We start from the raw sequence: 246,506 nt of genomic DNA on the forward strand, positions 1-246,506 counted from the left end.
TTTCGGAGGTCCGCAGGCCCAGGGATGAGAGCAGCTTTTTTTTGACAGCCACTGGCCAGGCGGCCCGCACGTGAGTGATGTGCTGTTAACAGTGCTCCTCCCAGCAGCTGTGGCCCGCACTGTCCCTCCACAGAGAGCTGGAGCCCTGCTTGGGTGTGCGCCACACCCTGGTTTTGAATCTCTGGCTTTAACCCGTTTTGCTCCACTGGAGCCTGTAAACGTAGTTCCCTTCCTTGGTCACCGCGGGTCGCCAGCTCTGCCCTCTTCATCGCTGTTTCATCGGTAGCTGGAAGACCTTCCTTAAGCACCCTGGAGGTGCCTGATGTCCCCACCCACCTGTTCACCAAGATCATCAAATATAGATGCTCCTTAACGATGGCTCATACCGACAACCCATTGTGGCTTGAAGACATCGTCCGGTGCTCCTAATCTACTGAAGGTCCTGGCTTATCAACGCAGCACACAGGAGCATGTGGTTTCCCCTGGTGATGGCTGGCGTTGAGAAGGGGTGTTTCTATCGCATTATCAACAGCAAGAGAAAGATCAAATTCAAAATCCCAAGTCCTGTTTCTGCTGACTCCTTTCCCATCTGCACCACTGCAAGATCAACCCCAAAATGCACCATTGCAGGTCGTGCATCATCTGCACACTGTCTCTCTTTGTACAGGATAGAGCGGGTGGGGTGGGGAAGAGGGTCTCGATGAAGCCTTTGAAGAGAGGACATGGAAAAGTAGGTGATTTCCAAGCATCCAGTTTGTCGGATCAAGCTTGCCAAGGCTCTCTTACCGACAAAATGTGTATGAGAGATCACTCCTGTGTTCTCATTAGTGTTGAAGAAACCAGCCTGAGTGCATTGAGGCTGCTTCTCCCATCTGTACCTGCTGCTCTCCCTGGGATGTCCTGAGGTATCTTAAGGTCCCATGGTGTCTTCCTAGCTCTTATGTACTGAGTATTGGCAGCAGCAGGTACCCAGGATGCCTGGCCATGGGCTTGGGGTTTAGTATTAAAAACAAACAAACAAAAAAAACAAAGCTTGGGAACTGGCCGGGCAGTAATGGTGCATGTCTTTGATCCCAGCACTCAGGAGGCTGAGCTAGGTGCATCTCTGTGAGTTCGAGGCCAGCCTGGTCTACAGAGCAAGATCCAGAACAGATACCAAAACTACATAGAGAAACCCTGTCTCGAACTCCCCCCCCACCAAAAAAAAAAGATAAAGGGAGTCTGGAGAGATGGCTTAGCAGTTAAGAGCACTTGCTGTTCTTCCAGAGGACTTGAATTCAGTTCCCAGCATCCAAATCCAGCTGCTCACCACTGCCTGTAACTCCAGCTCCAGGGAATCTAACACCCTCTTCTGACCTCCACAGGTACCTGAATGCACATACACATATATAGTCACATGCACATACATAACAATAAAGTAAATTGTTAAAATAAAGATACAGAGAAGCTCTCTCAGACCTGAAACTAAGCTAATTAATTTGGGAGAAAAACCCAAACTTGATCCCAGTTTTAATGTTGAGTTCTTTTTATGCCGTCAGGAATTTTCGGAGGAACCCAGGAGCCTCTAGAGTCTAGACACATCTGGAATTCTAGTGACCACCTCTTTGCCCCCATCCTTGGCTGGGCTCTGCTAGCCGCACATTAGCTGTGATAATCTATTTAGAAACAGCTACCTCAGTGACTCATCATCCTTCAGGAAATCCCCAGAAGCCTCATCTGTTTCCTCATGGGTAGACTGGATTTTGGGGGAGCCATTGAACATTTCTGGGCTGGGTCTACTGAATGGTTTTGCAACAGCCAAGTCCAGGCCTCCTGTTCAGTGCCAGGCTGTGCTGAAACTGTAAAGCCAGGACTCCTCCTGGCTCCCGGCTCTAAGGACGGACAGCGTGGCCTAGAAGCCTAAACTGTTCACCAGTGATGTTGGTTAGGGTAAGTGTCTAATTGTTCACCCAAAATGCCAAGCTTGGTGGAGGAATCAAGCTGAAGCAGCCTGGTTAACACAAGGCTGCCTTTGTGGACTGTACAGCTTGATGTTCATAGGATTTTGTCCTTGGGGGAAAATTTTGGAGCATTTCTGACCAGCGTCTGAGAGGGGGCATCTGTCCTACTGATAGATGGATTTTGAGATTCTGAAGCTGGTTTCCTCCCAGCCCATCTTAACTCACTCCAAGGCTCTGGTTCAGCCATGCATCTCTCCAGCCCTCAGTTTCCCCATCTCTGATGCTCCAGGGAGGAAAGGCACAGGCTGAGCCCACACTTGTGGGTGACACAGCTCACTTATAAGCTTAAAAATATTCACAAAGTTCTGTTCACAGCAGCTAAGACAAAGAAACAAACAAATCATTAGAAACAACCCAGTGGTCGTCAGTAGACAGATAAGCTTTGGTCAGCATGCCATGGAATATTACAGACTCAAGAAAAGCAGCAAGCTGTGGTAGACTAAGCAATAGAGGTGAGTGCAAATGTGCCAGGCAAGAGTTCGTACTCTGTGGCTCCTTTATATTAAGTCGGGCGAAGGTAAAAACACTATGCAGTGACAGGCTTCAGAGATGTGACTGTGGGGCCTGAGAGTTGTCACCTCCCTACGAGAGGATCCAGGGAACATTAAGTATGTGAATACAGAGATTTTCTTGGTGCAGGTGGTGGTGATATGGCGCTACACCAGAACTCACAAGTATGCAATGCTGACTGGGTTTGTTATTTATTGAGACAGGGTCTTGTGTATTCCATGCTGGCCTCCAGCTTGCTTTGTAGCTGATGATAACTCTGAATCCTCATGCCTGCGTCTATGAGGTGCTGGAAAAGCAGACTTGTGTTGCCACTGCTGCTGCTGTGTGTGGTACTGGGTGTTGAACCCAGGGCCTGGTGCCTGTTTAGTAAGCATTCCACTAACTTAGCCACACCCCCAGCCTAATGATGCCGATCTTAGAAGTGACTTACCTTTTATTTTTCACATCCTATAGAGACTAATATTCAGTGTCATAAAATTCTATGACATACTGAACAAGAGTTTAAAATAATCTATGTTGTGATCTAACTACATGTAGACATGTGTAACTTACCATGTAATCTAGTTTTATGCACACACATATGTATGCTTACATGCACACACATGTACTGTTTGAAATATTCCAGGACTTTAAACAAAATGTACCCAGTAATTACCTTGTGAGTAATTTCTGTTTTCTTTTTTGTGCTTTCTGTATTTCCAGATGTTCCTTAATGAACACTTTTATATTTATAAACAAATTAAATAAAACCAAGCATATCTCCTATCTTTTTTTCCCCAACTACAGCAGGTCAGGGAGGTGGAACTAGACTCAGAGAGCACCCCAATTCCAACCAAGGGCACCGCCCAGTGAGGTGGCTGCAGGGATGGCTTTGGTCTGGAACATCCAACCATCTGCCCTTGGCTCGGTTTCTGTGCTGGTCACTCTGAAGGGCTGTGTGCCCGCTTAGCTCCGCCAAGCTCTGTGGGCAAGGGGAGCCAGGAGAACCCTGTCCCTGAAAGACTTTTCTGATTGGAGGGCTGGCCTGGGGCCATTTGCATCTCTGTGGGTACAGCTGCCTTCTGTGTTGCCCTGCCCAGCGTAAGGTCTGGGGTTTGGATCCCTTTGCACCCCTGTTGGTCACCCTGCTTCCTCAAGGCCTAGTGAGAGTAGCATTAACATTGGTAGGCAGAGCCTGGGTCAGTCACTGAACGTAAACTCATCCACTGGTAACCCTGAAATCTTAGGGCTATTATTTGGGGCAACCAAAGCTTTAGATGAGAATTAACTTGCCCGGAGAACCTTGGCCAGTAGTTGGTTGAACTTAACCCCTTGCTTGGGCTTCCGGTTCTTATACTTTCAGTTCCCATGAGTCTCTGGACCCAGTAGCTGATTAAGGGTGGTGTGGGTTTGGGGCCTGGATTCTTTCTAGTTCTGTGGCTAGGCTTTGAAGTTGACTGTGATCTTCTCTGGGAACAGGATTCTGCTTTCATCAGAAGCTGCCGGGGGGCCAGTGTTCACTACCTGTCTCTCCCGCCTGCTGGTCTCACAAGGGTGCTAAGGGAGGCACTCTGGTTCCTTTTCTTTCCCTGATTGATGGAGCAGATTCTGCAGCAGCCTGTGGGTATAAATAAGAGCCCGAGACTGTTAAAAATAATGTTTTAACCAAATCTCAAATGGGAACGCGGAGGCACAGAAGGTTAAGGACGCGGTGTGATGCAGAGCTTGTCAGCAGCAGCAAATGTCAGTGTCTGGTCCTGGAGAACAGCCCGCCACAGAGGCCAGGTTTATGGCTGGTGTGAAGGCGGCCCACGGTGTGGTCAGCTGGGTGTCCCTGCAAGGAGTAGGGAGGTCGTTGACTCTGCTCAGCGTCTTCAGTGAGGTACCACTGTGCTTGCGTGCGTGCGTGCGTGCGTGCGTGCGTGCGTGCGTGCGTGCGTGCGTGCGTGCGTGCGTGCTTTCTGTGTCTCTGTCTGTCTGTCTGATCTCTGTGTGTGTGTGTGTGTCTGTCTGTCTCTCTCTCTCTCTCACTCCTTCCCTCTCACACTCCCTCTCCTCCCCTCTCCCCCCTCCTCTGTGTGTACTCGCTGGCCCACAAACTCCCCAGGATTCTCTGCCTCCTGTCTCCCCACATTAGCAATGGGATTCCAAACACTTTTATCCTGACAGGTTTTTGTGTTGGTTCTGGGGATTTGAATTCAGGTCCTCATGCTCATATGGCAAACACACCCACCGAGGTTGTCTCTCATTGGTGTGTGTCTAAGTTCATTGATGCACTCATCTATCGTAAGGATGCGTATGTGTATAGGCACAGTCGTGTCACACCATTTGTGTGGTGGAGCTCAGACAACAATCTACGGTCAAACCCACTGGTTCCTAAGAATACCTGCAGGCCGGGAAGCTCTCCCCCCCCCCTCCGCCCCTCGCCTCCACCTCACCCCCGGCCTGAGGGAAGCAAAGCATCCACATAGGAAAGCCAGAGATGAGCCCGATGGCTTCGGACCGTATAGTCTCATCCTAGTCACACAGTGTCTCCCTCTCTGAGACACACGTAATAAGTTGCCACTGAAATGTTGCTTTGTTGTTTTTTTTTTTTTTTTCTCACCTATCCAGGATTTGAAGTTATTTCTGTGGGCAGAATTCAGTAACAGACTCACCAATGATAAGACACTCGCCTTGTGTCATAGTTAACCTACGGCCACAGTCAGCATGGGCTACTCAGTTCTCGGGGCCCAGAACAAGATGAAAACACAGATCTGGCTCAAAAATGACTCAGAGGCTCAGGCAGGTAACGTCGGACAAGCATGGGCTCCTTGTGTGCGCATGGCCCTGTGGGACCGAACATGCCACACACCTACGAAGCCAGTCCTGGGTAAATACTGTGATTTTATTTCCATCTTTGTGGTCTCTCCCCACTCTACTTTTTTTTGTTGTTTGTTTTGATGGGATTATTGGTGTGGACCGCCACTCTGGTTTATGATGCTGGGGATCAAACCCAGGGCTCCATGAATGCTGAACAAACACTTTACTGAGTACATTCACAGTCTTCTTCATTATTTCTTCTTTCCCCCCACTTCCATGTTCCTCCCTTGTTTGTTTTTTAAAGAAGTTTTTTATTTTTATTTTTTATGTGTATAGGTGTTTTGCCTGAGTGTATGTCTGTGTACCGTGTGTGTACAGTGCCCAAGGAGGCCAGAAGAGGGTGTTGGATCCCCTGGAACTGAAGTTACAGATGTTTGTGAGCCCCTGTGTGTGCTGGGAATCGAACCCAGGTCCTCTGCAGGAGCAGCAGCCAGTGAGTGCTCTTAACTGCTGAGTCATCACTCCAGCCTCAACATCTTTATCTTTTTAAAAGACAATAGTAGCCTTGGCTGGCCTGGAATGTGATATGTAGACCAGGCTGGCCTCAAACTTAGAGATGCACCTGTTTCTGTCTCCTGAGTGCGGAGGGGGGGGGGATATTAAAGGTGTGGGACATCATGCCCCACTCTCAAGATTCATTTTTAAGTGTGGGGGTGGGGGGGGGTTGGGGGGGGTGTGCAGGTGCGTGATGAGGCCGGAAAAGAATGTCAGGTTCCCTGAAGCTGGAGTTACAGGCAGTTGTGAGCAGCCTGATGTGATTGCTGGGAACCAAATATGGCTCCTCTCAAAGCGGTACATGCTTTTTACCCATTTATTTCTCCAGCCCCCTTTGGTTTTGACGAAGTTTCTCACAATGCAGCCCAGACTGCCTCAAATTCACAATTTCCCTACTTTTGATTCTGAGTGCTGGAATAACAGGTGTGAACCCCACACCCAGCCCTGTGGGACAAACTGAGCTCTGAAGACAAGGAATGCAGATGCGAAGGAGGCCATGCTCCAGGAAGACAACGTTTTGGACGCACTGAACAAAGTGGGCTTTGCAGACACCGCTGTCCCTGTCGCCGCTTGCTGAAGCCATGGTCAGTCCCACATGGCACCTGATGGTGAGCCTTGGGCTGGTCTCCTTCAAGCTATCCGCTGACAAAGTTCCAAAGGCAGCAGAAAACTTTGATGATCCGAGCACTGGAGAGAAAGGATTTGAATATGAGTTCCCCCTTCCGAGGAATTATTCCAGGATTCAGGTGGCAGGGTAGCTACTTCATACTCTACAACACCCCATAATGACACTGGCAGCCGGTCCATCTACAGGGAGAAATTTGAGGATGAGAACTTCACCCTGAAGCATTTAGGTTCTGGCATCTTGTCCAAGGCAAACACAAATAGTTCCCAGTTCTTCATCCGCCCTGCGAGGACTGAGTGGCTGGCTGGCTGGCAAACGTGGGCTTTGGAAAGGTGAAGGAAGGCATGGGCCTTTGTGGAAGCCGTGGAGTGTTTTGGACCCAGGAACAGCGAGACCAGCACGAAGATCACCACTGCCGACTGTGGACAGCTCTAATTTCTTCCCCACTAGACCATGCTTTCTGTAGCTCAGGAGAGTGACTCTACCCCATCTGCCAGAAATACTAGGTTCCACATTTTCCTCATTCCCCTCCAAATCTAGCAGGATTGAATAAAAATAAGAAAGAAAAAAAAGGAAAGGAAAGAAAACACCAAGTGGAGATCCTGGTAAGGGCCACAGTGGAGAAAGCCGGCAGGCTCCCCCCCACCTCCCTTGAAAATGAGTGTGTTTTAGACTGAATTCTCTTGAAGGGACCACCATGCCTTGATGGAATTCCCACCGCTCTGCAGTGGAGTGGTTGAGATTGACTGTCACGGGCCTTGTGGATTTGCTGGTTACTTTGAAAACTGCAGTGGGAAGTATCATCCCACACTCTTAAGACAGGGTCTCCAGTTTCCCTGGTAGGCAAATCCACCCCCCTCCCTACCAGCACCATGAAGCCCATGGGGGATGCTGGGAACACCTTGGCAGCCTGTGGAGACCAAGAGTCTGTGGCTCTCAGAATGGGTGCCATGGCTTTCTTAGCTAGCTCCTGGCTCCACCCCTCTGTGTCCCTAACCATGTCATAGAAGTTTCCAGGAAGGTGGACAGTGTCATCACGTGCTCCAACGGCTGAGCTCTTCTCTGAGCCCCGTGTGGACCGATTCTAGACAGAGCTGAAATGAAGATACTCACTCAGCAGAGAGGTGCCGATCTGTCGCCACCACCCACTTTTGTGGAAGAAAAGAACATATCCTTCTTACCCCATCCTCACTTCCAGACTGGAGTCTGGGCTCTTGTTCCCTCCTAGGAAAAAGATAAAACAAGTTCTAGGACTTTCTAGGCTGCCCTTCTCCTTGTTACGGTCTGGTTTTTTCTTTTTTCTTTTTTTTGGTTTTTTTTTTTTTTTTCTCCTGTCTCCCGGGCCAGCCTGCTTTCTGTCTTTGTTGCCAAGCTCAGACGTCGCTCCTGAAACCCAGCCCAGCCTCTGTGAAGTCCGGAAACTTCGAGTTCAGCGGCTGTGCACGAAGTTGGGGTGGCGAGGCAGGAGAGATGGGCATTAGCACCCGGAGCTGCCCGAGGACGTGACCCCGGGCAGAGCCTGCTCCTTAGGGATCTCGGACAGTCCCGGCGGTGGCCGTGAACTTGACTCTTTGATTCTCCCCGGCCCCCCGCACCGCCCAGGGCTCCGGTTGACCTGGTAAGTGCTCGGCCCTCCGCTCGGCCCAGGCCGGGTCTGAGATGGTGTTAGCTGCTGAAGCTGGAGGGAACGTCAGGGGCATGCGTGGGGGGCCGCCCTGGGGTGCAGTCTGAGCCCCAGCCGGGCAGCCCAGCCTCGCACAAAGGAAGGCTGCAGAGTTAGGCCAGGAATGCTCTGCTGAGACTGTTTCCTTCCTCAGCCAGAGCTGCAGCAGGGGGCTCTTAAAAGGGGGAAAAAGAGTGTTTCTTGTTGCACATGGCCGGCCCCTTTGGGGATGCAGGACGAGAAGCATGTGTTAGCCTTCCTAGTCTGGGCTGCCCAGAGGCAGGACACCCAGCCAGGGCTTCACCCTGCTGCAAGAGCGGGGGTGGACAATGTTGCCTGAGGTCAGCCAGGCTGTAAGTGGCCATGGCCAGTGCCAGAGACACAAGGCAGCTGTGGACAGAGGGTCTGGGGAGGAGACAGAGTGGGACCCTGGAAGCGCTGGTTTCTGGGTTCAGACCCTAAGACCACTTGTGTAGGCCACTTCTGAGCACCATCTCCCTTTGCCTGAAACGAGTACTGGCCTAGAGAATAGCCAGTGTGCGTGCGTGCGTGCGTGCGTGCGTGCGTGCGTGTGTGCGTGCGTGAGTGTGTGTGTGATCCCCATGAGGTTGAACTCCCCTTCCCAATCCACAGGCAATGGCAACCTCCCAGAGTTCTGCCCTGAGTCAACAAGACTATAACCAGGTACCCCAGCCATTGTAGGGACCACAGGAACCACTGGCTAGCTCCTACTGCCGACGCTGGCCAGGTCTCCAGCTGTCTAGAGACCAGCCCTAACCTAGATCTCTGTCCCTTGGGAAACCCAGGTATGAGCTAGAGGTCTGGGTCCCTGGGTCCCAGCAGGCTACCCACCCTCAGTACCCCATACCCCCAGCAGGTTCTCAGACAAGGGTCTGGAGAGAAGAATGCCAGACTTCCATAACATTGGAAGTATTATGGGACCCAGGAAACAGGCTCTTGCAGACTCCTGAGGTTGTGAGCCTCTTGTACATGTGAAGTGAATGGGCTCATGTTAAAAGGCAGGCTTCCTAGTGCCTTGGGGACTCAGCCAGAGCCTTGAGGAGGAAGCCACCTGGATTGGAAGACCGGTTTCTGCTTTCACTATACCTCATGGAGAAGGTGAGTGGCCTTTTAAAGCCATACTTGACTGTGTGAGATGATTCCAAAGTTAAAAATCTCCCCCAAATCAAGATTCTCAGCACTGGAGGTTTAGAATGCTTGCTGGCTGGGCATGGTGACACACGCCTTTAATCCTAGGGTTCAGGAGGCAGAGGCAGGTGAATCTCTGTGAGTTCAAGGCCAGCCTGATCTATAGTGAGTTCCAGGACAGCCATGGCTATATAGAGAGACCCTGCCTCAAAACACCAAAACAGTCTGGCGGCAGCGGTGGCGGCGGCGGCGGCGGCGGCGGCGGCGGCGGCGGTGGCGGCACATGCCTTTAATCCCAGCACTCGGGAAGCAGAGTCAGGCAGATCTCTGTGAGTTCGAGGCCAGCCTGGCCTACAGAGTGAGAGATCCAGGACAGGCTCCAAAACTACACAGAGAAACCTGTCTCGAAAAACAAACAAACAAAAAACACCAAACTAAACAAACATAAAGAGGGCTTGCTGCTCTTCCAGAGGAAGGATGCCAGCTCTTGGTCTCTAGCATCCACTTCTGGTGGCTCGTAACCACCTATAATTCCAGCTCCAGGGAATCTGATGACCTCTTCTGACCTCCACAGGCACATACCCACTTAAACATACACATGATTGGGTGTGTGCGCGTGCACATGCAGGCGTGTGTGCAACTGCACACACAAATACTCATCATTTAAAATTTAAAATAACTGTTTTTTTTAGTAAAGATTCCAGATCTGTCTTGGCCCCACATCTCTGCTCAGTCAGTTCCCATGACGGTCAGATGCCGCAAGGGCGACAGGATGCAGGAAGCAGGTCTGAACTTGAACTCCGGTCATGGCCCAGGTAGTCAGAGGCAGGATGCTGAATGCTGGGATATTTGTGTCCTCCTCAGGCAGGGTCAGCTCTGGGCACACAGCCTGCCTCTGCATCCTAACACGACCCCATCCAAGTGGAATGATGTCCCTGGCTTGAACCTTCCTGTCCTCACTGGTTACAGAGCATAACAAGAGTTCTGACTCAGGCGTCTCTCTGGGCGGGTCAAGAAAATATTTGCAGCATCTCATCAGCTCCTCAGTGAGTCCCCTGCTAGCTCACAGCTGGTGGCCCAGAAGCCAGGCTCCTGCTTCCTCTCTTGGGTCATTTGTCTTTGAAAGTCCTTTCTGACGACATCAAATGCCTTTCCCCTCGTCTTAGGTGGGTTTTTTTTTTTCCACTGAGCCCCTCCCCATGGGGACTGAGAGGCAGGGAGAAGCTACCCTGGGCAATGCCAGTGTCAAGATTAGGTTCTCTAAACCCACATCCCAAGCAGAGGCTCTGCTTCCTGCACAGTGCCCAGGCCGCTTGTCCTATAATCTGTTGAATGCCTGTAGAGAAGGTAGCTGTCTGCTTCTCTGTGGGTGCTGTTGCAGTTGCTGGAGCCTTCTGGGCACCCTTCACAGTTACTTGAGGGGGCCCAAAGGGGCAGGTAACAGCTCTGTGTCCGAGGCATCTGGTTTTACTAGGGAGAGCACCCCTAAGAAGGTCCTGAGAACATAGACTCCATCCCATCTCTAGAAAAAAAAATCATCAAGGAATGGTTTTGGTTGTTGTAATTATTTACAAACCTGAGCCCAATTCTCGTTTTTTGTTTTTTTTTTTAAATTTTATTATTTTTTATTTTTATTTTTTTGCCAGCATTCTATTTGCTAATGCCAGGTCTGTGTTGGTGACCCCCACCTACTCCCTAACAAATATGTCTCTTTCCCTGGGGATAGCTAGCATTTATATACTTTAGTTTTCTGGGGTTAGATTCCCAATTTTGGAAAATCTGGATGACACGTAAGAAGAAAAGGAGTCACTGAGTGGCAGAGTAGCAAATCTGGTAGCTGTAGGTAGAGGCGGGGCGTTGAGGTCCAGCTCTGTGGAGCCCTGTGGGGTTTGTCTCTGTCTCTGTGGGCCGTGCGGGCCTTGGGATGGAAATGTGTGGCCTTCCTAGTTTAAGAGTGAATTGCGAGTTTCACGATGGTGACAGTGGAGGATTTAACAGAATGTAGGGCCCTTCTGAACTCAGGTGCTTGCTGAACACCGGGCCCGTGTGGCAGCAGGAGTCCCTAGCCGCTGAGCGAGGGCTGACCCTTGTACCTCTTCATGCTGAGGCTTCTGAACGCTGTAGGCAGCCACATTGAAGGCTCGCCATTCCTCTTCCTCAGTGTGTGTGTGTGATGTATGTGCGTACGTGCGTGCATGCATGTCTGTGTGTGTTGTGGGAACCTCCCAAAAGAAGAAAACCATCTTTTAATTACCTTTGAATTCACACTGAGTGCACCCACTGGGAACAGCTCACCCACCTTCCTTGACAACAAAGCACACTCATGTCTTTGTGTGTCACACAGCACCTCATGGGTATCTATCTCACTAAGAAACTGATCACAGCTTTTTGCCTGTGTCGAATGACGTAGGGCTACAAAGTGATTGTCATGGCTAGCTAAGGGGAGATCCTTGGGTGGACTTCTTCAACCAGTCCCTCATCACTGGACGTGAAGATTCTTCCCAGACTCCTTTGCTGTTAGCCGTAGCACAGAGTGCACACACGTGCATATCCTGCTTCCCAAGGCCGTGAGCCCGGTCAGTCGGCTAAGGGAACGCTTTTGGTTTGGGGAGCTTCTTAAGGCTATCTGAAATTTCACCTGGCCCAAGTGTCTCAGCCACCAGACGTTTGTGGGTGACACACGGATGCCATAGCCCTGGCATCTACAGCGGTCCTTTTATCCAAGTTGCCATGGGAATCCCATGCTGGCCACAGACTATCCTGTTGCTCTTATGGTAGACGGACACAAGAATAATTACAGAGCTGACAGTGGCCCCCGTATCACTAAACTGTGGCGGGGACATGGGAGACCAATGTTGCAAAGTAGACTGCCTGGACCCCTGGGCTTGTTGGATAGAGGTAGAATGAAATAGCATGATGCTCATTCATGGACATTGCTCAGTCAATGGCCAGGAGGAAGAGGAGGGATCAAGGAGGAGGGAAGAAGGAGGAATGAGGAGGTAGAAGAGGAAGGAAGGGAGGAGGTGGGGAGCAACCATCTCACCTCTGGCCGATGAGGGCCACCAGCGAGAGAAAAGGCTTTGCCAGGCATCAACCCACCTAACCAAAGGCTCCTAAGAACCTGAGCTACACTGACTGCTAGGCGTCGCCAAGCCCGGCCCCACAGCACCGCTGCAGATGAGCTCCGGCTGTGGAATGGCCGCGCTGTCTATCTGGGTCCTTGCAATGTTCTGCACCCTCAGGGCCACTGATACTGTAGTCAGAACATGGCAGATTCATTTCCTTTCTGGACATAAGGTTAAAAATCCGGTGGAGATCTCACTGGGCCAAAAGCAAGGTATCAGGGGTGGTTGTCCTTCAAGGAGAGAGAAATTTCCCGACAGGGGTTGGAGGAACATTTTTGGAGTGACTACTGTGTGTCAGGTCCTTCATGATTTCTTTCTTTTTTTCAACCTCTGATGGCTGCCTGCATTTTTTTTTTTTTTTTTTTTTTTTGCTTCTTGTCCCTCCTCTGTCTTCAATGGCAGCGATTCTCTCTGCCTAAAAGGCTTGTGGGTAGTCCAGGTCAGCTTTCTGTTCCAGGTTCTTAACATCATCGTACCTTCCGTCTACATTGTCTTGAAAGGTGGTGACACACCTGTAGTTTCTACGGACTGGGATCCGAGCGTCTCAGGGCCATCATCCTGCCCAGCAAGGGTGGTGTCAGGAATAACCTGAGGTTTCCTGGAGCGCTAAGGGATGTCCCTCTCCTCTTCCTCTTCTTCCCCTCCTCTCCCTCCCCCTGGTCCTTCCCTTTTTCCCTGCTTTGAGTGTGCGCTTATATATGGTCAGGGAAGCCAGGGACATGGAACATGTCCCTAGTGCAGACACCCTCTGTCCCTACTTTTGATGGCCCGCCTGCAGGAACACCAGCTTCAAGGCTTTCCCTGCACCTTCAGGAGGGATCTGGGCCAGGGGATGCGTATGAAGTTACTAATGTGAATCAGGCTCCCCTTCATCCCTCCCGCCCTTGTGGGAGTTGAAGATGGCCCCCTCAACACCCAGATGAGGAATACAGGCTCTCAGAAAGCAGCAGCTTGTCCATAGAGGAGCCTCATCTCCTGCAGAGGACCCCAATGTGGCTGGGAATGTCCCATGAGCAGGAGGATGAGGGTCACTGAATCCCAGCTGAGCCTGTCTTCTCTCGGATGGCTAAAAAGAAGCCAGAATCACCTCTCATGGTAACACTCGAGAAACAGGCTCAGAGAGGTGGATTGATTTCCCCAAAGACATAATCACCTAGATTGCTCTTCCGTCCAGACCTTCATCTTCCCCCATCCCACAGACACCCAGCCCATGTGCAGTCTCTAGCTGTAGGCTCTGAGGGGCAGGTAGTCTAATAGGGGATGGGTGGTCCCTCTTTGAGGAATGCTTTGCTGCCTGTCTTTGAAGGATGCTTCTCTAACATGAATACCTTCTGGACAGGCACCAGCCCACTGTACGAATTGGTGATTACAAGCCAGGGTGTGGGGTTGGGCTGCACTGAGTTCAAATCTAGTGTTTTTATTTTGAGGTGATTGATCTTTCTATACTTAATTAACCTATCTGCAAATCAGGGATGGTAATAATGCGATAGACCCCAAAGGGACCCCCAGGAGGCCCTTGCTCACGGACGATCTTTGCATACTTAAGGGCACTGGAATCCCATGCCCTCAGAACTCAGGTTGACTTCTCAGCAAACCGACTGTCGTGTTGGGTTCACCAGACTTGTTCCTGCTGGAGGCTTCTCTGGCTCCACCATTTCTCATCACAAAAAACAAATGACCCAAGACCTCAAGCAGGCTACCCGCTCAGCCAGGGGCTTTACTATCATCTCTCAACCCCACAGGGGCAGATATGAGTGATAGAACCCTTCCCCTTTTACAGATGGGCAGACTGAGGCCAAGGAAGGCCAGACAACTTACTGCTAACAAGGTCAGGGCTGACTCTTAATGATGGCTAGGTCCCAAAGCCAGGGCTGTGGGCTTCAGGAATACATAGTCCTTCCCTCTCTCACTTAGCCAGCAGGCCTAGACTTTTCCAGAAGGGCCCCACAGGCCTCCTGTCCCATTGACAGAACAGGCTGTCCGCTCTCATGGCCAGGCTTATGGAGCAGCTTCTGGATTCAGGAGGGCCTTGTGTGTGTTGGGGGGTATGGACCTCAGAGCACCATTGTAGCTTGCATGTGAAGGTGGAGATATATATGAAGGCTTTCTCAGCCTGAAGTGTCCCACTGGGTGCTTTGGGCACAGCACGTTTTTGTGTGAGCCATGTTGGAACATAAAAGAAGCTTTCTGGGCAGCATCTGGAGTCAGGTGGCCCTGGACACAGGAAGGTGGTCAGTGTGGGCACCATCAGGGTCTCCTCAAACCGTCTGCAGCAGTCCCCACGCGCCCCACCCCCAGGCCTGGCATGGGAGGAGTTAAGCCGCAGTGGGCACCTTGGCACGTAGCACTGGCCAGAATGTCCGGCTCCCCACCCCCACCGCTTTTCTTCCTTTTTGCCTTTTTCCTTCTTAATTAATCATACGCTGCTGCCCAATTTAAATATGGAAATACCCAGGCTGAGGCTCTGCAATTATTCATGAAGCCAGGCCTGCTGTCCAGGCTGTTGGGCTGCGGGGAGCATCATGGCTTCGCCTCCTTTCTGTGAAATTATGTGCACAAAGGCGGCTTCTTATCTGGGTGTGTGAACTAAATAAATAAATAAGGGCTTTTGTTTGTTTGCGGGCTCCTGCACATGACTGTTTTGACTAAACCACTCGTGTTGTCTGCGCCTTTATGGGACTCAGGAGACAGGGGGTGGGATGGGGGGGTGGCCAGGGCTGGAGGGGGGGGTGGTGGTGGCCGCCGGGCACCTGGGGCTCGCTCCCTCCCCTGGCACCAGTTTCACTCCAGCAACCCCCTACACACACTCCGCTGGAAAGTTCGCCCTGCCCGGGCTGGGCTCCCAGGCAGCCTGGCACAGTGCCAGGCTCGCCGCAGAGCGCGGGCAGCAGGGTGGGGCGAGCGGCAGAGGCGCGGAGGACGTGGCTGGGCGCCCTGGGCACGAGCAGGACCCGAGGCCGGGGGCCAGGGCCCCAGAAGGTGAGGGCACTCCGGGTGGGAGCAGGGTGAGCCTCGGGGGTGGGCAGGCAGTGCAGCCTGGCCGGGAGCAGGCCTCGTGGGAAGAGGCTGGCTGGCGGAAGAACCAGGCACAAAGCGTGGCAGTACCAGGCCGCCAGCATGCACCGTGGTCTGTTCGCCCAAGCCGGGGGCTGCAGCCTGGGATCCGGGGTCGGGCGGGGGGCGGGGGTGGGATGCGTGTGCATGAGGCCTCCTTCGGAGCAGCAGCCAAGGAGCTGAGCCTCCGCTGCAGGGCCAGCCCATGCAGCCCAGCGGAGGAAGGCCAAGCTAGGCAGGCAGGCGGGGCCCAGGGCTGTCAAGGAGAAAAACATCCCAAGCCCTGCAAATTGCTGCTCTCAGCTTTTCCCCCCTCCTCCTGCTGGGGGTGAAAAAAAAAAAAAAAAAAGCAGTGCTTCCTCTGGAGGCGGATGCAAACGGATGCAGAATTTTAACCATCTCCTGCATCAACCAGGCCTTCCCCTGCAAAGTTTGCCCGGGCTAGGCAGTGGCACCATAGGAAAGGGGATGTCGGGAGCCCGCTTGCCTTTTCTGTGAGATACTGGGAAGTCAAGGCTTCCTCAGCACCCCTTCCAGAACCGGGGCCTGAAGCAGCTGCTGAGGGTGCCAGCTTGGGGCCATAGTGCCTGGTTCTTGCACAGTCCTGGTGCATCATGGGTGGTGGCAGGGTGCCAGTTATTGGTCCGGTTATTGCTGTGCCTGGTCTTTGCTCTTGGGGTTGACGATGTTGACCAGACCCTTTTGGCAACCCAGTGGAAACTTGATTGGAATCGGGGGCGGGTCTCTGTTCCTACTGATTTGAGCCCTCAGTGGGATCCTGAGTTTTTCCTCCTAGCTGCTTTTCGTGTTCTAAAAATCTTCTGGAATGCTTTCTGGTGACCGGTGGGGGCCTCTCCCACTGTCTGGCTAGGGAGAAAGGGAATAAATTATAGAGGATAGAGGAAAGTGGTAGGTATAGTCCTAGAAGGGGAGTCTCTGCCTGGCTGGCAAGCTGTAAGGACTCCAGCTGTAGGTATGGGAGCTTCCAGAATGGCTTGGTTCCCTGTGACGGAGAGCTGCCCCACCAAAGGCCCACAACATGTTTTAATTTCGACTCCTTCTATAATTAGAAGAAAAAAAATGAGTATGAAATAATGAACATGTAATATTGAACCCAGCCGGTGTTATGTCCATCTCCGGTATGTCCATAACATAGAATTCTCAGTATTTATGGAGGAGAAGCCTGGAAAGGCAACAGTGATTGGATCAGGAAAAACCGAGCTGTCCTGGGCTGGTCTTGTTTTTCCCTGGTCTGAGGGTCTGATGTCTGGCTCTGGGGGTGCCTTGGGAGCCATCTGGGCTTCTGTGAATCTGGCTTCTCTGATGGTTGGCAGGACAGGGTGACTCTGTTTGTCATGGAGAAGAGCCATGGCCTGTTGGCTGTGTGTGTATGCGTGCGCATGCGTGTGTGTGTGTGTGTGTGTGTGTGTGTGTGTGTGTGTGTGTGTGTGCAGGCACGCTCCTGTTTACCCATGTGTGTTCCACAAAGGGTTCCCCAACACCTAAAGGTAATAATCACAATCCTTAATACAGGGCAATACCAAGCTGAGGCAAGGGACAGCGTGGCCATCTGTGTCTGGTTTTCTTGGATCCTAAGTGAGAAGTCATTTTGAGCTGGAGAGCCCTTGTCTGTCTCCCTAAGAGAAAGCAGTCTTCAAGGCCTCCTTCTGGACCTCAGGCCCTCTTCTGGCCCAGTCCTATCTAGTAGAAACATAGTGTGAGCCCCAGTCACAGGCCTATCATCAATCCTCACAGGTCCTCACAGCCACAGTTTGAAAAGGCAAACACAGAAGCAAGAGAAGCCACTTTGACGATAAAAATCCATTTGCTCTAACATAGATCCCCAATAGTCATCTCAACAAGGCAGACAGAATTAGTAATAAGAGACACCTTATGTCCCGTCCCCCCCCCCCCCCACACAAAGTCCTCAACACTCTAAGCATATTTTATGCAAGGGCTCAAACTTGGATTCTCCATATCTCAAGGGCTTGGAGGCCAAGAGCATCGGCAGCTTGCCGTGCTGGGGCGAGGCAGGTTGAACTGGTTCCTGTGTCCAGCCTCAGAGCTGGGAGCTTTCTCTGGCCCGTGTCCCTTCCTGGCTAGGGTAGGGGACTCCTCTACTGGATTGTCAGGCCCCCCTGGCAACCCTGAGAATGGATAACGGGAGACTTGGGCTGCAGGTTTCCAGGGCAAAGGCGAGCTGCTGGAAAGGGCTCTTCCACTCTGCTCCCAGACACCAGGGGACCACACAAAAGGCTGGCTTCAAGCTTACAATGGTGGGGCGGTTAGTCACTGTGCCAGGGCAGCAGGCAGGCAGACAGAGCCCCCTGTGTCTGTGCCTGTCAGGCTGGGCCCTACAGCTCCTGATCCCCTGCCTGTGTTCCACCCTATCCCTGCCGGCCTGCTTTGTTTGCACCCCACCCTGCTCCCCAAGTTAACCCTCTGCTACCCACTGCCTACCTGGCAGCCTCTGATAGCACATCCTTGCCAGGCTGTGGTTGCCATCGGCCACCTTGGCCAAATAACACTCCTTGTAGAAGCCGGGTTCAGACCCGTAAGATTTCATTGGCCTCTCTGTGGAATGTCACTGTGCACACACTGTCACTGGATTTTCACGTTAGGGGACGCCATGGGCAGGGCTCCCCACTTAAAAGATCCCAGCCGAGTTGGAAAGTAGGTATGGTCCAAGGATAAGGGAGGAGGAACACCAGGACTGTGAAAGACGAGGGAGTCACCCTGGAGTGGGTGTGTGTGTTTCAAAGCGAGCAGACTGATGTGAATATTTTAATCCCGTGTGTAGATAAATGGATAAGATAAAGTAAGTTCATTAGGACCCCGCCCTGTCTGGAGACTCCCTAAAACACTTTTGTTGTTAGCCTCAGCGTTGGCTAGGTGGCAGTTACAAGTGAAATCTCCCCTCGGCCTCGGTTCCCAAGCCTCGGATGGAATTGGCATTTTTTTTTCTGTGATTTGATAGTTAAATTATTTATGATTGCATAAGGTAATCCTCCCCAAAAGGTATAAAGCACACTAATAGCCCCTTCCTGCCTTTTAATTTAAAAATCTTCTCGGCAGAGATTTTTGAATTCTGGCTTTTGTTTGCTAAATTAAAATGGCATGTGTTTTTTGTTTTAGAAAGCAGGGTGGTGTTTTTTTTTTTTTGTTTTTTGTGCCCAGTGTGAGGAGAGGAAGTAAAATAAGTCTTTTGAAAGTGTGCCCATCCATTCATGGCTTAAAAATTCCAAGTACCAGCTACCCTCCCACCACCACGTGGAGGAAATAGATGTGATTTGTGCAACTCACCTGTTGATTGTATTTTTGTAGTTATCTATCTTACAATCTAATCGCCACCGGGCACCAAGACTGTCTTTGGCATATAGCAAGGCCGGGGTTACATGGTCTGTGAGAGGTTGGTGCCCCATAGGTCCTGGCTCGGGTCTGGGTCATCGGCTCCTGGGTCAGCACATGTCTGTGTGCTGCAGCTCAAACTGCCTTCAGACAGCCAGTGATAGAAGACATATGCTCTGCACACAGCATTTTGTTCTGATTTATTTTAGGCCAGTTAAGATGCTTTTAGCACGAAGAGTGGCGGATCTCACTCACATTCTGAGAACCATTGGATTTTTCAAGCTCAAGTACTTTTTTTTTTTTTTTCAATCCAAATTTAGGAATTGCCTTTTAGAGTAGCAAACAGCACACGGGCACGCCTTTTAACCCACTTTTAAAGGAAGATATTTCAACCATCCTCATTGGATCTGGAGACCCATCCCTTCAGCTGGAGTCTAGAAACAGCCCACTGTTAATAACAAGCAAAAAAAACAAAGTTGATCACACAGAGGCTAGGGGTCCCAGGGTGGGAGCATCCTCAGACATGTACTGAGCCCTGGTCTCGTGCACAGTTCTTCCTGCTAAAGCTGTAATGTTATCACGTGGGAGAATCCCCACCCAGCCGAGACACTGTCACGCTCCACAGGGCCACTCGCCAGCGTGACCCACAAGCTGGAGCATGCCCCTCAAGTGATGAAGGGACCCGTGCAAATACCATTACATTAAGGCGAACCTAGACGGTCTCTGTTCATTGTGGTTCTGCCCTAGCTTCAGGCACTACTTCTGACAATGGGAAAACAGCAGACAGACAAACAGAAGGGACCGGGAACACTAGGAAATACACTGGATCTCCAAGGAAAATGGCCTGGAAGCTGCTACAGGGACGTGGGAGAGGAAGGACTTCCTGAAGCCTTGGGGCTCTTCACTTCTGGTGTGAGCTGGAGCCTGCTCCCTGGGAGGGCTGCTGCTGCCGGACGGTAACACCAGCAGTAGCCCGAGTTGGCAGATCCTTACTTTCGGTTTCTTTTTGAGAAGGTTTCTCTACAGGGTCAAATACTGGAGAAATGTGAACCCCTCCCTGAAAACTAACATTTTTCCAGGCAATGTGTGTTAATCGATGTTCACATTAAACTCATACATAGGAGCAATCGCACAGTCCACTCTTCATATGAAGGGTATCTTTTTGATAGAATATAGATGACAGATCCTGAAGGCATCACAGGCACACTGTAGACAATTTAGAAGATAGAGAGATGAAGGTGAGGGGAGATGGCTTCTGCTTTTCATGAGGAGACATGCTCTGCTCACATCTCCCCGGGCCTCCTTCTTGTTGACTCTCGCTGTATCTGTTTTCGGATAATGCCACGCCGCTCCCTTTCTGCTCTGTTTTCCTGGTTTCTTTGCCCTTCTATTCCAGAGGCAGTTTTTTTTTTTTTTTTTTCTCCCAGGTGAACCCAGATGTCTCCTCCAAGTGGCCGACTCAGGCCCTAGGTGTTCAGGGACAAGGCCGTGGGCTCCCTGGCACCAGCTTTCTCCCCCACCCCCTCACCCCCGCCCCCGCCGTGGTTTTGGGAGCCCAGCTCCGGCAGCTGGACCACAGTCGGTACAGTTGCATACAGCCGCACCACAAAGCCAAGGATTTAGGCAAGCTCTGGGTGCATGTGTGCCGAGGGGCCCAGGACCCTGCCACGAAGGTGGGGAAGATCGGCTGAGGCTTTCCCCGGGGTGGGGGTGGGAAGGGAACATGGCTGCCAGCGCAGGGACCTGCCTGCAGTGTAGTCATACAGCAGACAGCGGCATTGGTGTTTGGATCCTGGGCAAAGGAAGACGCTTGGGCCAAATGAAAACAGGCCTCTTGTTAGACAGGCAGTGTTCATCGGAGCTGTCGGGTTGGTATTTCCAAGGTGTCCACTTTATGGCCTTGACCTAAATTCACCAAGTGGTGGATGATGGCTAAGGATGTCAAGGGGCTTGGGAAGTAGGGACATCCAGAACCGTTAGTGTAAGGATACAATCTCCAAATGCCACGTCACAACCCAGCATGCACCTCAGCTGGTCCTACAAATAAGAAAGAAGTTCCACTGAACCAGGCTTCTAGAAGGGGAACCAACGGACCGGATACACTGGGATTCAAAAGAAATTTCAGAATTGCTGATTGTTAAGTTCCTTGTCGAGGACTAGAGATGGCTTGCTTTCTTTTTTAATTTAAAAAAAAAATATTTGTTTCATTTTTTTATGTATATGAATGTGCACCACCTGTATTCCTAGTTTTCTTGCGGGGGTCAGGAGAAGGCATCAGATCTAGAACTGAAGTTAAGATGATTGTGAGCCACCAGGTGGGTGTGGGACTCAAACCCGAGTCCTCTGCACGGGCAACTCATGCTCTGAACCACCGTACCGCCACCTCTCCAGCCCTATGGAGATTTCTTAGTAGCTCACACTGCCCACAAACTTTACAGTAAGGATCATGGGTTGCAGTATTAATTACAGGGGGAAAATAGCAAGAAGACAATATAAAGTACACAGCAGTAAATTATCGCAGGACAAAATAGTGACAGAGTGTATCACCCTTAAAATGGTGTCAACAGAGTTTGTGGTAGCTTGGGGAAGTACACAATGTGATAGTTCCCTAACAGTAAGTACATATGTAAATTATGTAATTGTGTGCATATGCTCACTGAACACCAGTGGAGGAGGAAGAACCCGGAATATTAGGACCTATACCCAGATTTTCTTTTTCTCCATATTTTGTATTTAACTCTACACATATTCTTTTCTTTTTTTTTAACTTTCTACTTAAATTACCTATATCTTAACATGTTTATATTTTATTTTCAAGTTGTTTAGACTTTAAACTTTTCCCTGCATTCCTTAAACACGTGGTGTTTTCATAATCAGGATGATTATTTTTAAAGGCTTAGGAATAGAAATACAGACAATTGACATGTTTTCCTTTAGTTGTCGGGAATAGATGGCAAGCAGCAGAAATATTCGTTAGGCCAACATATACCCTACGGTGAGTAAATATTATTTGTTCTTCTATAAAAGATGCTTACATTGATAGGTTATCAATCAAATACTTCATGGGGTCCCTAGTCAAACACAAGTGCTTACATAACCAGAGTGTAAAAATCTCAATTAAAATTCTATGTGGACTTAAAGAGAAGTGATTGGTGTCCCCTAAAGTTTAGCGTGTAGAAGAAAGGGACATTCCTTCTTGAGTTCTTGGATAGCGCTTCACTGGGGCTCTGTTTTATGTTTAAAGTCAATTTAAAGGTGCAGACATTTCAGGGCAGTAGAGAAGTAAATAAATCTTGGATTCATGATGTCAAATGATAAACGGTGGGCTTTGGGTAGTTTATAATCATCATCATCGCCTTTAAAAACATATTTTAAGCTTATGTTTACAAGAACTTATGTATCTCAAAATTTTTCTTTCGCACGTAAGCCCGCTTCGATTCACATCTGGAGCACACGGCTGGTTTCAAGACAAGAGGCCTAAATTTGTTCGGTTTGGTTTGTCAGTAATGTTGCAGAGCTGATTTTGTGATATGGAGGAAATTTGCCCATGTTTCTAAAATTTCTTAGCCTTCAGGCAGGGTCTTCCTTTAAAAAAAAAAAAAAAAAAAAGCCGAGGTCCTGCAGGATGGAAAAACGGCAGAATTCTGTCCGTCACATGCCAAGCCAGGGAAGTATCTGTGTTCCTTATGCGTGAAAGGCTTGGTGAGGCTCCCTGGCTCCCTGGAGTGACCCTTGAGCAGGAGGGGATACCAGGGCTGCGGGCTCAAGACTCTGAGCTCTGAGGGTGCAGTCCCAGCCTCAGTTTACCCGGCTGCGCACAGCGAGCGAGCGAGCGAGCTGCGGCCGGGGAAAAGGCCGGTGCCCCTGGGAGGTCCAGGCCGCGGGTCTGCGCCTCCGCCAGGGCGCGACCCTCTAATCCGCTTTAGTCAATATAGTGTGCGCTCTGCTCGGCCGAGCAAACACGGGAACAAAGCAGCGGCCGGCGGCCCGCGACTCCTGACCCCGGGGTCGCGCCCTTTGTTCACCCTCAATGGGGCCGCCCGCCGCCTGGCCCGCGGCTAATTGGGGCGCGTGCAGCCTTCGCCGCCCGTGCCCGTACTCGGCTGGCCTGGACCTGGACACCAACCTGGACATCCACCCTAGGCACAGACAGGTACCCAGCTTCGAGCACCCACGCAGACCCTGGAGCCCGTGCAAAGCGAAGATCAGACCAGGACCGTGCACACTGGACCCTGGGCTCAGACGGGGACCCAGCTCCAGATACTCCTGGACACTGACGCGGACCCCGACCTGGGCCCTGGACCGTATCCAGTGCGAAGATCAGATTTTGGACATTGACACAGACCCAGTCAGGACTGCGGACTCCATCCCCAACACCCACACAAACACTGGATTCAGACCCAAACCCAGACCAGGGCCACAGACTTGGACCTGGTTCCTGCGGGACAGACGCATGCCAGTCCGCTCTTCTGATACGTAGTTCCAGCACCCAAGCAGTCTCCAGCCTGACCGCGGGTTGCACAGGGTGCTACCTCGGGATTCAATGCCACACCTTGAGCCCAGGATCTAGGACCTGGTGCCTTGCGGGCTGGGCTCATGGCTCTGCGAACCCCGGGGCTGCCTGCAGGAGGCGCACCAGGCCAAATCCTCTCCACCCAAATGGGTGGGTGCTCCTGCGTTCATTCAGCTTAAGGGTCCCAAGCAGTTCTATGATCCGGTAGGACACTGGTCCTTTTAGTTTGTCACTTGCCCAGGTCCTTAAGGATGGTTGGGTGCAGAGTCTTTTGTTAGCTCTTTTCTGCTGCTTGGAAGTCTGTTCGTGTTGCAGAAAAAGACAGAATCCTCTGTCCAGAAAGGTGGACTCCTCAGGCCCTTCTCCGCACAACCCATCTTTCCCCTCCAAATGACATCTCGAGGGGAGGGTGATGCCAGGTACACAGTAGGCACTGAATTCGGCCCAATCACTCCATACTCTGTTGCCTTTGTTCTTGCCCCCATATTGGACAAGGCTATAATTTTTATCCCAAGAAGCTTTTTAAAACTTAACTCCTTCTGTTTTGAAAATGGGCTTTATCTGTTTTTATAAAAGGCACTTTCTTGTAATTAGGTGCAGAAAGGAAACAAGCACAGGGCTCTTAGAAGCCTTTGCCTTTGAAGATGCCAGAGAGGCCCTTCAGCCCCTGGCCCTTCTGGGCAAGGTTCTCTGGCCTGATTCTCAGCTATTTCATTTTGTCCCTAGCTTTAACTATTGCCAGGCTTTGCCAGGAAGACTTTCAAGATGTGGGGTTTGTTTCTGAACGCGTTGCTCGCAGGGTAGAAACTGCCTCCAGGAAGGCCTGGCACTTCGTAAGGATGGCTTTGGGACAGGGTCCTGCTGTGACCGGGAGTGGAGAAGGTAGCAGAGTTGTAGCTCTGTCTGTGTGCAGTGCACTGCAGCTTGGAAGCGCCGTCGTGTGGAGATGGCTCTTGATCTGGGTCTCCATCAGTTGACTTGGCAAATTATTCTCTTTCTTTAGGTCTTCCCTCAGGCTTTAATTCCACCCGTGACTGCGACATCAACCTAGGCTTTCTCTTTTCTGAGACAGTTAGCGATCTGCAAGTAGATGGTTGCCTTGGCGGGATGCTGAGGATCCTGAATAGCTTCCCAGGAAGGAGGGGACCTTAGGAACGAGTAATCTGTGACCTTCAGATTTTCCAAGACATGTTCATCAACTGCTCCACTTTTGATACTGAGACCACGGGGCAAGTGGCTGCTGGGGTCCCAGAGTGACTGACTCTAAGCCAGCATGGGCTTGGGAACCACTCTGGCTGCCTGGCTAAGAAGGCTACAGTTTCAGGGTGCTGGCCCTCAGAAAATGAGGGCAGAGCTCTGGGGGTACGAACCTTCAGTTCAGCCTAGGTGGCTTTCTTATGAGGATTCTCACAGGCATAGTGGGGAGCATGTGTCTAGCTAGGACTTTATACCTTAAGTCTAGTTTTGAAGTGGTGCTCAGGGCACACCTTTCAGGGAACAGTGCGAACCTCGGATGACCAAAGTTGGCTTCAGGGATCAAAATGAGGAGGTTACCCAAGCTGAACCTGCTTAAGGAAGTTCTGGCCTGAGATTTACAAGGAGCTCGTTTTTTTTGTTTGTTTTGTTTTTGTTTTTGTTTTTCTTGGAGATTGCTTTTACCTGTGAAGTAAGCCTCTCTGGGAAGAAATGAATGGTGATGTTTTCCTTTTTTAAAAAAAGGGGGGAAAAGTGCCCGTGTGTGTACAGGGGTTGGGGGCCTGGGTCTGTGTGATATCGAGCCAAGTCACTATTCTCTGCCTGCTGGGCCTTAGTCCTTCAAGGGGTATGATCATTTTTGTTGTTCCTCTCAGATGGGGAGGGTCACATGAGATGAGGTGGAAGCAAGCTGTGTAAGCTGCGAGGCGCTTGCTGTATACATGTGTGATTTCTCACATCTGCCCTCCCAAACCCCTCTACAGTGAGGTAATCATTTATGATTAAAATCCTTAAGCAGCTCCTATAGTGCTTGGAGCCTAAGGGATATCAGTGCTGTCGTTGACTTGAACCATAGCAAACCCCTCTGCGCTGGCCCTAATAAAGATGTGGACTGAACGTGGGACAGATCGAGTCTCAACCTTTTCCTTTAAACACGATAACAAGATGGCCCCGATTTGGGAGACTGGAGTTGGTGGGCCTCAGCTAGCCTGTTTGTTTGTCTGGTCTGGCAGAGGGTGTTGTCTTCAACCTGAGCCTACTCTACACCCCTTGGCTCTACCAAGGTGGCCTTGGGGCTCTTAAAGCTGCCGGAGTGGCTGGGCCAGAAGCCCTTCTCCCATTCACAAAGCATGGCTTTTATTTCGAGGATAGCTCTACTGCATCAGAGATCTGTCCGTTATCCAGGTCGCATTTTTCTGGCTTTTGGGGTGTTGGCACAGGTGTAATGAGGAAGGGTATAGCTCAGGAGGCTTCAGATAGGGCCTACCCTGCATCTTGCTGAGGACCCTCCCGATGGACTTCAGATTGGCCCATGGGCCACAGAGGAAACATAACTGTTATTGCTGTACATGCACATGCATATGTACTTTGCACACTCCCCTACACACATACACTCACATACACACCCAAGACGTTGCCTTTATAAATCTAACACTTCATGTTCTCAGTATTAAAGTTTGAGGCACCAACAGGCTGTCTTAAAAATCTCTCTGAGCCTGTCTGCCTTGGAGCAGTTTTATTTATACTTCTTCTTGTCACATCAAAGAACTCCGTGTTTCTTGCAGACTGTTTTTCGGGGCTGCGTGTTTGGGTTTTTGGCCACAGCCGGTTAATTCTTCTGAATCTGTAGCCCCAGGTGTACACCGACAGGCTTTTCCCAGCTCACGAAGTTTCCTTGTGAGCCTTGGGGTCCTGCCGTAAATTCAATGCTCAGCACAGGACAGTTTCCAAGTTGGAAATGTTGAGAGGGAGAGAAGGAGCCAGCAGTACCTGTGTCCACTGCCTCCCCGAGACAGAAAATATTCTGGGCAGAGTGCACTGGGAGGCTGAACCTTGTTGCCGAATTTAGAATACCGAGTTGAAAAACTGGTTCATGGGTGAGGCATTCACAAAGGTGAAAATTCTTTTAATGCGAACTTCAGTCCTTGTCTCTACACAACAAGTGTAGCCATGAAATGCTTGCTCGTGTTTCTGGTTATTTCAAAATACATTTTCAAAATCTGTATTTGCCATTAAAAATTATATATATGTACAACATACACACACACACACACACACACACACACACACATGGGTCAGTACCTCTTTTTGTCTAGTTGCCTACATGACCACTTTTGGTTAAAGAAAACAAACTTCATATTCTTTTGAAAACAGGAATCTCGTCAAAAGTTGCTCTGTGAATAGGCAGGAGCAAAATGAAAGCACTGTTTTGGCTTATTTTTTCCTCCTTAGGAATCTTTCTTTCGAAGCAGTTAAATATTCTCGTCCCTTGAGGCAGGAGACTTAGTTAAGGTATTTTCTCACTTCTTGCATGAAGGACATGTGTGAAGAATTGGATTTTTAACTCTGAAGTTAACATTGGATATAATGAGGAAAATGAAGCTATAGAGTAAACTTCACTCTGTGAAATCATATTTGACTTTTAAAATAATAACTGTATTTCAATAAATAAGGCCAGTGGTCAAAAATCCAAGCACCTTGTAATTAACTCCCTCCCCCAAAATTTCCACGATCAGCGTGTGCATTATCTGCAGACAGCTAAGACCTGTCCCAACCCTTTAAAAAACAAAACAAACCCCTGTGAAGTCTTGAGTTTTAAAACAGTTCCTGCAATCACTTGCAATTTAACAATGAGCCGTTTGAGTTCTACATCAGCTTCAACCCCCGTTTACTTTAAAATCTCCACCCTAGAGGGCTTCTAACCTGCCTCAACTGTATACCACAGAAGTGTTACTGAGGTCCTCTCAGCTGTGAGGAAGACAAATTTTCAACTGACTTTATTATCATGTCAGCATTATTTTAAAATCTGGAGTACAGACTTAAACGCTCGGTAGTTTCTGAAGTCTAGACTCACACAGCTGAGTTCTGCTTACATGTGCTGCAGAGAGAATGTGTGGTCAGCAGAGCAGTGGCGTTTGAAGACCCCCGTAGAGGATGACCAAGGTGCAAAGTGCTCCCGAGAAACTGAGCTGTCTCGGTAAAGGAGGAAGGCAGCCCTTTGGCCTTCGGTGGGAGGGAAATACTTTCCAAACTTTTGAGTGCATTTTCATGTTCTTGGAAATTTGTACCACCTACCAGAATCTGTAAAATTACCAATTCTAATACATCTTAAATTGCTGATAAAATGCTATGAGGAGCACAGTAAATCCTTTAGAAGAATGTTAGCCTCCTAGTTTATGATGGCTCCATTTTAGAAATTGTAGAATTGAGCAACTAAAATTAACTCAGCACCCACTTCCCTTTGAAAGGTAATTTTTATTAAAAAAAATTTTTTTTAACTTGAGCTATGCCTTTTCTTATTCCACATATTAAAGCCAAGAACCTAGCCATGGCATTGATCATCAGGGATAATGCCTCTTTATCCTAATTCATACTTTTTAATTTTTGTTGTTACTCCTTTGGGTTGAAAAATATCAATTAGAATTCATCATCTGAACCAAGGCAAAAATCTTCATCCTAAGATGCATATATTACAGATAAAAACACATATATTTATGATCAGACACATTTACCACAGATTCCCAGTTGTTATTCCTCCCCTTCTATTTGAGAGATAATAACCACTTCAGGGTGTTTTTGGGGGGGCTACACTCTTTGACGACAGCACACGGGAACTGGGAAAGAGAAGGGGTGAGCTTCCAAAGTGCATTAAAGAGACTACGTCGTGGCTCCAAGAGGCTCTCTAAGCACAACCGATTGCATGGGTGGAGAGTTAAGCACCCACCAGCTATGGGAGCGGAGGCCTCCTCACCGTCAGCTGCAGGCTCACTTCAGAGTGGTCTTTATATTAAAAAAGAAAGAGGGCTGGAAAGGGGGATACCGTGAGGGGATCAGCATGCTGCCCTGGTGGAGGGGGTGGTGGTGGGGCTTGTCCTGCAGTCTTCTACATCTGCTTTTGTCCTCAAACTGGCTTATGCGACAGCCAGCATTTCATTCCTGTTGGTAAGAAGCGAATGCCAAGTTTGACATAAAACGGAGGGAACGAAAGCAAAAGATTCTGAAAATGGCTTCATTATGTCTGGAGGGAGAGAATCCTTTCTATGGTGGCTTGCTTGCATTTCGGTCTAACAGCTCGGAATTTTCTTTCACTGTTTTATCTGTATGCGAATCAGTGAGCTTCTTTCTCAATTTCCTTCATAATCAATACATACGCATGTCAATACATAAATATATAAATATACACTCAAGGGACACAGGTGCTGATAGGTTTTGTGCATAAATAACCGAGTAAGAAGCGCCTTCCCAAGATAGAAGCCCAAGTTCGCATGACACAGGCATAGTAAAATGGGCTCTCAGACCTGCACTCTACTTCAAGACAAAGACAAAAGAAAAAAAGAGAAAGAAATCCTAAGCCTGGTTTGCCTTTTCACAGAATACTCAAAGCTGGCTCGCAGCTCCTCTGAAGGGCACATTGTCAGCAATGATTGAAGTGGCATCTTACCCAGGAGCGGCTGCAGACTCACACTGCCAGGGCTCCCGGGCCAGCTTTTCAAAACACCATTATTCTCGGACATGCGAGTTGTACGATCAGAACCCGAGTGAAAATCTGATTTCCCCCTCACACTCATCTTGTTTTAACTAGATTAAGTGCATCTGTTTACGAAGTCCTCATAGTGCCCTGGGTACTGAAATTTTAACACCATGAAACACGTCTTTGTGGAGAGAAGGGGACCGAAAGTGGAGCCCCACGGCTTTCTGAGACCGGACTGTGGGCCAGGGGCTGAGCAGAGAAAGCCAGGGCTTAAGAAAGGGCATGGCAGGAAGTTGCTGGCTGAATTCCCATCAAGCAGATCTTGGGAGAAATCAGGAAAAAATAACTATATAAGGCCAATATTATAAACATCCTGGTCTGGGGACAGGCTTCCTAAGACTTCTTTTCAAACAGCTGACCCCAGGCATGGCCATGGCCCAGAGGGACAGCCAAGGCTTTATTACCACAAACTTGTCTAGCAAATGCTCAACAATTTAAAATTTTCAGGTTCCCTTTTTGATCATTTGAGCATAGTTTAATTTTTTTACTTTGAATAATATAATTTGATAGCAAGTAGTCAAAAAAAATTAAAAACAAAACACACACAACTCAACAAAACAACAACAACAAAAAAAGCTAGCCAAACTGAATAATGCCCAATAGAATTACCTAAAGGCCATTATTTCCCCTAAATTAGGCAGAATTTGATTTCTGAATATGCAACCAAATTACATATAAATCCTTGCCAAGCTCAGGGAGAATTGTAAAAAGTATGTGTTCTTGGATATTGCTCTGACTCATCCAATTTCTTGTGTTACCAAATAAAAATTGGGAAGGGGGAGAAGACATTAAATTAATTTATTACAATGTGAAGGTAAGGAAAAAAAGTCAGCTAATAAAAAGAAGGTTAGCAACTCGGCGTGATTACACAATGATTTCAGGTGAAAATTACAAAGCTAATATCCTGGCATTTAGTTGCTGTGCTCTGTAATGATACACTTGTCAAATCTGTATTTGTTCCAGTGGGACAAAAAACTTGTAAGTGGCATAATGGAAGATAATCTCTTTTTCTTTGTGGCTTTTTAAAAATTCAATGTTTTAATCCACCCATTTAATCACAAAACATATATCACATTACTTATAATATTTATAGTGTTTAGGAGTGTGATTAGAAATAGATTATAGTGTTGTGGTTGGATGCAGGTTTTTTTTTTTCTCCCATGAGCATGTCTCAAAGGTATGCAGCCATTTTAGAATTTGCACTTGAGAGCAGTTTCATGTGAAAATAAGCCCCATATATTTGCGTTCAGAATCCCAGTCTGGTCGTTCCTGAGCTTGCTCATTATTTTGGAAAAACCAGATTCGGCATTTAGAAGGGCCTGGTGTTTAGGATGCCAGGATCTCTGTGGCCAGCCCAGTCCTAGAGTGGCTGTCCTTCTGGAGCCTCGAAACTTGCTAGAGCACAAAATGTCTTTAGTGTTTTCTGAACCATACAGCAAGAAGAGACGAGGTTGTCCTCCTTGTCCAACCGTGGCTGCAGTAGGAGGGCCTTCCTAGGGATCTATGTGGTATGAGGGTCCCTGCCCCACACTTCCTGATCGAGGCTGGGGACTTTGATAGGAAGGAGAATTATAAAGGACCATACAGTGCCAGAAAAGGTAGTTTTCACCTGCCCTGTGGCTGGGACCCAGTATAGCCACACGGGTTTAAAGCAGTCGGCCCCTGCCATTCTGGCCCTGGGAACCTATCCCTGAGAGCTGGGGCCACAATGCCCCTTCCCCAGGAAGAGTGAAACTCACTGTTTGTGGTTGTCTATCTTCAGTTACTGGCAGTTGTAGAAAATGAAAGTTGATCAGGACAGGCCGTGTCCTGGATTTTTTTTTTCTCCTTTTCCCTAAACTGTATGTTATGGGTTTGCCTGCACTGATGTGTTGTGGCCTTAGCAGTAGCCTAGGCCAGGGTCACGGTGGTCTACAGAACTTATAAAGCAAGTCACTGGTAGTTAAAGGCCCTGGCAGAACTGGCCAACTCAGGCTAGCTTTACCCAGTGTGTCCAGGACCGCCCTCGTGGCAGTCCAGTACAACGTGGAACGAAGTTCCCTGGGAAGCGGGACACACAAGGAACTTTTGAATTTACCAATGGCATAAAAAAATTATATTTTTTATTACAACGGGCAAGTTTCAATTGGTTGACAGAAATGGCGAGATATGACGTCAAAGGACACTGGTTAGAATGCCAAGGCCAATGGGAAGGGGGAGGAGGGAGACAGGCACAGAGACTGTGGGATGGGCCCTGGAGGCCTTGTTCTCCCTGGCCCTGGTCGTCAACGGGCTATCATGCACCTCCAGAACCAGCCAGGTCCAAGTGGCTGTGATCCAGAGCATGTCTGGACAGGAGGAGGGAATCCAATCTAGGGACCCTGTGTTCACATGTGTCTCTGAGAGCCTGAGGCCCAGGCCGGCCTCTGTTTGGAAAACGCTTGGGCGCGCCAGTGAAGCGATCTGGAAGACGCTGAGGCCTCCTTGGCATTCTAACCAGTAACCAGGCCCTGGAGCCCAGCCGTCCCATTCCCCCTTTTAGGGGCCCGGTGTGGCCTAGAGCCAGCAGTGTCGCCGTCGGGCTGAGAGCAAAGCCATGGCCTTGAACTACCCCCGCAGCTCCTGTGCCCTAGTACTAGTAGCAGGAAGTTGTTTCCAGCGGGAAAGGGGCGAGCTCAGAGCTGGGCACGGGCTCTGGGCACCATGCCTACGCGAATCCCATACCTCCCCAGGCACCTTGCGCGCCCCCTTTGCATGCTCAGTTCTGTGCATTACGCCCCATACCCACTCGCGAGGTTCAGTGTGCCCTCCCTGCCTCTCCCCGCTGGGCACCGCGCCCCTTGCTCCGTTGGACTGACGGGGTCGGCCGTGCGCGCGCCCCTTCCTTCGGGAAGCCACTGTCACTGTCCGGCCCACCACGCTGTCTCAGTATCCAATCTAGATCTCGGCGACCCTGGCGGCTGTCCTTAGCTTGCACTGAACTGCGGGCGGGCAGAGGGGACCGCTGTCCGCCGAGGGTCCCAGTCGGCCCCGAGCGCGCGCGCGCGCGCCCCGGTGCTGCCCGCAATCATGGCAGCCGGCGCCTTGGAGCGCAGCCGCGGAGCGCGCCCCGGCAGCCTCCTCCGTGCCAAGGCGGCGCGGGCAGGGGACGCGCTCCTGTTCAGCCCTCCCCGCTGCGTTGGCCTCGGGGCTCTACGGGTGGGTCTCCGCCGAGCGATGCCCAGTAGGGTGGGTGCGCGAGGGCGACGGGCGGGGCCGCGGGGCGGGCGCGCGCAGGCGGGGAGCGCCCGGGGCGGCGTGCCCGCGGGGGCGCGCACGCGGAGCTGCGGGGCCAGCAGCAGGGCCGGGGCGGCGAATCCGCAGCTCCCGCCGCCCGCCCAGCCCGAGCGCGCCCGTCCGGGTGGGGGCTGCCCGGGAGGGGCGGCGCCCAGACGCACCGGCCCGCAGCGGGCACGGCGGCCTCGTTGGTATTCCGGGCGCGTTCGCAGCCCTGACCTCCGCGCGGAGCAGGGGTGCCCGGGTGCTCGGGCACGGCCGCCGCCGCCGCCCCCGGGCGGTCTCCCCAGGACGCAGGGCGCGCGGGCGCCTCGCTTCCCCCGTCCCCTCCTCCCCGGTCCCCCGTGCCCCCTCCCCCGCCCCGATCCGGCGGCGAAGGGGTGGGCAGGGAAACGCGCTCTCTGGGACAGGTGCCAACTCCGAGACAAAAGACATAAAATAGGCGGCAACGGGGGAAGCGCGGCCAGCGCGCTCGGGCGGGGACCGCGGCGCCGCGGGGGCCGCATCCACGGTGCGGGCCGGGGAAAGTTTGGGAAGTCGGTGCGGCCGCTCTGCAGCGGCGGGGGACGCGCGGCCCAGGCCGCCCTCCGTGCCGCGCTCGTCCTCTCCGCGCCGCTGCTGAATAATTCATAGCGCGCCCGCCGGCCATTAGCATGCACCGGGCGCGCGGTGCGTCTGTGCCAAGCCGCCGCTGCATTCGGAGCCGGGGCAGCGCCAGACCAGTGGCCCGCACTGTCCCGATGCCCTCCGGCCTGCCCCCGTGGCCCGCACAGTGGCCTCGCGCGCACCTTGGGCCGCTGGGTCCCGAGCCCGCCCGACGGCCAGGCTCTCTCTGAGCGTCCGGGCCCGCTGCGCCCGCCTGGCCGCTCCGGGATGCACGTGAACTTGGAGAAAGTCACGGGGCACGCCGGCCGGGTCCTCCGCGGCAGGGCGTGGGCGCACGCGGGCCGGCACGCTTTCGCTTGCGTCCCGGACAAAGGTCTCCAGTGGCGCCAGTCGTGGACTCGTGACTCGGTCCCGCTGGCCACTGTTTTGTGTGGTGGGTCGTTGGATGCAGGACTGCAGAAGCCGAGGGAGCAGGAGCGGTGGGTCCGGGGCACGGGGCCTCGCCGTGCGCTCGCCGGCGGCCGTTCCACCCTGCGAAGAGTTGCGGGAGCTGCTCCGCGCTGCCTTCGGCTGTTCCTGAGCGACCAGGAGCCCGACGCAAGTCACCCCGGACTCCAGCCAGCGGCCGCGGGCACGCCAGCGCAGCGCTAGCCGCGGCCAAGAGGTGATCTGGCAGGGCGGTGGACCTGTGCCACGGGCATGATCAAGGTTGGAGAGGTAAGAGCCTTTTTCACTTTAGCTTCTTGGCATTTAAATATTTAATGGACAGATTTCTAAGAGGGGTCCTTATGCAAGGACTGCCTTTCACAGCCAGGGACGTATCCGAGGTAGGTTGCTCTTGAACCCGAAGCCAGCCAGCTTGCAAAGAACGCCAAGATGTCCTCTATCCAGAACTTGGGATTTGTGAAACACAACTCCTGATCTCAGGTGTTGGGAGTCGCTAGCCACGTAGAAATTTTATCAAGCATATAAAATATTGTAGCAGGCATCTTAAACAACAGAAAAGAGAAAATATCTGTTGGGGGGTGTTTGGAAATGTTATTTGGAAGCTAAAGTCCGTTATTAAAAATTTGTACTGTTTTATTACTAAACCCTTACTACTTTAAAAATATTATTTAATGCTGGATGGACATTTTCAGAGAGCTGGCTTAAGTGTAGCAGCCAAGATCCAGGGTGCAGTGGAAGGTCCTAGTGTGTGAAGTTCTTGCTTATGGGGCAGCTAAATAAAGCAAAACAGAACAGAGCAAACAAAAAAAAAACCCCAGTTCATAACCTCTTGTAATAAGTGGATGTATAGGTGGCTTACACAGCCCAGCTAGCAGGCCTGAGGAGGTTTTTGGGAATCACAAAAGGGGGTGAAAGAATTTGCCTTTGACATAATTACAGGGTTTTTCGGTAACGTTGAAATTACTTTCTTCAAAGTTGGATTTCAAAAGCCTAGGTGGTCTCTCTCCAAGGCCAGCAGGAGCTTCATTTTATTGGAGCACGTAGGTTCTGGCTATCTGGGAAATAAAACTGTGTCTCTGTATGCGTGTACCTAGCCTGGGTTAGCACTAAACTACCGCCGTGGGGATTAAGCCTGCTTTCCTATAGTTGTGCCGCAGGTGTGAATACACCGATCCTTTCTCCACGTTTTAGATGTGGTTTGGATAGCCTTGTTGGGGCCCTTCACCTCAAATCACTCACAGTGGGGGGCACCTATCTCCATAGCACCCCAGAGCCATGAGCTGGCGCTTGAGGCCCTGTTTCCAGGAATGTGGATGAGGCCAGAGGAGTCCAGGCCTGCTTTATGCCTACCTTCCTGGGCTACCTGCTGTGGTTGATCCAGGGTAAGAGCCTCTAAGAGTAGAGAGTCCCTTTTAGCAGAGTCTGAACCAAACACTAATCTTGATCATCTTTCATTTATTTTATTTTATTTTTTTTTTTTTTTGCTAGTCTGCTTTACGCTGCTCACCACCCCTGTTTTGAGTTTCTGTTTATCAATCAGAGGCATTTAGCAAACAAAAACCCTGGATGAGACATTTGGGAACCATCTCAGCTGTAGAAGTGTGTCTGTGGAAGGTATGCCGCCCAGAGCTGCTTGGCTTAGCGCTGGCCACGATGAGGTCCTTAGCAGAAGCTCACTCTCCTTGCTGAAAAAATGCTGGCAGTGTTTTTCCTTGTCCACAGAAGATCTATGGCACAGGGTTGGAAGGGTGGAGACTGTGTGGTGGTTACTTGAGGGTCTTCGTCATGCTTGGGACTACAGCAGACCCCCAAACAAGTGTATATCCTACTACTCCCCAGGCCATCGTGTGGAACCCAAGGCGAGCAAGAAAGACCAGAGCATCAGCGGAGGTGGTTCCAGGGCGGTGAACCAAGGGCACTATTTTGACAAGCATCAGGGTCCTGTGTATTGCCAGAGCATACCCTGGTCCCTGGGAAATAACAGGATTAAGCGTGTTTGTTTCCAGGGAGGCTGTCCAGGACATCTTCCCATGCTCAAAAGGCTTGTTTTGGCAACATTTATTTTTGGGGGGTGGGTGGGATACATATACACAAAAGAGGAGACACATACTTGTCTATTTTGCCCCCTGTTGGATTTAATATAAGGAGCAGGTAAGTGGGCTCTGGCGAATGGACGGCTGTGTGGACTCCCTAGGGGCATGAGGCTCTGTTTTTGCTATTCAATTAGGGCCGAGCCCAGGGTGGCCACAGTAGGGCCTCACCATTCCTCACGATGTCCTAGGCACAAGTGATGTGTGGTAACAAGGCCCACCAAACCTTCTTCAACGGCAGCATGCTCCAGGCTTTGTAGCAGTGGGGCTAGCCTCTGGCTGGTGACCTCTGTGTAAACCTGTCTTTCTGCTTCTCTCCAGTCCCCAGCAGGACACATCGCCTGCCCTGCCTCATCATATACAAGGTCCTATTGGAAGGCAGGAGGAGAGGGCTGTGGAGGGCTTTGCCCATCCGTGAGGGGCACCCTGCCGGGTGGATACTCCTTTCTGTCCAGGAGAACCTCCATGGGCCTTGAAAGAGGAGCATTGCTCGGGGAAAGGCCAGGCCTTCTAAGGGCCAGGCGGGCGACATCTTACAGCTTCCAGGCTTCGTTTTTATTTGCCTCGGTTGGATTTTCAGGGTTGTATTTGCATGTGTGGAGTGAAGGGAGAATTCTGACACGGAACTCAGGAGGCTGGGATGCCCAAGCTCACGTTAGGGCGTGGAGTTGGAGTATTCCGGGCTCTAATTTGTCCTTGTCTGCTACTCACTGTGTGACCCAGGCAAGTCCTGTTGCCTCCCCAGGCCTGTACCCTGAGCATTCCAAAGAGGAATAGAGATGCCAATCTCGGAGGGTGAGGACAACATTGTTGTTATTATTTTCATAAGCGATTATTGCTGGCATGTTGTCAGGGAGCATCCAGTGGCTGTTCTATAGTCATTATTGTAAATGAAATCACTATAGTTATTTATATATTTATCATTTAATACCTTGTGCACTGAATGGTAGGTTATATTCAGGTAACAGATCCCACCTCTGGTTTATTCAGAAAGGACACCAAGAAGTTGACACCCCAGCACCTTAGGGTTGGCTGGCGGGAACTCGCAAAGCCAGAGCTTTCCACGTCCCAGGGGATTTTGTGTGAATGTGACGACTACATGCATTGTGGATTTTGTATTAGGTATGGGAGATGAGACAGAGGTTCCCTTGGGGACTCAAAATGTGCTACCCCTTCACAAGGCAAAATGAGGTCTTCCCGGAAAATGACTTCAGGGTGCTGGTCCGGCTCTGAACTTTGTTCCCGATGGTGGTCCAGAATGGCCATGGCAACTTCCAGCATCCTTGCTAGAGATGCGTATAGGGATTTGATAGGAGAGTTTTGCCACTCTGACAAGTGACAGGTACATTTACCACATAGCTGGTTTGGGAGAAATTTTCTCCTGGCTCTTTGTTCCGAAAGACACAGCAAGATTACTTTTTTTTTTTTCTCTCAAAGCATCTTGTTGGAAGGAAAAGAAACCTTAAGGGCACTAGCCAGACTTTCTGATGTTACAGGGATGATACATGAGAAAAAGCAACAATTGTCTCCAAACAGAGACAATGGATCTTTTATATGGGCTATTTATTTTGAGGGCTGACCAATGTTTCACTGGCTGGGCAGTCATTAGAGTTCAAGCATTCGAGTATTGTGGGCCCTGGCCCCATAGTTAAGGGCAGAGGTTTACAGGGGGGAAAATGAAAGTCCCCTGAGCTGTGGTTCTGGGGAAGTCCCAACGCATGTGCCCAGCTTTCTTTGTGGGGTGCAGTTTAAACTTTGACTCATTCAGTTTTCTCCTCCTGTGATTTATTTCCAAAGGCCACAGGGGGTTCGTCTGCAGTCCTTGGAAAGGTGGCCAGGTTTTGGATGATGGGCCTGCTGAGGTTTCCCTTAGGCCAAGTCTGGTCAGCCTAGCTGGGCTTCAGAATGGAAGTGAATAAAATGGACTCGAAGAGGCAGAATCACTTCCCGGGGGCTTCATCAGACAGTGTGGGCCCATATTTGTGGTTTTCCAATGTCATCTCCTCCTCCTCCTCCTCCTCACATCCTGTTCTCAGATGAACTTGGGAGTGGCCTGTAGGTTGTGGGAGTCTTAACTGGAGTGGAGAAGCCCACACTGGCCCTCCTTTATAATCTCGACTATCGAAAGTATTTTGTGACTCGTGATAAACAAACCCAGTGTGTGGAACCGTGAAGACTGTCTTCTGAATTGTAGCCCCCGAGGCCTCTGCACCAAGGAGAGTCTTCCTAGCCTACCCTCCAAGGACTGATCTGGCCCAAGCTGTGCCTGGGGGTGGTCCACCTCAAAAGAGAGGCCAGTAGCTGAGGCTCACCTTGGGGATTCAGAGTGGCCTTGCTGTGGCTAGGGATTATATAGAGACTGCTAGAGAGGGCCAGCAGTATGCAGTTTTGAGGATTCCAAGGGGGACCCTTAGTCAGAGGACACCTGTTACTTTAAATGACCCTTAGTCAAGACACTTCTGCCAGGGCCAGTGCAGGAAGACAGACAAGGAACAGGCCCTGGCAGGGAACACCTACTTATTACTCAAAATAATTTTTTTTTTTGGTAAATGATAATATTTGTCTTCTGAGTAAGGTTTTATTTTTAAAAATTGATTTTGTTGGTTTTGTTGACTTTGAATGGTAGAAGTTCACAGCACCCCACTTTTTATATTAGTCTGTGCCTCCAAATGCCAAGCCAAGAGACTTTTAGGGAAGTCCAGACGTCCTTTAAGGCTGAAATGATGGGAAAGAATGAAATCTTGTGTTCTGGGCAGAAAAAAAACAACAACAACAAAACAAAACAAAGAACCCCTCTAAAAACATGGGTTCTATTCACTTGTTGGAGGACGCGGGCACAAAATGCAGTGTAGTCTTGCCACTGGATTTTGGCATCTTCTAGTTGGGAGTCTGGAAATCTCCTTACGATGCAGATGTGTGTGCACAGGTGTCTGGAATTGACTGTCCAGACAGCGGTGGGGAGGGGTTGTGAGCTGTGATGTCCATCAGGCTTGAGTAGGGTTGAGGGTTAGGACTTGTCACTGTGGTGGTAAAATGTACACACGAAGCAGACAGCCTCATGGGATATATTTTGATGCTGGGTAAATTTCCCCTTCAGATTAAAGAGGAATGCTGTCTAGGTGCTCTGGCTGTCTGATACTGGGCTGACTTTTTCTGTGAACCGCTCTTCTGTACTACTGGGATTTCTGGCCAGAGTAGTACTCAGCAGAAATATCTTAAATTTAGAATTTCCTTTGATATATTTAAGAAAGGTATTTACATCCAAATCAGGCTTTTATAATTACATCTTAAATTATTATAAACCATACCAGCCCTGCAACCTCCTTTCCCATACCTTTGGGCAATAAGAAAAACCGTGGCCAATCCTACCCTGGATTTCACAGCATTCGGACTTAACAGGACTGTTCTGACCTGGAGGGACTCATGAGCATGTCACAGTCCATGCATGCCAACTGCTGAGCCTTCCCACCGGGAGAAATGCATGTGGCTGGGGCCTATGGCATGCGGTCGCATCCGATAAGGACCCACTGACCTCCATGGTGCTCTAGTGTCTCAACGCCTCAATGACCTGCTGTAGCTATGGTGAGGCTTCTGTCTCCCGGATGGCGAGCTGAGCACAGCAGTAGTCATTTTCTGATTGTGGTGACACCGGGTGTCTGGGGAGGGGGGTACCGCCTCTTATGGCCATGTGATCCAGGTTCTCCTGCCTCTTTTCCCTTGTCTCAGCAGGACCCCCAAATAGCTGCCGGTTAGGGCTTCAGTGGCTTCTCTGCATTGTAGACTGGCAGAACAGGTCCCATTTCACACGGCGTAGGGACCCTTCTCCTCCCAGGGCCAGGCTCTTGGCAGCCATGCCAAGCCATTGCTGGCATGGATTCCCGGCGTTCTTGGTCGAGCGCATGGCATCGGAATGCTACCTGCTTTGTCTCTGGCGTCAGCTGGCAAGCAGTCACGTGGCCGTATGCGTGAGGCCAGAGCTAGAGACCAGAGACTCCTTCCCGGCAGCTTCCTCCTAGCTCACGCTGCCTATCCTCTCCTTGGCCTTCAGCATGATGACTGTCTGAGCAGCCAGAAAGCAGTACAAAACAAGCAGGCAGCCCAGGGAAGGCCAGATCTACACGGTCTGCCTGACCACCCGTTACCTGAATCATCATGGACAGAAAGGCCCTTAACATGTCCCACGTGGTGAGGAGTTTGGCCCATGGGCAGTGGTCCCTTTACCATCCTCAGTGGCCGAGCTGGCTCTGAGGTACCTAGGTGTCTGAGGAAGGGTGCCAGATCCCGCTCGTGAGCCCTTTCCATACTCCAGACTTAACTGCATTTCTATGTGAGTACCTCTGATGTCATATAAAGGACCCAGAGTGACCCGGGGCTGAGAGAATTGGCCGAGCAGATCTAGCCGGGGCAGACACCTGTAGCAGAGGGTGGCGGGATCTGATAAATTTCAGCAAAGTCCACCCCTATCAGGCCCTTACCCCTTCGGGCTGTTTCAGAGGGCTGCATCATAGGATTGTGTCCCCAAGGCAGTGACAAGGAATGGCTTTAGTTCCACTGAGGGATCTGAGAGGACACCCTGGCACCACCCTGGCACCCCTTCTCCTCGTTCTTGGCTGCTTGGTCCCTCTGGGATCCTCCTGGCTCTCCCAGGCATTGGGTACTGAGCACAGTGCTCAGCACGAGGTATGCTTTATGCATCCCATCAGCTAGGAGACGTAACCCTCCCTTGTTAACATGGGTGAGAAAACGGAGCCTGGGAACAGTTTTGTGGACGCTTAGCTAAATTCAGACCCACAGTCCAGACTCCTGGCTGCGGCAGCTCTAGCCTCCATGATTAGGATGGGTCACTCGAAGAACCCTGGTCAGGGGGTAGCTGGAATGGGAGCCCTGGCTCCCCCAAAGGAGAACAGCCGAGTGCCGGCCACCTCCTGCTACTCCGTAGAACCCAGCATAGGAACAATGCGGCCTCTATCTGGAGCAGTTCGGGCAGCCTGGACTCCAGGCCCCTCCGAACGGCTTGGCTTGCCAGGCAGTCGCAACATGGCGCCAGGGCCACCCTGCCCATCTACAGGGCTGGCTGTCGCCTGGGCAGGGGCTGGGCTGGTGTTCCAGGCGTCCTCAGGCTAGCTGCTGAGTGGTCAGGCACTGTGGTATCCTCCCTCCTCTTTCTGTCGTCCAGCCCCCGCCTTTTTTTTTTTTTTTTGGTGGTGGGTTTGGGGGCCCGGCCCACCCGCCTCTGCCACGTCTGCCATCCTCCAGGCACCCACGAGCATCTTTCGAAAATTCCCGGTGGGCGGGGCCGAGCTGTAGCGGCCGCCTCTGCCCCCCCCTCCCTAGGAGCCAGTGCCAGATGAGAGAGATCAGGAGACAAAAGTAGCATTTTCCTCGTCCTCCTAGGCTGGCAGCAGGGCCTTCCCCCAGCGCCACTTGCTCCTGGCAGTCCTAACCCCGGGTGCCAGAATAGCCAAGGCCCAGGCCAGGACCTACAGACTGATGGATGCCAGAGCCCAGGAGGCCCAAGGGCCTGTCCGGCAGAGACTGGCACCTGGGGACAGCCTTTTGGCTGGTGGGAGCCCTCTTACCCAGCCAGGGCAGGGGGACATCGTTTTCACTTCCTGGCTTTTGAGAAAGTGACCCTGTCCTTCAGTTCCTTGGTAAGTGACCTTCTCCCCTTCTCCTGCTGGGGACGAGCAGAGGGCCCTGCCATCTTGTGCTCCATGCCTGATATGTCTCCTTCCCTCTAATTGGCTTAACCCAAACCCCAAATTCTATTTCAGAGCCCCCCTTTTCTCTTAGTCTTGAGTGAAGCGGGTGCTGCCAAAAAAACTGCAGGGAAGAGACAGAAACCAAGCCATTTATTTTTCAGATCCAAAGCGATGGCTTTCAAAATGATAATGAAAACACACGTTCGTTCGGTATTTCTCAGTGGCAGCGTGTTCGGTTAGGAGCAGAATGAGGGCTGGAGGAGGCATCAGTCGGCACAGCCACCCTTCCTTCCCTTCCTGTGTCGCTTTGTTGTTGAAGGGGGTCTTATTATTTCATCACCATTTTTTTTTTTTTAACTTTGGCAGTACCAGGAATAGCAGAGGGGAAAAATCCAGAACCATCGTAGGGTCCTCCAGCAAAGGGCGAAGGCAGGGCTGGCCGCACGCAGGAGGGAGGACTTTCGTGTCCAGGAACAGAGGTTCTTTTATTCTGTCCCGCATCCCTGATGCCACCATTTCCACAGTTTAGGGATTTAGTTCTTTCTGCCTTTCGTTTCGTTTTATTTATTTATTTATTTAAAAAAGAAGAAAGCTTTTCTTGGCTGACAGCTCAGTGTGGGGAAAAGCTGGGGTCTTGCACTCTGCTTTTTAAGCACTTGTTTTTAAGGGTTTTTTTTTTCTTTTCTTTTCTTTTTTTTTTTTAAATTTTGAGGAGATAATCTGCATCACCGTAAAGTGCCCAGCTTGTAACCACCTTGCCAGGCTGGTCGAGAAGTGCCCATGGGCACCAGTCACCAGGCAGACCTTTGAAGAGAACGCCAAGTGGTTCCCAGGCCTGTCTAGACCCTGTCCCATACTGGTTCCTCACCAGCATAGTTGTGCCAGGCCACACAGAGCCTAAACTGTGGCCAACGGGAGCCCCTGAAGACGTTTGTGTAACCCGCCATGCCAGTGCTGCCCGTGAGCTGAGTTAGTGGCTGTCTGAGTTTAGTCCCAGGCCCCATCCTTTATAAAAAGGTGGCATGTGCAGAGCTCAGTTGCCTGCTCACCTCCACCCTCTGGCATGCTGACAAGAGCGCCCCCGACCACAGCCCGGTTCTCTGTGTGTGAGGGTAGCTGGGGTCTTGATTTATGGGAACTGGAAAATCCTACGCAGAAAGTTCCACTGCACAGGAAGAGGAAAATTCCCAAGTACAGATATCTTTGTTCCCCTAGTGCAGAGGCACATGGACTCTACGTGTCCAGGGGCTCGAATGCAGCCGCCACCGGAGCACACTCCACCAAATATGAAAACGGAGCCCAGCCCGGCTGCTTTTGTTCTTAACGCTAGGCAGCAGTCGATACCGAAGGGTTTGGGGCTGCGGAGACAGGCATGTATAGCTGAGATAATTAAAACATTTTCACGATTATGACAGCCACATTCTGCTGCTGCAAGCTGGAGGATTCATTCCACCCAAATATTTAGCAAGCATCGGATAAAACACTAGTGGCAAAATAAAAGTAATATGGGGGAAAACAGTGTAATATATTTCAAAGGCAAAAGCATGGCAAAGAGGGGATTAAGCAAGGGAGAAAAGGGAGATGAGCGGCTTGAAAGAGTCTGCATTTTAATAGCTGCCCGCCCCTCACCCGTTGTCTTTAATAGTTAATGTAGGTGACGATAGCTCCAATTTTAAGTTCTGGATGGATGTGTGGTAGCATTTTTTGAGCGTTAATTCACCTTTTTGGACAAGATGAGGGAAAGTAGCAGGAAAATAACTCACATAAATATCTTCGCCGTTAAATTAGTACCTTCTACTCTGAGTAAATTTACCCACTACTCTTAGTGTATGTCTGTCACACTGTCCTTATGTGCCTGGGAAAATGATGAGTATCCACTTGCCACCTTAAGTTTTAAATTTCACTAGAATCAGACCTCCGCTCCTGTCCCCCAAAAGAGTAAAATGTCATACTGTTTTTTTTTTTTTTTTTGTTTTTTTTTTTTTTTTTTTTTAATGGGCACAAAAACCTCAGCTCTTTCCATGGTACCCATTGCTTTTTGACAGTATTTAAAAAAAAAATAGAAAGTACCACGCAAAGCGCTTTCCACATCATTGCTTCTATATAAATTCCACTATAGACAGAAATTATACATTCTCGAGGCACAGATGGGCTGGTCTGTCATTACCACTGCCTGGTACTTGTTGGAACACACGGCATATTTTAATTGTGGAGTCAACAATTTCGAAGAACTGAGGTCAAAATAAACAAGCTGCATTTGTGTCGAGAAGCAAACTTGTTCCATGATCTTCTGGAAGGGCTGACGGAGTGCCACTGCTTTTTTAAATTTTTGCTCTCTGTATACACATGTATGTGTGCCGTGTGTGTGTGTGTGTGTGTGTGTGTGTGTGTGTGTGTGTGTGTGTAGGCATTTGCACACCATGGCACACGTGGAGGTCAGAACACAACTCGGTTCTCTCCCTCCACCGTGTGGCTTCCAAGAATTGAATTCAGATTGTCAGGCTTGGCCAGCAACACCATTACCTACAGAGTCAGCTCTCCATTTCTGTCCCCATCTTTTAAGATTCCAAATGCCCTGTGTCAAAGGTCCTTCCATGTTTTAATTAATTAACCAATTTTTAATCTCATTTGCTACATGAACACTGTAGCACCTACCCTTAAATTCCAACTTGTGGGGCATGGAATTATTGATATATCTTATTAACTATAAGGAGGTTCAGCCTCTGGCTATTCTGGGTCACCATGCATGTAATTATTTTGATACCTGCATGGAAAAAAAAAACCCAAATAATAAATATTTCAAATGGTCGAAAAGTACATTTAAGTCCAAACTTGAAAAAAAAAATTCAATGGGTCAATTGCATAAAGTAGGTATAAATTAAAAAAAAAAAAAGTCTCAGCAAGCTAAGGAAATGCAGAGTGTATTGGGCTGTATCACCACACTAGAGGCCAGAGCACCTTTACAGCCACAGTAATTTGCAGATGATGATAACTGCTTATTTTGGGAATTGTGTACATGTGATGATGTAATCAGCTCCAAGCTGCACTTCGCCCCTTTCCCGTGTGTTAAGCACTGACCTCTGTCCTTCTGGAGTCGGATGTGGTGTTCCCTGCCTGCAGAGAGCATCTGAGGCTCCTGCATTGGGAGAGAGGAAAGGAAGGGCCTAGCTGCACGTGTGCGCGTGCATACACACACACACACACACACACACACACACACACATCCCCATCCCCAGGAGCTCCAGCCCCCGCATCCATTTGTTAATAGAAGTACTTTGTTGTGGCTTGTTTATTTGAAGGCTTGTACCTGTTGGTGGAGATGTCAGAGAACAGTGGAAATGGAACGCTGGTGAAATCCTCCCCAGCTGGCTAGGAGTGGTGAGTCCTGAGGGTCTAACCTCTTCATGCTTTTCCCGTGGGTCTGTCCGTCTGTCAGCGGCTGCCTTGGAGTCAGGGGAACGTGTGTCCCTGGACTGGGCACTGTGAGGGCGAAGAAAGCGAGAGGGTGGCAACAGTGTTGTGTCAATCACGGGCATGGCTTCAGGACTGTCTGGACCAGGGGTACAGTGGCTTTTCACTTTGGGAAGAGCACATACTCGGGGAGGGAGACAAGTTGGGCTGGCTTTGCATTCTGACTATAAGTCATTTTACTTTCCGAGCCTCTATTTCCTTGTCTATATAATGGGAACAGGAAGCAGAGGCCTAGCCAGCACCAGAAATCTTAGTTAATGGAGCATGCCCTGAACCAGTACTTTGGAGCCTCAAAACATTCCCAAAGCAGGGACTCCCCTCTCCTTTCCACCACGAGAGGTGGGAAAATCAAAGAGATTCAGCCAGCTGAGCAGTTAGTCAAGAATCAGGCCCCATGGGCCCAGAGTCCCTATGGGTCAGCTACAGTTTTTCACTGGTGTGTGCCCCGTACATGTACAGGTTAGAACATGGATGTGCAATGAGGTCTTTGCAGAGAAACGTGCATACCTTGTGTGTGTGTGACATGTACACACATTACGTGGGTGTTTGTATTTTCCCAGTGGCTAGCGTTCAGACCTGGCCCAGGTACCCGGAATAGATGGACATTTTCCGCCAAGGTGGGCGGTGTCTTTCAGAGACTGTCTCTTCTTCTTCAAGTCGACCCTGGAGCCCTTTGTATACCCTCGCAATAACTGCAGCAGACAGCCCGGCACTATCCCTAGGGACCTGAGATGAGACCCCCGACCCTAGGCTGGGGAAAGTTGATGTAGGGAGGGGTGGGGTAGAGTCAGTCCCCAGGGCCGAGACAGTCAGAGGTAGTCATCAGACCCAGGCAAGGCCCAGGCTGCCTTCTCCTCCGTGGATGGGCAGCTCCAGGCGCCGGCCATTTGCAGACCTGGAGGAATGAGAGTGAGCCTCTGGGCCCGGCAGAGGAAATGGCGGCCCAGAGCGGAGAATCTAGGAAGGCGGGCCCGAGGGCGGGGAGCTGCCCGGAAGTCCTGCTACTGCCGCTGGTCAGCTGCTAGGGGCCTTCTTCCAAGGAGCCACCCACAGGGCCGGGCCTTCCCAGGCAGGTCTGTGTGTGTCTACACGCAGGCTAGGCTCAGGAGAGGGCTTGCCTGCCGGGAACACTGTACAACTGAAGGGTTGGACGAGGTGGGACAGAAACCCAGTGCACCTCCTACAGGCCTTGGAGCTTGAGTTTTAAAAAGAGGGTTACAGCACCAATCTCAGGCCCCGGGGGAAGCTCGTGTGAGTTCTTTGCTGGGACGCCCATGAGTTGTCTTTATGAACCTCATTGTGTCCTCGTAGGAAGATCTAGGAAGCCTGAATTTTTAAGTGAGGCACTTGTTCACTTCAGCCTCAATGTCCCCCCTCTCTAAACGAGAGGACATGGACAACACGGGTTCTTGTAAAATTAAATATCTGTGATGTGATGGGCCAGATGCGGGGGTGCTGATGGGTAGCGATTGTGGGTGGACCACGGAAAAGAGTCCTTGGCATTGGGCTTTTTGACTCTAGGCTTCTGAACTTTGAGTTTGGGTAGGGGATGCAGGCTGGAGCTGGGGTGCTCAGGAGGTAGCCTGGCCACACTAGTATGTGTGGGAACCTCTGGCCCAGTTTCCTGGGCGCCCAGCCCTGCCCGGGATTCCTGGGGTGGGTGTGCCTATGCTTCTGGCTCAGGCGAGGGTAAAGGGATCCTGGGATCCTGCCTACTCTTGCCCTGCCAGGGCTCATGGATGAACCTTACCTGGGCCTAGACTTTCAAAGTCCCTGTTAGTAGCCTGTCCCATCTGCCAGGTGCTAGCACATGTGATCTTCTGATAAACCCCTTCAGAGTCCAACATGGCTGCTACCAGAGGTCTTAGTGTCAGGGAGACATACTCCATCCAGCCTGGGCCTTTTCTGTGAACATAGAGGGAGTCTCCCAATGCTAGTACACTGGCAGACTTGGCACCTGAGGGCTGGGGCATGGGGCTCTCAGGCCTGCATCCAGAGTACTCTAGCACCCTGGGTAAGCTGTGCCCCTGAGATGTGATCAGTCTTGAACAGGTGACCCTCTGGGCCATCCAGCTGAGGGGCCAATGCCAGGCACCTGAAAGTGGGCAGTCCCAAGGCCAAGCATGCAACTCAGACCTCAGCTACGTGCCAGGGTAGCAAAGGCATGGCTACTCTAGCCAGTGCCCAGCTGCCAAGGGAAGGGATAAGACCAGGTGGGCAGACCCAGGCAGAGACCTCCACACCTGAAAGACCCTGCCTTGGCCCCGGGTGAGAGTGTGGCCACAGTAGGCTCTCCCCAGAGAGCACCAGTGACGGGTGGATATCACAAACATGTCTTAGTCTGTGTAACTAGGAGAACTGATTTTGCAGAGCACCTACCAAGTGCTAGGCCCAGGGTGGGACTTCTCATGCATTTAAAAAAAAAAAAAAAAACATGTCCATTAAAAAAAAAAGTGTCCATTTTTAACTCCTATCTATCCAATTGGATTTCATCTCAACATCTGACCAGAGCCCATGCTGAACTAGTTAGAATGTAAAATAAACAGAACACGGTTCCTGCCTTAGTGGAACAAGTCCTAGTCTAAGGAGGGGTGGATGTCAACTGTTCTGTACAAGAAAATATAGGTGCAGAGAGGCTGAGGAACTTTCCCACAGTCACACAGCTTGGGTACCAGAACCCTAACCGAGGTCTTCCCCATGGCTGAACTGAACAACCTGGCATTGGACCCCTGTTTATTTTCTGCCTGTTGGAGGCTGACCTTGCCTGGTTCTCCTCAGACACCCGACACCAGTAAGCATCTTTCCTTTAGCCTGGAGGGCTGCTGTAGAAAGAAGTTGTCCTGGCCATGTAGGTTTGAGGGTGCTGCAGACATCTTCCTGACAGAACTACCATTACCCCTACGCCGGAGTCTGCAGGTCTGAAAGGGTCTAGGACATTGCCCTAGTTCGTGGTCTCCATGCCTTCGCGGTCTGAGGTGCTGTGGACCACACGCGGGATGGCAGCGGGAGAGAAGGAAGGAACATGGTATCACCGTTGTTCCTCACGGCCCTGAGGCAGGGAGCTCCTTGGGACTGTGAGCCTGTGTCCCAGGTCATGGTGGGTTCATAAAAGGCCAGTTCTTTGTGGTGAATAGGGACTGTGCTCCACATAGGGAGCCAGGAAGCGTTCTAAGACTCCCAGCCAGCCATCAGCTGGTGTGGCCCGTGCTGGGGACTTGAGTCCCCAAGCCCACGGAGTCTCTTGCATATCAGACTTGCGCCGAGCTCCCTCCGTTCTTCAGGGCCACATGGCACAGGTTTTGGGCCCTGCAGCACACCAGGCCAAGTGTGCCTGTGCGAGGAGACCCACCAGCACCATCTAGAGTACAATAGAGAGGACCATGTGCTCTCTAGGGGTCTTGCCCTCCCCCCACCCCGTCCTAAAGTACCAGCAGGCCTGAGGCTCACAGAGCACCAATGTGGTTGGCATGGCAAATGCAGGTATCTTCAGGAGGGCCACGCTCTCACTAAGATGCCGTGGGCCCGGTCCCTTCTGAGGAGGCTCGGGTTATGGGCTTGGAGCACCTGAGGAATCCAGGAGACTTCCTGGAGGTGGTGGACCCACAGCCCCGGTCTTTTCCCTAAAGCTGACCGTCAGGGCTATGGCTGCAGGGCCCCGCGCCCAGCTCTACTCCTGCCACGTCCCAGGGCTCCCTGCCAGGCGCCACCGCCCCCCCTCAGCCCTGTACAGGCCACATCTGCTGCAGCAGCCACGCCAGAGCTCCACCTCCTATCCTGTCCCCATGGAAACCAAGGGGGGGGGTTAGCCACTGACTGGTTTCCATTAGAGCAGCCTGCTTTTCTGGAGCCCTGCCCCTGAGCTTCAAGGCCTCCCCAGAGACTTCTTCCTGCATTTGCTGAGCACCACTCAGTCTGTGCCAGGGAGCCCAAGGGTCCCGGCCTTGCCCACGCAGGCTGGCTTACATCAGGGGAGTATCAGGTGGGTCCAGGGCCCTGCCAAACGCTGGGGATGCTTTGGGTCTTGGCAAGTTACGGTATCCGTACTTGGTCTTTCCTCACTGAAGACTGTCACTACAGAGATTTTTATGGCCCAGAGAACCTGTGTGCCTGAGTCAGTCGTGCTTGGATTCCAGAACTCCCACCCAGCCATAGAACCTAAGGGATCTCGGACCCTTTTTCTGTCTCCGGGCCTTGGTTTACCCATCCGCAATATGAGAGGGTCAACAGCTTTACCTGAGTCCCTTGTAGATGTACTTAAAAAGGAAGGAAAAGAGGGAGGGAGGGAGGGAAGGAGAGAGAGAAAGAAAAAGAGAAAGAAAGTGGATCCATGCCGGTGCTGGCTCCTCTAGGTTCTCAGGCCCGGGTTTTGTTTGCTTTCAGAAAGGGTTTTTAAGGCAGCTTGGTCATGGAATGTAACAGAGACGGTGGCTGGAGAGGCCACCATCCAGCTGGAGTCCTCAGCATCTGTTTGGCACCCAGTGACCTGGCTATGAACGCAGCGAAAGGAGGCTTCGGTCCTGCCAGAGGGTTCTGCAAACGACCGGAGAGGTTTCCGGAGATCAGAAACGTAGGCTGAAAATGAGATCCAGCTTTTAAAAACTCAGTGGGTTCATCCCTAGCAAGGTGGGGAGACCTGCAAAAGGGTTAACCCTGTAAAGCTCACCCAAGGGCCGTCCGTGTCTGTGGTAGCTCCACCTGGCTGGCCTCTATACTGGTGGCGTGGTCGCATGCTACCCTCCTTCATGGCATTGGGACGCTGCATTAGAGAGCATGGGCGTAGTTATTGGCACGGGCCCTGGGGGACTGTGGGGGCAGCCTCCACATGGGAAGATTGGCTCCTGGCTGCTTGTGAGGGCCCGTCTCGGGTGCTGGTACTGCAGAGGCTACCGAGTTTGTACCCGTGTTGGTCCCACGCTAGGACCGGAGCTGCCGCCATCAAGGCCATCTAAGCCATTCAAGCCAATGGCATTTCCTTCTGTGCCTCAGTGTTTTCATCTGCAAAATAGGGACAGCCACTCGAACTCAGTGTGAGAGCTAGAGGGGAGGAGGGGTCAGGGCTGGATTAATGGCCGCAGGCAGCGTCTAAATGGTATCAGTGCGGGGTCCTTTAGATGAACAAAAGAAACCACATGTTCCAATTGCTACTGCCCATGTGCTCAGGCACCCTCTCTTGATGCTGTATTGGTTTCATTCCCCATTTGGGTGCCACCCCACCCTAGGCCACCTGGGGTTACCGGCCCATCCCGGTGTCAGGGAAAGAAGCCCATGAGGATGCTGTCTCTGCCTCCAAGGATGGCTGTGATGGCATTTTCAGTCTCCCTGAGCAGGGAGGAAACTTTGATGGGAACGCCGGCCTCTGGTGGCTACCGTCCAGCAAGTAAACATAGCAACCTGATAGCTGTGGGCCCAAAGAGCTGGAGAAAGCAGCATGTAGGGCCTGGCCTGGACTGATTTAGACATCCAGGAGACTAGGAAAGCGTAGGAAATGAAGGAAATTTCCCCAGGGAAGGGAGAGACAAGATAGAAGAGCTTAAGTGCCCAGATAATTACGAAGCATGACCTGATGATTTACCGCCAGGCGGGCTGGCTCCTCTGACGGCCTCCACTGCCCGTCCTTCTGGGCCCCCCATGCCCTAGAGACCAGCCATGGGGAAGGCAGCGAGGCAGTGGGCACTGCCCCGCGCCCAGCCTCCACATCATCTCCTGGAGTTGCACTCCATGTAGGCTTTTGCAGGAGGCACCGTGAAGGGGAGGACCAAGCTTCACTCTGTGCCGGGCTCAGACATCTGGTATCCGGGTGGCCTCGGAGAACTCCGACCTGACCCAGCCCCTTCCTATAGACCGAGGAAAGGGGGCTGTGCGATCAGGCCCTCACAGACAGTACCCTAGCCTGTACCTCTGTTCCCAGTTGCAGGGACCTTAGTGGACAGCTAAAAAGCAAGACCGCTGCCTGCCCCCCCTCCCGCCTGAAAGAGGGCTCCCATCCGTTCTGACTTGAAGGCTGGTCTCCTTAGTGGACCGTTTATTGTTGTGGTTTGTTTTGAGACAGGGTCTCACAGTCTAGTTCTAGCTATCCTGGAACTTGCTGTGTAGACCAGATGGGCTTTGCACTCGCAGAGATCCACCTGCCTCTGCTCCTGGAGTCCTGGGATTAACGGCGTGTGCCACCATGCTTGGGATCTCTTGACGAGCCTTGTGGCTCCACAACCCTTTTTCATTTTATTAGGGACCCTGTGTCACCACCTAGTCGCCACCTCGCCCTCTACTCATCACTTATACTGTGGACTTGCAGCCCTCATGGTCCTTCCCCCACCCCATGTCTACACTGGCAGCTCCTTGGGCAGGATGGCACTAACCACTCATGGTCTTACAGCCTGGCTCGGGTGCGAAGGAACTGAAAGGAAGGTCCCCATGCCTCCAGGAGCAGCAGCACCTGACTGGGGCCTCTCCCAGGGACTCTTCTCCAGTGCCACGAAACACAGTGCCCTCTAGGGTCGATCCATGTGTATGGAACTACGGCGGCTGGGTAAAGGTGGTTTTCTAACACTCAGACTGGCCTGAGTGTTCCTGCAGACAGGATGGTCCCACTGCAGCTACCTTGTCCCTCATCTTCCTGTTTGTCGTTCACCTTCTGGGGTCTGTGATCAACATATACAGTATGTCTTTGTCCAGGAAGTGGGCATGCTGCAGCCTGGGTATAGTTGTATAACAAGTGTGCACGCGGACTCATTGTGGGCCGGTGGGTGAGAGCTGTGTATCCAGGGGCCCATTCCTCATCAGCCTTGGGCCACAGTGTCCCCGTCTGCCTCACTCTAACTCTGATATTGGCGGGTTACTGGAAGGGTCTAGCGTCCAGATTTGCAGCAGCTGCCTTGAAAGCATTCCTGGGCTTCAGCCTGGGACCCTGCTTCTGAAGTCTCCCTAGCGATCAGGAGGACTGACCCACAAAGCTGCAGGTGTCTGTTGTGTAGGTAAGACACTAGGAGCAACCACCCACTTCCCCAGGCCAGATGCCATGTGCTGTCACCTGGCGGGCACGAGTGCAGTGCCCAGCACAGCACAGCCCACCAGGTTCCTGGCACATGGGAGGCAGGTGGACGGACGGACACACACATACACACACACACACACACACACACACACACACACACACAGAGAGAGAGAGAGAGAGAGAGAGAGAGAGAGAGAGAGAGAGAGAGAGAGATATGAGTTGTATGCCAGGCCAGACATGGCCTCTGCTTTCTTTTTTTTCTTTGTGTCCTAGATTCTGGTTCATGAATGCTGTTCCTTTTGCACTGGAAAAAAAAATTAAAGTGACAGAATTAACCATCTGTCCAGAGAAAAACTGACCCTGCCTAAGTTACCTCTCCATGTACCAAAATGTGTGTGATGTGGAAGCAGTTGGCACCGTCCGCCAGCATGCACGAGGCTCTTAACAGAAGCAGACACCATAGAGGCTATAGAGACCAGTACCCCCCTGGTCCAGACAGCTGATGACCACAGCAGTGATGCCACTTTAGGGCTGGACCCTGGTGTGCCAGAATGTTCTGAGATCTCTTCTCTGAAAACATCTGAAAAGAAGCCAGGACTGGTTTCCCCCGGAACCGAGGCCTGTTAGGTTGGCGTCACAGACGCTGGCATCATTTGGGAAACTTACCTAAGCATTCCAGGTGGGAGTGCAGATGGCCTTGTGCCTGGTGGTGGCTTGATTTTTTTTTTTTTTAGAATCAACTGGACATTAGTGGGAGCTGGCAGTTGCTAGTGGGAGACTTCACTGAGAGTGCCTGGTGGATGGGGAGGAAGCTCACACCTGGTATAAGTAGCTGCTCTTAGATACGAACGTGTAGCTCAGAGAAAACAGGTTCCTGGAGGCCACACAGCCTGGGAGATTCTGCTTGGCTACTTGACTTTGGATAGAGCCGAACCTCTCCCAGGGACAGCCGTTCTGCCAACCTAGATGGGTGTTACAGGCCCACTGGACCCTGCAGATACACCTAATTGTATGGTTGTGAGTCCAGGTAGAAATGAGGCTGGGGTAGGGCTGGGCCGGGCCTCCAGAACCTTCTGCCTCGTGTTTGGTCTGACAAATTCAGCATCACCTGGATGGGTCATGAACCATGAAGATGGTCTAAGCTGGCCCTGCTATACCAGTAACTATACCATGGAGCATAAACTCTGAGGGGCAGAGGGGCAGCTTTGGGAGGCTCACCAGCCTGAGAGGGAGCAGTGCACCTCTGTGGTTTATTCAGAGGCTCTCTTGGCAGATAATGAAGTATCTGTCACCCTTGGATCCCAGTGGGGTCCCCCTGCCCGGGTCCCTGGAGATCACTCGGTTTTGCTGTTTCATTGTTTCCATGGGCAGAGTGGGTGAAAAACACACACACACACACACACACACACACACACACACACACACACACACACACACACACAGGGCCAATGTCCGAAGTTAAAGGGAGCTCAGCAAAGCCCCTCTACAGCTGGGCAGCCGTCAGAGCTTGCCAGCTACATACAGCCAGGTGCATTCTAAGAGTGCAACCAAGGCCCTCAGAACCACTTTTGGGCTGCAGGCAGGAGCTCTGTACTGTCAGCATGGGAATTGTATGACTCCCTGTGTCCAGAGTGGGCCCGAGGTGACTTGCCCAAGTGTGCAGCCTTGGCCACTGACCCCATAGGGCCATGTTCAGCCCCACCCAGGGTCTGGTGAACATCTCTGTTTCCCATGGCTGAACTTCTTCATCCTGTGTCAGCTGGCCTTGTACCTGTGACCTTGTCTAGTTAGAGACATGAAGTGGTGCCGTTGAGAAAGCAGGAGGGCCGGGCGGCGATTGGTGCACGCCTTTAATCCCAGTAATCGGGAGGCAGAGGCAGGCGGATCTCTGTGAGTTCGAGGCCAGCCTGGGCTTTACCAAGTGAGTTCCAGGAAAGGCACAAAGCTACACAGAGAAACCCTGTCTCGGAAAAAAAAAAAAAGAAAGAAAGAAAGAAAGAAAAGAAAGAAAGCAGGAGGGCTCTTCTTCTGACTCTGTGGGCACCCCGCCATCTCGCTTGTGGAACTTCCCTTCTTTGAGCCCGAGCAAGCGCAAGCTTTACTGGTTCCAACGCCACTAAGGTTCTTTTCCTAGGGAGGCCTGGGAGCCCAAGAGTTGGGTCCTGCCCGTGTCCTCCTGGTGAGGTTAGGACACAGGGTTGCCTGTCCAGGCTGCAGTATCAGGGAGCAACAGACAGCTGTTCTGAGATAATTAAATTGGGTAATCTGTACACCGTGGGCTGAGAAGTAGAGGGGTTTTACTTTCAGTCCAGGCTAGAAGAGGAGATGGGAGGGGTCAAGCTGTCAGGTAAGGATTGGAATGGCCACGAGACATTCCCTTCTCAAGAGGTAGGGTCGGAAGCTTGGACTTAGCAGCCCCGGCCCTGGGCTCTCCTCTGCCCTCTTGCCCACTAGCTTCTCTGGGGCCTTCAAAGCCCTGTGTGGATGAAGAATAGCACGAAGCTCTTGTGGGCTCTCAGTTCCACCTGCAGATACTAGCGGCCTCTGGAGATGGAGGGAGCCAAGCAGTTCCCAGCGGGCCTCAGGGTCTAGCACATCAGTAAGGAGCTCCCAGCGAGTCCCTCTAGTTTCTAGGTCCTCGAGAGTTCAATGAGAAATCACTCTCTGCAGGTAGTGCTGTAAGCAGGGTGGTGTGACAATCCTCACTGCTTTTGGCTGGTCCATGGGAGAGTAGCCTCTGGTCCTATGGTGACAAATTCTGGAGAGGACCACAGTCCTAAGAGGATACCCCGAGCCTTCTTACAACCCAGAGCTCATGGAAGTGTGGATGCCTGAACCCCTGGCGGGCTCAGGAGGGCAGGAAAGAAGCAGGCAATTCTGCCCAAGGCCAAAACACCCAAGAGACATTAAGAGGAGGGGAGATTCCGGGAATCATTCTGACCAGGTCTGACCCCTGGTCTTGGTATCCATTTATCAGTCCTGGCCTGTCCCCCTTCCTGGCTCTTGATGACTACTGAAGTTACTTCTTGGTAATGCCCCAAAGTCCTGTTTGTACCTCGTAAACCCCAGATATCAAGTGTCATTCCCAGAGTAAGGCAAAAGATGGGACACTTGTGAATGCCAGGCCCAGGGATATATGCTAATCCATGACATCCTTGTCTCAGAGATCCCAAGTCTACATGGGCAGTACAGGCATTGTGAGGTGAAGACTCTCGGGGCCTGGTACTGTCTGACAGTGTAGGCCAGGGTGGTCCGTGGTAGTAGGAGAACATTCTGGCCATGGGGAATTGTGGCCGCCACGGCCGGGCTGGGGTGAAGGGGAGATCTTAGCCAGACACTGGCAGCCGAGCCCCATGAGCCCTCCTTCCTCTATAGTCACAGAGGACTCTAGGGTAGGGGTTAGGTCTTCTCTGTGATCTGGCTGCCTAGGAGCCATGGCAGGGAGTTGGTTTGGAATGTGGTTCCTGGCCGGCTGGAACTGGTTAAAGCCAAGCATGACTCTCTGGGCTGTTGTCTGTCTCTTGTGACCTGAAACTCCAGGCCAAGGCCACGGTGAATGGTGTGTGGGTCTTCTTATCTGGAGATGGCTGTGGGAGGGACCAAGGCAGAGAAGGTCACACTACCTCTGACCCTTCTCTCTGTCCAAGTCACATGGCCTGCCAAGCTGACATCTCTGGTTTGATTTCCTTATGTCTTGCAGAACATGGCTGCTCCAGAGAGCCTCCTAGGAAAGTGAAAGCCTGTCGTGTGTACCAGAAGACCCCGTGGGACCTCAAACACAGGTAGCCATCTGCCCCACTTGGGCAGAGTTCTCACTCCATCAGAGACAGCCCTGGATAGGATAGTGGACTGGCCAACAAGAATCCACAGTCGCTTTTCCGGAGAAGACGGGACCGGTCCTCTCCTCAGAGGCTTTACCTGGTGCCAGGCCTGGCCCCGCCCCCAGCCCGTCCGGGGCTCAGCCTGGCCTCCACCCAGGGAGAAAGATCCTTGCCCAGGATAGGACAGGGGACAGTGCCAAGGATTCCAGGCCCCTGCTTCAGCCCTGCCTTCTGCCCCGCAGGCCGTGATGACCTGACTTATCCTCTTGAAGCAGATGGAATCCGGCAGGGACAGATTGCCTGTGGTGGAGGGCAGAATTAGCTCCGAGACAGCCTCTTGCAGCCCAGTGACACAGTAGGCACACCCGGCCCTGTCCTCCAACCCCCCCACCCCCCCCCTGCACGTTGTCATCCAGACTGGCTCCGTCACTCTTTAGACCTCAGTGTGCTAGTCCGCGAAATGGGCCGGGATACCCGCTGGTGGAGATCCAGGGCTGTAAGTGACCCCCTGGATACCTGTAGCTCAGAGGAAAGACCCGGTCTTTGGAAACTGCAGGTTCCCTGAGGTGGCAGACTGTGCTAATTCGCTGGATCCAGAGTGTGGCCCCCGTCCCAGCTCTCCCTAGCCTCCCCTCAGCCAGCCTCAGCAGGCTCAGCATCTGCTCCTCCGTTACTCAGAGCCATCCAGTTGGGAGTCTGTGCATGCTGGTGATACTCAGGAGGGTAGGTTGGGAAATGGTATCTGCCCGTGTCCAGTGGGTGAAGAAGCCGTGATGGTTTCTCTCATGATAGGGTGTGCAAGAGGCCTCGTCAGTTGGGATGACCTAGCCACTTGGAGGCCTGGACCTGCTGTACATCACTTAGGTAGGGCAGGGGCACCCTCTCTGCCCTTGGCAGGCTCTCTATGCCACCCACCAGAGGTCCAGTGGCAGCAGGTGTGGCCAGAACTCTGAGGTTCTCTGGCATGTCATTACCTCCAGGGACGGTTTCTGTGTGTGGCTCATCCTTGCAGCCTCCAGGTCCTTGTAGGAGAGGCAGGCTCAGGACTTTATGAGATTTGAGCCCCAACATTTGGCCGTGAGGCCACATGGATAAAATAGTCTCCTGGCCTTGAGCTACCCTGAGTTCCAGATGTCTCCTAAGCTGTGCCAAGGCCTTTTGGGGGCCCTTACAGGTTGGTGTTCATGGGAAAAAATATAAATGCAAAAAGGGTGCCCATGGATGTACCCCAACATCCAACTAGTGTCTCTTTCCTTCTAGGCTTCAACCTCTCCTTGACGGTTTTCCCAGGTGACTCTTGAAGCTCAAGGATCATGTCCAACCCAGGTCAGTGCAGTGTTTTGGTTGTTTATGGAATTCAGGGCCACCTACCCCAACTGTCCTGGATGATACTGCTGTGGGTCCATGCAGCCATGCAGACCTGGAGGTTTCCATATGCTGGGTCTTGGCTGGGCAGTCTCAACTCCTGCCAGCCTCTTTCTGGGACTCTAGGATGTCTGGACATATCCAGGGGTATCCAGGACACTAGACTGGGCCATCTTTATGCCCCAGCTACCAAGAGGGAGATAGAACAATGAGATGACCCCAGGGCATGTGTATTACCTGCAGCATCACTCAGGGCTCCATGGTAAAAGTCCTTGCTTCCTCTGCCATGGATACCTTGCAGTTAGTTATAACCGAGAACCTGTGCACTTGGGGCCTCTTGTGCTCAGAGGTGGCAGCCAGCCTGGAAGCTGTGCTCACACTTGTCCCCGCCGGCAAGGGGCCAGATGCCAAGTACAGCTTTGGACCCACCTAGATGAATCTAGATCCAAGGCATTGGTGTGGCCATGGTCAGGGGCAGTCTCATCTCTCAGGGTGCAGGCAGGGCCCCCACGCCATCTTGTATAAGCCAGGGAAACCTATATTTGGGCCTGGGACCCCTCTGCTGTGCATTGGTTGTATGGGCTGACACACACACACACACACACACACACACACACACACACACACACACACACACTGGTCTCTGTGTCTGCACCTGGGGTCAGGGATGCTAGCCAGTGCCTGAGAGCAGAGCAAATAGACAGTTTGGGGGCAGGGCGGGAGACCTCCAGGCCTCAGTAGATGGGACAGGACAAAGCAGGAAAGCACAGGCAGAGATGGAAGAGAGACTGAGCGGAACACCTGGACATACCTCAGGAGTGCAGCTGGCCCAGGTATCCCGGGGGACCTAGGAGCTCTTGGCCAAGGGGCTCTGATTCACAGATCCTGGGCTTTCCTAGGTACCCACCCTAAGCCAGGCCTGCCTGTGATACCCCATCTCAGCTACAGTCAGCCTCCAGTACACACAATCCCCCAGTATGTCCCATGGACATAGATGGGGTGCACCTTTTACAAGGACTCAGTCCCGGAATGTGCCCCCGAGTCTCTGAGTCCTGAGTGCTAATATATGTGGGAGACTGTGGGTGTAGGGCTCCAGGAGCAAAGCTGGGAGTCTCAGAGGGACCCTGGGCCAAGACCTATGAGGAAGGGTCCAGAAGAGAAAAGGATGGGCAGGGTTGGGGAGAGTGGCCAGTCCTGGTCCATGACCCAGCCCCTACTTAGCACCAGGCACACAAAATACACTGGATGTATGCAGGAGGTGCTTACTCAGTGCGAGTGTTAGTGAGGGTTAATTACAGAGACCCACCACCCCCATACACAATATGGGACTTACCATCCCATTCTCCTTTCCAGGGGCCTCTACGGGTAGAGAGAGCTAGCCTCGCCTCACCTGTGGCCTGGGGACACTGGGCCATGAGGTCTTTGAGGCACCTGCTTAGACTGGGGGGGCTGTGGCAAGTTTGGGGCTCTAGGGTTCAGTTGGCAAGGTTGGAATTGCACCCTGAGGAATCTGCCAGACTGGATCTGGGCCTGGGAGGTCTGAGCACAGGCAAGCCCCTGGCCTTGTGCTCTCTCCATGCTTGTTTAGCCAGCCATGACCCCCACCGGGCTAGCACAGCCGCCCACCGGCCTAGCAAGTGGTGGCCACATGGCCTTGCTCAGTCTCTGAGGGAAACTGAGGCTTGGGAGCGGTGAGCTGGACAGCCAAGGTAGACGCACACTAGAAGTTATAGATGTGGCTTCCAGATTCCCAAGGTCTGGCACTCCCAGCCTAGAGACCAGCTGCCCCCAGGGTCTTCTGGAGGGCGAGAAAGGACACAGATTTATGTAATAGCTCGACACTGTTGTGTTTTTTAAAATAAGGTCTCTAGCCTAGATTTGAACTCTTGATCCTCTGCCTTCACCTCTGGAGTGCTTGGGTTATAGGTGTGAGCCGCTACAGCCCGTTTATATAGTGCTGGGGGGCTGAACCCAGGATTTGAGGCTTACTGGCCAGGTACTCCACCCTCTGAGCTCCAGCTCTAGATCTCTTAAAAATTTTATAAGGATTCTTAGCTGGGCAAAGGTGGCACACACTTTTAATCCCAGCACTTGAAAGGCAGAAGCAGGTGGATCTCTATAAGTTCAAGGCCAGCCTGGTCTACAAAGCGAGTTCCAGGACAGCCGAGGCTACACAGAGAAACCCTGTCTCGGAAAAACAAAACAAACAAAAAGGATTATTTTAAAGATCAATGTGTATCAGCGTTTTGCCTCCATATGTGTCTGTGTGCCACGTTTGTGCCTGGTGCCCGTAGAGCCTAGAGGAGGGCACTGGGTCTCCTGGAACTGGAGTTCCAGATGGTTGTGAACCACCGCGTGATGCTAGGAATAGAACTGGAGTCCTCTAGAAGAGCAAAGAGTGCTTTTAACTGCTGAAGCATTGCTCCAGCGCCAGGATGCTCTTTATGTCGTCTTACAAATACCTTGCATTTGCTCCTTGGCCCCAGTGCAGTTCCTGACCCACACAGACCCAGCCTTGGTCTAGCACCAGCTCTGTCTCCCTGTGGCGCTCCAGCCTCCAGCTCCCAAGGACCCCCGGCCAGCCAGGCTGAGTGAGAATGATTCTGGAGAAATGTTCCTGGGAAGCTAAAAGGCCCCGGGGAAGGCACCGTTGGCCTTCTGGGATGTGCAGCTTCCTGGACCTCTGTCAGAGAAGCTCTGATCCCTCGGAACAACTCTGTGGCCCCTCACAATGTCGCTGAGTTTTGTATTCTTGTTCCTAAAACATGGGAGGATGAAAACTCCCATGCTGCTGTGTGACTGGGGATGGGGGGCGGGGGGAGGGGGGGTGGAGAGCAAAATCCCAACGTTTCTCTCCTCCACCCTCTAGCCAAGGACCACGTTGTCACAAGGACAGAGTGGACCCTAGCTGTGAGCGACTTAGCAGTGCCTGGCACATTGAAGGTACAAAATGCTCACGCTCGCTGGACCTTGTGGCAAAGGCCTGTGTGATCCTAGTTACTCGGGAAGATGTTGAGGCCAGCCTGAGCTGTAGAGAGTGGATCCAAGGTCAGCCTGGGAAACTTAGCAAGGCCCTCAAAATAAGACTTTTGAAGGGTTAGAGATGTCACTTAGTGGTAGAGGCCTGGGTTCAGTTCCCAGTACCACCAACCGTGTCCCCTCCCCCACCTCCCCCACCTCCTCCCCACCCCGCCCAAATTGTGTTCATACCTATGGGTCCTTAGTGTGTACCCAGCACCTGACTCATGTGTTTATAGCACTCTTGAGTGGATGGGGACTTGAAGCCAGAACCCTATGGCTTCCCACTGAGGAGAGGCCCTTAGTGCTTTAAAAAAAAAAAAAGAGGCCGCTGTGCTATGAGCGCCCCAGAGTTCCCAGGACTGCTATGGTTGATGAATGGGGGTCCACCCTGCCCATGTGGCCGTGGCAGTTTCACCCTGCAAAGATGACGCGGACTCCTCTCAGTTCCACTCCTGTTTTCATTTGTTTGTTTGTTTGTTTGTTTGTTTTTGTCTTGTCACAGGCCCCGCCCTGGATTCATGTCGACTCGTCCCTGTCAGAGGCCCGAGGCCCTTGGCTGTGTGAGTTGCATCTCTCCCGTGACCCAGCCACCCTGCACGGTGGCTTCTGTGGCTAGTATCCCTGCCCCCCCGGGGCCTCAGACTAGCTACCCGTGAAGTGGGGTTGTACGCCGCACAGATTTTTGCTCTGCGTAGGTCAGGAGACAGCCTGAGTGGGACCAGTAGCCCCTAGGGCCGACCTCTCCGCCTCTGGTTTATAACTGGATTCTGAATAAGACAGAAACGAGGGTGGTGAGGGGGACACAAAGGAGCCCCTACAACACCTGGATCCGTTCCTCTGTGGGACTCTGGCCCATCACTGAGTGCCTACTGCCCTCCGCCTAGAGAGGCTTGGAGACCAGCCGTGGTGGCCGGGCAGGGGGACCCCTGGCCAGAGGCCAGAAAGGGGGTTGTGAGTAGATGTTGGTCGCTTGTTTAAGAAGCAGCTGGAACAAGCCGAGAAAGCAAGGGCTGTCTCTAGCTGTATCCATAGAAAGCGGGGGAACAGGGCGTGGCCATACGCTCCTGAAGGAAGTCCCCCTGGCGTTCTGTTGATGGCCACTTTGGCAGCTGACCCCTTGACCTGTGGGCCCCAGATGGGAAAGGAGCTATCTAGCCCACTAGTTCTTGGAGCACAGGATGGCACTTGAGCCCCCTGGCTTGGGCCCTCCCCAACCTGGGCAGTTAAGGACATGTCCTGCAGAGACCCTAGGGCGGAGAATTGTAACCCAGAAGAGCTCAGCCCCGGGAGGCCTCACGGCTTGTGGGACCAACTGTCACCATAAAGTGGGAGAACCTCCGTGTTCTCTGACAGGCACACCACCCGGAGCCCCTTGAAGGGAAGTATGGAAGTCTCTGGAAGCCCTGAGTATGCTTGGAGCTTGGGCGGGAGGAAGGCTCTGGAAGCAGGCTTGTTTCATTAGGCGATTGTTCCTCCTCCCCGGGCCAGGCATCCACTGGTCCCACCCTCTGGCTTTCACGGCCTTTGTCTTGCAAGGGTGCCACAAAATGGCCGACACAGCCCTCCGCCATTTTGTAGCTGAAACGAGCAGTAGCCTTGCAGAGGGGGAGACCCCTGCTTCCTGCCTGCCCCCCGAGTGGCCTGGACGGAGCCCAGGACCAGCCCCCACCCTGCTTGGCTTTGGCCATGGCCGCCCCGGGCTTGGCACAGCCAGCTGCTTGGCAAGGCAGCCTGGGAGTCCTGGCCTCTTACCCAGATCCACTGATTCCTTGCTACCCACCAAGCAAACGAGGAGGAGGCTGCACATCAGAATCCGGAAAACCCACCACCAATGCTGTACTTTTAGAGGGAGTCCTTGGCAGGGGTGGTCCTAGAAATGATGTCCGCACTGTGGTACTGGGTTCCTAAGTGGAGCCATCATCAACAAGCATAGGTTTGAGTTAGGTCCCCCGGAGAGGAAAGCCTCCTGCCTGCAAATGCCCTTCATACCCCTGACCTGCCCCAGGGACCTTGGGCCTCCCTGGCTGAGCATGGTACAGAATGCCAGGGGTTCACAATGGCCAGACCGTCTCCTGGCCCGGGTTGCCTATGATGTTGTCACATAGTCCAGGTGCTTGCTAGAGGAGGATGCTTTGCTCCAAGGGCAAGGCCACCCCCCATACCACCGAGGCTCTGAGGTACACGAAGCTTTTCCCTGATCAACACTGTTCCTCTGCCTTCCCAGAGATCAGAAGCAGCCCATTCCAGAGCGATGCCATAATGATGCCATCCAGGCCCCCAGCACCCCAGCAGCCCCGAGTCATCATTATACTGACAGTACATTCCAGCTTCCGAAGGTAGGACAAACAGGGCAAGCTCTGGGAGCTGGGAGTGGCCAGCCAGCCCCGCCACCTCCGGGATGGGGGTCCATTAAAGAAGCTACAAGGTGGTTTCCCGTGAAGTAGGGAAGAGGCTACGGCATAAAATGCCTTTGAATCTTCCTGGGCAGCATGGGGATTGCTCCATGGCCCTGCCGGGCCCTGTACTCTCTGCCAGGATAGCAAGAAGCTGTGTGTAGTCAGCAGGGCCTTGCTGTCTCCTCTAGGAAGCTAGCTGGATGCCGCTGCCGCCGGCCCCAGACTTCTTTCCCACAGCTCCCAGGAAGAACATTCTGCCACCCTGAAGTGAGGCTTGCTCAGGCCATGCCCTCCTTCAAGGGAGCTCCGGCAGAATGTCCCAACGCTCACGTGCCCAGACCAGTGCCTTCCCATGTGCCAGGCCACCACAGAACCTGCCGGGGTCCTGGGGTATAGGCTTCCTAGAACAAGAAAAATTTCCCAAGGGAGGCCAGGCTCAGAGGGAGTTGGTAGAAGGGGGGCCGTGAAAGAACAGGCAGAGTACATGCTTCACGGTGTGGCACCTGTAGTTAGTTCCCACGCAATGGCCTTTCCCCCAGTGTACAGCAGGCCATCTGTGCTTTGCCCTAGGCATAAGCCAGCAGCTTCCTTATGCCCCCGGCTACTGTCCATACCAGAGAGCTATCTCACTGGAGCTATCTCACTGGCTCTCTGGAAAAGGTACAGAGCCAGCTGACCTTTGCCTCGGACCCTGTTTCTAGATGGAGAGAGCGAGGCTCAGATCTGGGCCTGCCCAGGCAGCTCTAGACCCCGAGTCTCCCCTGGTCTCTCGTGAGTCTTCCTGCGAGTCAGCGTTCATCACCTCGGTTCTAGGGGTGGGCGTGCCACCAGGGTACCACAGGTCTCAAGTCTACCCAGAGCCCAGTGCAGGTCAGATCCATCTTGGGGGTCAGCAAGACGTGTGTAGGGCTGGAGAGAGCCAGGCCCAGGGCGTTTAGAAGCTAGCTCCAGGTTTGACCTTGCATCCCTGTGGTACACTTTTAGAAGAGGGTGTTCAAGATTGTGGGGCACTTCCCCACACCCCCAGTGCCAGAGCAGTCCAGTCTGAAGCCAGGGGACACCGAGCAAAACCTGGGTCATCTTCGCTCAAATATGATCTTGTAATGGCTCAGGGGTGTTCGCATTTGTCTTTTCTCTGAACGTCACACAAAAGCGTTACTCGCCTTGGTGACGGAGATTTTGGTCACCCCCAACATGCCTGTCTTAGCCAGACCCAAGATGGTCCTCAGTGGGCATGGCCTGCCTCTGGGCACGCCGACCCAGGCCTCGTCAGTGAGCATTCATCTTGTTAACTTTATGGGCCGTGTTCACAAGGAGACCCGCCTTCTGCCCAGCCGGATGCCACCCTCCCATCGTTCCCAGACTCACTGTTGGCATGGCCTACTGAGCAGAGACACTGGTCGCTTTATGGGAGAAACCTAATCAGGGAGGCCAGGATGGGGGGCGGGGGCTGCCATGAAGGGGAGGGGGGGTCTGGCTCTTGGTGGCCCCAAGCCAAGCCTGAGGTGACTTCAGGGTGACACCGTCTGTCTGCCTCTCTCTCTCTCCAGACATCCGCCCAGCCCTGAAAGGGCCACCTGCCTGCCTAGGTCTTCAGCGCACCTGTCCTGGCCAGCCTGGCTCCTCCTCCAGGCACCCTGCCCGTGGGCAGACACTGCCGGACTGGGGCAAAGCTGAGAGCTGGCAGCTGGCAGATGGCAGGGCGTCAGCTGACTGCTCACTCCCTGGTGACCTGTTCAGGATCGCCATTCATGTGCACTGCCCGCCCTCCCTCCCCCAGCCTCGCCTCACTGGGTCCCTCTGGTTTGTTTCAGGACCCCTTCCCTGTTACCCCTTGAGAAAGGAGGCATTTTATGTGGGTCCCAGCGCCCCCAGGGCTGAGGCCAGTGGTCAAGGCCTAGCTGTTGTACAGGTAAGCCTGGCACAGCCAAACACCCCGCAAGTATGGAACTGGGCCTTTTCCTCACTCACTCACAAATGGCTCTGGAGTCCAGACCAAGAAAGGGTGACCCTTCCTGAAGTCTTGTGGAACCAGTGTAGTAAGCCCCCGGTGTAGGGCAGAGCTGCCTAAGAACTGAGGAGACCATGGTAGTAGCCATGCCTGCCGCCAGAGCATGGAGAGACACCTGAGAGAAATGGACCCAAGACGGGCACCTGTGGGTCAGCCTCGCTAGACTCGAACCCTGGGCAGAGTGAGGCCCCCTGGAGAGCAGGAGCCTTGTGGAAAGAAACAGGAAGAACAGGTCAGCGGTTCCTGGCAGAGGGACAGACCAGGGCAAAAGGCAGGAGGTGGGGAGGGCCTGGGAGATGGCCAAGGAGGGCAGAGGAGGCTTGCCCAGGGCATTTTGCTGCTTTGTGGGGTGGGGGAGGGGCCGATGGGCACAGTGGGAAGGATCAGAGAAAGAGTGTCTGTGTGATGGATAGCTGGGCTGTCTTGGGGGTGCGGGCAAGGCGGGTAGTCAGGGAGAGGGCTTTCCCACCCCTGTGTCCTCACCAGACCCTCAATAACCAATGGCCTCATCTTCCTTTCCTTGAGCTGTGAGGGAACAACAAGGCTTCTAACAAACCACCCTGGCTTGATGGACAGAACCGGGCAGATCCCAAGCAGGGCTCGTCTCTGTATTCCGCACCCTAGGCTCGGCTCCAGAGCCCTGCGGCCGGCCAGGCTGCTTCTCACTGCCGCCATGTCCCTGCTTGGCCTTCCATCTTTCTGCTGGCTCTGCCCTGATGCCTTGGCCAGAGTGGGTCCAAAGGAGGTAAGAGAGCAACTTGATCCATGGAGCAAGCCTGTGTGATCCAGTGAGCCCCTTCACTGGGTCTCTGCTCTTGCGGGAGAGAGGCATCACTTGCCCTATGTCCTAGGGAAGCTGCATCTCGCTGACCACCTCTGAAAGGATGAACTCTCCTTCCCGGGTCCAGTTAGCTACCACAGTGTACATGAGGGCGAGCATGAGCCTGTCCCTTCATGGTGCTTTCTCCCTCCCTCAGACCTCACAGCCAGTGGCCAGGAAGAACACTGGCCACCCACATAGACATGCTCGGCCACCACGGATGAAGTTGGAGTCATAGTCTCTGACCAGCATGTCCAGCGTGCAGGGCTGGTTTTAGAAGCCATTCCATCCAAAGCTTTGCGTGCAGAGTGTCACCAGGCAGCAGACAGGACTGGATGAAAATGTCATTGTGCCGTGGGCTATCAGGGTGCATCCAGGGCGGGCATCCAGGGGCCAGGCTTTCTCCCTTCAGAGGTTGATGATCATTGCTTTTGTTTCTAAACCCAGGCAGGTCAGGAGGTGGTGGTACCAAGCAGGAGCTTCTGTGTGCAGCTGACTCCCCTGTGGTGAGTGGGACCCCGCTGTCCTTCCTCGGAAAGTAGGGGGCCACGGGAGACCTCAGAGTGAGAAAGGATAGGGTCAGAATCACATCACTGACGTTGCTCCAGCACCTCAGCTTAGATGTCTTTGCCTGGAGGCCTGTACTCCCCCCCTCCCACGCACCCCAGGACTGTGCCTCCCACCAGCAGACTGCCCCCAGATGATTCATCTCATCTACCCATAATGCACTGCGATATGATGCTCTTTGATCCCCTCTCAGCCGACCCAGGCCGGACATGGTTTAACAGAACTCCAGTTCCATTCATTACTGGCTCTGAGGGGAAGAGAGGAGCAGCCTCCCTACCCTGAAGAGACACTGTCCGGAGGCTCACACCCTTCAGGTCACCCAGCCTTGAGAGCTCTCTGGGGACTTCAAAGGCAGCTCTTTTCTCTCTGTCCCCCACTGCCATCACGCAGCCCTCCGGTGTGGTGCTAATAACCCCCGCCCCCATGCCACCCAGCGTTGATGGAGGACGTGCCGGAAGTGCCGTGCCTGGAGTAAGAAGAAAGGCCAGATGAGGGGAACAGAATCACTTCTGTCCCCCAGGTTGGGCTAAGGCACAGGGGGTGCCTGAGTCATGGTCAGGGAGGGACCAGGATGCTTGCCTCCAATTATTTCTCTCCCACAGCTTTGGGCTCTGCATGTCTTGGGTTGCAGTGAAGCCCAAAACCTCGGGGAGGGTAGGCAGGGACAGGTGCAGGACAGGCCCTTTGGGGGCTGTCACAATGGCACACCAGCCCCCTGCTGATTCCTAACTCCCGTGGCCAAGGAGCTGCTGAGAATCCCCAAGGGCCAGCTAAAGGGACCCCACAGAAATGCAAGGTGTGCATAAGATTACCCAGTGAAAAGAGACAGCCAAGACCTTCCAGGGAGTCCTGCTCACCATACTGTGTCCTGCCGGCTAGGGGCAGAACCCCAAGTGTTGAGAGGCCCCTGTCAAGGTGTGCCTTCTTCAAGGTGCTTCTGAGGGGCCCAGATGGGGATGGCCAAAGTGGCCTTTAGTCATTCTCCCACAGCCAAGGTGCATCCTGGGAACTGACAAGGTTAACTGTGGCCAGGCAGTGACACCCCTCTACCTTCCCACCTGGTCCATTCATCATAGACGGAACATGAGGCGGGCACCTGAACCACACTCTCTTCCCATAGGCCTTCCTGCTTTGCTGGCTCTACTTGGACCATCCTTGGGGATATTTGACCTGTCTGTTAGTTAGTGAACGGGTCCAGGCTTGAGGCAGGGGATGGCACACCAGTGGCTCACATAGATGTCCTCTGGGGCTGGACAGTGCCTGCCCACCGAGGGCCGGGCCACACTAGCACTCGGGGGCCTTGTTCCCAAGCCACTCTGCCTCATAGACTTCAGGTCTGGGTACACAGTGTGGACTTTAAACCTCATGGCTCCATTTTGACCCAGGGTCCTCGGATTTGCTCCTGTGACCCTTGGCAGGGAGGGAGGGAGGTGTGGCATCATACAGAGAACAAAAGCTGCCAGTCTTCCTGGGACCGGGTAGAGAGCTTCCCTCTGCGTTGCCGGGCAGACCTGTCTGAGGCCTGTAAGCAGCGGCCCTTTCCCCTCTGAAGGCAGAGCCACCTGGGACTAGAAACTCGGCCTTCTGAGCCTCAGTTTCTTCACAGTGACCCCACCTCACAGACTCTGCCCAGCCGGGTGCCTGCCTAGAAAAACTGTGGAAGGAGGGCCTGTAATGGAGTCTCCAAGTCTATGTTGGAACCGGAGAGCAGAGAGCTCCAGGAGCATCTTACAAGGTGGGAAGAATGCTCCAACACACTGCTACTGCTCCGCTGGAGAGGCTGGAAGCCTTGGTTATAAATAAGATAGGCTTAAATACACTGGCCCAAGGTTTCCCCGGCAAGCTAGTGGCTGTGGGCAGTGTGGACAGGCTGACTGTTGCCCCAGAGTGGATCTTACCTGTCCCACTACACAGTGAGCAGTACGGGCCACACCAGGCTGCCTGGCCTGACCAGGGCGTCCTCCCTGCTGGGCTCTGTCCAAGGCTCTGGGAGCCCCAAACTCAGAGCCAAGCACAGAGCCCCTGCGGGCTTCAGGAAGTGCTAGTCGCCAAGGACAGACTGGCCATCAGTGTCCAGCCAGGGTCTGCACTTCCGCCCAGCTGGCCGCCATGGGGAGCTAGGCTGCCTCCCACAAGGAAAAAAAAAATGGTTTTGAGCCTTCTGCAGCAAGGTCACTTGAGGCCACCCTGAGCGGGGAGGCAGGGACAGACCCAGAGCCCTCAAGGAGGGGCTCTTCCTGTGTAAGAGGAGGAGGGTACATGCCCAAGGCCTCTTCATGGCTGGAGTTCTGGTGCCTTCAGCTCTGTGGGTGCTACAGCTGAGTGTACAGAGCCTGGGTCTCAGCCTGGTGGGCACTGGAAGCCCCCCTGGACCTGGCTGGCCTTTGACAAGTGACCACCCTTCCCCCATGGTGGCCATTCCTGCCTAGTGACTGACTGGTCAGCTTTTCCTCTCTCCTTCCCCCCCCCCCCCCGCCCCCTCACTTCCTTCATTCTCTCTGCTTGGTGATTTTGTTAAGTGTCCTGGCCCACTTTGGGGGGAATCCCAGTCTGCCGCTGGGCTGATGCCCTCAGCACCGAGCTGGCCATGTTGGGCCCCTCACCATATTCCCAGCTCTCCTTCTTCCTCCAGGAGGTATCTCGAGACGCCGGTAACATCCAGCTCTGCACTGACCAAGACTGACCGACGGCCTTTGGGGTGAGGTAGTAGGTTGTATGGTTTTGGGCTCTGCCCCGCTCAGCGGTAACTATACAATCTACTGTCTTTCCTGAAGTGGCCGCAATATCTGCAGTGGATCCGCCAGCCCTGCCTTGGGAGGCTGAGGGAGGCACAGGGGTGGTATCTGCCGTGCACAAAGCAAGTCCAACAGGGGGGACCTTGGACAGTCCCTTGACCCCTCTGGTCTGTTACTCATCTGCAAGCGTTGGGGCGTCGGGGTGAAAGCAGACATGGAGCATTTCCAGGCACCTCCTCTCCCTTGACCGCACGGAAGGGCTTCCCTTCCCCTGACCTCGTCACATTAGGCCTGGGCTCACAGCCCTCCCCGAGGAAAGGGTCTGGGCTGGACCTTCACCTCTGTTCCAGAGTTGCTACACACTTCACACTTGGCATATGCCCAGGCTTTCCAGCTCAGGGTCAGGTCCCGAGACACAGAGACGGGGCATCTTTTCCATGAAGGAAATGAGAGGGGGGTTCTCAGCATGGCTGGGTACCCCGTGAGCACAACCACACAACTGGACTGGGTAGGCTACTGTCCCCCGGGGTGATGGGCTCAGACACTGGGGGCTTCCCTCACCCGTCTGGTGGGTACAGGTCTCTCTGAACCACTTTCTTCACTCCCCCCCTCCTGCCCTGTGCCAGCTGTGCCCTAGGGCTCTGGTGGCCTGTGGCCAGGGTGGGTGGGGAGGGGCTGGGCCTCCTCCAGAACATGGACCCCGCAGGGTGAGGTAGTAGGTTGTGTGGTTTCAGGGCAGTGATGTTGCCCCTTAGAAGATAACTATACAACCTACTGCCTTCCTTGAGGGGCCCAGGAACACAGCCACACGGAGGCCCCCCGCCCAGCGAGCCACGTGGAGAGCCTGTGCCACAGATGGGGTGGGGGCGGCAGTGTGGGGGCTGGGTCAAAATAAAGGCTGCGGTGACATGAATTTACACCTGGTCCTTGGTCATTGTGGAAGTATGGTGACGGGCGGCAGCGGAAGGGCGTGAGAGCGCGGACCACGGTGTCGGGACAACGCTGCCAGAGCTGCTCCGGGTAGCGGCTGCTCCCCATCTCTCACACGGCATGTGCCCCTCTGGGACCTGAGCCCTGGAAAGGCCACTTGGCCTCTCCCTGCACCAGTGGAGTGACAGATCCTGTGACTCCAAGCCAGTGTTCACAGCACCCCCCCAGGCTGGCTCCCAGTGTCCCTCAGCCCGTGGTCCCGACCAGATCCAAGAAATTCCTGTCCTTCCCTGCCTCCCTCCCTTGGGGACAGTATTGGGGTGACCCCGAATGTAACTCTCCATCCTTAGGCCAAATGTCATTTACCTTCTACCAGGGACCCTAAGCCTTCATTCAGGCAGCTGTTGGGGGAGGGGTCAGTCCTCAGCTAGGGTCAGCTTAGGAACGTAGAGTCCTGTTTTTTTCTTACCTGACCAGATGCCAAGGGCCCTCTCGCTTGTGGGTGTTGGCATGGCTGGGTCGATTCCTTGGCCCTGGTGTCCTGGCTTTCTCCCCATATTGAATGCCTTTAGTCTCAGTTTCCATCCTGGATGACCTGCCTCAGCTCTGAGCACCCACACACCTTCATGGGCACGCCTGGGCAGACCAGCAACCTTAGTGCCCATCCACATCCATCCTCGGCTACCAGGCCTCTCAAACAGCCTGCCACTCCTGAAGATCTAATTAGTGCTGTGCTAGGCCCAGGGCTGAGAGTACCCAGAGGAGTCTACGCAACAGGGAGGACTTTCCAAAATAGGGGCTATCTGAGCTGGGTCTTGATGGCTGTGTAGGAGTTGGCAGCTAGACACTTACAGACATAGATACTCAGACATTCAGTGGAGTGTCCCGTCTCTTCCCTGCCATCTTTTGGGGCCATGGTGGATGATAAACTGTCACCTTTTCATCCTGTGGTTGGTTAGTCAGTCACATCTGTCAGCTTGTCCTCTGAATGTCATTTCTGTCCATCCACCCTTGCAGGCCTCAGGACCGAGAGGGGAGTCCTTCCTGCCCTTCCCTGAGCATAGCCTTGTCCAATACCTTCACCATCCCTTGCCCCCGCCACCATACTCCTGCTCAGCCCAGCACCCCACCCCTTCATCCCCACACAGACCCAACCTCTGGTTACCGCAGCCAGCTGTGTCTGTGTGAGCAGACTGACATATGGACAAGTCACGCCCACCTCCTGACTCCTACACTGCAGTGGGAGATGGCCTGTGGCCTGCAGAGCTCAAGTCCTCGGAGCAGAGACGAGGACACACACACAGCGGCCACCTGTGGAAGCAGCCGGGGGGGCACATCTGAGAGCCCCCCAGGAGTTCTGCAGTCAGGGTACCTTCCTGGGAGATGACACCTGCCCTGTCCCGTGTCCCCTCTATATTCTATTGACTCTCCTCTGACAACTGGCTGTCACTAGAGATAAGGGTGCATGTGGGGGTCAGGGTGGGAGCTACCCAGCACTCTGCAGAGTGGAAGATCTAGGGGCTTCGACCCAGTGAGACCCTGTACTCACTCCCCCACGTCCATATCCTATCGAGGGAGCAGAACAATCCCACTTGAGAGAGTGGAGTCGGTATATCAGGACACCCCAGATGACAGGGTCTCAGGGAAAGTGCACAGGAAGGGTCCTGGTCCCTGGCCGGACACCGGATGCCACCTGCCGGCCAATCTAAGAAGTGGATCCTGGACTGGCCCTTGTACCAGGTTATGATGAGGGGAGGAGATGGGGGCTGCTGTTCGGGGGTCCGAGAGGATTGAGCAGGCTGGAGGTCCTAGGATACACCCATCCAGGCAGGCTGGCACTATAAGGATGTACATAAGAGACCTTGACGACAAGCTAGTTCAAGACCAGGGAGGAGAGCAGATTGGAACTCCGGTGGCCTCAATGCAAGGAAGCCAGACTCCACATTAACCCCTCAAAGCCCAGGCAGCATGGAGAAGGTGTAGCTGAGTCATGCAGGAGCAAGACCTGTACATCCGTGCTCCTCCTGGGATGACTCACCAGAGATTAGTGGGGAGGTGGGGGTCTCCTGGGTGTGACAGGTGCAGCAGTGACAGAGGAGCCAGCAGTTCTGGGGGGCTCAGGAGTTCCAGAGCCACAGGCCAGGGCCTTGTGAGACCCACAAGGCTGTTAGTGCTCCCCAAACAGTTCTACTTCTTAAAAAAAATTTTTTTAAATGAACAAAAAATATTGGATATAGATTATATAATGAATACTGCCTATAGTATTATGATTCAGAAGATATTACATAGCAGAATGAATATAAGCTTTCGTTCAGTGTTTTACAAAGGGAAGACCCAGAGTGAGGCCATCTAGGGTTATATACGTCTACACCACTCCTGACAGGCATGTATGGGCGGGGGATTCTTTTTGTGTGTGCAGAGGCTGTAGGAAGGGCAGTGCTTGGGCCCTAAGGTATATTTGTGGGGCCCGTCCTGGGAAGGGAGTCCTCTACCATCCACCCTTCCTGACCAGCCAGAGAGAGGCACTGAAGGCGCTGCTCCACCTCCTCCGCTGGGTGGTGTGCTTCCCAGCAGCGACACCGTGTGGCAGCAGGAGACTATGGCAACTGTGAACGGAGATCAAGCTCCACCCACCCTCAGCTCCACTGAGGTTGTGATATGGGGGCAGAAATGGCGGTGGGGGCGCTGTTCTGGTCTATGCCTACACTGGGTTCAAAGATAATTCAGGGAAGGTCTGCATGGAGCTGGAACAGTTCCTGATGTCCCCGAGCATGCTTTACCTGGTACCTACCTTGTTCCACCTGTCTCCACTCCGCTCTCAGCTCTTTGCATGATACAGCTATGCAATGGGCTGCCCGGGAGTCCTTCTGAGTCACGGGAGGGCAATGAGCCCAGGGCACAGCTTGGCAGCACCCTGATCAGGTCTGGTTTGCTCCCTGTGAGTCAGTAGCACTATTCAAACACCCTTCTGATGGGCATCATGGAACCAGCCTAAAAGGGAAGGTGACCATCCCAAGACTAGGGTGATGTGAGGAGGAGATGCCTGAGTCTTTTGAGACCTGAAGATGGGGGTGGCCTGGGCAAGGGAGGTGGCTGAGGGGAGGCCCCAGCTTGGGAGGTATCTCTTATGGCTGGGCCTTGGGTGTTTGCACATGCACATGTGCCCATGACCCTCTGGCAGATGCATACCTGTCCTGTGACATTCAGCGGGCATGTGTCTCTGGTGTCACCTGCTGAGATGCACTGTGGCACCGGAGAAGTCCCTGTGCCAGCTGGTGAATGCAGCTGCTGAGCACGCCACTCTCTCTCAGGAATGGGACAAGGTGGAAAGAGCCGAACTGTACAAACTGGGACGGCCGGAGAACTGAGATAGGCCGGGAAGCAGAGTGTCTTTGGGTCTGGCTTGCTCATGGGCCCAAACCCCAGTACAAAGGCAGGAGGGACTGCCAGTCACCCCATGCTTCCCCCTCACTTGTTGCATCCGGATGCCCAAGTTCATCATGCACACCCTTGCTAGCCTCAGCCTCTTCCTGCCCAACCAGGATCCAGCCTAGAACCCCAACTGTCTGTGGTCCAAAGTGGGAAGCCAGGCTGCTCTATTCTGCAGGGGTGGCTCCCTGGGGGTGGGAATGGGAGGCACAGGCTATTGGCGTAAACACGGGAGTGCTGGTGGCACACCTTCAGGATGTCTCATTCCAGTCTTCAACACGAGCCCTGGAGGCGCTCTTCCCGAGCCAGCTTCATGGACACAGAGACCGAGGAACAGAGAGATGGAGCGACTTTCTCCAGACTGCACAGCCGGCTAAGTAGAGTGGTTGTAGGAAGCCATGTCTATCCACCCGTTGAATCTATGGCTGTCCTGACTTCCCAGCCCCTGGAGGCTGTGAAAGGGGCGGGGTGTAAGAGGCCACATCTACCCACCCGCTGCATCTATGGCTGTCCTGACTTCCTAGACCCTGGGGGCGTGAAAGGGGTGGGCAGGGGGAGGGACTAAGGAATCTGCACAGGGTCCTTCCTGTTCGGCCCACAGCTGCCCTCCTTGGCAAGAGGACCGTGGCCAGTGCTCACCAGTCTGGCTCCCCAAGAAAGAAGCGACTGCCCTGGGTTTGAACTGGGATGAGGAGGTGGCCTGTCCTGGAGGCTCTGGCACCCCAGCCCTCTGACCCTAGGCATCAGACAAGCCTCTAGCATGACCACATTGGTGGTGTGCGATAACCTGCCAGCGTGAGGGGGAGGCACTGCCTTCTTGTGGTCTCTGGAAGCTGAAGTGAAGTATATCCTGCCTTCCCCTTGTTGCCTCTGCCCTCCTCTCCTCCCCCTCCTCCCCTCTCCTACCCTCCTCTCCCCTCTCCCCTCCTCTCCCCTCCCCTCTCCTCCCCTCCCCTCCTATTCTCTCATCTCCTCCCCTCTCCTCCTTTCCCTTCCTATTCTCCCCTCTCCTTCCCTCTCCCCTCCTCTCCTCCCCCTCCTCCCCTCTCCTCTTCCCCCCTTCCCTCTCCTTCCCTCCTCTCCCCTCCCATTTTCTCTCCTCTCCCCTCCCCTCCTTCCCTCTTCTCTCCTCCTCTCCCCTCCCCCTCTAGTCCCCTCCCCTTCTATTCTCCCATCTCCTCCCCTCTCCTCCCTTCCTATTCTCCCCTCTCCTCCCCTCCTCACCCCTCCTCTCTTCTTCTCCTTCCACTACTGGATCCCAGCACTGCTACCCTTACCCTGGGCATCCTGTCTCTTGGTTCTGTCTTCTGCTCATTCCCTGGGTCAGCTTGGCCCGAGTTCAGGGTCACAGCAAGAACTGGGCTTTCTAAGGAGACACTGCTTCCTTCTGTGTTTGATAAACCGCCATGGGCTGGCCTGCAGCTGAGCAGGGCTGTGGGGTGTGGAGATGTTGGAGGTTGGGGAGGGGGAGACTGGGGAATGTGTGAGGCCCTGAAACCTGGGAAGGGCCCTCACAGGAGGAAGGAATGAGGTCATGTGGGTTTGAAGACAGGAACAGCCCCAGAGGCCCCAGGAAGAGGGCAGCGAAGAGTCCTGGATGGAGGCCAGGCTGGTGTGGGGAGGAGGCCCCAAGGGAGGTGCCCAGCGAATGTGGAGGAACCTTTGAGGAGTCGGGTGAAGTCGACAGAGCCTCTGTCCTGCGGACTGGATATACTCTGAGCATATGGTACTGGCAAAGTCCTCCAGCTTAGGAGCCCAAATGGTCCCGTGGGAGTATCAGAAAAGCAGGTATGGAAGGAGTCTGAAGAAGGAGGGTTCTGCTGAGAGCAGTCCCTTGGGAGGTGGGCTACAAGGGGCCGGCTGCCTAGGGTGAGGCCAGGGATGTGATGGTAAAGCAGCCGTGGTCATCCTGCTACCTGCTCAGGAGTGGGGGGGGGGGGCGTTCCAAGGCATGGACATTGTTCATGATTCCGTCGTCTGTGTTCATGCCAAACTTGTGGGTATTGTCTTGTCCTGACTCAATTGAGGTCTCAGGAAAGCCTTGCCTGAGACTGCTAGGGTTTTATGTGGACACACAGGCTAACCTATTGTCCAGCCACACCCAGCTGCTGCGACGCCTCCTCTTTCTCAGTCCTCCTATGCCCACTCCAATTCGTCTTGTACCCCTGGTATGTGGTCCCCCCAAAAAAGTCCTCTAGAGCTCCAGGGTCTTTCACACCTGTCCCACTGCTTGGCATTCAGAGTGTATTATTAAGTGAATAAGTGACAGTTTTTGTCAAATTGATACCAAATAGTAACCTGGGAAGAAGGAACCTCAACCGAGAAAATGCCTTGTGGGGGAAACTTGTGGGGGCATTTCCTTGGTTAGTGATTGTGGGAGAAGACCCAGCCTGTGGAGGGTAGTGCCACCCGTGGACAGTTGGGCCTGGGTTGTGTAAGAAGACAGGCTGACGAAGCCATGGGAAGTAAGCTAGTAGAGTGTCTTTCATGCTCTCAGCTTCAGTTCCTGCTCCCAGATTTCTGCCTTGAGCTCCTGCCCTGGCTTCTCCTAATGATGGACTCTAACTTGTTAAGATAAAAACAAACTTTATCCGTAGTTGTTGTTTTTTAAATCTTACCTCTTTGGGGGCCCACCACCCAGCTCCCAAATAATCCTATGGAGTCTTATTCTTTCTTGTGAATGCCCAGCCTTAGCTTGGCTTATTTCTAGCCAGCTTTTCTTAAATTATCCCGTCTACTTTTTGCCTCTGGGCTTTTATCTTTCTCGGTTCTGTATACCTTTCTTTACTTCTTACTCCATAGCTGGCTGTGTAGCTGACCCCTGGTGTCCTCTTCTTCTCCTTTTCTTGTTCCTCACTCTCCTCCCCAGATTTCTCCTATTTATTCTCACTGCCCATCAGCCCTGTCTGTCCCTTTCTCCTGCCTTGCTATTGGCCATTCAGTTCTTTATTAGACCATCAGGTGTTTCACACAGGCACAGTAACACAGCTTCACAGAGTTAAACAAATGCAACATAAAAGAATGCAACACATCTTTGCATCATTACACAAATAGTCCACAGCATAAACGAATGTAACACGTCTTCAACTAATATTCCACAACATTTATCCTCTCCAAGTGAGCTGTGGTCGGTGATTTACTGAAGCAAGAAACCGAACTAGAGCAGCATGTAAATTAGAGGGGATGTGCCAGGGGTCAAATGGGGTCAGAGCCAAGGGAGAACTCGGGAGAGGCTGCTGCATGTTAGTGGGAACCTGGGACAGGACGAGGAGGTGACCCCTGGCTCCTGTAATGGCCTGTGACGTGCTCTTGTATTGTGAAGACTCCTGGTGGTGCAGGGGAGTAGTAAGACCTTCCTAAGGTCTACAGCTCTGCACCCCCCCCCCCCCCGCCATATCCTCTCTTGAAGTCATGCAGTGGTGACCCACTGGAGGCTCTGACAAGGTCTGGAAAGGAGGAAGCGGGCCCACATGATCGGGTTCACTCATGTTAGTGGCTGTCCCACAGAGCGGGAGCTATGTCAGGGGCTTGAGTCAACGCAAGTCTCAAGTGGGCAGAGAGTCTTGGGAGGTGGTAGCCATTGGGCCTCAGACCAAAGTAGCATTGCAGAGTGGCCCACCAGTGAGAAGCTAGATGTGATCAGTAGGGCCGCAGCCCTCACCCTTTCCACCCTCCTTGGCCATCCAGGGAGAGTCTCAGGCTGCCCGGCCCTAGGTGGTAGCCTCTCCTGTAGGAATCCAGTCTTGGGTAAGCTCAGGAATAGCAGAGGGAAGGGCACCTGGATACGTGGGCACCTGGATATGTGGGCACCTGGATACGTGGGCACCTGGATACGTGGGCACCTGGATACGTGGGCACCTGGATACGTGGGCACCTGGATACGTGGGCACCTGGATACATGGGCACCTGGATACGTGGGCACCTAGGCCCACAGAACACTGGGATGGGCTCAGAGCCAGGGGGGCTCTAAGTGTCCTAAGTTAGGCCTCAAGGCCGGAACAAGGCAGGAACTCCAGAGACAGAAGGTGAGGTATGGTCCTAGACACTTCCAGTTTCAGGCAAGGCCCTTGACCATCAGTGCTGCCCTGTTTCCTTGTACACGAGACTTCGGGGGTGCAGAGCCTGGCTCCTGAGTGTGAGGCCCAGGCGTGGCCCATCTGCCCCTGGTCCTGGCTGCCTTTGCTAGGGATGCTGGGAATAGTGTGTTTCTCAGCTACGGTCTGGTCCGGAATGGTCTGGACTATGCGGGCCAGAGACGGGGGTCTGCAGCCCTTGTATGGTTGGGCCAGTGGCTCCTTCATCCTCCAGCTGCTTTTGCCTGGTCACCCAGCCAAGCATGAGCTGGAGGGACATCACGAGCTTAGGGAGTTTGGAAAGCTCCCAACCTTTCTAACGGCTTCCGTCTCCCTACGTGGACAACCAAGAGGCATGGATTGCTTTCTATTGCTGTGATCAACACCATAACCAAAAGCAACCTGGGGAGGGAAAGGGTTCCTTTTGTCTTATGCTTCCAGGCAACAGTCCATTGTAGCTTGAGTTTTCCTGCCTTGCCCACAGTCAGGACAAATCTCTGTCACCCGCCAGTCCCACAGCCGCTCAGACCCAACCAAATAAACACAGACACTTATATTGCTTGCAAACTGTATGGCCGTGGCAGGTTTCTTGCTAACTGTCCTTATCTTGCTAACTGTGCTTTTATCTTAAATTGATCCATTTCCATACATCTATACCTTGCCATGTGGCTGGTGGCTTACTGGCGTCTTCACATGCTGCTGGTCATGGCAGCAGCTGCAGTGTCTCTGGTCATGGCGGCGGCTGCAGCCTCTCTGGTCATTGCGGCGGCTGCAGCGTCTCCTTCTGCCTTTCTGTCCTTTTATATCTCCTCTCTGTTAGTCCCACCTATCTTTCCTGCCTAGCCACGGCCGATCAGGTTTTATTTATTAACCAATCAGAGCATACAGACCATCCCCCAGCACAGCCAAGTGCAGACCATCTCAAACACCTGCACTCAGGCCCATGGTCCTAATCATCCTCTATATGGACCTGCTGGGTAACGCCACAAAGAACCTGAGAATGGGCTCCCACAGGACCTACAGAACATCCCACAGCAGTCCATCACATAGGGAGGAACTTGGAGGCAAGAAATAAAGCGGAGGTCATGAGGAAATACTGTGACTTGCTCAGCCCACTTTTCTTATACAACCCAGAACCACCTGCCCAGGGGTGGCATTATACATAGTGAACCGGGCCCTCCAACACTAATTATTAATCAAGAAAATGCCCTACAGACTTGCGCACAGGTCAGCCTGATGGAGGCATTTTCTCAATGGAAGGTCCCTCTTCACAGATGAATAGAATCTGTGGCTCCCATTTGGCAGTTTCAAGCCTGTCCACCAGGTGGCGCCCTGCACTGGCAAATATGCCCATAGTAAAGGTGTGGGAGGAGACCTAAGGGTTCTTGTAAGGTGTGGCAGCCTCTGAGTATGGAGATGGAGGCTTGAGCAGAATAGCCTCAGTGCCAGCCTGGCCTGAGGGAAAACCTCAGTCTCCAACCCACATGGACCCCTGCCTCCAAATCTCTTTTGTAGGTTCCCAGGACTGTCCACCCGCATTTACCATAGTGCTCTGCCTCTCTGAATTTCAGTTTCCCCATTTGTAAATAGATATCCGGACTCCTCCATGGGTCAATAAGACCATTGCCTCAAAGAAAGCCTGCCTATCCCCTCCAAACAGCACCATTTCCTCCCCTACTGTCCCATGTCCTGCAAAGTGGAGGGTACTGCTGCCTGGCTTAGGCTGGCTACGGATCATGTGGCCCAAGGTCACACTCAATGGGAAGTGAAACAGTAAGGGAAGGGGGAGCCCTGTTGACCACTGGTCCCAGGAGTGCAGTAGTTCTCAACCAGTAGTTTGCGCCCCCCCCCCCCAGGATGGAAAGATCCTTTCATGGGGGTCACCTAAGACCATTGGAAAACACAGGAAACATCGGAAAACATTATGATTCATAACAGCAGCAGAATTACAGCTATGAGGTAGCAATGGGGTAATTTTATGGTTGGGGGTTCACCACAACATGAGGAACTGTGTTAATGGGTCACCACATTAGGAAGGCTGAGAGACTACTGCTGTAGTGGGTGGGAGTTGGTCCTGGCACAGAGTTAGAGGCCAACTCTCATCTGCTTTTCCCAGATCAGGCCATCAAGACAGAGAAGCCGACGCCACTTTTAGGGTCACACAGAGGTGTTCCTTCGATGACCTCTGATCTTGAGCCTGATCTTGGGAGTTGTGGCTGTCAACATGACTGGTCACCACTGGGTAACCCCGGATCTGTCATCACGAGAGCCTCGGGGGTACTGATCTCCAAGAGGGTCACTAGGCCCCAAGGCAGGTTCCAAAGTGACGGACCCACAGGGATGTTGTAGTGGGGAGGGGATGCAATTCAGGGTCAGCCATGTGGTACCGACGGGAGTTCCCGGCACCTTACGCGACCTGGCTGGCCCATGTCCCACTGAGGGGCTGGTGGCCAGCAGGTAAATTCTCCCCATAGGCCTGGGCAAAGGCAGCTGCTGGCCCAGCACTGAAGGACCCTGGTGGGTACAAGGACCAGGTCCCAGACTCTGGAGGCTGGAGCAAATTTTAGACAGGGCACCTTGTCTAGGGGTGATGGGCAGTGCCCTCTACTGTTCTGAAGGAGACAGGGTCCGATGCCCAGGGAGACAGCTAGGGCTGGAGAGAGTAGCCGCGTTGTGTGTCCCACCCCCTTCCTAGATGTTGATTTACGCCTCAATCTCCCACTCCTGGGGCCAGCGTGACCCCCTCTCTCCAGCCTTCCCAGCCACCAGGGGCTGCTTGCCCCTCAAGGGCACAAGTGTCCAGCCTCAGCTCACACCAGGCCCTTCTCAGGCCCTCCACCCTCAGCATGTGTGAGCACTAACCACCTGCCTGTCGGGGAGCTCTTGAGAATTTCATCTGTTTCCACATCCTGGCGTTTATTCTCTTCCAGCTTAAGGGTGAAAACCCGGGGGTGCTGAGGGGTGTGGGTAAGACCTTCTTCCCAAGTTCCAGAGCCTAGAAAACTCGTGTCAAAAGCACTTGTGGCCTCAGGTTACATAAACCCTGACACCGTCGCCACCTGCCCTGGGTGACTTCTCATCTCCAGGGAGCTTTCCTGGACTCCGTCTCTCCTCTCTGCCCCAGCTCTTATACCCAGATGCCCACAAGCCCTGGCACCTAGGATGCTTGTGGGTTACCGGGACAGAGGGGAGCCAGTCAGACAGGCGACATGTTCGTAACCCACAGGGCGAGGGTGCAGCCATATGCCCCCGCCACCACCCCGGGAGAAGGGTGATGGCACCCCTTATCCAGGGAGGTCAGAACCTGGCACCGAGAGCCCCTATCTGCTCCACATCGCCCCTCCCCCACCCTCTGACTGGGTCCAGTGTTGTCACAAGCCATGTGCCACGCGGTCTCAGAGGAGGCCTGTTTGGACAGTGAGACCCACAAGGACATAGGTGACAAAAGCCCAGGAGAGACCTGGGCTGTGGGGGAGGTGCCTGGGGTAGGGACTGGCTGCAGCTCTTCTCTCATGGTCTCCTCTTGCCCCGCGGGGCCCCCCCCTCCGCCTGCTTCTGTGCCCCAGCCCCCACTGAGCATAGAGTTGACACTAAGTGAGCTCGGGAAGCAAGGTACATCTTAGTCTGGGCTCTAAGGGATGAATAAGAGTTCGTGGAGGAGAAGAGGGACATGTCTTGTGCAGAGGGCACAGAAGAAACAAAGGTCTGAGTGAGGGTAGGAACCTACTGTATGAGTGGATAACAAGGACACATAGGGTGGGTAGAGGGGTTGAGGCTGCTCTATCGGGGGTGGGGGGAATGGATCCCGGTCTGTCCAGAGCTACTCTGTCTATACCGGTCCCTGCTCTAACTTCAATAAGTCTGCCTCCTGTCTCCCTCAGCCTCTGTAACACTTTCCACCCCGTTCCCACTTCTCCTCCCCTCGGCCGGCTGGACAGGAAAGGATACTGAGGCCCGGCAAGATGCCAAAGGGATGTAGCCACCTCCCAACCCCCACCCCAGGCAAACCTGGAATGGGTCAGGTGGGAGTTCCCCATCTCTGCCCTGAGGCCAACGTAGAGATGGAGACCAGGGGTCCTTACACTGAATACTTGCACAGTCAGGGCTGCAGCTGCATGGGTAAGGTCCATCCCACCCACCCCCAGCCCAGCAGCCCCGCTCATCTCCTAACTCTCTGTCCCCCTGAGGAGGATGCTCCCCAACAGGGTCCTTTGTAAGGAAAAAAAATCACTCATTTCCACGGCTGCACTGATGCTAATACCTCTGTCCTTGCTTCCGCGAGGGGCCCTGCTGAGTTACCACCACCCCACCCCACCCCCATCCCTCCAAGCCTTGGCCACATCTGGCCACTGGCGTTGCCCAGTGCCCCTGTTGTGGGATAGTTGTGCACTGTGTGAAAATGTATTGCTATGACTGGTGTAATAAAAAGCTGAACGGCCAATGGCTAGGCAGGAGGTATAGGCGGGACTTCTGGGCAGATAGAGAACTCTGGGAAGAAGAAGGTGGAGTCACCAGCCAGATGTGGAAGAAGCACCATGGGCAGTATGGAGAGACAGAATACACATTAAAATAAATGGGTTAATTTAAGTTATAAGAGCTAAGGCCGAGCTTTCATAATTACTAATAAGTCCCCATGTCGTAATTTGTGAGCTGGTGACCCAAAGAAAAATCCAACTATATACCCCAGAGAGTCCCATGCCTCCCTGACCTAGCCCTGTCACCCTTCCTCAGGGTGCTCTGGCCCTGTTCACCAAGCTTCCCTTCCTCCCCACACCCTGTACCTCCCTCTAACTGACCCCTCCCTCCACCTGTCCCTCTTCTTGTTGGGAGCCTGAGCACTTGGCCATTCCCTACCATCACCCACCCAGCTAGGATGCAATCCATTCTCTCTGGCCTCTGGCCTCCATCCTTCTCCCTAACAGACCTGGGCAGCTTCTTGGAGGACAGGCCGTTGGAACGTAGGTGTACATAGGACGGGCCTCAAGACAGGCATTGGCAGCAGGACACCCAACTGCCCAGCCTTCTAGTCATGACCTGCTATTTTATGTGGCCACCAAGGACCGCTCAGGAGTGCCCTTACCCATCCCTACCACTCCAGACAGGCGGAGATACTGATCATGGCCTTGCGTGGCTGTGCTCTGTGGGCAGCTCCCCTTGAAGCCCCCACTGGCCTCCCTGATGGCAAGCTCATGTCGGTGTGATGGGACAGGGGATCGACACAGGTTCTCAGTGGCCAGCTTCATGCTGTGTTTAGTTAGGGCTACAGACTGAGAGGAGGAACCTCCCCCCCCCCACACACACACCTTCTGATGAGGTCCAGCGTCAGGCCATTGCAGAAGTGCCCTGCCATAAATCCGCACACAGGTGTCACACCTCCCAAGAGCCTCTGCGCCCAGAGAAGGCTGTGAGACATGGGTGAACAGCTCTTGAGGTTGTGAGACCAGTAGGCCATTCAAGCTGGGACATGTTTCTCTCTCTCTCTCTCTCTCTCTCTCTCTCTCTCTCTCTCTCTCTCTCTCTCACACACACACACACACACACACACACACATACACACACACACACACACACACACACACACACACACACACACACCACAACTGCAGCCGCATACTGCAGAGACGCCAAAGTTCAATAGAGCTTGTCACCTTGTCTCTAAGCCCCTCCTCTGGAACTGACTCTAGTTTCCAGTCTCCAGAGCACATCAAGGACTTTGTTACCCTAGCAGGACTCAACCTGTTCTGGCATCTGATGGGGTCCCCAGAATATGGCTGAGGCCAGGGCCCGGTGCGGTGCTGGACCTAGGAGTGGTTTGGTGGACACAATACTGACTGTGGGGAGGGTCTGGGGGAACAGGCCCAGGGAGTGATATGCCTGGTGTAACAGGAGCTGACTGGGCTGTACAGGGCCTTTTCCCCCAGGAATCCTTCATTTACAAGCTATGGCTTGGCCAAGGGCTCTCCGGAGCATTTGGCAGGGTCCTCCGCTGGGGTCAGGGGTGAAGGTCAGGACAGAGCCTTCTGCTGATGTCAAGGATGAGGGTCAGGGCAGGGTCCACATGTGGATCTGAGGACTGGGACAGGGAGCTATGTTTAATATGGACTCCCAGCTCATTGTCAGCACCTACATTTGCTGCGTCAGTCCTGACCCCAGGTCCCAGTAGACAGTATGATTGCATGTCCTCATGCTGGCCTTTTGGTCTTCAGGTCACGTGTGGAATTGTGTGCAGGGGTCTAGTGTTCTCTGATGCCTTCCAGGCAGATTAAGCCAAAACGGCCATTAATACTGTCTATGTGCCCTGCCTGGTGGGCAGTGTGATACCACCAGCCATCTGTTTGCTGCACCTGGGAGGGTGCTCTTGGCATATGGAAGCCCTTGGAGTGGAAAGCCACTGTGGGTGACACAGCACTCTCCCGGCCCAGCCATGGGTACAATCACCCCAGCTGGATGCTGGCCCTCTGCCTTGCAGCACTGGCTAGCTCTTCCCTTTGGTGGCCTGGGGATACTGGGGGTCAGCAATGACAGGGAATGTGGGGTGATAAGCATGGATGTCCTGGGAGCCACTAGGTGGAAGGGCCTTGTGGTGGTTTGAAAGAAAATGGCCCCCAAAGGGAGTGGCACTATTAGGAGGTGTGGCCTTGTTGGAGGAAACATGTCACTGTAGGAATGGGCTTTGGGGTCTCCTATGCTCAAGTTATGCTCAGTGTTACAGTTCACTTCCTGTTGCCTGTGGATCATGATGTAGAACTCTCAGCTCCTTCTCCAGCACCATGGCTGCCTGCATGCTGATATGTTCCACTATGATGATAATGGACTGAACCTCTGAAACTGTAAGCCAGCCCCAATTAAATGTTTTCCTTTATAAGAGTTGCCGTGGTCACGGTGTCTCTTCACAGCAACAGAAACCCTAAGACAGGCCTCCTCCCTCGGTGTCTGTGTGTGTACTTTGTGGTTTTGTGTGTCAACTTGACACAAGATAGAGTGATCAGAGGAAGGAACTCAGCTGAGGAAATGCCTCCATGAGATCCAGCTGTAAGGCATTTTCTTACTTAGTGATCAATGGGGGAGGGCCCAGCCCAGGGTGGGTGGTGCCGTCCCTAGGCAGGTGGTCCTGGGTTCTATAAGAAAGCAGGCTGAGCAGGGTATGGGAAGCAAGTCAGTAAGCAGCTCCCCTCCATGGCCTCTGCATCATCTCCTGCCTTCAGGATCCTGCCCTGTTTGAGTTCCTGTCCTGACTTCCTTCAGTGATGAACAGCAATGCTGAAGTGTAAGCCAAAGAAACCCTTTCCTCCCCAACTTGCTTTTTGGTCATGGTGTTTCATTGCAGCAACAGAAACCCTAACACAGTGTGACATGACCCCCAGAGTCCAAAGACCGGGCCAAGGTCATACCATGGCCAGGCACCCAAGATGGCAGTCAGGTCTTCTCTTTTCTCTGTGGTACTCAGGACAGGGATGAATGGGCTATGATTTCCTCCCATCCTTGAGTGAGACAGTTGCAGGATCTATCAGCCCTGGGCCCAGGATCTAGTGGGATCTGGAATCACAGAGAGGTGCCCTGGGGCTTCTGGTAAGACTGCTGACACTGTCAGCTCTCTACGGGGGCCATGACTCGGGATAAGTGGTCAGCATGTTGTGGGCACCCCGTCTTTGCTCTTTCTAGTGGAGCTGGCCTTACAGATCTGCTTGGGAACTAGCCAAGGTGTCCGATTGCTTGGTCTTCTGGAAGACATGATTCACACTTAGCAGGCAGTTCAGGCTTCCTGCCCCAAAGGCAGTATGGCCACATGAGTCCAGATCGCATGAACCCCAATGCCAAAGAGGGCCCTTGGGGCCTCTGAGCACCAGCTTGGCTTCTGCCTCCCTCCCTCTCCCTGTGGTTGGAGCTCTGCTAATCTGTTCACCCCAGATCTCTGTCCTCATCCTTCTTCCAGGGCAAAGATCCTATGAGTCACTTCAGGGCTCAAGGCCAAGACCCTGGCCCAGCCTGGACATCTCTGTACCCCTGTTTACCTGTGCCCTGTCTACCCCTCTACTGGCTCTGCCCCATATCAGCCAGGTCCCAGGAAGAGTTCAATCCCTATTCTGGCTCGTTGACCTCTGGGCCTCTGATTTTTTGTCTTCAGAACAGAGAACATCTTACCACGCCAGAGGACCAGCATGGAGATTGAAGATGTTTGTTCTTACCAATCCTGAACACAGGGCTCTCTCTACCCCAGCTCTCATCTGACTTGAGACAGTCACGGCCCTCCTGGCCTTTGCTAGATATGACCCCTACCTGAGATGGAGGACCACCTGTCTGTCAGCCCCAGGACTCTAAATTCTCCCCTACAACCTTCCTCTCAAATGTCTAAAACCCAAGTCCTCCTAGCCCACACCCTGTTCAGTGCTCCCTCCCTCCTTCCCCCCTGCCAACCCCACTTCCTCCCTCTCATAGCTGCCTGCTGGCTTTGTGGATGCTGTGAACATCTGCAGAGGGGTCCATATGGTAGAAGTCTCCTCCATGGACCCTGGCCTGGCTCCACACGCTGCCCTGGACCTGAAGTCCTTGGCCCCTGTTTCTGTTGTCTCTGCCCCATAATTCTTCTCTGTCCCCATCCCTGTAACCTGGAGGGCAGTTGGCCTCATACCTGGGAGGGACCTCAGGGGCTGTGACTGTAGGTGTAGAGTCCCTCTGCACCTCCACCCAGGACAGACCTAGCTCCGAGCAGTCCTGGGCCCCGCCCTCTCTGAATCCAGCCCTCTCTCCTTCATTCATGACGTAAGAGGAGCCCCTTCAAGAATCTAAGACATGGCTTCTGGAGAGATGAAATCCGTGGCTGTAGCCTGTATGAACTATACCCCTCCTCCCAAGCACAGGGCAGATAGGACAGGCCATGTCTGGGGCACAGGACTCTGGGAGAAACCCTCAGCAGAGGGGGATACCATCCAGGGGCAGAAAAGGATGGGGCACAGAGTCTTGCCAGGTGGCTGTTGGGGGTTCTGCTTGCAACACTCAGGTCCCCCCCCCACACACATGGGTGCAGCAATCTCATCCCTTACAGAAGCGGGGACAAGCCACTGGAGCATCTTAGACAACAGTGATGAGATGAAGCATTCTAGGTGTCAGCTTCAGCGGGAAGCAAGCGGGAGGAAATGCTGGTTCCTAGGGGTGGAAGGCCCCCGGGGAAGAACACAGGGAGGGTGGGGGTTAGGAGAGCAGAATCCAGGAACACCAGTGTGGAGCCTGGAGTTAGGAGGGCTGGAGATCCTGGTGTGGGGGAGGGGCCCCAAGGTGGTGGCGCACACCTTTAATCCCAGCTCTCAGGAGGCAGAGGCAGGCGGATCTCTTGAGTTCGAGGCCAGCCCGGTCTACAGAGCGAGTTCCAGGACAACTAGGGCTACACAGAAAAACCTTGTCTCAAAAACAAAAACAAAAACAAACAAACAAACAAAAACCCACAAAAAAACAAAAACCAAAAAACAAAAAAAGATTGTTCCAAACACACACATGGGCCAAGTGTGAGCAAGGCAGGACAAACCAGACACCTGCTCAGAAGGCTATCCATACTGCCCGCCCCACTTCCTGAAGCTAAGTCTGAATTCCCGGGCTCAAATCAGGAAAGAAAGAAGTAAATTCTTTGTAGCCCTTTCCCGTAAGCTATTACAATTCTATCTTTGTTCCCCTAATGAAGCAAAGGCCGGAGAAATGGATGGCCCTTCAGTGGAGCCTTAAATAGAAGGTCCAGGGCAGGCTGCACCCCCACCATTACGCGGGGGGGGGGGGGGGAACCAGTTGGAAGAGGGGGGGCAGCTACAAGGGCATCTCAGATGAGTGACCTTCAATCAGAAGACGCTGCTTGCTGTGGAGCGCGGGAGAAATCGGGAAACAGGCAATGGAGAAAGTCGATATCAAAGCTGTCAACATCATCCAAAGAAGAAGCGTGCCCCTGCCTACCGACCTTGACTTTGTGAGTTCAAGGTCTCAAGGCCTTCCTGGCTGTGAGGAGACTGTGGGTCATGGGACTAAGTTCAGGATGCCCGCTGTTCTCAGCTGTCTCCCGGACTCCTAATTACTCGAGAGAGTGTGTGCACACATTCCAAACACAAGCTCACACAGATGCACCCACCCGGGTAGGAGCACGCCAACAAACCCTTACGTGTCTATAAAAGCATGAATGCGTACTCACGCGTACATGTACATGCATACTCTTTTTAATCTGGAACGGCACCTCTGCCCATGTGTGTGGTTATCCCATGCCCCTGGTGACTTGAGGAACACAACCCACTGATTTGGTAGGGCATCTGTCAGAAGACCCAAGCTACCCTGCTCCCTAGCAAGAGAGCCACAGGAGAGAATTTGTGTCTTTTCCATGTATCCCAAGCCAGGGGAAGTGTGGAGTCCCATCCCTGGAGAAGTGTGGAGTCAGCCGAATGCTCTCAAAGTTACTATTTTCCTTTTGTACTTGCCTTGTTACATTTCATAACTACGTGTCCTTGTGTCCTCCTGAGGAGAGACTTTGAGACCATAAATACTGGGTTAAAATTTCACCTACTTATTCTCGAATCATGGGTGATTTTTTTTTTTTGCCTGATTCCATTGTCACAGTGCTTAAATGATTTTTTATTCCATTTTATTATTTTTTATCATTAATCTCAGAAGAAATTCTAACTTCCAATGGGTTCCCAATCTAGTGAGAAAGACAGCTAGAATGCAGACAATACAGTACAGTGGTTAACAGTGGATGGCACAGACATGGAGGCAGCATACAGCAGGACAGACACAGAGAGGCGAGATCAGGGAGGCCTTCCTGGAGGAGCTGGTACCTGAAGTGAGACTTCAAAGGAGAAGCAGAAGTGAGCAGCAGACAATGCCCCACAGAAGGAAACGTGAACAGGGAGCTGCAGAATTTGAGTCCAGTGACGGGAGAGAGGTGAGATGTGGCGGGTGCTGATTCCCGGGTTTGGATCGCAGGGCTCTGCTGCCCAGGACTGCTGGCTGCCAGAGCGAAGGGGTGTGGACAGAGAGGGGGCTGTGCAGGTGGCCAGAGACAGCCCAGAGAATCAGTCAGGTGGGACATGAGCAGACAGGGTCACAAGGTGGAGGGAGAGTCTCCACGCTTGCCCTTCCTCACTCTGCCCTCCTCAAGCCCCTTTAAGGGCCTGAAAACCAAGTTCCGCTCGCTGGGCAGTGGTGGCGCACACCTTTAATCCCAGCACTCAATAGGCAGAGGCAAACAGTGCTCTGTGAGTTCAAGGCCAGCCTGGTCTACAGAGTGAGTTCCAGGACAGCCAGGACTACACAGAGAAACTTTATTTCGGAAAAAAAACAATAACAAAAACAAAAAACAACAACAAGAAAACCAAACCAAACCAAACCAAAACCCAGATTCCAAAGAGGTGAGACCAAAGTCACCCTGAGGAGCTTGTGTGGATTAGCGTTCCGACTCAAAACATTGGGTTAGAGAGAGCGCCTTCCTTCAGTGGAGGGGTTTTCCTCCTGGAGCCTACACCTCCCCCAGACCCAGAGAATGCTCCATGGGACCCACCCACCCCATCTGGAGGATTCTTGGTGACCTTGGGGCCTGCCAGCTCTATCCTAGCCAACTTGTTGGGCTTCCTCCCAAAAGAGGCAAGGGTGACCAGGCAGAGAGGTGAAGCTCTGGCCTGTACTTCCCTCAGCTTGAGGATTGATCATCCCCGTTCTGGACTGGGGAGCCAAGCATGCACGGGAGTCGGGCTTTGGGTCTGCTGTTTTGAGAATTTGCCAGAACAAGCTCCCCTGGCTTTTCTTCCTGCTCCCAGCAGGATGTGTCCCTGTTCATTTACAGACCAAAGCCACAGTGTGGGACAGTGGCAGGGCTCAGGGAGGAACTGGAGTAGCCAGCTGTCCACGAGGTAGAAACACAGATCATTCCTGCCCCAGGATGGACTTCGGTGGTGACCTTCAGCGGGCCTGCTCTGGCCTTGCTGGATTCACTGAAAGGAATCAAGTCCCCAGGGCCATGGGTTTGGGGCTAATTCTTGGCCTGGACTAGTCCTGAATGCATTTCCAAAGCACAGAGCACGAGACATCGGACGGAATTCACTATGAGGCTCAGTCTGGAAGGTCATGTGGTTGCCTCCCCCCACCCCCAGTCAGGACACGCCTCCCTGGCACTCTCCTTCTGGGTCCTGTCACAGTCACACCTCCAGATACTATGCAGGATCCCAGGCTGGCAGGGGCGTTCCTGTTCAGCTAACTTAGCCTCTCATCTTACAGCTAGGAATGGGCTGCCAGGAGGCCAAGGTCACATAGCCCAGAAGGGAGCATGGGGAACAGTCGAAAAAAATGAGGACATGTGAGCAGGGCCTCCATGCATCTGGGTCAGGTCTGAACTTAACTTCCAGCCTCCCTGCTTCAATTTCCACCACTGGGAGCAGGCAGAGGAGCAGCTGCAGGAGGCCCCCTCAGGATGATCAGTACCTTGAGGTTTCATCAGTTGCCTCTCTAGGCAGTGAAGCTGGAGAGTTAGCTCTGGGCTGTTTGACTCTCTTTCCTCTGGATTAGTGACATCCCTCAGAATTGTGGTCAAAATCTCTGCCTAGTGACTACCTTCCGGTACTAGGGAAGTCATGGATCACAAGTACCAGGGCAGGTACCATCTCCAGTTAACATCTGGCACGTGAAGTCAGTGACACTCATGACTTAAATAAGGGCTCCAGGGACTGGGGGATACCTCAGTCAGTAGAACACCTGACTTCACAAGCATGAAGGCCTGAATTTGCATCTCCAGCAGCCACACCAAAGTTAGATAGGGCTACACAAGGCTGTGACCTCAGTCCTAGTGGGAGAAGTGGAGAAAGGTCCCGGTGCCTGCCAGCCAGCCAGCCAGCCAGCCAACCAGCCAGCCAGCAAACCTAAATCTGTGGGCTCCAGGTGCAATGAGGGACCTTTGCTGTGGGACGGTCTGTATGTCAAATTGCTCTGATTGGTCAATAAATAAAACACTGATTGGCCAGTGGCCAGGCAGGAAGTATAGGCGGGACTAACAGAGAGGAGAATTAAGGGAACAGGAAGGGAAAAGGAGGCACTGCCAGCCACCGCCATGACAAGCAGCATGTTCAAGACACCGGTAAGCCACGAGCTACGTGGCAAGGTATAGATGTATAGAAATGGATTAATGTAAGCTATAAGAACAGTTAGCAAGAAGCCTGCCACGGCCACACAGTTTGTAAGCAATATAAGACTCTGTGTTTACTTGGTTGGGTCTGAGCGGCTGTGGGACTGGCGGGTGACAGAGATTTGTCCTGACTGTGGGCAAGGCAGGAAAACTCTAGCTACAGACCTTGTCTCCAAAACTAAGATGGAGAGCAACTAACTTCAACTTCTGGCCTCCACATGAACATGTAAGCATGCACATGTGTGCCACACCGCCACGCAAACAACACAATAAAATAAAAGCTCCAGCTGTGTGCAGTAACAGCAATGCTAGGTGCTCAGATCAACCCCTGCTCTGGTAATTGGGAATAACCTGTAAGTAAAATAATCTTCAAAACTATGTCGAAAGGGTGGAAAAGATGCCAGGACCAAGGGAAATCCAGGTCCTGCATAGAGGAAAAAGACCCAGATGAGGATGTCACAGCCCTCTGCTCTGAGGCTGTGGAGGCCCAAATTACTCAGGGTCAGAGAAATTGAGCTTGCTTTACCCAGCAGGGCTGCGTAAGGAGATGATTTGATCACCGGCATGTATACCAGGTGTTTGGAAGGGTCTACACTTGGCTGTATGGTGTGCTTTGATCTTGCAAGGGGGAGTTCTTTTGTCCCTCCCCTTGGCGTATTACAAAAAGCCTTTTTGAGTAAACTTTGAGGCTACTGGGTATTGATCCAGGCCCTCCCAAAGCTATCCTGTGTTTCTGTCTGTCTCCTCGTTGGCTGGGTCTCTCTTTCTACCTAATATTTCTTATCCCTCTCTCTTCCTAAGAACCCCAGAAAAGGTGGGGAAGGTAGGAGCTGCACTCTCACAGTCTCCCAACACGAGGCATCCACCAGTCTGGAGAAACCAGGCTTTCACCTTGGAGTGGGTGTACAGACTGAGGTCAAGGGCCCCCCCAATCAGCAGGGGTCCAATGCCTCACTCTCAGGTAAGAGTGGAGCGGAGGTAACTGGAATCTCCCTTCAACTTCCACTAGCAATCTCAAAGGAAGACTTTCTTAGCATCCAAAGGAAGAAAAGGAAAGGAATAATAGACCATCACAAAGTCTGTGGCCTATAGGCTTGGCATCATGAGTCTTATCAGTAGGTGGCCCAGAGGACTTCAGGACATTTGGTTTCAAATGATCTGGGGTGGCAGATGTGTAAGTAAACAGAAATCATTAGAAGGAACCTCCACCTTAAGTCTCATATAAACCCAGCGAAGACTGGCTCAAAGGCCCACAGGAAAACGTAACCAAGATGCTCCCAAAAGAACCCACAGATAGAAGCCAGGCATAACGGTATATGCCTGTCATCCTGGCACTTGGGAGGCTGAGACAAGGAGCATTATCATGAGTTCTAGGCCAGTCTGAGCTGTAGAGCAAGGCTCAGCCTCAACCCAAGAGCTGTAGACGGAGCAGCAGCCACCTGCATGGCTTTGGAGTGCCATGCTCTCCAGGCTCTACCAGAAATCACACTTTAACCGTGATAGAGAGATGATCGCATCTGGGCCCAGCACATGCATCGACTACCTCACCTTCCCTCAAGAATCCCGCGGAGGACTGTTCTGCCCTTGGAGTCACAGATGTGCAGGTGGCTGCCGGCAGGTAGCTAGGGCAGAAGCAGGGAGAGGGTGTGTCCTGACTTTCTTACACACTTGTTATGGCACTCTGTCTTCAACCTCAAGGTAGGGCCGACAGGAAGAAACAGATTTGCTCTTAATAAATTAAATATAAACAAGGAGCTGGAGAGATGGTTCAGAAGATAAAGGCGCTAGCTGTCAAGCTGGATGACCTGACTTCGATCCTTGGAACCCATGTGGTAGAAGGGAGAGACCCAGCTCTCAGAGGTTTTCCTCTGTCCTCCACTTGTGGACCATGGCGTGCACCTCCCCCAAATAAATTTTTAAAAATGCAAAATGAAGTTTTTTTTTTAAGTGTAAGCAAGTGTGGGGTATAGTTCAGTCAGTAATGCCTTATGAGCGTGAGAACTGAGTTCAAGCCCCAGAACCCATGTTAAAAAAAAAAAAGGCACACTTGCAATCTCAGTGCCGGGGCTGTAGGGACCGGCCAATCTTGGAGCTCACTGGCCAGCCAGCCTAGCCTGCTTGACAAGTTCCAGGCCAGTGCGAGACTGTCTCAACGGGAAAAAGTGGATGATGCCTGAGGAACAACACCCAGGGCTGTGTGTCTGCACATCCACCATTTGCACCCATGCCCACAGGAATACGCACCCAATGGGAACAGCTCTAGTCAAGGGCCGCTTCTATGTATGTGTCCGGCGAGGCAAAGTCCCTGCTCTGAACAAACCGGCTGTTTTTCAGGATCGTTTTCTTTCTAATTTCGCTTGCAATTTCCCAGACCTACCTGGGAAATGCTAATGAGCTTGGAATTCAAATCTCCAAAGTCATTTAAGTCACCCCTGTAAGCGGCATGCCTACTACTGAATTTGAGCAGCCACCGCTTGGACCTGCCTGCTTCTGTTAATGGCAGCACTGCCCCCTTCCCCTTGCACCCCCAAAACAGCTGCTTTTCTGTGTCATGGCCGAAGAACCTCTGGCCAGCTCAACATCAGAGTTCCACTGTTCCTTGTGTGTGCCATCTCTGCATACTGACCTCTACTCCTTTCTCCTGGGCCTGGGGCAGGTTAGGACAAGTAGGCAGGGAAGTCCCTGTGTCGGCATCTATGGCTGCTTGGCACCCCTCTTGGCTGCCCATTGCCTGTAAGACCAAGCCCCCCTTTTGCCTACATTCCAAGACTCCGTGTCTTGGCAGGATGATTTTGCAGCCATACCTTGCAGGATGATTTAGCCGCCATACCTCTGGACTGCGTGGCTAGAGAGCTGGTTCTTCTTCCAGGTGGACAGCATGTGGCTGTCACCAGCCCATCTCAGAGCAAGAGAAACCCCCCAGTCAGCCTGCAGTCTTCTGCGGGAGCCCTCTGGGTGCCAAGGCCACACAGCTAGCGAAGGCTGACTCTTCCCCATGTAAGGAGGGATGCAAGTCAGCAAATGACCCAGTAAGCAGTAGACTGAGGTTTTCCCAAGGCACTAGGGGACTGTGAAGGCAAGTGCCAGGGACAGTAATTAGGCTAGACAGTGCATGGCCAGCCTAGGACATTGTAGCCCCAAGATAATGAGGGAGTGCCGAGATGTGGTTCAGCAACTGGGTGAGATCCCAGAGCCCAGCTTGCTGTCTGTCGGCGCTGTGGTTGCTGGGCAGGAAGATGGGAATCGTGCTTGGAAAGCACCACCTCAGCCCTTGGCTCCCACTTAGCGCTGCCACATAGGTTTAGGGTTGTTTTAAAAGTGAAGCCACGCACTAGAACTTGACAAGAGACCCCAGTTCATGCCAGTGCTCCCACCTTCGGAATGTGAGGATGGGGGCTCCAGTTCCCAGGCTGACCTCCTACGAGTTGGCTGCTTTTTACTAAGAGCAAATCCATCTTTCCCGTGGGGCCTGGCCCCATGTCCTTCACCGCCCCCAGGCCTTTTCCAGAGAAATGCGCTGCCTCTCAGACCACGAGGCATGAAGCTCCCTTCCCTGTCTCTAGCTGCCCCTCCTCGGGACCCTCCGAGGCTCCCAGACAGAGGGAACATACCTCTCCAATCAGAGCCCTGGGAGGGCGCCCAGTGCCTTATGCCAGAGCCCCATGTGTACAAAACTCCTTCAGGCTGTGCCGCCCACACCCTGCTCCTTGGCCTCCTGCGAGATCAGAATCAAGCCCTCGCATAGAATCTTGTGTTTCACGCTGCAAGTCTCGACATAAGCCAGTGTGTTGACTTGACAAATAAATATCACAAATAAAGCCGGGGGAAAGGGCTGGGCACGGAAAGTCCAGAACCATGTCAGGAAGCCTGTGCCGATCACCTTGTGTGGATCTGTAAACAGAGTCATTCAGGCCAGAGGCAGGAGACTGAATCAGGGGCCTGGGTTCTCACCCACTTGGAGACCCATCATGGTGTTGCCAGCGCTTGGCGAGGCCAAGTCAGAGCAACTTCATCTCTTTCCGATAACATCAGCTTGTTACTTAGGGAGTTTTCATTAAGAAAGGTTATTTTCAACCATAATAGATTATAAAGGACACTCAGGGAAGAAAAGTACATTTCTTTTGATCAACTAATAAAGGCTGCAAAAAGCTTTGTTCTCACTTCTAGGGAACCAGGTACAGGGCACAGTCCACATTTTAGTAAAACCCAGGGCCACCCAGCTGGTCTTATCTACAAGGGCATCCTTCCTGGGCTCTCAGGACATGCTGCAGGGTGCTGCAACCCCTTCTTCAGAGTGGTCTGGGCCCCGGGGACCTGCAGGCTGCTCTGGACAGGAGAGCCTCTCTATAGAAGGCAGCAGAGGGGAGGGGAGGGGAGCAGGAAGAGGCATGCACTGCCGTGGTGTCAGCAGGAGTGAGGGCTTGCGATCATCTATGCTGACTGATAGCCACAGCAGGGCAACCAGAAACTGCCGGATAGTGGGGAACCGAGCTAGTTGCATGGTGTATGGAAGGAGGGGCCGTAACAGAGGGCAGCTCAGCCAGGAGATGGATGCCAAGAAGCTTCTAGAGGAAGCTTCTCAGGCTAACGGTCACCGCATGAAGACTGTGACCTGCCTTTCAGAGGAATCATACAAGCACCTTCCTCGTTCTCGCACTGGGACCCTGGGGAAGACACAATGGCCCTGCTTGCTAGATGGGGAGGCTCCTGTGGGAGTCAAGTCCAATGCCAGAGTTACAGAGTGACTAATGGGTGGAGCGGATTCTGCACTAAGGGGGACTGAGCATCCCCAGCAGAGGTGATGTGTGTACTCCCAAGCCTCCAGGAGATGCTGAAACTCAGTACCAGAACCTAGGGAGAAAACCAAGAAAAACCTGAGATTTCCCTAATCATCCTGGCCCAGGATAAAGTTTAATTTATATAGCAGGTACAATAAGAGATTAGCAACCAAACAGAATAACTAATAATATACTGTAATAAACGTTATTTAAAATATGTGAAATGTTTATTTCCATTTAGTATTTTCAGACTAAATTTGGCCACAGGTTCTTGGAAACAAAGAAAGCACATTTTGCTTGTTTGTTTGTTTAAAACTGGGTCTCTTTTATTATGCAGCCCTGGCTGTCCTGGAACTTGCTCATGGACCAGGCTAGCCTCAAACTCCTCTTACTGCCAAGTGCTGGGGTCAATGGCACAGGCTACCACACCTGGCATGCTTTTGTGACTAGCACACTATGCCTTATCGCTACACTCCTGACCCTTGCCCACTCACAGCAATGTGGCTCATGGTTCCACTTCCTGTCCATATCCTTCGGGAAGTGAATCTGTCTACTTGACTGGACACTGAGACTCTCACAGTACACAGTGGGTCAGTCTGCAAGTCTGTGCTCCAGGCTGGATAAAAGGCACCTATGACCCAGTGCCCCAAGACAGGGCCCACTAGGGATATAGTCACATGTGTCCACAGGGGAGTATCTGTGTGCACTGGGAGGGGATGGGGCAAAGAGCAGAATCACTGTGGGCAGGCTGCTTTGACCTTCTGAGACTTACAAAGACAGACATCTGACCCATGGTGAGCAAAGGCAGTCTGTAAACTTAGGCTGGCGACGGGTTAATTATCAAAAAGGGGAGAGTGTCCATGATGCAGCAGTTTCTGGGCCGAAGATTCCAGATCCTGCAGACCTCCAGTGAGCTTATAGCTTTACTCATCTCCACTGCCTGGGTTACCACCCGTAGCTGACATAGCTCTCTTCTCATCTGTTGTTCTGATGGGATTGCAGCCCTGCTTAAAACCACCCATGGCGAGGACGTGCAGAGATGACCAGCCATATTAGTGGAAGCCCATGAACTGTGGACTGGTGGCGTGGAGCCCCCATGGGACTGGACTAGGCCCTCTGGATACGGAAGATGGTTTTTGGCTTGAACTATTTGGGGGGGGCACCCAGGCAGGGGGATCAGGATCCATCCCTGGTGCATGGGCAGGCTTTTGGGAACCTGGTGCCTGTAGTGTGACACCTTGCACAGCCTTGGTGCAGTGGGAAGGGGCTTGGACCTGCCTAGGCTCAGTGTGCCGGGTTCTGCTGACTCCCTATGGAAGACCTAGATTTGGGGGATGTGGGGATGTGGGGTGGCTTGGGAAAGAGGGTTGGAGGGTGGGAGAAGGGAGGAGGGGGTATCTGTGGGTGGTATGTGGAGGGAATAGAAAATTTCTTAATAAAGAAAAATGAAAAAAAAAAAAAAACCAAACACCCATGGCAGGCTTCCCACAGACCTTAGGACAAATGCCAGACCTCCATAACCCCCTCATCCTCCCCAGCTACCAGGCCCTTCCTGGATAGGACCCCATCACTTCTGCCCACCTTAGATCACTTCCACACTCTCCCCCCTTGAGCCCGTCTCCCCTGGGTTTTGAATTGTCTGATGCCAACCCCACGAGTCTTGGGGCCAGGACTATCTGTCCAGAGCACCAGGCTCCAATGTCTGCCAGAGCCTGAGGTGTCAAAGCCAGCAGGTGGCCTCTGTACCAGATAAGGGCAGATTGCAGAATGGATATGAGGTCTGAGAGCATTCTCTCTCTCTCTCTCTCTCTCTCTCTCTCTCTCTCTCTCTCTCTCTCTCTCTCTCTCGGTGGCTTTTGCCCTTGATTTCCTCATTTGAAGTGGGAGTAGGTGGGACTGCCTTCCAGGGCTACTGCGTGTCTCGTGTCTAAGGTGAACATACTTTGTTTCCTGTAATGGTGAGTGCCGGTCCAAGGGTGGCATCCAAGGACCTACCAGGGTTGGCCTTCACTGAAGTCCACCTCTGGCCACCAGCGGCTTCCTATTTTCCATCAGCAAATACCTACTTCTCCTGCCCTGGTGGACTTCCACCACCTGATTGAAGGCAGGCTTCCAGGGGATCAGAGGCCACTGTCCTGGCAGATGACACATGATAGGAGGGCTTTGCAGATCAGCAGAGGGCAAGGCAGTGACCCTCGGAGGCCCTGGGTGGTTCCTGGAAAGGACTTACATAAGCTACAAGGTAAATACAGATGGGCCTGGACCCCAGACCCACGGGAGAATCTCCAACTGCTGGGGGGGGCAGGTAGTGGGACTCGTATGCTTCCTGCACTGGGCTCTAACCTACTGTCCGTATGCTTACTGCAGGAAACTCCCTGCCGTTATATTGTCTATCCACCTTCAGGTGGGTGTGTGCAACCGGAGCGTCACAGACTGGCTTTCTCCCCTGGACCTGCAACTGGTCAGGAAATGTGGACTTGGAAGGTACAAGTGTGTCTAACTTGCATCCTGTAGGCCACATATATCCGAGGATAGCTACAAATGTGGCCCAACACATTTGCAGGTGACATCATCATGCAATCTCAAAAGACATCCCAGAGTGAACTAAGACGCATGCCCAGAAACTCCCAGTGGGGCTACTAACATGCCAACTAGGGAACACAAGAGCATTGATGAGTCCCCAGAATTACAGGGGTCCTCTGAGCCCTGTACAGGGCTCTGCTCTATGTGTCTACACACCTGTCAACACCTTAGGAAGCAAGGAGAGAGGATGCAGAGGCATCCCGGAGCCAGGTGTGCACCCTCTGAGACAGCTTCCTTCATGGTGGGTGTAGGACAAGCCCTTGCATCTCTCTCCTCTGAAAGCAGTCTCCTCTGGGGCAAGTGACAGAGGGCCATTTGAGGAAGAGACGTTCAAGATATCTATGGGAGGCCTTTGTTCAAAAGTGATTCCTCTGGACATGTAGTTAAAAAACAAGTTTTCTTAAAACCTTGGGAGCTTCAAGAACTCCAACTATTGTGTGTCTGAGTTCTCTGTGCTCACAGCGACTCTGCTGGCCCCTCTTAGTTCTCACTCCTAACCATTTTTTCCAGATCATTCCAAACACCTGGTAGAACTAGGTTTATGCCAGAACATTCTGGAAAAGAAGAAGAAGAAGAAGAAGAAGAAGAAGAAGAAGAAGAAGAAGAAGAAGAAGAAGAAGAAGAAGAAGAAGAAGAAGAAGAAAGAGGCACCATCCCTGTGTATGGACTCTGGTCCTTGGAGCTTGGAACCTGCTGTACACCTGGTAACCAAGATCTCTCTTTCCAATGGCCACTCTGGCCACCTGGTGTGCTAGGAAGGATGTCCTTCGGAGATGCAGCCCTGTCTATGAGCAGCCTCCGGCCATCCTTGTTCACTGTTATAAACATGCCACCTAGCACAATACTGCTGCTGGTAGAACAATGGCTTAATGCTGTCCCTGCCTGTCCCCTGGGTCATTCAGGAAATCATAATTATATAGGCAGATCACCTTGCAAGCTCTTTTAATATTTTCCATTTATTTATTGTATGTGGCAGTGTGGCTGGTGTGTGTGTGTGTGTGTGTGTGTGTGTGTGTGTAGGTCAGAGGACAACTTTCAGGAGTTGGTTCTTTCCTTCTACCATATGGGTCCCCAGGTTCAAATTCAAGTCATCAGGATTGGTGGCAAGCATGTTTACCCGCTCAGCCATCTCCAGGGTCCCCATTTTGCAAGCTCTGAAGCATTATACAAATAGCAGCTATTTCCTGGCCAGCGTGAGCAAGAAAAGGAGGACTTGCCAGTAGACAAGTAGGGAATGTTCTGTGGGTGTCTGGAGGGTGGGGCAAAGTTCACCACAGGTATGAGGTTAATCAGCAAGGGTGGGTTTAAAAGAAGTTCCTGAATGTGACAGTTTGGTCGGGTCCGCAGTTCCCCACGTAAAGAGATGTGCGCTTAAAGTTTCCTTTCCCGGGTAGGTTCTCCCGGGCGCTCATCTCCACAAATAGCATAGTGGCAGGCGCAGCGTGAGGACAGAGAGGAGAGCTGGCATAGCACACATTTCGTTCTCCAAAGAGAGGTATCCTGATGCGTTGGCACCCCGGGGGCCCTGTGCATTCCGTGAGCGGAGATCCAGTGGCGACGCAAACTAAGCGGCTGCGCCGGGCCACGGCCTCTCCCCCATCCCCGCTCCCCCCACGCCTCGGTGCTGGCCGTTGGCAGAGCCCCAGCACCTCAGCTGGGTACGGTCAACCCCAGCATAAGCAGAGGGGGCACTGCGCAGGGCGGGGCGGGGGTGGAGGGTCGGAGCGGCGGCGGCGCCTGCCTGCGACCGTCCCCGATGCCCTTCAGCCTCCTAGTTCCCCGCCCGCCACACCCACCCTGGCACCTCGGCCACCTGTTGCCTCGTGCCCCGGCTCGCTCTTCCTTTCTCCCCATTTCGCATCCTGGGGCCTTGAAGATCAGATTCCTCCCGCCAGCTACCCCCCACCAACGAACTCCCAGGACACTGGGGGGTGTTGCGCTCGGCGGTCTAGAAGAGCACACCGAGGGCACAAGGCTGGAAGCTGTACCCCATTCGCAGCCTTGAACTTCAGTCCCGGCTGCTGCACGGGGCAGGGAGCTGGAGCGCGCGCGCGTCGGAGTGTACCCTTTCCGCGGGGCTTTCTCGCCCGTCGGGTGACCTTGGGCAGTCCCTACACCTGGTCAGCCTCAGTTTACCAACGGATGCGGAGGGGCCCCCCACCAAGTCACTAAATGGGCACTAAGGAGAGCTGTCCCGGGCCTCTTCGGCCCCGCCCCACCCCGCAGCAGCCAATCAGGTGCTGCTGTCTGGGGGGTGTGTCTCGTCCTGAGCCGCGGCCCGGGCCTAGGGGGCGGGGTTTCCGGGGCGGTCACCTCGCCGCGGGACCCCGCAGGGGACGTCCGAGGGGCGGCGCGTGTCGTGGGGGCGCGGTTGGCACGGGCGCACGGAGGCGGTGCCGGGCCGGGGCCCGGGACGCGGCGGCCCCACGACAGGGGTGACGGGGGCGGAGGCAGCCGCTCGCGCCCCGCCTGGCGCCGCCTCCCCGGGCGCGCTGGCCCCGCGGACCCGCAGGCGGAGCGCAGCCTCAGGTGCCCGGGGGCGGGAGGGCACGCGCGGGGGCGGGAGCCAGGCGTCCCCTGTCCCGGGACAGTGAAGTGGGTGGACAGGGAGAGGAGGGGCTCGGTGGCGCATGCGCGCGGACCAGGGGCGCGGGTCTGGAGACCCACAGGCACCGGCGAGGGCACAGGCTGGGAACGCGTGCGACTCTCGGGGCCCGCGGAACTGTCGGCTACTTCGGGTCCCCGCTAGTGCCGAGCGCCGGCTCCGAACTCTGGTGTTCGCAGCTGGTAGTGGGGCTAGGGGGCTTCGCGGAGTCCTTGAATTGGAGCGACGCTGGGTCCTCTGGTTGTCCCCTGGAGGGGAGGGCCCACGGGCGGGGACATCGGGGCGCGCCCTTCCCACGGCGCCGTGCATTTGGGCGTCACCCACCGGGGGGCGTTTCCTGAGACCCTCAGGGATCTCAGAGGCGAGGTAACCTGAGGACTGGACAGACCGATCCTGGGATCACTGAGCCCGGCCACTCCTGTGGATCTGGAGAAACGCCCGTGGGTTCGTGTCACCAGCAGGCGACCCTCTTTGAGCACCAGTTCCCACATTGCGCCTGACCGTAGTGGGGAGATAGAGACTCTGCCAAAGACACCCTATGGCTCTGCCTCTCCAGAGCCCAGCGCCACGGGGGGGTCCTGTGTTGGGGCAACTTAAGTCTCCTCTGCCTCTGACTGCGAGGCCAACCTGCAAGGGATGAAGGGAGCCAGGGGTGCCAGTGGGCTAGTCGGGAGCGTGACTCTGCCCCAGTGCCCACTCCAACTAGCCTGGAACAACTGCACCCCTCCTTTTCCCTTTCTTTAAATTTAAAGGAAAGAAGTGTTTCTCTGAAGTTAAGATTCTTTATAAGAAAATCCATGGTGTTATAATGTCTTGGTCTTTAAGGGGCACTCTACCACAGTTGGGCTTGCTCACCCACACCAACCCCAGCCCACTGGTTTCCCCTAAGGAAACCAGAACGGCCCCTCCCCTCCTAGCACTTCTTGGGGGAGGAACTTAGAACTTTCTTGGGCGACCCTGGAACACTGTAGTGGCTGCAGGCAGCAGGGTCACAGTGACTTTCCCAAGGTGGTGGAGAGTTGGGGGGGATCCAGAGAACATATTGTAACTGGTTCCTTTCTTAATGTCCTACAGCCAAGGCTGAAGTTCAAGGCCCTGTCTTCCCGGTGGAACTGACATTTGTGGCAAGTTCAGCTCAGGAGCAAGACGTTGTCGTCACAGGTAAAGAGGCTTCATGGAGCTTCCAGGCTGGAATATCGTAAATGCTGTCTTGGGTTGCGATTCAGACTGAAAGGAGAGTTGGGGGAGGGGAGCGTCGGGTAGATTATGTTGTGGTGAAGTAGTAAATGCATTTTCCAGGGCTTGTAAAGCCAGGCAAATGCATGGAACCATGTTTCGTCTCGGAGTGTGTCTGTTTTCCTGGGAACTTCATTTCTTTATGGCAGGCTGCTTTGGCGCTGTTTGAAAGGAGGCAGTATTGCTTTAGGAATGGTCTTCCTGACTGGTTATAAACTGACTAGTAAGACTGACCTGCTGTCTGCTAGCTGTTTTCAGATAACTTCAACTATGTGGTAGGTGAGTTTCATCATTAGCCATGGCGGGATGGCCCTAAGAAACAGTCAGGTGACCATCCCTTAGCGACCATGTAAAAGTCCAGAGAAAGTGGGCCTGGTGGTCGATGGGAAAAGGCAAAGTGTTTCTTTTCCCACATAGTAAACATGTATGGAAACACACCAGACTCACAGTGTTGGTTAGCAGGGCAGGATCCTGCTGTGTAGTCCATGCTTGCCTGGGTCTTGCTATGTAGCAGAGGCTATCCTTGAATTCTTTATATTCCTGCCTCAGTCTCCTAAGTACTGAAAGATGAAGTTGTTCTTTGTAATTTATTTTTGTTAAGCCTATAAACAGAGTCCTAAAGAGCGTGTGTGTGTGTGTGTGTGTGTGTGTGTGTGTGTGTGTGTTTGTGTGTGTGTGAAGGGTGGAAAGAGTGAGAGAAGAGAAAACATGTTTCTTCTGCATAGACTTTTTATAATTTGCTTTATTTACTATTAGGTTGAGAAAAAATATTTTCATGTGAATAAAATGTACTTTTTGCTTCATTTAAAGTGTATAACATCTCACTAGGTTTGGATACAGTATTTAGCCAATGCATATGTTGATATATGTGAGTATATAATTCATTCATTTCTTTCATGCCTACTGTGTCATTCATGAGCTGGGGGCTACTGTGTCATTCATAAGCAAGGCAGCCATGGACTTTCTCATGAAACTGATTTTCATGCTGGAGCTCGGTTGGTGTAGTGCTGGCCTAGCACGCACAAGGCCCTTGGTTTGATCCTCCGTACCACATAAACCAGGTGTGGTGGCACATGCTTGTAACCCCAGCACTGAGGGGACAGAGGCAGGAGAATCAAAAATATATGATAAGTTTGAGACTCGCCTGGGCTCCATGGGACCTCGTCTCAAAAACAAATAAAATAGTCAGATATGGTGACATATCCCTTTAATCCCTGTCGTCAGGAGGCAGAGGCCGGAGGATCTCTGTGAGTTCAAGACCAGCGTGATCTACACAGAGTTTTAGACCAGCCAGTGCTATACAGTAAGACCCTCTCTTAAAAAATAAGCAAACAGTGATATAACAAAGTTAACAAGCAGATAAACAACAAAAAAAAAGAAATTTATAACTGTCCTCATAATGGTTAAAAGATGAAGAGGCTGGAATGTAGAGAGAGAAGGGAGATCTTCCTTCTGTGCCTAGGAACCCCTGTGCCTTTTCTAAATGTTATGATCATCTGTGGCTTTATGGTATTGTCTGAAAAGATTTTATCAAAACATCAATTAAAATCTCTCTTTGCTTGAGATAAATACATTTTAACTACAATGAATTCTTCTCCCCATGTTTACTCTTGTGGCCTATGTGGGATGGTGATATTCTTGGTGGCCGATGTTTGTCCTAACTTTGTGGCATTGCAGCTAAGGTTGTGGCCTGTTGAATGTCTGCTTTCGGTGGCAGAAGGGAGAGGGCCTCTTTTTATTTCTGATTTGGGAAGCTTAATAGGTACTGTTTTAAAAGATACAGTTTCAGTGGGCGTGGTATAATGTGATTAAATCACTAGCAATCCACGAAATCAGCTTAATGATCAAAGGAATTTATTTGGAGGTAAACTCACAACCATGGGCGATTTATCATAGGGTCAGGGAAAGCCGAGCTATGTCCCACGCCGAACGGCTTGGTCCAAGATCTCAGCATCCAAACCATGAGGCAGCCAAGAGAGAGCCGGTTATGTGCATCCCAGCCAGGTCTTAAAGTTCCCCTTCGGCCATGCCCCAGGGACAGGTACCTTAAGGTCATAGGCAGGTGTAACAGGTACAGCTGCCTCACTAGGGGCGTGGCTCAAACAGCCACCCTCTATATCTCCCCCTTTAGTCTAAATAAAAAAGTTCTAATACAAAACTCTATACAATAGGAATGGTTATCAAGGAGAACTAAAGGGTAATGACATAAACAAATGGAACTACAACCAGTGAGCACAACATTAAACAAGAGACACATACTAACATCCAGAGAAGTCTAGAGCATAGGTAAATGGCATGTTACAGAGATCATTCCAAAAGGTGTCCTATCCTGAAGAATTTGAATCTAGTACTTAGTATGATCTAGCTAAGATATGAGAAGATTGTAACTGTGACTGTTAGTCTTCAAAGACCTTAGAAGGAATAATAATACCTGAGAAAACAGGAGAAGCATGCAAGCAACTTTTGGGAATCTTGTGAGAGTAGACAGAGACAGCTGGCAGTCTGGACAGTCACCCTAAATTTTCTCAGCATCATTGGTGCATCTATTTTGGCTGCAGGCCTAGAATATCTGACAGATCATTTTCAGAAGCAGGAATTTTGAAAGTCCATGTTACCCTGTCTTGGCAGAGTTCAGTAGTCACTTTTCCTTGTGTCTCGCTCTTCCAGAAAGGACAGCATTTGTACTGTCAGCAGTCGAGGTAAGGGCAGTTCTTTGCCCAGCAGGCCGTTATGCACCAGGAAGAAGACAAACTTCCAAATGGAGTGTCTTAAAAGCCCAACATTCTCTCAGGATCATATCAGTGCTGCCAGGAGCAATTGTGTCTCATATCAACAGAATTCTAAGTTATCTAAATGTCATATTCTCTAGGCCTATGAAGCGTTTGAATATTACCTGTCCATCTAACCTATGTATCTGTAAATCTGGATGACCTAAATAATATAACTATAGAAATGACAAGCATGGGTGACTATAAACCTCTAAGTCTTTTTTACCTAAATAACCTAGGGACTAAGACTTCATATAAACAGGGTAAACAGTCTGTAAACAGATGTACAGTAAAAGGACAATGACCTCAAAATTGTGACAATACACAAAATATTGTAAACAGAGGTAGAAATGTATAGTGCAATATGCCAATATGACAACAATATGTATCAATATACAAAACATTCTAAACAGAGGTAGAACATACATACAGTATGACAAATATAATTTTACATTTGTATCAGTATACAAAATATTTCAAATAGGAGTAGAAATATATGTACACTACAACAAATATGGTTCTGTATTTGTATCAACATACAAATTATCTTAAATAGGAATATAAAAATAGTACACATTTGTATCAATATACAAGAATCCATAACAGTGCAAATTATCTAAGGGTGATACTTCACTAAATTAGGTTACTAGTGTATACAGTAATCTACTTAATGCCCTATACCTATCCATGGGTGCGTGGGCCAGGAATCAAAGCCAATCCTCCTGCGTGGCAGGTGAGAATTCTACCACTGAACACCCATGCTGCATGGTGAATGGAGGCCCCTCGCACACAATAGGTGTGCTCAGTGGTGTGTATGGGACCCGGTGGGGGCACATGTAAGCTGTGGCTAGTTCTAGTTCGAATGGGCTATGGGGAGAGGGGGGGCAGTCAGTAAGTGTTGGTACCCGTACAATAGCTCAAATTAAGGAACGGATGCAAGGCTACCATGGCGTGCGGGACAAAGAGGCGGCAACTTGGGAGGGAAGAAGGAAGGAGTGCGCTTGTGGTTAGAATGCAGAAATCTGTGCTGCCACTGGTACCGGCAGATGGCACTGGATGTGGGTGCAATCCGTGGAAGCTATCTAGATGGGTAAAAGGAATGGCCAACCCATGCTCCCGTGTAGGGGAGTTGGGCGCCAGATAATGTGATTAAGTCACTAGCAATCCACGGAATCAGCTTAATGATCAAAGGAATTTATTTGGGGGGTAAACTCACAACCACGGGCGATTTATCATAGGGTCCAGGAAAGCTGAGCTATGTCCCACGCCGAACGGCTTGGTCCAAGATCTCAGCATCCAAACCGCAAGGTAGCCAAGAGAGAGCCGCTTATGTGCATCCCAGGTCTTAAAGGTCCCCTTTGGCCACTCCCCAGGGGCAGGTACCTCAAGGTCATGGGCAGTAACAGCGACCGCTGCCTCACTAGGGCCTGTGCTTCAGGGCATGGCTCAAACAGCCACCCACTACAGTGGTGGTGCACGCCTTTGATCCCAGCACGTGAGCTTCATTGGCCGACAGATCTCTGTGTGTTCCTGGGCCAGGGCTACATAGGGAGTTCCAGGCTAACCTGGGCTACACAAAGAGACACCGTCTCATAGATAGATAGATAGATAGATAGATAGATAGATAGATAGATAGATAGATAGATAGATAGATAGATAGATAGATAGGTCTCATAGATAGATAGATAGATAGATAGATAGATAGATAGATAGATAGATAGATAGATAGATAGATAGATAGATAGATAGATAGATAGATAGATAGATAGATAGATAGATAGATAGGTCTCATAGATAGATAGATAGATAGATAGATAGATAGATAGATAGATAGGTAGGTAGGTAGGTAGGTAGATAGATAGATAGATAGATAGATAGATAGATAGATAGATAGATAGATAGATAGATAGATAGATAGATAGATAGATAGATAGATAGGTCTGATAGATAGATAGATAGATAGATAGATAGATAGATAGATAGATAGATAGATAGATAGATAGATTAAATAATAAGCTATAGTTTCTGTGTATGGGACAATCATTTGCTATGTCTGTGGCTTTAACTCTTTTAATGCACAAAATAAGCTAGATCATCTAAGGTCATGGGCTTAGAGAAAATTAGGCACAGAATTTAAGTCTCCAGCTTGGTGATAAGAGACATCAAGTCCAGGGTGCCTCGTTCACAGCACGTGCTATGCTGAAGAATGCCCTCAGCTGCGGTCGGGTTTTCAGTCAAAGCTTCCTGAGAGAAGAAGCATGTGCTATTTCACAGAACTCGCTTTTCCCTTGAGAGCATTTCCGTTTTGTATGTGCATCAGGCTTCCGGTGGAAAAGAACACCGTGCATGTGGCTTTCTAGACTGTTCTACGGATTTACTTATTCTTCAAGGGTGTGTGTGTGTGTGTGTGTGTGTGTGTCTGTCTGTCTGTCTGTCTGTCTGTGTGTGTGTGTCTGTGTCTGCAGCCTTCAATGGCTGAGCATCAAGAGTTGATGACTTCAGTGTCTTGGAAGAGTTTGTGCACATCACATGGTGAAACCCCACCCCCACCCCACCCCCTCCCCACCCGTGCTCTTGGATGAAGTCTTCCTAGTTGACTGAGCTGGTTTTGGGGTCTGCACAGTGTGAAGGAAAGGGCACTGGAGAGTTTGCCTTGGAGAAGCACCTGGATATGGCAGGGAAAGTGTGATGGCATTCATTATGACACTTGGGTCCCCTCCTCCTCTCAGCTGCCACCTGCGAGGCCACAGACGTCCGTCCACCTCCCTAAGCTGCTGTTTCTCAACAGAAAATGAAGGTCTTCTCTAGATCACGTTGAAGGGTTGGGACGCTGAGAAACAGCAGCCGAAAGCAGCTGTGCCCATCCGAGTAGCCGTCAGGGCAGTCAGGCTCTGGGTACCCGGGTTGCTCACCTACCCCGAGCCGATTTGTTGCTGTCACAGCTTTTTGTCGTAAGTGGTTCGTTCCCGTTAGCTTAGGATGTGAATGTGACTCCAGGTCTTGGTGGTGACAGACAAGCCCTGCACGTGTCTGCCCTCCAGTGTTTCTGGTGGGGGGGGGGTCTGTCCTATGGCCAGCAGGCTATGTGTGACCCGGGAAAGCTACGAGTGTGACTCAGTGCGTGGTGGTGATAGAACAGTGTGATGTCAAAAGGTCAGATGCCCATTAGACCACACCATACTGGGGGACCTACTAAAGGGCAGCCTCCTGCAGCTTACTGGGACTCATGTCTAGGTGGTGCCTGGCACCATGGTTCTGGAGAGTCTGCCCCTCCCACTGAGTCCTGAGGATGGGGGTGGGGACGAGGTATTGGGGATGGAGGGTTGGGGGTTGTAGCACCATAGATTGATTTTATAGGAACTTGTAGAATCTCACTGAATATGTAAATGATTGGCAGAATTGAGATCAGCAAGAAGTCACTGCCATATACCCTTGTGCGCAGGGTCACTTACGTAGAAGGGCAGGTATCTCTGAGCTGGCAAGTGCTACACCCTCCTCTCCACGGTGGGATACCTCTTGACTGTTGGCAGCTCCCCTCATGCCCAGGATGTAGTGTCTCTGGTGGTGGGGTTAAGATGTGGTTGCAGTCAAAACCGTGTGTTTGGAGTTATCACTAGATTTGGGAGCTAGTGTGTGTGAAATAGACTTAAAAAAAATACTACAAAGCCTGAAGATCTGTTTTTTTTTTTTTTTAAAATGCTGTTTTTTATTTTTCTGCAAGACCTTGGACTCAAATGACTAATACCTGGCTGAGAGAGAAATATGGTTAAAGTTTTGTGAGTTGGGACATGTAGCACTAATTTTTACATTTTTTAGTGTATGAGGGTTTTCCCTGCATGCATGTCTATGTACCACATGCATGCCTGGTGCCCATGGAGGCCAGAAAAGAGCATTGGATCTTCTGGAACTAGAGTTAGAGATGGTTGTGAACTGCCACGTGGGTGCTGGGAATCAAACCGGAGTCCTCTGGAAGAACAGCCAGTGCCTTAACCATCAAGCCATCTCCCAAGCCCTGAAGTGTATGTATCTAATGGGCTACGGGTCTTGCGTGGGATGTATGTTCTTAGGAGAAATTGAAGAGATTAAATGGCCCTGCAGGTAGCACCCCTCAGGCTGCTTTTATTCGGCTGGATTTTAAGAGATTTGGAAACAAAAGAGGAGGGAGTATTTCTAATTGGATCCACTTACTTGACACTGTCTGCTGGGGAAGAATACAAGGAAGCCTTTGAAAAAGCATCACTCTGAATCCTAAGAGTCAGGGGTAGAGCACAGAATGGTTAATTGTCCCAAAGGTCATTGAAACTTGTGAACAATTCAAGATTAGGGTAGGATCAAGAGTGAGGGGCCCCCCAGGCTCTTGACAGCCATTTGTAACTGAACAAGTCTGCGGTTATGTGATAACTACTCTGAGTAGCAGCAGAGGGAGCGACCTAGTAATTAGCGGTGGATGGGTGGATGTGCCCGATTCTGAAGTACACCAAGACGTTAGCAGGCAGCTAGCTTTACGAGAGCAATTCACGGTGAAAGAAGATGGCTTGTAAAAATGCAGAGTTAAGTCACACAGCAAGGGACAAATCTTAGTGGCCCCGAAGCAGGTGTTTCTGTGTTCGCTCCATGCTAAATGCAGACAGTTTTTACTGGAAGAAGTTTTGGCTGCGTTTTCCCAGGTGACTTTTCCGACTGGTCGAAGTAATATCTAATGGTTTGCCAACAGCAGAGCCCTGTTTCTTCTGTCTAGAATCGGGAGCCAAACCGCTCTGATGCGTTCCAGGCTCCCGTCACAGACCAGCCTGCTTCGTGGCATAGTTTGGTAACTGGGGGAGGGTTTTATTCGCCATCCACTCACTTTCTGTTCCTGTGCATAAAGAGTGATGCTATAAAGAAAAACCTGTTCTGGGAACTTCGAACTTTGGCAGCCATGGGGTCATGCATGTCAGAGTAGGTGAAAGTTATTGACCATGGAAATCAGCCGGGCAGTGTGTGGTTGCAGTGACCTTGGACTTCACAGTTTAGGGAAGCATTTTGCTCAAGTGTTATCATTTTTTCACTTTGAAAAATACTGCAGATGTCGCCAGCTGCAAGCAGGGGAAGCCTGGCTCACCTTTCCTGCCTGCTGCTTCGTGAGCAGGAGCCAAAAGTACTTGAAATTTCAGAGTGTGACCTCCATGATCTCTCCTTCAAAAGTTACTTTGTCCAATGTGTTTTTCATTAGAAAAGACATTCTGTGGCTGTTCTTTTGAAATCATTTAAAAAAAAAAAAAAAAAAGAGCCTGACCTGCTTGCTGTAATCAGTGTGGAGTATTGACATGGGAAAGTCACTTTTTTTTTAAAAAAGAGTTCAGGTGTGCAAAGATGTGTAGGGTTTACACAACACAGAAAGTGATGTGTGAGGAAGGAGACTTGAAAAGTAAGTGTGCAGCACTTTGTGTCTGAATGTGCCCCGGGCCAATGCTCTTTGAAATACAGAGTTGGGAGGGCTCCTGTGACGAGTGGGATGAAGCCAGGTATGGTGGCACATGCCTAAAATCCGCACTTGGGCATCTAAGGCCACAAGTTCTAGAACTGCCACAAGTTCTAGAAGAGCCTGGGCTAAACAACCACCACCAAGGGAACGTGCAGGGGTAAGGTTGGTGCCTGATGCCTTTATCTGAAGCAGAAAGGATTTTATGCATGAAGGCGTTCCGACAAAAGCGGGAACATTCAAAAGCAGCATAGGGTGGAGAGTGACGAGAGGAAGCGGTGGATCAAAGATGGCGGACAAAGGGCACCCACCCTGGCCACGGAACCTGGAACCCTGACGGGACCATGAGAGGAGTGGGCGGTGTGCACCTGGGCTGGTCTAAAGAGGCCAACAGGAAAGTCGTTGTTCTCAGCCAAGAGGAAAGCAGTGGCCTGGGAGGAAGCCTCGCGTGCACAGCTCCCCTCTGGGACCAGTGAAGGCTCCTTGCAGGGTCCGGGGATTGTAGGTAGAGAGCAGCGGGGGACTTAGCAGGACTCAGAAGGAAGAGCCGTGTTTGAGCGACCTTCTTTTACTCTGGAGACCAAACGTTATCGACTTTTTCCTTGCCCTGTTCTCTACTTGGATGAATCTACGAAAGGGAGCTTTTAGTGTCTAGGGCAGAAGTCTAAGGGAGGTGAATGTTTAACCACACTCAAGGGCAGCTGATAATCTCAATAGCAATAGAGGCACAGGCTTGGAGAAATGGGAGCCTGGAGGAAGACTTCAGCCAGGACTTCCTTGACTAAGAGAGCACAGCCCTACAATGAACTGTGACCCTTTGGGGGAATGGATGAATTTACTGGTGGGAGAAAGCATTTTCTAGTAGTTCTGTTCTGTTCTGTTCTTTTCTGTTTGCTGAGACAGGGTTTCTCTGTGTACGGCCCTAGCTATCCTGGAACTCGGTTTGTAGACCAGGCTGATCTCAAGAGACCAGAGATGACCTCATAGAGATCTGCCTGCCTCTGCCTCCAGAGTGCTGAGATTAAAGGTGCATGCCGTATTGGGGTCCACAGAGGTTTCCTAGTGAGATCTGAGCTTGCTTTACCCAGCAGGGCTGCATAAGGGGATGGATTGACCACATGCATGGTTACCAGGTGTTTGGAAGGGTCTGCACTTGGCTGTGTAAGGGGAAGGTCTTCTGTGCCACCCCTTGGCATTCCTTTAAAAGCCCTTTAGCAGAGACAGAAGGTGCTGGTGGGTTTTGACCCAGGCCCACTCGAGGCTGTTCTGTGTTTCTGTCTCTCCCCTCTATATTTCTGTCTAAATCTCTTACCCTTACTCCTCAAGAGTACCCTGGGGGAAAAAAGTGGGAGCTGGTGTCCCACATGCCACCATGTCCAGCCTCTAGTAGGTATTTTAAAAAACTACCTTGCCCATGTTTGAAAGGAACTTTAGTGGAGAGTCCTCTAAGAATGAAGCCTCAGCTGAGGAAGTAATTGAAAACTAGACCTTGAGATATGGCAATATGTATTGTAGTATAAAGTGAACACATCTACACCCTGTTTTTTTTTTTTTTTTTTTTTTTTTTTTTTTTTTTTTTTTTTTTTTTTAAGACAGGGTTTCTCTGTGTAGCTTTGCGCCTTTCCTGGGACTCACTTGGTAGCCCAGGCTGGCCTCGAACTCACAGAGTTCCGCCTGCCTCTGCTTCCCAAGTGCTGGGATTAAAGACGTGCGCCGCCACCACCCGGCTTCACCCCGGATATTTTAAGAGCGTCATATTTAGACACACAAAGGCAAATTACCAAAGGACCAGATAACATGGACTTCCTGATTCTCAGAATCCTCAGGGCCAGTCCCCTGGACCCAGCCAGCCCCTCCACTGCCTGCCTGGCCCCTGCGATTGCCATCTCTCTCCAAACTCCAAGTCCAGACATCACCTGTGACCTTGTGTGACTCTCAAGCTCTGTGTGTCTGATTCTGAGCCACCTGGCACTGTCCCCTCTCCTTGATCCCCGTCTCACTCACTGGCCCCCACCTGGACTGGACAAGGGGAAGCTTGGAGCAGGACAGCTAATGGGTCCTCTCCCATCACTTAGCAGCCCTCAGACTCTCGTTTTTACCTGGCCCGTGCTTCAGTTTCCTTGCCCATACATGGGATGAATGCCAGTGCTTTTCATAGACAGTCCTGCCTGGCAGGCTGGAAGAACTCTGTAGAAGTTTGCTTGCCTTATTAACTCTCTCCCACTATCCATCAGCTCACATGTCAGACACTCAGGAGTTTCAGTGGTGACCAGAAAGGCACAGCCCCCACTTCCCAGGGGTGACAATTTCCACTCCGGCATCTTTTTTTTTTTTTTTTTTTTTTTTTTGGTTTTTCGAGACAGGGTTTCTCTGCGTAGCTTTGTGCCTTTCCTGGAGCTCACTTGGTAGCCCAGGCTGGCCTCGAACTCACAGAGATCCGCCTGGCTCTGCCTCCCGAGTGCTGGGATTAAAGGCGTGCGCCACCACTGCCCGGCTCCACTCCGGCATCTTATAGTTCTTTTCCTATTCTTTGCTTCTTCCACAGACGAAGATGACATGCACACTGCTCCTGACCCAGCTCTTCTCTTGTCCTGTAGCCTCTTCCCTTCAGATCGCAACTGAAGACTTCCTTCTTAGGTTCCAATGCTGGGGGCCTTCCTGTCAAAGTGTGTGTGTGTGGTGTGTGTGTGTGTGTGTGTGTGTGTGTGTGTGTGTGTGTGTGTGTGTGATGTCTGTTCACATATGATTTAGTGAAAGTGACCCTCCCTGAGACCCAACAGCTGCAAGAAGCCTTGGACCTCCTCGCTCACACTCCACTCACAGCTTAGTGGCAGCAAGCACACTTGCTGGGACTTCTTCAAGGTTGCGTCCAATGCCACTTCCTTCGTGAAGTCTTTGTGATTCTTCCCAGAACAGGGTGCAAGTGTGTGGGGGCATGTGCTCGCGTGTGTGCATGTGTGCGTGTGTGTGTGTGTGTGTGTGTGTGTGTGTGTGTGTGTGCATGCATATGGAAGCCAGCATTCAACTCTAGTGTCTTCTACTGTTGCTTGCCACCTTATTCCTTTTTTTTTTAACAAGGATTTATGTTGCTTTTGAGTGTGTGTGTATGTGCGTGCGCACGCGCACACATGATCCATGTATAGGTATATCCAGAGGCCAGAGGCACTGAATTCCCTGGAGCTAGAGTTATGGGCATTTAGTTGCAAGCTGCCTAATGTGGGTGTTGGGAAACACGCTAAGCTGCCGAGCTGGCTCTCTAGCCTTCTCTACCAGGTTTCTCTCAGAACCTAGAGCTTATTGATTTGGCAAGGTTGACTGACCAGTGAGCTTTAGGAAGCCACCCGTCTCTGCTCCTCCAGTGCTAGGCTGCAGATGCACACCTCTGTGCCTAGATTTTATGCGTATCCAGAGCTGGGTATCCAAATTCCAGTCCTCATTCCTAAGTGACAGGCACTTCACTGCTAAGCCTTCTCCCCAGCTCTGGATACGAGACTTTTGCTCGTCACATACCCAGAGACAGTTTGAATCTCTGTTTCTACTCACTCTGCCTTCTCTTGGAGTCTACCAGCCACTTGTTCCTAGGCTCATTTATTCAACAGATGTTTATTGCATCCCAGTGCCAGCCTCTGTCCTGAGTGTGGAGCAAACAGTGAGAAAGCCCAGGGACCACCCTTCCCTTCCATGGCTTCACTTCTGCAGTCTCTCTCCCTGGCTACACGGAGGGGCAGATGGGTAACGAAGCATGACCCGTGGTGTGGAAAGACCCTGCACAGAGGGTCCAGCGGCCTTCCCAGGGTGCATGCACAGGGCTTAACAGTGACTCCAACGTGCATCTCAGAGCACGTTTGTTCTAAGAATTCGGAGTTTCCCTTTGCTAAAGGAAAGAAATGGAAGGGAAAGTAACTCGCTAAAATTCGTGAATTCACAGAACCCTTTCTGTTCCTTCATTGTGATCTTGAGGCATTAAGTGCCGAGTTAAACTCCTCTTGACCCACATCGGCCGCCAGGATCTAATCTTAGGTGATTATTAACTCTAATCAGGAATCTAATGACCGATATTCAGGAAGCATTGCCCATTTAATCACCACGCCTGCCTGTCCCCTTCCTGTCTCGGATGGGTCCAGCGGCCTCGGAGTAGTGGCAGTCTACACCTGGCCAGCAGGTCAATGGCTTCCTGAGATGGAGCCTGGGAGGGTAAGCGGGCGCCACACCATTCAGCTCGATTGGCCTGCATGAGGTAAGTTGTTCCCTAGACAAATATAAGCCTCTCATCCAGGCCTGTTTGCTAGAAGAATCTAAAATGAGTGTGAGCCCAGGCTATCCTTGATTTGCCTGGTGGGTTTGAGGGATGGGGAGGACACTGGGGGTCATGAGCCTGTTAGATCAGATGGGAGCCGAGCTGGCCCCTGATGCTTCTGGGCAGGGTACCCTGGCTGCTCTCCCTTGTGCATGGGAACCCAGGTCGTGAGAGGAGTTTGAGGGTTTTAGTGTTTTTTTTTTTTTAAAGCAGGCTGTTTAAATTACTCTATGTCCTCAGGAGGCAGAGGAAGGCGGAGCTCTATGAGTTCAAGGCCAGCCTGGTCTACAGAGTGAGCTCCAGGACAGCCAAGATTGTTCTACAGAGAAACCCTGTCTCAAAAAAAAAAAAAAATTACTGTATGTCATTTACATACAGTGAAATCCATCTGTCCTCAGTCTACAGTTCCTCAAGGTTTGAGAAACCTATCGGATCCCCATTTTCTTGCTAGATGTTAGCTAAGGTTTATGTTAGCTGTTCCTTGTTAGCTCTTCTTAGTGGCCCCTCTGTTGTCATTGATACCAACCCCTCTTATTTTGAAGCTTTCTCTCTCATATCACCTGTTCCTGGCTTGCCTCTGTCTTCACGTCACTTGCCTCTTCTACAGCATCTCTGCTTCCAGCCAGAGTCCCTGTAGTACTTTCCTAAAGTGCTAGGACTAAGTGCCAAGGATAGGTATTTCTCCTGGCTTTGGAGACAGAAGTCTGTATCAGGCAGCGGAGCTGCATGCCTGTGAAGGTTCTGGGTGGAATCCATCCTTGTCTTTGTAGTGTTGACGATGGCCACAGCCCTTGAGCTCCCCAGCCCATCAGTGTGGCCCTGCTGTGTCTGCTTTCACTTCACGGCGCATCTTCTCTCATATCTGCCTGTGCTCACATTTCCGCTTTGGTGTTATTTAGTGTGTGTGCATGGTCATGTGTGTGCACATTTGTAGCTCGAATTCTAACCGGCTTTGATAATAAAAACCCGGAGTCAGATATCAGGGTGAACGCTGAAAGATCAGAGAAGCAGAGCAGCCAGCTGCTAGAAAGACTTCTTACCTCTTGGAATCCTCAGACTGAAAGGGGCTGAGCTCCTGTCTCCACCCCGCCTTATCACTTCCTTTCTCTGCCCAGCCTTACCACTTCTGTTTCCTCCTCCCAAGTGCTGGGGTTAAAGGAGTGTGTGCCTCCCAAGTACTGGGATCAAAGGCATGAGCTCCCAAGTGCTAGGATTAAAGGTGTGTGCCACCACTGCCTGGCCTCTGGTGGCTAGCTCCAGGCAAGCTTTATTTGTTAGAGCACAAACAAAATATCACCACGCACGTTAATGTGTGTGAGGATGCACATGTTGGAGGTCAGAGGACAGCTTTTTGGGAATCAGTTCTGGCCTTCCACTTTGTGGGGACAGGGTTTCCCTTGTTGGCGCCTCTGTACTCTATACTCCGAACTAGGTGGCCCGAAAGCTAGCCAGAGTCTCTTGTCTCTACCTCCTTCCCCATGGGAGTGCTGGCCTTCACATGCCCCACCGCATCCAGCTTTTTTTTTTTTTTTTTGGTTTTTTGAGACAGGGTTTCTCTGTGTAGCTTTGCGCCTTTCCTGGAACTCACTTGGTAGTCCAGACTGGCCTTGAACTCACAGAGATCCGCCTGCCTCTGCCTCCCGAGTGCTGGGATTAAAGGCGTGCGCCACCACCGCCCGGCCAGCGCCAGCTTTTTTATGTAGGTTCTGAGGATTGCACTTTGGGTCATCAGGCTTGTGCAGCTAGCCTGTCTACCTGCTGAGCTGTCTTCCCAGACCCACGTTTCCCCTTTTTGAGGAAGGTATCTGTCACTTTGCCTTAGGCCTAACCTACACCACCGGAAACTCATTTTGACTTTATCGGTGGTGACTCATTTTCAAATAACCTCTATCTCGGAGGTATGGTGAGTTGAACTAGAACATTCTCTGAAGGAGCACAGATCAGTTCATCACAAGACCTCCCAAGCTCACTGCAGAACCCTTTGTCCTGTGAGAGAACAGGCTGCAAAGCCTAGGCTCGGGATGCAGGCAGCTCTGGAGCCATCGTTCCGCGGTCACTCATGGCTCCCGCCTTCAAGCCCACAGTGTGTCGGAGGTGTGGAGTGTTGAGGCCTCTCAATTGTTCATTCTTAAATGTGGACCTGGTTGGAGGAGCTAGTGATGGCCAAGGTGAAATCTGTGACTAGTCGTGGCGTGGGTTAGAAGCTGGTGCAGTGCTGGTCCCAGTAGCCTTGCACAGGACGGGGATGAGAGATTTAAGGCTGATGTGATAGCCCAGCTGATGTGAGGCTGGTGTGAGGGCAAAGCCAGCACCCTGTTCGCTTTGGGTGTGAATGAGGGGAGAAGGCATGGTGCACACAGAGGCAGGGGGGTCTTTGGAGGATGTCACAGCTCCTGGCCCCTGAAGAGAGGAAAGCGAGATAGTGTGGTCATGTTCATGATTCCTGCCCAATTTCAAAGTCATCCTGTGATCGGATCTGGGCCCCTCTCCTTGAGACCAGGCACAGACAGCAAACCTTCAGCTGCATGGTCTCCTCAAGTCCCAGTGATAAATGCACACAGTGCTTTATAAAACTCGGATGGTGAAAGAGGAACGGGCCATAAATATACAAAGCCCACCCACCATCCTTAGCCATCAGGGAAGCATACATCGTAATTGCACTGAGTTTCCGTCTGGTCCCAGTCAGAGTGGCTTCAGGGAGAAAGCCAACAGCCCTAAGTGCTGACGAGGTCGTGAGGAGAGAGCAGGTCGTATGCTGTTGGTGGAAATGTAGACCGGTGCAGCCATCGAGGGAACCAGCGCGGTGGTGTCTCCAAAGCCAAAAATAGACGCACCGCATGGTCCAGCTATACGCCGGAAGGACTCTCAGGCAATACACCTCAGAGACACTTGGGCAGCCATGTTTATTTTGGCACCATTTACAGCAGCCAAGATAAGGAATCATCGTATCAGCCTGTCAGCAGATGAGTGGAGAAAGAAATGTGGGGCAAAGGAGTTTTCTTTAGTCACAGAGAGGAGCGGAATCTTGCCAGGAGAGGTCTAGACTTAAAAACGTATGTGTGGACATGACATGGAAGTTGGGAGAGACTCCGAGGGAGAGGATGAAGTTGAAAGGGAGTGGTGAGAGGCAAGAGAAATTAATGGGAGGGCTAGAAAGGCAAAATATCCCAGGCTTCCCCTCACAGGAGGAGTCGAGATTTAAGCACATACATGACATGAAGCAGAGGAAGGAACATTTGGGGTGGGAGGCAAGTGAGTGAGGGAAGTGTAGCGCGACAAAGATAAGCAAAGTATAATTATATCTGAGTGAAAAGTGCTAATGAGGCCCGGTATTTTGTACACTAACTAAAACATAATAATAAACAACAGAGGCGCTGTCCCATAGGGAGAGGTGTGTGCCGCAAGTGAATGAGAAGAGAGGAAGCCAGCGGGGATGCCAGGGAGCACCGTGGGAGGAACAGTGGAAGAGGAACGGCCAGCTGCCCCTGAGGTCCCCTTCTCGCACACACTGAGAAAGTGACCGCGATGCGAAGCAACTTCCACACGTTAAAGGGATTCACACAGCTGTTCATGACCTCCAGAGAGCACAGGGTAGAGGCTGAGCAGATGCCCAGTGGTTAAAGCACATGCCTTGCAGACACGAGGGCTGGAGCGCTGGCCCCTGAGCCCACATCAGTGCCCAGTGTGTGAGGCAGCCCACCTGTCATTCTAGCCTCAGAAAGTGGAGAGTAAGCCAGCTAGTGAGTGTGACTAACCAGATCGGTGAGCTCTGGGTTTGATTGAGAGGCCCTCAGAAAGTGGAGAGTAAGTCAGCTAGGGGGTGTGACTAACCAGATCGGTGAGCTCTGGGTTTGATCGAGAGGCCTTGCTTCCATGAATAAGGTGGAGGAGCAATTGAGGATGATTTCACCAGCGATGTTGGGCTTCCACATGCATGCACACATATGCACCCACACACATGCAAAAATACACACACACACACACACACACACACACACGTGTGCACACATATGCACATGCACACCACACACACATGAAAGTAGAAGGGGGGGGACGGATAGTGCAAAGGATCATATATTGGTAGCAAGTCCAGACATCAAGTGATCTGATGGCTTGGGTGGCACAGGGGAAAAAAAAAAAACAACTCACTCAGTGAGGAGAAGGCAGCCACTTCACACTTCCAATTACCAGTTTTTTTTTTTTTTTTTTAAGAAAAAAGAGTGGGCCTGGAGAGATGAATCATTGGTTATGAGCATTGGCTGTTTTTCCAGAAGACTCCTCGGGTTCTGTTCCCAATACCCATATGGTGGTTCACAACTGTATTTTAACTCCAGTTCTGGACAATCCAGTGCCCTCTTCTGGCTTGTGTGGGTACTGCATGCACATGGTGCACAGACATACAGGTAGGCAAAATGCCCAGACACAAAAAAATAAATAAAATATATTTTTTAAAAAGAAAGAAGAGTAAGGAGGTAAAAATCATATCCAAATATTACCAAATTAAATGTAGTAGTATGCAGAAATACAATATGTTTTATACACATGGTTAGGGAGCCAATAAGAATGCAAGTTGACTGATTAGGTATTTGGAAAATATTTGAAAAAAATCAAGTTAAAAAAATTGATCTATAATTTCACAGAATTTATGGAATGAAGGAGAAAGATCAGTGTGATTCATAATATTGATTGGATAAGGAAAAGAGTTGTAATGCAGTTAAAACATTGAACAAAATTCCAAAGAGAAAAATGCAAAGAGAAAGGATCTGTGAAATACCTCCCACCTAACAGTGAATACTCAAAGCTCTTTAAAATTAGCCACGGGTTTATTATGTAGTTGTCTTCAGCTTTGCGGTATAAGCATTAGACAATGTAATAGGACAGAAAAAAAAATAAAAGTTATGCATGCTGGGAAAATATTGTCAACTTTTGCTTGTCAAAAGACACTTAAGAAAATGAAAAGTAAAGCCACAGGCTCAGAGGGAAAAAAATTATAAAGCATGTATGAGAAAAAGAGTTACCCCAGAAGTATACAAAGAGCTCGTACCATCCAGCAAGAGGAAAGCCCAATTTTAAATGGGGAAAAAGTTGTCTAACTCATGAACAGAGGGCATGGTCTTACATGGATGGAGAGAAAGCCCGTGGGAGGTGTCTCGCATCCTTAGCCTGTTGGGAAAAGCAAGTGAGTGGTACCAGCTCTCACCAAGTAGAGAGGAGCCGTGACTCTCCTGCTGGATCAGGTGGTGTGAGGCAGACTGGCCACATGTGTGTGGGGCTGGGGATGGGAATCTCAGACGTTACTCGTGGCCATTGAAGAGGACAGTCCCTTCAGACAGCACGGTGGCCAGTGGCTTCCGTTAGACCACAGTCACTCGTGTGGCATCCCTGAACTGGTGGCGCACTATACGATTACAGCTACAGTGGTGTGATGGAGAAGTCAGGGTTACGGAGCCAGTAAAAAGAGCAGTGGCCTGAGAGAGGGAGGGAGGGAGGAGGGAGTCAGTGAACATGGATGGGACACTTTGGGGACAGGGAGACGGCTCTGTGTTATACCGTAATGTCGATGCCGTTCCAACATGGTTGTCAAAAGCCACAAAACACATTCAGTCCTACAGAGCGTGACTGCCAATGGGAACTAGGGACTTCAGTGAACGGTACGCTGAGGTGAGGTCACCCACCTGTCTCCCCAGTGCCAGACCGTAGTGATAGGGGAGCTGAGCTGGTGAGGACTGAAGTGGTGTCTGGAAAACATGCTTTGCTCAAATTTTCTGTAAACATTAAAACACGTTGCAATGATGGATTAAAAACTAAATGCATCTATTGTATACCTAGGAATGAATCTGAGAAAGACATCTGCGGCCTCTGCTAAGTAACTTGATGATATTATTGGAAGAAATTAACCAATGGTTTGTCCTGGTCAGTTTTCGCTCTCAACTTGACACAACCCAAAGTCACTTGGGAAGAGGGGGACGTCATTGAACAGTTTGCCTCAGGTTGCGCTGTAGGCATGTCTGAGAGATTGTCTTGGTTAATGATGGATGTGGAAGGGTCCAGCTCACTGTGGGTGCCACCGTCCCTAGGCGGGTGGGTCTGGAATATATAAGAAAGCTAGCTGGGCAAGCCAGAGAGAGAACCAGCAAGCAGCATTCTGTAGCTGGACCAATCTCTCCCATCCACGTCTTCCACAGCCACTTATAAAATAATCACTCAGAGGCTTATATTAATTACAAACTGTTTGGTCTATGGCTCAGGTGTACTGCTGACTAGCTCTTTTTTTGTTTTTGTTATTTTTTGTTTTTTGTTTTTGTTTTTTGTTTTTCAAGACAGGGCTTCTCTGTGCAGTTTTGGTGCCTATCCTGGATCTCACTCTGTAGCCCAGGCTAGCCTCGAACTCACAGAGATCCGCCTGGCTCTGCCTCCTGATTGCTGAGATTAAAGGCATGCGCCGCCACCGCCTCCACCACCACCTGGCTTTAGCTCTTTTATCTTAAATTAACCCATTTCTATTAATCTATGCATCGCCACGTGTCTCATGGCTTTACCTGTGTTCTATTACATCTTGCTCCCCCGGGAGCGCTCAGTGTCTCCCCTGACTCTGCCTTCCTTCTGCCTGTATCTTTGCTTGGATTTCCCACCTGGCTATGACCCATCTTGCCATAGGCCAGAGCAGCTTCTTTATTAACCAGTGGTAGCAACACATATTCACAACATACAGAAAGACCATCACACAGCAGCATTCCTCCATGGTTTCTGTTTCAGTTCCTGCCTCAATTTCCCATGTGATGGACTGTGTGACTTGGAATAAGTGATGAAATAAACCCTTTTCTTTCCCAAGTTGCTTTTGGCTGTGATGTTTACCGCAGCAACAGAAAAGCAAACCATATCATAAACCAAGTAAATAGATGGGTGTACTATATTCATGGATAGGGACCACTCGGTTTTGTAAAGATATCATTTCCCTTAAGAAAAGCCCTGTGTGATATACTGGGATACTGACGTTGAATACCAACCATATCCTTGTTTAGTTGAGTAGTGTGGATCCTACACAGCTGGTTGTTGATGCTTTCAATGGCCTGGGGCACCTTAAGCATATCTCTTTCCAGGAGGTTCCAGGGTGGCTGTGATGACTATTCTTGGTTGTCAACTGACTACCTCTGGAATCAACTAAAACCCAAGCATCTGGGCACACCAGGTGTGAGGTATTTTCTTGACTGGATTATTTGAAGCAGGAAGACCCGCTCTAAATTTGGGCCATGCCTTCTAATGGCAGCCCACAAAAACAGCACATGGAAGAAAGAGGCCTTTGATTTTTGCCTGCTTAGTCTTCAGTCTACGTTGGAATCCTGAAGACGCAAAGGAATGCCTTAGTAACAGGATAGATGAGCTTGCCAGCCAGAGTGAAGACTGAGCTCTCTAGGAAATCCCTGAGACTCCAGAACTGTATTGGTACTGCTGAGACACTCAGTCTCATAGATTAAACAACAACCAGATCCCTGGCCTTTCTGTCTGGAGACCACCTTGTTGAAGTACTCGGACCATGCATGCCTGTAAGCCACTCTCATAAGTCCCCTTTAAGATAGGTAGGTAGATAGATATAGAGATAGATTGATAGATAGATAGATAGATGTGTATAATTATATAAATATCAATATAATGATACATAGATATAGATTCATTCATTCATTCTATCAATTGTTCTTTTAGAGAACACTGACTAATATAGCACCTATCAAGAATTTTATAGCAGAAAGTATCATTGTGCTTTTCTTTGTCTAGACAGGGTCTCACTATGTAGCCCCGGCAAGCCTGGAACTTGCTACATAGCCTCATACTCAAGAGATCTGCCTTTCTCTGCCTCCTGAGTACTGGGGTCAAAGGCATGCACCCCCACGCTCTAGTTTATGCTTTTCTTAAGCAGCTGCCTCTGTTCCTGTGTATTCTCATCACTTTAAGTGACATTCATCCTGTTTCTTTAAGAAAGGCCTTGCCTTGAAGTCAGCTCTGTCCTTTCAACACTGGTGTTATCTTTGGCCAGGCCCCTCCCTTAGGCTCACTGCTTAGCACGTCAGGGAGCATTGTTCAGGCATTAGCACCAGTGTGAAATTCATTTCATAGCTATTGATGAAACGGTTTCGTGTAGGAGTGAGAGGAGGCAGACGAAGTGAAAATTCTGCTTAACGAGCTGCTGCTGCTCATGTGGGCAGGTCGTCGGTAGGTCATCAGTCAGGACCTCAGAACGGGGCTCTGGTGAGTCAGGGAGCGGCTCTTCCACCCTGGACATTGCCGGGAGGCTTTGGAGAGGAGAGATACTTGAGTGCCCTCAAATGTATAAGAATGGGTGATGTTCCAGGTCGAAGGAATCGGGGCAAGTGTGGAGGCTGAGAGCAAATGGTGGGCCTGGCCAGCTCTGAGTGGCTTACATTTGCCAGAGGATTGGATTTGCAAAGGAAAAGGGGAAAAAAAGATGCCTTCAAATATTCATCGAATTCCTCTGTGTCAGACATCTTCCTGTACATCAGTAAGGCACAAATACAAAATCCCATCTCTAATATAAGGGAAGTGGGATTGTGGGCACAGTGACTTGAGTTTTGGACCTGGCAAGGTCCAAAGAGGACAAATACAGTGGGAAGAGCAAGCTTAGCTTGGGTCGGCTGGGTCTGGAACATTGTGCGATAGCCCTGCTTGGCCTGGAGAGAAAGAAGTATGGTGGGGGAGGCTGTACTCAGGTGAGAACCTGCTGAGCAGACTGGATCAGGGTTTGTCCCGGCAGTGTAGGCAGCCAGCTAGGCTCATGCAAAGAGCAACAAGGCAGTGTAATAACTGGGATGTCCCAGAGAGGAGGAGGTGAGGTCCCAGGAGAGCGGTGGGAGCCGGGTCACCATGGTGTCCATCATGAGGCCTGTTTGGCACGCTGTGTGAGTGGCATGGGGGGCGCTTGTGAGTGAGGTTGGGATGGGCTCTGATTCAGCTGTTAAGAGCTCCCCCACCCCACCCCCGCCGCCGCCACCACCACTAGTGTCAGGCTGAGGGCAGAGCTGAAGGTGGCTAAGCATGATTATAGAGGGCCTGGGCAGGTGTAGTCCTGATGAGCAAGGGGCCATGTGGGAAGGCGCTGCACCATGTAGGGTCAAGGAGACCTTGACTTAGATCCAAGACCTAGCTAGCTTCCAGGCAGCTGCACGACCTTCATTGAGACCAAGCCTTGCTCTGGCTCCCCAGCTGCAAACCCAGGTAGTTCGGAGCCATGCTGTCCTCAGCAGGAGTAGAATGGTCAGGATTCACCCCCAGGACCAAGAGCATGTGACCTGTGGGGCGTTTACCCACCACCCCCACAGCTTCCCAGAGTTTTCTTGAGTGCGAGCAGCAGGAAATATTAGATAGAAGGATTTATAGCAGAGAATCTTGTGGAGATAAACAGATAGAAAATAAAGGATAGCCTCGAGAGGGCCTGGAACCTATTCCAACGGGCCCCGACTGTCTCTGGTCCAGGGTTTTTATAGAGACGCCAAGGGGTGGAGCAAAAGACCTCCTCCCCCAGCACAGCCAAGTGCAGGCCATCTCAGACACCTGCACTCAGGCCCGTGGTCCTGATCATCCTCTATTCGGACCTGCTGGGTAAAGCCACGAGGAACCCCAGAACGGGCTCCCACAGGTCCCCCCTTCTTAATATATAAAAAAATAACTATTAATGGCTTACAGCAATCTCCATAGCTGTCACACCTCCCAGTATGGGAGTAGAGGATGATATAGATGGCATTTCTCTTTTGAATTAGGTCCAAGGTGACCACAGCAGTCTTAGCTGCCTCAAGCCCTTTCTAAACCAAAACTCTTAAGGCGACTACAAACTTAAAGAATCCCTTAGCTTCATCATTACCATTAACAGGTTAACAAATATTGCTATACATAGTCACAATTCTCTCAATCTTACAACTCAAAGCAAACTCTTGACAGAACCATTAGAATTAGCATATATGGTGCTATATATAGTTAACAATTTTCTCCGTCTTACAACTTTAACTCAGTCATTTGAATTTTCTTGTTAACAGAACATAGGAAAAACTTCGATGTATTCACATCAAACTTAAACATTTCCTCAATTCCACAAAGCCAGGGTGCATTAATATCAATAGGTTTCTGCGAACATAATTCAATCTCATAGCTCCTCCTTTTCTTTATAATTTTTAAGCAAAATCTCAAGTCTAGTTAGAAAACCCAAACTTTTCTGTTTAAACAGTTCCATTTGTAACACAAAACCAGTTCCATAAGTAATTTCATTTTTACATAAACAGTTCCACAGAACAATTCATAAATCACCAGTTAATAAAGCATATATGCATACACAAAACTGCATCTTGACTCTAGGTAGAAATACATTTCTTCATTTAAACAGTTCCATTTTTAACCCAATTCCAGAAAACCGTTCCTAGGTCATTACTATAAGTAAGCTCAAAATTGTCCCATTGCAATGAAATCTCTATTGTTCATTTCATTTAAGTACCAAAATTCAAATGATAAATATTGGTACTAGCCTTCCAAATTTGAAGAAATCCATAACCAAAATGTTTTTGTAATTTTATCTCATTTTAAGTTCAAAAAGTTCAAACAAGAAATAAATTCTGGTATCAGGCTTTCACTTCCAAATATGAAGAGACGTTTTTCAGCCAAAACTTTTTGCAGTTAATTTTTGTTCAAACAAGCGTCTCTGCAACTTTTGTTCTCACAGACAGACCTTTTTAGTTATAGTAAGATTTTAAACCGCACCGTTTTTGCTGTTAGCTCAGGTTTTTCTGTGCTGCGTTGATATTCCACGAATCTCAGCTGCGGATGCCTTGTGCTGGTTCTGGCGTCCGCCATTCTTAGCTTCTTAGCGGCTTCTGGAGCTTTTGAAATCATTCAGACTGCCTACTTTGCAGTCTACTAGGACACTATCTCCTGTGTCTCAGGTGTTTTCACCATATACATTAATAGATTCACACTTAACATTTACACTTTTTCACAAACTCACATATAACATTTTTTTGCCTTGCAAAGCATTTAGACTCATATTCAACATTTACATGTTTTTACAAACTCACATACAACATATTAACATCTACTTATTTATACTTTATAGAACTACTTTAGCAAATATATTTCCTATTAATTCTTATATACTTATCTTATTTCTTATTTAAACTTACATTTACAACTAGCATCTTACAAGCTTATTACTACATGTCTTAAGACTACCTTGGATACTTCTTACACGCTTATATTCTTAAAGGAACTCTATAAGATCTATTTTACAAACTTATATAGGCTACCATTAGCATATATCTAACTTAGCAAACATCTAAAGATTTTTTAATACAGATCAAACAAGACAGAATTTTTACAAACTCACATATCTTATTTTCATCTTTCTACGTCTTACTCTTAATTATTATCACTATATTATAAAGATTCTCTTAAACTAGACAGGAAGTACGTACATCATTTCTAAAGTTTACAGTTTATAGTTAGCTTTGTTATAAAGCACTGGGATTTAGTGAGTGTTGTCATTATAGAGTTGTGATACTTGTTGCTAGGGGATTGTAACATTCTCAGGACAAAGCCACACCCCAAAGTTGCGTGTGGGCCTTTTCGAACCGGCAGAGATGCACACTGTCAGCGGTAAATGGTTTTTAACTAGAGGCTGTCCCTTCACCCAAATTCATAATAGCTCCCCTAAGAACTTCAATTCAAACAAACGTTTCTATCACAGCAGTACTTTTGGTTTGTTCTACTGAAAAACTTCACTTCACACTGAGGGTGAAATTACCATATTTAGCTGCTGTAAAGCTCTTCACCAAAAACTGCACAGCTATTAGGTGGTATTTTAAGGATATTAAAGTGACTCGTTTGCTCTTATAGGTAGCTTTTTTGTCATCCAATTGCCGTAAAAAACTTTGCACAGCTATTAGGGTAAATAAGGCATTTTACCAACGGTGCCCCAAACCACGAAGCACCTAGTTCCATATCCTTTCAATTTTTCATTGGAACTGACACTTAAACCCTTAGACGACTTTTCCACTTTTTCTTTTAAAAGCTGTATTCTAATTTTACAATGAATGTATTTTCGAGCTGACAAAAGTGTTTCAGGGCAATGTCGCCATCTTTAGCAGAAAAACTACCTTTCCCAGAATGCATTTCCCTTATATCAGTCAATAATATCAGTCCCATATCAGTCCCTTATATCAGTCCCTTATATCATTTCCCATATTTCTTATCGGGTTTGAGAGTCAACTGGTTCTCTTTTACCAGACTTGCTTACAAATTCTTGCCCGGGAGGTTTGAACAAAGGTTTTTGCTTTTGCAATGGGAGATTTGAACAAGCATCTTACATTTTCAATTATGGGACATTGGGAGGTTTCTGGTCTCTCCTCAGCTAGCTTCAACAGGTGTCTCTCCTTCATTTGACACTGGCCCCCGAATCAGAACCGCACCTGCCTCGTTAGCCGGCATTGAGGCTGGCATTTCTGATAGCAACTTTCCTCAGGGCTTGTGTTTGCCTTAGCCAGTCAGTGAAAAACAAGATCATTTACAACAGCTTTTCCATAGCTCCTTCAGAGAGATTTTCTCCCACTGATTTATCTCATTTTGCTTGCTCCTTCCTTCCCCAGATGCAGAGCTTCAGCTATCTGCGGCTCTGTACCTCTGCTAGCTGCCTTTGGAGGTAGGGGCTTTCTTTTTCTCCCCCTGAATCTGCCTCAAATTCTAGCAGCTTTGTTAGGTCATGCATTTTCTGGGGAGGAATCTGTCCCCTCTGTTTCTTCTGAGTCTTTCTCCCAGACAGTTACCAGTTTGGTCTCAGTTTATCCCCTCTACTCCAGAAACAGTTTCCGACACTACAGTGGCGGTTTTCCCTGCTACTGAAGGTAGGGGCTTTTGTTCGTTTCTATTTTCAGGGTCTGTGTGGTTTGCGTACAGACTAAAAAATTTAACAAGGGAGGTTTTTGCCATTTCTAAACTCCCATTAGGACAGGTGCTTTGCATCATCAGGCCTTCAGCTGGCCCAGTCCCCCAGTGGGTTGTGTTTGCTTGTCTGGGTGCTCAAGGACAGAGCTTATGCCAGAGGCAATCACCCCTTAGGGCTACACTCCCTCATCTCATCAGGAGTCAGTTGAAACAAAACTTTCTCAAAGAGATGCTTTCTCTGACAGAAAAGAAAGCTTTACTCCTGGATAGTTCTGTTCTGCCCTGGCTGGGCTCTTTCCCTGGAAAGCGTTCTGACTCAGCAGCACGACTGCTTCAGACACAGTTCAACTCCACCGTTTTCCCAGAAAGGTCCTTTCTCTGATAGGAAAGCTTTTCTCAGACTTTTTGTAGTTGTGGACCTATCAACCTGGGACTTGTAGGAAAGTGGACAACTGTGCCGTTCCCACCGGCTTTAGCTTTGTTTGTTCATTAGCAATCTTCCCCTGAGTCCTGCACCTTCCTGCCTCAGCTGTGCACTCCAGGAAGTTTACAACTGCAGGAACCCTAGTATCCCCGAAATGCACTCCAACTCAGAGACGCTGGCCAGTCACCTCTGGGTTTTTGCTCAGAAGCGAGGATACAATGCTAACAGTTTCAGGGAATCTTTGCATAGGACGATTAGGAGCACCTTTTCATTCTGAAATGCTCACTCAAAACCTTTGCTACCTCAGCTCAGCTGTAACTGTGAAGCTTGACTATTTTGCTTTTCTCAGGTAAAGTTTCCTGCCCTTTTTGGGCTCTCTGTAGCTCGTCACCCACACTCTCCCCAAGCGTTTCCCTCAGGGTACTCTGACCCACTGTCTTTTACTAGCTTGAAGAGACAGAGCTTAAAAGAGGTTTTTAGAAACTTGTCCCTGCCTCCTGCATTGCAGGGAGGATTTTTAAAGCTTGAGAGAACTTAGGTTTTGCTGTCTTAAGTTTGTTGTTTTCCCTTAGAGCTAATCACAGGTGGTTCCCATACTAATATCTTCAGGTGATTCTAGTTTTTGTCTTCTCTCAGGACAAATTTAGTTTTTAAGTTTAAGAGAGCTTTTGAGAAAGATTAAGGCTTTTTAGAGAGATTTTGCCCCCCAATTTTTCCAAGAAAAGCTTTAGCGTTTAAGAGAAAGATTTTTCCCCCCAGGAGAAAGACCAACTTTTCCCAAAACTTTCCAACTTTAAACTTTGACTTCTTACACCCCCATTTTTGCCTCAGGGAGAAATTACTTTCTCCTGCCGCTTGGATTTGGCATTTCAGCTGTCCCCAGGTCAAAAGCTTCCAAAGGAAACTTTTTCTTCCCTGTAAGCTCCAAGAAGAGCTTTTTTACTACCCGAAAAGCCCAAAGAAAGATTTTTTCCCCAGTTTGCTTTCAAAGCCCCCAAAGTTAGAAAATTGAGTTTTTCTGTCTAGTTGCCTTACTTATTTTTTCCTACACAATCTTATACTTCTAAGTTTTTCCTAAACTATATTACTACCCTATATCTTATACTTATCACAGATAGAAATTGAGAAAGGGATAGAAGATAGAAAATTTTGACAGAAGAGAATTTCGCTGCAGCATCGGACATCCTTCCAGTCTGCTTTCCTTTTCTCTCGAGGATAAAACCCCTGCCTTACCAAAAATATATATATATATATAAATATATATATTCCATAACACCGGCATGCCTTTCCACTGGCAGGGCTAACTCAGCACTTTCACCAAAAACTCTGTAATAAAACTATTATTTTCCTTTATCTTTAGTCCCTATTACTTTGTCTTAAGTCCCTGTTCATTTGTCTTTAGTCCCCCCTTTTTTTGTCCCTTTTTTTCTTTAGTCCCTTTTTTCTTTAGTCCCTTTTTTTCTTTAGTCCCTTTTTTTCTTTAGTCCCTTTTTTTCTTTAGCCCCTTTTTTTCTTTAGTCCCTTTTTTTTCTTTAGTCCCTGTTCAGGCGCCATTCTGTGGGGCGTTTACCCACCACCCCCACAGCTTCCCAGAGTTTTCTTGAGTGCGAGCAGCAGGAAATATTAGATAGAAGGATTTATAGCAGAGAATCTTGTGGAGATAAACAGATAGAAAATAAAGGATAGCCTCGAGAGGGCCTGGAACCTATTCCAACGGGCCCCGACTGTCTCTGGTCCAGGGTTTTTATAGAGACGCCAAGGGGTGGAGCAAAAGACCTCCTCCCCCAGCACAGCCAAGTGCAGGCCATCTCAGACACCTGCACTCAGGCCCGTGGTCCTGATCATCCTCTATTCGGACCTGCTGGGTAAAGCCACGAGGAACCCCAGAACGGGCTCCCACAGTGACCCCTGTGGTGTGGAGTAGACGGAGCACCATGGCCAGAGTTTGGAGAGGAGGGGATGATGCTGCCGAGCAGGATGGGGATGAGGGGTTGGGTGAAAACCGGTGGGAGGGAAAACAGTCTTTCAAAACAAACAGCATGGAAGCAAAGCAGGCAGTTCAAAGGCTACCAGCTGCAACTGTGCGCACAAGTAAAAGATCACGGTCACATGGGGCACGCTGGGTTCAAGGCTCGCGGACAGCTCTTGCTGGTCGAGTAGCTGCACAGAATTCTGCAGAAGCATCACGGCTTCACAAACTGCTCAGCATGCTCCTGCATTGGGCCCTGCACAATTCCATGATGATCTACCCCAGATACACGTCTGTCCCCTTGAGGTCTCATTAATAACCGATAGTGGGTTTCTTGTCGCTGTATGTTCATATGTATGTGATATCCATGTTTGTGTATGCATACGTGTGGGTCAATGTCTGTTGTCTTCCTCTGTTACTCTTCCACCTTGTTTTTTGAGACAGGGTCTCTCGCAGAGCCTGGACCTCGCTAATTCAGTTAGGCTGGCTGAGCAGCAAGTCCAGAGATCCTCCTCCTACCTCTGCCTCCCAAGTATTGGGGATTACAGGTGCATGCCACCACACCCATTTTTTATGTTTCCTGACTCTTGATTTTATTCAGAATTTTAAAGCAGAAAATTCCATTTCCCTCCAAAATGGATTGCCTTCTGGTCCCTTCGTGTTTGTGCCGCTTTAAATCATTTTGGTGCTTATTTCCCTTCAGCCAGTTATTACAGGAGGTGCCTGACTTAGGAGTCTTCATGTCTAGGAAGAATTGAACTCCCTGAAATAGATTCCGATCAGTGTCAGGGGGCAGACGCTGGGGCCCTCTACTCCCTTCCTTGAAGGTGGACAGATTAATTATGCGTTCGGTTTCTTTTATTGGTTGGGCTGAATAAGAATGGAAGCTATGTGGCTCTGGGACCTCTCGTTCCAAACAGGAAAGCCTTGTACACGCTTCCAGCTGGCAGAGGGACGAGACCGAGGGCATGCAAGCGGGGAGAGGCCCGGAGCCTATTTAAGAACCAGCTTGCGAATGAGACACAAGAGAGCCTGGGCTAGAAACCCTCAATCTGTGCAGCCCCAGCTGTGCAGACAGCTCCCAGAAGGACTCCCGAGAGGCACGAAAACAGTTTCTACGTTCTGTCTAAAAAGAGGGGAGCTGCCCGTGGTACCCCTTGAAAGTGTCATCAACACAGTCGGCAAAGAAAAAGCCACAGGCGGGTTTCACATGCAGGGAGAGAGGGCAACAGAATGGCGTGGCGGGCCCTAAACTGGCGCCTATCCTGGAGAGAGCTAGATTACCTCACAAGGGGTGAATGCGTGTCTTAGACTACGGAATTGTGTCTGTTAAAATCTGCTGAAAGCGGCAAGTGTGCCCTGGTGTGTGGAGAACACCATTGTTCATAGCAAATATGCAGTTTAGTACTTGGGGCATGGGGCCATGGCTCACCCTCCAATCATATGGACATGCGTGTGCACACACACACACACACAGACACACCTGTGTTCACACGCATGCCCATAGAGACAAATGGTAATTACACTGAGAAAGAACTTACTGTGGGCCTGATACCCAGTGTGCCCTCTTAGGCATGGCTTTTTTCACCCTGTGTGATTCCTTAAGAGGCATCTGCATTGTTGGGCTCCTTAGTAGATCCCTACTGTTTGCTCCCGAGTCCCACTCTGCATTGCATTGTGGGTAAACCACGGTGTGCAAAGCTATTTACCCACAAAAACACATCTAGGCTGTTTCCAGCTTGGGATTATTACTGGTAGAGATACTTTCAACACTTGTGTCAGCCCCCCCCCCCCGAACTTTTTAAAGATGTATTTATTTATTTATTTTTTGTGTTGTTATATGTGTGTGCCTGCTTGAGTTTATGTACATTATGTGTGTGCGGTGCCTGTGAAGGCCAGAAGAGGGCATCAGATCCCCCAAAACTAGAGTTACAGGCATTGTGAGCTACCCAGTGTGGATGCTGGGAACCTGGGTTCACTGCGAGAGCAGTACTTGATGTGAACTGCTGAGCCATCTCTCCAGCCCCTCCTTTTCTTTTTCATTTAAAGGCTCTGTTGAAATGCAGTTCACACTGGTTCACAGTGTGTCGTTCCAGGATACTGGGCTGATGCACCCGGTGGTGTAACTCTTACACAATTAGCAGTCGCCGCCCGTTGTCTCCAGGTATCCCAGCTCCTCCCTTAACAGCCGCTAATCTGCATCCTTTTGGCCTCTCCTAGAAGCAGACACAATCTGGTCTCTGTGATAACTTTCCCCACGTAGGAAGTCTGCTGGAACATAGGCCCGTGCCTCTTCTTGCCAAAATGTTCCCTTGTGTGGACAGACTGCATTTTATTTAACTATTTATGGTTTGGGCAGGCATTTGGTATCTGAGTTTTTGCTACTGTGAACAGGGTTGCTATGACCATCTCTTTACATGTCCTTTTTAAAAGTTATGCATCTGTTTGTGTATGACGTCTGTGCAGCCGTGCAGAGGCCACAACTCACATATGGAGGTCAGAGACAGCGTTTGGCAGTCTGTTCTCTCACGCACTGTGAGTCACGGGGATTGAACTCAGGCTGTGAGGCTTGCCCAGCAGGTGCTCTTACCCAGTGAGCTGTCTCCCTGGCCTCTTGGTGATCGTAGCCCGGTGGGTATGAAGTGGCATCTCACCTTGGTTTTGATTTGCATTTCCCTCTCACCTTCCATGTGCCTGCTGGTCATTTGGCTGTCTTCTTTGGGGAAATGGCATGGAAATGTTTTGCGCACTTTTTTTTCTTTTTTGTTTGTTTGTTTTGTTTTGTATTTTTTGCATATGGTGTTCGTGTAAGCACATGCATGTGGAGGCCGGAGGACACTGTCATGTCTCTTTCTACTTTATTTCGTAAGACAGTCTCTCACTGAACCTGGAGCTCATTAATTCAGCTTGATTCCTAGCCTCAGGGCTCCGGGAATCCACATGTCTCAGACTCTGCCCCTGTGCCAGGGTTACAGATGCATGTTGTTGGGCCCAGCTTATAGATGGGTGCAGGGGATGAAACTCAGGTCCCAATGTTTGCATGATAATTCTCTCTCCTGGTTTTCCAAGACAGGGTTTCTCTGTGTTGCCCTGGCTATCCTGGAACTCACTCTGTAGACCAGCCTGGCCTCAAACTCAAGAGATCTGCCTGCCTCTGCCTTCTGAGTGTTGGGATTATACATGTGGGCCACCATGCCCAGACTGCAAATAGTTTTCTTCCTTTTATCTGTATGCCTTTTAATGGCTTAGTTATTTTAATTCTTTTGTAAAGTAGCTGGAAGACAGGCGTGGAGAGCCCACATCTTTAGTCTCAGCATTAGGGAGGCAGAGGCTGGCAGATCTCTATGAATCCAGGCCAGTCTGGTCCTCACAAGTTTCAGGCCAGCCAGGGTTACATAGTTGAGACTCTGTTTTCAATAAATACACAAAAAAAGTAATGTGCAATCATAAACTCCTATTCATTATAGATTTAACTTTATTCAACAAATATGTGAATTCCTTCATTTGAATTAATCCTAAACTTGTAATTTACATCACATTTTTTCATTTATTTTCTAAATTAAAAAAAAACCATGGGTTTCCATTGTTTTTTTTTACATTTCTTTTTTTAAGTAATTTTTATTTATTCCTTTAGAATTTTATATACATACACAATGCATTTGGATCACATTTACCTCTCCCCCTTTCCTCTATCCCTTTATTACTTGTAAGAAGAGCTAGAAACCCTGCACTGTTGAGTGAGTGGTAACTGCGGGCATCCTTGGCTTTGCTGCTGGCCATGGCACAGAGACCCTTAATCTCATCGTTAACCTCAGTGTTAGTCTGATAGATGTTCATCATTGAGTTGGTTTGGTCTTCCCTGATCCAAACTCATCAAGGTCTTGTCATATTTTGCCCAGTGTCTCTTCTTTAGCGTTGATATGACAGCATGCATATCCCAGTGTTAAATTGTACACCTGGAATCAGTTTCATATGGCTGTGGCATATTGGGTTGGTTTTTTGTTTTGTTTTTGTTTTTGTTTTTTGTAACTGTTCATGTAGTTTGGGATTTGATTTGCTAATATTTTGCTGAAGACCTTTATGTTGAAACTCATGAGCAAACTGCATCTGCAGCTTTCCTGCCTTTGAATGGCTTTGCTGGGTTTGTAAGTGGTACTAGTGGTACTAGCTTCATGAAAATGCATTGGGAAACATTTCCTTCTTGTCCTCATTACAATTAACTGAGGACTGGACATAGCTTAGAATCATCTAGAGGAAGGGGCTCAAAAACAAAGAACTCTGTATCTTCTGGTTTTGGCCCTCTTGTCTATCAGGTTGGCCTGTGGCCATGTCTGGGGGGGGATTGTCTTGATTGGTAATTGATGTAGGAGGGCACAGCCCACTAAGGGCAGCACCATTCCCTGGGCAGGTGGTCCTGGGCTATATAAGAAAGGACTGTGCCTGGGTCTGTGAGCAGTAAGTAGTGTTCTTCTGTGGCCTCTGCTTCAAGTTCCTGCTTGAGTTCCTGCCCTGACTTCCCTTAGTGATGGACTGTGACCTGAAACTAAGCCAAATCAGTCTTTCCTCCCCAAGTTGCTGTTGGTCATAGTGTTTTATCACAGCAACAGAAATGAGACAGGAATACTTCATTTTAAAAAAAGAGATTATATAAGATTATTTATGGATTCTTCTTTAGGTATTTGGTAGAATCCTCCAGTAAAACCAGCTGAAGCAGGGAATTTCTTTGTTGGGATATTTTAAGTCACAAATTAAATTTTGTGGCTGTCACGCTACTGGTAAAGTTCTGACAGTAACTTTCGGGGAAATTTGTCCATTTCTTCTCCTCTGTTTTATTTCCCAACGCTGGGGGCTGGTATCTTGTATTTATCAGTCTAACTGAGGTTTGCCAATCCGATTGTTTTCCCTGAAGATCTGACTTTTCGTTTTATTAATTTTCCTTATTGCTTTTTTTTTTTTTAAATTTGAACTTCATTGATTGCTGTTTCTGTTTTACGATTTCCTTCCTTCGCTCGCTTTGCATTTGTTGGCTTCCCGAGGAAGACTCTTAGATTATTGTTTTGAGCCCTCTCCTCTCCTCTTTCCCCTGCTGTGGGTATTTTGGGGCTAGGAATTTCTTTCTGTCTTATTCCTGCAGCTTCTCATGATTCTGTTGTGATTTTGATACGTTGTGTTTTCATTTAGTTCTGTATATTCCAAATTTGTTTTGAGACTTCCTCTTGACTTGTGTGTTGTTTTGAGGTGTACAGTTGAATTTTCAACCATTTAGAAATATTTATGTCATCTGTCTCTTGTTAATTTCCAGTCTGATTCTATTGTTATCAGAAAACAGAGTTGTCACGGTCTTGATTATTTTAAAATTATCGAAATTTAGTCAATGGCCCAGGATACACGTCCTGGTGAGTTTTCTGTGGGCTCTTGAGGTAATTGCAAATGTAACCTGCTGTTGGATGGTGTCTTAGTCCTGTTGAGCTTCTGTGACAAACTTATATAGTAAACTGTGGCCAGCAAGAAAATGCAGTGCTGAAGCATATACTATGTGAGCATGGGGACCAGTGTTTGGATCTGCAGAACCCAGGTATATGCTGGGTGGGTCTTGCAGTCTTCCTGAGATTCCAGTATCTGTGGAAGCGGGAACTTCCTAGAGCAATGTGGCTGGCAAGAGTAGATATATCAACAAACTCTTTGAGAGACCCTTCCTCGATGACTAAGGCAGAAAAGCAACTGAGGATGATTCCTGATGTCAGCCTCCAGCCTCCATGCACACTCTCACTCATATGCACCTGTATATGCATGTACACATATGTATACACATATGCACCGGTACACACATGCACACACACACACACACACACACCTCACACATATGCACCTGCACAGGCACATACACACACATATGCACATGTACACATATGTGCCTGTACACACATGTATACACACATGCACCTGTACACACATGTATACACACACACCCTCACACATATGCACCTGTATACACACACACACACACACACACACACACACACACACACACACACGAAAATGGAAAAGGAAAAAACATTATCACGAGCTGAGTTATACATAAACAGTGTGAGTTCATGTCTCATAGGCTGGAAGGCCGGGATCCCAGGCTCAAGCTCTGTGGCCGGCCGATAAACTGTTTCCTGTTGCAGAGACATCTCTTTGCTTAATCTTTACTTGGTAGAGAGAGGAGGTGGCTCACTGGCCTCTGCCCTACATGCTTTATTCCCATTCACCCTCTTGAGCTAAACACACCCCTCAGAGGACCCATTTCCTTATACCATTGCCTTGGGGGTGAGAATTTCAGCATGTGAGCTGTGGCAGGGACACAGACCATCGAGCCACCCGACCGCCACAGGTGGAGTGTGTTCTGTTTGTTTAGAACCAGGTGATTAATTATGTTCCCTGTGTCTTCCACAACCAAGCTTACTTTCCTGCCTTACTAACTTATTGGTCCCTAAGTGGAAGATGCTGAAGTCTTCCGCCCTGACTCTGGACTTGTCCTGTCTTCCTTTCAGCTCTGCCAGCTTTGCTCCATGTATTTGGAGGCCCTCTGTTTGCTTATCACTTCTTCCTGGTAGGTGAATCCCTTGACAGCAGTTCATCCTCTCGGTATAACGCTTTTTTTTTTTTTTAAGATTTATTTATTTATTATGTTTACATAGGAGGGCACCAGATCTCATTACAGATGGTTGTGAGCCACCATGTGGTTGCTGGGAATTGAACTCAGGACCTCTGGAAGAGCAGTCGGTGCTCTTAACCTCTGAGCCATCTCTCCAGCCCGGTATAACGCTTTTAAAAAGACTCCCCATGATAGCCTAGTAATGTTCTTTTTTCCCCCTTTTATTGAGACCTCGTTAATCCTAATATGTCTACGTCAGGGATGAACAATGATATGTTTTCTGATGATTTTATAGTTTCATATTTTCTAAGACTTAAAATGAAATCTAAGTGTGGATTTGGGATGGATCTAATTGTTGTGTTTAAGCAACGTATGAAGAAAGCAATCTATCAGATTGTTGGGTGTATACACAAGGACTATATATCCGGATATCAAGTAGACACCTAAAGAGCTACATAAAACCTCAGGTGCAGGGGCTGGAGAGATCTCTCCATGATTAAGACCACTCACATCTCTAACAGTAAACCAGGCTTGGGGTCCCAGCACCCATGTGGTGGCTCACAACAATATGTAACCCTAGGTTCATGGGATGCATTGGCCTCTTCTGGACTCTGTGGCCACAAGTCATGCATGTGGTACGTACATACACACACATGCAGATATGACACTCATAAACATTTTTAAAATTAAACAAGAATCTCGGGTATACCCAAGGAGTGTACTAGGATCTTTAAGTATAATGGTCAATTTTACTTTGAAATTATGTAAACAATAGTAGCGAATAGGAGATGCTTCTCTTGGGAAGAGAGAGTGGATTTTAAAACACTGAAGGGGCTGAGAACATGGCCTAGCGGGTCTAAGTACACTTGCCATGCAGTAAGCGAACCTGAGTTTTCAAATGCCAAGCACTCAACCTGAAAGCTGGCCATGCCTGGAACCCCAGAGTGCATTGATAGACAGGAGGATCCTGGATGCTTGCTGGCCAGTGAGCCTAGCTCTCACACAGGGAGCTTCCACCTCAGTGAGAGACAGTCTCAGAAGTGATCAAGAAAGACACCAGTGTCCTGCTCTGGCCTCTAGCTGTGCACGCAGGAACACAGACACTCACACATACACATAAACACACACACAGCTTTTAAAAACATTTATAAAGTATTGAGAAATACCAACCAAATGGCCTTGTCATAGCCAACTTATTATATATGTGTGAAAATGACCGGCCCCTTATCAAGGTAAGATAATACCCAGCTTACACCAAAAAACCCAGACGAACAAACTGAACTCTGCTTTCGGAGGTGCCGGATGTGGGTGGTTCTGAGATGATAGCATGTATGTGAGACATGCTGACCTGAGGCTGGCCAGGCTGCCACCCAGGGAGGAGACCGAGGCAGAGCTTGAGAACTCCTTAAGTCAAGGGACTGTGAGTGGGAAGGGTAGTGTCCATAGCCCCCAGGCAGGTGATGAGAGGAGAAAGATCTCTGGTCCCCAGACATCTATCAGTGAACTTCTGGGTGCATATCTGGGAACAAAACTACTTGAGGCCAGAAAAAGAACCGTCGAAGTTTAGAAGGAACAATGGCCAGGACTCATACTGGGCCAGGAACTGTGCCAACCTGAAAACCCTCATGCTTCAGGGGGACCCCAACAGGGGATCCCTCCTCAGTAGTGGGGAGCAATTATCTGGCATAATGCATTGCTGTGCTCCTGCCTAGCAAATCGCAAGGACCAGATATGGAAGGACCAGAATTGTCCAACTAGTTCAGCTGCATCCCAGAACAGAGGTCAAGAATATATCTAGGGACCACAAAGCTGTCCCACAGCAAGCCAGAAAAGATCATAATCCAGGCATCTAACCGAACGTTGCTAGGCATGGGAAGACACAGGCAGAGAGGGCCTGTAATGGAGATAAAAATCAATGCTTTGAAATGTAGCAGGAACGGCCATGAACATTAGATTTAGCAACTGAGTTCGTTAAAGTCATTATGATTGGATTTCAGAGGTTCAGCAAGTCAACTGGAGACATGGATGGTATTATAGCAAAAACTGAAGTTCTCTGAGGAAATTGCAAGAGCTGAGATATAAAACACACTGAATGGGATCGGTGGCAGATCAGACATTGCAGAAGAAAAGCTGGTGAGGTTGAGCGTAGTCAAAAGCGCCATTTAAAATGAAACACACAGGGAAAAGACATCTTTTAAAAAATGAAGATGGCATCAGTGATAGTGGTATGACTTTAAGCATCTGATGTGTGTATAACTGGAAACCCCAGGGAATAAAAGAGGAACAGGGTTCTAACTCCCTTTCTGTTGCTGCGACCAGCCCTATGACCAAAATCAACTTAGGGGAAGGAAAGATTTATCTGGCTTACACTTCTGGATTACAATCCATCACTGAGGGAAGTCAGGGCAGGAACTCCAGGAGATCGAAGCAAAGGCCATAGAGGGAATGTTCCTTTCTGGCTTGTTTGTAGGCTCGTGCTTAACTAGTTTTTTTTTTTTTTTATACAATCCAAGACCATTTGCCCAGGGAATGGTGTTGCCCACAGTGGGCTGGGCCCTCCCACATCAATTAATAATCAAGACACCCCCACCACAGACATGCCCACAGACCAATGTGATCCGGGCAATTCCTCCATTGAGACTCCCTTCTCAAGTGGCTCTATGCTGTGTCAAGTAGACAACTAGGAGAGACAGAAAAACAGTTTTAGAGGAAATAATAGAGTTGATTTATTGGGAAGAGTTAATTATCCTAAACTTTTTTTCATCTAATAACAAAGCTTTAAAACACACAAAGTATGCTGGGCAGTAGTTGCTCACTCCTTTAATCCCAGCACTCAGGAGGCAGAGGCAGGCAGATCTCTGTGAGTTTGAGGCCAGCCTGGTCTACAGAGTGAATTCCAGGGTAGCCAGGACTACACAGAGAAATCCTGTCTTGAAAATAATCAAACAAAAAATTGTTTTGCTGGGTGGTGATGGTACATGCCTTTACTCCCAGCACTTGGGAGACAGAGGCAGGTGGGTCTCTGTGAGTTCAAAGCCAGTCTGGTCTACAGAGTGAGTTCCAGGACAGCTAGGACTATACAGAGAAACCCTGTATCAAAAAACGAAAACCCTAAAACGAAACAAAAACCACACAAAGCAAAGAATGATATCACTGAAGGAGAAATACCCAAGTACACAATAATAATCAGATGTTGAAGACAAATTACAGACACCAGCCCAGAACAACGTTGCCAACCAACTTGATCTAACTGATATTTATGTCAACTACTTCCCCACCAACAGCAGGACATACAGTACTTGTTAAATTGCCTAATTCACGAGTACAAACCATGTCTTGGTTTTACAACAATTCTCAATAAATTTAAAGTGATTCAAGTCATAGAAAGTAAGTTCTCTGACCATAATGGAATTAAATTAGAAATTAGTCACATACAACATGACTGGAAAATCAGCAAACATTCGGAAACTAAATGACAAACTAGACCAATAAGGAAATACCAAATGAAATTATGAAGTGTTTGGACCAGATGGAAACTTCAAACAACATGTTAAAAGCTTGTGGGATGCTGCCACAGCTTAGGTGGAAATTTATAGCACTAAAAACATGTATTGGGAGGAAAGAGAAAGAATTCCCATAAGCGACCTTAAACCAGAATAAAGGTCCAGGAAGTTGGCTCAGTTGGTAAAGTACTCGCCATGTAAACACGAGGATCTGAGTTCAGATCCCCAGCATCCACGTAAGAAGCTGGGCAACAAGCACCTGTAATCCTAGCGCTTGAGAGACGGGAACAAGTCAGTCTCTGGACCTTGGTAGCCACTCGGTGTAGCCAATCAGTGAGCTCTAGATCCAGTGAGTACGAACGAGTCTCAAAACATAAACCAGCCCAAGGACCACAGTGAAGCAGGGGTGGTGAGTGGAAGGTTTGTAAGGTCAGAGGTTGGGGACAACGGGGGTTGGGGACAACTGGACTGCTGTACTCATGAACCCACAGCAGCTGTGGTTGCCTGTGCAGATCAAGCAGGTCAACATTCCAGCGAGGAGTCGGGAGAGGTTCATGAGCCCCCACCCCTAACGGATGTACTAAAGACAGTCAATGGCTCCTGGAGAGGGAGAGTCAGTTTTCTTCAAGTGGCCCCTGGTGGGTTGACCACGATTCAGTGGATGGCCACACACCCAGGTGTATATGGACAATACAATTGGAGCTAATGGATTGTTGAGAGAGAGAGAGAGAGAGAGAGAGAGAGAGAGAGAGAGAGAGAGAGAGAGAGAGAGAGAACGTAAAGTTACAGGGATAATGGGATTGGATGTATTTGAGAGGAGTTAAGTGGAGAAATTAGGGTGGATATGATCAAAACACAGCATATGAAATTCTCAAATAGAGATATTTGTTAAGAAAAATAATGAGGAAGCCACCTGACATCAACCTCTGGCCTCTGTGGGCACACACATTTGCACATACATATGCACAAACACACAAAATAACAATAAATTTTTAAAGAAACTAGAAAAGGATAAACAAATTAAATCTAATGTAAAGCTGAAGAAAAGAGGGATCAGGGTGGAAAGGAATTGTTAGGATAACAGGTGGAGAGAGAAAGAAAATTCCATGAACAGTTAAGCGTATTCTTTGAGAAGGTAAAGAAATTTGAGAAACCTCTAGCCTGACTGATTGGGGGTTGGAGGATCAAATCACCAACATCTGGCGTGAATGGAGACATCATGAGTTCTACAGACATAAACAGGCAATAAAGGAGTATTAGGAGCACATTTACATCAATAAATTTGACAGCGCAGATGAAAAGGACAAATTACTTGAACTACATGGCCTTTCAAAACCCATTTCCAGAAGAAATACATCACCCAACTAGCCCTAAGTCTATTAAATCAAGATTTTTGCTAAAAAGCCTTCTCCCAGAGAATTTCAAGATCAAATGACTCCACAGGATTTGACCAGGAAGAAATTATATTGGCTCTATACATACTTTCAGAAAAATCAAGGAGGTAGAAACAGTTCCCAGTTCATTCTGTGAATTCAGCATTAATCTAATGAGAAGATTAGAAAAAGGAAAAACCAGCAAACAAAACTAAAGGTCAATGTCCCTGGTGAATATAGAAGCGAAAATTCTACTAAAAATTTTAGGATGTAGAATTCAAGAGTCAATAAAAAAAGAACAAGATAAAGAACACGATCTCAGGAATGCAAGGATGGCTTGACAGCTTAACAACAACAACAACAAAAGATGAGTCACTATCTCAACAGGATGCAGGGCACTGAATGATCATCTCAATAGCCCCAGGGGAAAAAAAAAAACATTTGAAAAAAATTTTGTTTATTAGTTTAAAAAAATGTTTCTTGACAAAGTTGGAGAAAAGGTAGCTCTTTTCAACACACGGTGCCATGCTTGTGTGCTTGATTACTGGGTACATGAATGCCAGGCTACACCTCACACCGGATAACCCAAAGTAACCCAGACTAGATCGTAGGTTCAGATACAAAGTCTAAAGCAGGAGAACTTGAGGAGAAATCATGGGAGGAAAGTCCCGTGACTTTGTTTTAGCAAGGCCTACATAGCTTGACAGCAGCCACCTCACTCATAAAATAAACAAACAAAAATGGAGTTTACCAAAACCAAGACTCTGCTCTTCCAAAGATAGTACTAGGAGAAGATAGACACAAGTTGTGGAATAGGCGGGATCCTACACAAAGCTTGTGCTTGGTGAAGGGTCATATCCATCATACAAAAAGAGCTCTCCAAATCACCGGGAGAACGAAGATCTAAGCTTTAAAACAGGCAGAAGTTTTGAACGACGGAACACCAAAGAAGATGTAGGTGTAGTAAACGACCTATGAAAAAAACGGTCAACATCCATCGCCCTCGGAGCAATCACCTGGTACCTAAATCTCGTGCTCCCATCCCAGGGCCTCCGCAGTCTCAATGTGGCACTGCACGCCTGTGGAGTGTCTGGATTCAGAGAGCCAGCCATACCAAACAAACACCAAATCAGGCCTTGCACACACTGATGGCAGGAAGGGAAAGTGATGCAAACACTTTGGAAAACAAGTTAGTGGTTTCTTTAGATACCCAACAAAGGGCTGGAGAGAGGGCTCAGCCACAGCACTGCTGGCTGTTCAGTTCCCAGCACCTACAGTTCAGCTGGCAATTGTCTGGAAACCCTGTTCCAGAGGATCAGACACCCTCTTCTAGCCTCTCTAGACACCAGGCATGTACACAGTGCACATGCCTGCCTGCAGGTACTCATGCATACCCTTAAATACATACATAAATAAATCTTTTTAAAAAACATTGAACAAACAGTGTACCACCAATGCAGCATTCCCAGCCCTGGGTTTTTCAGCCAAGAGAAAAGAAAGTCACATGTTTTCATGTACACCCTAGCTTCCAAATGCCTCTCACTGGTTTGCTTGTAGTAGCAACAGCATGGAGACTGCTCAAATGTCCATCGGCAGGTGAATGGATGGCCCAACTGGTTACCCATAATACTCATAGCTGGGACTTGAAGCTGGGGAGAACTGGACGAGTAACACAGCCCATGCCAGGGATGAATCTCAAGATGATGCTGCTGAGAGAAAGGGGTCAAACCTTTCTATCTAGCAGATTCTTTGTGCACAGTTCTGCAGCAACAAACACTGACAGGTAGGGATGGTGACATGCTCGGCACGAGGGTGTGGGGGGCCTCTCAGGGGTGATGGACATGCGGTCAGCTTGGTAACAGCGCTGTCATAGGTGTGTGTGTGACATCGTAGCCTGTCACCTTTGTGCACTATCAATGTGGAGACTGTCACATATCCATGAAACTTCCTTTTCCTTAAGACTTGCTTTTATTGTCGATCGTGTGGATGTGTGGATGTCTGTGTTTAGGTATGAGCCTGTGAGTGCAGTTGCCCAAGGAAACCAGAGATGTCAGCTCCCCTGGAACTGCTGGAGTTACAGGAGGTTCTGATCTATCCGACAAGGATGCTGGGAATAAAACTGGGGTCTTCTGGAAGAGCAGTACACGCTCTTAAGCACTGACTCATCTCTCCAGCTCCTGAAGCTGCTTTTTTAAGTGAAAAGGAAAAATAGTTGGAGCATGAATATGGACTAGAACTGAAGCCTTGGCTCAGGTCTCATCTGAGACCCAGACTCAGGTGGCTCTAGATAGTGATACCTACAGTGTCTCCAATTGCTGAGTGAGTAGACGAATAGATGTGCATAACCACCCAGTGTTCAGCAGTATGAGCCTTTCCCAGAGAGTCAAGTAACCCCACATTCTTCACCAAAGTCTATCACGGACACCAACACAGAATGATACCACTCAGCCATGTGTGGTGGCGCAAACCTTCAATGCCAGCACTCAGGAGGCAGGGCAGGTGGGTCTCTGTGAGTTCAAGGCCAGTTTAGTCTACATAGAAAGTTCCAGGCTAACTGTGGCTGCATGGCAAGACCCTATTTCCCCCAACACACATACTCACCCCAAACAAACAAAAAACCCACACATAGAACTATACCGCTCAATGGAACATGCACCATTGTGTGTGTGCATGCACACACATCTTTATGCACAGGAGTGGATGTGCATGTAGTTGCCAGAGGTCAACCTCAGGTGCCATTCCTCAGCTGCTCTTCACCTTTTATTATTTTTTTTTTTGAGACATCTTCTCTCACTGGCCTTGTGGGGGAAGGGGGTCTCCAATTTGGAGCATGCCCCAGGGACCCAACTGTCTCTACATCACCAGTGCTGGAATTGCAAACCCACGCCACCACACACAGTTCGTTGAGTGGTTTCTGGGGATCGAACTCAGTTTCTCATGCTTGCAAGGCCAATATTTACTAACTGAACCGTCTCTGTAGTCTTTGTACTCTAGAGATATACAAAAGGAAGCACTGACTGGGAGTCACGGTGGGGGATGAGAAGCGGAGGTCGGCAGCCTGGGTTTACTACAGTTCATAGGCTGTGACCCTCGGCATGTTACCGAGCCTCTCTGTACTTTAGTTTCCTTATCTGTAAAGCGAATGCAATAACAGTGCCTATCTACAGGAGCTGGTAACTTAGATGTTAGGTACTTAGGACTCATTGCGTGGCTCCTGATAAGGACTCAGGAGGGTCAGCCCCGCCGCCATCGCCCTCACCACCAATATAATCGGCCACATCTCTGATTTACAACAGTGTTGTGTCTGACAGACAAACACCTAATCATGACTACTTCCTCGATGATGGGCTTAAAAGTCTGTAAGGCTATAAAAAAAAAAAAAAGTGCATCAGGCGGAGATACAGGAACTTTGCGCTCCACTGCCAATTGGTTATCTAGAAGAGGGTGCCGTTAAGTCCCACCCGCGAAAACCATATTCACCAAAAAGAGGTGGGTACCGAGTATTGGTGAAGAAGGCATTCTGGAACCTTGGAGAGAGAGTGAACAGGGTGATCAGGAGCTCTGCACCCTCCCCTCCCTTTGAATAGCTTTCTGAACTTGGGGTTACCAGCCAGAAATGCTTTTCCTTCAGCGTTTTGATGGTATCAACTCCTTTTTGCCCCTTCCTGTGGTTGCTGTTAAGAAACTCAAAAGCTTTCTCATCCTTGATCCCTTGCAAGTGATGCCATGTGCCTCTTCTGCCTCCTGGAGAAAGTCACTCGGTCCCCAGTGTGCTCTGGAACTTTCCAGAAACTGGCCTTACCGTGTCTCTTTCCTCATCCTATCTGGATCCCGTTGGACTCTGGCACCTGTGAACGTTCCTTTCTGAGGGATTCATGGCTTTCCTTTCTGAGGGATTTTCTTGAATGCACGGGGAATGCTTCCCTCTGCTCTGTTCCCAGCATCTTCCTCCTCCTCCTGCTGCTGCTGCTGCTGCTGCTGGGTTTCATCTCCGGGTCCATCCTCTACTTCCTTCCTTTACTGCTCCCTCTTAACTTTCGGGGACAGTCTCTCACTGAACCTAGCACCCACTGACTAGCAGCTGGACTGGCTGGCTGGTCAGCGAACCTCTGGGGTCCTCTCGCCTCTGCCCCCAGCACTGAAGGTACAGACGCCTGCCACCATGCTGGCTTTGGCGTGGGTTCCGGGGACTTGAACTCGGGTCCTCATGCTTGCACACCAAGCCCTTGACCACTGTGCCTCCGCAGCCCTTCTCTCATTCTTCCCACGCTTGCGCTTGTCTTGTCCCTCTGCCCTCAGGGAGCTTCCAGCCTTCGTCTTCCAGGCCTTCTGTTAAGTCTGTGGGACAGATTTTATTGTTCAGCAGGCTTTTGTCCGGAATGGGCGCCTCTGGGCTGCCACTTCAGGGCCTTTCCGGTGTCGGCCTAGAGCTGGGAGTTCCACCTTAGGTAGGACTCGCCTGTGGGCCTCTCCTCCCGCACCTTCAGGGCACACCTGTTCTAGCAAAATATGGTTCCACTGGCTCCGTGTAAAAACCTGAAGGGCAAAGTTCAGGGAAATGTGCTCAAAGTAGACCCATCTTTCTGTCCACTTCCAGAAGCCACAAAATTAAAGTCACCATTTGGAATCTAGGACTGTTCCCCTGAGTGATTGCCTTTCTATACCTGTAGTTCTCATCCTGTGGGTCACAACTCCCCCGTCAAGCAACCCTTTCCCAGGGATCACATATCAGATATCCTGTGTGTCAAATATTGACATCACAATTCATAACAGTAGCAAAAACTGCAGTAATGAAGTAGCAGCGAAAATAATTTTATGGTTGGGGGTTACCACCACAAGGAAGGTTGAGAACCACTGGTCTATACAGTCAGTTTGGTCTTGAGAAAAGTTGGTCTTCCACTGAGTTGACTCCTAGACACAAGAAAAAGGCTTTTATTTTTCCTTCACAACGCACATTGCACCCTACTCTGTGAATGTGTACCACAGGGTTGGCCACACAGCCTCACCTCCGTGTGCCGTGTGCCGCCCGGCCTTCTTAAAGCATTTGCCTCAGGTCATATCATGTTGTTTAGGCAACTGAAGTGCTTCTGTGTCTCTGCTGTTTGACCTTGGTCTTCTGCAGATACATCTCCTGTCCCTCCATCCGCTCAGTGTGTCCAGACATGTTTCACTCAAGGACGTATCGTGTTATAGCTTCAATAAGGCTGAGTCCTGCCTTGTCAGATACTATGCTTGGGGAAGACCCGCTAGGCAGGGAGGAGATCATGGTTTAAAAGGAGGGGTGTGGAAATGAGTCGGTGGGAGAAATGGCACTCACGGGGTGTCCGTTGGTCCGTGTGCACTCAGAACAACCTCCCCATGTGGCTGCCATTAACCCCAACTGCATTGGTTGAGACTGAGATTCCAAGAATGCGGGCGGGTTTATAGTGCCCTAGTGTTCACTCCCCCGAGGATGAGACCTGTACCCCCACAGACACTGAGAACCTCGAGGCGAGCACACCACCCTTGTTGTTGTTTCTCAGAAGTGTGCAGGGGGCCTGGTCTTTATCTCCTTCATAGACCTTAAAAACAACACCTCCCTTCCCCACCTCCCACACCTCTCACCCCCAAACACTCTTTCTCTTTATCTTCATAGATGACACCACATCTGCCAGTTTGCTAAGACAGGGTCCTTGTCAGCCTCAGGCTCTACTCCAAATGCCTGATGCAGCCATCTTCTGCCTCTGGCCCCCCTGCCTCCCATCCCAGCTCTCTGAGGCAGCCTCCAGATGTAGAGGGACAGGACGACAGCCTCATGAGGACTTTGTGTTGCCCCTGCTGTTTGTTATTCTGTGAGTGCAGATCCCACCCTGCTGCCAGAGCAGTCCACATGTAGCTCTGGATATCTGGAGTTCCTGCTTCACAGCCCACTCCTGGTTGCTTTGAGGGTGACATCCAAACCCCTAAACGTGGCGAGTCCTGAGGCACCATGGCAGGCCTGACAACTTCTCCTCCATCTGCTGGGTCATCTCTTCCCACTTCCCCAGCATGAGAAGCCCTAAGTGGTCACAAATCTTTCATGGTTTCTTCCACCCAAAGGCAGGGTTTATTTCTCCAACCTTGGGTTGGGGTTGGCCTTGCAGCTTGATCTGAAACACAGAATCTGCCTGGAGAGATGCTGTACAACTTAGAAGGGAGAACTGGCCTAACCCAAGAGGCTTCACCCTCTCAAGATGGTGCTGCCCTCTGAGGAAGCCCAGCAGCTCCCGGTCCCAGTGAAGATGGGAAGGGACCAATCAGAAGTTAGAACCAATTGCTGGGTATGTGCTTGAGGCTATGTTGAACCTACCAGCCATGAGTGAGACTTCCAAGAACTGTGGCTCAATGACCGAGGGAGTGACAGAGTCTTTCTGACCAGCAGAAAAATCTGCCTTGCTGAGCCCAGCTCTGTTTGCTGACTCAGACTTGGGAACAGAGTAATGGTGTTTTGTTGTTGTTGTTGTTGTTGTTGGTGGTGGTGGTGGTGGTGATGGTTTTTTGAGACAGGGTTTCTCTGTGTAGTTTGGGTGCCTGTCCTGGATCTCGCTCTGTAGACCAGGCTGGCCTTGAACTCACAGAGATCCACCTGGCTATGCCTCCCGAGTGCTGGGATTAAAGGTGTGCACCACCACCACCCAGCAAGTAATGGTGTGTTTAAGCCATCATGTTTAGAGCTATTTGTTATGCAGTCACATGTAGCTGATACAACTCTTGGCATAGCATGCCTGGCCTTTGTTGGTTCTATTTTCAGTAATGTCTTAGGATGTTCATGTAGGTGTGCTGTGCCCTTCTTTGTGAGAGGCCCTTTGTCCTTTTCTGTTGAATTTCTGGTCATCTTTTTTTTTTTTTTTTTTGGTTTTTAGAGACAGGATTTCTCTGTGTAGCTTTGCACCTTTCCTGGAACTCACTTGGTAGCCCAGGCTGGCCTCAAACTCACAGAGATCTGCCTGGCTATGCCTCCCGAGTACTGGGATTAAAGGCGTGCGCCACCACCGCCCGGCCATTCTAGTCATCTTTTAAGCTTCATGTCTGATGTTCCTGATCTCTGATCTGCCCTGGTTCCCACACAGCACCTTGCATCTCCAACTGTTTGCTGACGTGTGCCTCTTTTGTACTAGTTGGGCAAATGACTTCGCTCTCTGACCCTTTTTCTATTCTGTGAGTGGGACCCATAACTCCCACTCTGTCTTGGTACTGGGAGAATTAAAGTCATTTTTAGTGAGGACCTGACACAATGGGTTGCTTAGTAAATGTTTACTTCTCCCTTGTCCCTGCTTTCTCCCTAATCCCCACTCCTCATTCCAGTGCCCTGGCTCATGGGCTCCTCCAAGACCATGGTTTCTAGTGCTGAGCACAAGCATTAGCTTCAGTGGATACTTGTATGTGTCTGATGGAATTCATGAAACATGGTCTCTCTTCCCAAAGGGACGATCAGGGTAAGTCTAGAAGCAGAGACAGCTCCTTAGAGTCTTCACGTACTGGTTTTTTGTGCCGAGTGCCTGTGGCCTTTCTTCATTCTGGAGTGCTGGCATTGCTCTGCCCCACAGTCCACTTTACACGTGGCAGGGCCATCGATCCGTGGCTTCCGTAACCTGACTGCAGAACATCACAGCATTGTCCCCATGGCTGTTTGTTCTGTCTGTACAGGATGGAAGCTTCTGAGGGACAAGTACAGGTACCATGTTAGTTGACTTTTGATTCTTAGGACAAACTTCTGGGCTCGCTCGCTCGCTCGCTCACCTTCGATTGCAACAGACACAGAATGTGTTCAAGCTTGTACTTTTCTTTCATTATTTTGACATATTCACAAAGGTAAGATTGCATCAAAACGTTTTCAGAAAATTCAAAAAGGCACGTTGTATTTCAATGGGAAGTAATAAGCCCCATCATGTAGTGGGGACCTGTCCCTTAGAATCAGCTGAGAGCATTCATCTTATGTTGTCAGTGAAAAGGCTGTGGCGGCCCAAAGCGGCTGTCTTGGGCCACATCGGGTTTGCCATCTTGTGTCTCATGCCAACCGCTTCTCATGATCACAGGGTTTCAAGATCTTGCCTTCAGCATTGTTGGGCAAGATTTAGGTGATGAGGAAATGATTGGGGCTGTGTTGGACTTGATTTGTTAAAATACGCCCCATATTTCTTTACCACTGCTACGTGCTAACCTTGGCCTTGGGTTCCCCGTATGTTTTGTGGACGTTGTCTACACTGACCATTGGCAGGTTGATCTCTGTGTGGCTGGTAATGATTAACCTATTTTGTGTAACCCCTGGGTCATAGGTGAAGGTACAGAGAGGGTTTCTGTGGCTTTTTGTTTGTTTATTCTGAAATGTTATTTTAGGCCTTTGCCCAACAAACTGAACCCGGAGACTTGTAAATATGGCTATATTATGTAAAAGGCATCCACAAAGTACGACAGCTTGTGAACTCGACTTGGTGGAGAGAAAGTCTCCATCTGGGAGCTGCCTGGGGCATCAATGGCCCCTTGATAAGACTTCCTCTTTGGCCTTCCAACCACTTCCTTGAACCTAACCACGCATCCTCTAGCAGTGGAAGGGTTAAACCGGTTTCTCTAGGTTTGTAGTGTGGAACACTGGGAGGCAATGAGCTGGGGTGTCCTGTGATACAGTAAACCAGGGAACACATAGAGAAGGCCGAGTGGGGAAGCCAGAGTCTGTGGCTGTCTGGATGCTTTTGTGAAAATGTTCCAGGCCTGGTTCGTTGGTTCATGGAGGGCAGCAAACTGTTTCCGTAGCTGGGACAGTGTCGTGTGCCCTGCTATTTAATAAGTAATGCCAGCAGGTATTTAGGCAGTGACTCGTCGCACCAAGAAACCTCTGTTAATAATACAGAGATGTGATGATGGGTCGGGACAGTGGGTGCCCCTGCGGAGCCCGGAGTGGTTTTGCTATGGTCTCTTCTGTTGTTAGTCTTTTCTTTGTTTGTATAGTTCTGGGGGTTGAACCAAGCTAGGCCACACTGAGCCACATACCAACCCCAGTGTCTTATTCCATCCAAAGGATGAAACCCCTTCCTTCTCTCCCTTCTCCTTCCTTCCTTCCTTCCTTCCTCCCTCTAGCCCTTCCTCTGTCCCTTCCTCCCTAAACAAGGTCTTTCTATGTGGCCCAGGCTAGCCTAGAACTCACAATCCTCCTGCCTCAGCCTTCCAAGTAGCCAGGATTCCAGGTGAATGTCACTTTGCTGTTTGGGGTGAGGGTGGTGTTTTTTTGTTTGTTTGTTTTGAGACACGCAACTCTGGCTGGCCTGGGACTCACTGTGTAGATCAGGCTGGTCTCAACTCACAGAGATCTCCCCGCCTCTACCTTCCAAGCTGTGGAATGAAGGGTGTACTTCACCACACCTGGCTCCTTTGCTGGCGGATGAACTTCTGGACTCTCTCCCTGGGCACACTTTGTCACAGAACATATCCAAAGTTCACCATTTGTAGTTCTAAGGGGAAAGTCGGAATGATGAGCTTTTGCCTCTTCATGTTTACTGTCTGCTGGTGGCTGGTTCTCACCCCCAAGCCAGTGAATGTGCTGAACCAGCCTGGCCAAGTCCTTTTGCTTTCAACTGAGGGGTTGATGCCCGTCATCCCATTCCCCTCAGCTCTGGCTTTATGACTGGGAACCTCTCTGTTCATTATTCTGCTGAGATGATTTTTCCCTTCTCATAAACTCTTCAGTCCCTGTAATTATACTTCACTCGGAAAACTGCTGGTCACATATCCAGTGCAGAATTCCCCTTGACTCCTGTCCTCCGTATTCGCTGCGCAGATGATGTCTTTGGATGCCGTGTGCACTTTCCGAGTGATACCTGGGCAGCTGCTCATACAGAGCCAAGGTGAACTCTCACAGAGCCCCACCTGGCACAGGTAATGGCATGAGCGTTTGTTCTGTGCCAAGTGGTAGAAATGGCTTTTGAACACCTGCTCCATGGTAGAGATCGTTTTGGGTGTAAGCATGCAAACACCAGGCAAATACACCCCTTGCTCTAGCAAGACATACAAATCTAATAGGAGGGACGGGCATAAACAGTTACACCACCATTTGAAAACAGGGCATGCTAGAATTAGGTGGACCTTAAAGGCGAGTGAGCTGGGCCCCACTTGGCTTCACACAGTACGTGCACATTGTGCCATTAGCAAGTAATGCTAGCCTAATCATCCAGTGTCCTAGAGTGGCAACATGCAAGATGCTTCAGCATCAAAGGTGGTCAATGGATAATACCCAAATTCTCATGTGCCTTGTTCTGTCCTGACATGAAACTGTCTGTCTGTTTCTTCTGTCTCCTTTTTACTGAATGTTCTAGAGTTTTCAAATAGTCAACTTCCTAATTCCCAAAGGAATATTTTTGTTACTTAATTCAATTACTAACCCTAAAAAAAAAAATTAAAAAAAAAAAAGTCCTCAAGCTATGTGAGCACTCCTGAGATGAGGGATTGTTTCTCATTCTTCTATCCTTCTGGGACATCTGGGGCACAGGGCACAGTCACCGGCTGGCCTGGCTGCTCTTCTCAGTGAACCGTGGATGTTAGACACAGTGGTAGAGGACTGCCCCGGATGTTTTTGCTCCTAACCAAGTCTGCAAGGGTGCCAGGGCATGCTGGGAACCTCAGGACAAGCATATTGGGGTGTGTCCATATGACCTCTGTTATCTATCTGGGGGACTCACTGAAAGGGAAAGGCTCTTATCTGCCCTGGTTGGAATCAAGAAGGACTGATGTGTTCTGTGCGATGCCAGGCCCAGTGGCCAGAGTTCACATCAGGATTGCCCCACTCCTGAAGAGGTATTTATCCCGTCTATCTCCTAAATGGCAAGATCAATGTTCCTCTAGGTGAATCTGGTTATTCTTTAAAAGCAACCAAAGAGTCAAGTGATGTGATTCCCAAACACTGGGGCTCTCTGAAGGTCACGATGAGGAAACCAGCTCGTGGCCTTAGACCAGTGTTCCTGGTTTGTAGGAACAAAGGCTCCTGTCGGTGGCAAGGACAGAAAAAGGAGAAGACCCAGCCCTCCTAGCACAGACTCTGCTCAGCTCTGGCCTTTTTATGGGGATGAACTTTATGTCCGATCTCATGATTGCGGCTTTTGGACTTTTTGTTCATGATGAAAAGTAACTTATGTAATGCTTATCACTCCGCTATCTGGCTTGCCAATTGGAGAACTAGCCCTTTCAATACAATGCAGAATACAGTGTGTAGATGGGCTTGGGTGGTAGCTCATTGGTGGAGTGTGCTGAGCGTGCATGATCCCCAGCACGGCCCCTCCAAATAAAAAGGGAGGCACAGATTTGTGGCACAGCATACACAAACAGACAATAAAGGTTGTCTTAGGTTAATGAGTGTGTGTGTGTGTGTGTGTGTGTGTGTGTGTGTGTGTGTGTGTGTCTGTGGGGGAGGTCAACCTCAGTTGTCCTCCTGACATTGTTCTCCTGATCTTTTGAGACAGTCTCACTGAACTTGGATTCAGCTAGGATTAGATGGTCAGCGAGTCCCAGGAATCCTCCTGCCTCTGCCCATTCAGTGCTGGGATTGTAGGAGCACACTGCCATGCCGGGCTTTGTATGTCAGGGATGGGGAGTGAACCCAGGTCCTCACACTCCACAACAAGCACTTTTCCAACTGAGCCATCCCCCAGCCCCGTGACGATGATTCTTGACTGTTTCTCCCTGTGGATAGTGATCACCTATGATTACCTGTCAGGATTCCAAGCCAGAGATGTGAATTTTTCACAAAAATATGTAATTGTACCCTTTTTTGTTTGTTTGTTTCTTGAGGAAGCCAAAAACACCCCTTCCTCTTTGCACTTGAAAAGTCTGTTGACATTTGGCAAATGGGAGAATGTGGCGCTGTCAGCACGCGTGTGTTCATTCAGTGCTCTGGGGAATGTTCTTCAGACACTGGCTCTCTGTGGCCACGGCGTGACAGGAGCTGCGTTGTTTGGAACCCACAGCCCAGCTAGTACGCAGTGACTCTGGCCTTCTCTGTGACGTGAGCTGTGGCTTTCTCCATGACTACTAGATAGGAAAACAGTTCAGGAAGCTAGATGTCACCTAGTCAGTCTGGCTGGATGTTTGGTGGCCCTGTGAGGCTTAGGGAGGTGGGCTGGGAGCAGGGCCTACTGAAGGCAGCAGGGGGACAGTCCAGGTGAAGTAACCAAGAAGCCTAGTGTGCTGTATTCCCATGGGCTGGACTGACAGGCTAAGGGGACTGGACTTTGGACTGGAGATCATAGGAAGTCATTTAAGATTATGGAGGAAGAGTGTACTTTCCCTTACGAACACTGTTTTTTTGCTTGCAGGAGTTTGGCGTTGCCTAGGCCTTACCTACTTCAGATGTTTTAAGAACCCCACAAAGCATTTGTGACGATGTCATTTTTCTAATACTATCTCTAGTAGGCTGACCTTCATGTGTACAGAAGAACACCCAAGAGCAAGCGCCACACAACACTCTTGCTGACTGCTTGGCTCTTCCCTCCTGGTGCCCCTCAACCAAGCCCCGTGGCCTCCCTGCTGATCCTAGAATGTGCTGGCATGCACAGGCACTTGGTGTTCTTTTTGCTGGAACATTCTTCTCCAGAACAGCCCATCCTTCTGGGGCTTCCCCGTGCGAGGCATCTGTTCTCCATCTGCTCTCGCTGTGTTCTCCCACCCCCCCCTTCAGTCGGCCCCCACCTGTGCCCCCACTGGAAGGCATGTTCTAGGGAACGTGGACTTTGTTTTCATCCATGGCTGGAAAGCTGAGCTCATGTGTAGTGAACAGTCAGTAAGCAATGAAGGGTTGCCCTCTGCACAGTTCGGCTCCTTCTGTGTTTTGTTGTTTAGAGATTTCAAAATACAGATTCATTTTATGCATTTGAGAATTTAGCCTGGATCTATATGTTTGCACCAAACAGGTACCTGATGCCCATAGAGGCCAGTGTTCCCTGGAACCAGAGTTACAGATGGTTGTGAGTGGCCACATGGGTGCCGGGGAAAATTGAACCCAGATCCTCTGTGAAAGCTACAAGTGCTCTCAACTGCTGAGCCATCTCTCCTGTTGAGAGAATGTTCGTACTGTGTTTTCCAACAGTCAAGGGTGGAGAGTCAAAGCTGTCCCTGTTGAGATTTGAACTTAGATAGCTCTTCAAGGTTACGCGATGTTTTCATTTCAGAACAGGAAATGAATGCTCTTCTGGCTGTTTTCATCCCACAGGTAGGCGCTCTGTGGCCCGCCTGGCCACTTCCAGTCAACATGGTGGACACAGAGAGTCCCATCTGTCCCCTCTCCCCACTTGAGGCAGATGACCTGGAGAGTCCCTTATCAGAAGAATTCTTACAAGAAATGGGAAACATTCAAGAGATTTCTCAGTCCCTTGGGGAGGAGAGCTCCGGAAGCTTTAGTTTCACGGACTACCAGTATTTAGGAAGCTGTCCGGGCTCCGAGGGCTCCGTCATCACAGGTAAGCGCTGCTTTCTGGAAAGATCTTAGATGTGTATTTTCCTCAGAGAATGTAAGACTTTAAAAAAAGAATATCTTTGTCTCTGTCTGTCTGTCTGTCTCTCTCTCTCTGAAGCCATCATTATAATCAAAACAATGACCACACCCATCAAACTGCTTGGTGCTCCCCAGCGATGCCTGCCGTCCTCTTCACCTCATGACTTCTGACATGTTGTCTAGCATTGCAGGCTTTGTGTGTGTGTTCTGTGTTGACTAGTTTGTGTGTCCTGGAACTTTCTGTAAACGGCATGGTTCTTTCTAGACAGGCTTCCACACTCCTTGGGATCTGTCTGTGATGCCTCCGCATGGTGGTGTGTATCTGTACTCCGCTCCCTGCTGTGTGCTGCCCGACATACCATGGTCCCTGTCTCCGTCTCCGCCTGTGAACACAGGAGCTGTGGGCAGTCCCCAGCTGTTGCCTATAGAATAGTTACACTCAAGGCTTTGTCCAGATGTCCATGTCCATGTCCTTCTCCTGGGTAGACACATGGGAAGGGCTGAGCCAGTGGGGCAGAGGTTTTCAGGAAATGCCAACACCCCTTCCAAAGTGCTGTCCCCACCTTCAGTGTGGGCCTTCAGCTCCTCCCAAGCTTGTCTGCTGAAGGTATAACCAATCTTTCACACCTTAGCCATTCTTGTGGGTGAGCCATGGTGCTCCGTGGGGTGGTTTTAGTTTGCACGTCTCCGATGTTGAATCTTTTTGTGTGATAATTTGCCCTTTAACTTTTTTTTTTGGTGAAGTTTCTGTTGAAATCATTTATCCACTTTTTATTTGCATTGTGTGTTTTCTTACCACTGATGATAGAAACTTCTGTATATCTTAGGAATACAAGGACTTCATCAGATAAATGATTTACACATGCTTCCTCCCGGCCTGCAGTTTGTCTTTTTCATTAGCTGTGAAAAACAGTTCCTAACTAACAAAGTCCAGTTTATTAGTGTCCTTTCTTTGGTAGACCATGCTTTTTGTGTTCATGTGTAAGAGATCTTTGCTTGAACATCTTCTAAAGCTTTAGGTTTTACAATGAAGTCCAGTATTCACTGACTTGATTTTTACACACACATCAGAGTTTCTTTCTCTCTCTCTCTCTCTCTCTCTCTCTCTCTCTCTCTCTCTCTCTCTCTCTCTCTCTCTCTCTCTCTCTCTCTCATTTGCAGATGTTTAGGCACAGCTTACTGACATGACCACTCCATTGTCTTTGTGTCTCTGAAATCAGTGGACATTGTAGGTCTATATCTAGGCTTTTGCTCAGCTTCATCTATCTGTTTATTTCATTGAATACCAATGAAAACTCACACAAACATCTGCTCCATGCTCCAGCCCTTCCATTCCTATGTATTTACCCAAGAGAAGAATGCAGCTGTCCAGACAGAGCCTTGTAGATCTGACAGTAGATCTATGTGCAATGCCCAGTTCTCTGATTATATTCTTTTGGATAGCCTAGGTCTTTCCTACTTTATGTACTTTGTATGTGTTTTAGAATCAGCTGGTCAATTTAGTGCTCACGTGTGTGTGTGCGCGTGCGTGCGTGCGTGCGTGCGTGTGTGTGTGTGTGTGTGTGTGTGCGCGCGCGTGTGTGTTTATCTACATGTGAGTGCAGGTGTTTGTAGAGGCCAGAGGTATCATATTCCCCTGGAGCTGGAGTTAGAGATAGACGTGAGCGATCTGAAATATGTGCTGGGAACCAAACTCCAGTCCTCTGGAAGAACAGCAAGTGCTCTTCTCACTGAGCCATCTCTCTAGCCCTAGTTGGTCAATTTAAAAAAAAAAAAAAAGACAGCCGAGCTTTTGGAGTTACGTATATAGTGAGTCTGAGGTGAAGTGACATCTTCCTGATCTGAGTTTTCCGACTGATCCCTCAGTTTTCTGTGTTTCTCCTGTGTCTGAGTTCTTGGCGCATGTTTTATTTTGTCTTGTGTGCAGACTTTTCACATTTTGTGCCAGATTTTATATGGAAGCATTTTATACTTTTAACATGATTATAAATGGTATTGATTATTTTGCATTTAAATTTCTAGTTCTTCAGTGTTATATATATAGAAGTATCATCAGTTTTTGAATGCTAATTCCTAAACTTGATTAGTTCTGGTGACTTTTTTTTTAATAGATTCTTAAGGTGTCCGTATAAATAATGATGTCATCTGCCACAGAGACGGTTTCACCTCTTCCTTTTCAAGATGGGTCTCTCTAATTCCCTTTTTTTATGTTGTTACACTGGTTAGAGCTTCCAGCATCATGTTAGGTGGGAATGATGATGCCTCCTCTTATTACTGATCCATGGAAAAACCACCGAGTCTTTTGCCACAGAGTGTACTGGCTACAGTTTCTCTTAGATACCCTCTAACAGCATTCCTGTGCGGCTGATGGAGTCACCTTCTTGTCCCAGCTTGCTGTGAATTTTTACTAGGCATCAGTGTTATGTTTGGGGACATTATTTTTATGCATCTAGGATGATGATCAAAAAGCTTCCTTTTAGTTAGTTCATTTATTTGTTTGTTTGTTCGAGTTATTTATTTATTTAGAGGCAAGGTTTTTCTTTATAGCCGTGGCTATCCTGGAACTCAGTCCGTAGACCAGGCTGGCCTTGAACTCACAGAGATCTGCCTGCCTCTGCCTCCCAAGTGTTGGGACTAAAGGTGTGCCCCACCACTGCCCGGCCCCTTTTAGTTTATTAACGTGGTAGATTGTACATGTCAAAGGTTAAGCTAAACTTGCATTCCAGTGAGAAAGATGTTAGTTTGTCCTAATGTCTCACCCTCTTGGTATATAGTAATAGTGTCTAAACTATTATTAAGGGGATGTTAGTTTTCGTTTTTAGAATATTCCTATCTGGCTTTGGTCTTAGATTGGCTCTTGCCAGGTGAAATGAGGAAATGTTCTCTATTCTTTGGTTTCCTGGAAGTTTTTCTAGAGAACTGATACTTGAGTTTCCTTGAATGCTTGGTAGATTTCATAGATGAGGTCATTTGCGCCTGGAGTTTTCTTAGCTGACTGCTTCGATCTTTCTTCCCACAGTTAATGCTAAGTTGTTGTGCATTCTCTTTGTGTCCCTCTATGTCTCTGTCCCTGTCTCTGTCTCTGTCTCTCTCTCACGTGTGTGTGTGTGTATGTGTCTGTCTGTCTGTCTGTCTGTGTGTCTGTGTGTGTGTCTGTGTCTGTGTCTATGTTTCAATTTGGATAGTTTCTATTGCTGTGTTTTCCAGTTTGCCGATCTTTTCTTTTACAGTGTCTAATCTACCTGCTTTATTGTCCATACCAGATATTATAGTTTTCATAACCAGCACCAGGGTCCATTCCTTGCACCCTCATTTCTACCCAACATACCCAGTCTTCTCTCTTGCTTTTTAGGGTATGATCAGAATAAATTTTTAATGTCTTGGCTACAAATTCTATCACCTGTGTCACCCCTGGGTCTCTTTCATTCATTTCTCTTCTCATCGTGAGCCAAAATTTTTGCTTGTATGCCTTGTAACTTTTTAATTGAGTGGCACACATCGTGAGCTCTGTTGTGTGGTGGAGTCTGCATTCCAATAAGCATGCCCAGGCCTTGTTCAGAGATGCAGTTAAGTGACTGTGAAATGTTTGATCCTTCCAGGTCTTGCTTCTAGTTTTGTTAGATGGAACCATATAGCTTTTACTTGGACAGGTGATTTCCTCACTGCCAAAGCAGTAAATACCCTCTGAGTGCTGCACCTGATGCCCCACACAGTCACGGGCACCCACTGTGCAGGGTGAGAACAGGAATGTATGTGCCTGGCACTGCCAGGGCAGTTCCCTGGGATCATCGCTGATGGGGTGTCTTTTTATAGTTTTATGGCGGGGGGGTTGTTGGTTTTTTAAAATTTGATTTGTGTGTGTGTGTGTGTGTGTGTGTGTGTGTGCGCGCGTGTGCGTGTGTGTGTGTGTGTGTGTGTGTGTGTGTGTGTGTGTGTGTTTATGAGCGTGTGTGTGGAGGACAGAGGACAACCTTCGTGTATTCTCTTTCTCCCTGTGGGCTCCTGGGATGGAATGCAGGACCTCAGACTTTCATACACTGAGCCCTCCCACCAACCCTGTTTTCTGTTGGTTTCTTGATCTAGGGTCTCACCTGTAACCCTGGGGTGGCCTGGAACTCACTGTATAGTTCAGGCTGGCCTCAAACTCTCACACGTTAATCTTGGCTACTTCCAATTCTTAGCGATGAGGTGAGAAGCTACTGTGGCTGGGAAGATGATTCCCTGGGGCTGGGAAGGGTTTGCCATGTAAGCATGAGGACCTGAGTTCAAAACCTAAAAACATATGTTTGAAAAAAAAAAAAAACAGAAGCCAAATGCAGTAGCCTGGGTCCACAATCCCAGTACTGCAGGGAGCAAAGGCGGGCAGAGACAAGAGCCTCCCCCAGAAGCTCACAAGCCAGCTCCCCTGGTGTGCAAAGGCGTGAACAGCAGAAAAGAGGCTCTGTCTCAAACAGAGTAGAAGGTGATGACTGACACCCAAGTGGTGCTCTGACCCCCACATGCATGCCACAGCATGCACACGGCAGCGCCCACACACATAACAATGCACACAGGCATACACATCATACACACGTGGTTTAAAAAAAAAAAAAAAAAGCTGCTATTGTTGGTATGGACCGGTTCCCAAGTCATTTGGGTAAGTAACCAAAGATGCTTACCAGGCTTTTCTCATCGACAACTGTTTTGCTTTAAAAGTGGCTGTCCCTTTCTTTGTCCGTGTGCTCTGGCCGTGAGTGACGGCAGCCACTCCACAGCGCTGCCGGCACTTCGGCGGCCAGTTTCGAAGGAGTTGTGTTGAATAGGTGTGCAGCGATCGTCACCGAGGTTTTAACTCAGTCCGCCCATGACAGGGACTCCGTGCGTGTTTCCGTAAGCTCGCTCCCCATCCGTCTGTCTTCTTGGGTGTCGGTCTTTTCGGGTCTATGGATGCTTTTTACATGTGTTGTTTTCTATTGCTTGGTTTGAAGACTTCTTTGTATCGTTTGGACATAAGACTTAGTTGTTGTTGTTGTTGTTTCTGCTTTTTCGAGACAGGGTTTCTCCGTGTAGTTTTGGTGCCTGGCCTGGAACTCGCTCTGTAGACCAGGCTGGCCTGGAACTCACAGAGATCCTCCTGACTCTGCCTCCCGAGTGCTGGGATTAAAGACGTGCGCCACTGTCGCCTGGCTGGACATAAGACTTTTATTGAGCGGGTTTTTAGAAGTATTTTCTCCCAGGCTCTGATTTATCTCTTTATTTCTCTGTCCTTCCTCCCTGCCCTCTCTCCTCTCTTCTCTCTCAGTTCTTTTTCTCTGCCTTATTCTCTGCACATTCTTTTCTCCTCTCTCCACTCTCTCTCTCAGTTCTCTCTCACTTCCCCCTCCTGTCTCTCCACATTATCTCTTCCCTCTTCTGTCATCTCTGCCTCACTATGTAGCCCGTGCTGGTGTTGGACCCACAATCCTCTTGCCTTCTGAGGTTTCGGGTTAGAAACATGTGTCACTACACCTGACCCCCATGAAGAATCAGGCCGTGTTGTGGTGCCACCGAGTAACAGTGACAACAGGACAGGAAGGCAGCCAGCTCTACGTCAGGCGTGTGGCATGGGAGGCTGGGGCCCCCATGGAGGTCTCATAACATGGCCTCTGAAGAGCTGGAGGTAGGGTATGAGTCAGGAGGCAGGCTAGTGCACACGAGCTTCAAGAATGGGGCATCATGGTAACTATGGCCAGTGTGTGTGGCCAGGGGCAGGGCTGATGCAAGATGAGCACCTGACCACATCCCAGGTCCTTCCACTATGCCAAGTCATCTTCCCGGGGATCTGGCTCTGACGTGGGTGGTAGCCCCTCAGGTTTCACACACTTCCCTCTTCTCTGTAGACACCCTCTCTCCAGCTTCCAGCCCCTCCTCAGTCAGCTGCCCTGTGATCCCCGCCAGCACGGAGGAGTCCTCTGGCAGTGCACTGAACATCGAGTGTCGAATATGTGGGGACAAGGCCTCAGGCTACCACTACGGAGTCCACGCGTGTGAAGGCTGCAAGGTACTGAGGCCGTGGGTGGAGGGTGGGGTGGTCACGTGGATGGATGACTTTGCTCCTCTGCAAGATGTCCACTGCTCCGAGACCTACAGAAAGAGCAGAGAACTGGCCTCGGTGGCAGCTTGATTTCTCTTTTGAGAATCGAGGGCAGGTTGCTTCGCTGTACTTTGTAAATACTCTAGAGGAGCATTTACCTTTAAAGGAACATTTGTCCTTTAAAACAAAACCAAAAAGGAGGGAAAACGCAGTTGCTTTAAAAATGATTCTTCTCATGGCACTAAGTGTAGACTGCTTACTTTACCTTGGGACCACCCCAGAAGCCAGCTAGAGCAGAGATGACCATGCAGAGGAGTGTGTTTACCTACGACCTCGGGACCTCTCCAGAGGCCAGCTAGGGCAGAGGTCACCATGCATTGAGCAAGGGGCTGGCCATCAGACGTGTCCTGCCCTTGCTCAGAGTCCACAGTACCTAGCTCTCCTGCTATTGTAACTGACCCCCACCGGTCACTTCTGGCACATACTCACATCCTCCTGAGTATCTCCATCCTCTTGAGAGTCAACCTGACCTCTAGACAGGCAGGCCCCAGGCCCCATGTACATTCCCAAGTTTGTCGCTTCATGGACACCATATATGGAAAACTGAGAGGGGCACATGTTTGATTAAAATCCAAAGGCTCCCCTCCTTCTGGAAGTATCCAGGCTCTGAGGGACTATCACAGACCTTCCTGTACCATCATTCTTGACTCACTGTCATCCGTCTTCAGGTGGGCCTGGTCTTAGAGGCCTAGTGCATGGGAACAGTGGAACCAGATCCAGGGTCTGGTTGTCCCTGGCATGCACAGTCCTTGCTCCTCACCCTTCCTCTCCATCCCACACATCCTTCCACCATCCTGCCTCCAATCCCCCAGTCTCCAATAAAGGCCTGATCGCTTCTGCATGGGCCATGAGAGTCCTCCATGTTGGGCAAGTAGAGGGGGCACTCAAAAGCAGAGGACCAAAAGCCAAAATAAATCCCTTCCTGGGTTTTCCATTTGTATCCTTTTAGAAGTGCGACTTGTGATGGGACTTTCTGTCAAGGTCATGTCCAATTGCTTTTGTTTAGTCTTGGCTTTTATGGGCTCGAGCTGTTTTCTTCGTGGGTGAAGCCTCAGTATTGCTATAAAGCAAGAGAGTTGCTTTCAAATGGCCGGCTCCCTTTTAGTGTCTCTTTAGGAGTTGGTATTGTGACCCAAGAAACCACCATTCCCTCTCCCTCTACCAGGTAGAGTCTTTCTATGATTGCTTTGAACTCAGCCTTAGCATATTATTTTCCATTTTCAATGCAATGAGATATGCATTTTGTATTTGCCCCAGTTACATGAGACTTTCTAGAACTTCAGTGCATCGTTTCTTTGGAAAGAGACAATAAGGCTGGGGGCAGTACTCAGCGGGTAGAGTACTTGCCTAGCATGCATGGAGCCTTGGGTTGGATCCCCAGCACCCCATAAAGCTGGACATGATGGTGCTCAGCCATGTGGTCCCAGCACTTGGGAGGTGGAAGCAGGAAGATCAAGAGGTCAAGGTTATCCTTGGCCACAGAGCAGGCTCTTTGGCCAGGCTGGGCTGCATGAGATCCTGTCTCCAAACAAATCAGTCAATCAAAAATGCACAAGAGAGCTGAGTGACGCCAGTCTGGTGACCTAGAGCCCATGTTTAAATTTTGTGTTGATGCCACAGGGCTTCTTCCGGCGAACTATTCGGCTAAAGCTGGTGTATGACAAATGTGATCGGAGCTGCAAGATTCAGAAAAAGAACAGGAATAAGTGCCAGTACTGCCGCTTCCACAAGTGCCTGTCCGTTGGGATGTCACACAATGGTAGGTAAGGCTGCTGGACACACTGTGCCAGCCCATGACTCAGTTTATCCTTCTTGTCAGAATGACAATATTTTGAATGGGTGTGCTGTAACATGTAAATCTCTCCAGGAGCTGGTTTTTGGCAGAGCACTTGAAAATATTGTGGTGAGACTTTGCTGCCAACCTGGGTGGGGGGTCACTGGGGTGGCAAGATGTCACATCACTTCTGTTAAATGTGTGTTGGTTCAAACACTGTACCACACTATGAGTTTCATTTTCTCAGCCTTAATCTAATTTAGAACATGGTTCCTCGTGAGTGTAAATCAATCATTTAATCAATCAATCAATCAATCAATCAATCAATGTATTTATTTACATGCCTGTAATCCCAGCACTCAGAAAGCTGGGGCAAGAAGAGTTTTATCACTTCATGGCCAACATGGGTGACATAGAAAGACCCTGTCTCAAAAACTACAAAATAGGCCTGGAGATGTACCTCAACTGGTAGAGTGCTTTGGCATGCATGAGGCACTGGGTTCCCAGCACCATGTAGACCTGGACTGTAATCTGAGCACTTGAGGGGTGGAGGCAAGAATCTCAGGTGTTTAAGATCATCCTCAGCTATATAGTTAGTGGAGGCCAGCATGAGACACTACATAAGACCCTGTTTCAAAAAGAAGATAGATAGATAGATAGATAGATAGATAGATAGATAGATAGATAGATGATAGATAGATAGATAGATAGATAGATAGATAGATGATAGATAGATAGATAGATAGATAGATGATACATAGATAGATAGATGATAGAAAGATAAGTACATAGATAGCTATATAGATAGATGATTAATAGGCAGATGATAGGCAGACAGATGACTGAAAGACAGATCATAGATGGTAGATAGATAGATGATAGTTCACTTTCATCCCCTTCACCTTGGCCGATGGCCTACCTGAGGACAGTAAGCCACCCCATTTATCAGCTGTGTGTTTGGTTTTCAGTCTGTCTGGTAGAAAGTTCAGTCATAATAAGGAATGGGTTTGGCTCGCCATTCCTGGTGTGAACTTTCCATTCTGCCTTTCGACTCTGCCTTGGTCATCAAGTGCCTGGATCATTTCTACATCTCCCCTTGTCCCATCCCCACCCCAACTCCAGCAATTCGCTTTGGACGAATGCCAAGATCGGAGAAAGCAAAACTGAAAGCAGAAATTCTCACGTGTGAACACGATCTGGAAGATTCGGAGACTGCGGACCTCAAATCTCTAGCCAAGAGAATCCACGAGGCCTACCTGAAGAACTTCAACATGAACAAGGTCAAAGCCCAGGTCATCCTCGCAGGAAAGACCAGCAATAACCCGGTAGGTGCTCCTGCTGCCCTTGGGACCTTGAAGTATCCCTTGGCGACATGTGAGCTGGAGTCACGGGAAATGACTGAGAGCATTGTCCAATGTAGAAAATAGAATTTATCCCGAAGTCCAAGGAAGGGCCATGGAAATACACGGGGTCATTCTGAGACTCTAAGATGTAGCTTGACACCAACAGCTGCCTTCCTGCCTGGGCTCGCCTCAGCTCCTAGCAACCGAGGCATTATAAAAGCTGTGTAATTGATACGCCAAAAATAATCTAGTTAATACCTTACCTAGTATCGGGGTGTTTCTTAAGTGCGTTTTAATCCCTATTTTAAGGGCAGAAATGAAACCTATTCCTTCCCCCACTCAAAACACTCCCACCCTTTCTGCTAAAGCGATCCCCACCGCCGTCCTTGTCCCCATCTTGCTCTTCCTTCACTGTGATTGGCTCAGGTCTTGGGGAGGGTCCTTGGTTGACCGGACACACCTCGTATGTTTGAGCTTACCCTTGTGTCTGCAGCTCCTAGAATACTTGCCTGGCTCCTGACCCCCTGTTCCCATGGGTGGATAAGCCTGTGCTCACTGAGGAAGGGTGTCTGTCAAGGGCCGTTTCCACAGAGGGACCAGCCCTCACTTGGCTCATAAGGACTCCTGCCTTTTTCCTGTGTGCCTGGTATGACAGGTTCCCTGTGTGCTAATGAGTGGCTTGGAGCCTTCCTCCTTGGGAATTACGAGCTAGAATTTTCAGTCACAGGAAAATGAAGGATTTCACAAGCTACATACTTTAATGAGCAAGCCCGACCTCTCTTTTCCTGAATCTTTTCATTCTTTGGTGAATTCTCCAATGATGTGAGCTGAGGCATTTTAGAAGGTTCCAGCTAACACCACACCGGGTGACCCCAGAGGCCCTTTCCAATTAGACCAATGCATTTTTCTCAACCTTCCAAAAGCTGCAATCCTTTAATACAGTTCCTCATGTTGTGGTGACCTCCAACCATACAATTATTTTGCTGCTACTTTATAACTGTAATTTTGCTACTGGTATGAATCATAATGTAAATATCTGATATGCATGATACATGATATGTGACCCCAGAGAGGGTTGCGACCCACAGGTTGAGAACCACTGGATTTGACCCTTTCTGGATCACAAAGTAAAGTTTGCATTTCTGTGATAATGACCCCCAAATAAGAGAAATCAGAATTTCCATTTGAGGCCTTCTGTTTCTCCCTCAAACTTTGAGATTTAGAGCAAACTTAAGAGTCAACTTTATTCAGGCCTAAATGCTCTCTCTGCTTGAACATTGATTTGATCGCTACCGAGTAACCTCTGTTTTCTTCACCAGGATACACAAGGTTCTTAGGAGGGTCCCACCATCCTCTGTCTTGAGGAAATCAAGACTCATGTGGAAATGAACGATAGAGTAATGGCCCAGGGCTGGAGGCGGCTCCCTTAGAAAGACAGAATGGGGAGAGGGGCTTGGGAGCTGGCTCAGAGTTCAGTGCCTAAGGACCTGATTTTGGATCCCCAGCTCATACATAAAAAGCCAGATGTGAGCCAGGCGGTGGTGGCGCACGCCTTTAATCCCAGCACTTGGAAAGCAGAGGCAGGTGGATCTCTGTGAGTTTGAGGCCAGCCTGGTCTACAGAGGGAGTTCCAGGACAGCTAGAACTGTTACACAGAGAAAACTTGTCTCAAAAAAAAAAAAAAAAAAAAAAAAAAAAAAGCCAGATGTGGTCATGCGTATCTGTAATCCCAGCACTGTGGAGGCAGAGACAAGAGGATCCTGGAGCAGGCTTAGCTATATCAGTGAGCTCCAGGTTCAGTGAGCGACCTTCTGTCAAAAAATTAGAGACTGACTGAGGAAGATAACCAATGTCCAACTTTGGCCACCACCTACACCCTCATGCACCAATGCACCATACAAACATGTACACACACATATAGACCACACACACACACACACACCCCCCACACACACAACACACACACACACACACACACACACACACCACACACCACACACACACACACACACACACACACACACACACACACACCACACACACACACACACATTAACGGCTTATGGCAGCTAACTGCCTGCTTCAGCCCCAAATCTCTGTGCAGGGACCAGCTTTAGAAGCAATATCCAACTGTTCTGGACCACACTGTTGGCCAGAGGCACCTCCCACCGCCAGGTCTCATGGCATTTTCAGAGGCCGGGCCTTCTCTTCCTGCCCAGCCTGCTGGCCAGCTTCCCAGAACTTGCTGGTCCAGTGTGAGACCCCATCTTTCCTCTTCCCTCTGTGCCCAGCCCGGGAAATGTCCAGGTGGCAGGGTGCCTGCCACCAGCGCCACTGACCTGGCATCTCTGCAGAACTCTGGTCTTGCTGCCACAGTGGCATCGAGAGACTGTAGGCTGTGTGTTTTAGAAGATTTTAAATATTTGTTTTGTGTGTGTGTGTGCATGTGAGAGTACGAGTGTGTGTGTGTGTGTGTGTGTGTGTGTGTGTGTGTGTGTGTGTGTGTGCTTGAGTGTATGTCTGTGTACCACATTTATGTAGAAGCCTGTGGAAGTCATTGGATCTCTTGGTACTGGAGTTACAGGTGGTTGTGAACCACTGTGTGGATGCTGGGAACTGAACCCCTGTCTATAAGAGTGGCAAATGCTCTTAACCTCTGAGCCATCTTTCCAGCGCCATGTTTTATGATATTTAGAAAGCAAGCACCTTTAAAGGCGGGAGTTCCTTTAGGGAGATCAGGCTGTAGCCCTGATGCACTCAGCTTGACCTGTGTCCCGTGGCACAATACTCAGTGACTGTCAGGTTCTAGGCTGGGATGACAGGCCCAGCAAGGCCCTAGCAGAACATAAACTGTGTTTCAGCTGGTAAGCAGTTTAAGGTGCATGGATGTGATGACCATGAACTTGTCAGGTAGGGAGATGGGCATTCATGCCAACAGTGCCCAGCAGTCTTGCTGTCCTGCAGGCCAACTAGGGCAGGAGGAGTCACAGACTCCACACCACATACTGGGGAACAGGAAAGCTTGTCTGGTGGTATGTCCGAGCAGTCTCTAGTTTGCTACAAGTAGAGGTCAAGTCCCTCCTTGTAAAAGACCCACCAGAAGAAGTGGAGACCCAGAGACATCCTAGAACTGGTTGGGGGATGGGGACCTGGAAGTAGGATTTTGTTAAGGTCTGAAGGCAACTGTGGGGGAAAGGTGACTTTAGCTGGGAGAAGGGCTGAGGAGACAGATGAGACCATTGGTTTCCTTCTGGACCCTGGGTCTGATTTGAGCCCCTGGAATTTCAGACACATGAGCCAGAAAATGGCCAGGACCCCTGGTGATGGCCCTAAAACACTTCTTGGGACTTATTCCCTCTTGATTTGAAAGTGGCAGAATTGGAAACAGTTGTTCCTCCTGAGCCTGGCTTCCAAAGAGGCCTTTTGATAGCTTCTTAGCTGTCTAGAAGTTAGAGACAGAGATATGGCTCTTCAGCTTGTAACTGCCTGTAACCCCAGTTACAGAGGGTCTGCTAGCCTCTTGCAGCCTAGTTGGGCACCTGCATGCACATGGTTCAGTTAAACTCTCTGTCTCTGTCTGTCTCGCTCTCTTTCACACACACACACATACACACACTAAATCCATAATTAAATAAATCTTAAAAAATAAAAAGTCTAGTCACCATATCAACCTGTCCTCTGGGCGTCACTGTGTAGCTTTGGCTGGCATGGAACTTGCTATGCAGACCAGCATAGCCTTGAACTCACAGAGACCCTCTTGCCTCCTAGCGCTGCAATTAAGGACCTGTGCCACTGTGCTTAACTTTTTTGAGTGAGAGACAATGTCTCACTAGCCCAGGCTAGTGCTTTTAAACTCATGGGACTCTCCTACCTCAGCCTTCTGAATACTAGAATAACGGGCATGTACCTCCATGCCCAACCGACTTAGAATTTTTAAAGAGTAATTGTGTTTTTAATCATGTGTAGATGGGTGTGTGTGTGTGCACACATGAGTGGAGGTGCCCACAGAGGCCAGAAGAGGGCACTAGAGCTGGAGTTACAGACGTTGTGAGCGGCCCAGTGTGGTGCTGGGAACTGTACTCGGGTTCTCTATAAGAACAGTGCTTGCGCCAGGCAGCTATGGCGCATGCCTTTAATGGCACACTCGGGAGGCAGAGGCAGGAAGATCTCTGTGAGTTCGAGGCCAGCCTGGTCTACAGAGCGAGATCCAGGGCAGGCACCAAAACTACACAGAGAAACCCTGTCTCGAAAACAAAACAAAACAAAAAACAAAACAACAACGAAAAGAACAGCGCTTGCTTTTTAACTCCTGAGCCATCATCTCTCCAGCCCTGACTCAGAATTCTTCATCGTCTTTTAGCAAGAGGGCAACTGCTCATTCTGCTTCACCCTGTGAGCTGTGTAGCTGAGGCTGCCCTAGTCCTTGGAGAGGCCCTCCAGTGACAATCAAGTCCCCTGGGACCCACCACTCCCCACAGCCCCCTTCTGGAAGAGTTGCAGTGCGCATTCGCCATGTCAAAGGCTCCGGGAGGTCCCCACCCTGCTCACTGTGTTTCTCGGCATCTTGGCTCTGTACTTGCTTGCTTTCCGCTTTTCTCTCCGCTGTGTGCACGTGAGGGAAGGTCAGTGTAGCACGAAGGTAACGACACTGTCTCAGCCAGTGTTCTCTTGCTGTGAAGAGGCTCCATGACCACGGCAACTCTTATGAAGCAAAGCATTGAACTCTGGGCCCAGGGGACCCGAACCCCTCTTCTACCTCCAAGGGAACTGCATACATGTGGTGCAATACACATTAAATGATTTTAAAAAATGGCTCACGGACGTTCTATGGGCCAAAGTCAGAGCCAAGCTGCCAGGTATCTTGCTTACAGATTCATGCTCAAGACCTTTTAAAAAAATAAAAAGATTTTATTTATTTATTTATTTATTTCATCTAAATGAGTGCTCCATCTGCACATACTCCTTTATTCCAGAAGAGGGTATCAGTTCCCACTACAGATGGTTGTGAGCCACGATGAGGTTGCTGGGAATTGAACTTAGGACCTCTGGAAGAGCAGACCGTGCTCTTAACCATTGAGCTATCTCTCCAGTCAAGACCCCTTCTTAAGATACCACAGCAATCACAGAGAATCACACGCACACCCTTGTAACATCTGACAGAATGTGAACGCTATAGAAATGATCATTATGCTGGAGGGTTTGGGCAGTAATGACAAGGGAAAAAAAAGTCCCGGGGCCGAGAGTCTGACTCTGTGATAGAGAAGCTTTCCCAGCCTACACATCTCCAGAATTGCAAACAATCTTTAAAATCGGTACTCACTCAGTATGGACATTTAATTTTAATCATTGAAAATTATATTAAATTTAGTCTCTATATGTGTAGGCATGCACGTGGAGGTCAGAAGACAGCCTACAGAATCAGTCTTCATCTCGTATGTAGGTCCCAGGGATGAAACTCAGGTTTTCAGGCTTGGAAACAGATATTTTTACCTGCCAAGCTATTCCACCTGCCCTAAAACACGTCCACCAGACCTACTGTATTTCTGTAGTCCCTTTAAATCAGACTTTTTCTGTTGTTTTTTTCTGAAGCTTAACTGTCCCCAAATTATTCCAAAAGTGGTTAAGTGGTTATCAGACCTGTTGTTAAGACTTTGAGAGAAACTCTTTTTTTTTTTTTTTTTTTTTTTTTTTTTTTGTCTACTTTGTTCTGACTTGAGATACTCGGAAGCTCGGCTCTGAGTTTTGCCCATAGAATGTCCGTGATTATTATTATTATTATTATTATTATTATTATTATTATTATATGTGTATACGCACTTTTGCCTGCATGTACATCTTTGCACCATGTTTGTGCTGTGCCCTTGGAAGTAGAAGAGGAGTTAGGGTCCCCTGGGACTAGAGTTACAGGTTGTTGTCAGCCACCTTGTGGGTGCTCCGTGGAACCAGATACTCTGGAAGGCAGGCAATGCATGTAACCACTGAGCCCTCCCTCTAGTCCCACAGTGAGTCATTTTCAATACATCTGTCTCCTTTCATTAACACGGAGGAATCAGATTTTTTTGGTCCAGCACTGTATTTCAAGACCAGGCGCTGCTTAAACACCTCACAGACAATTGCTTCTTCTCCACACATCTTCCTGCCTCTGTACCAGGCACATCCCAGGTGCCTTGACTGTGCATCTATTCTGTGGTTCCTGAAGATGCTCTTGACAGCTGAGCATGGGAGTGGGGGGAGAGGGAGTGCCAGGAACCTCCTAGGTAGCTGGAATGCCCCTGCTCTGCGCTCAGATACACCAGGAGGGATTGAAGCAATACCTGGCCACGTCATTGGTGACCTGTGCTCACCCACTCAATATAGATATTACATCCTGTGTGTGTGTGTGTGTGTGTGTGTGTGTGTGTGTGTGTGTGTGTGTGTGATAGATGGTCACAAAATCCAGATCCCTTAATTCTGTCACTTCTGCTTGACAAATATGAATTCTGGCCAGCGGGAGGGTAAATGCTGGCCTTCTCAGGGTCCCTGACATTTAATCCCTCTGAGCACAGTGACTGCAAACAATTGTTTGTTCCAGCAGCGAGCTGTTTTTTAAACAGTTTATATTTTTAAATTGTACACATTTGTGGACTATAGTTTGAAAATTAGATGCAAGGACAAACTGTGTGCTGATGAAATCAGAGCACTATGTCCCCCTCCTCAAATACTTGTCAGTGTCGTGTCTCCAGAAAGTTCAAACTCCCTTGAAATTCCTTATGAAAAATGTAATGTATCTAGAGTCAGTGGCATTGCCAGACCTCTCTCTATCCCCTCTTCCTTCTCTCCAGAGTCTCTTCTCTGCTCTGTTCCTGTGAGGCCAACGTTTTTAGCACTCCCATGAACGACAATACATGGTATTTGTGCCTTCCAGTTTCTTCCATCTGGTGACAAGTACCAGGATGTCCTTTTTATGGCTAAATAATATTCTATTGGCATATTTGTTCGTCTGTCAGTGGACATCCTTGTTGATTCCACATTTGTCTCTTGGGAATGGTGTGGCAGCAGCTATAAAGATTCGGCATCTCTTAGCTAGTTTCCTTTGGTCACTCCATTTGTTGCTTGTCCAGTCGCTCTGACAAAATACCTGACGAACATAAACTAATGCTGGGTTGATTTTAGTTCACAGTTTGAGGGTCTGGTCCATCGTGATAGGGAAGGCATGGTAGAGCACGTGGCAGCCGGTCACGTTGTGACCACAGTCAGGAAGTAGAGATGAACAGGGCTGACTCTCCTTAAATTCAGTCCGGCACTCCAGCCTAGGGGATGGTGTTGCCCACATTCAGAGTGGGTATTCCGCCTCAGGTAAACCTCTCTAGAAATGTCCTTACAGTTCATCTCATCGGTGATTCTGAATCCCACCAATCTGACAATCCAGAGGAACTGTCACATGCTTACACAGTAGTGACAAAGCTGGGCTCTCCACTAGACCTTTCTAAAGAGGCAAGACCTGCAGGTGTGGATGCCATGGTGCTGCGGCATCGAGGGGGGCAGGCTGGGATTTGGCCCTTGTCCCAGGATAGGCCACTGACATGAGGCTGTCTTCTGCCCTGAAAGGCACGCTGGGAGCTGTTCCCGCTCCTACTCCACAGAGCTGAACAGGCCTGTTGATTTCTACACAAAGCCAGTCATGTTTAGCATATATTTGCATGCCTGCGTTTATATCCATGCACGAACTTCCTGCCTGGTGCTGCATGCGTCAGAAGAAGGCTTTAGATTCTCTGGAACTGGGGTTAGGAACGGGTGTGAGCTGGAAGTCAAACCGATGTCCTCTGCAAGAGCAGCAAGTGCTCTTCTTACCCACCAAGTCATCTTCCCAGCCCTGACAACTGTTATTATCTTACTGACTGATTTTGTTAGTTTTCTGCCAAGTCTTAGATTGTCCGATTTTGAAGTTGCCCGATGGCGGGACTGTGCTGCACATGTATTTTGAATCAACCAGGCACCAAGCTTGGAGATTCGGCCACGGTAGCTTATCGTGAGCTCCCTGATGTTTAAGGGGACTGCATAGTTTGTCCTAGAGGTATCACCTGATTGACTCCAGCACCTTCCTTTGTAGCCTTTCGTCATACACGACATGGAGACCTTGTGTATGGCTGAGAAGACGCTTGTGGCCAAGATGGTGGCCAACGGCATCCAAAATAAGGAGGCGGGAGTCCGAATCTTCCACTGCTGCCAGTGCATGTCCGTGGAGACCGTCACCGAGCTCACAGAATTCGCCAAGGCCATCCCGGGCTTCGCGAACTTGGACTTGAATGACCAAGTTACCTTGCTAAAGTATGGCGTGTACGAAGCCATATTCACAATGCTGTCCTCCATGATGAACAAAGACGGGATGCTGGTAGCCTACGGCAATGGCTTTATCACGCGAGAGTTCCTCAAGAACCTGAGGAAACCATTCTGTGACATCCTGGAACCCAAGTTTGATTTTGCGATGAAGTTCAACGCCCTAGAACTGGATGACAGTGACATTTCCCTTTTTGTGGCTGCTATAATTTGCTGTGGAGGTAAGTTGATATGCCATTGTTGAGTACTTACAGGCTTTCTCTCTAGAGGAACTCAATGGTTGTCAATACGGTGCCAGCCTGGGCTCTGATACAGTGAAGTGGGCACTGGCAGGGTGGGATGGTTTCTGAGCCCAAGTTACTACCAAGTAGAATTGAGAATATACCTATTATATGTTGTGGTTGTATTCTTATTATAGTATCCATTAATGCATATTGGCATATTATATGCCTAAATTAAATATATGCTCCACTGATCATACAATTATACCAAATGTAAGTGTCTTAGATACACATAATATATGGTGATAATTTGTACTATTAATATTATAATGATTGTAGTAGATAATAGTACAGAAAGTACAGTGCAGGTGTAGGTACAGCGCTGTTGCTGTTAATGCTGATGTTAATTCATGCTGAAAACGATCATGCTAACCGGAAGCAGCTGCCAGGTCTGCTTTGCCAGAAGGAACGATCCCAGTGCAGGGAGATCGGGCCTCTCTGGGGAAGCTGGCCCTGTGGTCCCTGATATTTGGCTCAGCATTGCACTTCTTTAAATAGTTGTCTCTCTAGTCTGGGAAGGTCATCCACCTACTGTAAGCCCAGCTGACCTTGCCTGGCCTTGGCATAGATCTATGGGTAACCATTCTTCCCAGCTGCCAGAAGCCATCCTGCCCTTCACAGTCACTGGCTGGCTGGTGGCTAGATGAGCGGAAGAGGTGTCGTTACTCCTGCAGAGCAGAAAAACACCACAGCTCTGTAGAGTTTGTCGGGGTCCCTTGTGGGATGGGGTATGGCGGGGAGGGTCGGAAGCCAGTGCAGAGGTACACACACAGCCTTTCATGGCTGTAGTCCTGCCCTGATCCTGTGGATATGGAAACTGCTCCATAGGGAAAATAGGAAACGTGTCATGGTGAAGCTAAAGCCATAAAGAGTGGATCCTTCTGCCTTTGTAAACGTTAGCCGTGCGGTTGGGAAGACGGCTGTCGGGAAGTTGCTTGACACGCAGGTGTGAGTGCTTGAGTTCAAACCCAGAACCCACATTAAAAAAAAAAAAAAAAAAAAAAAAGCTGGGTGTGTGGGCATGCTCTTGTAATCGCAGTGCTGTGGAGGCAGAGGCACACAGGTCCTTGGGGCTGGCTGGCTGACCTGCCTCCTTGGTGAAGAGTTCCAGGCCAGAGAGAAACCCTGTCTCAAACAACAATGTCATCTGACCGCCACACACATGGCCCGCCTCAAATACATACAAACATGAAAACCTTAGTTATTATATTTATTTTACTACTGAAACAACGAAGATTAAAACCTACATCAGGAGCTGGAGAGATGGCTTCAGTGGTTAAGAGTATGTGCTATTTTTGCAGAGAACCTGAGTTCAGTTCCCAGAATCCATGTCAAGACAGTTCACAGTTGCCTAGAACTCCAGCTCCAGAGGATCCCATGCCCAATTCTGGCCTTCTGGAGAGCTGTACTCACGGGCATCCCCCACCCTCCCAACACACATGTTGTATACACATAATTAAAATAAATATATAAAAATAAAACCACTTTTAAAAACAAGATAAATTTATAAAAGAACACATTTTAAATTTCAATCAGATTATCAAACTAAAATATCATAATTGTATATTCTCTACATTTTGATTACCATGGTGTCTGCTTTGCTTTTATACATTAAGATTAAATTTCTGGGGGCTGGAGAGATGGCTCAGTGGTTAAGAGCACTGGCTGCTCTTCCAGAGGTCCTGAGTTCAATTCCCAGCAACCACATGGTGGCTCACAACCATCGATAATGAGATCTAGTGCCCTCTTCTGGCCTGCAAGCATACATGTAGGCAGAACACTGTATACATAATAAATAAATAAATAAATAAATAAATAAATAAATAAATAAATAAATAAATAAATAAGTCATGATAAAAAAATAAATTTCTGAACTTTCTGTAAAGGAAAAACTGATACAAATGATATAATAATTGGTAATATGGCTTAGAGATGTCACTACACTCTGGAAACAGAAACAAAATAGATGAAATAAGCATATGTTATCAGTAAGATGTTCCAAATGTAAATAAGGACCAGTGAGCTGGGCCAGTGGGCAAAGCTCTTGCAAGCCTGACTGCTTCTGTTTGATCTCTGGAGCCAAATAAAAGTAGAAAGAGAAAACCAGCTCCCAATAGCAAACATGAATTATGAAATAAATAATTCTGTATTGTAAATAAAATGTTGTCTTCTATCCCCATACATATGCCAAAAAGAAAAGATAAACACTACATCATTAGCAGCTTTTAAGCCCTAGTCATGGATGGATGAGGCTTTAAAAGGCACAGCTGTCTGGATGGGCTAGGACCTGAGACTGTACCAGGAAGGTCACCTGGTGTGAGCAATGGTACTTCCTGCTGGGTCCTCTCCCAACTCCAGAGGCTCCTTGGCATACTGTCCAGCCATGATCCTCCCCGGCCCACGTCACTTCTCAGTCTGCTGGGACTCACCCGAGATATCGATAACGTTGCCTTATAACGTTGCTTTAAGGCGGAGCCTGATCCTGTCCCACTCCTTAGGTGCTTAGCTTTCATCCGGGAGGAAGTACTTCATTTTCTACACTACACAAAGATGTGGCATGGTTTGGGGCTTGTCAGGCAAACCCAAAAGTAGAGACTGCACCATAAGGGGGAACCAGCCCTATGTGCTGGTCCTGCAAATAACTAGGCGTGTTAGTCGTCTGTCCCCATCAAAGCCAATGACTGTGGAAAAGTCGGTCTGAACTCTGGTCAGGTTGCCGTGTGAAGGTTACTCAGCGCCCTCTCCACGGGGCCACACGAAGCAGCAACACTTGGCTCCTCCACGGACCAGTGGCTCTCGGATGGTCACACTCAGACGTCTCTTTCTTCTTTTGAGCGTAGATCGGCCTGGCCTTCTAAACATAGGATACATTGAGAAGATGCAGGAGGGTATCGTGCACGTGCTCAAGCTCCACCTGCAGAGCAACCATCCGGATGATACCTTTCTCTTCCCCAAACTTCTTCAAAAAATGGTGGACCTTCGGCAGCTGGTCACGGAGCATGCGCAGCTCGTGCAGGTCATCAAGAAGACCGAGTCTGACGCCGCATTGCATCCACTACTGCAGGAGATCTACAGGGACATGTACTGATTTTTCTTGAGATGACCGTCCAGGGACCTCTGAGGTCTGCAGCCGCACACAGGAGAACAGGGATTTGCACAGATGGCCACCCTCCCACCCTTGGAGATGAAGAGGGCTGAGCCTAGGTAATGGAGGCTCCTCCCACATCTTTCCTTTCTGAATGGGCACTTCTAAGAATGCCTGCTACTCCAATGCTGGTGATCGGAGGCTAATAGGATTCAGACAATCACGGAGAATGGCAATCCCCGGTCTGATCTTAACTGGTCCAATGTTAATCAATGCACCTCTCTACATCACATTTATAATTTGCCATTAATTAACGTGTAACCTCCCAAGTCCTCGTGTTCTTTTCTCTGCTTACCCGTCCTTCTGGCTGTGTGTGCCCTTGTAAATCCCGAAAACTAATCTGCACTTTTTAATCTTTAAAACCTACAAGTCAAGATGTAGCCCAAGGTTAGCCATTTAAACATGGCAAAAAAAAAAAAAAAATGTTTACTGGGAAGGCTTCACTTCCGTTTCCTGGCTCTAAGAAAGAGAGCTGGCTTCTGAGAACATTCAAGAATGGTTAGAATGCAGCCCCATCATTTTCTTTGTTGATTCACTGTTTTGGGGGGTGTAACTAATGTGTGGGGGAGAAAAGCATTTCCGGGTTTGCATAGAAGTTCCCGGAAAGCTACAATCTCAAGAAGCCTCAGGAGGCTTGAGCTAATGTCTGATACACAAAGACAGGATGAGCCCTGAGTGACTAGTTCTACAACCCTGTTCATGTTAAACCCGGAGCGTGTGGGCATGACAGCAATTCCAGAGATGGACTGACAGATTTGTAAACGCTCTTCCAGGCCCCTCTGGCAGCTCCTTTAATATGACACTTTATGGCTTTTTTTTTTTTTTTAAACTATTGGTGGGGAGATATTACCTGGAGTAGAGAAGACAAAAGTGATTTTGCTACCCAGGTTGGGAGGATCTGGTCACCCTGGATCCTATTTGTACCCAATCAAAGATCTCACAACACTTGATTGGTTTGTTGTTGTTGTTGTTTCAAAGAATTAGATGGTAAAGTCCCTTTTCCTCGGTCCCATTGGGAAGGCAGTGCTGACTATCTTCAAGAGAAACATGCACAAAGAATTCTCAGACCTCACAGACCTGCCAGTACCTGCCCTCCAAGAGGGTGGCTGCATATTTCAGATCAGGTTGTATCTTTTATGCCCCTGCCCCATCTTTAGAAAATTTTGGCTCTTCCGACGTCATCATTATTTGTTATTAAAGAATGATCAAAATGGATACTGCCAAGGAGTTGAAGATGTAGCTCACAGTTGGTAGAGGGCTTCCCCTAATCCCTAGTGCTGCTTTATGCCGGGCATGGTGGTACATGCCTCTAACCTCAGCTGACGTTTAAGGTCACCTTCGGATACATAATTAAGTTTGATGCCAGTCTGTACTGCATGAGACCCTGTTTGGTTTTTAAAGATTGATGGTGATAAAATGTTTGCAATCAGTATTATGAACACAGTAGAAAGAAAAATATGGCCATGGCATTTCAAGGAGGAAAAAGGGAACATGAGGATCAAGACATGCTTTAAGATTTGCACACTTGTGGTCGGGCGGTGGTGGTGCACATCTTTAATCCCAGCACTCAGGAGGCAGAGGCAGGCGGACCTCTGTGGGTTTGGGGCCAGCCTGGTAGGGTCAGCTTGGTCTACCCAGCTAGTTCTAGGACAGCCAGGACTACACAAAGAAACCCTGTCTCGAAAAACAAAAACAAAAAAAACACTAAGATTTGCACACTTACTGGCTTCCTCCCTTCCTCCCCCTATAACGGGTCTCTTTCTGTCCCACCAGCCAGCTCCCAAATAATGGCACAGAGACTTCTTATTAATTGTGAAAGCTCAACCTATAGCTTAGACTTGCTCCTAACTAGTTCTTATAACTTAAATTAACCCATTTATAGCAACTGTGGTCTGTCACGTGGTGTTACCTCTCTTCCACCTTGCACTTCCTGTGTCTTCTCCATGTCTCCTGGAGTCTTCTGCGTGCTGAGATTCCTCCCCCTCTTTTTTTCTCTCCCCGAAAATCCCACCTATACCTCCTGCCTAGCTATTGGGCCTTCAGCTTTTTATTACACCAATCACAACAATACATCTTCACACAGTGCACAAATGTCCCACAACACCCCCCTCTCTCTGCCCAGGCTCTTTGAGAATCAGAGGCAGAGCAAACCATTTCCACGTATGAGCCCAGTGAGGGTTGAGCTCCTTCAGGAAGAAGCCAGCCTTTGTGGCACATGGCCTACCAAGTCATTGGCCCTTCCTGCAGAGCTAGAGCTGGTCCTAGGTTTAGAGGATCAAAGGTTGTATTCTAGTTCCAAATCTCTTCTGTGCCCCTGTCCCCCACCAGGGTAGGCTCCCGTTCTTATGGGCCTTAGGCAAATGCCGCTCCAGTGTAGGTGACCTTGGAAAGTGAGTCTTGAGTCATAGTTTTTTTTTTCTATTTGAACTTTCATAAAACTTATGAAAAGTAGTCCCTTGCTGTATGTATGCTTTCAGCATGGACCACAGAGCTGATTGACAAGTTCTATGTCGGTTTGCATCTTAGCTGATGCTCAGTGGTGTTCATGAAGATTTGGTTCTCTCAGAGAGTCAGTAAGTTATCCTCAGTGAAGCCAGGAGGGACCACAGTGGCCTCGGCTTGAAAGTCACTGGCTTTGTGCACTCTCGTTAATGGGAAGGATATTCACGATGTGGCCACATAATCAGGTCGCTAGTCAGACTTATCAAGGTGACAGTAACCCAAGACATGCCAGGTCAAATACTGTGGCACATTTAGGAATTATGGTGTGTAAGGTGTCAGTGGCATCAGCCAGCAGCCCAATAAGAGATGCCACCTTGGCTCCTGGCGCCCTAGAGCGGGGGTGTGGAGCCACTTCCCAGCACTGATGGCAAAACTCCCCTGGTACCAGACTCCTTGGAGACCGATGGGGACCAAGTAGCCTTGCTGTCCCTCCTCAACTACTGGTGTGTTCAGGAGGCTGTGTGTAGAAACATTTGCTGTTAAAGGGAGCATGTGCAGAAACTGCTGTCATCTACTGAACCGAGGTCCATCATGACTTCCTCTATGATCTTGTCTACAGGGCCTCTCCACCAGCCCCTCCCTCCTCACCACCTCTTTCCAATAGTCTCTTAGGCCCGTCCCCAGCAGAGTTTCCTTGAAGCAGACCTTTCAGGAAAACATGGCCCTTGCATCTGTCGGATTCCAAACATATCTCACGTTAAGCCTTTATCTTAACACACCATGACGTGGGGTCTGTTGGACACTCAGCAGCCTGATGCATGGTGGAGAGGGATTTCTGTCCTGCCTCACCGGCCATGCGTTTTGAACATGTCTTGCTGAACTTCAGCTGAAAGTTTTTCTGTTGCCCCGAGATTGACCAGCCTTTGGCCCGGGGCCTCCTCCAACTAGAAAGCCTACCACCTTCAGGAATCTCCCTTTAACCTGTGTGGCCTTTCAAGAGGAAGATTCCACTGGGAAAATGCAGCAACTGCTCACCCAGCATGGAGCGTCCCTCGCACAGCCTCTGGAGGGCTGAGAACAGGAACCTAAACCGACCTTTAAGTAGACACCACCAGCCTGATGGCTGGAGGGCCAGCCTGGTTTCCTGGTGGCCCACCAGGCTCCACTCTGTCCCCAGGATGCATTTGTATGACTGACACCCTGGGACAGAGTGAGACAAGAATATTAGAGCAACAGCCTGAACTCAGAACAGAGATGACCTTTGTCTTTCTCTGAAAACACAGCACACCGTAAAATCCGCATGAGGACAGGTTTGGGTTTAAATAAGTGGATCATGTTCCTCACTGAGCCTCCTCTGAGGAATGTGTTGGCGTCTCTGGTTGTACCTGAGTGGGGTGGGCTTCAGGCTCATCAGGAAGTGATGTGTGGCCCCTTATCAGGACAGAGTGTGAGATGCTGCTGCCACCTGGCCTGTCACCATCCTGGGACCCCGGGGACATTTTCTCAGCATCAGACCCCAACAGCTGTCTCATCCGCTTCTCAGAATCTCATCTGAGACATGAGAAACACAGCCCATTGCTTTGCTCCCCCAAGAGAATTCATTTTGTCAGGGAGAATGGTTGCATAGTGAGGAGCACCTTCTGGGGAGTCCCGTGCCAACCAGAATGGACCAAACTGCATCCATGGTCAGGGCCACGCCTTGACCAAGCAGCTGACAGCACCCAACACCTTAGTGGCTGCCAGGTGCCATTCTTGGCAAAAGGAAATGAGAAACATCAAGTTTTATGTCATACACAATGGCCATGTTCCGTTTCATATTCTTTTTTTATTTAAGTTTGCCAGTTGGGGTCAAATAGGAAAAGCCTGGAGTTCTCTGTAGAGAGAGGAAATAATGATCTCCTCTTCTCTTTCCCCTGTACCCAGCTTCCAATTCATTTGTTCAGTGAAACATGCTTCATCCCCAGGGCACAGGTCATCCTGACAGTGGTGAGGCCATGGCAGAGGCAGGTGGATCTCTGGGCTCCCTGGCCTGCAGGGGGCGCACTTGGGCATGTTTCCCCGGCCCCTGGGACTTGTCCAGTCACAGAGAGCCTGGATTCGGGCCCTGAAGACCAGTGAGTTGCTGATCTAGTAAAGTTGTCACTGTGGGAAAATTCACTTTAAAAAAAAAAAGGCACAGCCAGCTCTTTGGTCAGGCCTGAAACTAAGTGTACCTCACAACAGATGAATGCCACTTGGCACCTTTCTCGGAAGATGTCAGTATTATCCATGTTACTTGTCACTGTGTTTTCTGCACTGAGTGAAAAAGAATTCTCTTCATAGCTGTATCTTAAATACTGTGATTTCTGTTTTTGTTTTTTTAAACACTTTGATACAAGTAGTTGACTAGCTTGTGATCGTGTGTCTAATCGCCAACACCTGGAATCTTCTAAGTCGGGGTTCAGGGAGGTTTACGTTCAAAGCCTGGCTCTCGAACCTGCTCGACACACCGCTGCCCATGAGTGCACACCTCACACCTGAACTGTGCACCATTTCTCCCCAATGTGTGAATCTGCTCCTTTAGTCGATTCTTTTTTTTTTTTTCCTCCCCTTGCAACAAGTGTAAACCAATCTGTTTGTATCCATCTCTGCCAGCCAGGCCTTTTTGAACCCTGGCTGGAAGTCACCAACTTTCCACCAGTGTTTCTATCAAGGCCACTGAGCAGGCTTGTCGGGTTAAAAGCTGTCTGCTATTCAGGGAATTGTGACCTATGAATTACCAAAGAACTGTGGCGATCTGAGCTGTTCCACTGCGTCCCCATGTCATTTCCAGTGTCCTGGCCACATTTCTTCTTGGTGTGTCTTCGTAACACCCTCCAAGTTCCACAGTCCCATCACACTAGAGCCCAAGGAGAGGGGTCTGATGGACACACACAAGGACATGAGCATTTCCAAAGCAAGATCTGAGGCCGGCTTTCTGCCGCCTGCTCACGACTGTCCTTGGTGCCCGACCTAGGGGCTTGTAGCCCTTCACTTCTGTGATAAGAACAGTTCTGAGTGGGGATTATTGAGCCAGTGCCAACGGCTTCTCACACCTCCCAGCTGTTTGTGGATACAGGGCTACCCAGGACATCAGGAATCCAGGGTGAACACAGAAGGGCAAATAGAATTTTCTAGTCATATGAACTGATTGGTTCCAGGCAATTAGAAAATGGCTATAACTTAACCTTAATTAAAAAAAAATATTGAGTCTTCTTCATTTTCTCCATAGGAGATTGAACTGACTATATGCATTGATTTATATCCTGAATTTTATGGGAACCTGTATGTTTGGAATGTCCTACTGTAAGACTGATGAATGTAAAGAGTTAATTTCAGGGTACAGTTTTGCCTTAATGGTTTTAAAAAAAAAATAAACTATTTTTAAAAATTAGCTGGTTCATTTTGAATGATGCTGGGACAGGGCTGGTTTGCACAGACCAAGCCTTACAGACTGGCCCTGATGGGATGCACGGAGTCTCTAAGCAGATCAGTGAAAAGGTTACTTAAACCATTAGCTTATTCTTCAGGTTTTTAATTATAAACATGCTACAAGGTCAAGGTTTAAATCATTCCCCAGGCATTGCACAGGATGTGACGTAACCCTTGCACATCCTCAGGCCTTGCCACTGGCCCTCAGAGGCTCATTTCCTACAGGCAGATGACATCATGTTACTTGGAAGTCCTGGAGAGAAGTGAGGTGTCTCCACAGGTACAGCTACAGGAAGTGTCTACCAACTGTCCGCTGAAGGAGGCTTCCTCTCCCTCACTCCTGACCCCCACCAGAGGCCAGCCCTGGAGCTGCAGCTGGATCCACTCTTGCTGTCTGTCCTCAGTCTTGGCCGGCTCCTCGGTTCCCAGGGCGGCAGGTACTCCACAGTTCAGAGAAGGCCAGCTACACAGCTCCCAGGCGGAACCTTGGCCGAGCCAATACAACCATGCACAGGAGGCTGTGTGCCTGCCAGTCAGGGATGGCTGGAAGGTCTCTTGGAGGCGCCCTTTCTCTTCTCCACATCCTGCCGGATTTCCTGAGGGAAAGCACTGATATTCTCCTGAACGCAGGGGAGGCAGACCCTCTTGGAGTAGAACAGGCTGCAGTCCTGTGAGAGGGAACAGGGCTAGAACATTGTGGGACACAGTGTCGCCTCCCCCACATAAGGCACAGGGAGATTCAGCAACCTGAGCAACAACAAAAAAAAAAAAAAGCACCAAGGGCTGGCCGTGGCCATCCTGCTTGAAGTTCTGAGGAACAACCCCTTGCAATGGAGATCACTGGCCCCTTCCCTTTGCCCTTGTGACCCAAAGGATGGGCTAGCTGTCAGCTAAGAACCCCCACCCTTTCTCCAGCTGGTGATCAGGAGGTCCCTAGATCTGCCCTCCCCCCCCCCCCCCCCCGACCCAGCACAAACAGGAAGTCCCCAGGTGTACCTACCGGGCCCACACACACCAGCCTGCCGCACACACTGCACCGTGCGCCGAGGACCAGAAACCTGCCCTTGTCTGAGGAGAAGGGATCCTTCATGATGTAGCTCTCCTCCAGGAGGCTGTGGAAAAGGGGCATTCTGCTGTGAGCCATGGCAGAGCCGTACAGCCGCAGCAGGAGCCACAGCAGGCAGGAACTAGTTGACCTATGCAGTGGGGGAATGGTAGAAAGCCTGGCGGCTGGTGGACAGGTGGGAACTGAGACCTGACCCGGCCTCAGCTCCACAAGGCGCAGTGGAAGCCTCTCAGTGCACCCCAGAGCAAGTAGGAGTCACTAGGTGGGGTCATGAGGTCAGCAAGGGGGACAGTCTTCTCCGTCCCGCACACATCAGGATGAGAGCAATCGAGTGGCAATGATAATCCAGGGAAGACAAGGAAATGAGTCTGGTCCCCTGCCGTTTTCTCACATGATGCTTGAAGAAGGATGAGCCGCGCACATCAACAAGCTTGGGACCATCTCTGCTCCCGGCCTGCATGAAGCAGACCTTCAGGAAGCTGGTCCTTAGGAACCACTGGGAACCCACCCAGCCCAGATACCACCAGCAGGGACAGCATAGGGCACAACCCCACATGAAAAAGCCACCATGCTCCTCCGTTGCTGTTTGGCCTGGGCCACAAGGCTTCCACCTCATAGGCAGATCGAGTGCCTAACTGTCAGCAGCACCTACAGGGAGGGCAGGGAGTCCTCACAGAGTTTTTTAAAAAGCTTTGCAGCCTTGCCTGGGACTTCCACGGGCTATGCCTGGAGTATTCAGAACAAGGGCAAGGACTGATCTAAAGTACAACACCCAAGCCAGGTATCATACTCTACACAGCACCTGCCAAGCAGTACTGGACAGAACTTCTTGAGCACTGGCCCAGAGTGCATACTCACACAACAGCTTGGGTGTCTGGGGGCTTCTGCCCCACGTAGCTATAAGGAGCTGTCAAGGCACAGAGCTGGCACTCAAACATGCCCAGGGGGCGGGGCTCTGCCTCAGATGCCATCTGTAAGACCAAGAGAGGGGGCATCACCATCGGAACCAAGAACCATCACACTTCAAATCTGCTCTGCCTGCTGTACATATCTCATCCACAAAATGCAAGCCTCCTTGACAAGTAAGCCCAAATCCAGAGCAAATAACACCTGCTCAACGTCACCCAGGTTTGTCAAGTGTATAAGATTGATTGTGCCTACTGGGTAGTGGTGGCACATGCCTTTAATCCCAGCACTCGGGAGGCAGAGCCAGGCAGATCTCTGTAAGTTCGAGGCCAGCTGAGTGAGATCCAGGACAAGCAAACAAAACTACAAGGAGAAACCCTGTCTCGAGAAACCAAAACCAAACCAAAACAAAACAAAAAATATTGACTGGGCCTAGCCTGGGCTACAAAACAATGTGACATCAGAGAGTATGGTTTCCATTCCCACATACTTCTACTGGATAATTATCTACACTTGTTTATTTGGGGAGAGATTGTGCATCCATGGAATTCATGAAGAGGTCAGTGGACAACTTGCAGTAATTCTCTCCTATGGTCTAGGTCCTGGGGACTGATCTCAGGTCATCAGCCTCGGCAGCCAATGTCTCTAACCCCTGAGCCATCTCACCAGCCATACTTTTTAATTATATTTTAATTGACTGATTTTGTATAGGTATGCATGAGTGTATTAGTCAGTCAAGGTTCTCTAGAGTCATAAGACTTATGAAATGAATCTCCATATATATATGAATTTACTGGAATGACTTACAGGCTATAGTCCAACAATGGCTAGCTATGAATGGAAAGTCCAAGAATCTAGTAGTTGCTCAGTTCCACAAGGCTGGTGTTTCAGCTGGTCTTCTGTATATTCTAGAATCATAAAGTAGGCTCCCAGGCCAAGAATGGACAAGGCTTGGGCAAGCAGATGAAGAATGAATGAAGCCTTCCTTCTTCCACTGAACGTATACAGACCTCCAGCAGAAGGTGTGGCCCAGATTAAAGGGGTGCCTTCCTGCCTCAGGATCTGGATTAAAGGGGTGCCTTCCTGCCTCAAGATCTGGTTCAAAGGCATGTTGTCTTCTTGCCTCAAGATCCAGATCACAAGTGTGCCCTCCATTTCCGGATTGTAGTTCATTCCGGCTGTAGTCAAGTTGACAACCAAGAGTAGCCACCACAATGTGCCACAGAACCAGTGTGGAGCCAGTTCTCACCTTTCACCATGTGGGACCTGGAGATTAAATTCAGGTCAGGCTTGGCGGCAAGGCACCTTTATCTGCTGAGTCATCGACCTCACCAGCCCGGATTTGGATCATTTCTATAGACTTCCTTCAAGTTCACGGGCAATTCACACCAACCCATAGGCCCCTTGAAGGCATTCCTCCTCTCTACTGTTAACTCCTCCTCTGCTGAAATCCCCATCTGTGTATGCATGTTATGGATCTTTTCCACTGGCACGATTAAGACGTCCGCGATGCTTTTTTAAAACCTCCCATCTGATAGTTCTAACATCCGAGCAATGTCTGGTTCTGCTCCTATTGATTATTTTGCTCCTTGGCAGCAAGGAGGTCTCCTTCTTCTTGCTTGTGTCTCAATCTGGGTTATAAGTGGGAATTGTCTCTAAGGTGGCAGAGGAAAAAACAGTATTTAGGGCCCAGAGTGGGCATGTATGCCAGGCCTGTGCTGTTTGAGGTTGACTTAATCCAGTGAGTAACTGAGGTAGGTTTGGCTTTCCTGGTTGTCCTTCTGTACAGGCTTCAAATTTCTCTAGCATTACTTGTGCTTAGAGATTTATTATGTGAGATTTATTGGCCTCTCAGATACTATTTAAGGAAAGATTCATGTGCCTCCTGCACCTTCCCTTCACTGGATGCAAGAATCTTCACTTGCCCTAGAGCATACTTTCCTGCCCTACCCAAGTTGTCTGAAACTTTTGTTCCCTTGGAGATCCAGGTAGATAAATTTACAGCAACCACAGCCTTCCCCAGGTAGGCTTACAGGAAAGCTTTTAGACTTCCTGCTCTGTCCTCAGCCTTTCTTACCAGCACCCAGTGCATGCTGGTGAAAAGCCCAGGGTGGGTGAGAAGTCCCTTCCCCCCCCCCCCCCCCCGTGGCTTCCCGCGGTCGAGTCCTGGTCTACTTGGTGTGGCTGCATTCTTATCTGTTTGGATGGCACTCCTATTCTCATGTGTATCTAAGGTCTTGGAGGCCCTGCCTCTCTGTAGATTGCTGGCTAAAAGTGGTCCGCCCACAACAACAGCTGTCTGATGAGTTGAAGAAAACACGATTCATAGACTTTTTTACAGCGCTGTATCAGAATTCCTACCTCGACTTTCCAAGTTCCCACACAACCCATAAGCAGCCCCTGACCCCAGCTGTGCCCTCCTCTACCCCTTCGGGTCCTGCAGAACCGGATTTGGAGCCAGAAGGAACAAGCCTTGGAAACTGGCCGGGGTTCCGAATGATGTCTAAAAATGAAAGTCCTATTTTGGGTGTGCGCGAACCTAGCTAGTTCTGTTTGGTATCTTAACTCGCACGTCGTCGCAGGCCCTCGCCGAGGCTGCTGGGCGCGCTGCCCTTGCAGCAGGTGACAGTCAGGAGACAGTCCCAGGACAGCCGGACTCCGCCAGAGCCTCCGCCTCCCGCTCAGTCTCCCCGGGTCAGGAGCAGGGCTCCGCCTGGCGACCAGAGACACCTACGGCTCGGATTCACACCCACCAGCCAGTCAGCCGCGTGCAACCCTCCCTGCGCCCTGAGCCGGGTATGTTAGGTCTAACGCCTCCCTCTCAGCTTCCAGAAGCGCCGAGGCTAGACCCAGTCAGCCCAGCCGTGGAGAAAGAACGATGCCGCTCACCACGCGCGTCCCCGCCACACAAGACCGCGCGCGCACTCACCACCTCCCCACCGAGAGTCCCACGGCGCCTGCGTGGCCCGCCCACAACACTAGCTCCGCCCCATGGGGGGGGCCTCGCGGCCCCGCCCTCGATCCGCCGAGGCCCCGCCCTCGGTCTATAGTGTCTGCGCGGTCCCGCCCCGCAGAGCGGGTGTGAGCCTCACGGCGCCTACCCGACTCCACCCGGTCCCAGCCTCCGAACTCAAGATTAGTCTAAGGAGCGTCCTTGTCCCGATAGAGCTTTACCGGCCGCTTCCGTTTCCGCTGCAGATGTCTATGGAGGTTGTGGATCGCTGCTTGAGGGCCTGTCTGGGCTTCTTCAGGACAAAGCGTACTGATGACGGGCAAAAATAAACAAAAACCGATCCTCCCCAAGTGTTGCTTGGTGAACCAGTGAATTTATTGGGGTTGTTTACAGGGCTAAAGGTGACTCAAGTAACTGCAACATTGAAAAGCCTACCCAATGGGGGTGACGACCTGCCTGCACGACTTTCCACTGTCTCGAAGCAGTTGCTGACTTTCTCTAACTTTGGGAAGGGGCTTTGTGGATAGTCTTTGTTTGTCTATTTGTTTGGGGTTTGGTTTTGGTATTTCGAGACAGGGTTTCTCTCTGTAACGGAGCCCTGGCTGTCCTGGTACTCGTTTTGTAAACCAGACTGGCCTCGAACTCACAGAGATCCGCCTGCCTCTGTCTCTCGAGTCCTAGAAGGCATGTGCCACCACACCCAGCATGGATATTTTTTAAAGTAAAAGTTTGGTGAGTTTTCTGATTCTTGTACATCCTCCTCTGCCTCCAGGAGAGAATGCTTCCATCTCCAGGAAGGGACCGTGTAACTTCTTTCTGCGGCTCTTATTTCTCCACCTCATGGGTAATGTTCCCCAACCTTGGAAGGGGTTACATAGAAGTCGGCTTACTTTCTTGCATTTACGATTGGGCATTGGACGGCTGTGCCACAGGAATAGGTATTTATTTACAGTCGTTTGACTGATTTTGAGTCTCCTCAGTTAACTACCACTGCAAAAAGAACAGCAGCAGTCATCTGTGGGTTGATAAACACAGGCGTTTAGAAGGCAGGTTCACAGGCATGTCTGTTCACTTAACAAGAGTGGTACTGTCCCCACCGGAGCCTATGACCGCCAGCCACTAGCTGATGGCTAGCACTACATCACAGACGTAATAAAACCCTCTTACAGAAGATGGGCAGAATCTCTGAGTACCTGCCGTTCCAAGCAAGTACCAGTTGAGCTTGAGATTAAGCAGCAGAAGGATGTCTATAACAAAGCCATTGGCAACGTACAGTACAACACAAAACAGCTGGACTGTTGAGTGCTCAGCCCTAAAAGGGACATCTGTATCACTCCCACCCCCAACAGGGCTCAGTGAACATCTCAGAAGAGGGGTCAGAAAGAGCAGAAGAGCGGAGGGAGGGTCGGGGGAGGACATTGTGAAATTCTGTCTTTTGGGCATGACATGGCTGTTGGCCTCATGAGTTTACAGCAGGTTCCCTGTACAAACCTACATTAAGACCAAGCCAGTCAACATTCCAGCATGGATGGGGAGGGACTTATGTGGCACCACCCTATCTGAGGAGTTACTGGCAACTAGTGGCTATTGGGAAAAGAGGAGTCATGTTTCTTTGGGGTTGTGGCCACTTATAGGTTGGTCATGGTCCTAAACCCATCCAAAGTAGGCAGGATTCTAGATGATGATGATGATGATGATGATGATGATGATGATGGATCATGACGGTTGGAAGAGGAAGTGCTGGGTGAGTACAGAAGGAGTGGAAGGGATTGGTGGGAGTGGATAGATTCAAAGTGTATTATATACTTGTATGTAGTTGTCCAAGAACAAATTCCAAAATAAAGCTGAATATGGTAATACAAGCCTTTCATCCCAGCACCGGGGAAGCAGAGGCAGGCAGATCTCTGTAAGTTCAATGTCACCCTGGTCTAAATAGTGAGTTTCAGGACAGCCAGAGCTATGTAGTGAGGTCCTGTCTCCAAAAAAGTATAGAGTGCCGTCCAGGTGAGTCTTAAAAGTCACAGGACGCTGATGTGAGTCTAGTGCAGCCATGGTCTCATTTGTGTGTTTTCCTTTTCTGGCCCTTACCTTTGAAGGCAGCCACATATATGCCTTGATCCCCTACACAGAAATCACTGCACAGGTCACAGGAGAAATCTCGAATTTAATTCATATAAAACTTAAAGTGGTGTCAGCATAAAGGCACCTGCTTCTGAATAAACTGTTAGCCCTTGTTCTTCTTGAACAGGAAACCACATTTCCTTACTCTTAAATCATCCACCAAGTCAAAAATATAATAACCAAACGCCCAAGTCATCAGACACATACTATTATATTCAGTACATAGAATGTGTACCATATTCCCACGTGGACCTTTGTGCACCTTTGATGGAAATAGCCATGTCTCTTGGTCAGGGAATGTTACCGGGTGCACTAGAAATGCTTAGCCTGGGGGAATTAAGTGGGAAGCTTCAGATCCCTGTCCCCTGCTCTCATCTCTACATTCTCAAACTCTAAAGTCAGTCCTGGGACTCCCCTGCAGGACCCCTCTAGCCCTGGCCCGCAAGAAGGCTGGAGGAGAGGGGCTTCCCAGGCATGGTCTGCAAAGGAGACTCCCAGGAAGGCTGGCCAATTTGTTTCTGCTTAGAGGCAGCTGGCCTGAGGCTAAACACAACGGGACCTGGCCACCTCTTTCCCTTGAAGCTGGATCTCAAAATCAGTGGCCGTCACCCTCCACACTGCTGCAGGCTCCCAGGAAAGGAGTCACCGAATCCCATCCAGAGGGAATCCCACCTTGCCATCCTCTTCGCTCCCCAACATTCCCCTCTGTTCATATATTCTTACTCCCAAGAGTGGGGCCCAGAGTGGGGATACTTCAGATGTGGAGACGTGTATGACCGAGCCATCCGACATTCTTCAGTCCCCTTAACAAACATTCTTAGTGTTTGGGGACACTCTTGCTTGTGGCCCTTCCAATCCTCACCAGTCAGACAACAAGGTAAACCATTTTCTTCCCACTGATGTTCCTGGTCTTCAGCCCCAGGAACCGGCGACTGTTCTTCTCCGGCTGCCCATACATCATGTCGACGAAGAATTCGGATTGGTCTTTGTCCCTAGATCGGGAGGTGAGAAAGTCAAACCCAGATCTTAGCTTATCACACAGATAGGTTATGGCCTCTGCCTCATCTGATGGCTCCTCATACACAGGCTGCTTCATCTCGTCGTAGGCAGACAGAATCACCGCCTGAAACAAGTTGATGAAGATACAAATCATCACCAACATAAAAGATGACAGAAACAGGACCCCAAGAACCCTGTTGCTGGAAAACTCTGTGTTCTGAAAGGCTGACACACAGTAGGAGAAGATGGTTTGGGTGGCGTGGATCATGTTGCTATAATTCCATTCATGCTGACCGAACACCAGGTACCCAAAAGCTACATACATGAAGGAATACATAGATACCATCAAGGCCATGTGGCAGATGCCAGGAAGGGCAGCCAGGATGGTCTTCTGGGCCAGGCGCACATTATAGAAGAATCTAGAATACCTGAGTGTCTTCAGGATAGTCAGAAATAACAAGAAAGCCAAGATGATCCTCATGAATTGATCAACCCGAGAAACGGCATGGAAGGGGATAAAGGTTTCGGGGTCACTCAGGTAAAGCCGGACCATGCTGGTGGCCAGGAGGTGCTTCTGGAAGAAGAGCACTATCAGCAGAGTAAACATGCACTTCAGAGCCAAGTTGAGCAGGTTGTATACACTTCTGAAGTAGGAAGCTCGCTCTTGCGTGATGACGTAGCCCTCGTCCACAACATAGGCACAGAAGAAAATGAGGATGGCTACGTACAGGTAGATTTCTGCCGAAGTTTCTCTGTTGAAATCAGCCAGTGAGAAGGAGTACACAGAGAGGCTGGAGTTAACGATACCTAAGGGAGAGACTTCAAATACAACTGAAACGCTACACATCAGACTGGCATCTGGATTCAGGGTGGTTAAGTCCACAATCACTGCCCATGTCATCTCATCAAGCCAATTCTTTCCCTCAAGTTCCTTGAGCCTCAGTGTGGAATTAAACATCGGCTGTTCTGGAAAGAAGTCGAATGTGTAGCCTCCAGATCCATAGGTGTTTAACACGCCATAGGAATGATACACCCATTTCTTCCCGGGAGGCTTGTAAGTAAACCCATTGCTGCTTTGGTCTGTAGACCGCTTGCCAGCCTTATTCCAAACACTGGAATAGTGTCTTGTGTCTTCTGGGTCAATGCCATACTGTGGGTGACAATGGATTTCTCCCTCAATGCTTCTCTGCACAAACTTCTTGGCCAACAGACATGTTTTGTTGCTAGGCTTGGCCCTCACTTGCCTCATGAGCGGAAGGCCAAGGATTTTGGATGAGCTGTCTGGAAGGAATGTTGGGTTCAGGTCATTGTGTAACAAAGGCAGGAGCACACTGTGGAGCCATGTGTAGATATCTCCCAGCTTCATCACGGTGGCAAGACCCACGGAGAACTGATGGCGGATGAACTGGTTATAGTAGAAGCTGTCATTATGGCGCAGTGAGACAATGAGCAGCAGGAGAAGGGTCAGGAATATGAAGTGAGTCACAAGGTAGCTCAGGAACAAAAGGGACCTCCTCTTGATCCTCTTCTTCCTCCTGAGTATTTGTATTTTGTCCTCGGTGATGGGCTGGTATATGCTCGAGCCTCGGAGGTAGTCCATGGCCTCGTGGAGCTGCTGCATCTCCTCTGGCGACATCTTTGTCTCCTGCAGCCTGATTTCTGTGTAGTGGTACTTGCTGGACCACGAGATGTTTTTACAGTACTTGGGATTTTTTGTCCTGGTGCCTGACACCAATAGAATCTTGCCTGGTTGTACAAGGAACACAGACTGGCAGAAAGAGCAGAGAGACGCAAAGAGCCACTCTACTGACTTGTCATAGCCATAAGTCAGGCCATAAAACACAATAAAGAATGATGATATGCCAGAAGTGGTAAACACCAAAAACCAGGCTATGTAAACACACCATCTGGGCAGGATAATCTGGGTCTTGTTTTTAACAGGCTCAGTAGTTTCCAATTGGGTAGAGGAAGCTTTCGAAGAGGCATCTTCACTGTCTTCTATGTTATTGTTACTGAAGTTTCTATTGGACTTTTGGGTGTCTGGGGCCATGCTGTCTGCTTTTTTACTCTTCTGGGAGGTTTTAGGGGCCCTCTTTGAAGACTTTGCCCTGGTAGCAGAGGTGGACTTGGCTTTGTTGGCGAGAGCCTCCATTTCATACTTATGCCATTTGTCCAATCGCTCTTTCCAGAAGAGACCTTCCTCTGACATCAGGGGGTGCTTCTGAGGTGCCACCTTGTCTAGATTCACTCGAGGTTCCTTCTGGGAATAGGTGAAGAAAAAGGTTATCAATAATTGCACGGGGATTGTGATTAAGACACTTTCGATTCCTATCATCATGGACCTGATGATACGCCCCTCTCTGGATTGGGTTTGCTCTTTTCTGTTCAGATTAAAAAACATGATATTACAAACGAGAGAGCTTAGCAACATGGCCAAGCAGCAAGACAGCCTCTGGAGCCTATTGAACGGTCTGGGGACAACATCAGTGAAAACAGAGAACCACATGTGGTTTTTGCCCAGCTTATGGCTCAGGTCAATCAGGAAGAAGTCTGTCCTTCTCAGAGGCTCATCCGGGTTGGTGACAGGAAATGTCGCATCCAACGTGGTGTCCACAGAGAGCCACTTTCGGCACACAAACAGCCAAATGCGTCTGCTGAAGAGATTTTCTACTTTGATGCGACTTAGGTACCAGCTAGGCGCTTTGCCTTCGTTGTCATGCCACACTCGGATGGAGTGGATGTCCCCCAAGTCATTTTTTGTCGTCAGGAGGAACGTGTTGATGCTTCCTCGGTAAAGAGTTCTAAAATATGGATGGCTTAAACAGTGCACATCACTGGTACTCTCTGCTCCCATAAGCTGGATAAAGACATTGGCTCTGGTTCCCGACCCCAAGCGACTCCCAGTAAAGATGGTAACCAGGTAGCATATGTTATCAAAAGGGTCGTTATCGGGCAGCACTACCACATGGTCCCGAAGATACTGATCCATCACATCCCTGTGCAAGGCCCAGAAAGCCAGAATAACATACAGGATCATGATGAAGATCACAGCCAGGAAGGTCGCAGGGTTCTGGTCAAGGTTTGTAATGACCTTTAGCTGCAGATCCACAGGGTTAGGGACCACGATCACCTTAGCCGTCACAAAGTGGGTGTGCAAATGAAGGTAAGCCATCCTGACAGAGGCCAGCTGCCGCCGGCTCCGCCCCACATTCCTGCAGACGCAGTGTGCTTTTCTCCACGTGGTCTTCTCGCCCAGCACACAGGTACCTTCTCGCCAATCACTCTGAATCCCGTACATGTCCAGACAGTGAACCATGAAGAGAGCAATTCTCACTAGCTTGTTAGTGGGCTTAAAGACAAAACGAGGTGCCTGCAGGACCATGGATATGTTATACTTGAATGAATGGTGGCGCTCAGCTATGATTCGAAGCAGGGATGAGGGCAGACAAACCACACGGGCCTCCTTGGTTGGACAGGTCGAGTCAAACTGGCCGTTCCACTTGACGATGGGAGGGATGTCATGAGGTACAAGGAAAGTGCCAACCAGATTGGTGGGGGTGACCTGACTGCCCGCATATATCAAGGCCTTGAACAACACTGTCACTTTGGTGACAATGTGGATCAGTACCCCTCCAGTGCCTCTGCTGTCCACCTCAAAGCTAATTCCACCTGTCGTTATCTTTGAGAACCCAGCACTGTCAATGCCTGGTCCCACCGTAAGGTTAAAACTCGCAAAGGTCAAATCTTTTCTGACAACGTACACTTCTGCTACGTCGGGTGTGATCTCTATGACACTACCGTTGTCTGTGGCTCCTGTCATTCTGAACCCTACCACCTCTGCAGAAATGTTTTCCGGGTAAGTTAACCAAGGAAAGGGGTCATCGGTGAACTCACAAAACATCGTCGAAATTGGAGCGTTGGAAGGCAGACTGGGAACCCTGCTGGCATTCAGTGTCGCATGCAGGCAGTTTGGGCAGAGTGTCTCATTTCTGAAGACCTTAGCAACATGGGAATTTTCCACCTTCTCCACATACATGTTGAAGTTGCTGGTCCTCATTACAGTGGTTTCACTCCCTGGCACCTTGTTAGCCAGTATTGTGTCTGATAGGGCTTCGACCACATAGAAAGGATCTTGGAACACGTAGTAGGGGTTAATCAGCTTAAGAATGTTAGACAGACTGGCTAGGATGCCAGTGCCCACAATTTCAATGTGCCGGGAGTGAAAATATTGGTTCTTGCGTTGGTACGCTTGCAGGGCTTGGTTTGCTTGCCACAGTCGTAACGTGGCGCCCTCTGAAACTGCTTGACCAGAGCCAGAGGCTTCCTGGGTTAATTTGGTAATCACCATCACCACCTGGCAGATCTCATCCAGGGTGCTCATGGCGGGCACAGAAGACTGATTGACAAGGTGCTCTAGGAGATGGGCTCTATCACCTTGGAGTTCCAACTCCCATTTTATGTTATTCAAGACAGAAGCCACCACATATATCAAGTAGCCTGCGGGTAGCCAGTCCTGCTTTTGAAACAAAGTGGAGAGTGGAGATGTTGGGTCTGTGGTGAAATTGAACAGCTGTTGTAAAATGGTCTTTGAGGAGTCCCTGACAGTAGGCACCTGTACAGTGGCATGCAAAGTCACCTGAGAAAAAGTCCCTAGTGAGTCATAGACCTGAGCATACAGCTTCAAACTGTAGTGGTTTGACATCACACCCACAGGAAGAAAAAAGGCGGGCGTTGTGGACTGTGCCCCTAAATACGCGATGGGCCCCAGTGTCTGCTCTTCTACTGAACTGATTTCGCCAATGCTGTCCAGCTCAGCTACTATTATCTTATACTCAAGGGGGAGGTTCTTATCCTTAAAATCACTACATTCAACAACAAATTTAGTAACCATTGAAATCCCTTTAACTGGATCGATCTTGCACTTGCCAACCTGAGGGCCATGGTTCACGAAAAAGGGATGTCTCAAATTCAAGGTTGTCCCACTCCAAGATAATAGATGCAGAGAAACCCAAAACCCATTTTCCAAAAAATTCCTGAAGGCGAATGCTTTTATAGATAAATAAGCCCCATTTCTCCCGGTGACAGCTTGTCCTGCCCAGTCAAATATCACTTCCTGACCTGATCGAGACAAAATGGACCACCTATAGAAATCATGGCTGGCACAACCTGTGCAATCCAGAAACAGAGAGAATCTGTCGGACACAACTAAAGCCGAACCACAATTTTCAATGCATGAAATGTGCGCCCTGGGTGGAAGTCCTTTGAGTACCTGTACAGTCTTATCGGAAAATGCAGTTCTGTTTTGTTTCCGGACTACCATTCTGAAGTAATACACACCGTTGCCCCTAAGAGTTTCTGGTGGAATGGTTAATACAGGGCCCACTGCCCAAGGCCAGTTCAGTGTATCCTGCTCTGGGTGACAGACATCCTGGGTGGTCACTGGTATGTAGTTGCCAACATAGTATCTAGGATTTGTGGTGCAGTACCAAAAAAAATGGAGTCCCGCCGTGGGGATGTCTGCCTCTGGGTCAGAGGACATGGTTCCATTCAGAATCAGTTCATCGGAGAAATTCACAGTCATGCTGGTGGCGCTGGGAAGAAGAACAGCTTTCAGGGGACGTTTTTTAACCCAAATGTAGATAATATCCGAGTCTGTCAGCGGGGGCAAGGTGGGATCCCACCTGATGATGGACAGCGTGAAGTTAAACACATACACCCCGTAAGGCAGGGCTGATTTGGGGATGTGGATGGAGGAAAACTTCATCACCCGCACACGTGGCAGGTGCACAGGATGGTTCCAGTCAGGCGTGTCGTTCACAGAGGCCACCGTAAAGTACAGCCAGCTCTTGCGAATGACCATGGCTTCAGGGCAGTCCCACGACATGGTGACGTTGAGGGTGAGTTCCTCTTTCCTGCTCAGGATAAGGGGAGCGTGCTTGTTTTTCCTGTTGATCTTCACCGGCTGCATGGCACAGGGGGCCCTCTGGCAGGACACCGTAGCCTTGGCGGCTGCGGGGTCCGAGGAGTTGGCTTTCAGGAGGACGCGTGCAGCTGCGCCCGAGGGACACCTACGGGGCAGCGTAGGGCCAGCGCCGCGCGGGGCTGTGCGCGGGGACAGGCCACCGGTGCCACCGCCCCGGACGCTGCTCTCCGCGCCCTGCCCCAGCCCCGGAGCTCCCCTGGGCACGCCCGGCCGCCCGCGAGGGCCAGGGGATGGCGGCAGGCGGCCCAGACCTAGGCCCAGGCCCAGGCCCAGGAGCAGCAGCACGGGGCCCGGCCACATGGCTCCCCGCCAGGAGCTGCGGGGGGCCGCGGGGGCGCAACGGCCGTGACGCTGGGCTGGGCCGCCCGCGAGCGCACAGGGAGGGGCTGGGCGCGCAGCCGGCCGCGGGGCACCGCCGCCGCTCTGGAATAAGGCGGTCCACCAAGGGTCTGGGACTCGGACACCACAAGGCAATGAGTTTCCAGGGGCAGTGGATGCTCAGGAACTGTGGGTTTTCAAGACAGTGGATTTCCAGGGCTTAGTGAGTTTCAGGGACAGCGTGTCCCCAGGGGCGGTGGGTCCCAAAGGGCAGTGGGTTCCCAGGAACAGTGGGGTCTCAGGGCCATCAAAGGTCTCAGGATCAAGGAGAACCACAGAACGACTGCAGCGGCGTGGGAAGTCACAGAGCAGTGTGTTTCCAGGGGAAGTGGGTCTCGGGGAGTCTCAGGACCAAGGAGGATCACAGAGCACTGGGGCGTTAAGGACAGTGGCATTTCCAGAAAGGCAGAGGCAAGGTAGGTCACTATGAGCTGGGCAGCAGCCTGGCTCAAGACCGCTTCCTGCTGCCTCTTTTCTTCTCACGCTGGTGTAGGCTCCAGGATCAGGGCTTGCTAAATGAGGTTAATCCCGCTCCCCACCCCCACCTCTTTTCTTTTTAAAACTGGACACACCAAAAAAAAAAAAAAAAAAAAAGCTTCTTAGCAGAAATTCCGCTCCCACGGGAAAACCAGTTCCAAAATACTGTAATCAGGAGGGCCTTGCCAGTGCCTCAGCCCACTCTGGGGGGACACCTGACACCTGTTTTTGTTTTGTTTTGTTTCTTCCCTCCACTTTTAAATATATTGTTTATTTACTTGTTTGCTTGTTTGTTTTAGACAGCGTCCCTTCCCAAGAACCAACTGGCCATCCTCCTGCCTCAGCCTCCTCAGTGCTAGGCTCACAAGAGTGTACCATCAAACCTAGCTAAAAACAACTATGTGAGCCGGGCGTGGTGGCGCACGCCTTTAATCCCAGCACTTGGGAGGCAGAGGCAGGCGGATCTTTGTGAGTTCGAGGCCAGCCTGGGCTACCAAGTGAGCTCCAGGAAAGGCGCAAAGCTACACAGAGAAACCCTGTCTCGAAAAAAAAAACCAAAAAAAAAAAAACAAAAAAAAAAACAACTATGTGATTTAGGAGAGGGAAGGTTATTGGAGATAAAACCTAGGGTCTCCAGAAATGGTAGCCAAGGGCTGTATTTCTTCTTCTTCTTCTTCTTCTTCTTCTTCTTCTTCTTCTTCTTCTTCTTCTTCTTCTTCTTCTTCTTCTTCTTCTTCTTCTTCTTCCTTAGACCTCCTCCTCCCCCTCCTTCTCTGCCTCCTCCTCCTCTTCCACTTCCTTTAAATAAAACCAGTGTTTGGGGCTTGCAGTAAGTAGCGTTTGTTCCAGCTGCATTCTTACAACTCTGTCTTCCCTCTCCTCTAGGAACTCAAGGCCTTTCTGCCACGGGACCTTGACAACATCATTTCCTCTGCCTGGAACGTTCTCTTTGGGTTATCTAGTGGCTGCTCCTTATTGGGCGACTGATCTCAGCTCAGCATTGTTGTTTGGAGCAATTATTCTGGCCAAAAGGACCACCCCATCCGTGATTGCTCATCTTTGTTGTCAACTTGACACATGTGGGACAGGGAGCCTCAGTTGAGGAACAGCTTCCATCAGACTGCTCTATGGGGCATTTTCTCCATTGCTAATCGATGTAGTAAAGGGCCCAGCAACGTAAGCGGTACCATCCTTGGGCAGATAGGCCTGGAAGCAGCACTCCTCTGTGGTCTTTGCCCGAGTTCCTGATCTGACTTTCCTCAGTGATGGACTGGGATGTGGGAGTGTCAGCCAAATAACCTCCTCAAGGTGCCTCGGTCCTGGTGTTTATCACAGCAACAGAAAGCAAACTAGAAGTGTCTCCAATGTTCTTCTTCTGCTGTGAAGCTCCTTGACAAAGGCGACTTAGAGAAAAGCACTTCCTGGGGGCTTACAGTTTCAAAAAGTCCATGCCATCATGGCGGGAATCATTGCAGCAGGAAGTCAAGCATGGCGCTAGAGCAGCAGCTGAGAGATTATATCTGAACCATGACCATGAGGCAGAGAAAGAGCTAACTGGGAATGTCATGGGCTTCTGAAACCTCAAAGCTCACCCTCCAGTGACACACCTCTTCTAACAAGGCCACACTCCCTAATCCTTCCCAAACAGTTCCACCAACTGGGAACCAAGTATTCAAATATATGCGCCTATGGCGGCCATCTTCATTCAACAACCACACCTAAGCACCCATTAACTCTGTCTCCAACCTTTTTTGTTCCACTGCACTGAAGATCTGAAAGGACACTTCCTTGATAGGAGCCAAGTCTTCTATTAAATGTAAACTTGAGCTGGAGAGATAGCTCAGCAGTTAAAAGCACTAGCTGTTCTTCCAGAAGACCCAGGTTTGATTCCCAGCACCCACATGGCAGCTCACAGTTGTCTATAATTCTAGTTCCTGGGGATCTAATAAGCCTCTTCTGGCCTCTACACAAGGCATGCTACACATGCTACGAGGTGTGCACATTTACACTCAAGCAAAACAATCCCACACATAAAGATACTCAGCAGAAGGCCACAATCTGGGGTTTTGTTTTGTTTGGAGACCGGGTCTCACTCTGTAGCCCATACTAGCCTAAAACTTGTGATCTCCTGCCTCAGCCTCCCTCGTACAGGGATCACAGGCAGAAGCCACTACATCTGATTTTTTTCACTTTTCCCTCCCCTGTTTCTTCTCCTTCCTCCTCCTTTTCCTTCTGTTGTGTTTTTTGTTTTGTTTTTGAGGGAGGGATTGCAGCTCTAGTTATCCTGGGACTCCCTATGTAGACCACGCTGGCCCTGAACTCAGAGATCCACCTTCCTCTGCCTCCCCTATTTCTGCTGAACTTTCCATTAGTAATAGTAAATGATGAATGGGGGGCCGAGACCAGCCAACTAGGAGCCAACAGAGTGGCTGCCCCCATGTGCAAGCGCCCCATCTGATAACAGGTTCTGGTGCAGCCACTGCCTGACCTCCACAGGGCAAGCAAGGAGAAAGACTCCCATTCTGACCACTTGTCAAACCTTGCTGCTCTGTGCTCAGGGCTTCCTTTGCTCTCCGGAGACCACAAGTCCCTGCCTCCACCCACCTCACCAGGGACAATCCTTCCCAATGCTTTTCTTCTGTTGCTGATTCTCTCTTTCTGTTTTTATATTTATTCATTTATTTATTTTGGAGACTTACTGTGAAGGCCTGGCTCATTTGGAATTTGTTTTGTAGACAAGGCTGGCCTTGAACTCAGATATGCTTGCCCCTGGCTCCTGAGTGTTGTGAACCAACTCCTGTAAGTTGTACTCTGAACTGCAGGTGTGTCATGGTGCACACACATACACACACACAGATAATAAAATTTTTTCAAAATTCTTTTAATGAAGAGATTTCTGTTTATATTTGTGTGTGGAGGTGGGGATTGAATCCAAGGCCTCAAACATTAGGAAAGGACTCTGCCACTGAGCTACAGCCCAAGCGTTAAGATGTGCTTTAAATGGGAAAAGACAATATAGAAAATTTTGGGGGTTTTTTTGGTTTTGGTTTTGGTTTTTCAAGACAGAGTTTCTCTGTGTAGTCCTGGCTGTCCTGAAACTCACTCTGCAGACCAGGCTGGCCTTGAACTCACAGAGATCTGCCTGCCTCTGCCTCTACAGTGCTGGAATGGCCACCATCATCTGGCCATTTTGTTAAATATTATCTCACTGTGTGGTCACGGGAGGCCCAGAACTCATTATGTAATGTAGTAGGAAAGGCCCATAGGAGAATGTAGCTGTCAGTTTGGGCCCCATGAAATCTGTCAAAAAGAACATAACTGTCAGTTTGGGCCCTGCAAAATCTGACATAGTGAACATAGTTGTTAGTATGGGCCCCCCGAAATTTGTCAAGGAGAATGTAGCTGTCAATTTGGGCCCCACAAAATCTGAAAAGGAGAATGTAGCTGTCAGTTTGGGTCCTGCCATATCTGTCAAAGAGAAGGCAGCTGTCATTCAGTCATGTGCTGCTACCCCCTCTGCTCCACCACCACCGCTGGCAGCTACCCCTCCAATGCAGTATTCTTGGCGCAACCTACCCCAATACCAGCCTGCCTCAGGAGGGCTACTCTCCCACGGTGCCAGGTGTCTTACAACCCTCACAGCCTGTGCCACGTTCAGTCCGTAGGCCCATAGAAGTATTCCTAATCAATATGGGCCCAAATGCCGATGACCAGTCCTGGCTTCCCACCCCCATAGCTGATCTCCCCATCATCTGGAAGGCAGCCAATGAGTCAGGCTCAGATTTCTCCTACTTACATCAGGTCCTTGCTCAATGGTTGATGCAGTTACAAACATATTTCCATTGGTACCATTTGCTTAAAGCTGTGTTGGAGCCTGCAGTCTTTCTCAGTTGGAGATTAGTCTATGATGATTTTATGATGATCAGGCAGAATCCCAGGCCTGGACAAATATCTTGCTTAACATCCCAGTGACCTATGATATGCTCACAGGGCATGAGGAATATGTCCATCCTGTGCACCAGGCACAGACTGGTTTGAATGCCTATATTCAAGAGGTCTGAGACCTAAGCTCAAGGCCCTAAAAGGAGCTCAGCCCAGCCTACAAGCACTAGGTGTCTCTGCCAAGGAACATGCCCCTGGTGAGATGGAGAGATGATCCTATCTCCTTCCAATGGCAACCGCCAGCCCCCCTACTAAACCGTGAAAGAGGGTATGTTTGTGTTTTTCCTCAGAGTGCCACTACGCCAATATGGGTCCCAGAAAGAGATGTGTGCTTGGCCATAGATCAGCCTGCTTCCACCAAGGAAAAAATCACCCAGGATGGGTAATGTATGTATTCCCCTTTCTTGCTCTCATTGCCCCTCTAAAGGCTGAAGACAATGGAGCCTTCCTTTTCCTCGTTTTATATGACACATTTGAGATGAGGAACATTAGTTTAGCAGGCCTAGAGCTAGCTAAATATATTAAGGGCCCATGGTCAGCTAAGATTCCATATTATCCATTACAGCTAACACATGACATTTTCCAATTAAATCACACAAGAGCACAGGTTATGGCCTTTGACTCTTTATTTTTTTTAAAGGTTTGGCATGATATAAAGAGGCTGTTTGATCCCTCCTGGATTTCATTTATGTTTTGACTGGCAGGGTGGTGCTTTTAAGCTTTCTCCTTTTCAAAGTGTCTCCTACACCACATCCAACAAAAACAGGTGGCCACTAAGGCAACTCTATAGGTGTTAATGGCTCTTAGACATCCAACTCATAGCCCTCCACAGGAGGTTAAGCATGCCTGGCTTTCTGAAATTGAAAAGGCTACTGCCTGACACTTCCTACCCAGGGTGACTCCACAGGGATGGACTCTCTTCAAGGGCTGGCTATCAAAGAAGGGTAAGAGCTTATTTAGCAAGCCAACCTAAGACAGGCACAGTTCAGCTGCTGAGCCTCTCTGAGGCAGGGTCAAAAAGGCCAGAGCAAAGAACTCTGACTCCCACTGAGTGCCCATGTAATAAAATAAAAGGGTGGATATGTAGTAGCACAGGCCAATAGGGTCTAGGAAACTGGCTCAGACCAGTTGCCAAGGCATGCAAATAACATATTCCTTACCAGTCAACATGGAATCTGCCTGAGGGCTTAGCAACAGTCACTGTCAGAGTTCCTGATTTTGCAAGCCAATGAGGGATGGGAGGAGGGTATATAAGGCCTTCCCTGTTATTGAATAAATGAGTTTGTTATTTGCATTTAATGAACTCTTGGTGTCTGTGTCATTGAAGCTATGCCTTCTCACCCCCTCACTCAAGGAGGCTGGTAGAATCCAAGCAACAATGTAGCACAAGCTGGTCTTGACAAAACAGGGCAGGACAGTCTTAGTGGCTGGAGCAGACAATGTCTTAATGTAGTGGGTAGCCATTCCAGCTTTGGTCTGGAAGTTCCAACCCCTATTGAAGCTTCAGTAACTATCATGCCTACAAGGCAGGGCCAAGAGAGGGCCCTGAAGACCCGAGATCCAGATGCACTCCCCTCTCTTGTTTCCTGGACCCTGGACACTAGAGGTAGACCGAGGAGAGTTCTCCAGAGAACACCGCCAGACTGCACTGCGTCTTTCCCAGAACCCGCAGCCTACCTATCCCTTCATTTGTAAGTTACGCCACTAAATAAATCTCCCTTTTAACTACATGGAGTGGCCTTAATAATTTCACCAATATCTTAAGTCTGTGGGACTAAGGTACAAGAACATGAGAGCCAGAGAACTGGAGAAAAGTCACACAAAGGCAAAGAACTCTGGAAACTCTGTGGAATCTCCTGAATAGGCAGCTACACAGCAGCAGCTCACCGTGCAGGGTGAGATGCCTGAGGTCAAGAGGAGCAACTGTTGTGGAATATTATTTGAAGGTGTGTTTCATTTGTTTATGCTGTGGAACATTTGTTTTAATGATTCAAAGATGTGTTGCATTCTTTTGTGTTGCATTTCTTTAACTCTGTGAAGCTGTGTTACTGTGCCTGCCTAAAACACCTGATAGGTCTAATAAAGAGCTGAATGGCCAATACCTAGGCAGGAGAGAGGTAGGCAGGGTTGCCAGGCAGAGAGAATAAACAGAAGAGGAATGTGGGAGGAGGAGCGAGAAAAAGAGGAGAGGAGAATGCCAGGGGCCAGCTACATAGTGACACAGCCAGACACAGAGTAAGTTAAGAAAAAGATATACAGAAATAGAGAAAGGTTAAAAACCCAGAAGCAAAGGGTAGATGGGATATTTTTTTAAGATGGGATAATTTAAGAAAAGCTGGATAGAAATAAGCCAAGATAAAGCGAAGCATTCATAAGAAAGAATAAGTCTCTGCGTGTGTATTTATTGAAGAGATGGGTGGCAGGCCCCCAAAGAACAAAGAGTTAAAAAAAAAAACTACAAGAAACGAGTGGGGAACAAGGGCTGGGAAGGAGCCCATTCCACCCAGCTTGAGTGGATGGAAAAAACTAACAGGATGCTTAGAAGAGAGCTATCTGGGCAAAACCCCACACCAGTGACGGGGCTAGACCATTCCAGACAACACCCTTCTAGACCATCTGTGAGAGGTTAAAAAGGCCAGCATGGAGCAGGCTGGTCTGCACATTCACTGGTTGCCAAGCTCAGCCTCTTTAGGAAAACACAATCCAGATGATTAAAAACAAAGACGCACAGAAGCAGAACCACCAATACCATCCCAACAGACCCACAAAGCTCTAACCACCTAGGCAACAAATTAAAAGCCACAGCTCCAGACGTAATGACCACACTGAAGACAACAGGGAGCAAGAAGCAGCCCAGGAGCTATGTCGACCCTCAAGAGGATGGACACACCAAGTGGGCAGCTGTGGCTCACCACAAGGAGAATGGACACACCAAGTGGGCAGCTGTGGCTCACCACAAGAAGAATGGACACACCAAGTGGGCAGCTGTGGCTCACCACAAGGAGATGGACACACCAAGTGGGCAGCTGTGGCTCACCACAAGGAGAATGGACACACCAAGTGGGCAGCACAATACGCCTTGGACAGAATGTCAGCGCTCAGTGAAAACAGCACTAGCTACAATGGTAACCTCCCCAAATCTTAAAAACCACCAAACGTATCTAGTACTTACCAAGAGAAAACTGGGGGACTTTAAATGGGTTTGTAGGGGTACACACAGCCTCTGGCTTGCGGTTCAGATTGGAGTCCTGCCGTTGTACACTGCCAGTTTTATTCAACTGAGACGACGTCAGGGTGTCAGGGTCCAGCCTCGGTCCTCCTTGTTCCGGAATCTGGGGTTGTTGCCTGACAGGAGTCAGGATGGAGGCCTTGGGCTGCTCTGCCATTGTCTGGGCAGCATTAGCCCTTCTGGCTTGTCTGCAAGATGCCCTGGCAGGGGCTGTTGGCAAAGCCTGGTGCAAAGAGGTGGGGCCTATTTTGCCCAATTTGCTGGGTTTTGACAGAGAGCTGCTGGTGGGAATATTTGAAAGATCGCTGGACTTTGCTGCAAAAGGAGATACTCGAGGTTAGCCACTCAAGCCACACTGTTTCCAGACACTTTAACACACCAACACGCCAACACACACACAAGGTTTGACACCGCTAGACTATCTACTTAACATCAGACACAGACAACATGTGGATGCCTGCCGGGGACCAGCCTCAGCAGTTTGGGGCGGGGGGTGAAGGAGGAGATACCTGGAAGGCGCAGTAACAACTCAGAGACAGTGCTCATGCAAGCTGACAGGTCACTTCAGGATTCTGCGGTTGCTAAGTAGCAGCTTCTTCTTCTTCTTCTTCTTCTTCTTCTTCTTCTTCTTCTTCTTCTTCTTCTTCTTCTTCTTTTTCTTTCTTTTTTTTTTTTTTTTTTTTTTTTTCGAGACAGGGTTTCTCTGCGTAGCTTTGCGCCTATCCTGGAACTCACTTGGTAGCCCAGGCTGGCCTTGAACTCACAGAGATCCGCCTGGCTCTGCCTCCCGAGTGCTGGGATTAAAGGCATGTGCCACCACCGCCCGGCGCTAAGTAGCTTCTTTAGCTTCCCTAGCTTCTCATAGCTTCTGCTTTTGCCTTGGTAACCTCAGTCTTTTGTTATCATAAGCAAGGGGGAACAGAAAGAAAAAAAGAGAAATTAACCAATACAAAATATTCTCATGATTCCAAAGTTATTCTTAGAAAATCACCAATACATTCTTGATCATCTTTAATTAAACACAGGAACTATCCCTGACTTAACACCAAAGCAAGCATAATCTATTTTTTTATTATTATTATTATTTTTTTTTTTTTTTTTTTTTTTTGGTTTTTCGAGACAGGGTTTCTCTGTGTAGCTTTGCGCCTTTCCTGGAACTCACTTGGTAGCCCAGGCTGCCCTCGAACTCACAGAGATCCACCTGCCTCTGCCTCCCGAGTGCTGGGATTAAAGGCGTGCGCCACCACCGCCCGGCTATTTTTTTATTATTAATGATTATACAATCTTCTGAGCACTTGACCCAGAGGTTAGCAACATGCAATTTCACAAAAAAAAAAGGTAAAAAAGAACAGGGGTCAGTGTACCAGACAGTCATTTCCTTCTCACACAGCCTGCTACGACCTCAAGACCCCTGTAGCCGCCTAAGTTCTCCTCAGCTCTCTGCAGACACCAAGCCCCATGACTGGTGGGCCACAATGACCTCAGACAAGAAATCTGTTCCTGCAAGTCAGCAACTTCTGTCCTTCTACATCCCAACAATTCCAAGGAAGACTTAATCTAATTTTCAGAGCTTCCGTGAAAGGAAGCTCACCTTTCCTGGCAGCTCTTTTCAATCTAGGAACCCAGTAAAACTTGCAGCAATCACTCCAACCATTGCCACATCGTCTCCACACTCCTTCAGGAGGAATCAAAATATCTCGATTAAAGCTGCCATCTCCCTTTCTTGGTGGAGGCCACCATTTTCCTCCTATTCTAGGTTCCCACACTTTTAGTTTGTCAACCCATCTATACATTACTCCATCCACAGTCTTCAGCCAATACCCCTTAGGGTCTCAAATTTTATACAATGCCCTTGGAATATCCTCAGAAACTGAATTATTCATCATGATCAATTTAAGTCCAGTGTGTTGATACACATCATACCATGTGCTATAGTTGGCCACACATTCGGTACAGTTTATCCAAGCCTGAAAAGCTTCCTCGGGCTGCAGGTTCTCTCCCATGACCTGCATAACTGCCTTGACCCCAGCCTGGGCGATCATCTCTGTATAATTTCCTGTGAAATTTCCTGCATCACAGAAATCACCATTGATCTAGGAACACAGAACATGAAGATCATATAGAAGAAGACGACTAGTATTACAAGAAGTATTTATATGGAGGAGGGCGTGACATGTGCATGCCATAAAGCATGAGCTTGGGACATGCAGGCATTTCTCCCTTGGCCCTCTAGAGGCATGCTAAGCAGAAGATCTGAAGGGGCACTGAGGGTTGATGGTCCACAATGTTGGGTCCCTCATCACCAATCTCTGCTGGCAACATGTCAGGCATCTTATATGCCGTCCTTGGCAGATACCCATTAAGTGATCAAAAGGCAGGACCAGCGGGACACCTAACCCGAGCTGAGTGCTGTCCAGTGCTCAGCAGTTACTAAAATGTGTGTCCAGTCACAAGGTTAAGCTCTCCTTTCTTCACTTCCTTGCTGAGTATACAAAGTGGACAGTCTAGTCACATGTCCTGCCCCACCCTCACGGTAGACAGGAACTCGAGAAGAGAAAACTTAGGACTAGGAAGTTTAGAAACAGAGCAGGGTGTGTGGATAGCAAGGGTGACATCTGCTCCCCTAGGAATGGACCCACTGTGTGAGTTAACACAGTGAAGGCTCAAAGTGAAACTTTAGGGAATAATGCTGTAGCCACGTGTATACTGTGTGTTAGCCCCACCAGGGCCCTTCCCACAATCTCGAGAATCTGACCTATGACTCTACCATATACAACACATGGGGTCAAAGTCCTGAATCAGTGGAGGAAGACCTACCTCACAACACCTGGGCAGCAGCAGGTGCGTTCCTGATCATGGACTCACGGGCCACAGAAGAGCCCAGGAACACTCCCAGACTCATAGGAACTTTGCAAGGTCAACAATATCACTTGATTTAAAAGTAAGGACACAGACTTCTCTTAACCACTGAGTAGCAGTCAGGACTCTAGATCAGGCTGATTCTAGAGCTCAGACTTCTCACATCTGTCCTCACCATGCTGGTTACAATGGACATGGCCAGAATCCACAGGCAAACTCCAGAGACAGATGCATTCCCTGGCCTCTATACCACTTCACCACTAGATGGCAGCCTTGTCTAGGCAGGTGAACCCAAGGACACATGCCACAGATGACCCAGGCTGGGCTGACCTGTCTTAGTACCTGTGGTCCAATGATATGGATTCATGAGTTTGTGTCCCTCCAACTGAAACCATTACCTCTTTACTGGAGGAAGTATTCAGGAGCAGAGAGACAATGATTGTCTTCCTGCCTAGACTTCAGCCCTGAGCTCTAATTCCACAGTATTCTGGGAGGCCAAAACATATGGTGCTCCAGGGTTCACCTGACTAGCTGATCTGCTCACCTTTGCCTGCTGCTGGAGACACACAGGCACCAGACATGAGGCTCGAGGCAGACCCTGAGGCAGAGGATTTCCTTGTGAGACTGCCAGTACAGCCTGGTGGTTTTAACAAGGTCTTCTTCAGCCCCAACTGAGAGAAAGGTTGAAAAAAAGAAAATCAGCATGGATTTTGTTACCTACATACACACACTTAGCTCTGCAAAGGTAGCATTTAAAAATAATCTTTAGTGAGACCAGAAAGATGGCTCAGCAGGTAAGAGCCCTTCTTACTATTGCAGAGGACCTGGGTTCCATTCTCAGCACCCTCATGGTGGCTCACAACCACCTATCACTCCAGTTTCCACTTCTGACCTCTTTGGGTACTGGGAACATACATGGTACATAAGCATACACTCAGGTAAAACACTCATGCACATAAAATAAAATTTAAAAATCTTAATAATCTTCAGTAATAATTACCTTTACAGAAAAGAGTTAAGTAGCACAGTTATCCCTCAGTCTCCGAGGAGCACTGCTTTGAGGACCCTGTGGATACTAACCTACAGGGGTCCTCCAAATGTAAGAGTGTGATAGTTGCCTGGATGGAACCTAAAAAGATCCACCCAGACTTTAAATTACCTCAGGATGACTCTAATTTTGATGTAAGGCTGTGGATGCCATCACACTCACTTAGGAAACACTGACAAGGAAAAGCAGTATGTGTTCAGTACAGAGGAACTTCTCTTTTGAATAGTTTCAATCTGGCTGGATGAATCCACAGATGGGGAGCCCATGGACACGGAAGGTCAACTGTGTCTAGAATGTAATGTCCAAACCTCTGCTAGAGGAGAGGTAGGAGAGCGAGCAGCAATCAAGATTGTGGGGCTCAACCTAGACCCCAAATCAGCTGCTGTAGGTGTAGCCTTTGGACAACTTTAATAAATGACTTCTAATAGGTAGCTCAGAGTACCAGAAAGGTGACCACCTCTATGTGAGCTCAGACTATAAAACCCAGCACCTCAAGTCTCCCATAGAGGCTATGAGGGATCAGTGGAAACCAGTTGCTGGGAACCAAGCGTAGACTCTTATCAACCCCCACAGGCCAAGTGGCAAGGCCAGTTCAGCACACACTGCCTGTTCAGGCCTCTCTTTTTGCAACCCAGCCACCTCTTGTGGATTGTTTCCAACTTTCCTTAACTGGTGTGTGTGTGCGCATATGCACATGAAGACCGGAGGACAACTCCACTTTTATTTAGTTTGGATGCAGGGTCTCGCTGAGTAGCCCTAGTTGACCTAGAATCCACTATGCAGATCGGCTGCAGAGAACCATTTGCTTCTGCCTCCAAGTGCTAGGATTAAAGGCATGCACCACTGCCAGGCCCAGACACCTTTTTCTTTTAAAGACAGGGTCTCTCGCGGGCCTGGCACTCACCACGTAGGCTAGGCTGGCTGACCAGCAAGTCCAAGGGATCCAACTGTCTCTGTCTCCTCAGTGCTGAGATTACAAGTGCACACCACCACACGAAGATTTTTATAGTAAGTCCTAGGATCTCACTTATGTCCACGCGAGCACTCATCAAATAAACTATCACCCCACCAACGTAATCTAATCAAAATATACAAAACTGGCACCTTGTTCCCATGCAGGGCAAGTGGCAGCCCTGCAGCCCCAGTCACTCCCCTTGCTAGGAACGGGGAGGGATCGCTTGCCTACGCTCCGACACCGAGTAATGGATTCCTGACTCTGAGCTGCAGAGAGAGCCGGCAGCCCGTCCTTCTCGGCCTCTGCGGCGCGAGGCCTGGTCCCCAACTCTCTCCTACCCGGTGCCCTCTCCTTATCCCCAGCTTTTCAATTAGTGGGCATAAAACACAGCTGGTACTCCCACACGTGTTTAAACGCGCGGCCGCGGATTGGCCGATTTGCACAGAGAGATGCTCTCGGTGCACCTTGGGAATTGTAGTCAGAATGCTGACGTGGAGACCAATGCGCACTCGCAGGGACTCCACGCCACTGATTGGCTCCATTCGGCGCCAGACACTCCCACCGGAAGTTCCCGTTAGTCTCCTCCACCCCCAGGAGGAGTGAATTTGCGTTCCGGCTGTGGTTGTGCTAAGCAACGGGGCTGAGGTGGTGAGGGTGGGATATGGAGGATGGTCAGGCAGCTAGGAAGGAGTTCGTCCTGACCGCTACTCTCTTTGGTGATTGTCTTGACACCCCTGATTTCTCTTGCGTCCGGGCACTGTCTCTGCAGGCGGGGGCCTCACTCCTGTATTCTGATGTGCTGGCCCTCTCTGCTCCTCCCACCACCACCCACACCCCTAGATCCTCTGATCTTGGGCTCCCTGTTTCATCAAAGTGGAAAAGAGTGAGGATGACAGAGCCAGGCACAGCACTTCCTAGTGGTCAATACCAGGAACCTTTGGATAGCTGTTAACAGAAAGCTGGCTTCAAGGTCTGTCGCTCCAGGAAATCTAGGGGTGGCCTGGCAGAGGGAGGCGCAAGGAGATGATCTAGTTTGGTTGTCTTCTCTGCAGGTTTTGCCCACCAGTAGGCAAACTGGCTGTGTTGGGCCCAAACTTTCCCACCTGCCAGGGATTGTGACCAGTTCCGTGTTACCTGCACTATATCTGGAATTGTAAGAGCCAGGCTCTCCTGACTCACACACACTAGGAAAGGTAGAACCACGGTCCAAGCTCCAAGAGTTCTTACCCAACTCTTTCTGTTAGGTCCCAGTGCCTGCAAGTTCACCAACACTTCTCTTTGTATCATATCACTTCATAGTAGATGATCAGTGAAGCATACCCCTAAATTAATAATTCACTATTTACATTTCCCCTGGGCTTTTAAAAATATACTTTTATTCCTTTTTTTTCTTGATGTGAATATGTACAGGTATGCAGGTCCTACAGTGGCCAGAAGAGGGTGTCAGATCCCCTGAGGCTGGAGTTACAGGCAGTTGTGAGCTGCCACCTGGGTGCTGGGAACTGAACTCTTGTTCTCTAGAAGAGCAGCAAGTGCTTTTAACCATGAAGCCATCTCTTTACAGACAGACAGACAGACAGACAGACAGACAGACAGACACACACACACACACACACACACACACACACTTTGATTTTAAACCAGTGCCTGTCCTTGGTAGATTCATGCCCTCCTTCATTAAAGCCTACACACCAGCTTTTACAGGCAGGGATTCAGTGGAAGCCACTGAGTAGCTGGGTGGTACAGAGCTTACGCTTCCTGACCAGAGAGAAATCATAGCAGAAAGTGGTGTAATAGCAAGAGCAGGTGCTGAGGGCCGTCAGGCAAAGAGAAGGCATTGTCGCCAGCCCACAGCCAGGGTGACAGGCTCCCTGAAAGAGGGAGGAAGGCTTCTGCTTCCTGGGGAAATCATTATTACTTGGACTCAGGTAATAAAAAAAAAAAAAACATGAGGAGCCGCCTCCCTTGGCACCGGTCCCAGGCTCCTGGATAGAGAGACAGTACCTCTTAAAACCCTACAGCAATTAGACATTTTCTTGACTTACTGCCCCCTCCATTGATAATTGAAGGAGTAGTCCATTGCCCCAGAACCCAATGCAAATCTGGCACCTAGGAGATTGATGCTCACAGGTGCCCATAGGTACGAGTAGTCACAGGAACCAATTAGATGATTTTAATGCCCAGAATTTGTCCAGGTCTGGGCAGACTGAGCAAAACTTGGGGAGTATGGAAACCTCTGTATCCCCTGGGAGGCCTGCCCAATCAATCCACACTTGAGTGGGAACTGAAGGGACCTGAGGAACATTTTTGCATTTGCACCTGCCCTTCCAGAGGAAGCATCAAGCCTGCACCAGCACTTCCAGGAGGATGTCCCAGTCACGGAAGCAGGAGATGGGTTGAAGTCTTGTGGCAGCCATGTCAGGGTTCTCATTATTTGCCACAGTAGAGCAGCTCTGGGCTCACGGCTCAGACCTATGCATAGGAGCAGAATCAGAGGTCTGCCAGGGAAGCCACACCCCTCAAGATTCACTCCCATGTGCAGTTTCAGAGAAGCTCCAGTTGGCACCACCAAATCCCCCCAGGGACACAGAAGCCATCCTTCCCCTCATCTTTGGGGATGGTGGCAGGTGCAGCAGTCTGGGGCTGACAACCAAAGCCAATGAAGCAGAGTCCCCTCCCCCACTCAAAGGGAAATCCTCTGCTAGCTGGGACCCCAGGCAGCTCACTGGAATTCCCCACCCCCAGGGAAATGGGACAGCAGAACCTGTATAGAAAATAAGAAAAAATAAATGAAAAGCTTTCATAGTACCCGTTATATGTGGAAGGCATTTCTATACCTCCCAGCTGAGCTGGCCACAGCTCTGCTCTGACAAGAGCATCCAATGTTCAAGGCATCTACAAATAATAGCACTGCTTGGGTTCCAGAGGCTTAAAATGCATGTTGGCCCTAAGAGGTCTGAATAACATTCAAAATTAACTTGTATCCCCTATTTCTACCAAACTACTGATTTGGAGTATTCTGCTCAGAACTGAACCTCATCCTCTGTTTCTAAACCCTAACCCAACCAGACAAGTCAACCCAATGCCAGGAAGTCATTGCTGAGCTGTAGACCAAGGACTTGGCCCGGGTCACTACATAAGATGGACAGTAGCTGCCTTGCGGATGAGCCTCTCAGTCAGGGGTGAGTTGGGTTTCAAGGCATCACGCTCCAACAGAAGGCTCCTGTGGAAACACACAGAGTTTTTGTTATAGAACCTTCTAGAAGGATGTGGGAGCATGACAGGCAGGAGCAAATGGATACAGTCAGCTGGATAGTACTTTGATTCTGCCTGAGAGAAAACACTAGAGAAAAGGATTCCAGTGTGGGGTTATCACTGAGGCGTAGCCTGTCTTGGGGAAGCCATGGCTGAAGTCCTCATAGCTCAGGCTCCTGTCACAGACTAAGACTGAGGACCAGAGGGACAGGAGACATGGTGTCTGGCAGGAAGCCACATACGAGACTGGTCAGGAAAAGCAAGTGAGAGAACAGGCAGGTGTAGGGAAGGCTTAATTTAAAGAAAGGAAGACGGGATCAATCAGACTCAAAGGCTGCTGTGGCTGAATCCTGATACCCTTGACGCCCTGGTCATCAGCATGACTGAGGGGGTAGGACCCCTACACTGTGATTAGAGTCCCAGTGAGAAACATAAGGGCCTGCTCTCTAAGTGCTCAGGGGAAGCAAGACACAGCAAGAAGCTCTGAGCCAGGAAGAGGAGCACCAGAGTCTGAACTCTGCTGGACCCTGATCCAGGACATTTCAGCTTTCAGAACGACAAGACGAGATGTGTCTGGTGTGTGAACAAACCATCATGTCTGGGTTGGTTTGTTTTGGTACCACCCCGAGGAGATTAAGATAGAGACTGGTTAACAATGGTGGGTCTGCGGGGAGGGAGTGAGGATCAGGGGCTGGGGCTTGGTACACAGGTGGGGGCCAACACCACAGCCAGGGTAGAAATGCATCAGCCTACTCTCTGCTGCTATAACAAAATATGCGAGGCTGGGCACTTTGTAAAATTAAAGGTTTTATTGGGCTAGGTTTCAGAGACTGGAAGTACAAAGCATAGGCCCTTACCTGGCTCCAATAAGGCTGTTTGGTTGGGAAAACAAGGAATAGAGGCAGAAAGGCAAGGGGAGAATGCGGAACAGGCCAAGCAAACCGAGGGACTGTGCTCTATAACATTCTCCTGTGGAGAGTACTAATTAGGGATCCTTGAGAACTACTTCAATATCCTCTGAGGACGGGGCCCCAGAACCCCATTCCAGGAGTTCTCATCTCTCAACTCTCTTCCTCTTCTTAACACTTCCAAACTGGGGGACACATGTTTAGCACATGGAACCCGGAGGGTCATACACAAACCATCCCAAACCACAGCAAAAGGCTTTTGCCTGTGAAGGGGCTGGGCTGCGGGGGGGGGGGGGGGGGGGTGGGCACTTGGAAGGAACGCCCCACCCCTGCAGGTCTTCCCAGGCAGCTGTGCCGTCTCTCTCCCCCTCTCCCCTACACTACCTCACCTCTCCTGGGCAGGACCAGATGCATGGCATCCACTCCAGTGTGGGTCACACTGCACCCTAGAATCTGCCTCAGCTGAACCCTCAGCCTGCTCCTCTGTTCACACAGCCCACACCACCCTAGCTGGGACCAAGGCCCCACCTCTTACCCACAGCAGGTCCCCCAGGGGGCTCAGCCACTACACATCACATGTGGCTTTGGCACATGGACATGGAGTAAACAGGGACATGTGTCCATGGCGTTTCTGAGTTCAGAGTAGTTCAAATGTTCCCAGGAGTCACCTGCACTGCTGGGGTCCAGCTCAATGGCCGGGGCACCTGCCTAGACCTCTCCTCACAGGACAGGGACCCAGGGGCACTCTCCTTGGCAGGGTGGGGTGTGAGCCAGGGAGGGAAGTATAATGGTTAGGGCTGTAGGAGTTCCTTTACTGGGTATCTAGACACCCCTAGCCTCGAGGCCTACGGCTTTGTCTGCTAACCAGGCCCACTGGCTAAGTGCACTAGGCATTTAGTATCCCTCCACATCCCCACAGGACACCCCTATGCTCCTCCACCCCTCACCAGATCCACCATCATCCTCCGCCCCTGACCACAGTCAAGGGACTGTCCAGATGAACTGGTGATGAACTGGTTTTCTCATAGGATCCACACATTCACCTACTCAGTCCTGCATCCCACACCCAGCCCAGGAAGTTTCTAAATTACTGCAAGCTGAGGCCTAAAAGAGCAGACACACACACACACACACACACACACACACACACACACACACACAGGGGCAGGATGTCCCAGGCAGAGGGCACAGCGCATGCAGGGACCTGAGAGCAGGTGGCACTGGCTATCTGTGTACTTCAGCATGGCTAAAATGGGAAGTAGGCTGGTGTGGCAGGAGGCTGGGCAAAAGGGTGGCACTGGCTGTCCCCCTTTGTCAAGTTCAGCCTGCTAATGAAAGAGAACCAAACCCCCCAATTTGCCTCCTGCTTTCTGAACCCCCAAATCAGAAGCACACATGCCAAGGCAGGGGCATGCATAGGGATATCATGGGGGAGCAGCCTGGCTGTGGGGAGGGCAGAGTGCTCACCGGGCCACATTCTTATGGGCGCTGGAGGTGCAGTTGATGGCCGCATGAATCAGCAGCTGGTTGAAGACGTCTCTCTATGAAATCAGTTAGGCAAGTTAAGCACCTGCATTGGGGACCAGGGATGGGCCCCCAACCCAAAGGAACCACTGAGACGAACACCACCCTGAACAGCACAGCCTGGTGTCAGTGTGAAACAAGGGTACCCCTACCCCACGAGTACCCACAACACAGGAGTCACCTGCCACTCCAGCCTCTGGTTCCCTGTATACAGATGGCTCACCTGAGCATTGCTGCCCCCAATCTGGACAATTCGGTAGCGGATTGGCAAGAGAAGTTCTAGGGCTCGGTCAGGATTCCCATTCTCAGCTTCCACAAGGGCCTGGCACAGGGGCAGACCCACATCTTGTGCCAACTGGTGCTGGAAATTCTCCCCAGGGGACCTGTCACCAAGACCAAAGTTAAGCATCCACCTCTACAAAGTCTCACCCAGGCAAGGGACACAAAATTAGGCCCTTCCCCAGCTGCCTGATGGCATTCTGATGGGAGCAGTAAGCATCTGCCCACTGTAGGGAGAGGACAAGGCTCCCTGTTTCCAGCCTCAGTTTGCCCATCTGGAAAGGGGTGTGATATCACAGCCCTTGTGGAGAGATCAGGACTGCACACATTGTAGGCAAAGCCTGGGCACCAATAGCCAGCACTACCATGGTTACCAATGAATGTGTCTGCAGCAATCTGTCCCCAAGGGCCTCTGTCAGCCCGGAAGACACCATTTCCAACAGATAAAGGAACTGAGGCTCAGAGCAAAGAGGACACCAGCTGGACCCCTGGAAGTCAGACACCTATGAAATACATGCCTGCATGGGCACCCACCTAGGAGATTCCCACCTAGAAGCATGGGTATCTTCAAAGCCTTGCTCACCAGCAAGATCTCACTCTAAGGTTTCCCCAACAAGGCAGGGTGGCCCCTAGCAGGCCTTGGCACAACCCTTGCCTCCTTCACCCTCTCAGTTGGCAGGTTTCAAGGTCTCAGGACCTCACATACTTGCTGGCCTCCTGCAGGGTGGTCAGCAGCTCCTGTGTGGTCTGGAGGTCCCGTGCACCCAGGGAGGCCATCAGGAAGTGAGCGTCATTGAAAAGAAGGATGTGGTCTCGGGTATGCTTCTTTGTGACTGGGAGGACAGCCTGCCAGCGCTGGCCAAGGGGCACCCCTGGGGACAAAAAGAGGACCCAAGGGCTTGATATGAAACCGCAGACATGTTCTGCACCCATGTCCCTCAGAAGCCCATCCAATGCTGTGAGATGGTCAGGAGGTGAGTGGGGCCACCAAGGCCTCTGCTTTCCTTGTTTTTCTAGAAAAGCAACACGCCCATGAGGTAAACGCAAATTTGAAAATTTGTCACACGTTATCAAACTATTCCTAGCCCCCTTTCCGACTCCCAAAAAACATGTTTTAAAATTTCCCTCTGTAATCCCAAGTCTAGTACCTGTGGAGAGATGACTCAGTGGTTAAGAGCACTGGCTGCTCTTCCAGAGGACAAGAGTTCAGTTCCCAGTACTTCCAAGGTGGCTTACAGTGTTTTATAACTGCATTTCCAGGGAACTCAATGCCCTCTTCTGACCTCCATTGGCAACAGGCACACTAACAGTCCACAGACATACATGCAGGCAAAATACTCACATACAAAAAAATAAATAAAATTTTTACGTCTAGTACCTGATACACAATGGGTATTTAATAAAGCCAGTGGCATCAGTAACACCCTTCTCCTTAGTTTGAATTTTCTGGCTCTAGAAGTCCTCACCTCTGCCCCAGCCTCCAGCCTCCACCTCCTTTTCTTCCCTCTCAGTCCAGGAATGTTAGATTCAGCTTTCTTCTCCAGGGCATTTCCAGACACCCAGAGGGCCCTCGACATCTATTTCTCAGCCTATCAAATTGAACAGTGAGGGCCAGGCGGTGGAGGCACACGCCTTTAATCCCAGAATTTGGGGGATAGAGGCAGGTAGATCTCTGAGTTCAAGGTCAGCATGGTCTACAGCATGAGTTCTAGGACAGTCATGGCTACAGAGAGAAACCCCGTCTCAAACCACTCCCTTTCAAAAAAAAATGAACAGTGATCCTTGCCTCACAACAGTGAGGAAGTAAGAGGCCTTTCCCAGCCTGCCAACCTCTCAACACCCACATCACCCCTCACACTGGGATTCTGGAGCTCTGGCCTTCCTCAGTGTCTCTCTCTGTGAGGCGTCATCTGATCCTCCAGCCATGGGCAGGAAGTCAGCCCTGTACAGCCAACTGAGAAGCCTAGGGTGACAGGCTGAGAAACCTCTGCAATGTCAGAGTTGGGAAATTATCACCTCCTGTGATCTAGGAACTCTGCAATGTCCCAATGAGTTGGGAAATTATCACCTCCTGTGATCTAGGAAAAGAGGCATCAGCCAGTAGACAGGTGGCACCTGTGCCCTGAAGGCCTGCCAGGCAGGCTATGAGAGTGGCAAGGTTCAGAGTCTAAGGCCACTACACCAAGGAGCAGTGGAGAATAGAATAAAGGGCAGCTGAGGCCAGGTCAGTTGTCTAAGACTGGCATGGAGACAGCTGCATAAGCTCGCATGCAAAGGTACAGCCAGGCCAATTCATCCCAAGGCCTGTGGTTCGGGCACTGGCCCTCAGGACCTGGAATCACACTTTCTCTCTTTGTATAGGGAGAGGGAAGAGAGTCTGCTACCTTCCATCTGAAGACGATAGAGCATGGAGCAGCTGTCCACCATATCCAGCATGGTACCACTGGCCTGAAGGCTGGGGAGGATCTGGAAGACAAGGGTGATGGGAGGCCAGGCTCAGAGAGTCAAATGACAGCTACAGCTGCCATCCTAGCCATGAGTGTGGCCTGAGAAAGCTCTCAGCAAACAAAAGCCATAAGCATCATCCCCAGCATCCCAGCCATCAGGAGCATCATCCTCATCATTTCTCATCTTTCAAGTATAGGACCACAGCTCCCACCAGAAGATTAAGTACTGTGGGGGCCAGAATGTATGAAGGGCACACATACACACACAGGAGTTCATTGTACTATGTACCCATGATTAGCGCTAGGCCTTGACCACTGCTACCCCCAGCCTGCGCCTAAGGCTGCTCTGGCAGGAGACACCTATCTTGTCTGGTCATGTTTCAAGATTCAACTTGGCTTACTAGGAGATCTGTCTACACCTCAGAGAACACAGTGCACATCACCTCCATTTCTTTCTAAGATGCTGATCATGACAGAGGAACTCCTCCTAGGGACCCTTGTCTTGGCAGGCATCTTTCTGGTATTCAGCCCCCCCACATCATGAGTGTCCCAAAACGTTATTACTGAGTACTCACTTGGGAGTTTTTCCTTTTAAAGACTGTCCAAGGGCTGACAGAGTGAGAGGAACAAGCAGACGCCATAACAGACTGTTCAGTCTTCTCTCAGAGATTAGGCCTCAATTTCAGTTTCCTGATAGTGAACTAGCAGTTTCAGAGGGACCCACAAACAAAGGGCAATTAATCAACACTCCTGACAGCAAGGATGAGGAGGCATAGTACATGGAGTATCAGGCCAGGCCTGAGGCACCACAGTCAGCAAGCTCAAGATGATAACCAAATAAGGACAAAGCCTGGGACTTGTCCAGGCCTGCCCCAAAATGAAAAACTGTAGCCATGACCAGCCCTTGACTAGACCTGTCCAATTAGAATGTACTAATATGATTGCCACTTGCTTAGGCCAATCATATCTAAAGTGACCTAAAAGCCCTGGAATACCTCTGGGCTATGCTTACAAGGAGCTACTGTGAGCTCCTCTCAGGGTCATCAGCATTTTGCCTTTGTGTAGAATGGTCAGTCCCAGGACACTGGAAGCTTTCTCAAGATAATAAACGCTCTTGTTGACTGCATACATGGATGGTGGTCTTTGTGGGATTTATCCAGGACCCTAACAAAAGGAGAATTTGAGTTTGGGGAGATGCCAAGCTTGTGGAAGTGGCGGGTAGGATGGGGCCCAGTGAGGTCAATATGCTAATACTGCAATGCTACATAATTTATCATCATCATCATCATTTTATGCATATGAGTGTTTTGTCAGCATGTATGTCTGTGTACCACATGTGTGCCTGATGCCCACAGGGCCCAGAAGTGGGCCTATGCTGTCCTGAGATTGGAGTTACAGGTAATTATGAGCTACTATGTGGGTGCTGGGAATTGAACCTGGGTCCTCTGAAACAATAGTCTGTACTCTTAAACATTGGCCCATCTCTCTAGCCCCACAACTTTTCTTTTTCTTCCTTTTTTAGTGGAATATTGGGGGTTGAACCTAGGATCCCAAGTATGCTAAGCAAGTGCTCTAACAATGATAGCCTCAGGCTTCTTTTTAAAACTTTTCATTCTGAGACAGTCGCACTAAGTTACCCAGGCCAGCCTTGAACTCACTTGGTAGCCCAGACAGACCTTGAGCTTGCAAACCTCCTGCCCCAGCCTCCTGATTGCAGGTCTGTTCCACCATGACTAGATTAATTTTTGTAACATAGATTTTAAAACAGTAAAAACAGACAGGGGTCTGTAGCAATGCATCAATGGTTAAGAGCACTGGCTGCTCTTCCAGAGGATCAGGGTTCATTTCTCAGCACTCACATGTGTGGTGGTTTAAATAGGTATAGTCTGCAAAGAATCATGTGTTTGAATGATTAACTCATAGAGAGTGAACTGTTAGGTGTGGCCTTGTTGGAGAAAATGTATCACTGTGGGGGCAGGCTTTGAGGTCTTACATGCTCAAGCTAGGCCTTAATGAGGCAGTCTCCTCCTGCCTTCAGATCCAAATGTAGAACTCTCTGCTACCTCTCCAGCACCATGTCTGCCTGCATGCTGCCATGTTTCCCGCCATGACAACAATGGACTAAACCTCTGAACTTTAGGCCAGTCCCAGTTGGATGTTTTCTTTTATAAGAGTTGCCATGGTCATGGTGTCTCTTCACAATAATAGAAACCCAAAGTAAGACAACATGGTAACTCACAAACCATCTATAACTCCAGGTTTAAGGGATCTGGCCCCCTGTTCTGATCTCTGCGCACATATATACATGCAGGCAAAACACATAAAATAAACAAATTCTTTGAAAAATGAAAACACACGCTGATAGGCACACACAAGTGGCCACATGGCTCAGTAAAGGCACTTGTTAGCCAAGCCTGATTTGACACCTGCAACTCACATAGTAGAAGCAGAGAAGTGACTCCTGCAAGGTGTTCTCTGACTTTCACAGACATGTCATGGCATGCATACACATACAAAATAAATAAATGGGATTTTTTTTTAAAAGATAGGGTCTCACTATGTAGCTCTGGCTGTTCTAGAACTCACTATGTAGAGCAGGCTGGCCTGAAACTCACAGAGATCACTCTGCCTCTGCCTCCTGAGTGCTGGGATCAAAAGACATGTGCCATTCACCCTGGCTCTGATTTTTTTTTTTTAAATTAAAAATAAGTGAACAAGCCAGGCAGTAGTGGCACATACCTGTAAACTCAGCACTCAGGAAACAGAGGCAGATAGATCAATGTGAGTTCAAGTTCTACAGTGCAAGTTCAGGACAGGCTCCAATGCAACACAGAGAAACCCTGTCTCAAAAGAAGAAGAAGAGGAGGAGAAGGAGAAGGAGGAGAAGGAAGAAGAGGAGGAGGAGGATAAGGAGGAGGAGGAGGAGGAGAAGGAGGAACCCATCTAAAGGACAGTGACAGTCAAAGACTGCCTTAAACATGTCAGTCTCCAAACACCACGGGTGAACATCAGCAGGGACTCCATGGTACAGACTCAGGACATGGCTCTGACAACAGCTATCCCACGAACCCTGGGGCATGCTGCCACCATTAGCTCTGGCTGGGACACACACACAGGCCACAGGCTATGAGAGACAAAAGACAACTGCAGCACCAAACCACAAACAACTTGAGTGAACTTACATGGCTGTCATAGATGGTTAGTGCAGCCTCATAGTCTCCCTGCAGAGGTGAAATTGCTGTGGTTAACATCTGGAGAAGTCAAAACGCGATGCTTGAAAATATACTAGGAATAGCTGACTAAGGAGCCCACTAAGAAAGATAGGCAGGGCTCAATGGCACCCAAAGTGGAGAAAGGAGAAGGTGAACCCAATCCTTGTGTCATGAGGGCCTCACCATGCATACATGCTTCTCTCCGGGCATCTTAGGAGCCTCCAAGTCTTTCTCTACAGTAACAGCACTGCAAGAAGCACCCTGACAAACGGGCCACTGCCCATCTCCATCATCTGTCCCCGCCCCCTCTCCTAGAATTGGTTCTGGTGCTGTAGGTCCAATCTGAGACCCTCCCTGTATCCCAGGCAGTAAAGAGGCACTGGGTTTCAAACAACCTGTGGAGGTGTGAAGGGTCCCCATAGGCTCAGATGTTTGAATACTTGGTCCCCAGTTGGTGGCACTGTTTGTGTGGGCTTAGGAGGTGTGTCCTTGCTGGAGGAAGTGTATCACTACAGGTGGGCTTTGAGAGCTTAAGGCTTCACCCTACTCTCAGTCCATGCTGCTTTGTGCCTGAATGGTGTGAGCTCTCAGCACCCAGTTCTGCACCCATGTTTGCAGCTTGCTGCCAGCTTCCTCACCATGATGGAGGCTCTAATGCCTCCGGAACCTTCAGACAAATAAACCCTTCCCTATACTACAAGTTGTCTTGGTTGCAGTGTTGTATCACAGCAACAGGAAAGTAACTAATAAGTCACAGGAGTCCCAGTTCCCAAGAGTGGAAAATGTCTTTGAGGAGCTCAGCATACAAAGCTCTTGCAATGTGAATGCAGTATTGTTTCAGCTATCATCTGTGCTGGACAGTTTTATGTCAACTTGACACAAGCTAGAGTCATCTGAGAAACCTCTATTAAGAAAACATCTCCATAAGACTGGGCTCTAAGCAAGTCTGTAGGGTGTTTTCTTAATTGATGGGGGATGGCCATTGTGTACAGTGCTATCCCTGGGCTTGCGGTCCTGGGTTCTATAAGAAAGCAGGCTGAGCAAGCCATGGTGAGCAAGCCAGTAAGCAGCACCTCTAATGGCCTCTGCATCAGCTCCTGCCTCCAGGTTCCTTCCTGCCCTGTTTGAGTTCCTTCCCTGGCTTCCTTCAGAAGGACAAATGAAGCCAAATAAATCCGATCCTCCCCAACTTGCTCTTGGTCATGGCGTCTCATCACAGCAATAGAAGCCCTAAGACACCATCTTTTGTACCAACACACGAAGGGGCTGCATGGAAGTCAGACACACGGCAGGGGCTAGGGCTTTGCTCTGAACATCTGCACTGCAGGAGACAACCACAGAGACAAGCATCCTACCTTCTCAATCAAGTACAGGGCCCAGTGCCAATAATTATGGCAAGCGAGCATATCACAATCCTGCAGAAAGAACGAGAGAAAGTCTGAGCGCCTGTGGGCTGAGCCTAAGTTCAGTTGGTATCAGTATGAACCCCTGGGTTCAATCCCCAGCACTGAATCAACTGGGTATGGTAGACCACACCTGTGATCCCAGCACACTGTGATCCAGGGAGTAGAAACAGAGGATCGGAAGTTTGACTTTGGGGTGGGGAGATGCTCACTTGGTACAATGTTGGCTGTGTAAGCATTGAAGAGCTTAGTTTGACTCTCTGCTCCTACTTAAAAGCTGGACATGATGGTGTATGCCTGTAATCACAGGGGAAGCCTGGAGGTTTTCTAGCCAGACAGTCTTGCCTAATCAGTAAGCTCCAGGGAAATCCCAGGAAAAGTGTTTTTAGGCTCCTGAAATTTTCCAGACCCAGGAGTCTGGGCAACTTTAGAATGGGATATGTTCATAAACCTCCCTGTAAACCAGCTACACCTAGAACCATGCCGGGAAATGCTGGGAATTGACCTGGCTGTCAATCACAGTTTTAGCCCATGCTCAAGAGGGATGCTGATGGCCACGGCATCCTGCAGGTCTCTGAAGCATTGAACATCTGCCACTCAGTGTCAGGTTGTGGAGGGACTTGTTTCCCCAGCTGGTGGTGCCCTTGGAGCCTGCTGTGGCACAGAAGGACAGGGCAGCAAGGGCACCTGGAGAGGTGGCCAGGTCAGGTACCAGAGGCAAGTCCAGAGAAAACAGGCACACAAGGAGGAAGAAGGACCACCAGAGCTAGTGGGGAAGGGGGAAATAGCCCCAGAGGGGTACCAGCCTGACAGAAGCAGGGATGAGTAAAGTTGGGAATTGTTAATATGGACAATGAGGCCACAGGGTATTCAAGACATGGAAAGGGTCAGGGTAGGCACTAGGGCTCTGAATCCCCCTAACTCCCATATGCTGGCTCTACATCATTGGACCATCACCCCTTTGGTCTACCTCTCTCCCACTCACAGCATCATGTGGTCCAGAAGGACACTCCATCATCCCATGGGGGAGCCTGCTGACAGCAGCAGAGATACATGCAACTCAGGGCACTAAGTATGCTCACCCTTGCTGGGCTCTGATTTCCCCAGCACCCCTTGGGTCCATTCCTTTCATAGCAAAACACCTCAGGGAGACCCCAATTGCACAATCACTTATAAAATGCTGGCAGATGTTGAGATGTTGTGGAGCTCCCAGAGGATGCTTGGCAGTCAGGGATGCCTCCAAGCTGAACCTAAGCTCCTGGAGAACTAAACCACATCTGTAAGTCCGACCCAGCAAGCCTTGATGGGATTCCGGGTATCAGACTGGATCATCCAAGTCTCAACTCCTACCTTCCAGTGGCCTTCGGTGTTCTTCATGAACTCCATGCCGTCCTTGATCTCGGCTCTCATCTCATGTACGTGGGCAACAGTGTGCACTGACCATGCATCTGTTGGCTCAACAGACAAAGCCTGCATGAGGTTGGAGATGGGAGGACAAGGAAAATGGGTGTTAGACCGGCTACCTGGGCTCAAAAAGAACAAGGGTGAGACTGAGCTCTAATTCAGAATAATGACAATCCTGACACCAGCACCATGTCCTACATGCCTGGGAGGTAACGGTGTGTGCCTTACCCACCACAGCAGCTGCTGAGGTGGGCATCACTGACAGCCTCACAGATGAGGAAGCTGGGGCTCGAGGAGGCCAGCACTTGCTTCCTGGGTACACCCGCATCATCTGCAAGATGCTAACCAAGATATTGTGCCTCAGTTTCCCATGATGGCCTCTAGGGTTGCCTTCCTCTCAGGGCTATCAGAATAGCGTAGACTGTCACATCCTTTGCTGGTGAAGGACAAGCGGCCGCCCCTTCCACTAACACTCAGGAGATGGTCACACAGGCGGATTCCCACGCTAGAAGGAACTGGGTTTAGCAGCACTGTTGTTAACAACCAAATCTACATGACCCCTGAGTTCCATGGAGAGGCCTATGGACATATGAACTGGCTCTTACCTCCTTGTCCATCTACTCACCAGGTCAGTTCACGTTTATTGAGCACCTTCTAAATGCTGCACATGAAGCAGTGAACAGGGACTCACTGCAACCCCATCACTGGCTTGTCCTCAGGGCCCCACATCAAATCATGGGTCCCTAGGCCCGCTTTCCCTGATGTCTAGAACTACATGGCTCCGTGATGACCTGGCACCTGCTGCAAGAGTTTTGGCAACATGTCCCCAGCAGTCTCTGGCCCCTGGCCCTGCCCCTCAGTTTTCACAGTCTTGTCCACTCCCTGTGGGAAGACAGGACTCACACTGCATGTCTGTGAGGCCTTGGGGCAGAGGGCCTGAGAACCAGGGGAGCTGGGGACATGGCAGGGTGCATCCTGAGCATGCTGGGCACTGGCACCCCTTTAAGGAACCTCTCCAAGCATTCTGCTTTCACACAGGACAGTTGAGAAATAGGACTCAGCCCTGTTCTTTGTGACCAGCATCCTCACTGAACTGGAGTCCTTGTGAGGTTCCCTGGGAGACCCCAAATCTCTGCCTGCCCCTCACTCTTACCCTGTGAAAACCTGGAGGACACTGTTATAGCCTTGTCTTCATATCTATCAGCTGTCTACGGGGTCTGGAGCTAAGGTCAGTATGGCCTATAGCACCAGGAGAGCTGGAGCAAGGGCAGGAAAGAGCAATGGGTGGGGACACTCTTCTGCCAAATCTTGTCTCTTCTCAGACATGAGTCTGCATCCTTGGCCATCTCTCTTTGGAATCAGCTTGTCAGAATGCCACTTAGAATTCCTTCAACTGCCCTGCTCTCCTCCAGATGCCTAGGTGGTTCCCCCAACCAGAGGAGCCTTACTGTGGCTTAACCACAGATGCAGGACCTGGCTACCCTGATCTTAGAGCTTAGATGGCCAAGAATCTAGCTAGCTGGAGCCCTCAGGGCTGACTCAGAGCTAAAGAAAACAAAACCAAAACCAAATAAACAAAAAGCCTTCACCTGATTCCTGAATCTGAATTGAGTTGATTCAGGCAAGGGCCAGACACACTGAGATTGCTGTCCTGAGGAGGAGGCACTTCAGGCCAACTGAGGCAATGCCTGGGTCAGGAGCCACAGCAGGGATGCAGGGAAGCTAAGATCTAGTCCAGGCTGCTTAAAAGACAGCCATCTCAACAGATGGCTTAGGTGACACTCTGACCCCTAAGCTTTATCAGCATGGGAGGGCTCTGTATAGCCTCTCTCTGAGCTGTAGCTCTCTTAGCTGGACACCAACGTGTTTAACCGTGTAGGCAGAGACCATGGGCAGGAGCAGGCATGCACAAGGACAGGTATGACCTGGGACCAAGAGCACACGTCACTGTCTATGCATGGCAATGCCTCCTTGCACAGTAGTTTCTACTCCTGCAAGGACACGAGGGGCAGAGAAGGACTTCCAGAGCCTGAGCTACCCTGCACCCAGGCCTGTCACTTGACCCAGATTTCAGGCACACAGGGGAGTTCCAGGAACTGCAGATCAGCCAGCACATCCCAGCAGAATACAGAAAACAGTGCCCGAGGCTGGAGGATCTAGCAGGCTCCACAATGGCTCCACCCCTCCCGCTGGCAAGCACCCTGAGTGATGAGTGATGGTTTTTATATCCTGAGTGCAGGACAAAGTCACTCGGCCTCCCCACTCAGGGAGGAAGAACATAACAAGATCAGGCCATGACCTGTGAAATCTCCACCTACCTCAAGCCTCATGGGTCATGGTTAGACCCAGTGGAAAGGAGAAATTCAATGAGGGAGAACCAAGGTTTGCATGCTCTTCCCGTACTGCTTTAGTCCCAATTGGCCTGTGGCTCTAGAGCCGAAAGGAACTCACAGGAGCAGAGAGCCACGACTCGGGTAACCCCTGAGGGACAGAGCCACCACCTCCCTGGGTGTCACTGCCTCATCTGCTCCAGCGACCTCTGGAGGCTCTAGAGCAGTCATGAACAGGGAGCTGTTTCTCCTAACAACAGCCCCTCCCAAGAGGACACTCCAAGGTGGGGAGGAGGGCTGCTTGGTCCTCACATGAGGGGCCATACCCTAAAGGGCCTCACACCTTGAGAAGGGCCCACTCACCTCTTTGGCAAGCTTTAGTGCCTGGTCATAGAAGTTGGTTTCCATCAGTCCGAAAGAATAGATGCCTTTCACGTAGCTGTAAACAGAGAAAAAGAGTTCAGTTCCCAGAAGGCTGAACAGGAACAGGTGGGATGGAGTCCCCCAGCAGGAGCAGCTGGAGTCCACACACCAGGGCTTGTATGTGACTGTGTTTGGACACGGGGGCTTCACAGAAGGAACTGAGGTGAGATGCGGTGGGTGGCAATCTGATCGCTATTGTTCACTTCGTAACACAGCCGTGTGGAGCTGGTGGTGTCACCGAAGAAAGGACTTGTGACACCCCGATTCTGCTCAGGACCTCAGCAAGGGGCAGCACTAAAAGACTGACTCATGACCTCAACCCAGAGAGGAGCTGAGCTCAGCAGTCCTCCTTTAGAACTTCCTTTAGTACAAGACAAAGTGAAATTCAACCTGATGGTGATTTCCCAGAATCCTGTGCTGTCCATATGGCTCACCCACTCCTCAGACATCAATGCAGAGTCTCTCCACAGAGGATGACAGGGTCTATGGTCACCTCCCTGAGGAGCCTGGCACTATGGTAACTCCATTGAGGCTTCTGTTGCACCGTCCTGCACCCAGCCTGTGAGCACCCACTGACCAGCCTGCCAATCCCCAGAACTGATCCCAGTGCCCTGTTTGTCCAGCTCACCCTCCATTCTGGCCCACATACTTGCATTTCTCATCAGTCACCCAGGTACTGAGCCTCAAGATGGTTGGTCACAGGTGACAGAGGGGCTCTATCCTGTGTGAACAAAGACAGAAGCTACTGTCTAAGACTCAGGTGTCACTTTTACTGTCCACCACAGGGACACATGACAGCCTTTACTAAAGAGCAGTGGCTAGCAGGTGACTTAAAAAAATATTTACTGCTCAGGAATCAGAGGCAGGCTGATCTCTGTGAATTCAAGGCCAGCCTCGTCTACAGAGCTAGTTCTAGGCCAGTCAGGGCTACACAGAGAAACCTTGTCTCGAAAAACGAACAAACAAACAAAAAAATTTACCAAGGGATTACTGTAGGTCAGATGCTGTGGGATAGTCTCTATGCTGTGAATGTGTTGCTCTGATTGGTTAATAAATAAAGTGCTGATTGGCCAGTAGCCAGGCAGGAAGTATAGGCAAGACAAAGAGAGAGGAGAATTCTGGGAACAGGATGGCCAGGTGAGGAGACGCTGCCATCCACCATGATGAGAAGCAGATGTTAAGATAATGGTAAACCACAAGCTATGTGGCAACTTATGGATTAATAGAAATGGGTTAATTTAAGATATAAGACTTAGATAGCAAGAAGCCTGAGCCACATGGCCAAACAGTTTATAAATAATATAACCATCTGTGTGTTTATTTGGGTCCAAGCAGCTGGGGGATTCGCAGATGAGAAAGATTTGTCCTGACCGTGGGCCAAGTAGGACCAGGAGATAACCCCAGCTACAGTGAGGTACTACTAGCTCACAAGTGTTATATCTTCAATTTGGCCGAACCATGGTACCTGGACCTGTGGTCAGGCACCATTCTAAGGTCAACACAAAGGGTATTTGTATTAGAAGTGAGTACTTTTCAATCAGAAGACTTAGACACAAACAAGATTCTCAATAACGTGAATGGGTCTTGTCCAATCAGGTGACAGTCATAGAGAAAAAGTCACAGAAAGAAAAAGACACTTGGCCTTCCATATTCCTTTAGATACAAAGAGGAAGTTGAATTCTATGGGAATTTCTAGCCTGTCACCCTGCTCTACAGTTTCTGAATCTACCAGATGCTACCTAAACAGCTCTCTGAAGAGCAACCCTTTCCCTTGTAGCAACTGGTGTATCCACAGGTCATTGCTCTATACATCTTGATAATAGACAAGGATGTGGCCACAGAATCCATGGACCCATATAGATGATAGGAAATAGCCAGGCATGGTGGCTCATTACCTATAATCCCAATATCTAAGAGGATCAGGCATAAGATTGCCATGAATTTGAGGCCAACCTGGGTTACAGAATCAGATTCTATCTTTAAAAAATAAAACTAATGATGGCATGAAGTATGGGTGTTATGCTTTGGATAATATTATCTTGGGGATGCTTGTTACTACACACAAAACAATCCTATCTGACTGATACACAATGGTGCTACCTCATTCACAGGATGGGATGAAGATCAAATGAAGAGAAAGAAGCCTTTTAGATGAGCAGCAGGAGTCTCGTTATCTCTAAGCTGGGGCCAATAGAGTTTCTGAGCCTTTAGGACAGGGGAAAGGAGAATGAGATGATGTGGCTTCTTGTCGGCACGTACCTGTTAAGAGGGACATCAGGTTTCCAAAAGGGGTAAACTCGGGCCACAGAATCCCGCATCTGCTCCTGCTGGCCCAGGTAAAAGTAGGCATCATGGGAAAACTTCAGGGCCAACATGTCTGTTGGGTGGTCCCGAAGGATCTGTTCCCAGAGATCACAAGCTTTGGGCAAATTCCTGCAAGACAAGAACACACTGAGCATGAAGTCCACATCCACGGGTCTGGGGGTGGTGGAAAGCCATCCTATGTCACTATCTGCCTGGGCTGCTTTAAGCAGTTATATCTGGGGCTGGGGAGATGGCACAGTGGGTAAGAGTAAATGCTGCACGAAGATTAGGACCTGAGTTCAAATCCCCAGCAGCAGAGTAAAATTCAGGCATGGCCATGTCCCTGTAACCCCAGTGGTGGAGAAAGGAGGGTGTCTGGGGCTTGCTGGGCACCAGTCCGCTGAAAGACCATGAGCTCTAGGTTCAGTGAGAGACCCTGTCTCAAGGGACTAAGATGGAGAGCCATAAGATGGGACACTTGACATCCTCCTTTGCCCTCTCAGTGCAAGAGCACATGCATTCTCACCAACACAGACATGTGAACACACACCATAACACACCCCTGCACACAAAAATCAATAAAATTATATATCTATATATAAATTATAGCTATGCATGTGTGACATGCAGAGGCCACGAAACTAAAGGGGGTACAATCTGAATGGGGGGATAGAAAAGGCAATTGCCTATATGTGATGAAAACAGAGGGACATTCTTGGGGGGAGGAAAAAAATAAGCCAGAGTGGGGCAGGGGCTTGCGGACAGACAGTAGGGGCGCTGGTGAAGGAGAGCAAGGTATGATAACATCCACTGCTTTGTATACTAAGAGTAATTCATAAAAAGAGAAAATGTTGCCAATTAAGAAAAAATTCCATCAAGAGCTAGGGTTGTCGTTGGAACTTACTAAGCAGGCAGGGCTCTGGAGTCCATACCCAACACTGCACAGAAAAAAAAATGTTATAGACACATATATGTACACATTTTCTACATTAGCTTGTAGCTCATAAAATTCAAAAACTAGGGGATCTGGAGAGATGGCTCAGTGGTTAGCAGCACTTTCTGCTCTTGCAGAGAACCCAGGCTCAGTTCCTGGCTCCCCTAGCACAGCTAAAACCATCTCTAACTCCAAGTACGGGAGTTCTGGTGCCTTCTTCAGGTCTGCTAGGGCACCAGGCACACACGTGATACAGACATACATATAAGGAAAACACTCAAGACACATAATATAAAAATAAATAAATCTTCAAAGAAGAAGAAAGAGAAAAACAGGTTTGTGTGTGTGTGTGTGTGTGTGTGTGTGTGTGTGTGTGTGCGTGCGCGTGCGCACACGCGCGCGCAGGCCAGAGGTCAACATCAGGTGTCCCCTTCAAGTGATCTCCCCTCATTTCCATAGTCTCTCACTGAACCTGGACCTTACCAATTCAGCCAGACTGGTAGGCCAATAAGAGCCAGGGATCTGCCTGTCTCCACCTCCCCAAGGCTACAGTACACATCACCATACCTGGCTTATTGTCTGGGTGCTGGGCATCTGAACTCAGATCCTTAAACCTGTGTCACAAGCACCCTAACATTTGAGCCATCTCTTCAGCCCAAGGAGACTTAACCAATTGCCAAGGACAATTTGCCCACACAACACGAGGCACTCAGAGAACCCCACATATATACTGAGTCACTAGAAATTCGATGGGTGATAATGTTCTGTATGCTGTGAATGTGTTGCTCTGATTGGATGATAAATAAAACACTGATTTGCCAGTAGCCAGGCAGGAAGTATAGGCAGGATAAACAAACAGACAAGGAGAATTCTGGAAAGTGAAAGGCTGAGTCAGGAGATGCCAGCCCTCCGTCCAGGGAACAGCATGTAATGGCAGACAGGTAAAGCCATGGTACACATGGCAACATATAGATGAACAGAGATGGGCTGAGTTTAAATGTAAGAGCTAGTCAGTGGTAGGCCTGAGCTAATGGCCCAGCCGTTTAATTAATATAAGCTTCTGAGTGATTATTTTATAAGCAGCTGCGGGGGTCCAAAGGGCCTGGGCAGGACAAGAGAAAACATCTGCTACAGAAACTGGTGCCACTTTCTTGGTCTAAGCCCCAGACTCCTCACAATAAGCATGAGATATCTGTTCTTTTTTTTGGGGGGGGGGGGCTTTTTAGTTTTGTATTTTTTTTTCTTTTATTTTACAATACCATTCAGTTTACATATCACCCACGGATTCCCTTGTTTTTCCCCTCCTGCCCCGTCCCCTTCCCCCGAGATATCTGTTCTAAGGGACATCTCACTTGTCCAAGCAGAGGGACTGCCCTGGGGGACTGTGGGAATGGAGACAGGGAACCATCTGGAAGGTAGAGAGCTGGTGCACACAGTGTTAGAATCCTGAACAAACCCTAAAGACATGCATGTGGAAGGCTGAGTGTCTTGGTGTGTGGTGCTGTTGGGAAGTAGGGTGCCCTTCTAGAATTTGAGGCAATTGATATTCAGTTAGGTCCCTGGAAGCATGCCCTTGGAGGGAACATCAGGACTTTGGTCCCGTCTTGACATCACTGGCTGCTATGAGGTGAGCAACCTTGGTGGTATTTTATTTGTACTGAAATGTGATTTTAATTGTATGTTAATAAATAAAGTTGCCCTGGGGTCAGAGCTATTAGAGCCATAGCAAGAACGTGGTGGTTAGAAGAGCTAGGTAGATTTCTGTGTGTTCAGGGATACAGCCAGTATTGGAGACGTATGCCTTTAAGACCTGGAGGGCGGTACTTACAGGCAGTGACGAGGCAGTCATGTGTTTGGGTTTACAACCAATGAGAAGGCAGAACAGAAAGACTATTTAAAGACAGACACACAGGAAGTAGCTCTCTCTCAGGGAAGCTAGGAGCACTGCAGGAGGTAAGATTTTAGCTCTGCGCTCTGACCTCTCGGCTTTCTCTTTTACATTGGTTCTATGTTTCTTATTTTAATAAGATGGTTGGTTACATCTACACAGCCTTCTCTGTCTACTACCTATTACTACCACAAAACACTAGCAATAGGGTAAGTGCCCAAGGACTGAAGGCTCCCAAGCCATATGCCAAAATAAACCTTTCTTCCTGATAAATGTATTGTCTCGGGTATTTTGTTACAACAACAGAAAGCTGACAAACACAGCCTTCAGGGCAGAAGCAAAAGGGTCAATTGTTTCCTTCTCAATCCTAGATGTGGTGATCAAATTAATAACCATGTGAATGAACCATAGCTTTTCCTAACCATAAACTGAAAATCCTTGCTAAATACTTCTTCATTCAGCATTCAGTTTGGGGCAGAGTAGGCTGGTGAGACTCTCAACCTCTGAGGCATCACCTTGCACAAGCTTGGAGTCCCAACACCCCCAGCCCAGGGAGGTTCCTCACCCCTTGGCAAACGTCTCCACTGCAGACACATGCAGCTGCTCCCGAGGCGTCAGAGTCTGGGTTTTGGAGATCTCCACCATTGTCTTCACAGCCCGGTCCAGGTCCTTGTCCAGCTTCACGGAACTTCCCGTGCCAATGAGCACAAGGCCGTTAGAGATGGCATGACCCATGGCTGGCAGAAGATTGGAAAACAGCTGGTCACTCAGCCTAGTCCAGCCCCACATTCTATAAGGTGTGAGCCACACTGGGTACAGGTTCACTGTGTGTGAGGCCCCTATCAAAACCTGGATCTCAGCTCTGGCTTCAGAAGGCAGAGGGGGCACCAGCTCCTTCTAAGTACCTGAGGTTATTTCTTTACCTGGGCTTCTGTTGAACCCCGAGGTCTGAAGTACTTCCCTCTGCCCTCATGAGCCTGGCAGAAGCTGTGATCCAGCTCACTGCCTAGTATTATTGCTAATACCAGTCCAGACCTCTTGGGATGCTGAGTGGATACCATTCAGAGAGCTGAATCTACAAGGCCCTGGGGCACAGACTGTGATCCCATTTCCCTGTCCTCACATATGATGATGGGATGGGTGGTCCTAACTGGAGGTGTTGAGGTCCAGGCCTACCCATGCTTCCCAGCCCCTTCTTCAGAAAGGCAGGGTGTCCCCTGATTGGCAGAACTCAATTAAGTACACTGGCCTGGAGATAAGAACCATAGTGCTAGGATACCCACCGCCAGCCCAGCTATTGGACCCTGCTTATAGCTTGAGTCTCTCTGACCACTAGCTGTCCCTGAGGCTGCATTTGGAATGCCCTGCATTTCTCTGGGTCTCCTAATTCTGTCCCTGCCAGGTTAATAGGGCCCTTGGCTTTAGCTAGGCTGCTGCATGTATTAAGGATGTCTCTGGGCTGGAGAGATGGCTCAGAGGTTAAGAGCACTGGCTACTCTTTCAGAGGCCTGAGTTCAGTTCCTGGCAACCACATGGTGGCTCACAACCATCTGTAATGAGATCTGGTGCCCTCTTCCGGAAGACAGAGGTACGTTCAGACAGAATACTACATAATAAATAAATCTTAAAAAAAAAAAAAAAAGAAAAGAAAAAAAGAAAGAAAGAAAAGAATGTCCCTAACAGCCATCTTCATCTTCATTTTGTAAGTCTTCTCAAATGCCAGGAACCTCACCCCACACTTGGGCTACCCCTCTTGGATTCTGAAATGTTCTGAATTGACCTCCCCCAGCCCCACTACACACAAGGCTTTCCCATGAGCCAGGTTCTGCCCTCCATCTCCACCCAGCTCTAGTGGCTCTGAAGATGTTCTGAGTCCTGAGATCCCTCACAAAGGTCTCAGGAGCCATCTCTAGTGTTCTAGGATTCTGGGCTTTCCAGCCGGCTAGACTCAGGTTGGTGTCTCTCTTTCCCTGAGCCCCAAGTTCCCCATCTAAGAAGTGGGGATGATGTCTTATTTCAAACTGATGATAGTTAGAGAAAAGATCTAGAGACTTCTGAGGAAATGGCATCCTCATGGGAGCAGCCGTTGTTCCAAACAAGTAGCTATCTTCATTCCTCATCTGTGCAAATATCAGCCTAGTCACTGTGTCCCTCCAACCACGTGAGCCCCTAGAGTCAGGGCATGTGAACTGAGCTCCTTTCCCTAGGGAGAGCTTTACTCACCAAAGGTTGGATCTGCTGCCTTGAGCTTAGACAGGCAGCCCTCAATGCCACCAAGACTCTTGTCATTGGTCCACTTGACATACTGGAATGAGAAATAAAAAACAAGTCTGTCCTCATGGAGCCCTAGACAATATCAGTGAACTGGTGTATCTAAACTCTGATTTTTTTTTTTCTGTCAGGGGTGCTGAAATTCAAACTCGGGGTCTCACATAAGCTCTATGTATGCAGGAGTCCCAGATCTCAATTATTTTTCTTTCTAGAACACTGAGCATTTTCTAGACTCTAATTCAAAGAAGGTATAACTTAATTGACCTTCTAGGATGAGATTGAATGCACAGGATTGGGTGAAATGTGCTAGGGCTGGGATGCCAACTGCCGGAAAAGAACTGTGGGGGGGAAAGGAGGTCCTTTCCAAGAAATGAGGTACAGCATGTTCCTTTCTTCCACACCAAGAAGAGCCCTGGAGTCACTAACACAATTCCTGCTTCATTTCTCTCGAAAATAACCACAGTAAGCCAGGCATGGCGGCTCACATCCATAATGCCAACAACAGGGAGACTGAGTCAGGACGCTTGCTGAGTTCCGGGCCAGTCTGGGCTACAGTGTGAGACCCAAACAAGCACAAAGAAGGTGGCCCGTGGTCATTACAGTGAGAGACACAAAGACCAGAGATGGAAAGGCAGCTTTTGCCTTCTATCTGTCTGCAGACTCAGGTGTACCCTGGCTCTGCCTCCGATGGACTGGGTGACATTTGACTCAAGGCAGCTCAATTCTCTGAGCCTCCATTATCCCACCTAGAAAAAAAAAGCCACTTGACCTTCCTTCTGAGACCTTGTCCCCTCTCCCAGAAGCCCCCAAGTCCCTGAACTACAGGATTCTTCCCTGGTGTGGAAGAGCCTGGGAACGGGTGGAAGGTCTTGGTCCAGCTAACTGGAGATGAGCCTCAGGACAGGACCCCATGTCTTCAGGGCAGAGCTCACAACAAACCCCAGCAGGCCACAGTGGGACACCTGTGGAGGCAGAGTATTTTCAGACCCCTGGGGTCATCCATTGCTATCTACCCTGGAACTGGGGATCTTGGGAAAAGGGCCACTGGGGCTGGCAGAGACACTCCCCATGTTCTTGAATCTCTGTGGTAAAGTGCAGATCTTTACTGTGATGGGATTTACAGACCATTCGCCAGTCGAAACTCCTCCTCAGAACCCTTCCAGGAGGACACGAGTCTCTTGGTGGGTGTACCTGGGTCACGGTGGCATCAAACAGCTTGCAGGCTTCATTGCTTGTGGTTGAGAGCGGGAGACCAGCATCCTTCCACGCCTACACAAGAGGGAAGGAACACCGGGGGAAGGGAGGGTGAAGGGGTGTTACTGGGCTGAGCCCCCAAACCCTTGGTTACCCCTCTGTAAAATATCTAAGAGAACCCAGTCGAGGTGAGTCCAAGTGTCAGCCAGGAAACGGGAGACAGTAAGTGGGAGTCTCATTACCAGGACTGATGGGAAGCTGGGCCCTGGGTGTGCATCTCAAAGGATGTCTGGCTTGTCACCTGCCTAGCAAGGTGTGTTCTCCCTGCCGACACCTAACAGTCCTCACCCACTGTGTGGGAAGAGTCTGACAGGTTGGAAATCCTTCAGATTATAATAGCGGCCCTCAGTGTCCTGACTTTCAGGGTGCACAAGGTCAGTATCTCCCTAGGGCGTGGGACATGACCTTGAGTCCTGGCAGGCGAAGGGCTGCACCTCCAAGGACTTGGAAATTAGGTGGCTGTGCTGCTCCCACCTTCATCTTCCTCGTCTGAAAAATGGGCTCAAGGCCCCGGTCCTGCGTGGCTTCATAGGAAACGCCTCCTGGAGCCAAGCCCAGTGCACAGGCTTTCTCTGGTGCCCTGCCTGGGAACCACTAGGCAGTCCCCCACCCCCACCCTCAGCTGCAGAGGCACAGCATGCTCAGGACTGGGTCCCCAGCCGGCCTGACCGGGGTGACCAGCAGCAGGTTTGCTCCCGTTTTCTGGGTCCTGGACCAACTCCCGGTCCCAGGAGGACGCAGCCGAGGGGGTGCGCATACCTGGCAGTCTCGCAGTGACATGGTTGTGGTTTTAGTCTGCAGAATAAGGGGCACTAGGTCAAAGCTTTCGGAAGTCCGTGAGGCCTTCCGGGGAGGTGAGGGTGTTATTGCTGGGGAACGGGGGCGGGGCGAAGGCGGCTGCGCTCCCCTCCCCCCGCGATCGCTCACTGGTGGCTTTGGACGCACGTGTCCAGCTCGGGGCCCAGACCTGCCCGCCCCCTAAAACCCTGGGCGTCTGTGGGAGGTGTGGGTGTAGGTGTGGGTATGGATAGGGAAGGGGGAAGAGGGGGAAGAATAGGAGAACATGCCTGCGCGCCCTGGCCTTGTTTCCCAGCTGGGGTGCCCAGAACTAGTCTGGTGGCTGCTGCCCCTCCTATCAAAACCCACCTGGCTAGAGGTGCGCAGCTCAGGTTTGAGCTTGAATGCCCACCTTGCCATCTGATGACATGGGTGCCCACGGTCCAGCCTCTCCCAGCCTGAGCCTCCTTCACTAGGCCAGAGGGCCCTCAGGAGGCATGGGAGCCCTGGGCCAGTGCCTGGAGCCTCAGGCACCTTAGTCAAGAGCTGTACCATTGAGATATTACTACCTCTCCCCATATTTTTTCCCCCAGTTTTGAGTTAGGATCTCACTAAATTGCCCGAGCTAGTCTGAGATCACCTTCGTAGCTTAGGTGGACTTTGAACTTGCGATCCTCCTGCCTAGAGTTGTTTCATTACTTGCTTTTAATCCCTAAGCATTGCGGACCTGCCCCTAGCACGTTCTAGGCAGCCCTCCTCAGGCAGTTGCAGCCTCAGGCGCTCACAGCTCAGGTTTTGGATAATCCCTCACTGACAAGGTTCGCCCATCACTCCTCTGCTGCTCCCCTGGGACAGTCCCCTCCCTTTTCCGGGGCTTGGAGTATAATACAGTTCCCCCTCTTCTGTGAAGGAGTTTCTAGCCAGTGCGTTTGAGTCAAGTGAGCAGGAAGGGTGGAGAGGCACATGCCGTCTGTGTTTAAAATGTTGGTATTTTGTCACAGATTTTCGGTTACTTTTCACTTTCAGTAATAAATTAAATTACTCTCTTATATAAGTGCTGAAGAGATACCTTTTTTTTTTTTTTCTTAAACACAGTCTCACCATGTAGACCAGTCAGGTCCTGTACGCACAGAGATCTGCCTCTCTCTGTGTATCCAGAGTGCTGGGATTTAAGGCATGTGCGTCCCCAGCTGGCATCGACACCATTCTTTTATTTTTATTTTTTTTTTACTTTATGATTTATGTATTTATTATGTATACAGTGTTCTGCCTGCATGTATGCCTGCAGGCCAGAAGAGGGCACCAGATCTCACTGTAGATGGCTATGAACTACCATGTGGTGGCTGGGAATTGAACTCAGGACCTCTGGGAGAGCAGCCAGTGCTCTTAACCTCTGATCCATCTCTCCAGCCCCCTCACTATCATTCTTTTTTTTTTTTTTTTTTTTTTTTTTTTTTTTTTTTTTTTATGAAGGTTCACCAAAGTCATTTAATCTGTCAGTTTCTCATTCATTTTTATGTCTTAATAATATTCTATTGTATGAATAAGCCACATTTTATTTCTCTCCAGTATTTGATAGCTATTTGAGTTGTTTTAACTTTTTTACTATTAGCAACACACTGCTGTAAACCTTCATGTACATGTTTCATAGGTGCACATTTTCAGTAGTTTGAGGATATATTCCTAAGGGTAGAATTGTTGAGTAACAGAGTAACAATGTTTTGCATTTTGACCAACCACCAAACTGTTTTGCCAAAGTGGCACACCATTTTACAATCTCACCAAATCCTTGTTTTTAAGGCTCTGATTTTTGTACAAAAGCATTCAATCATTCTGTCAGACCAAACCAGGAAAAGTAAGCTATAGTTCAGAGCTGTTCTATTCCATTTACTATGCAAAGCCATTCTTGGCGTTTGCAACTCTCAGCCCTTTTGAGTATTCTTGCAGTGTTCACCTTTTCCTCCACCACTTTTTTTTTTCTTCTTTTTTTTTCTGGTTTATTTCTATCTATTACAAATGTATAAAAAATCCTCCATCAACCCTGCTGATAGAAGCAGAACCTTGAGAAATATACCTTTGGTTTGCCTCAGAAAAGGAACACATATTGCACTGTAAAGTTTATAAAATTGGCGCAAAACATTGGGGTAATGTTACAATACCAGTTTTAAGAGTTCAGTGACTAATGGGGAGCCGATGGGATACATGCAGAACTGTGAAAGCGATCTCACTTAGCCAGCTGTACACGTAGACTGTAAATCTACATTCAGATCAATTCTGAACTAAAACTATCATCTCAGTTTATCTGTTGAGGTCAACCAGGAAACCCTAGAATATACCTTGATTTTTACAAAAAACAAAATAGGGGGAGGGGTTTCTTCAGCATTTCAGTCCACGAGTAACAGTATCCTAACAGGCAAAGTGTTTTCTCACTGTCAACATAGAATGAACTGCTGCTGGAGGTCAACTTGGGCTTTAATTTGCATTAGTACTTACATGCATAGTAGTCCAAGTTGTTGATCTCATGACTTTAAAAAGTAACTCTAAAAAAGTAAAATGGTCCTTCTTGGAAGACTAAAGAAAGACATCCAGCCACAGTTGTAGAGAGTCTCATCAAAACAATATACCCTTTTATGGATTATGCCTCAATTAAAAAAAATAGCCCCAAATAAGAAGCAGCTCTGAAAAAGAAAATATAACTTAAGATATTTGAAAAAAACAAGGTGAATACAGGTTCAAAAATAATTAAGATACATTTTCTTAAGACTACCTAGAATTAGGCTTTAAAGAATTCTACCATTTCAAGTTTACCACTAGCTACTAGATACCCATTTACAAACAAGATGTTCACTTTTTTTGTTCCTTTATCGAAAGAAAAATCTACCTTCAGACTATGAGGGTGATGATGGGGAGGGACTAGAAAACAAAATTCAAACAATCCCATGCAAATATCACATTTTTCAAATGGAAGAACTCCAAACTGCACTAGAAGTTCCAATCACTAAGACACTTTCCATTGAAATGATTTAAGTACAACTACATGGCACCAAGGTTTAGGCCTAACATAGGCCTGACAACCAAGTCCCTGTTCTCTAGAAGAAAAGCCTCAAAAGTCCCACTCAATTCCACATAACAATACTTCAAAGATCAATTAGGTTTTCCTTTCCTTAATATTTTTGTTTTCGACTTCTAATCTTAAAGACTAGATTAAAACTTAGCTCATTTCCCAGAAGGCATTGCTTCCCTTTGCTCCATGAAAGAGTCCACCAAGACCTCTTCCTCAAAACCATCTAGCCCCCAGCCTCCAGCCTGTGCTTGTGATGCATCTTTCTCAACATCAGCTTGATCTGCACTGACAATGATTGTCGAAGCCTAGAATTCAACATTTACAAATTGTCATTCACACACACAAAACACACTATTATCACACAACTTGTGTCTTGAGAGAATCTTCTGCTTTTTAAATCTTTGGCCTCCCAGTCAATCCCAAGTTCAACCAACTTTAACTAAAACTTCACTCAGAATTTCACCAAGCTTTTCACCCACACATTAATGCTTGTCGTATCTTTCATCAACTGTCAAAATCTGAAGCCTGCTCAGAGATCTCCAGGTATAGGTGAGTTGAGACTATTGATATTGATGGATATTAATGACCAGTGATTGTTAATTCCTGTTATTTTTTGTGGTTGTGTTGTGTTGTCCTTTTGTGGTGTATGTTGGTGTGGGATTATCTATTGCTTGATTTTTCATGGATGTGTTGAGCTTCTTTGGGTTGAATTTTCTCTTCTAGTGCTTTCTGTAGGGCTGGGTTTGTAGAGAGGTATTGATTAAATTTGGTTTTATCCTGGAATATTTTGTTTATTCCACCTATGGTGATTAAGAGTTTTGCTGGGTATAATAGTCTGGGTTGGCATCCATGGTCTCTTAGTGTCTGCATGAGATTTGTCCATGATCTTCTAGCTTTCATAGTCTCTATTGAGTAGTCTGGTGTTATTCTGATGGGTTTACCTTTATATGTTACTTGGTCTTTTTCCTTTGCGGCTCTTAATATTTTTTCTTTGTTCTGTGTGTTTAGTGTTTTGACTATTATGTGGCGAGGGGACGTTTTTTTTGGATCCAGCCTATTCGGTGTTCTATAAGCTTCTTGTATCTTCATAGGTATTTCTTTCTTTAGGTTAGGAAAGTTTTCTTCTATGATTGTGTTGAATATATTTTCTGTGCCTTTGAGTTGGCATTCTTCTCCTTCTTCTATCCCTATTATTCTTAGGTTTGGTCTTTTCATGGTGTCCCAAATTTCCTGGACATTTTGTGTTACGACTTTTTTGTCTTTAGTATTTTCTTTGACTGACGAATCTATTTTCTCTATCATGTCTTCAGTGTCAGAGATTCTCTGTTCCATCTCTTGCAATCGGTTGGTTATGCTTGTTTCTGTAGTTCCTGTTCGTTTAGTCAGGATTTCTATTTCCAGCATTCCCTCAGCATGTGTTTTCTTTATTGTCTCAAATTCATTTTTCAGGTCTTGGAATGTTTCTTTCATCTGTTTAATTGCTTTTTCTTGGCTTGATTTGATTTCTTCCCATTTTTTGTTCGTTTTTTCTTCCATTTCTTTAAAGGAGTTTTTTATTTCCTCTTTAAGAGAGTTTTTCATTTCCTCTTTAAGGGAAGTTTTTATTTCCTCTTTAAGAGAGTTTTTCATTTCCTCTTTAAGGAAAGTTTTTATTTCCTCTTTAAGGCAGTTTTTCATTTCCTCTTTAAGGAAAGTTTTTATTTCCTCATTGAGGGAATGTTTTATTTCTTCTTTAAGGGCCTCTATCATCTTCTTAAAGTCATTTTTAGGGTTGATTTCTTCTGTTTCTTCTGTCATGGTATGTTTAGGTCTTGCAGGTGTAGAATCACTAGGTTCTGATGTTGCCATATAGGTCTTTATGTTGTTGCCTGTATTTTTGCACTGGCGTCTACTCATCTTTTCCTCTGTGCGGTGCAGGTGGTGTCTGTGTCTGAGAGTGCCTCTCTTGTTCTAATTTTTAGTCTTGGTTTAGTAGGGGTTCTTGGTTAAATTGGTGCTATTGGGCTGTTTCTTCAGGGACAGCTGATTTCAGTCGGTGAAGTATATACTTATGATTCTGGTGATCTGGTTTAGTGGCTGGGTAGCGCCTTCTTCTGTGTTCCCAGATCACGTTTTGTTCATTTGTCAACTCCTCAGCTGATCTTGTTTCTTCAGACTTCAAACTGTAGGCATCTGAATCCTCTCCCAGATGGGTTTCAGCTGAGCAGGGTAGTCTCACCAACACCTCCAAGTTGTTGGGTTTCACAGGATCAGCAGTTGGGCCCTGGGTTGTCCCCAGACGGAGTGTCCAGACTCGCCCTGGTTCTGACCCACGGAGATAGCCTCTTCCCCAGATGTTGGGGCTAGGGGGGTCCCCGTTTCAAGCTGTGTCCGCCCCTCTCTGTCCCCGGGCCTGTCCACCCCTGTGGCCTGCCGCCACAGGCCCACCTGCCTCTGCCCGTCTCCACCGCTGGGCCTGTATGTCCCTGTCAGCTGCCGCTGGCTCCGTCCACCTCTGTGGGCCACCAACGGGCCTGTATATCTCTGCCGGCTGCCGCTGCGGGCCTACCCACCTCTGCTTGTCACTGCTGCTGGGCCCATCCACCTCTGCGGGCCGCCACCGGGCCTGTATGTCTCCGCCGGTCGCCGCTGGGCCTGTATGTCCCTGTTGGCCGCTGCCACCAGGCCGTCCACCTCCGAAGGTCGCCGACCTGCGTCCGCCCGTCTCCTCCGCGCGGCCCGTCTATTTCTGTGGGCCGCCGCCGCCGCCGCCGCCGGGCCTGAATGTCTCTGTCGGCCGCTGGCGCCGGGCTGTTGACCTCCGTCTACTTATCTCTGCCACAGGGCCTGTCCACCTCTGTGGGCCGCCGCTGGGCCTGAATGTCTCCGCCAGCTGCCACCGGGTCTAAATGTCCCTGTCGGCTGTTGCCGCCGGGCCCATCCACCTCCGTGGGCCGCTGCCACAGGCCTACCTGCGTCTGCTTGTCTCCCTTCCGCCTGTGGTGTCCCAGCTTCCCGAATCTCACTATCATTCTTAAGAGCAAACATGGTTGGAGGTAATTCTCAAGTCTTTGGATCGGACAGTGGATTCCTATACACAGCACTGAAACATCCACCACTAACAAAACAGATCAGTAGATAGTCACCAAATAAGCGTATTTTCTGAATCAAAGGGCACTGTCAGGGAAAGAAAGGATAATCTGTAGAAGGGGAGAAAATGCTTGCAAATCGTGTATTAGATAAGGGCCAGGATCTTTAAAGAAATCTTAGGACTGGAGAGATGGCCCAGTAGTTAGCAGGACTTTATGTTCTTGCGGAGACCCAGAGTTGATGCCCAGCACCTACACCAGGTTGCTCAACTGTCTGTGACTCTAACCTGTGGATCCAATGCCCTTTGGCCTCTTTGGGCACCTGCATGCATGTGGTACACATGAACACATACGGGTACACACACGCACATAAATATAACAAATCTTTTAAAAAAAATTCTTACAACTGAACAGGAAAACGTTGAACAGCCAAGTTAGGAACTGATAAAGGAAGAAAAAAGAAAACAAAAAAACCAAGCAGAGGATTTTGAATGGTCAGCTCCCCAAAGAAGACACACACTTGGTTATTGGAGAGGGTAGAAGGTTCACAGTGCTGGAGCTAAGTGAAAGAAATCAGGCACAAAAAAACACACATCACCACCACCACCACCACCACCACCACCACCACCACCACCACCACCACCACCACCACCATGATAATTATAATCCAGTATATGTCAAACATCCAATCAGCAGATTGGTAGAAACAGAAGGCAAACTGCTAAAGGCCAGGGCAGGGAAGGATAAGAGACAAGTGTCAGGGGTAGCAGGGTTTTTTTTTTTTTTTTTTTGGTGGTACAAAACCTTGAATATGTACTTAATACCACTTTCTTTACCCTTCTGAATGGGTCACTTCATATGATTATCACTTCGATAAAGATCCTGTCTTGATGAAGGAGGTTTTGTGCTGCATCCCCTTGAATCTTGCCCCTGAGTTGGGTTCTTGTTCCCGTGTCATACTCCACACCCTGGTGTCAACCCCGTCATCACTTTAGAGGAGAACCTGGGGACTGCTGGCCTCCAGTGAGGCTGGAGTGTCCCAGATCCCAGATGACCAGCATCCCATCCCTGTACAACCAGAAGGCCCCCAAATACCATGAACAAACCAACGGGGTGAGAGAAGGCTCAGTGGTGGGTGCTTGCTGTCAGGACAGACAAACTGAAATTAATTCTTAGAATTCAACCCCAGCAAGCTGTGTTCTGATCTCCACACATGCATGTATTTGCCTGCCCCGCCAAAACAAACAAACAAAAATGTAAAAAAAAAAAAAATGAAGTGTTGTTTTTTAACTAAATCTCAATCCTTCGATTTTTACCAATAAAGACACCAATAAAGGGAGCCAAATGTTGGGGTGAAGCCTGCCAGCTCAGAGAGGCAGAGAGAGCACCCAGCTGGCCTTCCTCCTCAGCCAATGTCCCCGAGAAAACTCCCTCCCTCCTCTGCTTCCCTCTCAAACAAAAACCCTCAAACTGGATGTCTCTCCCTTCTACTTCCTGTTCGTCTCTCCATTTGTTCTCCCAACTCCCTCTTAATCTCTATGGTTTTTTTTTTTTCCTATGTTCACTTCCTGTCAACTGGTTGCATGCTACACCTCATGACCTATGGTTGATTTTGTTTAATCTTGTTTACAATATTCCAGCAGAAAGCACTTGGATTAAAGTGTGTGCAAGGGTTAGCCACACCACCACTAGAACATGTTATTCCAGTAAATAATGCTATCTCCAGGTTCACAGTGTGATCAATATCCTGCAACCTAAGAGTTTCAAGGAAGCCTCTGCAGAGGCCACTGGGGGCCTGGGTCTGTCTCCTTGCTGGCTTCAGGCACAGAGGCTGAAGAGGCAGCAGAGGGCGCCCCTGAGAGCACTGGAAATGCCAGCAGGATGTGCTTTCCCCACTTCCCCACCCCACTGAATAGCAGGAGCCTCCTAAAGCCCTCTGGCCCACACCTCTGGGCCCACTAGCTGGGGCTGCTGGGCAGCAGCTCTGAGGTATGAGCAGGAGCAGGGCTGTGCTCTCCCAGCAGGGCAGAGGACACAGGTGTTCATGTTTACTCCAGCCTTGATATAGCCTTGACCGTGAGGGGAGGCTGGTCCAAACTCTACAAACCCAGGGCTGAACAATGTTCTGGGAAGTCCTAGTTAATTGAGGAACCCCGGTGAGAAGGAGACCCTTGGAAAAACCAAACACCAATCCTCAGGGAAGAACCAGGTGGAGGATGTGCAGCCCAATGGCATCAGAGACACAGGCTTCCTCCTGACTCACTTCCCCTTTGGTGGACAGAGGCGACTTGAGAAACAGCAAAGGCCAGAACAGGGATGGCGAGGAGTTAATGTAGTTAATAATCAGAGTTTTACTATTTGTTACCTGTCAAATACTGGGAAGTGAAAAATACAAAGCACTTTTAATATAGACTTCTAACTATTATACCTCACATTCTGAGGCCTGAAATCTAAGAGAAACAGCATGGTCCCGGTCTTGGTGAGGACTGACTTCTAAGTTTGCAGATGGCCACAGAGAGAGAAGCAGGGAGAACCTTTATATAACACCACCAACCTCATCATGAGGCCCCTTTATGTTCATTAAAACACGCAGCTCTCACTTCAAAGGAAACAAGAGTTTATTCTTGAGCCAAATATGTCTGATCAGGACCCAATACACAGATTTCAGGTTGTCCCCAAAGTCATGTTCTTCTGTGGACATGTGTGGTGGTCTGAAAGAAAATGACAGCCATAGGCAATGGCATTCCTAGGAGGTGTGGCTTCGTTAAAGTAGGTATGGCCTTTGTATAGGAAACCCTAATACAGAAGTTGGTATCAGGGACCAGGGTGTGATAGGCCTGACCCTGTTTTTGCTTGGAGGAATTTGGACTTTTGTACTTTGGGTTAGGAAAGCAGTGGGATGGTTTAAGCACTGATTAATGGACCATACCCATAGGAACATGGAAGACATTGGTACTGAATGTGATTTGGACTGTGGGGATCAAAAGGGTTCTGAGAAGAAACATGTTAGTATATGGCCTAGCGATTGGTCTTGTGATATTTTGGTGAAGAATGTGGCTGCTTTTGGCCCTTGTCCAAACAGTCTGCCTGAGGCTAAAGTGAAGAGTTTTGTATTAATTCCATTGGCAGAGGAAATCTCAAAACAGCCTAGTAGAGACTCTTTTGTGTGTTGAATAGTGTTAACTCTGATGAAGATTCATAATGAAAAGGAGCAAGCTGAGCAAATAAAAATACAAAGTTTACAGATTGAGAAAAGGGACATCAAGAAGTAGAATAGAGATAATCCTGTGTACAAGGAGACAAACAGACTCTGAAATGAAACAATGGTAGTGGTGACTTCAGGGCAGTATCCCACCCAGCTAAGTTTCCAACTAGTGAAAAGGAACTAAAGAAAAGCTTAGAGAGGGGTGTGATGTTGCATGCCTTTAATCCCAGCCCTGGAAAGGCAGAGGATGGTGGATCTCTGAGTTTGAGGCTAGCCTGGTCTACATACAATGCAAGTTCCAAGACAGCCAAGCTAAGGCTGTGAAGGTAACAATCAAAAAGAGAAAGCTGATGAAGATGGAACTGAAGGAGGGTGGCATTCCAACCCGTGCAAGCGGCAGAACTTGGCAGCTTCAGCCACATGCTTTTTGCTTTAGAGTTGATGAAAGAAGAAAGGAGTTATGGAATCTCCCTCTACATGTAAGAAAAGCTGATGAGGCCTTGCATGTGTCAGGGGTGTCACTGAATGGAGGCCTAGAGAGGCCATTTCATGAAGCTGTGAAGGTGTAGCCTGAATTGCATTGCAGTCCCCAAGATGCTGGAGATGCCAGAGCCATGGATACCTGCCACGGTGAGGCAATACCATGGAGTAGAACCAGCCCAAGAGAAAGAAGTGTGCTGCAGTCAACGAAGCTGAATGGAGCTGGAAACATGAACATTTTGACCTCAGACATGGAGATGCAGAGTTTGGTTTTAGCCCAGCTTGTTTTGGATCTTTTCTGGTCCAGTATTTCCTCACTATGTATGCTCCATTCCCTGTGTTTTGGAATGACAATGGATATACTGTGGCATCATATGTTGGAAGTATGTGATCTGTTTTTGATTTTGATTTTATAGGGAATTAGTTAAGAGATTGCAGAAATCTCAAAAGAGACTTTGAACTTTGGACTTTTAAACATTGTTGAGACTGTAATACACTATTGTTTTTTGACTTTTGATGTTGAACTAAGTGAATTTTTTTTTTATGATATGGCCACAAACCTTTGTGCTTCAGGTGGTGGAATGTGGTAGTTTGAATGTAATTGGACCCCATAAACTCATAGGAAGTGGAACTATTAGGAGGTGTGGCCTGGCAAAAGTAAGTCTTGTCAGATGAAGCAAATCACTGGGGGGGGGGGAGGGCCTTTGAGGTCCTCTATGCTCAAGCTAAGCCCAGTGTCACAGTCCACTTCTGCTCCTGCAGATCAAGATGCAGAACTCTCAGCTCCTTCTCCAGCACCATGTCTGCCTGCACGCTGCCATGTCCCACCACGGTGATAACGGACTAAACCTCTGAACTGTGAGCCAGCCCCAATTAAATGTATTCCTTTAAGAGTTGCCATGGTCATGGTGTCTCTTCACAGCAATAGAAATCCTAAAACACTCACATATGCACACATGCACATAAACATGCATACACATGTACACTCTCTTTAAAAAATCCAAACTACAGGTGCTAGAGAGATTGCTCAGTAGTTAAGAACACATGTTGCTCTTGCAGAGGACCCAGTTTTGGTCCCTAGCACCCACATTGTATTTCACAACTATCTGTAACTCCAGTTCCAGAGTATCTAATCCTCTCTTCTGGTCTCCATAGGCTTAACTAAGCACACACAGAGACAGACCACTCACACCTAAAGTAAAATAAATAAAGCTAGTAAAAATGTTTGTAAATTTCAAGCACAGTTTGTGCAATAGCCAAGCCATAAAATGTCTCTATGTCCATCCCTAATCATACCTGTGTCATGATATTTAGAAGGTAGTTAGGTCATCATAGTTGCAAACTAATTTTCTAATCAAACAGAAAAGCTGCAGGCTGTAGAGCAGTGGATCTCAACCTCCCTAGAGCTGTGACACTTGAATACAGTTCCTCATGCTGTGATGATTCCCAACCGTGAAATTATTTCATCGCTTCTTCCTAATCTAATTTTGCTAATGTTATGAATCATAATGTAACTATCTGATGTGCAGGATATCTGAAATGTGACCCCAAAGGGATTGAGACCCACAGGTTGAGAACTGCTATTGTAGAGTCTGCCACTCCATATGAGTTTATGGGGTCCAATTACATTCTAACTATCACATTCCTCTCCTTGATCCCTGAAAGCCTGTAGTTATATCATAATGGAAAACGCATTTAGCCCAACCTCAAAAGTTCACATAGTCTATCAGAGTCTTAACAATGTTTAAAAGTCCAAAGTTCAAAGTCTCTCTTGAGATTTCTGCAATCTCTTTACTCAGAGATCTGCCTTCGTTTGACTCTGGAGTGCTGGGATTAAAGGGATTCCCTACCACACCCAATTGGAAATTCAGGGGTGGGATCTTGCCTTGAGGTCACCATGCCCTTTATATAATTTTCTAATACATTTTATCTTTTTATTTGCTCAGCTTGCTCCTTTTCATTATAGGTCTGTATAGAAACAACCAGTAATAATCACACAACAGAGTCCATACTAGGTTGTTTTGAGATTTCCTCTAAAATGGAATTAATCCAAATCTTTTTAGTTTAGCCTCAGGCAGACTCTTCGGACAAGAGCAAAAAGCAGCCATATTCTTCAGCAAAATATCACAAGAACAACCTCTAGGACACATACAAATATTCGTCTTTTCTGAAACATCTTCAGCCAGCCCCCACAGTTCAAATAACCCTCAGTACCTGTCTCTTCCATCTTCCTACTAGTATGGCCTATAAAGCAGCACTTAAGGCATTCTACTGCTTTACTAACCCAAACTCCCAAAGTCCTAATTCCTCCAAACC

At 49.7% G+C, this 246,506-nt stretch overlaps 5 protein-coding genes and 3 long non-coding RNA genes across 22 annotated transcripts in view; 4 read left to right on the forward strand and 4 right to left on the reverse strand.

Moving 5' to 3' along the window:
* The window catches only part of LOC143269800 (uncharacterized), a 3,478-nt gene extending 215 nt beyond the window's left edge, over positions 1-3,263 (forward strand). The window contains exons 1-2 of the long non-coding RNA XR_013046536.1: positions 1-1,364; positions 1,539-3,263. The exon at positions 1-1,364 is cut by the window's left edge and continues 215 nt beyond it. This is a non-coding gene — a long non-coding RNA (uncharacterized LOC143269800). The remainder of the gene's footprint in view (positions 1,365-1,538) is intronic.
* Positions 3,264-15,164: 11,901 nt separating this feature from the next.
* LOC107401614 (uncharacterized) lies at positions 15,165-69,263 on the forward strand. 4 transcript variants are annotated; one of them, XR_013046538.1, is made up of 4 exons: positions 15,165-15,387; positions 44,448-44,526; positions 55,311-56,757; positions 60,320-69,263. XR_013046538.1 is itself a non-coding variant. In XM_076556504.1 (3 exons), the coding sequence occupies exon 1, from the start codon at positions 33,177-33,179 to the stop codon at positions 33,558-33,560; it is 384 nt and encodes a 127-aa protein (XP_076412619.1). In that variant the 5' UTR covers positions 32,527-33,176; the 3' UTR covers positions 33,561-33,626; positions 44,448-56,757; positions 60,320-69,263. The 4 variants fall into 4 exon arrangements, 2 of the variants coding, with proteins under 2 accessions (XP_076412619.1, XP_076412620.1); XR_013046537.1 differs by having other exon boundaries at positions 15,167-15,387; positions 44,448-56,757; XM_076556504.1 differs by lacking the exon at positions 15,165-15,387 and adding an exon at positions 32,527-33,626 and having other exon boundaries at positions 44,448-56,757.
* Positions 69,264-96,802: 27,539 nt separating this feature from the next.
* Positions 96,803-180,806, forward strand: Ppara (peroxisome proliferator activated receptor alpha). 3 transcript variants are annotated; one of them, XM_042264969.2, is made up of 10 exons: positions 96,803-96,939; positions 97,065-97,181; positions 97,791-97,984; positions 100,960-101,046; positions 153,700-153,946; positions 159,840-160,000; positions 161,714-161,852; positions 162,990-163,192; positions 171,300-171,747; positions 174,648-180,806. In XM_042264969.2, the coding sequence occupies exons 5-10, from the start codon at positions 153,739-153,741 to the stop codon at positions 174,893-174,895; spliced, it is 1,407 nt and encodes a 468-aa protein (XP_042120903.1). In that variant the 5' UTR covers positions 96,803-96,939; positions 97,065-97,181; positions 97,791-97,984; positions 100,960-101,046; positions 153,700-153,738; the 3' UTR covers positions 174,896-180,806. The 3 variants fall into 3 exon arrangements, with proteins under 3 accessions (XP_042120903.1, XP_076412624.1, XP_042120902.1); XM_076556509.1 differs by lacking the exons at positions 96,803-96,939; positions 97,065-97,181; positions 97,791-97,984 and adding an exon at positions 99,712-99,809; XM_042264968.2 differs by lacking the exons at positions 96,803-96,939; positions 97,065-97,181; positions 97,791-97,984 and adding an exon at positions 99,816-100,329.
* Positions 180,807-180,926: 120 nt separating this feature from the next.
* Positions 180,927-185,814, reverse strand: Cdpf1 (cysteine rich DPF motif domain containing 1). 10 transcript variants are annotated; one of them, XM_006998413.4, is made up of 4 exons: positions 185,746-185,814; positions 182,769-182,881; positions 181,845-181,956; positions 180,927-181,512 (listed from the first exon to the last, which is right to left on the reverse strand). In XM_006998413.4, the coding sequence occupies exons 2-4, from the start codon at positions 182,879-182,881 to the stop codon at positions 181,378-181,380; spliced, it is 360 nt and encodes a 119-aa protein (XP_006998475.2). In that variant the 5' UTR covers positions 185,746-185,814; the 3' UTR covers positions 180,927-181,377. The 10 variants fall into 10 exon arrangements, with proteins under 10 accessions (XP_006998475.2, XP_076412627.1, XP_076412632.1 ...); XM_076556512.1 differs by having other exon boundaries at positions 181,845-182,040; XM_076556517.1 differs by having other exon boundaries at positions 185,706-185,774.
* A 2,099-nt stretch (positions 185,815-187,913) lies between these two features.
* Positions 187,914-195,204, reverse strand: Pkdrej (polycystin family receptor for egg jelly). Its single transcript, XM_015991267.3, has one exon. The coding sequence runs from the start codon at positions 195,170-195,172 to the stop codon at positions 188,756-188,758; it is 6,417 nt and encodes a 2,138-aa protein (XP_015846753.3). The 5' UTR covers positions 195,173-195,204; the 3' UTR covers positions 187,914-188,755.
* A 41-nt stretch (positions 195,205-195,245) lies between these two features.
* Positions 195,246-198,612, forward strand: LOC143269802 (uncharacterized). The gene is made up of 2 exons (XR_013046540.1): positions 195,246-195,666; positions 196,613-198,612. It is a non-coding gene; the product is annotated as an uncharacterized LOC143269802 (long non-coding RNA).
* Positions 198,613-200,281: 1,669 nt separating this feature from the next.
* On the reverse strand, positions 200,282-208,118 carry LOC143269801 (uncharacterized). Its single transcript, XR_013046539.1, has 4 exons — positions 207,910-208,118; positions 206,302-206,428; positions 203,408-203,791; positions 200,282-203,213 (listed from the first exon to the last, which is right to left on the reverse strand). It is a non-coding gene; the product is annotated as an uncharacterized LOC143269801 (long non-coding RNA).
* A 996-nt stretch (positions 208,119-209,114) lies between these two features.
* LOC102923314 (tetratricopeptide repeat protein 38) lies at positions 209,115-234,505 on the reverse strand. The gene is made up of 14 exons (XM_076556510.1): positions 234,356-234,505; positions 233,534-233,611; positions 232,295-232,376; positions 230,637-230,808; positions 227,205-227,378; positions 224,886-224,961; positions 222,139-222,258; positions 220,741-220,800; positions 219,356-219,394; positions 216,111-216,192; positions 214,433-214,598; positions 213,671-213,830; positions 213,391-213,464; positions 209,115-210,983 (listed from the first exon to the last, which is right to left on the reverse strand). Exons 1-14 carry the CDS (start codon positions 234,374-234,376, stop codon positions 210,893-210,895), a joined length of 1,395 nt encoding a protein of 464 aa, XP_076412625.1. The 5' UTR covers positions 234,377-234,505; the 3' UTR covers positions 209,115-210,892.
* Between the last annotated feature and the right edge of the window lie 12,001 nt (positions 234,506-246,506).

Source organism: Peromyscus maniculatus, chromosome 20 (genome assembly GCF_049852395.1).
Source record: "Peromyscus maniculatus bairdii isolate BWxNUB_F1_BW_parent chromosome 20, HU_Pman_BW_mat_3.1, whole genome shotgun sequence".
NCBI classification, from domain to species: Eukaryota; Metazoa; Chordata; class Mammalia; order Rodentia; family Cricetidae; genus Peromyscus; species Peromyscus maniculatus.

Excerpts from the sequence above, each read along its gene's own strand:
- LOC107401614 (XM_076556504.1), top strand. The coding sequence starts at position 33,177 with ATGCACGTGAACTTGGAGAAAGTCACGGGGCACGCCGGCCGGGTCCTC.
- Ppara (XM_042264969.2), top strand. The coding sequence starts at position 153,739 with ATGGTGGACACAGAGAGTCCCATCTGTCCCCTCTCCCCACTTGAGGCA. Across the intron at positions 163,193-171,299 it reads GAAAGACCAGCAATAACCCG|CCTTTCGTCATACACGACAT; the intron begins GTAGGTGCTCCT and ends CTTCCTTTGTAG. Across the intron at positions 171,748-174,647 it reads TGCTATAATTTGCTGTGGAG|ATCGGCCTGGCCTTCTAAAC; the intron begins GTAAGTTGATAT and ends TTTTGAGCGTAG.
- Cdpf1 (XM_076556511.1), bottom strand. The coding sequence starts at position 182,911 with ATGGTGATGCCCCCTCTCTTGGTCTTACAGATGGCATCTGAGGCAGAG. Across the intron at positions 182,041-182,768 it reads CCAGACACCCAAGCTGTTGT|GTCAACTAGTTCCTGCCTGC; the intron begins GTGAGTATGCAC and ends CCCACTGCATAG. Across the intron at positions 181,513-181,844 it reads GGCTGGTGTGTGTGGGCCCG|GACTGCAGCCTGTTCTACTC; the intron begins GTAGGTACACCT and ends TCCCTCTCACAG.
- Pkdrej (XM_015991267.3), bottom strand. The coding sequence starts at position 195,172 with ATGTGGCCGGGCCCCGTGCTGCTGCTCCTGGGCCTGGGCCTGGGCCTA.
- LOC102923314 (XM_076556510.1), bottom strand. The coding sequence starts at position 234,376 with ATGTCACTGCGAGACTGCCAG. Across the intron at positions 233,612-234,355 it reads TGTCACTGCGAGACTGCCAG|GCGTGGAAGGATGCTGGTCT; the intron begins GTATGCGCACCC and ends CCTCTTGTGTAG. Across the intron at positions 214,599-216,110 it reads CTATCGTCTTCAGATGGAAG|GGGTGCCCCTTGGCCAGCGC; the intron begins GTAGCAGACTCT and ends TTTTGTCCCCAG.